This window comes from Biomphalaria glabrata, chromosome 2, assembly GCF_947242115.1.
Source record: "Biomphalaria glabrata chromosome 2, xgBioGlab47.1, whole genome shotgun sequence".
In the NCBI taxonomy this organism is placed as follows: domain Eukaryota; kingdom Metazoa; phylum Mollusca; class Gastropoda; family Planorbidae; genus Biomphalaria; species Biomphalaria glabrata.
Genome location: NC_074712.1, coordinates 45,466,578 through 45,692,303, shown reverse-complemented (window position 1 = coordinate 45,692,303; position 225,726 = coordinate 45,466,578). Strand labels below are relative to the sequence as shown.

The following is a 225,726-nucleotide window of genomic DNA, read 5'->3' as shown; positions in this document are numbered from 1 at the left end:
GATAGTGAAATGACAAACTAAATCTAAACAAGTTTTGCACTGATAGGTCTTATGTGTGTGTGTGTGTGTGTTTGTGTGTGTTTATGTGCGCGAGATCGTGTTTAAACATAGGGTTCGGGTTTATTCGGGTTAGCGTTTGGAAACAAATCCCCTCCTCTAGATTGTGTCGCTAGTGACTCCAGATCCCTTCATTGTTTGGTCAATCTACTCAAGATTAAAAATTATAATTAAAAAATAGTTAATGAACAAAATGGAAGATTAAAAGTGGACGATGGAGATTGGCTGTAGAGACAGGAAGGCAAAAGATGACATGTCAATTTTAATGGTCGTGATATCAAAGGAAATAACCGATTATCAATTGACGCTTTTCTGATGTGTAGTCCCACATATAAAAAATAAATAAGGGAGGTAGTCTTTGCTTAAAAGAAGTTCTTTAAAATAATGGTTAAGCTCCCTTAGTTCACCTTTTAGCTTACATACTTAAAGACTGATCCTGGAGAATGTTACTTACAGCTTTGCATAAAGCTAATGAGACATTGTTGTGTCAAATGTTTTCATTTTCTGAAAGTCCTACATTAAATTGAATCCTATACTCTAATATAAGCAAAGCGTGTATGTGTATATATCATTATATATGTATTTACTTATACATTTTATTTCGAAAAAGACATTCACTATATTCATAACTATTTCAAGGTGTGTGTGTATCACTGAGGGGAAAAAATCTCAGCTTATTGGCCACATCGGGATGACTGGAAGTTGACGGTTCTATTGGTTTAAATAGGTTTCATTATTAAAAAAATAATCTGGTCTTTAAATCTTTTATAAATGAGATTATTTTGAACGATGTCCAAGGAACAAACACTTGGCATCACCGTCTCTTCGCGTCACACGGCTGTTTCGCTAGACTAGAGCATTTCTTTGTCAACATCAGCAAGTATTATTGAATCTATATGCATAATTTAACATTGCGCATCATGTTATATATGCTCTTGTTTACATGTACACCAAAAGCAAAAGCCATAGACACGTCTCCTCGCTATTAAAGTGTTTCCAATTGACAAAATGCAATTCTGTGTCATTTTACGTTACATGATACGACGGTGTGGATTTTTTATCTTTTTGTGTGACTAAAGAGCCCAATCCTTGATACACAGCTGCGGTCACAGGTTGGGCATCTGTAATCACCAGATTAGTAGCTTCACAAACTAAACAAATCTTCTTTTGTTTTCTTTTCAATAAGAAATCAGTTTCAGTAGATGTTTGTAATTTATAATATATAAGAAATCAGTTTCAGTAGATGTTTGTAATTTAAAATATATAAGAAATCAATTTAAGTAGATATTTGCAATTTATAATATATAAGAAATACGTTTTAGTAGATGTTTGCAATTTATAATATATAAGACATCAGTGTAAGTAGATGTTTGTAATTTAAAATATATAAGATTTGATTTGATTTGATTTTGATTTTAGGCACTTCGCACAATTTAGGCCATGTCGTGCCTGAATATATATAAAAAATCAGTGTAAGTAAATGTTTGTAATTTATAATATATAAGAAATCAGTTTAAGTAGATGTTTGTAATTTATAATATATAAGAAATCAGTTTAAGTAGATGTTTGTAATTTATAATATATGAGTAGTGTTTGTTAAATAGAGCTGGAACTCTATAATGCTCATAATTATTTTCAAGAGTAAAAATTTTTAAAAAGTGGTAGAAAAAGTATTGTTATAACGATGCCTTGCACACCGCCATCCAAGTTAGTACAGAAGGTCAGCACTGTTCTAGACTGTACTGAGAAGTAATGGGCGTTCAGCCCAACTCTTGGGGGCTTCTAAAGAAGCTGTGTTTGTGATGTCCTGTAAATAAACACCTGTCCTTGTTGAGTTGTCTTTCTTTGGATTTATTACAGTATGTTTAAGTAGATTTTGGAAGAACAATTCAACTCTTTATAAAACATTGGTAAAGAACAATTCAAATCTTTATAACACCATAGTGAAAAATAATTTCAAAAGCAAAGAATATTTTTAAATTGGATAGTACGATACTTGGACTATCCATATACTGTATAGTGTTCATGATGTTGTATAAAAATGTCTATAAAATTATTACAATATAATACCAAAGTTAAAAATAAAATTCACTTTTATATTTTGATTGTACTGCTCGTCTGAATATTGATTTAATGGGACCCTCTTTTGGAATAGTAGTCTTCAAGTCGAGTGGCATATCACTGGTTATAAGATGAAGCCTGTGGATTTCTCTTTACTAAATATATCTATTTAATCTTTCAAGTAAAAATAATGAAAAGATTCAACACAGCATATATCAAACAATAATACACTTTATAATTCAAAGTCGATGATAAATAAACAAAGTAAATACAAAGTAAATACAAACAAACTGTTTGTTGTACCTAACAAAACATCAATCATTCAAAAAAATTAACAAATTAATTAATTAGTCATTGATAATTACTTATTTTGTTTGGTATCGAAAAGGTGAACAAAATGCTACTTTATTGAGATATGAGCTGTATATGTGGAGTTATTTCCTGAGTTATTTGTAGCCGTGTTTCTCCCAGTCCTAATTCTCGGTAGTTACAAAACAGAATTATTTATAGTCGTGGACAAGAACAAAAAATATATAACATTTTTTGTTACTAGCCCATTATGACGTAATGGATTTATTTTCTTTTGACGTCATGTGAATGAATTCTTCAAATGTAATTCTAAAAGAACTCACTCGGTGCACCAATGTCTATGATCCCTCGATAACTGGCTCGTATTGATGAAGACATTTCTTAGTCTAACTAGGTCGTGTGACGTAGAGGATTTTTTCCATTGACGTCATATAGAGTTAATTCTTTAAATGAAATGCTAAAAGAGTTCACTCGGTGCATTAATGTCTATGATCCCTCGATATCCTGCTCTTATTGATTAGGCATATTAGCCCGTGTGACGTAATGGAATTTTTTCCCTTTGACGTCATATAAATGAATTCTTTAAATGTAATGCTAAAAGAACTCACTTGGTGCACCAATGTCTATAATCCCTCGATATTCTGCTCGTATTGATAAAACATTTTTAGTCTAACTAGGCCGTGTGACGTAATTAATTTTTTTCCTTTGACGACATATGGAATAAATTCTTGAAATGAAATGCTAAAACAACTCGGTATAGTAAGGTTTATTAAACCTCCTTATCATGACTCGTATTTTAAAAAGACATAATAGCTAGACTTAGATCTAATCTAGATTTATTAAACTACATCTAGATTTTTTTATAGTATACCTAGATTTTTTTAACTAGATCTAGATTTATATTCTAATTAAAATCTTTGTAGATTCTAGATCTACAACTTCTAGGTCTAGTTTAGACTGACATAGACTAGATCAAATAAAGCGTCTGGACCTGATGGTATTCCAGTTAGATTACTCAAAGAACTAAGCAATCAGCGTTCAAAATACTCTTTCAGGCATCGCTTAACCAGGGCAGAGTACCAAAGGACTGAAAAGAAGCTAATGTCGACCCCCCCTTATTTAAAAAAGGAGAAAAATCTGACCCAGGAAACTACAGACCAGCATCACTTACCAGCATCACATGCAAAATCCTAGAACACATAATATGTAGCAACATCATAAACCACTTAGACAAACATAATGTCCTCACCCCATACCATCATGGCTTTAGCAAATATCATCATCATCATCATCATTGGCCTCCTTCAGTCGTAGAACGACTAAGGTTCATCTCAGAGCACACTTCCTCATGTGGCTGTGGAGCCCTATTTTGGAGAGACACTCCAGTCCACAGATAGCGCTGGTTAAGGTGGCTTTTGCTTCGGTGGTAGAGGAGCTGGCCGTTTTTCGGATTGTACCTTTTTATTTCTTGAGCTGAGACCCATGTACTTTCACTGTCCATAGCTTTTTTGGTCACTGTCTCTCTCCATCTGTTGCTGTCTAGAGCTATGTCTTCCCAATTGTCAGTATTGATGTTCACTGATTTGAGGTCACGTTTTATTAGATCTATGTAACGGAGGTGGGGCGACCAGTTTTTCTTGTGCCAGTCGCGAGTTGACCATAGAGTTATAGAGGATGACTTTCGGGATGCGCTTGTCGTCCATCCGGCAAACATGTCCAAGCCAGCGCAAACGGCGTTGTCTGAGGGCTGTAAAGATGCTGTGAATACCTGATCGCGCAAGGATCTCAGTATTTGCACACTTTTTCTTTCCATTGACATTCAAGATCCTACGGAGACATCTCAAATGGAATGAGTTCAGTTTTCTCTCTTGCTTTGCGTAGGTGGTCCATGATTCACTGCCATACAGCAGTGTACTCATAACGCATGCCTTGGAAATATAGATCATGTGAAACTCAACTAATAGGACTAATTGATAATTTTTCAAAAGGTTTAGATAATAGTGAACAAATAGATGCTATCTTACTAGATCTTTCCAAGGCTTTTGACAAAGTTCACCACCATAATTTGCTTAAAAAATTAAAATATTTCGGCATTAATGGTCCATTGCATCAGTGGATTAAAGATTTTCTGATAGGGAGAGAACAAACTGTAATAATAAATGGCTCTAAATTCTAAATCAACACTGATAACAATAAACTCAGGTGTACCTCAAGGAACAGTCTTAGGTCTACTACTATTTTTAATTTACATAAATGATTTACCAAACTGCATTACTTCAGGAACAAAAGTCAGATTTTTGCTGACGATTGCATAATATATTAAACAATAAAAACAACACAAGACACAGATACTTTACAAAGAGAATTAGATGAATTAGAAAAATGGGAATCAAATTGGAGCATGTCTTTCCATCCAGAAAAATGTCAGCTTTTAAGAGTAACAAAAAAACTAAAACAAATTAATTCCACTTATCTTATTCATGGCAAGCCAGTAACACAGACTAAAAACGCAAAATACCTAGGTGTTATAATAAATGAAAAACTGTCATGGAATCCACATATTGATGAAACCATGGAACTATACTAATGGAACACCAGCTTCGAGTTTTTTACAAAGACAAAGAGAGTCGAAGTGCCGTCGCGCATCTTTTTCGCGCACCATACCATTTTGAAAAATCGATGAGGATGCGAAAGAAGAAATTTACTCCGAGAGCCACTTGGATTGACCTTCATTGAGAGTAAAACTTCCCCACACTATATTTTATTAGATCTGTAAAAACTTTATCCATTTTCTGATTAACTCGGACCTACCAATATGGGTATATAAATACTTAAATCTGGGTATTTAAAATTTCGAATGCGAATTTTAAAAAAACCGAACTTATATTGATCTAGATCTCTTGTATAATATCTAGAATAATATAGACTCTAGATCTACAACACCTAGGCCTAGACTAAAGTTAAAGACTAAGGTCTAGATTTATTTAACGTTTTAAAAAAAATCAATAGATCTAATATAGACAGTCATGAGATCCACTCTATTTTATCTAGATCTAGACTATTCTAGACCATACATGAGATCAATAATTCAATAATTGTCAATATGAATATTTATAGATCTAGTCAAATCTAGTGACTCTAGTCTAGATTCTAGATCTATCGATCATCTATGATCTAGTCTGTCTATATCTATAGCTATACTTACTATTATACACTTTTACAGTATATGAGTATACTCATACGAGTCATACTGGCTATACTATAGTATAGACACTATAGTTAGTATAGTTAATACTTTTTAATAGTAGATCTATAATCTATCAATTCTATCTAAATTATTCTAAATCTAGACTTCACTTTCACATCACATTCAGTCATTCACACGATTATTGATACAGACAGTGAATGAAACGAATGCAGTGGTTATACTGATTATACTTAAAGTGACGATACTACTTATAGATCTACCAGTTGATAAACACCATCATCATAGATAATAATCTACATCTATAATCATAGTGCCCTTTATTTAGTCAATATAGTCAAGTCAAGGTAGTGGAACGTAAACTCGAAGGTTTAATACAATATGGTATGAGTCTATGAGTTAGTATAAGATCTAATTATTTTGTTACTTTGTATGTGACAGTATGTCAATGTCTCAATTAAAATAATTAATATCACCAGCCATATCATTTTAAATATTTAAAAAGTAGACATAGATTTTTATTATATTATAAATAGATAGATTAGATCTACATATAATTTTACAAACTTTAGAAATGATTGATTTTATTTTTTATTGATAAGCCTTCTAGACTAGATCTAGCATCTCTAGCTAGACTCTAACATGTAGCTTGTAAATCTTTGAATTGTATCGATATTCACCTTCCTAAATTGTCTCTAAAGTCTATAGCTGATTTGAGAGGCCCAACGAGGCAAGACGAGTCTATTAGTACTCTGTCTCTTGATCTATCTAGTAGGCCTACTAAGCTAGTACATTAGCCATAGTGTAGTCAAATCTTGACAACTAGTCTTCTAGATCTAAGCTTCTAGAATAATTAGATCTAGATCCAGTTTAGATTTAGAGTATAAACGTTTTTAGTACCTAAAATACTAAATCTACTGATCTAAATTCTAGATATATAGATCCAGTTCAGATTAGGATATAAAAATATTCCACTAGCTAAAATTCTAAATCTACTGATCTATACTTAATATGTTAGATATTATATGACATCTATCTACAAAAATTATTATTAAGATATAATTATAGATTCTAGACTAGTTATATATGTACATAAAATATATAAATAAAAGATAAAATTTATGCAGGCCTAGGTCCCATAAATTTATAATTTATCCAGATCTATCAGTAAAAGTTACCTTCGATTGGCAGTTTTACCCAATCTAATCTATACAAGACAATTTATAATCCATGCCTTGCCTACACCCCATATATATATATTAGTTTCCATTCCATGCCATACCCAGACCCATGAGTTCATGAAATAATAAATGATGTGGTGTCAAGTTGGATCTATCCCCTGAAATTCAGTACTTTAATATAAAACTCACATATCTAGTTAATTATTTGCTGACACTCTGATAAACTTGGACTTGTGTGATACATATATGTTTCTTATCAGATTTAATTAATGAAGTTTTGGTGCATTTTAACCAGTAATAAGGCTACAAAAGTAGCATCAGGTGTATTCTAACCATTGGTATTTTTCCTGGCAACATTTCTATTCTAGTCTGTGATAAATTATAAATAAAAAAAAATGTTTGTAATGTTTCAGTTATTAACAAGTAGAACCATGGCAACCAGTTCTGATGATGTACCAGAATGGCTCAAGGATCATACTTATACTATTTCTACTCTCTGGGCATCCATTCAATATTTAATGTAAGTACTACTATACAATTTTTATTTTAGTTATCTAATAGATGTTTTATGAATTGTGCGATTTTCATGGTCAAGCAACATCCAAATATCTGGGATGGAATTTAACATTTTTCTCTAAGTTTTTTTTTTTATTTATATTACTCTTAAGCACATTCATCTTTCATGAATGCCTAATATACCTTGGCTGTTGTGCAGGCCATTCCTTTACAATAAACTGTTTGATGAAATTAGGCAAAATTGTCTGATAATTTGTATGTTTGATACATTTTCAATTTAATAATATTATTTTTTAATTGTAATGTTTTCAAAAGAAATTAACCAATATGCCTAATTGTATAATTACAGTTATGCTTGGAAATGCAAGAAAAAGGCATGCATTCCTGAAAAGTCAATGATTGGTTGCACCTCTTAAAGGTAAGGTACTGCAATTTTTCCCATGTACTTTTCTCATAAGCTGAAGTACTTGTATTTTTGAAAAACTAGTTTTCCATGAAAATGTAAATCATAATATATGTTATAGTTGCTTTTAGATTAGTTCAATGTGCATCAAATTAACTGAACATCTGCATTCACCTATAGTAATAATTCATAACTATTAAGGTCAGGGCCATGTCTACACATTAACGCAGTAGCTCCTTTTAGGTACAGACTATTTTTAGAATGGCAAAATTATATAACTATAATTAATAACATATATACTTTTAGCATGGTCAACACATATGTCACACATATTTTTTAATTTTTTTTTAAATCCTTTTATTTATTTTTATAACTAGATAACTTTCTGTTATGAGAAAAGATGAGATTCTTGGACTCCTGCATAGCACCACCAGAAAGGAAAATCCCATCATGTTGCAAAATAAAAGTCTTGGACTAATTTTAATTTAAGATATATATATTAGACTGTAAGCTGTATTCATATTTATGTATATCCTGTCATTCAGCCAACAGGTTTGGATTTAGTATTTCTTTAAATCTGTTTGATATTGTACTTGAAAACTATTAATCTGAGCCCCATTAAAACAAGAGGGAGTGCAGTGGATGAGTGGTAAGGGAAATTTTACTTTTTTAAAATTTAAATAAGAATCTAACCAAAGTAAACATATAAAATATGGTGCATTCTCCTTAAAACTAAAACCTGGTGCAAAGGTTTAAAATGTTGGCAAAAAAAAAAGCAACATCAATTAAATATTCTTCATTCCCTTTGCAAAACTCAGTCTAGTAGTAGATAGAGTAGGCCTATCTGAAGTATCTGTCATATCGTGATCAGTAGGTGGCTGAAGTTTTATAAATCTATTCCATGACAAAAACCCTGGCTAGATTTAGATCTAGTGGTCTAGACATCTAGATCTAACTAGAATTAAACTAGAAAACTGAATTAGAGAAGTAGCTTTCTGGATCTAGAACTAGAATCTATATATTACTAATATTAGATCTAGTTGCGTCAAACGCTTAATTTTTGGTTGTTGTTTTTAATAAATGCACATAAAATACATTGTATTTTGGCAATAAAAATACCCAGTTGGTAGTCAAGTAATTCTAATAATTAATTAATGAATGACTCTATCAGTATTTGTTTTAGATCTATCAGATTCATATGACTTATTATTTATACTTATTTTATATCATTCGTCCAAGAAAATCTAGCTCTAGATCTGTTTCATTTTAGATTAGGCTATAGTTGTTTTGTTGTTTTTTTTTTGTCATTTTATTTAGGCTACAATATTATCAAGATTAACTTTTTCTTTGTTTCCCACGAGTCGTGTATGCCTATAGCCTAGTCCTTTCGATAATAATAAAAAAACGATTAGAAATGCGTAGCTTGGAGTGTCAAAACTGTATTAGGCCTCCTATTTTTATTTCGTGCAATTTAGCATATCGTAACAAATACGCATTTGGCGGAACGGTAGACAGGTCTTCATCCAGATTTAGTGTAAATAAACCAAACACAGAAACACTGAAAGATTGTATTTTCGGAATTTAGATTCTATTTTTTGGAAAATAAGTGGCATTTTATAGGGTGATCGAAAAAAACAACTTTTGTGACGATCTCTTATTCAGGGAAATTGTATCTATTTTATCAGATAGTCAGAAAATGGATAAAGTTTTTACAGATCTAATAAAATATAGTGTGGGGAAGTTTTACTCTCAATGAAGGTCAATCCAAGTGGCTCTCGGAGTAAATTTCTTCTTTCGCATCCTCATCGATTTTTCAAATTGGTATGGTGCGCGAAAAAAGATGCGCGACGGCACTCTGATCATAAAATCTCGAAGCTGGTGTTCCATTAGTATAGTTCCATGATGAAACTATTAAAAAAATGAAACAAAGCATTAGGAAGAGCATTAAAAGAAAATTCTATAAATCAAATAAGAACATAAAACAAAAATGTTATTTAACCTTGGTTAGACGAATAATAGAATATGCATCCTCCGTTTGGGACCCCTCAACTCAAGAAAACATTAAGAAACTGGAACAAACGAATATTCACATTTGACTAGAGTAATACCTTTAGTAAAATCACTAAATTTAGAAAGCCTTCAGGACAGAAGACTCAAAAGTAAAGTAGCAATTATACATAAAACACTGAACCATAATCTTCAAATACAAAATTTAATAAAATACTCTGAAAGACATAAAGATAAAGGCACATACCTCGTCCCATATGCTAGGACAAATTTGTACAAATACTCCTTCTTCCTTAGTGCTATTAGAGCATGGAATGGGTTGCCTGAGCTAGCCAGGAAAACTAGTGATGTGGTAGAATTTAAGTCATAGGTTAATATGCATGACTAAATGCATGGACGTAATCATCTTCTTTTTTGAAGTAACGTCTGTATTATATAAGATAAGATAAGATAAATCAAGATATAGAATTTCAATTTCTAGACTTAAAAAGTAAATTTTGATTTCCAAACGTCTAGATCAATGTTTCAATGTTCTAATATACTAAAACTAATCTACTATTTTTCAATTTAATGTTGCATTTAGTCTATTGATAGATTATCTAGGATTTTTTTTCATAAATCTATTCTAAATTACATCTAAATTATTCCAAATTTATATTATAGATCTAGATCTAGTAGATACAGATCTTAAGAGTGCTAATTCAGAAGTTTAGAGTATGTATTGCATAAGATAAGATAAGATGTAGATGTACAACTTCATTCTAGTTCCGTTTAATTGAAAATACGAATAGCTGTTGATAACTGTGCTGAGACATCGAAGTACAAGCACGGCGTATCCGTTTTTTTTACTTCTTTTTTTTTTTCAATTACAAATCAATGCTGAAAGATTATCTAAAATCGCTCGTCTGACATATTGTACATATCCCGTAGATGTCATGCCGTAATGTGTAATATATCTCTTTATCAATAATAGGCTATTAGTGTGTAACCAGTTTGTTTTTAAGTTAAGAGCAATGCCTGGTCGTGCGGTTAGCGTGCTGAATTGATTATCACGACGGTCCAGGGTTGTTTGTTTCTTTTACATGTTTTGGTTGTTCCTTCAGAGTTGAAGATAGTTTACTTCCTAGTCCAAGCCTCCCGCAGGACGAAGGGGGGTGGGAGCGGGCAGGGTGTGAACCAGGACCATCGATAAATCCGAACTGCAGTCCAGTGCGCAAACTGCATGACCAGGCAGGGTTTATACCCTGCTCAGTGCCATCCTCCGTCGACTATCGAGAAGTTAATAATTTTTTAACTTAGAAGGAACATCTGAAACATTTAAAAACGGTAAATGAATCTTTGAAACATCATTACTTTTAACCATCACAATTAAATTACATCTTAAATATTCTTTGCGAATAGTCGAGAGGGATCCGACTCCGACGGGGCCGCCTCTGAGTTTGTGTGATAACACAAACTCGCTTTGTAACCTTGTTTAAAAGATATAACTATAGAAATACGTATTTTATGTCTTTATTTTTTATTATTACCTTTCATACTCATTTTTACCGAGTTTAACATTAAGTAATTTCGTTTACATGAAAAATGTACTAGGCTAACAGGGGTTAAGCCTTGCAATAATAAGAGATATGGCAGCGATTGAACAGTGCTCTCCCCTTTCTAGACTCATTCCCCCCCCCCCCCCGCTTTCTTTAGATTCTATTTTTTATTTGACTTAATATTGTGATACTTACACTCTGTAGCATTATTAGACAATAAAGGAATCTTTCCTATAATGTCTAAATGGTCATTTAGAACAATTTAGAAGAATGCTTAGTTATTCCTTAAGTCATTATATAGGCCTTACAAAAAAACTAGAATCTCTCCCAGTTCTGATACACAGAAAAAAAATATTGATTTTATACAATAGCTACAAAAGCAAACTACGCGCCATCGATTGCTTTGAAAGTTGCACTCAAAAAGAGTTTCAATATAGCTTAAAAACGGAAAGATGTATAATTTTGTACATTTTTATATTTCGGCTTTAAAATATATATATTGGCTCGAAACGGGAATGAAAAAATGGTTTCTGGTAAATTTATCCGCTGCGGATTCGATTGTGAAAATTACTTAGTTGTTCTCTATACTCGGTAAGTAAAGTACAAGTTGTGCATGCTTTCGTCCACCGCAAGTGGTAAAATTAATGATGATTCAGTCAGGCAGGCAGTTAGCTCGGTCCACTTTCTAGTGTCAATAGAATAATTGGCTGACTTTAAAAAGTCTTTAGGGACAAAAACAATTTGTATTGTGCATCACAAAACAAATAAAGTGAGCATTATTCAAACATAGACTGGCAGTGAGTCCAAAGTATAAAAAGAACAACAAATATTTCATACATTTTCAATTATGACATAATTTATTATATTTATTCAATCAAAATGCATTAAATTCAAAGGAAATTTAGTAATGTTGTCACTAAACTTCTCAGATGACAAATGACATGTATTATCAAGATTACAAAAAAAAACAAAAAAAAATGAAGAAAAGTTAGTTTTTAACTGAGTGTAGAAAACTTCATTTCAAATGTAAGTTCTCAGAGAGTTTCGGTCTAGGCTTGAACCCAATAACAAAATACACGTTTTGGTTTTTTCAACTTGCATTTAGCATCAAAGAGAATTAGAAAGAGAGTCACGAGGCACTGCCCTAATGTTAGAAGCTTTTATGGCAAATTAAGTCAACATTGTAGAAAAAAACAATTTAAAAAGTTGCCCCTCTTTCCACTACTGACAGGATAACGCTTTTAAGATAAACCGGACATTGGTCCAATAATCTTTTACTGCCCAAGTCGCATTCCGGGTAAGTTATTTTTGTATTATGTAGTTCTAAGTCAGGATTAGCAATCTGTGGTAATGTATAGTCTTGTTGTCGTGAAGTGCGAGTAAACGTCTAGATAGGAGGCGAACAAAGAGAACAACAAATGCTGCATTCATGAAAGGGGCGAGAATTCTTCGGAAGGAAATAGTTTCATAATTGTATGGTTTTTTAGTTTTTTTTTCCTTTTCTCGTTTTACTTGCTTACTTTGTGAAAATAAGTGTTACTTCATAGTAAAACCTACTGTAAGTGTTACTTCGTTGTAAGACCTACTGTAAGTGTTACTTCGTTGTAAGACCTACTGTAAGTGTTACTTCATAGTAAAACCTACTGTAAGTGTTACTTCGTTGTAAGACCTACTGTAAGTGTTACTTCGTTGTAAGACCTACTGTAAGTGTTACTTCATAGTAAGACCTACTGTAAGTGTTACTTCATAGTAAGACCTACTGTAAGTGTTACTTCATTGTAAGACCTACTGTAAGTGTTACTTCATAGTAAGACCTACTGTAAGTGTTACTTCATAGTAAGACCTACTGTAAGTGTTACTTCATAGTTAGACCTACTGTAAGTGTTACTTCATTGTAAGACCTACTGTAAGTGTTACTTTATTGTAAGACCTACTGTGGGTGTTAAACTTCCTACCTGGTCTAGGAATGACACCTTATGTTTTCCAAACGTGACATTCTTTTAAATAAGGTTATATAAATACAGTCGAAATTTAGCGTTTAATAAACAATGTCACTGTTATCTTCTGCACTTGATGGCAGTATAATACACAGAGTCTAAGTCCTAACCCTAACCCTAGACCTTATCCGAATAGAATATATGTAAGTTAAGTGGTCTTTTTTAAAATTATTTTTCAGTTTTTAGACATAGTTATGAGAGCATTGATTATTAGCCCTAGAAAATATCATTATAATACAATAAAAATAACGATAGTTGAATGCACTCTCATAAAAATTAAGAAAATAGAGACTTCTTGTAATATAGGAAAATAAAAAAAATAACTCTTTAATTGAGTATATATTTATATCATCTTTGCTTATTGAGAATGTAACATTTACATAATAACACCCGATTGTAATATTCACAATAAAATAAACCAACATTTTTTTTGAAGTAACATGGCTGCCATATTTTGGTCTCACTCTCCGAACACGTGGTTGATTCGCCTTGTGTGACATCCGTCAGAGCCCGGAAGTGAAAATGTATGCTGATTTCCTCCCTGAGTAGTGCTGCCATAAAACCCGCGCTCCCCAGATTTCATACATGTGGTCTTGGAACTGCCTTGAAACAGCAAACACCTGTGGTTTGGGGCGGTGGGCAGGGGGAGTAAAAGAAAAAAAAAAGAGCTTGTATATTTGTTGTTTGGTTGCTAAAGAGAGACCATAAATACTTCCTAAGATTGAGGATGACAAAGTATTATGTTTGAACTCAGACTCACTTCCTTCAACTGTTCTTTCTTTCACCTCGGCCACTCTTGGTCTTAACTAATTTCATACATTTTCTTTCTACTTTTATTTTTTTTTTAATTAGATGTCGCTTCTATATAAATACAAGTACGAAAATGCAAGCTTCTTATCTATGGCACAATACAAATCTAATGATTACTTAGTTAAAGTGTCATTGAGTGGGTTTTATGTGTAAGATAATTTGTAGGAATGTACATAACTTGTCATAAATACACATTAAATGGTGTGTGTCTATAAAGAGCTACAAGATTATGAAGCCATTTCCAACATTCTAATTTGTCTCATTAGAAGTCGGAGCCGCCTTCTGTAATTTAAAGATATGAATGGGAAAACAAGATGGGGAATATTTCGGGAGGGGGGGGGGCGATTCGGTCCTGCTATTTTAAAATTATATGTATTCAAGTTGGCGACACTAGAGAGAAAGTCGGTCAGGTCACGCCACGTAACACTCTGAGAAAGATATCTCCCAGCTGTTAAGATTGAAGAACTGGCTTTGTGAAAACACTTCTGTTTGAGATGTCACCAAAGTCGAGATCTTTCTGAGTGGAAAGTGTGTGCATCACAGAATGAAATAATGTGCACTACACGCGGAAGTATTGCACTATATAAAAAACAAAATAAACGCAGCACAAGAAACTAGAATGTGCATCCAATGAAGAAGTCTTGAACTATCACATACAACAAACTCAAGGAATCACACACAGAAATAATGTCAGGAAGTCTTGAACTATCACGTACTACAAACTCAAGGAATCACACACAGAAATAATGTCAGGAAGTCTTGAACTATCACGTACTACAAACTCAAGGAATCACACACAGAAATAATGTCAGGAAGTCTTGAACTATCACGTACTACAAACTCAAGGAATCACACACAGAAATAATGTCAAGAAGTCTTGAACTATCACGTACTACAAACTCAAGGAATCACACACAGAAATAATGTCAAGAAGTCTTGAACTATTACGTACTACAAACTCAAGGAATCACACACAGAAATAATGTCAAGAAGTCTTGAACTATCACGTACTACAAACTCAAGGAATCACACACAGAAATAATGTCAGGAAGTCTTGAACTATCACGTACTACAAACTCAAGGAATCACACACAGAAATAATGTCAAGAAGTCTTGAACTATCACGTACTACAAACTCAAGGAATCACACACAGAAATAATGTCAGGAAGTCTTGAACTATCACGTACTACAAACTCAAGGAATCACACACAGAAATAATGTCAAGAAGTCTTGAACTATCACGTACTACAAACTCAAGGAATCACACACAGAAATAATGTCAGGAAGTCTTGAACTATCACGTACTACAAACTCAAGGAATCACACACAGAAATAATGTCAAGAAGTCTTGAACTATCACGTACTACAAACTCAAGGAATCACACACAGAAATAATGTCAGGAAGTCTTGAACTATCACGTACTACAAACTCAAGGAATCACACACAGAAATAATGTCAAGAAGTCTTGAACTATCACGTACTACAAACTCAAGGAATCACACACAGAAATAATGTCAAGAAGTCTTGAACTATCACGTACTACAAACTCAAGGAATCACACACAGAAATAATGTCAACAAGTATTGAACTATCACGTACTACAAACTCAAGGAATCACACAAAGAAATAATGTCAAGAAGTCTTGAACTATCACGTACTACAAACTCAAGGAATCACACACAGAAATAATGTCAAGAAGTCTTGAACTATCACATGATACAAACTCAAGGAATCACACACAGAAATAATGTCAAGAAGTCTTGAAATATCACGTACTACAAACTCAATGAATCACACACAGAAATAATGTCAGGAAGTCTTGAACTATCACGTACTACAAACTCAAGGAATCACACACAGAAATAATGTCAAGAAGTATTGAACTATCACGTACTACAAACTCAAGGAATCACACACAGAAATAATGTCAAGAAGTCTTGAACTATCACATACTTCAAACTCAAGGAATCACACACAGAAATAATGTCAAGAAGTCTTGAACTATCACGTACTACAAACTCAAGGAATCACACACAGAAATAATGTCAGGAAGTCTTGAACTACCACTAGATACAAATAAATGCACCACAGAAGAAAAGAATGTGCACCGTACAGAAAGTAATTGCATGACATAATGAAACCAAGTGCACCTGCAGAAAGAGAGAAAAAAAAAAGGTAGATACATTTTAAAATAAATGTTGTAAAGAAAGTTTTAGAAAACTTGGACTTTTTATTATCCACAATATCCGCCTGACTAGAGCCTCAAAAGGAAAGGAGGCAGGAGGACAATAACAGGGCTTGGTTTACCAAGTGAAGCATCATGAATGAGGTAGACATGAATGTTAGTGTATCGCTAATGTAGAGTTAGTGTTTCACTAATGTAGAGGTAGTGTATCACTCATGTAGAGTTAACGTCTCACTAATGTAGAGTTTATTTATCACTAATGTAGAGTTAACGCAGGGCCGGTCCTACAGGTTGCGGGGCCCTATGCGAAACGGAGTGCGCGGGGCCTAACTTTGGTTGTGATAAGGATAATAAGTGAAAATTAAGATTTTGAATTAGTAAATAAATTCGTCTTTGCATTTTATTCATACTTTACTAAGTACAAAATTACTGTTAAATTAACTTGACGAGCCATCTACAATAGACGGTAGTTTTCCAACAAAAAGCCTATTCGCAAAATATCGCTTTTATTTTTGTTTTTTTAAGCGGTCGAGATAGATTTAGATCTATATTTGTATGCCAGTGACTATTGAAGTAAATTAAATATTTGAAGTTCTTGTTTTGGTTAAAATTCGCCTTATTATTACATTTTTATTAAATGAAAGCTGACAATGCCATTTTATTAATCGCCAGTAGGATTGGCGTTTTCCATATTGAATGACACATCGAAATGACAATTTTGTCCGTTTTAAGATTTGCATCAGTTTTCAGAAGATTTGTATACTGCATTTATCTCTTCCGATTGTAGCACAAATAATGTCAGTATGGAGTTAGCATTAGACTTTCATTCTATTTAAACACAAATGGGCAACCAACTAGTGATAATATAGAAGATTTGCTACCAAGATCAACTGCTAGCTATACATTGAGATAGTGTAAAAATTTGAGCTTAATTTATTGTTTTTTAGTTGGCAACAATAAACGTTTTACTTAGCGTCCTTGACAGTGTTCAGTTCATCGTGAAAAACTCCAATGGACTCCCTAAGGTGATGTGACAGTCTGGACATAACAAAATATTTCATAACACCAGAATAAAATAGGTGTAACTGTATAGTCCATACAGAATCACTCAACGTATATTGTAGGCAACAACAACTCGCATACATATGTGCAAGTTCTTCCCACTTTCGTTGAGAATCCCACTTCTGACACCAATTGCTGTAACTCAACCAACAGCGAGCCCAAAGAACCTAAACGAAAGGGATATATCAAAACACCAATTTAATAATAGAGCAATAGTAATGCGATAACAAATGTACCACTAGAGTAACCAATAATAGCAGAACTTCTTTCTGGTTTACATCCTAGATCTAATTATTGGCCATCTTTAACTTCCTCTTTTCTTTTAACGTGTCCTGTGTCTCATGGTGCACAGTCTCGAACCTAATGACAGTGCGAAATTTAGTCATAACAATATAAATAATTATTAACATTAAATATTATTAACATAAGTAAAGAATTTGTATATAAATTGTGTGATTTCTCTTATAAAACTCGTCCGCCACACCCTCCTTCCTTTTCGGGTGAGTGAAAACAGATGTTGGATCTAGATGGCTGACTGGTCGTGCGGTTTGCGCGCTGGACTGTCGTTTGAATTTATCGATGGTCCAGTGTTCAAACCCTGCCGCTCCCATCCCCCATCGTCCTGCAGGAGGTTTGGACTAGGAAGTAAACTATCTTCAACTCTGAAGGAACATCCGAAACATGTAAAACATTTTACAAACAGATCTAGGCGTATAGCAAAATTTAAATTTATTTCTTTTTTCTTACTTTGAAAATTTATAACGGGTAAACTGTAATTCAAGGTGTCTTAGGTTTTGTATGGAGGTTTTGTAAGGAGTTGGGACTTAGAGATAGTTGGAACTTAAGTGTATAGGAATAATTGTGAGATTAGTATTCTAAGTTTTTTCTTTGTTGTAATGAGTGTTTGCGTTATTTTTTTTGGTTCCTAGTGAGTGTCCGCTTAATGAGTGTTTGCGTTATACTTTGTTCCTAGTGAGTGTACGCTTAATGAGTGTTTGCGTTATACTTTGTTCCTAGTGAGTGTACGCTTAATGAGTGTTTGCGTTATACTTTGTTCCTAGTGAGTGTACGCTTAATGAGTGTTTGCGTTATTTTTTTTTGTTCCTAGTGAGTGTCCGCTTAATGAGTGTTTGCCTCGTGTTTTTTGGTTCCTATTGAGTGTCCGCTTAATGAGTGTTTGCGTTATACTTTGTTCCTAGTGAGTGTACGCTTAATGAGTGCTTGCGTTATACTTTGTTCCTAGTGAGTGTCCGCTTAATGAGTGTTTGCCTCGTGTTTTTTGTTCCTAGTGAGTGTACGCTTAATGAGTGTTTGCCTCTTGTTCCTAGTGAGTGTCCGCTTAATGAGTGTTTGCCTCGTGTTGTGGTTTCTAGTGTTTTGGTCATTTTAACGAAAGTTTTTAAGGACATAAGCGTTGTACTGCGTGTCTGATTGAGTGCCCTAATGTTATTTTTAGTGTCCTGTTGCAAGTGACTGAGCTGTCTGATACCGGAAACTGAATTGGAGTGACATGCAGGTATTATTGTTAATGTATTTTCTTGTTTTGCTTGCATATAGAGCCCACCCCCCTAGGGTGTTTTGAGCGTTTAAGAGTCTTTAAATATCAAAGCGCGAACCTCCAAGGGAACTTTATTTGCTCTTGGTCTCCAGAATAGTGCAACAAAAAACAACAAAATAACACAAATAAAGAAAAATGTGACCCTGTTTGGGTTAGGCAGGGCCGGTCCTACAGGTTGCGGGGCGAAACGGAGTGCGCGGGGCCCAATTTGGGTTGTGATAAGGATAATAACTGAAAATTAAGATTTTGAATTAGTAAATAAATTCGTCTTTGCATTTTATTCATACTTTACTAAGTACAAAATTACTGTTAAATTAACTTGACGAGCCATCTACAATAGACGGTAGTTTTCCAACAAAAAGCCGATTCGCAAAATATCGCTTTTATTTTTGTTTTTTTAAGCGGTCGAGATAGATTTAGATCTATATTTGTATGCCAGTGACTATTGAAGTAAATTAAATATTTGAAGTTCTTGTTTTGGTTAAAATTTACCTTATTATTACATTTTTATTAAATGAAAGCTGACAATGCCATTTTTTTAATCGCCAGTAGGATTGGCGTTTTCCATATTGAATGACACATCGAAATGACAATTTTGTCCGTTTTAAGATTTGCATCAGTTTTCAGAAGATTTTAACAATCTCAGGAGATTTTCATGACTTTTTGTTATAGTTTATACTTTCAGGAGAATTCCAGGAACCCTTAAATGATAAGTTATAATGGTTTAATTTAATAATTTACTCCTAGAATTCACATCGCGCGGGGCCCACTGCGACCGCATAGGTTGCAGTGGCCTAAGACCGGCCCTGAGTTAACGTATCACTAATGTAGAGTTAACCTATCACTAATGTAGAGTGAACGTATCAGTAATGTAGAGTTAACGTATCACTAATGTAGAGTTAACGTATCACTAATGTAGAGTTAACCTATCACTAATGTAGAGTGAACGTATCAGTAATGTAGAGTTAACGTATCATTAATGTAGAGTTAACGTATCACTAATGTAGAGTTAACCTATCACTAATGTAGAGTGAACGTATCACTAATGTAGAGTTAACGTATCACTAATGTAGAGTTAACGTATCACTAATGTCGAGTGAACGTATCACTAATGTAGAGTTAACGTATCACTAATGTAGAGTGAACGTATCACTAATGTAGAGTTAACGTATCACTAATGTAGAGTGAACGTATCACTAATGTAGAATTAACGTATCACTAATGTAGAGTGAACGTATTACTAGTGTAGAGGTAGTGTATCATTAATGTAGAGGTAGTGTATCACTAATGTAGAGTGAACGTATCACTAATGTAGAGTTAACGTATCACTAATGTAGAGTGAACGTATCACTAGTGTAGAGGTAGTGTATCACTAATGTAGAGGTAGTGTATCACTCATGTAGAGGTAATCACTAATGTAGAGTTATCGTATTACTAATGTAGAGTTAACGTATCACTAATGTAGAGGTAGTGTATCACTAATGTAGAGCTAACGTATCACTAATGTAGAGGTAGTTATTCACTAATGTAGAGGTAGTGTATCACTAATGTAGAGTTAACGTATCACTAATGTAGAGTTAACCTATCACTAATGTAGAGGTAGTGTATCACTAATGTAGAGGTAGTGTATCAGTAATGTAGAGGTAGTGTATCACTCATTAGGAGGTAGTGTATCACTCATTAGGAGGTAGTGTATCACTCATTAGGAGGTAGTGTAACACTCATTAGGAGGTAGTGTATCACTCATTAGGAGGTAGTGTATCACTCATTAGGAGGTAGTGTATCACTCATTAGGAGGTAGTGTATCACTCATTAGGAGGTAGTGTATCACTCATTAGGAGGTAGTGTATCACTCATTAGGAGGTAGTGTATCACTCATTAGGAGGTAGTGTATCACTCAATAGGAGGTAGTGTATCACTCATTAGGAGGTAGTGTAACACTCATTAGGAGGTAGTGTAACACTCACCTGCAATAATCATCCCGTCCATCTCCATCCATGTCTCTCATGAACCACGTGTTCGGGTGTCCAGCCTGAAAGCCAAGCTTAGACACGTAGTGATGACCCTGGTCTCTGCTGCCGGCCAAGTTACAAGAAAGAAAGCGACGTTTTGCCTTGCCAACCACTCTAAGGGAGAGAAAACATCCAAGAAAAATATTAATATTAAAAAAGTATCTCACTATTTAGTGGCCTCCTGTTTATACCTCATTGATCTCACTATTTAGTGGCCTCCTGTTTATACCTCATTGATCTCACTATTTAGTGGCCTCCTGTTTATACCTCATTGATCTCACTATTTAGTGGCCTCCTGTTTATACCTCATTGATCTCACTATTTAGTGGCCTCCTGTTTATACCTCATTGATCTCACTATTTAGTGGCCTCCTGTTTATACCTCATTGATCTCACTATTTAGTGGCCTCCTGTTTATACCTCATTGATCTCACTATTTAGTGGCCTCCTGTTTATACCTCATTGATCTCACTATTTAGTGGCCTCCTGTTTATACCTCATTGATCTCACTATTTAGTGGCCTCCTGTTTATACCTCATTGATCTCACTATTTAGTGGCCTCCTGTTTATACCTCATTGATCTCACTATTTAGTGGCCTCCTGTTTATACCTCATTGATCTCACTATTTAGTGGCCTCCTGTTTATACCTCATTGATCTCACTATTTAGTGGCCTCCTGTTTATACCTCATTGATCTCACTATTTAGTGGCCTCCTGTTTATACCTCATTGATCTCACTATTTAGTGGCCTCCTGTTTATACCTCATTGATCTCACTATTTAGTGGCCTCCTGTTTATACCTCATTGATCTCACTATTTAGTGGCCTCCTGTTTATACCTCATTGATCTCACTATTTAGTGGCCTCCTGTTTATACCTCATTGATCTCACTATTTAGTGGCCTCCTGTTTATACCTCATTGATCTCACTATTTAGTGGCCTCCTGTTTATACCTCATTGATCTCATTATTTAGTGCTTTTCAAGACAAAGATGAACCAACACTAACTAATTCTTATGAGTAAATCCTGTAATAAAGGTTCATGTAATGTCCTTCCTTTATAGGATACGGTAGTCTACACTTGCCACTCCGAGTAAAAAAAGAAAAACCTTCTACACAATGTATGTAGTTGTCATGACATTGTGAAAACATCTCGTTCTTTAATTTCATACATTCTAGGGGGAATAACCTCACGTGTCAACGTGCCTCCTAAGTTATATCCTACAACAGACGCTATATCTCCAAAATATTTTTCCTGTCGCTTAGGAAAAAAAATCACTTTATCGGTTAAGTTTCAGATAAAAATAAACTAGTACCTCTCTCTCTCTTTTAGTGGTCCCCAAAAAGGGAATAGCCGCTACTAGTTTTGTGTGGTCTGTCCGTCCGTCCGTCCGTGTAGATCGTGTAAACTAGAAAAGATGTTGAAAATCCGCCATGATATTTAAAAGGCTTTCAAAGTTCTGATGTAACGTCTATTTTTTACTTTTCCGAAAGCGAAAAATGTAATTCAACTATGCAAGCAGTTTTTTTTCATAAAAATATACCATTTTTACAACTATTTATAACTATTCACTATTAGTAAAAAAAACACGGGAGACTATTTAGTAAGGGGACAACTGTTTTTAACACATTAATGCAAACAGTTTTAGATTTTTTTGTCAAAAAAAAATCTTTTTTTTTTGTTTTACTAGATTTTGTCATTCTTGACATACTAACTTCTAAAATTTGTTTATTTGTTTTAAAGAGAAAAAATCTATTTAGTATGTATATAAGTGGAACATAATTTAAAACAACAAGTAATTATTCATAAAAGTAGTATTTCCAATAATACCCATACACCCCAAACAGACAAATAGGTTAACGATGAAAAGGAAAAAAACAGTGTATTTGTTGAGGCTCTTTACAAAACAATTAGATCAATTAGATAATCATTCAAGAGCATCAGTTAGGCCAGGCTTCACATTTAACATCACCTTCGCCTATCCCTTGGTCTATTGGACCGTTGGGGTACCACACAAGATCTGTCGACCGTCCTTCTCCAATCCTCCCTTTCCTTGCCTATGATAGAATTTCATTCACTGACAGACCTGTTCATGCTTTGATGTTGTCTCTCTGTCTTTATCTTCATCTTCTTCCTGGTACTGTTCCCTGAAGGAAGATCTTTGCGAGCCCTGAGGACCTTGTGATGTGGCCACAGAGTTTGAGTTTACGTGTTTTTGACAGTGGTTTGCAGGTCATCGTCGGGTCCAATTGCTGTATTAATCCTTTTTCTAATCTCTTTATTCGTGATATGTCTTTGTAAGTGACACCTAGGATTTAACTTTATCTTTATGACTATCAGCTCATTAAATACATATGAATATTAACAATGTAATAATTAATAACATTTATAAATCTCTGTATCCTGCGGTATCATGTCGTTAGTCGAACAAACACTACAACAGTATCGGCAACACTATCGACACGAGCACGTCTCTTCTTTTTGTATTGACGGAGATAAGGTTGTATTCGTTGATAGTTTGTATTTCATAATTTCTGATGGTCTTCCTGAAAATATTGAAGCCTGTCTTATTGTCTGCTTCAGCCGACCACTTCGAGCCGATTTTGAGAGTATTAGCATACTTGCTCTATTATTAACCTAGTTGGATTTTATGTTTAAAACAATAATTGTGTACCAGGATTTGCGATTGTGTCATTGCAGACGTTATAATCATCTAGATTTCATCTAATAGAACCAGAATGCATCTACCATCCTCTCTCACAGAGTTCAGGTAAAGAGATACTGTTTAGAAAACACGTCAATAGAGCTTTGTGCTCGAAAAAAAAGACTTTTAATTTGTTTTTATGTAGATTATCGCTCTTGGGCGTTTGATGTTGAAAGAGAAAGACATGTTATCAAACAAGGAAGGTTTTGTTCCGTTTATTTCGCACGTTTGTTTTTGAGTTTGTTTTTCAAGTGAGACTTTATATATATAAATATATATATATATATATCAGGCTATCAGTCATAAAGTGTGTCTTTTTAGATTTGAATGAAGAAAAGCACAAAGGGCACATTGAAGATTGTCAGGATGTGTGTGTAATTAACAAGAGAAATAGACGTAAAATGATTGTCTTAGCAGGTTGAATAAGAACTGTGTCTTTATTTTTGTGTCTTTAGGTTTTGTTTTTACATTTGTAAATTATGGTTCAGTGTTTTATGTAATACTGCTACTTTAATTTACCTAACATAAGCTATAACTTAGGGATCCCACGAAATATTTATGCAATGACATTTATAAGTCGAACTTTTAAAGGGCCCCATATTTCAAATACTATAGGGCCTTTGGAAGTCAAAGTACGGCACTGCTGCTATTTAAAACAAGCTGGACATTTTGCTTCTTAACAAGACACATTAGGATGAGGTAAAAACATTCGGGGAAATATCAATAAGAACCAAGACAAATGTTGAGTGGCACAAGACCATCTAGACATCGCATTTTAGATTCACAGATGTCCAGTTTGTGATTACAAGTTATTCGTACAAAGAAAAACACTTTGAAAAACAGATTTAGGCCTGAAAACATTTGACATTCAACATATATAGGATTATTTTGTTTTGACTAGAGTCAGACTCACCTGCAGTAATCATTGGCAGCCCCGATGCCTTGAACGTCTGCCCAGCCCTGGAAGTAGTCCGGGTCCCCGAGATCTGCAATGTCGTATCGTCTGGATGGAATTTTTGCGTCACTCAACGTCACGACCTCTAGCTCATAGTCGTTCTCATTGCCCAGTTCCACTTCCAAAGGCGCGAAACTGACGATGTCATTGACAGAAGACCGGAAGTGTTTGACGTTAATGGACGATTTCACGTAGGCAACAGTTGTGGGCCCTGAAGAGCAGAAATAGAATTCAAAATTGTATTGGCCCATTGAATGAGCCCTGAAAGTAGTTTTTTATTTGGTGGCATCAAAATCTTGAAGCTTAGAGAGACATTATTTTTTCTTATTAACTAATGAATGCTAAATTTAAAAAAAAAAGAAACATTTTTTACCCCGTCCCAAGAAAGAATCCTGGTTAAGCAAATGTATAGATCAACTAGACTTTTTAATATCCCAATGATAATCATTATATCTAGACTTAGAAGACGATGCGCAAAATGTTCCTGGACATTTGTTTAATAAACTCTTGAACTATCTAGAATCTAGATATAAAATGTAGACATAATCTAAATTGGATTCAGGTAAAAATATAAGCAAAGCTTAGATAATATACCAATAAAGTTTTAGCAGCTTTCAATTTAATAAACAGCTCGTTACACTACGGCGGCTGACTGCTCCAATGTATAGCCAAAGTTAAATTTATTTCATTTTTTACTTGAAAAATGATAACAGTCAAACTAGAGTTTTCCCCACCGTGTGGCCAGCTAGCTAGTAATTCATTTCTCGGCGCCATTATCAACTGTTATATTTATAAGTAGCTATAAAGAAAAAAGTAGCCGTTGCATCTGAACTTTGAATGGACTAAAATATTATTATGTCGGATTTTCACTATCTTTTCTAGTTTACGAGATCTAAACGGGACGGACGGACAGACGGACAGACAGACATTCCACACAAAACTAATAGCGTCTTTTCCCCTTTCGAAGGCCGCTAAAAACAAAACTTATGAAGCACTCAGAAAGACACAAAGATAGGGCACATTTCTTATTTCATACGCTAGAACAAATTCGTACAAGGGCTTCTTCCTCCCTGGTGCCATTAGAGAATAGAATTGGCTGCCTGAATCAGCCAGGAAAACCAACGAATTAGCAGAGTTTAAGTCATTGTTTAACATGCATGACTAGATTGACAAATAAAATGCGTAGGACGTAATTATCTTGTTTTTGTTTTTGATGTAACGTGTGTAATATATAAGATAAGATGAAGTTGTGACTTCAATAGAGATATCGTAATAATACATTGCAGTGCTTTATACATATGCAATTTGAAGAATTACAATTCTTTTGTTTCATAAGAAGGGCTAATGACCTAGTTAGAAAAATTTAGACTATATGTTACAACTTAAACCTCTAGTCAGATATTTAAATGACTTGATGTCGGTGTTTTTCCTAGAGGAGCAATTATTTGGAAGAAAACAGTTTTGACCTGGGCGGGGCTGCAAATGGCGAGGAGAATCTCAGGTCGGGGAAACAATAAACAGTTCGCACCCTTCCAGACAGAATTCCCTGGAATTTTTTTTTACCTTTGGCCACCCACTGAGTATATTGATTACAATGCTCTACGCTCTAATGACCTAGAGACCTAGAGCTTTAATCTTGGCTGCCGACTTCGTCACAATGCGAGATAATAGAAACACAGGCAGTAAATAATTGGCTCTTTGAACTCTGTCACTTTACTAGATGTATACAGCGCCTTCTTTCCCTCTCTCTCTCTCTTCTCTCTCTCTCTCTTCTCTCTCTCTCTCTCTCTTCTCTCTCTTTCTTTCATACCCTTGTTTTCTTTTTCTCCCTCTCTTTCCGAAAACTCTCACTTTCCACCTCACTCACTCTCTCCTCCCCCTCAACGTATTAAATTCATTCCTACATCGACACCATCCCCCCCTCTCAACCTTCTCAGTTACTTTCACCTCTGGCGGTATCTTCGTGGGTCCCAGAAGGGGGGGGGGGTCTTGCTGTATTTTGAGTGGCAGAAATCGAGTCTCGTGACGCCTAGAGCACACTACCAGTGCTGGTAAAAACAAACAGAAAAGGTGCTGGTCCAATTCAGTTCAATATAAGGGAGGCGGCACTGGTCAATGTAAAAGTCCACATAGCTCTCGTAAGTCTGTAATGGACGTGATCTTCCTAAATGGACGTGATCTTCCTAAATGAACGTGATCTTCCTAAATGGACGTGATCTTCCTAAATGAACGTAGCCGTCCTAAAATCATCTTCGTGATTAGCAAAAGATCTCGTAGCTGGGCCCTTTTTTCGTCATGTCAAGTCTTCCCCAGAACGATGTCCAACAGTCAGAAGAAATGTACTTGTTCTAATGAGAAAAACAAGTAAAATCTCGTCATCGTAGACGCATGGACAATCCCTCCCCCATTACCATAACAGAATTTTGACTTGATTTATATTGAAATATATAATGAGGAGATATCATTCAGAAATCTTTGTAATCCACTGTTTGGGCGAATGATGTCGTGTTCTAGCATTTAACATCCAAAGGTTTACTAGTCTACTAAATTGTTGGTCTTGGAAAAGTGTAAATTAAATTATCACAGCCAAAAAGACTTTAAAACATCTAAAAGGAACTTTTCTTGTTTAATTCTTTATTAAATCAATACTGGACTATATCGTAAAATGATGCCATGGGATAGGGGAAATGTGTATCTCATAACACCGGTAGAAGACCTAATGATGTCACAAAACATTGCGCACTCTGCCTCAGTAGGTCTCAAGTTATTTTTCTTTCATTAGAATCTTCTTATCTTATCTTATCTAATACAGACGTTACTTCAAAAAAGAAGATGATTACGTCCTACGCGTCATGCATTTAGTCATGCATATTAACCAATGACTTAAATTCTGCCAAGTCACTGGTTTTCCTGGCTAGCTCAGGCAACCCATTCCATGCTCTAATAGCACTAGGGAAGAAGGAGTATTTGTACAAATTTGTCCTAGCATATGGGACGAGGAATGTGCCTCTATCTTTGTGTCTTTCAGAGTATTTTATTAAATTTTGTTTTTGTATTTGAAGATTATGGTTCAGTGTTTTATGTATGATTGCTACTTTACTTTTGAGCCTTCTGTCCTGAAGGCTTTCTAAATTTAGTGATTTTACTAAAGGTGTTACTCTAGTCAAATGTGAATATTCGTTTGTTATGAATCGCACTGCTCTATTTTGTGTGTGTTCTAGTTTCTTAATGTTTTCTTGAGTTGAGGGGTCCCAGACGGAGGATGCATATTCTATTATTGGCCTAACCAAAGTTAAATAACATTTTAGTTTTATGTTCTTATTTGATTTATAGAAATTTCTTTTAATAAATCCTAATGCTTTGTTTGATTTTTTTGTAGTTTCATCAATATGTGGATTCCATGACAGTTTTTCATTTATTATTACACCTAGGTATTTTGCGTTTTTAGTATGTGTTACTGGTTTGCCATGAATAAGATAAGTGGAATTAATTTGTTTTAGTTTTTTTGTTACTCTTAACAACTGACATTTTTCTGGGTGGAAAGACATGCTCCAATTTGATTCCCATTTCTGTAATTCATCTAATTCTCTTTGTAAAATATCTGTGTCTTGTGTTGTTTTTATTGTTCTATATATTATGCAATCGTCTGCAAATAATCTGACTTTTGTTCCTGAACTAATGCAATTTGGTAAATCATTTATGTAAATTAAAAATAGTAGTGGACCCAAGACTGTTCCTTGAGGTACACCTGAGTTTACTGTTATCGGTGTTGATTTAGAGCCATTTATTATTACAGTTTGTTCTCTCCCTATCAGAAAGTCCTTAATCCACTGATGCAGTGGACCATTAATGCCGAAATATTTTAATTTTTTAAGCAAACTATGGTGGTGAACTTTGTCAAAAGCCTTAGAAAAATCTAGTAAGATAGCATCTATTTGTTCACTATTATCTAAACCTTTTGAAAAATCATCAATTAGTCCTATTAGTTGTGTTTCACATGATCTGTATTTCCTAAAGCCATGTTGGTATGGTGTGAGGACATTTTGTTTGTCTAAGTGGTTTATGATGTTGCTACATATTATGTGTTCTAGGATTTTACATGTGATGCTGGTAAGTGATACTGGTCTGTAGTTTCCTGGATCAGATTTTTCTCCTTTTTTAAATAGGGGGGTGACATTAGCTTCTTTCCAGTCCTTTGGTACTCTGCCCTGGTTAACTGAAGCCTGAAAGAGTATTTTGAACACTGGGGCTAACTCATTACTTAGTTCTTTGAGTAATCTAGCTGGAATACCATCAGGTCCAGAAGCTTTATTTGGTTTGGTGTTGGCTAATAGTTTTTGAATTCCATTTTCTTGTACTACTATATCTTCTATGTTGTCTACTTGGTTCAAATTCAGTAATATGTCTTTGTCTCCTGGGGCTGAGAATGCTGATGCAAAGTATTTGTTTAGGATGTTTGCTTTAGTTTCATTATCATTATGTATTATGTTATGTTCATCTTTTAATGGCGCTACGCCTGTTGTTTCCATTTTCTTAGACTTAATGTATGACCATAGGTTTTTGTTGTTATCTTTAGATATTACATTGTTTATGTATTCACTCTGCAGCTGTCTGCTTACTTTTTGGGTTAAGTGTTTAATTTTTATATACTTTTTGTAAACTCTTTCTGCATTAGTTTCTTTAAATTTTCTATATAGGTTTTCCTTCTGTTTACAAAGCTTCTTTAGTTTATTATTAAACCAGCATTTATTTATTTTGTTTGATGTGTGTTTAGTTGGTATATGATTTTCTATAATGCTTTTAAGATGGTTTTTAATGAAATTCCAGAGGTCATCAACTGGTTGGTTAATGTCTTTTTCTAATAAGAATGTTTGTTGAAAGTTTAATGCAGCTTGGTGTAGTTGTGTTAGGTTACATTTATTCCAGAGTAAGATTTTTCTTTTGGGTTTTGTATTGGCTACTGCTTTTATCTGACTGTGTATTTTTATGATCTCATGGTCTGATAGACCAGGGATAATATCATAATCAACTACTAATCCAGGTCTGTTGGTTAAGAAGAGATCTAATGTGTTGTTTAATCTAGTTGGCTTTTTAATGATTTGATCTAAACTTAGGTTGTGTAAAGTTTCTATGAAAAGCTCATTTATGTCCTTAAGGTTTTGGTGTTTATCTATGGTTAGTGTTTTCCAATTTATATCAGGTAGGTTGAAATCACCCATAATCCAAAAAACTGCATTTTTATTTGTCTCTTTAAGTGTAGTAATCTGATTACATAGTTCCTGCATGTATTCTAAACTAGAATTGGGAGGTCTGTAAATGCTGCCTATTAATAGGGATGTTGAGGTGGTATTAATTTTACAAAATGTTGATTCTATATTTTTTGAGTTAGGTAAGGTAATTTCTTCTGCTATAAGAGTGTTTTAAATGATTTAAAAACATACCATAAGGAGTTGTTTTACATGCTCTTAAATAAAAACCAGGTGGCACCATAAAAAAAAAAGAACATCTTTGTATTTTTTAAAATAATAAACTTTTTACTAAGGTAAATAGATACGCCCAATGCATGCTACTAACTGATGTGAACGCCTCTGTACGTTAGAAGAGCTCTTTCTAGAATTATGGAGAACCGTCACAACAGAATGTGACAACAAATGTTCCGGGAGCTAAAAATTGAGACTAGAGAAACATATCCTCGAGAAGCATCCCCAGAAAATGCTGACCATGTCCTTCAAAGCTGCGTACTCTATCGAGAGCAGAGGCCCGAACAAGACAATGGCACCGAAACCCTCCTACAGGGTCCAGACAAGCGACAGGATCATGGCGTAGTGAGAAAACTTAAAGCATGAAATAGCGCTAAACAAAAACAATTGGTAAAATATTTCTAATCGCACAGATTTATTGTTGTTGGTCTAGATCAGTGATGCCCAAAATACGGCCCGCGGGCCAGATCCGGCCCGCGACATGGTTTCATCCGGCCCGCCAAAACGTCGGTGTATAAAATTAAGTGTTTGAAAAATGTATTTTTACCTACTTTAATGCTCTAATTTTTATCTAATGGGTTTGTACCATGACCTTTAACATTTGTGCGTTTATGAGATGGGACTCTGAATGTAGAATCTACAATGAAAAGTGAGAGGTCCTACCGTCCTTTACTTGTTAGCGAAACATTATACAAAGCCAACAAGTAATTGTTCCTTAAAAGTGTGGCTGAAAAGCATTTAAACTGCATTCATGATTTGAGCAGCGACTAAACTAGTGTTCAACTACGGGAACTAGCTACGCATGTTTCTACTTTCTATTAGTTTCAGGTGAATTTCATTTCTGTATCTTGCTGTATCTTTTTGTTGATGTGGCCCGCGACACGAATGTTGGAAATTAAAATGGCCCGCAGGATGAGTAATGTTGGGCATCACTGGTCTAGATCTATTCTATTACAAATTTAGTTACAAAACGGATCAAAACTGATTGATACAATTATACTTCATAGAAGCTTCGTAGTTGGGTTTTTTTTTTAAGTTTTTCTTCTTATAAAATGACATCCACGATTTGATATAAGCCTTGACATCCTCTAGTTTAGACATAAAACATACTCCTAAATGATATCTTGTCATGAGAATAAAGTATTGACATAAATATTATTAAATAATGTTTTTTAATAGAGCAGTTAGGTCTGAGTATCCAAGTGAAATAATCCTCCTTCATTTTCGCTTACTATTGTATGCGCAAATCGTTACAACAAACCTTTCCATTTCTGTGAGTACTGCTGACTTTGAAAACACTGACCATCGTATTACTGACGAAACAAATACTGGCCATAGAAATTCAACCTGGTTTTCGCTCCGTAGAATGTTCTGAAGGTCACACATGGCGGCCACGTGGTCATGAGATTGTGAGGTTGATGTGTGTTTGAAGGGGGCCGGGTTAACGGTGCTAGCTCAACGGCCTGTGATACTATGTAGTGAGGGTGAAGCTAGAGATGTCCAGATTCTTGGAGTCAAGTTCATTGTTGTTAGGGGTGCGCGAAGGCATGGATGACTTTAAAACGGGTAGAAGGGAATATCTTATACTCTTATTGTCTACTCTAAAAACTATTTTGGATATTGCTCACTTATACAGGAGATTTATGTGTGGGTGTGGGTGCAATCAAAAAAAGCCAATAAGTAGCAATGAAACAAATTCTACACGCACCTTTTTTTTCCTTCAGCGTCTTAAAACCTGCAGGGAGAAAGGGGTGAGTGGTGGGGGTATTTCAATCTCAAAGATGAGAGCATAAAGTTACACTCACACTCAAACACATGCATAGACACGCAGACAGACAAACACACACACAGCCTAATGAACACGTGGATCTGTTGTTCATGTGTGGACCTGGAACTAGACTGTAAAGTCTACAAAGACCAAAGTAGGTCTTCAGTGCCTTGAGTCCATGGAAGACGCGATCGTTGATTGAGACTGAACAGAACGAACTGTCCTTGTAATGAATACAGTGAACACTGTAGTGTAACAAGCCTTTAGGCAGATCATAAAGGACTTTAACCTCAGCTTGGCTTATTTGAAAGGGACGGTTAGAAACTCAACAAACTCAATCTTGCTGAAGTGTCCATTCTCTCCTTTGCAACAATTACATCAGCCATACTCTGTTGGTTAATAGCTGGCTACCAAATCGATATACTGCATTGTATTTTCTACAAAGTCTTATTCAAAACTAAGAAAGTATTGTACAGAACTTGATTCTTTGGTAAGTCTTAAACAGAACTATATTAAAGTCTTGTACGGAACTTCATTTTGAGATAAGACTTAGACAGAAATATATTAAAGTTTTGTCTTACATGAAAAACACGTTTTGAAGATTAATGAATTCTTTGTCTGGACTGTTGCTTTCTCAGACACACTGACACATCAAACAGGCTGTTGGATAGGTAAGAGAAACAGAGCAGAGGAGAGAGAGAGAGAGAGAGCTAGGTAGAAGGGAATATAGGGATGAGGCATAAAGAGAGGAAGAGAGAAGCAGAGAGAAGATAAATGAAAGAGGGCTGAACTGAGAGGAAAGAAAAAAAAAGAAAGAAAAGAGGCGGGAAGAAAGAAGATAAATGAAAACAAGGGGGGGTGGGTGTGGTAATGGGGTGGAGCTCAATGAAAACCTGTTAAATGTTAGTGAAGATAAGATGTTTGTAAAACAAAAAATCAGCTATTAGATGGTGGTAGGGAATATGGCTGACATTTCTTTAAGATATCAGAAAATGATAAATGAATTGCTGACTCCATTACAGTTTTTTTTTTTGATACATTTAATCTGCTCTGCGGAGCCCTCTACTGCCCAGAATGGTGAGAGACATTATGTTAATAGTAGTGACTCACGGCAGAAGTTTCTGAAATGAGGCGAAGGTGAAGCAGAGATTTTGGTTTCTAAATTGGTGTACTACTGAAGAGTTCTAGGGCTCGCAGGCTTGTTGAAAAATTCTACAAGTAATATATAGTTCGTGTCTATTCAGTATTGTAAATCTCATGATGTATGTCTGCTGTTTGTTAATACACTGAACAAATGCGCAATACCTTGCCTCGTTTGTTGAAGTCCTAGTGTAGTTTAGGGTTTAGTTTAGTTTCGCCTCGTTTGTTGAAGTCCTAGTGTAGTTTACACTAAAAGATCCCGTTGTTAGTCATTTACATCCAGAATTAATGAATTATTATTGACAATGTATTGGTATTGTGTAACACATTGTACATTTCTTAGTGAAACAAAAATAAAAACATTTAGAGTTATTTTTTTTGTTTAATGCATTTCTATAAATGCCATAGGCTATGATAAATACAGACTACTTAGAGCCAATATGTCCTACATGTTAAGACCTAGTCTACATTAAATGCTGAGACTACACGCTAAGACTTTACATACTTCGACTTACATGCTGAGACCTAGAACTACTTGTTTAGACCTGCATGCTAAGACTACAAGCTGAGACCTAGAACTACATGTTTAGACCTGCATGCTAAGACTACAAGCTGAGACCTAGAACTACATGTTTAGACCTGCATGCTAAGACTACAAGCTGAGACCTAGAACTACATGTTTAGACCTGCATGCTAAGACTACAAGCTGAGACCTAGAACTACATGTTTAGACCTGCATGCTAAGACTACAAGCTGAGACTACATGCTAGGGCTTACATGCTAAGATTATGATAGTACGTAGGCGGATTGGGGATAGGGTGACGATAGATGCGATCGGCCTTCAACTTCAGATTTAACCATTAAATGGTGGGGGGGGGGGGGGGGTAGGAGGTGTGAGAAACAAAATATAAAAAAAAAAAAAGAAAATAGTGAGACAGTTGCACAGTTTCGCGCTGGCATATTAGGGTTGGGTTGGGGGGTGGGGTGGAATGCGATCTCCCTCTTCCCCACCTTTACTTCCCCAGCGTATTTTTGTTGTCCTTGAATTGATTCAGAGTAGCAAGGTAGCCTCACTCTAATGGAAAGTAAAGGTAGCCTCACTCAGATTGAAAACATATCACTTAAATTATCTCTATTTTGCAGCATCGCAGATGACCCACTATCTAGTTCTAGCTCTCCAAGTCTCCCCCCTCGCTTGCGGCGAAATCCAAAGTTCGTTAAAGAGGTCAAGGATTCTTTTGAGTCTTCCACGTGTTCTCTGTGTCTCTGTTTCCGGTCTCGGGATGTCGGCGATGCTTAATTGACTGCCATGAAAGTTCGTGTCTGGAGCTGTGACGTATGTAAACGGTGCGCTGGTCCAGGCACAGAATCTTAGATACACAGTTTAACCATTTTCTTAGTTCAAAACTTTAGTGTTTCCTAAACTTTTTTCCTTCACTTCGCACATTCTGATTATTTAGCGGAACGCTTTGCTTATTTTTTTTTAGAGAGATTAATTCACGTGGTGGCCTACTAATTATTTCAGTAGTTCGTTAATCACCTATTCAGGTCTAGCGGAACGCTAGGGTTCCAAGGAATACAGTTTGGGAAACACTGGACTATAAGGCAATGTCTGGAACTAAGCTAGTCCATAGCTACGAGAAGAACTAAGCGCTGTCATATTGTCATATATTCAAGCTTTAGACTTAAGACGATAGAAAAGTGGGGGGTAGAAATAGCTACAAATCGGAAAAGAGCCATTTTTGCTCATGCTTAATAAATAAGTTATCAAAATTTAATATTTTCGCTTGAAGATTTGAATCTGAGGCAGCTTTTGGACGATGGTCTACTAGATTTATATTTTGTATACATGAAAAGGAGTACTGTAGCCTTTCCATAAAGAAAAATAAGAAAAATAAAGTTTCCCTTTCAGACCTTGCGACCTATACGGCAGATAATGTAAAGGTCATCTGTTTCTGTGGCCTACGGCTAAGAGGGTGTCATGTGGCCAGCACAACGACCAACGGCCTTTACTTGCCGCATCTAAAGTCAGGTACCCATTAGAGTTGGATGGACTCAGGGACGCCCAAAATTATCGAAATCAAAAGCCCCATTCACCAGGAATGGAACCCGGGACCCATGTCACAATGTAGCATCTCTTTATTATTATCATTAAGCTTTTTTAGTTTTTAATTTATGAAGCTGATGACGGTCTGAGATTTCTCTTTTTACTAACTTTTTATTAACTCTTTCTGTCTGGTACAAATATTGTACACGTCATTTCTCTCACTTCCCATTCTCGAAGTAAGTTGAAACTTTGCACAATTATAAATTGTCCCCTAAAAACACTTGCATCATAAAAAAATTGACCAATTATTTTATCAATTATTTTTTTATATAGAGAGAGTACTGACTACGTGGAGATAGGACTCATGTTAAGAATTAGGTCGTTCCCTCAAAATTTGAAACTAATAATAGATAACCATGAAAAAGCTATTTTCATTAACATTTGTCTAGCTCAGTCGGCCTTCCATCAAGGTGGCTTTAGCGCTTGAGTTAGAATTCATCGAGCAACATTTTATAAAAATTGTTTTTCAAAAGTTAGCATGGAATCTCGGAAACATTCTTCCAGATAACCATCCCCACACACACACACAACTTGCCCACAAAAACTAAAAGCAAAACTAAAGCGCTAAACAAAAACAACTAGTAAATATATTTCCAATCGCACAAATTCATTTACAATTAATGACATGATTGAGTCCAATAGTTGATACAATAACACTTAACATAAGCTTTGTTTAAATTAAAGAAGTAGTTTTTTTTTATATTTAATTTACTTGTTTTTCTCAATAAAACCAAATGGATAGTTAATAAACACAAAGGTCACAAGGGGATCGAGCCCTGGAACATTCGCGTTATTAGCGCTAAGCTCTAACCAACGTATCTAACTGGCTTAATAACAAACTGTCAAACATTAATATAGAGATTTGGACCTATACATACAATCTAGATGAATGAAAACTGGGTGTTGCCACACACACACACAAAGAAACTAATGTATTAACTGATCACGCAGCACAAGTTTATGTGCGACATTTCAGCTCCATAAGATAATGAAAAGTTGTCTTAAGTTAATAACTCGAATCGAAATTATGACTCTGAACAGTGGCGTCACTAGGGGGATGCAGGGGGTATGGGCCGCACCGAGTGACTCCCAATAGGGAAAAAATGCACTTTTTAAAAATAAAGGCAATTTTAAAAAAAACTTTAGAGGACAGTAGCAAAACTCAAAGTCAAAACTAAGGTTCTATAAAACTCACCCTAATGGGGGACAATTTTAGTTCTTGGATAATTTATTCACTAATTAGGAAGAAGTTCTATTGCTTTTGTATTTTTAATGAATAGTTAAACATGTCTAAAGTTAGATAATTGCAAGGAAACTGAACATTTATCAGGCTATAAAATTTGAAAAACTTTGGAGGCCAACCTTATGCTACAATAAAATGGAGGAACATCTTGCACAGACACATTGTTTCTAGCAAATCGAAATATGGAATTTGGTCGAAAATCTTCATTGAATAAACATAATTTTCTTGAGATTCTGGAGATTTTATCTAGATATGGCGCACTATTAAAATAATAACTTATAAGATTGCAAGGTAGGGATGCTAAAAAAAATGTTTGTTTCCAACCTTGTACCTTGAATAAATTTTTGAGGGTCCAGTTGTTAGGTATCAAAGTTAAATTTGGTTGGCATGAAAATTTCGAGATTTGTTTATTTTTTGGTTTCTATTGTACGTCTTGGCAACGATGAAGTATGAATGAAAAACAAAGACTAGGGAAAGACATGAAATAAAAAAAGTAGTGGACTGAATAGCGTCTAAGAAGGCAGCTCTGTTTTTGTCAGCAGTCAGTTTCGGACTTCGTTATTTTGTATTGACGATGAGGACGTTGGACGTGTTCCCTTTATTCCTTCATTAAAGTCTTCACTGAATCTAGTCTTTATCAACTAAGATACGCACATCTAGTCTTTATCAACTAAGATAAGCCAATAGTAGGAACTGAAACAAAAAAAAAGTATTTGAAATGGTGTACATTTGTCTATGTATTACACATGGGAGCCAACATAGCATTGCTATATTATTCAAGGGAGCTCACCTAACTTTAATGCGATCCCACAAGGGAGTTGACCTAACATTAATGTATTAGACAAGGGTGATAGCGTGCCACTTTTCCTTTCGAAATCTAAGCTTCTCATCTCACAGTTATCCTCAAGCATATCTGCGCTACACTTATCACGTGATACAGTATCCCAACAAATGGTGCCATTAGTGTCTAGGCGTTGTCTTTCTGAGTCAGTAGACTGATATCCACATGACAACTTGGCCAGATAAACCTCTGTACCGCCACAGTTCATGGCTAGTTGCTTGGAAATAGTATATTCACATAGAACACATATAATTGTTTTTAAAGACTCTGTCTGATAAATAAGATTCATTCTTTAAACATTGAATGTTTCATTATTTATGTCTATATTTATCTTAACTTTACAGGTTCATTTAGAATCTAATAATGTTCCTGCAGTCGTCTGCTAATAATACACCAGTGTATATCTTTTCGCGGGGAAATGCAAGTCCCGGGGTTACTTCAAGGGGAGGTTACCGGGTACAAAACATAAACAAGGTGATGCCTGAGAGAGTTACCCCCTGAAGCTGTTACGACTTTTGGTTATAAGGAACAAGAGGTCTCTGAGCAATAACGTTCCATTTGTATCTCCTGTCTTGTGGTGGAGTTTTTGTCCCTTGTTAACAAACCCCAGGGATGCATCTTGAATGTGATTAATATTTTCAGCATTTTTTTTTATTTTGTATGCCTAGTAGTGATTTGTGCCTGGTGCTGGCGTCACGATTGTCCCTAGTTCAAACCCCGACTGCTGTCATCTCCTGCAGTCCATTCGGAGGCCTGCGTTTGGGACATATGACATATAAATTCTTATTTCTGAAGTAGCAAGTGAAACAAGTTGAAGTTAGCTAAAAGACCAAAGATTTCCATGATAAGTTGATAAGTTTACGGGTGATAGATCTGCCTATATCATACAGATGACAGCCATTTTTGACAGCTCATATTATAGTGAGATACATTTTCAATGTTTTCAAATAAATAGCTTTTCAAATGTTTATGTGAAAAAAATGGGCGAGGGGGGGCAGTGGCTGCACCTGAGCCTATGTGTAAAATAGAGAAGAGGCTTGGGGCTAGTAGTCACATACACCACAAAGAGTTTATTTGTTTTCAAAGTATTTTTTTCTTTACTCACACACACACACACACACAAATAGGACATTATGTCTAATTCTATCTGTCGAACGGATGAAAGGTAAAACCTTAAAACTCTCACAGATACGCCTTTAACACAAAGTTAAGAAATATTCAACTATACTAGGGCGCAGTAGAATTATGATGGCATAGAGAGGGGTTCTCAAACTTTTTCCTTAATGGAGCACTTCGTACATTCTGAGTATTTAGCGGAACACTTTGCTTATTTCTTTTTAAAAGAGATTAACTCCCGTGTTGGCCTACTAGTTAATTATTCCAGTAGTTTGTGGAACACCTATTCAGGCCTCGTGGAACACTAGGGTTCTGAGGAACACAGTTTGTGGAACACCTATTCAGGCCTCGTGGAACACTAGGGTTATGAGGAACACAGTTTCTGGAACACCTATTCAGGTCTCGTGGAACACTAGGGTTATGAGGAACACAGTTTGTGGAACACCTATCCAGGCCTCGTGGAACACTAGGGTTATGAGGAACACAGTTTGTGGAACACCTATTCAGGCCTCGTGGAACACTAGGGTAATGAGGAACACAGTTTGTGGAACACCTATTCAGGCCTCGTGGAACACTAAGGTTATGAGGAACACAGTTTGTGGAACACCTATCCAGGCCTCGTGGAACACTAGGGTTCTGAGGAACACAGTTTGTGGAACACCTATCCAGGCCTCGTGGAACACTAGGGTTCTGAGGAACACAGTTTGTGGAACACCTATCCAGGCCTCGTGGAACACTAGGGTTCTGAGGAACACAGTTTGGGAAACCATGGCCTATAGAGATGCGCTCAAACATTCATCAACATCATTCAATTGGAAAGGCGGGGGGAGAATGGAGCATGGCCTGGACCCTTGTAACACCTCCCCTTTCACATTCCCAACTACTTCCTGGCTAGCTACGACCCTGAGTGTAAAATTGAAATGTAAGTTTCTATTTCAGACTTCGTTTAAATAGTAGCGTCCTCTATAGGGGAGATAACTCATGAAATCGTAAGAAGACAGTTTCATAATAAATAATGCAAAATATATCCAGTAAAACTTAGGTGGTCAGAGGTGTAGAGAGTGTAACACAATAAGAAACTTCTAATCATCTTAGAATTAAAAAAAATTAACAAGAATAATATACAAAATACTTGTACAATATGTAATTGTATCAATTAGTTTGGATAAGCTATGTCATTAAATCTGTAATAGATCTAGGCTAACAATAATAAATCTGTGCGGTTAGAAATATTTTTACCCATGAACCGCATTCACCAATCGTAAACAAACAACATTTAGCCACGTGATAATATTGATTAAAAAAAAGGAAAAAAACTATCACTTGACAGCCTGTGTGTATTACGTAATTTGTATAGAAGAGATAGAGAATCACGTGGCTAAATGTTGTTTGTTTACGATTGGTGAATGAGGTCCATTGTTTATGTTTAGCTCTATTTCAAGCCTCTAGCTGTCTCACTGTGCTGCCCCTATCACTTGTCTGGACAGGTTGGGAAAAAAAGGTGAGGAGAAAGGGAGGGGGGCTCTCTGTAAATGTTACGTGATCGCTTTTTAAATTCAACTTATACCACCACATCTGTCAAGTACGATTTCTTTCTCTTGTTCGATACCAAAAAAATAATTAACTACTTTTAGATAGTTAATTAATTAATTGAATATATTTTATTGCTATATACACATATATAATACAGTAATTTAATAATTCTAGTCGTCATAATGTAATAGTTACAATAAAATCTAAGCTAACTTTTTGTATCAATTTGCTTGGACATTTACAGAATTATACTATATTCAACTGATTAAAAAGAATATTTATAAATTTATTTTTGTGACTATAAGGATAAGTAGGCTTTTGTGGCATGTTGTGTGTATATATAGCAGACCTCCGCAAACATGGGAGATAATTGAAATAATAACAAGACTATATTCCCGCTTATCTCCATCACTCTCAAATGACGTTACTTTACTAAAGTTCAATTGTGATAATGAGGCTCACTGGCTGACGAGCTGGATTTCCACCAGAAGGGAAGTACTTAAAGGACTCCTCGTGAGATAGGTTAATATCTATATAAGTACATAATTGCTCTCGGGAGTCTCTCGCTTAGCAGTTTCTGCAGGGCCAGTAGATTTGTTTAACGCCCACATAGACATGAATGGTTTGACTAATGTTAGCCCACTTCTGATCGTGTAGTAGAAGTAAGAAGTTGATGACTTGCCATTGTTGTAGGTAGACTTAGAATCAAATCCTCACAAAGGAGGTTTTGGAGGGAGAGACACAATAGAGAGGCAAGTAAGAGTAGTTGACCTCCTTTCTTCTTTCTTTTCTGATACTCATGTTTGGCTCTGTTGATTAATTTGATGGAAAACAATTTTCTGTATCCTTTAAAATAAAAAAAAATAGGTTGTCTCCCCTCGCACACTCAGACATCTTCAACAAGGGAATTATTGTAACACTCTGCTTTTTTTTTTGTTTCTCATTCAATGACACGCCTCGCATTATACTTCCCTGACAGCCCCCCCCCACACACACACACACCTTTCCACTATTGAGACCTTACCCTACACACTCATGCGCAATCTTTTACCTGTCCATTATATCTGATACCCGTTCCTCGCTACGTTGAAAAAGGCAGTACAGGTTATTTGCCCGGAATCTTTATTCCTCTGCTAGCCGCATCGCATTTTAATGCCATGGCATTCACAACGTATTTACTATATTTATATACTATATTTAAAGTAGCAATTATACATAAAACACTGAACCATAATCTTCAAATACTAAAACAAAATTTAATAAAATACTCTGAAAGACACAAAGATAAAGGCACATTCCTCGTCCCATTTGCTAGGACAAATTTGTACAAATACTCCTTCTTCCCTAGTGCTATTAGAGCATGGAATGGGTTGCCTGAGCTAGCCAGGAAAATCAGTGACTTGGCAGAATTTAAGTCATTGGTTAATAAGCATGACTAAATGCATGACGCGTAGGACGTAATCATCTTCTTTTTTGAAGTAACGTCTGTATTATATAAGAAGATAAGATTTACTTTAACTTTATTTTTTCATCCTTCAGTGAACGGACTCGCATTATAGTCCCCCCCCCCCCGACTACATATGCGTTTTTCAGTCCTTGAATTGTAGTAGCCCTTAGGGAACAATGTTAGGCTATAAAGTCTTTAATATCTACAATATGTTATCCTGGCGTTAGTCGAATTAACACTACAACAGTATCGGCAACACTTTCGACACGGGCACGTCTCTTCTTTTTGTATGGACAGAGCTAGTGTTGTAGTTGGTGATAGGTTTGTAGTTTATCGTTTCTGATATTCTTTCTGAATATATTGAAACCGCCTTTTTACCTGTCATAGCTGACCATTTCGGGAGTCTATATTAAGTTTGTGTGTAGCCGGTTTTTTTTTTTATTGTTTTGTGTTTTTTTTTGTTTTGTTTTTTCGCATGTTTCGAATGAATTACTCGTAGATAGAAGAGAATCGTATTTGTTTACCTAAGAATTAAAAAAAAAGTATCATCTTAGCTTATTTCAATTCAAAAAAAATTTAAACAATAGATTTTATTGTTCCTTTTATTTTGATAAGTTTCAACTATACTCTTGTCTATAGAAGAGTTAAAGTCTTGACAATATTCCGGAAGTAATGTACACATCATCATTCACTTTTAGATATTTGTTTCCACTCTCTGCTGGGGTCACTTTTGGGATTTCAATTATTGTCTTGTTTGGACTTCTGCCGTAAATTCTGTTGGGATCTCTGCTTAGGTCTCTTCTGAGAATTCTGCCTTTCTTTGTTGGGATCTCTGCGGGATCTTTACAGGGGTATCTGTTTTGGATATCTGATGGGGCCGGAAAGTCCAACTGTTACTTAGTACACATTTTTTTTTGTAAATAATAATGTTAAACGAATTGATTAATGATATAAAGTGACCTTTCTGCCCCACACTGAAAATGTCTGCATCCGCCTTTGATTTATCCAGTTATTTAACTAAATGGCTGCATTAAAAAATTTACATGAAAACTTTTGGACACCAGAATTACTTACAAATGTTTGAATAACAATGCAATAAAAGAGCTCTTCAAATAGAAACATGTGAGATGCTCATAAGGCTACTGTTAATTAGAGCATTTCGCACACAAAATCTGAAAAAAAAATTGTTAAAATAAAGAGAATTTCCCCATAAAATTTCCAGACTAATTTATCAGTTGAAACGCTTAATTAACTGGATATTTGTTTTTAATTATTTTAACGATTTAAAAACGGGAAAAAAAAAGAACTATAAAAAAAGAACTATAAAAAGAAATGTATAAATATATAAAGAAAGAACTACTGGAGGCAAGTATCTGGGAGCCACATTGGGCTAAATAAATAACGCGAAGGCAATTGTTCCAGGGGAGATAATTTATAACTCACGTCTGCTTCAATGGATCACAGTAGGTGGTAAATGTAAAACAAAGACTTGTAGGAGGAGAAAAAGAAACGAAGTAATTCATACTCTGACCTTCTCTTGCCCGACAGAGTGATTAAAGATTGCTGACTTTTTTTGTATGACAGATGTCTTCTCAGAACTGTCAGTCAAAACAACAGAATTCCTTCCATTTTTTCTTTCTCTCTCTATTTATCTACCAATCTATACATCTCTTTCACTTTGGTGGGGCCATTTACACACATTCCTCCCCCTCTCTCTCTCTCTCTCTCTCTCTTTATTACTCTCCATGCTTGATCACATCAGAATTAGTTTATTTTAAATTGTAACTATTTAAATTGTACCTTTTTACTCATAAAAACGAAATAAAGAGACCAAAAGCCAAAAAAAAAAAAAAAGCAGAGCCCAAAAAAAAAACAAAGAAGCAAAAGTCCAAGGATCTCTAGAATGTAAAAAACTCGACAGCTGATGTTACAAGCTAAGGCACCCTACTCTCTCTCTCTCTCTTTCTCTCTCTTTATCGATTGATCTTATTACTCTTACACACACTCTTACAACTGCTTCTCTCACTCTCTTTCACTCTCTTTCTCAAAGTAAGATTATGATTTCCTTTATCAGTCCCAACTTTAGTCCTTGCTTTTTTCCCCTCCCTATTCTTCTGTATTTAATATCATTGCTTTCCAAATTAATGTTTACAACAGGATTTTGTTAATAACATGAATAAGTTCGTAACATGGGCTCGGCCTCCGGACTCACTGGGAAGAAGAAGCGCAGATGTGGCTTTAGGAGTCGTATTCCACAATAACAAATGTGATTAAAATATTTTGTTAATGGAGAAACTCCGGACACAAGATTTGTAAAGAGTCATCTCTCATTCCTGGCCTCTGGGTAAAATCCTTCCCATTAGTCAACGGTCATAATAGGACGCAAGCTTGATCCTTAATACACACTCTCTGAGGTATCCAGATTCTTAAAATTTAGGATCATTTCAAAGTTCTCTCCAACTACTGAAACAATTGTTTTCCATTTCTCTTCACATAAGTCTGGCATTATCTCTTTCTGTTGCTTTTCACATTTAAATAAATCTAGTGTTAAAATTACCCTTACAATATTTGTCAATGTTATTTCCTGGTGTGTGTGTGTTTTTTTTTTGGCCCTTATTTCTGTTGGAGAGCTAAGCAAGCACAAGTATTATTGACTTTCGTATTTTTTAAAATATTGACCATAAATAAGCTTTTTTTTTTTTCAAAATGAGTTCTGGCAGTGGCAATGACCTCCATTGTTACACATTTGAGTGTTTTCTTAATGTAGGCAACTATTCATCTTCTGGTGTAACTTTCTCCTTTATTTTCAGTGGTTTTATTAAAAGCCTCCATGTTCTCAAATTACTTCATGTTGTTATTTATAAAGAGGAGACAATTCATTTAAAAAATACGTCACCAGTCTGATGCAGCTTTGATCATCATAGTGAATCTTTGTAAATGGACCTCATTCACCTATCGTTAACAAACAACATTTAGCCACGTGATAATATTGATAAAACAATTTTAAAAACTATCACGTGACAGCCTATGTGTATTACGTAATTTGTATAGAAGAGATAGAGAACCACGTGGCTAAATGTTGTTTGTTTACGATTGGTGAATGAGGTCCATTGAACATTTGTAAAAAGGGAGGTTTACATAAACGTTTACACGGTAAGATACAGTAGGGTCACCAGACACCTGCACAGCTAAAGGTGAGCAAAAAAGGAAGACAGAGATTTAAAAAAAAAACAAAGGACCAAATCAAGAACAAGAGCAAGTGAAGCTCCATGCACAACAGTTTCTTGAGATTGTACTTGAGTCAGAAATGTCACTCAGTAAATCAAGAACAAGAGCAAGTGAAGCTCCATGCACAACAGTTTCTAGAGATTGTACTTGAGTCAGAAATGTCACTCAGTAAATCAAGAACAAGAGCAAGTGAAGCTCCATGCACAACAGTTTCTAGAGATTGTACTTGAGTCAGAAATGTCACTCAGTAAATCAAGAACAAGAGCAAGTGAAGCTCCATGCACAACAGTTTCTAGAGATTGTACTTGAGTCAGAAATGTCACTCAGTAAATCAAGAACAAGAGCAAGTGAAGCTCCATGCACAACAGTTTCTAGAGATTGTACTTGAGTCAGAAATGTCACTCAGTAAATCAAAAACAAGAGCAAGTGAAGCTCCATGCACAACAGTTTCTAGAGATTGTACTTGAGTCAGAAATGTCACTCAGTAAATCAAGAACAAGAGCAAGTGAAGCTCCATGCACAACAGTTTCTAGAGATTGTACTTGAGTCAGAAATGTCACTCAGTAAATCAAGAACAAGAGCAAGTGAAGCTCCATGCACAACAGTTTCTTGAGATTGTACTTGAGTCAGAAATGTCACTCATTAAATCAAGAACAAGAGCAAGTGAAGCTCCATGCACAACAGTTTCTTGAGATTGTACTTGAGTCAGAAATGTCACTCAGTAAATCAAGAACAAGAGCAAGTGAAGCTCCATGCACAATAGTTTCTAGAGATTGTACTTGAGTCAGAAATGTCACTCAGTAAATCAAGAACAAGAGCAAGTGAAGCTCCATGCACAACAGTTTCTTGAGATTGTACTTGAGTCAGAAATGTCACTCAGTAAATCAAGAACAAGAGCAAGTTAAGCTCCATGCACAACAGTTTCTTGAGATTGTACTTGAGTCAGAAATGTCACTCAGTAAATCAAGAGAGACTTTAGTCTTTTATCAATCGAGCGTCGATCAACGAAACTGCTTTTTTGTTTTAACTCTTTCTCTCCGTAATTTTTTACCATATTCTGGTGGAATCAACGTTGTTATCGTCAGCTAGGAGAGAAAGAGTTAACGTTAGCGGTGCAGGATTTCCCTATAGGCAACACAAGCTTTAGCATAGGGCCCCCACTTTCTTTGGGGGTTTAAACTTGTTTCTAAGTTCGTATGAATACTAATGTTTTTAAAGTAAAAATTTATTATTGAACTATCTATATACTCTCAATTGTAATATCAATTAACCCTTTAAGTATCCAAATATCAGATTTTAAACTGACAAACAATATCTGGACTTATAAAATAAAGGGCGCCATATCTCAAAAAGCTTAGGGCCTTAAATCAAAATCCGATCCTGAACGTTAACATTATGCCTGGGACTACAATCTCCAGTGTTAACAATGTTCTGTTTAGCAGTTTCTAGCAGTAAATTTTTAAAAAATCGTAGTTAAACAAATGGGGCGCCTATTGAAATAAACGGAACAGCGTGGGGATACTTTTGGGGTGCCCAAATCAAAACATCAACCAATAGTATCAGCAGATCAAAGTAATGAATGAAATCCACACTCCACCTCCTCCAACAGCCACCCCCACCCAAACCAAAAAAAGTTTATCCACACAAGTTCACACCAACAAAGCAGGCGAAACAGTATTCTAGTAATGATTCTGTTTACTGAAGAGTCTGTGTATTCACCTCTGACTTCCGGCGTCTCCTCTCGTTTCCGTGCCTTTATTCTTCGTAACTTTCCTTTCTCTTATCTCTACACCCCACCCCCCGCCACACACACACACACACACACAAAGCATCCCCACTCCCCGGTTACTTTGAATTCTTTTATTCTTTTGTCTATATCTATTTTTTTCTTTTAGCCAGCAGGTTAGGGAAGCTCCTGTTTAATGTTACAAGCCAAAAGTTCTTGCTCCAGGACCATTCAACAATAGAAACTTGTGTTTGTGTGTTCCTTGTTCCTGTGTTCCTTGTGTTTTTATGTATCACATTTTACATCATTCTACCAATAAGCGCAACACATAGACATTAAGGGCAACACCTAAACATTGAGCAAAACACATACACATTGATCGAAACACATAAACTAGAACAGAATTACCTCGACATAGTTAAGTAAAAAGTAGAGTTTCCCTTTCAGACCTTGCGCTCTATATGGCAGGTGTTACACTACCTCGCTATTGGAATTCAAATCAAACACTATTGGATGCCCTGATAAGCCGCGAATAAAGATGAGTCCGAATGAACTTACCCACATAAAGGAAGCTTGGTGGTACAGTTTCTCTGCAATTGAAATATTGTCATGCAAGTCAACTTAGAACAAATTTAAAATGATCGCCACGAGACAATGCTGTCTTAGTGCAAAGTTATTCCTATTTTATTCTACCTGATCTGCACCATAAACTAACGGTTCTCTTTGCTCGTAAATATTTGCCTTCTGCTAGACACTATTATGTAGTCAAATTACGGTAATAATTCAAGTAACAAGTTGCTGTTTACGACATACCTTACCAAATGTAGTTCAGTTGTGATTCTAAAATCTTCTAAAATTGATTGACTGATTGTTATTGACGGTCGTTGACTTATAACACCAAGCTTCTGGTAGACAACTAAATCACTGTAGGCGAAATATATTTTAACTTGAGATAACTTGAAAAACTTGTTTGTGAATAAAAACTAACTATAACTTTTATTACAATATAGACAAATTCAGCTTGAGATGAAATGAAATGAACTGATATTTAAAAAAATCTAAGACACTATACAAACACGTCTTTACACTCTAGCATCCTGGAATCGTCTGGCGTACTTAACACAGCTTACGACAGCACCGTTTATCGTGCACCATTCTACAAGACTAACATTAAATTAATGCTCCCTCTATACAACTAACAATAAATACTCCCTTTCCATATCACCTAGGAAACACACACACCATAACTTGAGTAAGCTTCCATTTAGAACTGTATCTAAGACGACGGGCATTCATTCAATAATCTATTACACTGTGAGTTGTAGAGATGTTCACCATCAACTAAACAATGTCAAGGACGCTGAAGTGAGCTTCACTGTTACCAACTCAATCAAAAATTGTTAAAAGCTTTAGTGTGAGCACTATCTCAATACGTGGCAGTTTTTTTTTCGTATCAAATCTTCTTTATTGCCACTAGTTCAGTGTTGTTGTTTTTTTTTTTGTCATGTTTCATGTCATGGCCATAGGCTATTACTTCCTCGACTACTTCCTCCTTAGTGACATTATTTTGTGCTACAAACGGAAGTGGTGAGACAATGTGATCTTATTGCTGAACATGGGCACAATATTATCCTATATGACCTATACCCATAGACATAAATAAATATAGACTGGCCGAAGGAAGTAACTTTATGTAACTTGAAAACATGTATATCTATATCTATTGTATTCGGATTTCCGAATTATGAAAAATTGCATGATCTTCATTCTTAGAGATTAAACAAAACTACACTGCCTCCTTATTTACAATATATATAGGTGTGTGGCTGAAATAGATATGAATAATTAACATTTATACTGCTCATAAATGCTGTATAATAAAGTACACAAAATTGCAAGTCACAAATTTTCATTTCATAAAACTCTTTAATCGGCCAGTCTATATTTATTTATGTCTATGCCTATAGGCCTACCATTAGAAAAAAAAACATGGCTTATCAATAGTTCCTTTATTTCGTACACCATTTACAAAATCTAGGTTATTTCTAAGTTGTTGTTTTTTTCCGTCATTTTTGAAATCACAAACAATAAGAGAAAAGATTACTTGTTTCGTTTAATGTACTGTCTACTTGTGTGCTACTTTTTTTTTGTTTACACAATAGTAGATAAGTACATGCACTTATGCTTATTCTCAACTGCGTACATTAAACACACACACACTCACACATATATAGGCACTAAAGTACTCGACAGCTAAGTGCTATAAGAAGTCCTTCAAATGGCTGACACTGTGTCGTCTGCCCTGGGTGTTGACAACGCGCGGATCATAAGACGCATGCATCCAACCGACGGTCTCCTTGCAGCCCACCGAGCTTCAACAAAACAAAAAACCACTACATTTGTCATATAAAATGCATTATCAAAAAAGAACACTAACCAGTAATACGTTTTATGTTTAGAATGTTGCCCTATGGGAACGTTGAATAGTGGAATAAAAAAAATTGTTATAGACTGCTTCTATTCTTAACTGCAAGGGAACAAAATTTAGACTGCTTCTAGTCTTAACTGCAAAGAAAAAAAAAAGCAGTTATCAAATGTTCAAGTAATGCTTCATACTAAAAAGACGCTTAAGAGTACGAACAACCAAAATTATATGTATGTTGTAAAATGAGACGCCTAAATGAAAAGAAACATCATAGCTTTGCGACAGTTTGATGTCACGTGATCTGGAAGTGTTTACATCCTGAGGTTAAATATGGCTCCGCTGGGTCAAGGGGAGGAGTATAACATGCAAGGTGTCGAACGGAGAGGAGATCAGTACATTGAGTCGTTTAGTCACTGTACTGCGCCAAAGTAACTATATAGAATAATGGTTTGAAATTGTGTACGAAAGTTTTGTACGGCGCGCAGAAAAGTTTTATGGCCAACCAGAATAAGATTGCCGACCCTAGTGTACACCACTTCCATCTCACCATCATTATCCATCTAGCTGTGAGTTTGTGTATTATATAATGAAAGAGCATAACCGACCCTCAAGGGCAACCTATGAGTTAGTGTAGCACTAACTCCCTTCGTTATCTTTTTAACTATTGACTTAACAATACTATGCGTTGGTCAAGCGTATACACTAAAACTATTGCTCATGATCACCACAGTACGTGTTGTCGAGTTACGTAACATGTGTCTACAAAGTCAAAACTCCAATGTTTAAATCCTATTGAAAACCGAAATATTTTCTCAAGATTTAAGATGCATGTGACTCAATTCATCTCCAACCTGAACCAATAAAGAAAGAGCTCTTATATGAATAGACTATTTCATTAAAAATGCATTAGAAATTACATCATCTTTGTGTTTTTCTTAGTATTCTATATAAAGTTCTGTTTAATTTTTTATTTTTTTTTGGTATTTTGAAGTTATTATTTAGTGCTTTATGTATTATGACAGCTTTACTTTTTAATTCTCTGTTCTGTTCACACAAAACAAAACAATATAGAATAATTAATATTTCGTCTCCTGCTCCAAAGATATTTAGGTCACGAAAGGAGCTCGGTAGCAGTTTCCAACGTTGAGCAACTAGAAAAAGAATTGCACGAGTTTTCTGATTAGACCATTAGTTTATCTTTCCCATTTGCTTTTAGTCTACAGATTTGTGTCACTGTCATTCAGAAGATTGGCTCTGAAATTTCAAGGCTACGCCCACTTTGACAAAGAATATAACTAGGGGCGTGGTTGTTCTACGGTGTTGTTTTTGTTCTCATGCCTGATACAAGGGTAGTTGGAGAGGGGTGACAAGGGGACGGATCTGCATAGTCCTGAAGTTTTTGTGATGCTGTCTAAACAGTCAGGTAAGTCTTACTTTCGATGCCCAGACTTTGTGGATGAGTGAATGATTGAAGCCTATCAGTATACCACAACAACTATCAAAAAAAAAAAAGAAGAAGAAAATACGCCACATTTACTGGAGGGCAGCCAAGAGATGCACATTTTTACAGTTACTTTAAATTGATTCCGTGTGGGGCCAACGCCAGATAAAAAAAAAAAACATGATCCAGCCATCCTCCTCAATCTGCATTGAAGTCAAAGCCTATCTATGTATCCATGCTAACATTATAATATTCATGTTTCACAGACACGTTACATAGACCCCTGGAGTGGGGATGAGCTTCTAAACTTGTGGCGGTCTTACGATAGAAATATATTTAGTACCAGATGTGTAGTAAAATTGATGTTATCAAGAAACTTGTTCTTGTATAGTTTAAGAATAAAATGAAACAAAAACTATCAATGAAAAATAAAAGTTATAGTCTTCTATTCCTAATGTTCGGAAGGGATGCAGTATTCTTTGTGACTACTCAGACAAGCCAAAGATTGTGTTTTGAAACACATATGTTCTTTATTAGCTGTTGTATTTAAAAGTCATGCTGTCTATTAAAAAAGTAAGATCTAGATTTGTGGGGTTTCTGTTTGTTTGTCAATTTTCCCCAAGATCCTCAGGTACTTGATAACATCAATTTTACTACACATCTGGTACTAAATATATTTCTATCGTAAGATAGAAACACTGATACAAGAAATTCTATTTGTTTGGACCAATAAAATCATCTTAGCTAAAAACAAACAGCACAAAGATATCATACAATTTTAAAAAACACACACACACACACACACACACACACACACACACATAGCTTATTAACCCTGTACACTGGAGACACCACAATGCTGGCGATTAAAACATTTTCGCCATAAACGAGACTCTCTAATAAGGAAGGAAAACTTAAATTGCGTTGATTCTCACAAGACCATCCCACTAAGTTATAGGCCACTTGTATTTTCATAAAAGATGAATATAAAAGAATGCTACGTCAATAAACTAATGTATAGGCTTTGAATCTCAAATTTGTTAATATAATATTTGGACACTCATACGTTCCGGTACGCATGCACCCACACATACAAACACTCATATAGTTCAAGAAACCATTTCGTGTTGTTAAAAAAAATTGGAATCTAAATGATCCACAAGTCCTACAAAATGACGAGGTCAATAACGACCCTCATGTTTGTTCTACAAAGATCTGTGAAACTTGATAATTGGTCTCACACTGGTTAACTCGTTGTCACGTTTGTGAATGTAGGCCTAATGTAATATGTAAGAACGTCTGACTCGCAGGATCCGCCCAAGAGTTCATCTGTAACACAAACTCACTTTAACGCTTAGTTTTTGTAGGTACATGACTACATGTATTCCAAAAACTAAAATTTAAAAAAAAAGGGCTCTACTCTGATCATGACTCTCAGACTATCCGGCTGCTTTTTGTTTTTAGAAAAATTCTAGAACTTTTGCCGGGCTTTATATAGATTTTTTTTTCTGTAAAATAACGAGTATCCAAAATAGATTATTAGAGAGTGTGTCCAGTGTGTCTAGGTCGTGTACAGAATATAGACTTTTAGTCTAGAGCTTTAGATTGCACATGAAAAGGTTAGCTTACCTGCCAGATTTAGACAATAGTCCGTTGGTAATGTTGAGCAGCTGATTGGCCAGGTATTTTCAACATCTGCACCAATGCGCAAATCTCTTACTTCTTTTTCGGCCAGCTCGCACATCGTCATGCAAGGCAAGGGCGTTCTGAAAGCAGCTTTGCTGCCAAAGGTGGGCAATTTGACATTGTCCAGGCATGGCGGCATGTACAGCGAGCAGAGAAACACGAGCAGCGTGTCTGGGAGGTGGGCGTAGCCGACCAAGACGCTCTCCAGTCTTTGAGATGCATCCTGGAAAGTCAAGTCTCCGTATACGTTCGGTGCCAGAAACGAGCTGTAGAATTTGGTGCACCTGCTGGACTCCAAGCTGAGACATTGAGTCCTGGTCGTAGTTTCAGGAGCGTGGGAGACAGTATCGGTGAAAGGCAATGTGAGGACTTGGTGGATCAGGGGTAGCACTAGCAGCCACGACTTCTTCCAATTCAAAATTTCTGATGACATTATTGGAAATGGAATGTACATCCTAAAATTTCTACAGAGAAATTTATTTCAAGAACAGTCTGATAGATCTGGATTTCTTGTAGTCACATTATGATAGAAACGACATTTACTGCAGGCGTCTCAATGGCTCCTGAACCTGTAGACAAATTTCGGAAAGCAATGAAAAAAGACAAGTACTATCAGTTATATCAAATAGAATCTAATAGAACTTTATTGTTACTTTGTACAACCACTTTTATTTAATCAGTAAGTTTATTCTGTTTTATAAACTCCTAAAGTAGGAGATCAAGACTACAGTGGTACTATGGCAAGTGTCTAATTCGATTGTATCATTCACTAACTGATAGCAGATCAATCTCAGGCAGACATACTAGAAATCGAAATCTACCGACGATACGCTCTGCCAAGTTTAAGGTTTGATCACTTTTTTTTCTTTACTAATTGTACTTTTAGTGGAAAAAAACCGTCTATTAAATATTTTAGTATACATGTATGGCCTATTATTCAACATAGGGTTTTATTATCTCAGTAAAGCTTTTACTAATTGCCTTTTTTACCTTTACCCTTAATCTGTTGGACCGTTGTGGCACCAGGCAAGACTTTTCGACCGTCTTTCTCCATTCCTCCTTTTTTCTTTTGTATTATTGAATGAATATAATGTTCAATGCAATCTATTTTATAAACTAACATGGAAGAAAAAGTTGTGACTCTCTTTAGTGTACGACTTGAGTTCTATTTGGTTTTTTTTAATTTCTTAGGTGACTTTTATTGTTTCATTATTTCTTGAATCACTGCAGTAAACAGACATTAGTGTACGACAAAAAGGCAGTCTAGATACAGTAAACAGACATTAGTGTAGGAGATAAAGGCAGTCTAGATACAGTAAACAGACATTAGTGTACGACAAAAAGGCAGTCTAGATACAGTAAACAGACATTAGTGTACGACAAAAAGGCAGTCTAGATACAGTAAACAGACATTAGTGTAGGAGATAAAGGCAGTCTAGATACAGTAAACAGACATTAGTGTACGACAAAAAGGCAGTCTAGATACAGTAAACAGACATTAGTGTACGACAAAAAGGCAGTCTAGATACAGTAAACAGACATTAGTGTACGACAAAAAGGCAGTCTAGATACAGTAAACAGACATTAGTGTACGACAAAAAGGCAGTCTAGATACAGTAAACAGACATTAGTGTACGACAAAAAGGCAGTCTAGATACAGTAAACAGACATTAGTGTACGACAAAAAGGCAGTCTAGATACAGTAAACAGACATTAGTGTAGGAGATAAAGGCAGTCTAGATACAGTAAACAGACATTAGTGTACGACAAAAAGGCAGTCTAGATACAGTAAACAGACATTAGTGTACGACAAAAAGGCAGTCTAGATACAGTAAACAGACATTAGTGTACGACAAAAAGGCAGTCTAGATACAGTAAACAGACATTAGTGTAGGAGATAAAGGCAGTCTAGATACAGTAAACAGACATTAGTGTAGGAGATAAAGGCAGTCTAGATACAGTAAACAGACATTAGTGTAGGAGATAAAGGCAGTCTAGATACAGTAAACAGACATTAGTGTACGACAAAAAGGCAGTCTAGATACAGTAAACAGACATTAGTGTACGACAAAAAGGCAGTCTAGATACAGTAAACAGACATTAGTGTAGGAGATAAAGGCAGTCTAGATACAGTAAACAGACATTAGTGTAGGAGATAAAGGCAGTCTAGATACAGTAAACAGACATTAGTGTACGACAAAAAGGCAGTCTAGATACAGTAAACAGACATTAGTGTAGGAGATAAAGGCAGTCTAGATACAGTAAACAGACATTAGTGTACGACAAAAAGGCAGTCTAGATACAGTAAACAGACATTAGTGTACGACAAAAAGGCAGTCTAGATACAGTAAACAGACATTAGTGTAGGAGATAAAGGCAGTCTAGATACAGTAAACAGACATTAGTGTAGGAGATAAAGGCAGTCTAGATACAGTAAACAGACATTAGTGTAGGAGATAAAGGCAGTCTAGATACAGTAAACAGACATTAGTGTAGGAGATAAAGGCAGTCTAGATACAGTAAACAGACATTAGTGTACGACAAAAAGGCAGTCTAGATACAGTAAACAGACATTAGTGTACGACAAAAAGGCAGTCTAGATACAGTAAACAGACATTAGTGTAGGAGATAAAGGCAGTCTAGATACAGTAAACAGACATTAGTGTAGGAGATAAAGGCAGTCTAGATACAGTAAACAGACATTAGTGTAGGAGATAAAGGCAGTCTAGATACAGTAAACAGACATTAGTGTAGGAGATAAAGGCAGTCTAGATACAGTAAACAGACATTAGTGTAGGAGATAAAGGCAGTCCAGATACAGTAAACAGACATTAGTGTAGGAGATAAAGGCAGTCTAGATACAGTAAACAGACATTAGTGTAGGAGATAAAGGCAGTCCAGATACAGTAAACAGACATTAGTGTAGGAGATAAAGGCAGTCTAGATACAGTAAACAAACATTAGAGTACGAAAAAAAGGCAGTCTAGATACAGTAAACAGACATTAGTGTACGACAAAAAGGCAGTCTAGATACAGTAAACAGACATTAGTGTACGACAAAAAGGCAGTCTAGATACAGTAAACAGACATTAGTGTACGACAAAAAGGCAGTCTAGATACAGTAAACAGACATTAGTGTACGACAAAAAGGCAGTCTAGATACAGTAAACAGACATTAGTGTAGGAGATAAAGGCAGTCCAGATACAGTTAACAAACATTAGAGTACGAAAAAAAAGGCAGTCTAGATACAGTAAACAGACATTAGTGTAGGACAGTGATTCCCAAAGTGGTCTATATAGACCCCCAGGGGTCTACGAAGACCTCCAAGGGGTCCACGAAAGTAAAAAACTAAATTGGGGGTCCATGAGATGCCCACGGGGGTCTACGATAATAGATTTTATTTAAGCACATTTAATGTTCACATTCCACTAATGTAATTATTCCCTACACTAATATAAGATTTGTACCTTCGTTAATCCTTTAAATATTTATCCTGCTATTCAAATGAAAAATTGTTGTAATCAATTTCAATACTTATTTAAATAGCTTAATTTTGTCTTCATGTAACTAATATTTAGAACAAAAAAAAAAAAATGTAGACAATACAATTATTTAAAATTTTGATTCATTCCTTCCTTGTCGAACAAGCCTAAGTGACTTTTTTATGACGATATGAACCAGGTTCGCTGGAAGATCATATGAGACAATGCTACCCTGACAAAAATAAAGATTTTAAAAACTTTCGAACACTCAAAGTTCAAAATAGACCCGCAAAATTATACTTCGACATCATATAGAGAAGATGATGGTTTGTGAGAGTCTTACAAGATTTCTTTTCTTATAGCAAAATACGGAAAACAGCCAAGGTCAAACATTGATTCTACCAGCCGTTTTGCACAAACCTACATCTGTTATTATTAAAAGAAGTTCTTTAAGCAACAATACAGTTCTAGGGCGCTTCAGTGGCATGAGTTATAAAATTAAAAGCTTCTTATGTAAATCTTTGCAAAATACATAAATACAGTTTGGTCTGACAAGGTGTAGCGCTGTGTGCTACAAACTGTCTAATGGTCACCATCTCATCTCATCTATGCCTGTAGTCCCTTCTGGGCATAGGTTACCAACCAGCTGCCTCCAGGCATCTCGGTTCTGGGCGAATCTCTCTAACTGTCGCCACGTCTTGCCCATCGCGGAGACCTGGAGAACCATCATCACCACCGTGAAAAAAATCCATCTATTCATCAATACCTGCCTGATGAAAATTCTTATGATCCGCTGGCCAGACAAGATCTTGAATGAGGAACTGTGGCGAAGAACAAAGCAGCAGCCCACTGAAGTAGATAACCTTCAGAGACGCTGGAGATGGATAGTTCACACCCTTCGCAAGCCTGCATCCAACATAACAAGGCAAGCCCTAACCTGGAACCCCCAAGGAAAGAGAAAGAGGGGACGGCCCAGAAATACATGGCGCTAATGGTCACCGTCTCCTTATATTTCCTTAGGGTTGACCCACGAGACCTTTCCCATGTTTGGGTGTAGTAGCAAGGCAGCAGAGGTTTGAATTCAGTTTTCCTTCTGCTAGGTGGGTAGCAAGCCAAGGCTAATGAGCCCTTCCTGCTCGAAGTTTACTGGTTTAGGCTCCAGTTACTCGCCTTTGACCCATCTCCTGTTAATGAAAACAGTTCAGCAGATTCAACATTTGAGCAACACGTGAAAGATAAAGAAATACACGAAAAACTGCTCTTTGCGAAACCTTTTACAATGATACTTAAGGCATATTAATTAATTAATTAATTTATTAATATTTAATGTTGGAAAGACTACTTCATAGACCGTCTAATTCGTATATTAAAAATAATATCCTAAGTTGTGTAGTTTTAAATTACTTTTTCACTCCTCAACTCACTACAGTTAGAAATTTGTTTAAAAAAAAATGTTAATGAATTTGCAAAAATGTGCAAGTTGAGCAGGGGGTCTACCGAAAACAAGAAAACATGGCAAGGGGTCTACGAGACAAAAAAGTTTGGGAACCACTGGTGTAGGAGATAAAGGCAGTCTAGATACAGTAAACAGACAATATTGTAGAAGAAAAAGGCAGTCTAGATACAGTAAACAGACATAAGTGTAGGAGATAAAGGCAGTCTAGATACAGTAAACAGACATTATTGTAGGAGAGAAAGTTAGTCTAGATACAGTAAACAGATATTATTGTAGGAGATAAAGGCAGTCTAGATACAGTAAACAGACATTATTTAGAGATAAAGGCAGTCTAGATATAGTAAACAGACATTATTGTAGTATTTGTGTAGTGTAAAAGGAGTTATTTTTGCTTATTTAATTTAGGATTTCAGTTTCTTGAGAATCATTGTTATGTCAATAACATCAGAATGTGTGAGTGGGTGTGTTTTAATAGTGTTCAAAAAAGCTAAGAGTTGTATAAATTATTATCAGAACCTTTCGCACAGAAACGGCCTTCGCCAAAACGTCGCGTATCCAGAGTAATCAATATGAGGTCTACATTTAGCGTGTTAGGTGGCTGGGTGGTAAAACGCTTGGCTTCCAAACCGGTAGGATCAAATTCCTGGTGAAGACTGGAATTTTTAATTTCGGGATCTTGAAGGCGCCTCTGAGTCCACCCAGCTCTAATGGGGCCTGACATTAGTTGGGGACAAGTAAAAGTGGTTTGGTCGTTATGCTGGCTATATGACACATTTCACCATAGGCAACAGAAACCTGATCTTTGCATCATCTGACCGTATGGTCTGAAAGGGAAATTTAACTTTTTAGCGGCCTCCGAAAAGGGAAAAGATGCTATTAGTTTTGTGTGGAATGTCTGTCCGTCCGTCCGTCCCGTTTAGATCTCGTAAACTAGAAAAGATATTGAAAATCCGACATCATAATATTTTAGACCATTCAAAGTTCTGATGCAACGGCTACTTTTTTCTTTTCTGAAAGCGAAAAATATAATTTTTCAAATCACTTATGCAAGCAGTTTTTTTCATAAAAATACACCACTTTTGCAACTATTTACTATTAATAGTAACAAACACTGGGGGCTCATTAGTAGGGGAAATATCAATTTACCATATTTTTAACACATTTATGCAAACAGTTTTAGAACTTTTGTTAAATTTTTTTTTCATTTTTATTGCTAAGTTAAGTTCTGTCATACTAAGTACTACATTTACACACAAAAAAATGTTTACTTTTTTTTAAAAGGAAAAAATGTATTTAGTATGCATATAAGTTGGACATCATTTAAAACAACAATTAATAACTAGTTTTTCATATAATCGCGTGAACTACAGTAGCGTACACTAGTTACAGTTCACATAGCTAAATAAATTTTTTTTCTTACGGAAATATTTTATACTTGTGGAATAAGAAATTGTCCCTTTACAAAACAATTAGAGCAATTATACATTCGTTATAAGACATTAGTTAGGCCAGGTTCACATCTAACTTCACATTCACTTTCACCTATCCTTTGCTCTGTGGACCGCTGGGGCACCACGCAAGATCCGTCAACCTTCTTTCTTCATTCTTCTCTGTCATTTGTCTTTGATAGAATTTCATTCTGGTGTTCCTTCTGAAAATATTGAAACCTCCCTTTTTAACATCCTGGGTGGACCACTTCGGAGGCCGATTTTGAGTTTGTGTCTCCACACAAACTGTCTTTGTAACCTTGTTTTTATTATTATTTAGCGTGTTAAGGATGACCAACAATTCAGTTCATGGTAAGCTGGAGAAAAAAAACTCATTGAGACGCAATAAATAACATGTATTGCAATTTCTAGATCGTTTATTTAATATTTCTAATAATTCCAAACAGGCTCATGTGTAATTCTGGTTATGCTACTGGAATCAATTGAATATATTTTTGTGGAAAAAAAAAAGAAAAAAAAGAGTTGAAAATACATAAGTATTTTTGTTTCACCTTCAATATTATTAGCACAAAAGCGAACGTTTTCAGAAACGATTGAATCTTAATGTGGGCAGATTTTTCCACCTTCGAAGCTAAATTTCTGCCGTCATTGTAAACACTGACTAACGTAATCATACCGCAATGATCTTGGTGTGTTCTGCTAGACACGTGATGCCATCAACCCAGTCCACGTGGTACATGCTACTGATGCTAGTACATTTAAACATCAATAGATCTCTGAGCTCATGTTTTTTTTCTGGCCTCTTGGATAAGATTTCGTTTCGGGATAACCTTGAGTTACTGGATTATAAAAGTTGGAAACCATCGGCGTAACAGAATCTGGCAGTGACTAGTAGAGGAATGGAGGGAGACAGTGTATACAGGGCCGACCATAGGCCGATTTTACCGATTGCTCCAATCTTGGCAGGGGCCCCGCAAATTACATTCTGCATTTCAGTTAGGGCTCTTGTCCCATGCTTGTAAAGATGTCGGACTAAAAGGGTTAACATATTTAGGGTATCGTACGATTGGCTTAACTTGAATTCACCCACTGGCGCCTATTGCATTTATTGCTTCCAATGCATGTTGTGTTCAAGATGTTCACGAACAGGATTTTTTGTACACAGGAACTACAGCAACTGCGTTGTGAACTGTTATCCTATATCCAGTCGACTCATCTCCATACGTTTAAAGGTATCACCCTTCAATATCACCATCATTCAAGCATACGCTCCTACATCAACATATGACGACGAGGCAGTAGAAGAGTTTTATGAGCAATTATGAGCAATTACAGGAAGTGGTCAATAAGGTCCCGAAAAGGAACATTCTTGTTGTACAAGGAGACTGGAATGCCAAAGTAGGAAGCGACTCCTACCAAACCTGGAAAGGCAAGTGTGGAAGATACAATAACCTCTCAACTAATGAATGAGGTCAAAGACTTTTAGAATTTGCGAAATACAACAATCTCTTCCTGGCTAACACACCAAGGTACCACAAAAAATCGCGTATAACCACAAGGCATAGTCCGAACGGAGAACACCACAACCAGATCGACTATATCATGGTGCAGCAGCGTTTTAAGGCAAGCATCAATACTGCCAAAACAAGAAGTTTTCCTGGAGCTGACATTGGAAGCGACCATAACCTTGTTATGATGACCTTCAAATTACACCTAAAAAAGGTAACAAAACAAGGACGTACCAGGATAAAATTTGACCTCGACAAGCTGAAAGACCCCCAAGTAGCTGCCATATTCGAGGCACAAGTAGGAGGACGCTTTGCAGCCCTCAATATCTTGGACTCCAATGACCAGGATATCGACACACAAGTCAATATGCTAAACACAGCAGTCACAGACACAGCTCTGGAAATACTAGGGAAGGCAAAAAATAGGGAGGAATGGAGAAAGACGTTCAACGAGTCTTGCTTGGTGCCCCAACGGTCCAACAGACTAAGGGATAGGTAAAGGTAAATGTAAATGTAAAGGTAAAGGTAAATGCATGTTGTGTAATAAATGTTGATATAATGATCTAATTAATAGAGAGAGTTGTTATTTAAAAAAAATAAAATAAAGAGGGGGCCTCGCAAGCATCCATTAAATTGGGCCCCCGCAATTTGTTTGTCAGCCCTAGGTTTTTAGTTCAAACCTTATCATGTCGCTATAACAATAACATTCTGAATTAGGGTAATGTAACATGTAGCCACTATTGTATCTGTTTATTATGTATAAAAGTAAAGACTAATCTGTTATCTTGAGTTCTATCATTAAACTTAATTTTTTTTTCTTGAGGAATAAGAGATTGGCCCTTTACTAAACAATTAGATCAATTAGATATTCATTATAAGACATCAGTTAGGCCAGGTCCACATCTAACTTTGCTTTCACCTATCCTTTGGTCTGCTGGACCGCTGGGGCACCACACAGGATCTGTCAACCTTCTTTCTCCATTCTTCTCTGTCATTTGTCTTTGATAGAATTTCATTCTGATGTTCTTTCTGAAAATATTGAAACCTGCCTTTTTACCTGCCTGGGTGGACCACTTCTGGGGCTGATTTTGAGTTTGTGTTTCCACACAATCTGTCATTGTAACCTTGTTTTACATTGCTTTTTTTTTTAATTGTTTTCTTTGAGTTTGAGTAGTTTTTCTCTTATATATGCAAGGAGGACATTGGAGGGTGGAATTTTCTCTGCCTCTGATCAAGTAATCATAATAAGAAGCGGTGCCTGTTTGTTGTTTTTTTTTCAATAACTGCAAAGAACTTGTGCGTCACTGAATTCACTTCTTCGGCCTAATGTAGATATAGCTTTTTTTTACAAAACTTATATCAACTCACTTTGTTTGTCTGTTGTTTGTCTCTAGATCTATTATAAATTTAATTTTATGACTGATCAAAACTAAATGATACAATTACACTTCGTATAAGTTTATTTTTAACGTATCTTTTTTATGTTATTCTTGCTTTTATATTTAGTTTTCTTTTGACTTCTATCTGAAAGAACTTGATGAGATCTTCAAACTTTACCATGGACATTTACTACTAGAATGTAACTAAACGCGTGTGTAGCCTACATCACTAATCGTGTCTATACTAACTAAAACAGGCATTGTGGGTTTCATTTATGCTGTAGTTATATATATATATATATATATATATATATATATATATATATATATATATATATATATATATAAATCTGTATGGAGATATTAATGTTTTATCGTCCCGCCTTGAGAGTGAGAGTGTGATAAATCAAAGAAAAAAACGTAACAGGGATCAGCACGCACACACGCGCGCACAGTTTAAGGGATAAGTCTGAGATAAAAGAAGAACGCGGAGCTCTATGTGGAGAGACGTTATCGTCTAATTATGCAGACAGTAAGAGTTCTTACATAAACATCTTGTGTTTCTCTGCAGTGACGTAGTTAGCTTATTTGTGCTGCTTGTGATGAGGTGAGCATTAACCAGACCTTTCTTTGCCCCCCCCCCTCCTTTTTTCTCTCTTTTCTTTTCAATATACATAGACAATAAAGAACGATAACTAGCTTTAACTTTAGAAAAACAATACTTGCTGCCCCGCCCAAAAATCTAAGTTTGATGCACAGGGTGGACCGCCCCTTCCGTCCAATGTTTGTAAGGAGGAAGGGTGCCTTAAGCGCTTTGTATATGGCGTATTGTCTATTTAAGTTTACATCTATAACAATAATTTTTGAATATATCCCAGTAGCCTACTTAATTACATCTACACTTTTGTAGACCAAAAGTATTGTGATTCTGGCTCGCGGCTTCACCAAACTACACGTCATGCACTTACTTCGTTGGCTTCTACATATAGATCATAGACTATATATTTACAGGACTGCCAACTGTGCGCACCACGCCTATATTATTCAATTCAATAAGTCCCGTATATCGAGGCGTCCTTGGTTGCAGTGTAGTGTTAGAAGAATGACTTCCGGTGAATTAGTTTACTATATAAAGAAACCATCACTAAAGATAAACATTACGTTCAAAATATTTCTTAGTCATAATTTTAGTAACAGTGCTATAGACATAGCCAGATTTTTATAACAACAAAATCTGAATTACCAACTTAAAGAAAGAGCATTTATATAGATAATGTTCTAGCTAGTTTATATATGTATAATTAAAAACCCATTAAGTACTTTTTTCAAAAACAAATTATAGTAGTTTGTATGGTCGTATATGTAGATATAGTTTATAGCCATAGGTCACTAAGTCTGGGTCAAAGTTTACATGTTTACTACGTGTAAAATTACTTTTTATTGAAGTAGGAACAATGATTCTAGAATTCTATTAGGTGAAGAAAAATTAGGAACAATTAAAAAATAGGTATAGAATCTAGATGTAAATAAAAGTTGGTAAAGATGTGAGTGTGTAGGCTCAGGGACTCACTATTGTTATTTTTCTTTTTTTTAGACTGACTCACTCACAGACTTAACTTTATCACCCATTATAGGCTTATAGGCTACTTGGGTAATAAATGACACTCTCAAAACTGTATTGACTCTCTTATTAATCGCTTATTTAACTCATATTAATAGTATACAATGAAAAAAGAAATTGTGAAATGTGATGAAAAGAGAAATATATTATCCAAGCTGGCATCATCATTCAAACATCGTGAATGTCATAAAATAAGTTTATACCGGAGGTACCTCATCTCACATTTTGGTGTTGAACGAAACTTATGCTTAGTTACCCTAAGTGTTGGCAGTCCTGTATATATCTATATAGTCTTTGATAAAGATCTATTTCAAGCAATGTAACTGAAATGAACTGAATCTAATAATAGATCATTGTATGAGCTATCAGGCAACTAAAATGGCAACTTACATAAAATTCTGGCCTTCTAATCATTTTTAAGAAAATAGAAATTAGAAAAGGCCAACTAAATTTTACAATGTTAAGTCCACTATTTGAGTGATTTTATTTGATTAATAGTTATAATATAAATTTTTATGATTTAATCAAGGGAATATTATTAAATAAGTCTTTTTAATTTTGGTTTTATCATTAGGCCAATTTTAACAGATTTTTGTAAATCTGCATGTTTATCCACATTTTAAATTGAAACAATAATACATTCATATCTAATTCTATACGCTTAAATCACTAGCTAGAGTTTACCTTCATCAGTGCATGTAAGCGAATTACAAATGATATGGGCTACACAAGTCATAGAGAAACTTGAAAGATAAATGACTAACCTTGTGAAAATGCTGATAGTAACTCAGTGAGGTAGGGTAGTAGTCTACATGAATCTTTAAAGAGCCATACTGTCAGTTGAAAGGGGTACGCTAGACTTTCTTTTTATAGGTAGATCTAGATATTTTTTTTTATGTAATAGGTCCACGTAGCGCTGGTAAAATGTGAGCCAAACTTTATAAGCAAATAAGTTAGGCCCTTTTATATCCGTGACTCAAAATTTAGGAAACTCAAACAAAAAAAAAAACACGATACTAACAAACACAGCATTTAGCTGGACTCACTCTCGACTCCGCGGGCTAATGAAAGGCGCAGCACCTTTGCCCCCTTGCCGTGAGTACTACAGTCGCTCACCATTTTTTTCTCACGGCTCTCGGCGTCTGATGCTTGTTCGTACACAGCACTGTCCGCCCGACTGGAGCCACCATCTTCCCTCCCCCGTGAAACTACCTTCGACCTTTCATTGCACTAACCTTTTTTTTTTTAAATCAGTAGTTACCTTGTACGTGCAGTCATTCTTAAGAAAGGCGCAGTCCCTTTTTTTTAATTTAAATCGTGTCTAAGACATACTTTTAAACACTTGATCTATATTCTACCAAAAAAAAATTCTAAAAAGATTCTGGAGATTTCGAAATATAGGATAATAACATTTGGGGGACCTTCAATGAAAATGTGTTTCTGCTTAATATCCAACTAAAGCTGCATCTCTAAGGTAAACCCTACTTAACATTGACTTGGAAAAGTAACCAAACAAAAAGTGCAGCTAAACCGTATGACACTCTCAGAAACGATGAGACAAATAAACGGGTAAAGTCTAATGTCAGTTTACCTCCATCATCTGGGCTCTAGGGAATGTTAAACCACGGATTAAAAATTACTTTTATTAAGTAAAGTAATTCAAACCTTTATTTCTCACTGAACTTTGTCATTAACAATCTGTAGATTAGGATCGAAATGCTCAAAATATACCGAATTTTAACAATCTTTCACCTAAACAGATATCTTCCCATTTGCTATAAACAATTTTTAAAAAATCCCTGAGTAGAATAATAAATTTATAATTTCAAGAAGTAGAATCTACATAATCTGGTCCAAGTCTCATGATTAACAAATCTGTTGAAGTCACATGATCCCATTTCATTTTAATTCAAAGACAAAATTGGTCTAGAACTGTGTCATAACCCTATTTTAAATGCATATGAAATATTCACGTACAACCTAACCTGGGCACTAGCAACTGCTGCCCATTACGATCCACACATCACTGGGAAAAAGAATCCACGCCTGAATACCTTGTAAAGCCAATTCTGATCTACGCATCGAATTGGCGGATGCTTTGAATAACTTCTCAATGACTGATGTAGAAAAAAGTAGGATTTTTACCAAACATTGTCTCTGGTCTTTGGAAGAAAAAAAAAGACAAATGAAGACTGTTATGAAGCAAGTCTGTCAGAAGTGGAAACTGACACTAGGGACAAAAGAGTAGCTCTGATCAAATACCAGAAGGAGCCCTATCCTATGCATCGTACAAAAACTTAGTGCTACTCGGAGCAACGCCCAAAGAACTGCGATACAGTGTGCTTACAAATATTGATACATATATTAAAATAAATGAACAGCAGCAGTCTCGAACAAGTGACCCTGGTAACGACAACACCGCCGGCGCAGTCCCTTATTTTCGTCGCATTTAATTCACTACTTTCTCTCATTTAAAAACTTGGTCCCTGGTGTTTAATATATGTATGTATCATCATTTGTTTCAGCAGCTAGCTTCACTTCTACATTTAAAAATACTGGCAGGCACTGTGTCAAAACATCCAATCGTGTAGGCTACTGACAGGCAGCATCAGATCACTATATGAGGGTATGACTTCACACCAGAAAGTGTGCTTAAGTCAAAAGATGGGATAGTCATCAGTGATTGGGCGCTGCACGAGTGATGGATTGAGTATTACGCAGAACCTGATCGCAAATGCTATCTCGCCAACGGCTTTGTCTAGCTTCCAAACACTTGCAATTTTGGAAAATTAGATGAAACACAAAGATATGACTTTCTCCTTGCAGCAGCTACTGGAGAAAGGCAAAGAACAGAAAGCAACCTTTCTATTTAGCTTTTATGGATCTGACCAAGGCTTTTGACCTGGTCATCAGAAGTGGTCTGTTTGACTTACTAGAGAACATTGGCTGTCCTAATAAGCTACGGAAAATGGTGTCAGTTTTTCGTGATAACATGCATTGCACTATACAGTTTGACAAGTCCACCTCTAGGGCATTCTTCATCAAGAGAGAGGTAACACAAGATTGTGTTTTGGTCCCAACACTATACGGCATCTTCTTTTCGAGTGTACTCTCGAGCGCCTTTAAATCTATGTAAGATGGAGCATCCTCAGTAAACCCGATGGAAGGCTTCTTAATAAATATGGCTCGACTTCAAGCCAAAATAAAGAAACAACGTATCTTATTAGGGATTAGCTGATCCCCGACCACACGGCACTCATCACCTCCCATTCACAAAATGGATTGCAAAGACAGGTAGGCCTATATGGCCTGAGCCAGCCAGGAAAACAAATGACTAGGCAAAATTTAAGTTATTGGTTAACATGCATGACTAGATTGACCTAGGAACACGCGTAGGATGTAATCATCCTCTTTTTTTTTTTTTTTTCTGAAGTAACGTCTGTGTTTTATAAGATAAGATTAATGCTTTGACAGCTATATGTCAATAGTTCAGTCTTACAATAAGTCTAGAAGGACTGAAATTATGGCACAAGACGTGGTTTTGGTCGGCACAATCCAATTTCAGCACAAAAATCTTAGGACAGTCTAGGAAGAACTAGCATGTTTTGCATGGCTGAATAGGTCTCTCCGCTTTCCAACAAAATCAATGTCTTTAAAGCAGTTTGGCTCTATAGAAGGCATCTAAAGCTACTCAAACGCTCCATAGTGAGCATTCTCTGGCAAAACTAGGCCCTACCTAACAAATTACCTTGTTCTGAAGAGGGCGGGTGTGGACAGTGTAGAGGCATTATTTACCATTGTACAGTTGTGCTTGGACATCTAGTCTATACCACACGGAGGATGACCACGTGGCAAAAACGATTTTTAAGGCAAGTTTAAGGAAGATGACGAAACAAATGTGCCCACTGAAAGTGCTACAACGATCAACTCATGCGTCATTTCGCCCTTACTGGCATAGAGAACAATAGCTGACATTAGATGACCTCAGAAAGAGACAGCTGTAGAGCTCTCACGAAGGTCTCGGGTCACACATTTATCACCATAGAAAATCCCTTGCCGAAGACAGAAGCAGACGACTAAAAGTTAAAGCTTAAATAGTACTCGCCGAACAACACCTTTGTCTGCATTAGATTTGGCATAATATTTGTTAGATTACAGCAGACGTTACTTCACAAAAGAATATAGGCCTAAACCAGGTCGCAACTGGGTTTGCGTGGTCATGTGAAATGCTGTATTCATCCTTAATCTTCGAAATCAAAGTTGATGTCTTACTTAAAGATGTAAGTGTATCGTGTGCATGTAAGCTTATATCTATGTTGATTTTTTTTCTTTTTAAAATCCAAATAAACGTATTGAATTTTGAATGGGCATACTTTATAAAATACTAGCATTACCCACAGGCTTCGTCCGTTGATTTGTTTCCATACTATAGCTCTATATTGTTTATTTTACCATGGACCCCTCCTATTTTATTTTTACTTATAACAATATAATGAACCCATCCCCCCTCCCTTTTTTTTTTCTTACTTATAAAACAGGCAGATATTAAAAAAAAAATATTCAATTTATTATACAATGTATTATGCGAATGTATTTTTATTCTTAATACATAGAAACATCCGGTGTTAGGAACGCTTACTCTTAACTATAGTGATTAATGATTATTTCTAAAATTTGAGTAGTCATTGTCTCACACTCAAAGTTTAAAAAAAAGTCATAATATAGACTATACAGACTCTAGTCTAGATCTAGATCTAGGTCTATATATAGTAGTGTTATTGTAAATTGTGGGACTTCAGTAGCCTGAGTAGGCCAAGAACATTTTAGGGTATTCTAGAAAAAAAAGTAGAATTTTTGTATTAAATTAATTAAAGTTAAAGACTAAACCTCGACGATTATTATAATTATTTAAATTATTATATTATTTATTTATTTAATATTTATATAGAGTCTAGTATAATAGATCTATATTTATTAATTACTAATACTAGTTATTTAGTAATACTAATAATTATAATTAATAATAGTGATAGTAAATTAGACTTAGTGATAGTATATACTATAATAATAAGTTACAATAATAGAATCTAGATCTAGATCTAGAAATTCTACTTAACTTGGCTTACACTTATGTTGTCTTAAGTTGAATGAAAAGTGTCTAGAAAGTTCTAGATCTAGACTCTAGTAGTATTAGTAACGTAGTAGTAGTCTATAGATCTGTATAATAATGAATATATGAGTATAGTCTGTATAGTCTAGTATATTAATATATAGATCTATCATCTAGTATTCTAGTGATCAACTTAGACTTGATTACTATCAATTAGTTTGAATTAGTATCATAGACATAGCAGAGATTCTTGTAGATGTACACTTATTTAGTGTATAAACATTCATTTATGCAGTAGTAAAGATTCTAAGTCTTTGATACAGCAAGACTCAGAGATGTAACTGTTTTAGATCTAAAGTCTAAATCAATATTTTAAAATTAGATGGACAGCATAGAATTCATAGATCTGCAATTCTAGATCTCTATTCACTTGATATATTAGATTTAGATCAATATATTTAATGAAATATTTCTTAATATTTGCAATTTTTCTTACTTCTTTGTTGATATAAGTATTCCACAGATAATTTGATCTACACTGATGTTTAAAAAGGATAGATCTACAAGAACATTTACATCTGCACCTTCTAACAGTTTCAGAAACAAAAGAAGAAGACATTCTATTTAGTCCTTTTTCCGACATTGCTATTGTTTCAAAACCATGGCTTCACAGACATCTGATGTTAAGGTTTACATCTATGACATATCAATGGGAATGGCAAGGGCAATGTCTCAAGGAATTCTGGGTACTTACAATAAAAAATTAATGTATCTTTTAACTTTTAATACATCTTAATAATCAGTTTTTTTTATGTAGATTTGCCAAAGTTGTTCTGATTCTTATATTTCATTATCTTAAAACAAAACTTATAGCAAGAAAAATGTTATGTATGCATATGAATTCTAGCAAAACAAAAAAAAATATATTGTCATAATTTTTATTTTAAAGTCATGTTAATGTGTAACTTTTATGTACCTGAAACATTCTAAATAAACTAGTTGTTTTTTTAAATTATAAGGTTTCTCATTACCGTGGTACCTTGATTGTGATTTGTTAAGCTTATAATGTTCTAGCTTAGAGAAGAGTCATACTTAGGATGGAACAAGACACTTTAGTATAGCCAAAAATAATAACAACAAAGTTTTAACAACAAACACAGGCTTGGGGCTTACAGTCTTCTAATTAAACTGATACTATTAAATAGATTCTGGTTTTTTGTTGTTTTTTTTTTCAGTTGGCTTGACTTTTTACTAACATAAATGTGCTTGACAGATGGTATTTTCACAGAAATAAAGTGGGTTTTTTTTTTTCAATTTATGATCATATGTAATCTTTGAAACTATAATCTCCATCTCTCCAGGCCGACAAATAAATGGTATATGGCATACTGGAATTGTTGTTTATGGTCAAGAATATTTCTTTGGAGGATCAAGTGGAATAGAAGCTTGTTCACCAGTATGTAATGCTACTGTGATTGTTTTTCTCAAATGTGTTTTGAAAACATAATTTACAGCAATGATTTAATAAAAAAGATAATTCAGAACCATTTGATCAGTTACCTGACATGATGTTTCTTACTTAAATATTTGCATTAAAATTTAAAAGTAATTTCTAACATTCAACTAACTTTCAGCCATGTGGACTTCTGTAGTGATCCTTGAGCCATCATCACTAACAGAGTTTTGAATTTATAATTTAATGTCTTTTCTTGTGTTCAGGGTGGAACAGTTCTTGGAAATCCACTGGAAATAGTAAACTTGGGGCAAACAGAAATACCTTTTGATGTTTTTATGGATTATCTTCATGAGCTTTCTATTACAACCTACAAGTAAGTCTAACTGAACATTTTCTTGTTCTATTTAATCTTGTAACATGAATATGGTATACTGTAGAACTGTTACACTGTGAGTCCTAGTTTAGGGTCATAGACTAGTTGAATTTTTAAAAGTCTTTCATTAGGAGTTTTGTAGGTTCACCTACCTTCTGCAAGTTAAATATCCAGTGGTCATCAGTTGTCTAAAGATCTCATCTTTAGCATAAATTGTTATATTCTTCTCAGCTTATATATTTCTATTGTGCATTTGTTTTTTATATATATTTATAAATATAATTTATATACATTCATAGGCCTGAAAGCTATCATTTATTCCACCACAACTGCAACAATTTCTCATCAGAAGTGGCACAGTTTCTAACTGGGAAAGATATACCATCTCATATCACTAGCCTCCCACAAGAAGTTCTTAGCACGTAGGTCTAAAATTAAGTCCATTTACCATGGACTTTTTTTTAATAGTTTAATCATATGAATTGGTTTCCTCAAGTGTAAGCTCCTTGTAAAGAAAAAAAAACTTAATAGATTTTAAAATATACAAACAAAAAAAAACAACTAAAAATTACAGAAGTTATCTGTTGCGTTTTTCATAATTTTTTTTTTCTTTTTTTTTTAAACTCTCTTCCTGGGTTCAAAATGTTGGAATTGGGATCAATCAGTATTTTGAAAACGGCTCTAATGGTTTTGACAGTTTGTGTAAATATTTTTGGAAAAAAAATGTACTTGCTAAATGGTCACCCAGCGAAAACTCTGGTTTGACCATTATAATTTTTCAGATTTATTTCATTATCTTTAAATTTGGCTTGCATCTTTTTATCATTGTTCAGAATGACATAGAAGAAAAAAAGATTTTTTTTATTCCTTACATCATATGGTTTTTGCAGAAATACTCCTTGCAATGAAGCATTACGAAAATAAAAGAAATTATAGACCACTATCAGCTTCATAAAGTATTTTCATTTCAATCGGGCCTGTTGATCCAAACTGCACTGATCCTCTCAGATACAATACAGATTTAATCTGGATCTAAACCATATCCAATTTGATTCAGATATTATTCAATCCAATACAATAGTTCAGATCCCATCCAATTCTATCAGATTTGATCCAATTGGGATCCCATTTGATTTGATCAGAATTGATCCTGTTTGATCAGATCCTATCCAATTTGAATCTGTTCTGCCACAATTCAATCTGACCAGATACAATTAGAATAGAATGAAAAATCCTAGACCACTATCAGTTTATTTAAATAGGCATTGATTTAAAAAAAAAAAAAAAAAATTTAATATTTTTTGTTTTTAATGTTTTTGTCAGTTAAATTTGTTTTCCATGCCTTGACTTTTCCATAAACCAATTGCATCCACAGACCTTTCGGTGCAATGATACAGCCATTTGTTGAGGCAATGCATGTACAAGGAGGCCATTCACCATTCCAGTGACAATGTTTTTGTCATGTTTATGTACATAAGCTCTTCTATTTAATTGAAGACATCAGATACTAAAATCTTAATAATTTAAAATAAAAACCTAAATTGTTAACTAGCTGAATTACAAGTTGTCTTCATTTGGTCAGTACTGTGATTTTTTTTTTCTATTTTATTTTATTTTGTGTTCACTTTTCCATTTGACTTCTCTAAACACATTTGTACAGTTACTCTTATTAAGCTTGCCTGGAACCTGGACATGGATTTCAAAGACACCTGTAATGATTTTCCTAGAAATTAATTAATGTATATATTTGGCTGTTATATTTTTTCCAAATATAATCATCCTAAAATTAAATAGGGTTTGAATGCGTCAATGGGCATTCAGGCATGTATTCATTAAAGAGTTCAATAAATAATAAATGACATTCAGGAACATTTTTCACATTGTCTTATGTAGACAACATTAGCTGGAATTAATTTGTGACAATATATATGTGTATACAATTCTTACACAATTTATTAATACACAATATCTATAACTCTAACTAGATCCTGTATTCTAGGCTACTTTCTTTTGAAAAAAATCCCATTTCAATAGTGTTAAATAAATGTTTCCAAAACTATTGACTTATTCTTTAAACAATTTTTAGCTGTAATAACATGTATTATAAGTTTTGCTTTTTTTTTTAAGATATAAATCAAATAATTAATTTGCAATTGTGCTGATCTGATCATTATTTATACCCTGAAAAGGTCACAAAATCTTTTTATTATGTTAATTTTACACCGATTTTAGTAGCAATATAACTTATTGAAGGCTTATATTATTACATGACTATAATATTGTTTTTCTAAGTGAAGTAAGAATGAAATTAATTCCTTTATGGTTGCAAACGAAAAACTTTCTAGACTGCAATAATTCTGTGCATACAAACACAACTCATTTTTAACCTGATTTGTTTTATTGAATCTAGTGTAGAAATGCATTGCAGCAAACATTAAGCTGGTGAATAAATCAAGAAGTTTTTGAATTCTTGTAAAGCTAAATACCATGTCTCTCTCATTCACTGAAGCAGTCTAGGGTAACCAATAGTTCACAATCTAGACAACTCTTTATTCTAGTTGATTTATGAAAGCAACATGAATAATACATTCTTGCACCAATGACTGCTGAGTAATTTACTACTTAAATTTCAATATGGACCAGAAGTTTGGTCATTTCTCTCAGTGGACCAGAAGCATAGAATTCCCTAAGTTTGGTCATTTCTCTCAGTGGACCAGAAGCACAGAATTCCCTAAGTTTGGTCATTTCTCTCAGTGGACCAGAAGCACAGAATTCCCTAAGTTTGGTCATTTCTCTCAGTAGAAGATTAATATGATACCAAAACTTGTATTCCGACAAAGACTACAATCCAGGACTATTTTTAGCATTTGAGTAAGAGCTAATTCAAAAGACTAGAATGCATGTACATTAGTAAGTAATATTAATGTTTTGTTTTTATATGAGATAAATAAAATATTTTACTTTCAAGTTTTGTTCTATTCATGTTATTAAATCTGTACAGTTTATCTAGATAAAGAGCCAAAAGAGAATGCACATCTAGTTTAAATCAGCTAACTCATCTGGACATTGTACAATTAGTTTGCAGTCACTATTAAAAATGGTTCCATACTTTAGAAGCCTAATATTTAGATTGTCATTACTATTAGTTAACATTCTATAGTTATCATAATGGCATTATTTTCTGAGCTGTCCCATTGTGCCTTGTCATTCTGGACAGGTGAATTAAATTAATTATTGTTTAATGATTCTACCCTGGCAATATCCAGGTCACATACATTTCTGATAAAATGAGAGAATGAAAAATGTAAGTCATAATATAGATTTTAATGTGTTTCATCAGCTTGTCCACATTGAGTGTAGAAGATATCAAGTAGCTTATTACAATAATTTAATCAATTCTACAATCATTTTTTATAAATTCATTTACAAGTTGTATAATTTAGAAATTGTCATTTTAAATGCTACTTAATATACACGAAAACAATATTGTAATTTTTTTCTTGAATTTACATACAAAGAAAATAGCATTTAGTTGTAGTGCTTTCTTAACACATTTCTTAAATTTAAAAAAAAAAAAAAAGACAAATCCTTGGTTTGAAAACAAAAATTATTTTGGACAAGAATTGATTTCACAGTTGACATAGTAAACAACTAAGACAGTATGAAACAAACGTTTTTAAAGTGCTCATGTCTTTACTTCAAAAGTAATAAGCAAAAAACATGATTTCATCGGGCTTTTTTTTTTAAACACTCTTCAAAGCTAAACATTATTAAGTAACAAAGCTAAGCATGAACTATACACTCACTTCAATACAACAGAAAAAAAATGCCATTTTAAGGAAAGATAATAAACAGTAATAGTCCAACTTGGGGGGAGGGGGGAGGAGTTAAAAAAAATACTGTAGAAATGTACATTCACTGTTGATTAAAATTGTACAAAAACAAACATTATATATGCTGCATTACCCTCTATAGAACATTATGTATGTAATATGGTATGAAATTTGTACATGGTATCTGCAGCATAACAGACAGACATAAAAGATTTGAGAAGCAAATAAATTATGTACAAATCTGTGTAACATTTTCCCTGGAGCCATGATAGTATCACATAACAACACACACTAACACTGGCAGCCAAAACAAGACATGAAAATGCAAAGTAAACAAGAAAAATTTTTAAAATACTTTTTAAACAAAGCTTATGTTAAGTGTAATTGTATCAATTTAGTTTGGAGAAAGAATGAAGGTTACCGTGATAGCTTTTTAAATGTAATTTATTTTTTAAAAATTGTATGACTTCAATTCGAACTCATGGGCTCAAACCTCCATACACTAACCACTGTATTACCTATTCTTAGTTTCAAACTTTTAATTGTTTAAGTATAAAGGGGACTATTTCAACTTCCACAATAGTCAAGAACAATTTCTATCCCTTGTTTGATAACACAAAATAATAAAGAACCAATAATTAATTAACCAATTGGTCAAATTTTTAAAATTGATTTTTGTTTTATCAGGTACAAAAAATAACTGTGCAAAGTTTCAACTTGATCATAGAATGGGTGTGGGAGAAATAAGGTGTTCAATTTTTTAACAGACAGAGTTGATATAAGCTTAGTCAAAAACTAGTACAACTAAAGTGACAACTCAAGTTTCTGAAACTGATGATTAGCCTAAATGCTAAAATTATTGTTGAACATAAATTGCACAGCTAAGTTATTGAAAAGAGCAGGAATAGAAAATATAATTATTTGAAAACAAATTCTGATTTGAATTTTTCCCCCCTTTAGTTTTAAAAGAAAAAGCTAAATAATTTATTTAAGTTTTTGCTAAACCTACATTAATATTCCAGGACAAATAGCTAGGCTTCAATAACTTTGGGAATAAAATGTCTATGTCTGGCAGTAAGGCATTCATTAACTTAATTTACTGCATATTTACTCATTGGGTTTCAAGATTTACTAACCTAAGCAACTAGAACTATATCTCTGTACCAACAGAAACTAAATTACCCTAACACTAAATAAACAGACTAAGAATATTAAAATTCCATAATTTCTTCAAAAATTTTCTATGCCTACACAAAAACTAAATTTTAAAATAACTAAAATTCAAAGGACCAATAACCAATATTTCCCTAGATAGAATTATGTATGCATTACAAAGTATACAGAATTGGCTATGCACTAAGGCAAAATATATTCTAGGTATTTAAATAAATGTAAATTACTAACCAGCAAAAATAATGATTCTAGCTATCCCCCATTCTTTAAACTATGATATGGTTGTTACTAGTGCACACATACTGTAAGCTATTATTATTAAGCCTATGTAGCTAGCTGCTCTTATGATACACAGTTGCTGTGTTGGTCCACTGAACTGATGTTCTATCAGGTCTATAAGACTTGTCCACAATATTCTATTAAATCAAATAAACTATTTACTGACAAGATAATGCAAAAATAAGAAAAAAATTCATTAAATGCTCTTGTCAGGTTCAAGATAAACATCTATTCATACAGCCATACATACAAATATTCTTCCATCACTACAGCATGTATATAAAGTATATGATATATATATATATATATATTTGTTTATAAATATATGTAATTTCATCTATAACGTTTTGATTTTTACACACAAACATAAAGCACAAAAAGTCAATATCAGATGAACAATCTCAGATTAGTTTAGGTTTGAATCAATGATCTGATGTGGGCATTAATATCTGTGCCTTCCATTGGTAACAAATAAAGATATTAATTGCACAAACATCATCAGAAATAGGATCACTTTTTTTTTTAATGAAAAGAACAATAACCACTAACAAACAACTACTAGCTTGTATGAAAACTAGTGAGGTGCAACTGTTGCACTGCCTGTAAAAACTAACTTGGAAAGCATAAAAAAATTTTTTTTTTAAATTTTACAAATTAATAAACTATAACAAGAAAATGGTGATTTTTTTATTTGGATATTGTTTTTAGTTAACTGAACTGGGTTTATTTTAAGTTGTAGATTATTTCAGCATATGTAGAAGAAAAAACTTGGATTTCAGAGATGAGAAGAAAAACAATAGATGGCACTTCATGATAAGAAATCATTGGTCAGTCAACAGTATTGTCTGAAACCATGGCTATTAGTGTATGTATTAGTCAAGTCTTAGTCTGAAAATGTTACTATATAGACAATGACAGTAAGACACTCTAATTGATTTACAGGCTACAAATTGCAAAGAGCCAGAATGGATGATATACCATTATACAAACATGCAAATGAAGATGTCTTTCTTCAGCCGTTTCTCAAACTGTCATATGTATGCTACTATATGGACTTACAGAAGTAGCAGAAGTGTTTTCATAGTTATAGGAAGCATCTTTAGGGTATTGAAATGTAAATACCAGTACTACAAAATAAACCCTATAAAAAATAGTAACTATGTGAAAGCTTATTAAATTTTAACAAAAGTTGTTTTTGTGAAGGAATATTGCTTTGATAGTGTTATAGTTTTGTCAAGTAGCTGGTTGTATTGAAATGAATAAAATAAAGTGTAAGAACTTAGAGTGTAAAAAAAAATAAAATAATGAATGTTTTTGCTGTTTATGAATTTACTTGCTTATCAAGTTATTGTTACTACAAATCAACAGGTCTTTCTGTTTTTTCCAACTCAGCTTTGATTTAAGTAATTTAATATAATAGGAAATGTTTCTTAAAACAAATAGATAGGCATGCATTGATTTTTTAAGTATGTGAATGAACTTAGTAATTCTGTCTTTATTTCACAACACTGCACAAAAGCTAACAAAGAGGACATATCTAATCTTAATTTCTAAATGCCTTTTTAGAGGGAAAATTGTTTTCTACATTTAAAAAAAAAATCCACTAATCATGTGTTTGAATGTAGGGAAAACTTTGAGAAAAAAGGTTTAAAAAAAAACTTGCTCAAGGACCTATATGACAAAATAGAGAAACACTGTTCCAAGCAATACAACATTGAATGACCTCTTCAAGCAGAATGAATGACCATGTACACTATGCAGTCAACAAATGTGCATGTTCTTTGGTGTCACTAAATGGGGAGTAAAACACACTAGGAAGTAAAACCTGGTCAGAAATAGTCAAGCAGTGCCTTGTCTGCTTTCTTTTACCACAGGCACAGTCAAACAAAAAAAAGGTTTGATACAAAGTAAAATAGAATAAAAGAAATTCAGTAGACTTATTCAAAATGTAAATAAGGAATTCAAACTTAAGTCAATACCATATATTCATTTCACAATGAATGAGTTCTACTGTAAGAAAAAATATCCCGTAAGACGTTATAACCAGTAAGTATTATTATAACCACTAAGTATTACGTAAGGGTATTTCTTTCATAAGGAATTAAGATAAATCATAGATAAAGAGATAATTATAGGATATAAAAACAAATTATACTTTAAAAATTGCAAGGCCTGTATCTTGTTTCCTTTGGATGACATTTACATCAAGAATTAAAATTATTCATTAGAAATCAGAGCAATCTTCTATTATTTTAATTGAAGTTGAAAACAGGGGCTTTTTGTTCAATCATTCAACAACAGCTTTATGATTTGAAAAAAATGGTGTTGTCCACTGTTGTTGAAACTCTGCATGACATGTGTGAATTGGAATATTGAGAAGCACTATCAATAGAAGCAACTACAAGCACAGACTTGACACAAGATTAAGATAAACAACACCAATGATAACTAAACCGATGACAATAATGAACTTTCATTTAACTAAACCAATAGTACAGCAAGCATTTATTATATTACTTTTTAAATAACAACAACAAAAATACATTTCTAAGTGAATAAGTAAAAACAAAAAAAAACTAGCATCCATTCATTAGAATAAAAACAAATTATTTTGTTGAAGCTGAATCACTGGGAAAGTTATTTACAATAGAAATTAGTTTCAAATGATTGATAACGTAACAATGATTCATTACAGTGCTTACAATTCTTATGTCTGATAGTTTTTTAAGCTTCAATGACAACTAGTTCCAGTACATTGTGAAAATAAATGAGAGCTCAACTGAAACTGAACTTTTCTCTGGAAGACTGACATTTCAAGTGTCCATTCAAAAGTGGAGATACTTTCTAGATGAGCTTTAGAAACTAAATTCTTAAATGGTTTTATTCTTGGAAGGGTAACTGGTGATTTAAAACTTTTTTGAGGATGCATATTTACATGAACGTCAGACTAAAAAATGAACAATTAATTGACTTTGTATTTTAAAGTTCGCAACATTTTGAGACCTGTTATATTACCTGGGGACTTCAAAGGCACATTGAAAGTGGAAACGTGAGAAAAGAATGTTTGTAAACATCAAAACACTGACACTCATACCTTTGGTCATCCAACAGCCTGTATTTAATAGTGGGCAGATTTTGTGGGGAAAAATAAAACAAACAGCCAAATTAGAAATAATAATTTCAATTTTTTTTTTTAATTGATGTGTAAGATGCTATAAATAGAAGCACTAGTAATAGTAAGTCATATTAAACATAATTTAAGGCTTAGATTTAAATATATAATTTTTTTTAAAACTAGACAAGTACTTTTTTATTTAAAATTTTTCCTATACTATTAATAAAAACTAATGCCAAAAAATAACATTTCTAAAACTATATAGCAAAAAATAAGCATTTAAAAAGTGTTTCATTAAATAGTTATACAATTTTTTCTCCCTTTCAATAACTTTTAGAAGTTTTGTCTAAGCTACATACTGAATTAAGCTATGTACCATGATTGACTATTTCAGTAATTTAATATTTTATGTTCTCTATAAATATATGTACTTTAAAGCAAAAAAAAAAAAAAAAAAATGAAGAAGGGAGATGTTGATAGCATGTTACTTATCCTAACAGACCAATTGTCAACTTCATTAAGCCACTACCAACTGGAAGTACAACAAAAGTAGTTAGATTGAACAAAAATTCTAATGTAAACTTTAATAATGTGATGAAGGCATATTCGTTTTATTTTGATAAATGACATAAATTTTGACAAAACTACTTGGACAATGGTAGAAAGTTTAAGTGGAGGTGTGGAGATTTGACAAAGTGCAAGAACAATGTTAATTAGGCCAGATAAGGATGAATATGTGTATTGGACTAATTTAGTTATCTGTACGGGTGGTCTAGTGTGAGATGCTGTTAGCAAGAATAATAAGAATCTTTTGGTGTATGTACCTTTTATTAATTAAATGTGTAATATGCTAATGAACATTTAAAGACTGAAACAAGAGTTTTTCTTGCTGTTTGTTTAAGAATATAATAAAAGAAAAAGGGGGGGGGAGAAGAAAGGAATTAGTTTTCTAGCTGTTTAAGAATAAGATAACATTCGGGGCAAGCTTTTTTTTATTTATTTATTTTTTGATGGGGGAAAGAGAAGAAAGGCTCCATGTGTACTATGTCATCTATAATCGCAGATTTTAATAAGAATTTTGAAAAACTACTCGCTGTCAATGGAATATGTTCCTGCATTTATTTGGAATTAGAAGCTATTGAATATGACTTTATATAATAAAAGTAGTGGAGTATCATGAGGTACCTCTTTCCTACAGAAACAGATTAAAAGTATGGCACTTAACTACACTTAACCTAAAAAAAAAAAATGCGTTAGTGCAAAGTTTCCCAAACTTGTTCCTTAACAGAACACTTGGCACATTTGGAGCATTTAGCAGAACAATTTGCTTATTTTTTAAAGAAATTAATTTACATGGTGGCCTACTAGTTAATTATTCCATTAATTCGTGGATCACCTATTCAAGCCTCGCAGAACAGATTGGGAAACACTAAGTTAGTGTAAAAAATGTGTTGAAAACATCAATACTTATGTCAGGCCTGTACAGACATTTTTTTTTAAAGAAGCTTTGTTCAAGTGTATTGTCTTATAGTTTCTGCATGTTTTGTCAAATTTTCTTTTAAAAAATCATAAAACCCTATTTTAACTGTAAATTTAAAAAAATCAATAAAACCACTTGTTAACTTTCATTCCAGAGGGGAAAGTACCACTGATAGCCCGAAACATTTAAAAGCCAATTCTGGTATTGAAAGTAAAAGCTACATTTCTAGTTTATGTTTAACTTGTATACCAGCTGTATTTATAATTGAGAATTAAGAAAAAAGTACACTCGCTTAAATTTACAATAATTATAGCAAACATAAGAAAGTCAGTAGCCTGACAACATTTCCCCTAAATCGACCCATCTTCTGAATGATATTTAAAATGACTTGTAACAGAATATTTCATCCACTCAACTTGGACGACACAGTCAACTTCTGGTGAATGTAATTGTATACCAAGTTCCCAAAGAAAGAAAATACTCAATGCACCATGTTAACCAAATTGGATTCAAATTGGATTCAACCCAACACAGAATGTGAGTCTTGCAGTAGGATTATAATAAGAAATGTGTCTCCAAAGGTAAAACAAGCAAACATTTTTGTGTTAAAAGAAAATTTTGATACAGCATGTCATTTAAAACCTAAAAGAGAAATAGCTTGTACATTTTTAAACAAATGTTTAGTTTCATATAAAATAATTTTAAAATGAAAAAAAAAAAAGGTTGTATTTTCATCTCACTATTTATACTTATTTTATATCACAACAAACAGTGTTCACCAAAATAAAATTTTAAAAGAAGACTACTTGATGTAGTGACTATTTCTTCAAAGATTAATGTTGTATAATTAAGAATAATAAAGGAGTACAAAAAGAAATACTTTCAACTTCACAACATTGGGATGAAAACAAGAGCAGAAGATTTTGTTTTTAAAGCTGCTGCAGATTAAGAAATTGAGTTGGGGTCATACCTGGGTAATCTCACAGTCCTCCCACTCGTTCTCCGACTCTGTGTCAGAAAGGTCATCTTGGGCTTCACTATCACTGCAGCAGAGAGACATGGTGTCTAAGCTGCCTGTAATTGACCCTGTCTCTGGGCTCCGGTCTCCCCTGTAAGAAACACGCCCACCACCGCCAAGAGGGTGCCCCTCAGGCTGAAGCAGGTGATATTTTTCTATGAGTGAGTGATCACTGGTTTGTTTTTTGATAGAACCATGAGTTGGTGGGGGCGGAGTAAGGGGAGAGGTTGCAGCAGAGGATGACGTTGATGACCAGCCTCTAAGTGAGTTCTGTGGGTGGAGAAGGTTGGGTGTGGTCACTGTGTGCGGCGGTCTCCTTGTATTAGTTATGAGTCTGTCAGAATTCATCATATCATCAGCACTCTTACTTCTTTCGAGATTACTAGCTTCATGCATAGCTGTAAAGTAGACTTTCACCTGTACAAATTAAAAAGGTACAACAAAAATATTTACTTGTGCATGAAATGTGATTATTAAGTTATTGTGTCAAGTGTGCACTAAATTAACAAACTTAAAAAAAATATTTTTTTAAATTTCAGAACATAAACAAGAAAACACTAAAAAAATACTTTAAAAAAACAACAAAGCTTATACCAAGTGTAATTGTATCAATTAAATTCTGATCAGCCATGTAATTACATTTGATCTAGACCAACAACGATAAATCTGTGCCATTAACAATTTTTTATTAACTGTTTTTGTTTAGCACTATTTCATGCTTTTAGTTTTCTCAATACGCTATGATCCTATTACTTGTCTGGACCAGTTTAGAAAATATTGGGGGGGGGGGGGGGGGGGGGGGAGAGAGAAAGGAATATTTGGGTGGGTTTTACAGTAATTGGTTTTTAAAAGCGTTTACGCAAAAAAAGGGGGAGGGGGGCGACCTGAATTTGAACTTGTTGCTCACACATCCTTGGGCCCACATGCTAAACACTCTACTAGTAAAGCACTAATGCCTAGAGAAGATTGTATAGTTATATATTGTTTATTACAATTTCAAGCATGACCTATAAAGGTCACTTATACCATCAATCAAATAAGTCAAGTAAAATTTCTTTCCCTTGTTCGAGATACCAAACAAAATAATTAATTACGAATAGTTATTAACTAATTGGTTAATTAATTTTTTATTGGTTCTTATGTTGTCTGGTAAAAGAAATAATTGTGAAAATTTTCAGCTTGATCGGAGAAATAAATTGTACAAACTTTTTACCGACAGACAGACAGAGTGAGTTGATATAAGCTTTGTAAAAATGTACTTACTTTAAAATTAGGACTGAAGAGTTTATGAGATTTGTCTTTGTTGGCACGGTCAAGGTCAGCTTTGGTCAAAGTCAGAGATAAATAATGTTCGTTGCTATCTTCCTCTGATCCATTGCTGGAGGCACCATTTTGGCAAACTCTTTCTCGATCCGTAACAAAAAATGTGTTGAACCAAAAATGAAACATCTTTTCCTAGGAATGAATAATTAATAGAAAAATTAAAAGAAATGTTATTTGTAATGTTTGCTCAATACAGAAAATAATTCAAATTATAATATTGCATTTTTTAAAGGATCATTTTTTTGGAGCATTGAAAATTTCAATGCACTATAATTTTTTAATGAATATTTCAATCAGAAATCTGATATAGCAGAATTAATTAGGGTACATTTAGTCTAGAATAAGTCCACATAATTGTACGAAGTTTATTTTCACAAAGAATGGACCGCACATGCAATAACCAACAGAAACTACTATCATTGACAGAAATAAGCTTCAAATTGCAGAAACCTACTTGAGGCAAAAACGTGCTACAAGCAATTTACAGAAAATTACAAGTGGCAGAAACTGGCAACAACTTTTCAAAATAAACTTAAATTACATATAGCTTTGTATAGGAAAAAAAAGAAACCATAACCATACAAAATTCAGATACAAAATAAGATATTATTTAACAACTAGACAAAAAAAATGTTCCTTACTTTTTTATTTATTTTAGATTTGTTGAAAAACTCAATTTTAATGTCCCCACATATAGGTACTGACTGGTTGGCATGGTTGACAGGCATGTAAAAACTGTTTCTGTCCCGCCTAACTCCAGTATACACAGGAGACTGATACACCTTGACCTTCAACTGATGGACTTCAAAATAGGGTGCTGTTGAGATGTGGTGTAAACCATAAATCAAGATTCTTAAATGCAATTGTTAAGAAATGAAAGCTGCAACTAGATTAAATTGCTTTTATTTGACTAATTTATATATAATTGTAATAAGATAAGCTGTGTAAATACACAAGCAAGTTATGTCATTGTTTATATTCGTGTAGGATATTTCTACATTAAAAAAAAATTATACTAATTACAAGTTGTATTAATTTGTGACTTCAGCATTTTATTCATAATTTCATTCATAATTTGCATTTAAAGCTATCCCTTTATCTTGTAATCAGATAACTGGTATCATTAAAAAGAGAGCCATTTGTTGTGTTTTGTTTTTTAATTGCTAAAGCAGTATTCCCAGAAACCAGTAAATTTGTATGGTCTTCTCTGTAATTTGATCACTAAACAGACACATAGATGCCTAGATGCCCATATATCACATACTTTAATAAGGTTCCACTAAATGTAAAATCATCAAAGACATTTAAGGAGAAAAAGAACAGCACCTCTGCAAGCTGATTAACTAACATAAAGAGGGAACCTTTGAGAAAAATATCAACTATGCAATAATGCAGTTTGAAACTTATCCTAGATAGAGATGGCTGAATATGTAAGTAGTTGTTTGATCATATGATGCAATTAGCAATGACTCATTCAAACAAAAAGTTGGCATTAAAAAAATTATTTTAAAACTATAATTTAAAATGTTTTTGTATTTTGAAATATTTCAGTTTAATGATAGATTTTTTTTTTAAAAAAAAAAAGCTAATACTGTTGAGACTGAAAAATAATTCTCAAAATTAGATTATAAATAATATGATTTAAAAGTTATGCATAGTCCAAAAAATAGATGGCCTAATGCAATATTATAACTAGCACTTATCAATCTTATTGTCAACTGTAATATAGTTATATAATAATTGGTATTTGTCAAAGGAATGTAATAAAAAAAAAAATTTAAACAGGTTTGTAGGTGCAAAAACAACATATGGTCTTCCAAATGTGTGCATTTTGGTTTTAAAAACTAAGTATGAATATTGTATAAATATACATATTTTTGAAAAAAACAAAAAAAATTTTAAGGCCATTCTGAAACTATTTACTTGTGATTTTGCATGTTGCACTGTGCAACATAAAGTACTTTTATTTTTTGTTTAAAATCTATATGAAGTGATTGAAATTACAATATGCACATGATTAATGAATAATAAATGAAAAAGCACAGAAATAAATAATAACTTACTACAAGAGCCACCACTAAACATAGGTATTGTTTCAAATTTGACTCCTTTCAGTAATAAACTAACTTGTCTGTACACCACTCCAGGCTTGAGTAAATCAGCATAATACAAAACATACCGACGTTGGCTTGGGATGGTCACACCCTAAAAATGCATAAAGTGTAAAAATCAATTGTAATTTGGGTTAAATAATTAAATGCATTGCTCCAAAAAGTTCATGATCCAATGTGAGTGTGTACTATCATTTTATTTTTTATATTTTTAAATTCACAAAACTATTCAAGAGTTGTAAAACTAAAGTTGTACTCATATTAATAATAATTTCAGGCATATTATTGGATATTAGTTTACTTAGTTTGAGTTTGGAGTTAATTTAGCATTTGAATTATTTAATATTTTGGAAGATTATATTAAGTAGAGTCAAAGCACTTTCTATAAAAAAAATTACAAGAAAAAATAGTCCCTGTTTGAGTCTCTTAATTAAACATCAAAGAGTCAATGGAAACTACCCTTCGTATTAATAAGTATGATAAGTATGACAAGATAAGCACTGCTCTAAATTACTTATTTTTCTCTACCTTTTCATCCCTCGTTCGTGTTGCACCATAGTGCCTTAAAGCTGAGTCAGCATCTGGAAATCTTTTCCTATGCAACATGTAAGCACAAATCATAACACCTGTTCTACCCTGAAAGAAAATGACAAAGCTACAGTTGAATTCTCAATGCATTTCAGTTTATTAGAGATGCATAAAAGGATAAAAGGATATGTAGAAACATTTCCCAGGCTTGAATTTTGATGGAGACTACTTGGGATTTTATGATGTCCTTGACTTTACTCTGCTCAATAGATACATTACCTCCGTAAAGAGGAAAGTAAAGATTGTTGGTCACTGTAATGAATAATGTCCACATAACACTCTACTTGACTAGCCTCAAAGACTTTTAAGGGGGACACTGGCTCTTACTTCTTATGTCCTGGCTCCTTTATTACCTATTTCCATATGAAATAGTCAATTTTATTTAAACTGTAAAGAGCTTGGCATTTGAACCAAAAGGTCCTAGGTTCGAATCTTAGTGAAGACTTGGGCTTTTGAATTTGTGTCTTTTCAGGATGTACATGAGTTCGCCTAACTCTAATGGGTACCTGACATTAGTTGGGAAAAGTAAAGGCAGTTGATCATTGTGATGGCCACAAGACGCCCTAGGCCATAGAAACAGAAGACCTTTACATCATCTGCCCCATATATTGCAAGGTCTTTACTTTGCTTTTTATTTAAAGTGTAGTCTACACATTTTTAATTTGGAGTAAATTTTCAATGCAATTGTGTACTAAAAACATTTTAAAGCTACTATTTGTATTTAATTATTTATATTTTTATTATTTATATGATTTTTATAGTGCATTACATGGTCTGAAATGTGAGATATGCCAAAAACTAAAAACCAAACCATACAATTTAAGCCAAATTAATTAGTGGTAAAAGTTTACAGCTTCCAAGCCAACAGACTTCAATCCTGGATTTTCTACCAGACAGGTACGGTATTCAGAATTAAAATGAATTTTAAATGGGTAGATTTGGCTTGAAACAGTATCTAATTTTCAGTGAAATATTCTATATTAACCTAAAAAGCTTGCATTCTTCTTTATTTTATTATTCTCTTTTTTCAAACAACATGCCTAATTAATAGGTGTTTCAGTTTTTCTGACAAAATGAAAAAATTACATGACAACCGTTGATAATAATTTGTTAAATACTTTAAAAAAAAAAAGATAAATATAAAAAGACGATAATTGTAAAAAGAAAAATTAAGTAACTGTGATTTTTTACAATACAAATTGAATCTTTTATTAAAGTCTTAGAAAAAAATAAAGATAATAATGCCCCTGTTTAAATCTAGATTCATCTATTCATTTTGACTAGTAAAATAAGACTGCATTTTCTAACCTACCTGTATTTTCTTAGTATTTCTCTAAAGCGAATCTGATTCATTTTTAGGATCAAAATACTTATTTCAGTTTCCTATGTTAAGTCTACAGTACACTAACACTGAATCACTGATTATTAGTCAATGACAAAATCTATTTCATTTGAAGTTATCTTTATGAAAAGGATAAGTCAAAAAAATGTGGGTTACTGACCTAGTTATTACAAGGAAGCTAATTTTTTATTTCATTTATATTATTTCCCTCTTCCATATTTTTTCCCACTTTAAACTTTAAAATAAGATATAATAAAAAAAATTATGCATACATTTATATTTATAAAATTGTGTTTAATTCCTAATTTTATGAATAGCTTGAGTTCTTGTAGGTCTGTCTCTTTTTAAAAGGCATGTTGGTCTCAAAAAATGCATAAGCTTGGTAAGTATGCAATAATGTTATAATTTAATAAACTAAGGTATTCTGTTCCATAGATAACTATACAGAATGTGACTGATACTGAGCAGTTCAAAGCTTTGAGAAGTCTTTGACTCCAGTCCAAAAAAAAATTCTCATACAAAAAAAATAAACAATAAAAATACAACAATTTTAGTTGTGAGTTATTTCTAAATTTCAAGTAACCTTTTTTTATTAGAAGTTAGGAAGAGGCATACTAGAACATCTAAGTGTATTTTTCCCTAAGAGATCTAGACAACTATGGGACAGGCGATGTACTGCAGTCATTTACAAAAGTGTGGACACTAACTCCTTCTTTATTGTCCAAAAACATTTGAGCTACATTGTCTCAGATGCTCTGAAATTCAAATAAAAATAATCCCCCCTACCAGAATTTTATATTAAGACCTTCCTTTATTTGTAGGTTGAGCATTTATCCATCTTATCCTTTTAACTTGTGTATATGTCTGTGTGTGTATATATATATATATATATATGTGTGTGTGTGTGTATGGATGTGCTTATGTGTGTTACAAAAATATGCTTGTAAAATGTTGTACATGTTTCAGATGCTCCTTCAGATTCTGAAGATAATTACAACCTAGCCCAAACCTAGTTTTAGTCGCACAGAATGACAGTTCTGAGTGCATATCAAATGATCGTATAGTAAGCTTTATTGTTAGAGTGAAATACAGAATGAACGTTTTGGCTATGGTAAGAAAACAACACACTACATCAATGTTGTGAACACATTCTTGCAACATTACAAGACATAAAAAGTATCACCAAATTCACAATAAGATACCCACTAGGTATACTGTATTGTGACTTATTTAAATATATGCATTTTGTTTGCATCAATGTAATATTGTTACTTGTAAAAACACATTTTGCTTAGGTTAGATATTACTTTTATTATTTTATTAAAAGTTTACCTTTCCAGCTTTACAATGAATAGCTGCAACATTATCAGGATGTAAAGATAACCAATAGTCCAAGTCTTCACAGAAGGGCTTTATCAACTCAAGTCTTGGGGGATTATGATCATCAAATGGATAGTATGCCACTCGATTATGAAAACGGCTAGGATCATAACTTCTTTCAGAGCATCTGTTTTAAGAGTGAAGTTTATATCTTAGGGCTTTCATTTGTTTTAATTGTAATGTTAGTCAATGAAAAAAAAATATGGACAATAATATAATATTGACACTGATCTGAACATTAAAATAGATATTTATACATTTGTAATCTACTTACAAATTGTAAACCTTATAATGGTCTTTATGCTTCATTTCCAAAAACCTGTTTTAAAAAAAATTATGAAAAGACACAATATCAATAGAGAGATGTCAAAACTAGTCATTGCATTCTATCTTACAGCAATTTAAAAACAGGCAAAATATTTTTTTTACCTTTTTTTTTTTTTTTAAAAAAAAAAGCTTATCTAAGGGAAAGAACAGCAAAATCAGTACTTTATCTCAATACTGCAGGAATAAGCTCCCTTATTAAATAAAGCAAAATTACTGAATTACCACTAATTGGTTAATTATTTTTTTATGATTCATGTATTGTCATTGAATAATTATGCAAAATTTGCACTTGAATGGAGAACAGGTAGTGGGAGAAAAGTGTACAAAACCTAATAAGAGAAATAACTCCACATATACAGCCACATCTCTCAATAAGTAGCATTTATTTCCCTTTCTTGATACCAATCAAAATAATAAATTACCAATAATTAATTAACTAGTTGTTCAGAAAGGCTTTACTATAAAATTTCCACTTAGTCTACTTCAAAGAAGAAAAAAAAGGAGATGCAATTGCTTTGATAACACACCTTATTACATCATCCATATTGTTCCTGTAATATCCTTCAAGTTTTTCAGCAGGGAATCCCATAGCAATGATATTGGGGGTGATATCTGCATTATGTTAAGTGAATGATACCTAGTTAGGTGAATGTATTGTGTAAAAACAAGAAAAACCTGAGAGCAACTAAAAAAAAAACAACATATACTAATTAATCATAAGCTCAAATATAAGGCATTCTGGATTTGAAATATAAATTACTGAAACAAGCAATTTTTAAATACTATATGATAATACATTGTTTTTAGCTTTCTTCAATTCTGTTGAAGCATATTATTTTATTTTTGCAATTAAAAGTGAAAATATATTAATTATAAAAATGTTTTTAAAAGTTCTTTGACTAGCTTTACTAAATGTGCACATAGAAATATTCATTTCAAAGTGAAAGGATACAAGTGAGATCCAAATCAAATCCATCCTCTTTTAATCGTCTCTTATTCCTGCTCACAAGCCCTTTAATTCTGTTTGCCATCCCAGCAAACTTAGGTCAAAACAATTCTTTTTAGTGGAATGGGTTTTGATAATCTGGCCTTATTGTAGGACAACATGGTGCGACTAAAACCTACTCCATTGGAAAGTTCTGGATTATCTGTTTCATAAAATAATAAATTAGAATAACAATGTCACAATATCACAACTCAAAAAAAAAAGTCCTTGCTTAAAATATTATTATCAAAATATATTTTTATCATGAAAATAAAAAAATATTTTAGAGAATGCATGTTCTTAAAAAAAAAAAAAAAAAAAAAAAAAAAAGTTGGCAATTTTATTACATCCAGGATCCAACATCCAACATCCAGGATCTAAAAAGGTTTCATGAGATACAAGATTAAAACAGTTGCCAAGAGTACTAGACTATTAGATCCCTAGCTCCTGGATGTGAATCCTGGTTAAAAAGAAACAGAATAATGACTGGTCAGTCATAGGATGTACTTGACCTTAACAAAATAAGTAAAGTGCTAGCCAAAAACATACTTGCATGTAGGGATATGGGTAAATAACCTATAACAAAAAGCTTAAAAATTGTGTGGGAATTATTTTAAAACTAATGATCTAATGATCAATGTCAAGTTAATTTTCATACAAAAATTATTATTTTTTTTACCAAAAAAAAAACAAAAACAAATTGATAGATTTATATATATTATATGTCATGTGATTTGAAATTTGAGACTAAATAAAATTAATTTTGAGTCTTGAATTAGTATCAGCTATTCTCTAAATCATACTTAATGATAAGCTCGACGGATGACAGTATAACAGAGATGTCCACAGGAAATGTTTTAAAGACCAGCTCAGGCTTCATGTTGTGCTTAATATGTACAGAGAACAGATATGGCTACAGAAAGAAAAAGTTTTTTTTCTAGATCTATTATAAAGAGATACTAAAAGATGCACAACTGAAAGCAAAAGGAAAAATTAAAGAAAAAAAATAACTTAAATGGCACTGTCTGTATTGGACAAGGCAAAAATGTAGGCCACAGAGAGGTATGCACTACTCTCCTTTAATCTTTCAGCTTTAAAACAACCTTTTATATTACAGTCACTAATAGATATAGTGGCTATAGAATCCAACTAGGAACGTGGTAGCTGAGTGGTAAAGCCCTTGGCATCTGAACTGGGTTTATAAGTTCATATTGTGATGAAGCCAAATTTTGTTTAATACCTTAAAATATTAGATTCTAGATCTATCTAAATTTCAACTAAAGTTTCCCAGTGTTATGAAGTGTGTGTGTGTGTGTTTATATGATGACAGTGGGAAGAGGTTAGCGTTTGGTTGTGAATGATGCAAAATCTGTGACATTGTCATTACTTGGTCTTAGTTAGGGGAGACGACGAGCGCAAGACTGAAAGGTTGTGTTAATGTGGTGAGTTAGATTTTTTGTTTAAAAGAACATAAGTATTAATTAATAAAATCTAGTACATTTATTTTATTTAATAGTAACTTGATTTTAGTCATAAGGAAGTTATTCAAGTTTTTAAATTTGTTTATTAGTTAAGATATATTATGCCTACAACTGTTTAGTTGTCTACCAGCAGTTTGGTGCTGCAAGTCAATGACCAGTAACACCCAGAATGGTCAAATAGCTAATAATTCTTTTCCCAAACGACAGCCGATACATAAACTTTCAAATTTAAAAGAATATCGTTAGAGCTGTTTTTGAGAACTGTGTCCAACCAAGTGACGCCAGGTCTAAAATCTTGTCTAGATATAAAACTAAGATCTAGAATCTAGATTTATTGTAGATTATTCTAGACCTAGTCAATCTAGTAAATAGTTCTAGAATGATTCTAAGAATCCAGATTCTAATCTAATCTAGATATAGACCTACATATATAGATCTAGATCTTCTCTACTTATTAAGTACTTACTCTACTGGGCTCTAGACTAAATCAGATATATATATATATATATATAAGATTCTAAGAATCCAAATTCTAATCTAGACTAGATCTATAGTATTGTTATAACTGAAGAGAAGACAACTCAACAACAAATGTTTATTCACAGGGACATCACAAACAAATAATAATGTCTGCCTTGAGCACAGCCTTTTTATAGCTTCTAGACTTGGGCTGAACTTCTCCCTAATGTCAACACCCTTCTCAGTCTAGTCTCTAACAGTGTGCACCTTCTGCACGAGCTTAGATGGTGGTGTGCATGGCAGGGTTATAGCAGTAAATTTTTATATTATACATTATTATAGATTTACTTTTAGATCTCCTCTACTGACTTTGATGGGATTAAGTCTAGAGATCTAGTAGACTAATCTAGATTAGCTAATGTGTAGTCTACATTTAGATGTAGATTTATATAAGTAGATTAATCATTATACATTAATACATAAATGTCTAGAATCCTACGTTTAGAAGATAAATAGATAAAAGATAATAATAATTATTTATAGAATTTTTTAAGACTTCTAACAATTTGTAATTGTATTAGTGAAGTGCTAGATCTAGATCTTATTTCATATGATACAAACGTTACTTCAAAAAAGAAGTGAAGATGAGTATGTCCTACGCCCCATGCATTTTAACCAATGACCTAAATTCTGCTAAGTCACTAGTTTTCCTGGCTAGCTCAGGCAACCCATTCCATGCTCTAATAGCACTAGGGAAGAAGGAGCATTTGTACTAATTTGTCCTAGCATTATCATTGTGTCTTTCTGAGTATTGTATTAGATTTTATTTACAATTGTATTTGAAGATTATGGTTTAAGTTTAGTGTTTTATGCATAATTGCTACTTTACTTTTGAGTCTTCTCTCCCGAAGGCTTTCTAAATTAAGTGATTTTACTAAAAAGTGTTACTCTAGTCAAATGTGAATATTCGTTTGTTATGAATCTCATTTCACAGCTCTATTTTGTGTCTGTTCCAGTTTCTTAATGTTTTCATGAGTTGAGGGGTCCCAAACAGAGGATGCATATTCTGTTATTGGCCTAACCAAGGTTAAATAACATTTTAGTTTTATATGTTCTTTTTTGATTTATAGAAATTTCTTTTAATAAACCCTAATGCTTTGTTTTAATTTTTGATATTTCATCAATATGGATAGTTTCATGACTCATGAGTTTTTCATTTATAAATTATAACACCTAAGTATTTTGCGTTTTTAGTCTTACTTTTTAAATTTATTTTAACAGAATACAAGTTAATGAAAAAGAGTGTGAAGTTTCAACCCCCGTATCTTTAAGACTTTTTATAATGCAGTTAATTTAAGTTCAACAGTCAATTTTTTGGGTCACAGATATAGAGTATCTAGAGTGACTAGCGTCATCCACTAGATTCTAGATTTAGAATATATTTAGAATTTAATAATTAAGATCTAGATCTAGATAGAAGATTAGAATTTTAATTTAGATATCTACAATTCTACATCATCTAATGAATCTAATCTAGAATTCTATATCATAGGTACCTAAGGTAGATCTATAGTCCTATTCGAGATCTATACTATCTATTATAGTTATAGGTCTACTCCAAGTTAAGTCTCACTAGATTCTACTAAATTCTGGATCTAGACCTCTACATTCTATAATAATAATAATGTCTATACTATACAATAGTAATATATTTAATATAGATAGATAGATCTATATATATTATAGTGTTATTATACTAATTTTAGACTCTAATAATAATGTCTATACTATACAATAGTAATATATTTAATATAGATAGATAGATCTATATATATTAAGTGTTATTATACTAATTTTAGACTATCTAGATTCTAGATCTAGATACTAGTCTTAACTTCTAAAGTCTAGAATCTATAGAGTTAATAGAGTATAGAGTCTAGTATCTAAGACACTATTATGTGACTATGACTATAGTGTCACTATAGTGATAGACTAGATACAAGACTATGTTAGTATGACTATATTGACTATACTATAGGCTGACAGCCGCTGACTAAAGGGTCACTAAAGGCTACTGTATATAATATATAAGTAAGTATAATATACTAGACTCTAGTAACTAGTTCTAGACTCTAGACCCTATATTGGGCCTATATTCTATATTTATTATATTAGATTCTATAGTCTATAGTCTACTTATATAGATCTAGATTCTAGAATAGATCTATTAATCTGTCTATAGATCTAGTAATCTATACTGTGAGTGTGAGTGATAGTGATACAGATAGACTAGAATGATAGATAATTAAGACATAGTTATGTATTATTCTATTATTCATAATATCATATAATATTATACATATTGATGATATTGTAACATATTCTAATTCTCATTCTAAGTAAGTCTAACTAAGGCCTAAGGCAATCTAAGTATTACTATTAGTATCTAATAGATAATACTATTAATAGAAGTATAAATATAGTCAGTATAACAATAGTATATATGACAGTATCATCATATCATGTATAGTAGTATAGTTAAGTATAGACACTAAGACTAGTAAGACAGTATTAACTGAAGTATAGATATAGTTATTCTAGTAGTAATATAGATCTAGTTATACTTATAGTCTAGTGTTAGTATGGTAATGGTTACTATAGTCAGTATAGTAGTCAGTAATAATAAATCATCATTAAATGAGTATAGTTAATAGTACTGTTAGTGTGTTACTGTAACTGCTGTATAGTCTTAGTGTTAGTCTAGTATCTTGATTATAGATAGATCTAAATTGAGCATTTACATTGTGTTCGAATACTCAATTTACTAAATAATGGTTCAGTGAGACTCAATACATTCGTACCTTTGAAAATAATTTAATTATCCATGAAATAAATGATACGGTATAGCTGGGAAAGAATCTACAACACAGCGGTAAATTTCGACTTGTATCAATGCGCATAAAATGTCATTTAGAAACACTTCCGTAAGCTTTCATGAAAAGTTTAGAGGAAAAAAAGTAGGCCAAACCTAACCTGACCTACTGACCGTAAATAACCTTTCAACATTCGCATCTACTAGAAACTTGGGAAGTGTTTTTTTTTTTTTAATTAATTTGAATTGGTAAAGTATTGCGATTGTGATTAGTTTTCTTAAAAATATGTTAAGTATTAAAATGATGGATGATTAAAAAATAATTGTAGATATCCCATTGTTTTTACAGATGAAATGCACAAGAAATAGTTTAAATAAGCGTCATATATGAGCATAGTAAAGGAACGATGTACCTATAGGCCTATAATCAGAATGTAGCCTATTAGATCTAGACTCAATATATTATTGAATATTATACTTCATATATTAATAATAAGGATTGTTTCGAGTCCGAAGATTAGTGAGGAAAGCATTATTTCCCGTGGCTGCGCGATCCCAACTGTGACCCACATATTTTGCCACATCCAGAGCAAGCATAGGCCTAACCATTGTCCGCAGGTGGTCGATTTAGATTTTCTTTTCGCCGTCTACGTCTGTCCTCGGCAGCCAATATATTATTGCATATTATACTTCATATATTAATAATAAGGCTTGTTTCGAGTCCGAAGATTAGTGAGGAAAGCAGTATTTCCTGTGGCTGCGCGACCCCAGCTGTGACCCACATATTTTGCCACATTCAGGACAAGCATAACCATTATCCGCAGGTGGTCGATTTAGATTTTTTTTTTCGCCGTCTACGTCTGTCCTCGGCAGCGGATTTTCTTTTGGTCTCAAATGTGTATCCCACGGCCTTTGTGAGTGACCTCCAGCTGCAGCTGTCTCGTTCTCTTCATATGACTGTCAGTAGTCGATCTTCAGAAAATCTGTCTGTCCATAATGTCGAACGCCTTCTCGTAGTCTATGAAGACTGACGTTGAGAGAGGAGTCCCATTCCACAGACTGTTCCTGAATGATTCGTCACGTCATGATATGATCTGTGCTTGATCTCTCCTCTTGGAAGCCGGCTTGTTGTCTCAGAGTTGAGGATCTTCTGAATCTTTCATTCGGTTAAGCACCTTTCCTGGAACGGACAATAGTGTTATCCCTCCGTAGTTGGGGCAGGAACTATATATCATAAGGTCGCCTATCTACACATTTCAAATGTCCCTCACAGACCAGCATTAGTCTGTGTCGCACGTTTCCATGGCTCAGAATGAACGAAGATGCTTGACCTCGCAGGTGGACCTTATAACGCTACCCCAGAACTCTCTAGATGGTTGGGAAAGGGTAGGTGGACAACGCGAACGGAAAAATGTTTTGTATGAGAGTGTAAGTAGTAAACCACTGAAAGGTGAGAATGCTTTCTCCACCCCCTTAAATTATAGGAGAGGTTGCTGTCACAGATATGTGTGTGTGTGTGTGAGCAAAGAAAAAGCTAATTAGTATGCATTATAAGTTAGACCTAATTTAAAACAAATAGTAATCTTGTAAAGTTTATATTCTTCAACTTTTTTTTATAGCGATCATAATTTGAGGATTCGAATAAGAGATTGAGCCTTTTCAAAACAATTATTTCAATTATAAGACTTCAGTTAGTCCAGGAGAGGCGCGGTAGCTGAGCGGTGAAGCGCTAGGCTTCCGAACCGGGGGTCCCGGGTTCGAATCCTGGTGAGGACTGGGATTTTCAACTTCGGAATCCTTGGGCGCCTCTGAGTCTTCCCACCTCTAATGGGTTGGGGAAAAGTAAAGGCGGTTGGTCGTTGTGCTGGCTACATGACACCCTCGTTAACCGTAGGCCACAAAAACATCTGCCCTATAGACCACTGGGTCTGAAAGGGGAACTAGTTAGGCCAGGTTCACATCATACTTTGCATTCACTTGCACCTATCTTTTGATCAGCTGGACCGTTGGGGCACTACACAAGATCTGTCAACCTTCTTTCTCCATTCTTATCTCTCATTTGTCTTTGATATAATTTCATGTGGATGTTCTTTTTGAAAATATTGAAGCCTGCCTGGGTGGACCACTTCGGGGACCTATTTTAAGTTTGTGTTTCCACAACCTTCCGTAACCTTGTTTTTTTTTTTTTATGGATATACAAAATATATAAAATCCACACACATAGGCCTATTATAATGATGATATAAAAATAATTACACAACGAACTTAAATCCCAGATCTGATGGACAAAGAAACGTTTGTTCTTTACAGTAAAATTACGTTTGGACACTAAGACACATACAAAACATATATACATCTATATTGTTACGTATTTCTGAATCTTCTGGCTAAATGTACAAGTAGACACAAATAACAACACTGCAAAGAACTTTACAACTCAACTTCCGGCTTCATATAACTTTATTGACTAAAACTCACTGTAACAAGTAGCGTAGAAGACTGTACAAATCTGGTTGTTTACAGTTAGCTATACTTCGTTGCAATTCATCTCTTCTCAACTTGCATCGAGCGGTATTCCGCTCTACTCAGCTGTTCCGAGTCGTACTCAACTATACAGAATCAGAGCTGTACACGTCTTACATCGACTGTATCGACTATAACGGCTCAAGTCCACAGTAGTTCGCTGTATAGGCTTTAACCACTGTAGTCCACTCCAGTTATCTCTACCCTAGTTAACTTGCATCGAGTCGTACACATCTCTCTTCTACTATCTCGCACAGTAGACAACAGTAACGACGACTGTACTGACGACTCTAAACTCTACCGACGACTCTACCTACGACTGACTTTCACATTAACTCTCTGGCTTATATAGAGTCCCTAATCGCTCCTCCAAAGTTGCAAAAGCACTGCTAGTATCTTCTGGAACAACACGAGGATCTTCTGGAACAACACGTGAGGAAACATCACATCCTGTCCTTGTTTATACATGTAGATTCCAGAGAACACCCGCTGCAGTGTCATCTTGCCGGGGTCACACGTAATGACCTATATCTGTCACTGTTCATTTGTAACACTGCCCCCTTCTTAGATCTGTTCGTCCCCTGGAACAACACGTGAGGACACGTCACATCCTGTCTTTTGTTTATACGTTTCCATTATTTGGGCATTTTGGGGACTCCGGGGGTGGGCGCTTGACCTCTTTGGGGGCCCCTGCATTTTGCGTAATATTTAATATTTAATGTAAAAAAACAACAACACTCATTTGGGGACCCCCTCAAGTTGAGGCCCGGGGGAATTTTCAGATTCTTCCTCCTCTTCCCCACACTCTAGCTACGCCACTGGTTCTTTTTGTATTGATGATTTATTACTTTAGTTTATTCTTCAATAACAGCAAAGACTGTCTAATTTATTTTGTAGTAATTGCAATGTTTATATATATATAAGCACATTTCTACATCTAAGTTCTTTTTTTTTTTTTAGTTTCCAAATCTGTCACTCCAGATTCTCTCTCTCTCTCTCTCCCTACAAATTCTAACTCGCCTCGCTCTACAAGCTCTAACTTAAAACAAAATCAATCTTTAAGTATATTCATGATTCACCTGTTCAATTAACAATAGGGACAGCTACAAAACAAATCAATCCTAGACCACGCAGAAATTCCTATTGTTCGCGTCTCACAGCCACCCACCCGTAGGCCTATCATATTAAAACGACAAGAAATCTCTCTCTCTCTCTCTCTCTCTCTCTCTCTCTCTCTCTCTCTCTCTCACTCGCACTCTGCCTAGTTAAAATACAATCAACTTTCTAGGTTACTCTAAATCTAATGTATATATTTTACGACAACAAACATCACTCTCTCATTTTGACATCGACACGCGCTACTCATATTTCTAGTCCTCACATACATGTAGGTTATTATTCTTTTTAAAGACAATATATCTAATGTGGTTTAAGATTTCGTGCCTAAACTTCCCGCGTCAAATCGGCCGCGCTTAAACGGCCATCGCGCCAAAACGGTCGAAGCAAAATGTCCTGCTTTGCACCCTGCACTTCCAAGTTTATTGTTGGTATCATATCACGCATGTCCCTTTCAACTTTTATATTTCAACAATAACACACATTCACAAATCTCAAACAATGAAAGGCACATTTTCCAAGTTTATTGTTGGTATCATATCACGCATGTCCCTTTCAACTTTTATATTTCAACAATAACACACATTCACAAATCTCAAACAATGAAAGGCACATTTTTAATTAGTAAAATTAAAACCCTCTAATTTAAACAGATTTGACATGAAGTGACAATATAATATTGCATCACAATTAATTCATAACCTAACGAGATGAAAATTTACACCTTCTGCATTCAGGTTGGCTTTCAATACCTTCATCACTGTATACAAAAAAAAAATATTTTCATATGTAATAAGTAATTTAAAAAAAAAAAAAAAAAGTATGCGTCAGCCGGGAATCGAACCCGGATCGATTGCTTGGAAGGCAACCATGCTAACCTTTACACCACCGACGCTTAGCTAAATTATAAATTGTGTATATATATATTTTGTGCTTTAAATCAATTTAATATCACCTATCTATATGCATAATATTTTACTATGATTATAGATCTAAGTCTTGAACAGAAATAAAATAGATTGTTGATCTAGGTATGTGGTCTTGAAAAAAAGGGGGATTTACTCTAGTCTAGCAATAATAATATTAATAATTATAATTTTTATTATCGCCATGCCATAACTAACAGTTACCCTTTGACTTATATAATATTAATAATAGTAATAGTTTCACTTGGTCTTCTAAGTCTAAGTAAGACTAGTATCTGAACTATTACCAGACCACTTTTAAGACAGTTTAAGTTATAATACTAATAACTAATAAAGTAATAGATCTAGATTGAGATTCTAGATTTAGATCTAGTTTCTATAGTGACTATAGACTAAAAGTATAGCTATATCTATTTATCTAGATCTAGATTCTAGTTTAGCTTAGGCCCTAGGGCTTAGGCCACTTAGCCTTTAGGGCCTTAGGCTTAGGCCACTTAGGCTTATTAGCCTTCCCTTAGCCTTACTACTATAAATTAATAAAGTATAATAGATCTAGACTTAATAACTTAAATCTTAATAATAACTTAATACTAGCCTTAGGCTAGGCTTAGGCTTAGGTAACCATTTAGTCCATTATATTATATATAATTATAATGATTATAATTTATAAATTATTATATATTATTAATTAATTATTTTAATAATAAGTAATTAATATTCGACCATTATACTTTATAGTAAAGACTATGACTTACTATACTATAATCTATATTTATATAATTTAAATAATTTAAAATACTTGCACTGTGCAGGGGCATTGTGATTGTCATTGTCGACATTGTCGATGATGACATTGTTTATTATAATGAGTTATGATTAATATGAATCATGATAATATCATTGTAATTATTAGTCGATTGTATGATTATAATTTTCGGGTACGCCATTTTAGTAGACGACATATAATATGATGATAGCGTAGATTGTATTTATTTAGAATTTTAGCCATTCGTGATTTTAAAAAGTATTTTGTTTTTGTGAAAGGCTTCTCAGCCTTCTGCAACAAATAGACAAAAAAATTTTGAAGAACAAGACATTTTAAAAGGCAATTCTTTTTTACTTTCTTATCATTATTATGACAAGAGTAGTCAAGACAAATTTCTCTTGAACCTAAAAAATCATTTAATTAGTTATATTGGCGAATTTCGTGGACCAAAGCAAAAAAAAAATGCTTAGCAACAAGACATGACATCTTATTTAACACTAAGATGATCATATGACTGATATGAATATGATGATAATGTCCAGTAGCGCAGTAGGGATGTATGTTTGCTATTATTATAGTCATTGTCACTCTTTTTATTACAAAATTTTTTGACAAGCTCTTCATACTGTAGGAAAAAAAATGTGTTGTTATTACCCAGGATGATGAATTTATGAAGCTCAGAATGCTGGAAAATGCTTTGTTCTGGAGTGGAACTCAATACTGTGCTAACCACCTTGCTGACTGGAGAGGGAACCCGCTGTCTCTCCAATACCAATACTATATCTGCGAAACACTTTTTCTGATTGAAAAAAGACTAAATAGATTAGCTTTAATAAACATTCTTTGTGTAGATTTGAAATCCAAACATACTGTAGGCCTAAATATAGATAGAAAGAAAAACTGGAAAGTAATGTGCCTTCAAGCTGGGTTTTCTTTTTCATGAAATCCTTAAAACCTCCCAGTGTGGGCTGAGTTTGAGCCAGGTCTCAGACCTGGGGTTTGTTACTAAGATTTGTGTTTTGTACTGCTTCTCCTAGACCTCAGCAGGCTTTGGGGTGGTGTAATACAAAAATTTTGTTTTTTTGTTTGGTAAAAGCTTCAGAACACTAATATAGTCTCTATGACAGTAACTTACACTGATTAGTCTGTAGTGACAAGTAGGCCTAGTGACCTGGATGTAAATCTAGATTAAGTCTTAGTGAAGTATGTGGTTCTGTGGTACACCCTCTGTACTTTGTCCTGATGTTCCAGCATTCAAACCTTGCCTCAAACCCTGCTGTCTTCCACATTGTCCTGCAGATGTAATCATTTTCAAACATTTCCAAAACATGTTTAACAAATAATAAAACAAGTAGTAGGCTCTTGCTAACTGACATATCTTGAAGTCTAGTTCTAAATCTAGAGTCAACTAAGATACATGAACAAATAAAGCTGATCTTTTTAATTAGAATTATTAAAACTATATGGAGATATGATTTTATATATATCTTAAGTCTTGTGAAGTTAGGTTGTAAACTAAAGCCCTATTTTTGAGACCTACATCTTGGACTTAACTGTCCTAGCCCAAACCTCTTGCAGTGGGCACACAGCTTGAACCCAGAACCATCATGACATTTCAAAGTGGTTACCTGCATACATTCATGGTACCACAATCATGTACACATTTCTTAATATCTTTGTTCTTTTTGTTCATTCTTTAGCAAAGCATCTCTTATAAACTCTAATTCAAATGAAATCCTTTGTCATTCTTGGCTATACTGGAATGACTCCACTATATTTCATTATAAGTATGCTGTACATAAATAATGTAACAGCAACAAGTAAAGACACTATATCAAAGTCAATGAGTGACATATTAGGATCCTTACAGAATTTAGTTGGAACAGTGAAAGACTATATTGGTGATGAACAAGGTTGTGTATTTCAATGCCCAAAAGGTTAGTGTAGCTCACATCTAGATCTACATTAAAGTTTCTAATTATATAGAAATCATTTTGTATTATTTCCATTATTCTAGACCTAAACATTGTGATTTACCATTATGGATATTGTTTGTACTTAGCTGCTAAACTTAATAGCTGTGTGAAATATATCTGTGTGATTTGAGATTTTGTCCCTCTCTCCTCCAAGTTTCTATTGGGCATAGAACAAAGTGTGAATAATATAACTCTATATGAAGATGGAAAAAAAAAGGCATCTTTGGAAATATGTACAGCTGGATCATTCTTTGGTGTTGTCTTCCCATTGCTTTCTCTGTCTTCCTCTTCTTCGTCATGGTACTATTCCCTGAAAGAAGTTCTTTGCGAGCCCTGAAGACATTGTGATGTGGCCATAGAGTTTGTGAACTCATGTTTTTTTAATGTGGTTTGCAGGTCATCATGGGGTCCAATTGCTGTATTAGTTCTGTACCTTATCTCATCATTCATGATGCGGTGTTTGTACGTGACAAAAGTGCCCAAAAGACTTTAAAACCTTAAAGACAATGTCCATCAGCAGTTATAAAGAAGAATAGCTCAAACAGCAGAGCTTAGGAAGTATCAGCTGAGCTGTGTGCCTGGAAATACATATACCCTCCCCACCCCACCCCACTCTTTTTTTTTCTTACTTAGAATAGGTCACATATTTTTACATTTTCATCAAGATAGGCTTAATTTCACATACCTATCCAAATGGAGACATTGTTCACACACTTTTGATATTCCAAGAATATCCCACCTTAGGCAGATCCTTTTACCTCAACAACCAAATATAACCAGTGGGTGAGCAGTTGAGAAAAGCAGCACATTATGTTTCTATGGCACTGAGCATACAGCCTAGAAACAAAAAGTTGGCTTAATGAAGTACAAATGTGATTATTCTGATACAAATGTTATTATACTTTAACAAATGTCATACTAGTGATATAATTGTGATGGTATTATCATTACCAAAACAATGATAACAGCACAAAATTGTGTAGACTCAGGATAATAAATTATCACTACAGGTCTTAAGCCCTATGAAAATAAAAGTCATGTCAAATCATCAAATGGATGTGGTTCATTTGGCTTTAAGGTAATGCTTACTGTTCTGAGAACTGATTGATATAAAAAAAATCATTAAATCTTGTATAGTATGTTTATTTTAACATTAATATTAAAAAAATAATTTTTATGGCATTCCAAATTCTTGCAGGTATTGTCTGGTCACTATAAACACAGGTGTGAACATTATATTGTGAAGTCATACATTATATATTTTGATATCTCTGCTTAACACAACACATCTAACTCAAAAACTTGACAAAAAGAGCTCAAAAGTAATGTGATACTTTAATAAAATAATAAATCAATAGCCAATACTACACAATTGGATATGGTTACTGACTACAAATACTTTACTGTACGTAACCGTACTGCCATACTTTACTGTCTCTCTGTCTACTCCTGGACTTGTACTTCTACACTCTGGACTCACACGATACTAGGCTGACTTCATTGTGTGGACTAACAGTACCCAAACCAACTCAGTGTGCTGAACTGAATTGCATCTTCTACTGTCTCTATGTCTTTTCCCCAAAGGCCTTCTCTAACAATCACAGAATTTATCATTCCTCATCCCATGACCATATCACAGGTTTTCACATTCACATGAAGAGTTCATACCAGCACTGTCCCTTGTCCAGTTGATTACTAAGCAGTATGCTGATCTGTGTTACTGTTCTGTGTCACATGTGTCAGCTGATTGCACATGCATGGTAACCCAAATTGCATTACCATTACAGTTATAACAAAATGAAAAAACTCTTTTTTTTTTTTATATTATCTTCTAAATTTGTGTGCCTTTTCTAACATTGATGCACTTGATCAGATATTGACACTTGACAGTGTTGAAAAAGAATTTTTGTGCTGTTATTATTATTATTAATTTTTTTGAGATAAATTACATTACATAAAGATTTAATTGATTTGTACATTTGTCTTGCTTACATTTAGCTAGAGTCTCACATCAGAATCAAAGAAATGACCAAGTGCTGTGATGAACATGATTACTGCTATGACACATGTAATAAATCAAAAGAAAAATGTGATGGCAAATTTAAAAAATGTTTAGCAGATATATGTAAAAATATTAAAGGTCACCTGTCAAAAGAAGCATATGAAGGTATTTATTTTTCATTTCAAGCATTTTTGATTCAGTTATATAAAAAATACTTTTAAGGATTGTGACAGAATGGAACATGTTTGAAATGTATATATGTTGATTTTCAACATACAACAAAGATCATGACAATGACTCCTGATGTGATCATCATTAATGAGTCCTGATGTCTTAAGCTGAATGATGTTATATAGATGACTATTTTGTTTTTATATCACTTTTACATTTGATACAATTTTGCATATAATTTTCATCGCAGCTTAAACTTCTGTTAGCTACTAAACTAACTATTGGTCATGTTATCTCATCTTTTAAACTACCGACATTCTTTTATAAAAGAAGATAATTACATCCTAAAAGTATCTTTGTGTTAATGTAGTCAAGCATGTTAATTAAAGTCTTCTTATTCAAATGTTTTCTTGGCTAATTCAGGCACCCTTAGCCATGCTCTGTTAATTAAGAAAGAAGGAGTACTTGTACAAATTTATCCTACCAGATGGAATAAGAAAAGTGCATTTATCTTTCTGAGTATTTTATTAGGTTGTGTTTTGTTTCAGTGTATTATGTATAAGTGCTACTTTTACTTTTTAGTCTCCTGTTCTGAAATGATTTTACTAATGATGTCACTAAAATGTGAATATTTAACTGTTTATATTAAGAATAAGCTCTTATCTACTCTGTGTTAATGTGTACATTTTAATTTGAAATTATTAGAAGCGAAGATTACATATTAAACCATGCTGAGCAGCTCACAATAATGTGAACCTCAATGTGCTGGTGTAGTGCTAAATAAAAGTGTTCTTCTGCTGCAAATAAATGGTAGAGTTAGCACACATATGCTTTAATGTATCACACTTGATATATTTGAGCTTTTTATCAAGACATTTTGCTTAGGTTTCACATATCCAATATTTTTTACTCTCTTGTAGGCTGCCACAATGGTGTTGACATGATCTATGCTGCAACTGTTGCTCTTGGCTGTAAACCATATAGAGATGCACAAGCTAAAGCATGCATTTGTTTAAAACGTCATTCCGATTTATAACCTAAGAAAAGGCTTTAAATTACATAATTATTTGAAAATAAAATTTTAAAAAGTAATCTCATTTTAATTTTAAAGTTGAATTATTTTGAAAAAATTATCAGAATATGTGGAGCCAAGTCTGAAAAAAAATAGATATCAACCCTACATACTAGTCAAAGATGTTATATATAAGATAAAAGTAAATCATATTTAGCTAAGAATATCGCTTTTTAAAAACATCTGAATATTTTAAATAAGAAAAACATTTAATTTTATTGTTATTTGAGTGTGAAAATTGTGTTGCTTTAAAGTGTATATAAGAATTCCATGCTATTTATTGAGTTAATGTTTTTACTTTGTTTGAAAAAGAAGAATCGTTGAAATGCAATTGGTTATTTATGTGTTTATTTTTTTATTCATTTCTTACATGGTATTATATTTCGGAAACTTGTCTAATGAAAACCAACAACATTGTAATTCTTTCTTTCTTAATTAATTATTATTATTTTTTTCCTATTAAGTTAATTACTTCATTACTATGTTCAGCTGATCATGTAAACCAAATATCTGATTATATTTATACTGCTTTTTCATTAACCTCTTATTTGCTTGTCATTTTCAAACTAAGCTAATAATGTGTAATTCTTTATTTCTTAAACAACTGTTAGTGTATTACATTTTTTTTTTCAATTAATCTAATTACTTCATTACTATGTTCAGCTTATCATCTTAACCAAAAATCTGATTATATAAATACTGCTGTTTTGTTAACCACTTATGTAAATGCTTGTGTTATATTCGAACTAAGCTAATAATGTGTTGTCATTACTTAATTGCATACATTCCGAGACACAAAATAGTAAAATCTAGACTGTAATAACAAAATAAAAGTTTGTTTTCAGTCCAAGAAATTATTGTTCATGTGTGAATATTTTTTTTAAGAAAGTCAAGTAAAGCATCTACATAGTTAAACAAGCTTTTAAATTAATCACACTCTATTTACTCATAAGCCTTTGTGGACTTTTGACAACTTCACACCATTTTATTTTATTTCACTGCTTTTCTCTATGAATCTAAAGGTAGGAACTGCCTAATGAATGATATGTCCACACATCTTTTCACTGTTTCCCCTCACTTTCCTGCATCTAGCACTGTGCCATGTTACATAGATATTGCATTAAGTAAAATCTACATGTGAAACACACTGATAGATTGGATGGAGACCACCGCAGCCTAAATGTGCATCTGCTTTACTAAAAAGGTCTGCCTCTGTCCAAATCAGAGATCATTCTATCCTAGGAATTTATGTTGTCAAAGTTGTGACCCTAGTTGTAAATGATTTTATTTATTTCATATGAAGGAAAATCATGAAGCAAATTATTTATTAAGTTATCCGTACAAGTTTTTCATGGTAAAATCAAAGCAATATTTAACACCCTTATATGTGATGACCATTTCAAAGTATAAGGCGCAGCTGTTGTATACACTATATGTAAACGGTAGTCGTTTCATTTAGCTGCAGAGAGAACAAGGAATAAGGATCTCATAATTTGGGCAGGGTGATCCATTTGCTGTTGATTACTGAGCCTTTTTTCAGAGTATGTAAACTAGAGGATAAGATAGTGTGGCAACTAATGCTTGCAGATTTCAAAATTCCTTTTAGTTTTACACATATTGTTATGAATATTGCAATGGTAGGCTAACGTTTTCTATGGAGGACTGCATTAAAATATGTGGGGCATGGGGTGGCGGCCACTAAAATAAATATATATGAAGGCGTTCAGCATAGACCCTGGCACCTGGGAGACAGAGGCACATGACAGAGCATCATGGCGTCGCACTGTGAAAACTGGCGCACAGGTTGCTGAGGAAAAAAGAACAACGCTGGCAGAAGAAAAACGCCAGCAAGACAATTGACACTAGCTCCAGCTGGAATAACCTGCCCAGTGTGCGGCCGAACATTCCGGGCTCACATAGGTCTCACCAGCCACAGGAGGAGGCATAAAACCCCAGTGCAAAGCCCTCAGCCCCCTGGATGACAAAGTGGTCATCATCGAACCACGATGGACGAACTATATATATATATATAAACAATATACAACTAAGGAAAATTTTTTTTTTCTTATAAGCACCTATAATGACATTTAATTTCATATTAATGCTATATTATACACATACAACTAATTTATACACTCCAAATTGAACAATTAAAAACAAAAGTTATCATTTTTTTTTTAAATTAATTTTACTAATATTTTGTTATATTATTGTTTTCATTTACTTGACTTGAGAAATAGGAACCCTTTGATCAATTTTTACATGATATAAATGGCAAACATGAAGCCTGTTTTCAATTCATATTAACAATATTAGTATCAAAGTCATAGTCATATATGTCCTTTGTCTCAAGGAACATAATTTCTTCCTTAAGATTCCACATTGTATGTATCAACACCTTACCATGCTAAGCCAGCGGATGCTGCTGTGGTACAGAACATCTGAAAGTTGTTTCCAAATCCTTATTGCCTATGATTAAACCCTTAGCTCTGATAAGCTTTATCAATTTAATAATTGAGTCAATAATATGCTAGATATTCAGTGTAGCTTTGCACAAAATTTCCTGATGGATCACTTAATGGACTGGTAAAGTGTTTGGTATGGATATTGTTCTTTAATTTGATCTTTCATCAACTTCAACAAACTTGTTTTTCCGTCTTATCAGTGAATTTGCTCAATATTTGTAAGTTGCACGAAATTCTCTGGCAACCCTGTATAGATCTTATTACCTATTTATCTAAGTGGATCTACTTTTTATAGAGATTAAATGATTTCTTAAACCCACCAGTGAATGATGCAAGTGTAAAGTTTTCAAATTATGAAAGCATATAATTATGAATGTGTAATAAAACAATGAACCAAATAAGCGCTGCATTTGTTCAATTCTTCATCTGACAGGCTATTTTTTTTATAGAGAACTTTTTTCTTTGAATACAAACTTGGTATAATTGCAACTTATTGAAGTTAACAGAATTGTGTGGTTGTTAAAATTAATTAGAAGTGTTGATTGCAAAAAAGATTAAAGGTTAACTTGAGCTCAATTTTCAAAATATTTTTTTTTACACTATTTCATTTAGCACATTTTTCACTAAAGAAGGTTATGAACTAAAAACTATCTCAAGAAAAGCCAAACTAAATTTGTTGTGCATAGTTTTGTGTATTTATTGAATGAGGTTAACAATGTTATTCAAATAAAGGAGATGGCCAAATAACAAAGCAAGATCAATTAAATATTCATTTTGTTTGTTTTCAGTAGTGCTTAGTGAATTTTGGAAAATCTATTTAAAAAAATTAACTTCATTTCTTACTAAATTCTTGTTATTAATTCTACTTGTCTGATATTAAATGAATTAATTTTTGAAACGCAGATGATTTTTAGTGTCTCAGATATAAAATTTATTTATGTTAATATATACAGATTTGATTTGATTTTAATTAAAATTCCGTGGATTATTATAACAAATGATGAAGTTTTAATTTTGATTCTCATTTCAAATGTTCAATAATAAATTCTTACAGGACAGAATAGAATCCAATGGGACACATTTTGATGAGCAAGTATAAAAGAATACTTTGTACAATTCTGTAAAGTCACTTGATTTTATTTCAATAGACATTTATTTTTACATCCCTATCACTTTTACTCATTAGATGACTGACAAGTCCAATTTACTTCAATACACAGTTGAAGTTTAGATATTGTCAAGAACTGCTCAATAAAAACTGAATTGTTGTTTGGCCATCCCAGTAATTTAAAATGTAAGAAAAAATAATAATCCAATGAATATTAAAAAACAAATCAAAGGAAAATTAAGCTCTTTTTATATATAGCAATCAAGTCATGATATTTCAATCATTATTTGAGAAAAAAAATAAAAAATTCTAACTACCAGTATTTCAAACAGTTACATAGATGGTCTAAGCAGCATTTGCAACAATAATGCCTAAAACAATCTTGCATTGTTGCTTTAAAATAATTCTAAAGCATGCACACAAATCAAAGTTAAAACAAATAAATAAAACAAAACAAAATAATTTTTTTTGGTTGCATTTGCAATTAATAATGTTATTTTCCCTTTTATACGAAATGATATGTATTCTAAGAAAAACACTGTAAAGCGAAAGATATAAAAGGGAAAGGAGTGGTAGGCAAAAAGACTAATAAATTACACATTTTAGGGGGGAAGGGGTGAAAAATGTGTCATGATCAATTTCTTCACTATTAAATTAAAGGTGATATAAAAAAAAAAACATTTATAAAAAGAAGTGTTAGTCCGACATTAAAAAGTTGGGAAAGTCATGAGATAATGGGGAATGCCAATGAAACTGATAATATCACCACTTCAGGAGACCAAATTGATAGAAAGTAGATCAAAGGTAGGATCACAGTAAGCTTATCAAAACAGGTGGTCTTCAAAATGTAACAACTTTCACAGCTAATGTGATGTTGGAATACAAAACTTTATAAGGGAAACAAAGAAACAGACTTATGCCAATTTGAGCATGATATTTATAATTATGACTTTTTAATGCAATACATAAATAGTACAAAAATGGTATAGTTCTTTAACTTCTTTAAGAGAATTTAGTAAAACTTAGTATCAGAAGTAACATTACTTATGACCCATTCTGATGTTTCATTTTAGTAGTAAAAATGACAACTGAATTTTTTAAAATGATCTTTTGTTTTAAAAATCAAAAGGATATTCTGTGGCATTACACTACTTCACATGTCTAAACATCAACATTAGTAAGAGTAGGAGGTAGTTAAAAAAAAAAAAAAGGCTCACTTACATCAACAGGAAAATATTACATAGTAATTTTGAACTCAAGTTACACTTTAAGGAAAAATGGTTTGAGAAATAGTTGTATGAATTGTACACATTAAAATTGAACATTAATATTTTACAAAATCACAATCATTAATACTTAAAAATCCTACACTTACTGGACTCAATTGAATGTAGATGGGTCTAACAGGAAAAATAAATATATGTTAGTTGATAACATTGAATTAATTTATTAGGTCATTTTCACCCAAAATTTAACTTTGAACTGAAAAATTCAACATTCACAAAACATTGAAACAACAGATTATTCTTCAATTTTTTTTTTGCATCCAAAATCCTGAACAAAAGAAACTAATGGCCTGATGAAAAAAGTTAAAGTGTAAATAAATAAATTGTAAGGAAAAAAAACAAAAAAAAAGAATACAACATTCATTGCAGCTACAAAGTTAAAAACTATAAACAAAGAATGAAAAATGAGGTTGTAGAAAACAAAATGTACAGTTTCAAGAACAAAAATAAATAGTATGAGCAAGATCAACAGAAAAATCTTTATCTTTACTAAGGTGTACGTTAATTAGCTCTCTTAGAAGCACTCACAATAAAAGGTTGCACCCTCTCTCTATAAACACACACAATTATCTGAAATCTTTACAAAGCTAACTTAATAGCTGATTTAAATGCTTCTGCTAAGTTTCTACTAAATTAAGAATCAATTAAAAATCTTTATTAATTTTTGTATTGTTTATTTTGTGACACAGTGTAGAAGTAAAAAAACAAAAATAAAGGGAAGTAAGACTTTAAAAATAAGTTGGCAGGGTTTTAAAAATTAAAAAAATTCGTAGTGCAAAAAGTATCTAGAAAGTTAAAAGTGCAGAGTTATTTGTGGTTCATACATGTGCAATAACTAGCTTGTATTTTGTATTCATCTATAAATATATTCACTTAATCCAAAAGACATGTGATAGTAGAAATACCAATCCACTGTATTCTATGAATTACTTTTCTCATATATACATATATATATTAATTATATAATAATTAGGGGTGCACCGGATAGTCCCTCCGGCTCCGGCTTCTGCCGAATATCCGGCATTTTTTACTATCCGGTGCTATTCGGCTCCGGTCGGATATCACTACCGGATAGTAAAAAATACACCTATTTAATATGCATAAAGTGGGCCTCGTTCCATTAATGTCTTTTGTAGAATGTATTAATGTTTATATTAAAACAAAATAATGTGCTTAAAAATAGAGCCATTATGAATATGCACCAAACATCGTTTATTATAAAGACAAGGCGTGTTAATAACTTTATATAAATAGAAATGAAACTTTACATCATAAATGCGCTTTACATACAGAGCAGCAATGGCTGACACTTTTTTCAATTTGTCTTGACCTTTGAGTAGGTTAGTTAACATGTTAAAATGCTACATTCCGTGACTACGTCATGCTGGCCAGACGTCTGTCTAGCTGTGCGGGTATATCGAAGCGTGACCGCCGTGTATGTCGAAGGCGCCGGTATATCTCCAGAGGAAGAGATGAACAACTCCCACCCCTTTTATTTGTTTAGTCCATCACATTGAGTTTTTTTTTATAGGCATGTGACCACAAGTTAAATAGAGTGGACGTAGGTTTAATGTCAGCGTATTGACACTCTTTAGGGGTCACACCTTTCGAGGGAACTGAGTTTGTTTATTTAGTAGTTAATCTTTATTAGGGGGGCTGGACTACAAGAGCCACACCTCTAAGGTAAAACTAGGTATATTTCCAGATGGACAACTCCCTCCCCCTTTTATTTGTTTAGTCCATCACATTGAGTTCATTGATTGACAGGTGACCCCAAGTCAGATATGATGGACTTAAGATGCGTACTTAGCCACTGTGTATCAGGCCAGGACGACTTTTACACACCTGACATCCATAGGCTTAATATGGTTCCCTTTTGTAACAGTTACTGAAACCACAAATAAAATAATTAATAAGTATTAATTAAGAAATATGTTTCTAACATACGTTCTTTGCATTTAATGTTTCTTGCGTACGTTCTTTGCACAATAAAATAAAACAAAGATGTGCATGTTTGCGTGTGTGTATTTTTGCCTTGTATTAAAATCTTTACAAAGAAAGCTAATTTCATTGTTTAATTCTTTTGACTTAATAAATAATGGAAAACCTTACAGTAAATTTTAAAATCGCATAAAATAAATTGAATAATAGTACCGCAGTTAGATCTAGCAAACAAAGAAACAATATGCTGGAGCGTAAAAAAAAACAACCCTTGACCTCTAACTAGTGGACAGGTATAATTTATCTATATGCTTGACTGACCATGCCAATGTGTTATCTTTTTTGACTGACACCCAACTCTATTGCGTGCGTATGCTCAAGGAAAAAACAATGCTTGATGGTTAACACAAACAACTATACACACTACTCTAGCACTACATGTTTAGGCTCACTAGGTATATCTGACCAGGTTGTTGCTCTAAAATGCATGAACACATACATCCGACCACTATACAAGGCAGATTGCACTTTTTTTTATGAGAGATTTACATTAGTAATTAGTTAAATATATACTAACATTATTAGCATTCACACACTCATACACTCATGCTATACAGATTTTTAGAAATAATGTTAAGTTTGAATAAATCAATCAGTAACAGAGTTTAAAACAATAAGGTATATCAAAGGAAAAAAAAAAAAACCAACCAATATAGGTATGTTATTTAACAGTTTCGTAAAATGTTCAGCAACACAAGCTATTAACAAGACACTTAGGTATCCGGCTCCGGCTGAATATCAAATTTTACTATCCGGTCATATCCGGCCAGGGCCGGATATCAAAAAGTACTATCCGGTGCACCCCTAATAATAATTAATTATATATATATATATGTAAGTGTATATATATATATATATATATATATATATATATCATTCCAAAATTGATAACTATATACTACTATATTCAAGAAGGAATATTTTTATAAATAGATTATTTTACATTTTAATGAGAATTCAAAATCTAAAAAATAATATGAAATAATGATGTCAGATAAATTAATTTCCTACTGAGATTACTACTATTAGTTAAATCAATTAACAGGTATTTTTCCAGGGCTCAATACAAAGTAAATGATGAAGCCTCATTAATATTTTAAAAAATTATTTATGGGTAAAAAGAATATTAATCTTCCAAAGTACAGCTCTCTTTATATATGCATGTGGTTTTAGAACTTAATGACAACATAAAGCCAAAACAAAACAAAAGTTAGAATGACTATTGAAATGCCCATAACATGGCCGATACAAAACATGAAGGCACCTGATTTCTGTTAAAGCAAATCCATTGAATAAAAGAAAATGTTATAATCTAAATAATAAATTGATCTTACAAAAGCAAAGCATGACAAGTCACAATGACAATTTCAGATATAGAAAGCAGCAAAATAAAAAAAAGAAAAGGATAAACAGAATTGAAGACGTGCACTACTTTCTAAGAGCTCAATGATGAAATACTTCCACGCTTCTATTGTTATAGTAAATGCACGCCAAAGGACAGCCACAAATCTATCTCTATCATAAATATTTTGCATAAGGTTTTCCTAAGCATGTCTCATAAAATACAATTCTGTAGCCTGCTAGTCTGAAACAAAACCTACAGGATCTAAAGGAATACCAATCTTACAGAGATATTTTCTTCTTTGCTCACACTTTTTGTACTGTCAATAAATAATGTTTTTAAATCAGTACAAGTTTGGAAAAGCTCTGTTCCTTACAATTACTAGGAACCAAATAGCAGATGAACAGCAGTTATAGTGGATAGGTTAACATTAGGAACAAAACATGCTGAAAGGGAAGTGCACATTAAAGACATTTCAACAGAATTCCTATTCAATAAAGACATCAACTCAGTAGAATGACATTCAAATCCCATTACTAAACCAGACAACTAAAAAGATGTCATTAAGTGAAACACTTATCTATGTAAAAAATAAATCTTTCAATGCTGTGTAAAAGGCTATGAAATTGTAGTAATGGAGATGAATTTATTAAGAGAATAACTTTTACAATTTAGTTTTCTTTATATATGAAAAACATATCTGAAACATTTATAATTTTTTTTGTCTGCCACACAGCTTAGCAAATAGGCTAAAATAAAATACAAAAGAATAATCAACAAAAACTTTATAAATTCACCAACACATCTGGATTCTTTTACATTTAAAACAATGTAGATAAACAAAAAGTATTTTAAGAACTTAACTATCAAAAGATTTTTAACCACACCTCACAATCATATCTAAATTTAATGAAATGATTCTTTTGAATCACTGAATGCCTATTGGGGATAAAAAAAAAATACCATGAAATACATTCATATAAATAATAATCCAGATAGAGGTCTAAGTTAAATAATCACTAACCAGATCAAAAGTCTTTTTATTTATTGTTGACAAATTGTTTATAAGGCATTTATTAATTGACATGCACATGAAATAAGGTTGGTGTTTATACAGAATGAACTCTTCAAAAACATTCTAACTAGCTCAATAGACATTTTTAATCCAACCCACTCAAGGAAATAGATCTTTATTATCCCACTACTTTTATAACTAGATGTACACAAATTACGTTGTTCTAAGTTTTGTGCTGAACAAAGTAGAAAACCATATGGATGAATAAAAATCTATCTATAAGAAAATTCTGGTATTTCATAATAATATAAAGATCCATAACTAGAATAAAACTTTTTAAAAAGGCAATGCTCAGGTATTGTTTTCCGTCATATTACCAATACTAGATCCCTTACCCTTTGTCCATTATCTATAAGATAAATAAGTGAAGGATTTGTCTGAAAATACAAGATGGGAGGATGGACATGGACTCAACTGAAGGGAATTGCCCAGAATTGAGTCAGACAGTGAAGTACTGTTGCGGCACTATGCTTCACTGGAATAAAAAAACTTCTTTTTTAAAAAACAAAGCTAATATTAAACGTACTTGTATCAGTTACTCTGGATAAGTCATGTATTTAAATTTGTAATAGATCTAGACAAACAATAAAAAAGCATTTATAAAAATAAAAAACCTGAATTTAAACTCATGGCTCAAGCCAACATGGTAACCTAGTGGAGAGCCTTTGAACATTAAAGATTTTATAGTTATCTATTGTTTCTATAGTCTCGTCCTATTTTGTATGTTGTGTTCACTAAGACTCAGACAATGATGTATAAACTGAAGGGGACTAATTCAGCTTATACCACCACTTCTAAGTGAGTTAATAAAAGCTATGTAAAAATTAAGTCAAGTATGTCAAAAAATTTTGGTCACAATCATCAAACTTCCATTTGACAGAGAGCCTTAGAGGCTCAAATCCTATTTTCGAAAAGACCTGGACAGAATCCCTGCTGCTGTGTGAAATGCACATTTGTCACCATATAGGTCAAGACCTATCAAGAGTAGTCAAAAAGAGAATGAGACACAGTTAGAGATCTGAACTGTGTGAAATTCGGTACAATATCTATAAAATCCTAGTACTCATATCTTTTACTATAAACTTTCAATCAACAGAGGGAGCTCTAATTACTAATATAAATAGTAACAAACAAGGTTAATCTTTTAAGGAAATTTAAATTTTGTAGAAAAAAATATTACCCTGATTACCAATTAAAATGAAAAATTTCTCAATATTTTTATATTGTTTCAGCTATAGAAAAACAAAAATGTTAGCCATCCTATACATATTTATATAGATATACATGAGGGAAAAAAAAAACATTTTGATCACATCAAAGTTTTCATTTAATCAACTTAGAATAAATAGGTGCATAAATATATATGTAGGTATATGTATGTATATAAATATATATATTAAGTTTTAGAAATACTATAATACAAAGTCACCTATTAATAAAATCTTTTTTTTTTTAATTTACAATAAATACAATTATTCTTTCTTCACAATTTTGTCCATTTCTTTGATAGGAAGATGCAGTTGGAGAGGATCTCGAAGACGGCGCAAATCATGCTCAGCCTCTGTAATTGCTTCCCGGAGCTGATTGTATTTATCAACATCCAGTTTCTCTTTATTTGCCAGTTTGTAAAATTTAATGAGGAACTGACGGTCTTTTACATCAGGAAAAACATATTCCTAAAAAAAGATTTGTAAAAATTTTTAAAAAGAATATATTATTCTAATCTACATTGTGACTTATCTATCTTGTAACTAGCAGATTATTGTTTTTTAAATACGAGGTTATCTAAGCCAAAGTAATAAAATGCAGGATGCCCTGATGTTCCTATCATATCTGTACATATAGTTTGAATATAAAGAAATTTACAAACCTGTTTTGTGAGAAGAAAATATGCAAACATGGCCATTGAAGTTCCGTAAGTGACAAAGTAGGTCACAGGCTCCATAATATCCCAAGAATATTCCCACCAGGTAAGGCGAGCCAATATTCCAAACTGTAGACTCATGAGACCAAGGCCCAACCAAGACAAGCGATTGGTATTCACTGAAGCTTTTGAACAGATAACACCAGCTTGCTATTAGGAAGTGCAATGAGAAATGTTTCAGAGAATAAACAATATGTATAAGAGACAGTTATTTACTTGATAAATATCCAGGCTTTTTATTTAGATTTTCAGAAAGCTTATGTTACAAAAAAAAAAATTATAATTAAGAGACACATGTATATTAAAAAACACATAAACACCTGTTGTTGTTTTTTTGTGATGGTGCGCACCAGTACCTTTTTCAAAAATTATTACTTTTCTTGTATTTTAAGTTTATTATTAATTTTTTTTAGTATTAAAAGTTAGGCAATACATCACTGAGTACTGGCACCTATTTTTTTTTTTTTCAAAAAAAAAAAAAAAACACTGATAAAAAACGATAACAATGGGAAAAAATCATGACATAACAAAACTTTTGATACTTAGTGAAATGACTTAGTAAAGAAATCTGTTATCTGCTTGTATTTAAGAAATACAAATGTTAAGTCTTTTAAATTACTTTTGTAACTTATAGGGCATCTTTCCTGCTGTAGCAATCTCTTGTGTGGACCTGCGGGAAAGGGGGTATCTGAGAGAAGGTTTCTGTGCTGCCTTTACTGTAGGCAAACACAATTCAAACTTAAGCCTCCTTGATAGACAGACAAGCTGCTTTTACCACTCAGCCACAAAACCCACATTCTTGCCTAAAAATATATGTGTTCAGAGTAGTCACAAGGTTTTTCAAGATGTTCACCCTCATTTAGATCAGTTTGTTTGCTATTTGAATATTGACAACTCTAAAAATATTGAGATATTGGAAAATTGTATTACTCCGAGTTTTAACATTAAAATTAATTAATTCAACATCTACAACAACACCGCATTCTATTGCAATAGTAGTCAATGTATTAATAAAAAAAATTTTTTTACTTATATAACTATAATATTAGCACTGATATTTAATATTTATTTTTATCAAATTTTTACCTGCTCTAGTGGGGCAATTTGAGCTTTCAAGTCTTCTAATCGTGTACGCAGTTCTTTCTCTCTTTCCAACTGATAATTTTCAACATTGAGTGTTGTGTAAAGCTTACTTATCAATAACTTAATATCAGTCAGCGTTTGTGCATCTTCATGAGTAACAGGGCCTAAACACACACAAAAAAAAAAACAACAGTTGAAGACAATTTTACTGGAATGAAATGTAACAAACAAACAATTTTGTGCTTCAATCAGATAATGAAACAACTTACAAATTACAGGTGGACTGACACTGTATTTCTGATCATTGATGCTTATTTGAAAATCAGATCTCATCAGCACATCAATAGTGGTGGATTTAGCTATTCTGCTGCCATCTGAAGAAAAAAAATATCCTTACAAAAATGGTATCGTCAATCAATATATTATATGAAAAATGTAACTATGAAATCTTCTAAGCAAAACAGAAACTTCCTTAAAATGTATATATAATACACAACAGAATGTTAACCTTCAACTTGTGCTATGTATGTTTTGATATTAGTTCATTGCTAATAAATATTTAAAATTTACTAACCAAGCTGGCTATGCAATGTAAATAAACAAAGTAAAGTTTCCCTTTTAGGGCAGATGATGTTAAGGTCATGTTTCTTTGGCCAAAGGGTAATGAGCAGGGTGTCATGCAACTAACACAATGATCCACTGCCTTTATTTCCCCAACCAAATCGCCCTAAAATCCAGAAATTCAAAATCCAAGTTTTCACCAAGATTCAAACCCGGAACCCCAGGTTCGAAAGCCAAGTGCTTAAGCACTTAGCCCCTTAATACACAGATACTTAAGTTTATATTTCTGGGCTAGTACAAATTTCTATATTATATATTAGTAGCTTTCAGTGCTTGCTAATTCCCATGAAGCCCTCACTTACAATGAGTTTGGGGATGAAGAGTAATACAATTTCTAAAAAGTATGTGAGAGTTTTTTGCATAGAAGGTAAAAGAATTCAGACTAATGTCATCAACCTTTTGTATAGAAAGCAACAGAATCAATTCCACCATCTTCAGCTTTGATGAACTGAATAAAGTCTCCAACAGTCTGTGATATAGGTTTCAGAGTAAATTCACATGTGTCTTTTCTTGAAGGCAAAGGCAGGGTAACAACAGGAAGCCCATCTCTATAGTCAACAGTGACATCTGAAATAATAATGATTCCAACACATTGCATTTCCTTATAAATAATTGTGGTCAACTGTTATTTAATACATGATAAACTATTAGTGCTTCTGTTATCAATTTTTTTCTAAACACATTTACAAAGTTTACTTAAAGTAAGTAATTTGATTTTTAAAAAAATCTTTTTCTATTTTATATTCTAAAAATATTGTAAACCAAGCATTAATATTTTATTTAATTCTAATTATTATATATGATAAATATCACAAAAGTAAATGGCAAAATTTAAAGCGATATTTTTCTTGCATTTTCAATTTTCTGTTCCATATGAAGTCACAATGTTAGGACTTTGTTATTATTAACCTTTTTTTCTAATTTAAGAAGCATTTAACCACTCAGCCACTGAACCAAACCCATTTTTAGGTTACTAAAATTTTTTAAAAAATCACAAACTGCCTTTAATGTAGTTTTAAAAATATTTTGTGCATATGTTTAAACAATAAGCATGTGATAATTAATTTTCAAAGCCCAAGAGTTTAGTTAAGCAAGACAATAGCTAACCGTTGCACTTAAAGAAAAGATAAAAGGGAAATCAGATTTGTAACAATACAAAGATTAGACTGTACATAAAATCAATTGACAATTTATCTCATTTTAAAAAATGATAGATATATATGTAATGAATAAAAATCCATTATAATTTTGTTTTTTTTTTCTTTAAAAGATACACTTTTTATAAGACTCAAAGTATCAGTAGCTGCCAATGAAATAAGATTTTCAAAAGTGCTTTGGTTTTTTAGTTCTAAATTTGATAGAAATCATAAAAAAAGGAACACTTTTTCTCTTCTGGCAATGCAAAAAAATGGAAATGCTCAAAGAAGACCATTAGCAGTTGCACCTATTTTGAACATGATAGTGAAATCAAAAGCACTTTTGGTTTTATAAGATCTCAATGTAAAGACAGAAAGCACAAACACAATGTAGTTATTTTTGCTTAAAAGGGCAACTAAAAATCCCTCTTTAAAAGAACAACCAAGGGGTTCCTTTTTTAAATCCAATAATGTTATAAATGAACTTTTGGATGTATGCATTGCATGTATAAAATAAAACTACCTGTTTTGTACAATACTTGGGTAGTTAAGGGGCGAAAGCAAGTGTTCTTGGTTTGAAAATACAGAGATGCCAACTGAAAAACAAACAAATTAGAGTGATAGAGTGATGAAGTCAAAAAGTTTCATTGTAATGAGAGAAAGTGTTCAGCAGGAGACTGTGAAGAAGTTCATATGAGATGTTAATTATACTCTCTATATATAGATCCATACATAGGCATATCTACTAATTATAAGCAAACTTATGTAGCAAGATGTTTATTTATTATTGTGACTCTCACAGGTTAAGAAATATTCACAAACATAAAAAATGGATACAAATTTTAGATGAATTAGCATTTAATATTAGCTCTATACCAGTAATTGAGTAGTAAATTGCTTAACATCTCTAGAGGTAGAAACAAGACACCCAAGTTGCAAATAAGATCAGATACTTGTACATAATATATATATATACATATATATATTTATATATATATATATATATATATATATATATATATATATATATTACATTTTTTAATGACATTTAGACTCTAGATATGAAAAGAGACGTCTAATCTGGTCTAGCTGACTTAAGCATAGTAGCATTATTTCTCTTAAGTTAAAACTTAAATTATTTCCAACACCATTGATGTTGTCATGTATAATACACATGATTACAATTGTTAATTAATAGGTCAAGTTTTTGAAAAAAAAAAAATTTCTAGCTTATAACTTTTAACCTATCCATTGAAAGACCCAGACAGTGAGACACTGCAGGATAATTATAATGACACAAGACAATGAATAAAATAATACAAGTTCTAATCTAAACATTATTGAAAAAATGCTCCAGGGCAACTTGAGAACAAAATTCTCAATATTATACTTATTATAGATTGTTTGTCAACACCATTGCGGATAAACAACAGCTACCAAGCAGGCTGTGAGTATGCATCATGCTCGGCTCAGGCAACAATTAGAAAAAAATTTAAATGGAAAAGTAAAGTGGTTTGAGTTTGAGTGCTGGAACAAGTCCCAAAACACCAGCGGAGTCTGGGAGCATGATGAGATGACTGATCTGATGAGGGCCCTGACTGTGCTTTCCCATGCCCATGGCATGGCCATGGTGGAGGCTGCCCAATATATGAATATAGATTATTATAGATCTAGATCTATAATCTAGATCAGATCTCTAGAACTAGTCTGTAAAAATGTAAGTTAAGAATTTAAGAGTTAGAGTAGTTTCTAAAGAAAATTAAGACCAGAGTCACTAGACAGATTGTCACTTGTCACTAGTGACACTATCACTAGTAAGTGACTAGTTCTAGACTTCTACAGTCTACAGTTCTACTAGTCTAGTCTACACTGTGAGTGTGCAGTGGAAGAATGGATGGCCAGAAGATGGGTAATGATACTAATGCCAGTAAATTAGTAAATGAGTATGAGTAAGTAATTTACCAATTTAATGCTTTGTCAACTTTGTTACTTTGTGTTTCTATTTTGTAATAATTATTAAATAATGTTTGATATATTCAAATGTTTGAGTTAGATATTTTAATAACATAATATTCATTACTAGATCTAGTCATTTATTAGTTTTAGTTAGACATTATGAGTTTAAATTAGATCTATATGATTAGAATAGAATAGTCAATAGAACTTCAAATAGTATGAATACTATGAAATAAGAAGATATTTACTTTACTTTACTAGATAGATCTAGATCTAGTAGATAGATCTACTATCATCTACTTCTAGGACTAGTGAGTGTGTGTGTGTAGTAGTGTAGTTCTACTTTAACAAGCGTTACAAATAATAATAATACAAATACAATACATTGATTCCCATATCTAGATCTAATTCCCTAAGCCCTAAACAGTATTTTTAAATGAAAACTTTTACCTTGTTTCTCCGATGTACAACATTTCTGTTATTACAGATGGCATTATAAAATGTAGCATTCTGAACTAAAAAACTTCGACATATCTGTTTCCTCAAACTCAAAGATGCAACGGCCGCCATCTTAATACTCTCACTCGAAACAAGTTTTTTTTTTATTATCAGTCCAGGTAAACAGAAAGCTGCTAGTGCTACTGCATGTCAATCACAACAGAGTCAGCGCCAAACATCTTCATTGTTAAATTAAAGAAAAGGAACTGTAAACACGCTTAGAAACAATATATATTTACGTGTTTATAATTTGATCTAGTATCATCTACACATATTTTAGCTTTATAAGTCTTCAAATACAGATCTATTATTATCATATATTATGATTCATATCAAATAACTAGACTTTTAAAAAAATATCCTCTATTCCTCTATTATAGATTCTATCTAGATCTAGATCTAATTTTGATATTGACTAATTAAAGAATTTTATTTAAGATTTACATTATGAACATAGATCAATCAAGCTATTTTGCAGAAGAAAAAAATAAAATAATAACTGTTTCCTTTTTAGTGAAATCCATTGTAAACAATGAAATTGCAATGTGGCATAAGGTTTAGAGTTATGAATAAAATTATTATTATTGGTCGTTTCCTATAAAAAAGTTTAAAATATGACCATCATATTCTTATACTCTCTCTCTCTCTCTCTCTATCATATTATAGATCTACATCTATCTAGACTTAGATTCTAGTTCTAGATCTCTATAGACAGATCTAATATATAGTAATAATATACTGACATTACTGTCTATAGTAATTTATGGATCTAGGACTAGAGACTAGACTGACTAGAGTATTCTTCTATTATATTCTATAGTCAGACGTCTTGTCTAGAGTAGAGTCCTAGAGTAGAGAGTAGAGATACTCAGATAGTAAATTATACTATAATTTTTTTAATAGTCACTAGTCTATAATAGTATATTATAATATAGTCATATATATAATATAGATCTAGTATCAATTAGTGAAGTATAGGCATAGCCATAGCCATAGGCGGCATAGGTAATACTAGTACTAGTAATAGATATACAATATAGTATTATGATATATCATATAGTGATATACTGATATAGTAATAGATCAATAATAATCTATAGTCTATAGTTTACTACAGTATATAATTATATTTATATATACTAAAGAAAAGAAAATATTAATAATTAATATTATGCCCTTCGCATCTGATACTACTAAGTACAATAGAAAAGAAAATATTAATAATTAATATTATGCCCTTCGCGTTTGATACGATTCATATTTTAATTCAGTATTGTGGCTCACCCGTAGACTGTAGTCAGTGTAGTGTAGATTAGAAATCAATTATATATTCTTAAATTAGTCAATATGACTGATGACAGAGGATTACTCTTGGTAGATTTTAGATCTAGCTGTATTGTTAGGGAGTATAATCATGGGTGGTAATCATAAGGGTTAGAAATAGTATACAATTACATATTTTTTAATCTTGATTATATTTATTGGGAATTATACCTATTATCTATATAATCAATTCTATACTATGTTTCTAAGCATCCTAACTGACTGACTCATCACCAATTCTCCCACTTCTGATGAACAAAAAGTATGAAAAGTTAACCTTTTATTACTTACCTTGTACCTAGAACAAATAAGCCATTTTAACAATTAAAACTGCAGCACTTAAATTTCCCAAAAATAATTTTGCTTGTGGTTCCAGTTGATGAGGAAAGCTTTCTGTGCTGCCTTTTTAAAAGCAATTTGTAAAATAAAAAGTTGCATGAGTGAATTTGAACTTGAGTCTCCCGGATAAAAGGCTGACTTGTTAGCCACTGAGCATTTCAAGTAGTTACAAAAATAGAAGGCTTATCTTCCCTTAGCGTAGTACATACATTTCTTTTTGAAAACAAAGTTAATTAATTATAATTAATTGATTATCTAATTGGTTTATTTTTATTACTTTTTTTGTAATTGATTCATGTGTTATCGAGCATGAACTTGTATACAAAATTTGCTGACTAATGGGTCAAAAAAATCAATATATATCGAAAATCTAAACAACATACAAGAAACATTGAGAGAGATGTTAAAAAAAAAAAAAAAAAAAAAAGAGAGGTGGAAGGTAAAATAAACAATATATATTATATAGCCATGGAAAAAATCAATGGGCATAGCTGGTGGGTATTGCTAGTAGGATAATAATATTTTTGTTCAGACTAGGATGACTATAAGAAACAGATTACCTTTACATTATATCTGCTCTATAAGGTCTGAAAAGGGAACTTTTTTTTTACAGTACCTTTCTTCAGTTTAGAACTTCATGGAAGCTTGATTGTGGGTGGAAGGTGAGATCTCGAAAATGGCTGTAATGATTTTCCTAGAAATTTAGCAGTTGATGTATATCGCTAAGAAAAGAATACTAGCATGTTGGCTACACAGGGAAAACTCTAGTTTGACAATTTTTCAAATTAAAAAAAAGTCAATTTAAATTTGGCTATTAAAAGAAACATGGCTTAGTCAGTAACTGAGTTGTTTATTAAATTTAAAGTTACTTTCAGTTTATTATTTGATTATTTAGGCTTAGCTAATCTTTTTACATAAATCTAATATATAGATTACATCTGGAATGTAGATCTTAAGAGTTCTTAATCATAAGTCTTGACCTAGTTTTAGATGTCTATATTATGAAAGTACTACTAATAATTTCACATTTATACAATGCCCTCTGGCCCAATGGGTAGTGACGTTGGTACTTTGAGCTGATGGTGCCAAAGTATGAGTTTGATACCCGGCTTGAGCAATAAAATTTTTATTTTAAGCTGTATAATGGAGATATTGTCTTTAAAAAAATGTATTTTTTAAAAATGTTTTTCTGTTATGACTAAAGCTAAATATAGATCTACATCGAGTGACTAGAATCTAGTCTTTTTCTTTTAGTATAGATGAATATAATACATTTATGCTCTACAGATTTACATCAACATAATTGAATATCTAAATCTAATAAATATATACTCTTATTGGAAAAAAATATTTACTAATTAATAACTAAGTGGCCTAAATTATTTGCTTTAGTAAACAGGACTACGTGATCTGGAGTTGGTCTCTATGTGCAAACGTTTGCAAAGGAGAGCCAATTAAAGTGGGCTTTCTAGAAATTCTGTAGCAGTGTAAGCCGTACTGTGGCTGTGGGCTGTACTTTATCTAGATCTATAAATTATGTCAGCGCTCAGTTCAGACTTGCGACAGAGAACATCTCAAAATACCCATGGAAATGAAAACACAGATAAGCAGGTAAATCTAGATTAGCTCTAGGTTTATTGAGTGTAGAGTTCAGACATTTATAATATTAAACTCCAATATTTAGAGTCTAAACAATGTCACTCCTAATTTGAGCCTGAGTATTTTCACTTGATTATTTGTCTGATAGTGTCTGTATAAGAAAGAATGGCATCATGCACAAAAGAGACTCACACTCATTTAATTTCTTTTTTCACCATTTATATATTTTAGCAAGTGTAGTACACATCCTTTTCTAGCTTTAAAAAAATACAGATAAAAACTATTCAAAAAAATTTCTTGAGTGATGAATATTAGTTAGAAACAAATGGTTTTAAGTCAAAACTGAGCCAGTCAGTGCACATACATTATCTTGTATTTTGAATGTTGTACCTTCAAAATTTGCAATGAGAAATTCTTGTAGTGTATTATATTTTATCTATTCTATCTTTATACAAACACACATGAATCTTGATTCAGCTTAAACAAAAAGTATCAAAAGTATTATCAAAATAAACTGACTATTTTGTGATTAAATGATTGTTTAAATATGCTCAAATTAGGAATTGACATTTTTTATTGCTTAAGATTTGTAATCACACATTGTTTAATTTAAAACAAAACATTCAAATCATTTTATTTTTCTTTACCAACAATATTTTGAAATGAAACTGTAAAAGATTAAATTCTAATTTAATTTTTTTTTCAAAGTAAATCACTTAAAATCCTAGTTGTTCAATTGAAAATTGAAAAATGAGCAAAAACACAAGCAGTCTAGATTCAGCTGTCAATGACGCTCTGAGATTTTTAGTACTTTTTCTGACCACACTGGTATCATTTTAACACATTAATTTACTATAAACCCTTAGAGATTATTATCTTCATTAGTGTTAAGACAGTTCTTGCTGCACTTGCTGTATATATATATATATATATATATATATATAATTTCCGTGTTACTATCAAGTTTTTGTCATTTATCATTAAGTGTAATTGTAATTTACCTCAGAAACAAATGAATAGATGCACAATAAGTGGTATGTTTTAAATAGAATGATTGATGTGTGAATGTTAAAATTGTAGACAACAGGACCTTCTATACAGACCTCAGCCTCTGATACTGATGAAGATGACTTACCAGTCAAGCCATCAAAGCCAATGGCCAATCAGACCCAATCTTCAGATGTTCTTGATAATGCTCTCAAAGATTTGTCTCCAAGGTAAGTTGAAATGAATTCATCCAGTAAAAAATCCTTAGACATAATATAATTTTTCTGAGCATTAGTTTTCATATATATAAATATATCAAAATTATGTTTTTAAAATATGGTTAATTTCAGTAATATTTTAGATTGAGAATTTATTAAATTTAATATATTTTATACACCTTTTTTTTTTTTTTGTTATAAAATTTGTTGGGTTTTTTTTATCACCACTTTCTGACTGGTGCCTCTTTTATTGAAATTCTTATTACTTTCTGAACTGCTAACTCTCTGTTGATGTCAAAAGTATTTTGGTGAGAATTAAGTCTCATTGTAGATTCATGGATCATTCATTTTATAAAAGAATGGCACAACTTATAGGTGACTTTATGAAGCTTGGACACACTATTGGACCAAATATTTTAAATTAAGACTAGAGAAGGAAGAGTAACTACTAAATCTTCATGATTGAATAACAGATAGGTTCCTTCAACTAATGTAAATTACTATCTAATTAATTTTACTCTAAAGTTATAAAAATGTATTTTTTTCAAAAAGTCATATATTTAAATAAAAAATTATAATAAATATGAAGTTATTAGGATTAACTCATTATGAGTAATGAGAATGCAGAAGAAGAAGCTCATAAAAATGTTTTTCTAATGAAGTATTATTAATATTTAAAAAAACATTTTTCTATATGTGTATATGTAGTAGGGGAGTACCGGATAGTCGCTCCGGCTTCTGCCGAATATCTGGCATTTTTTACTATCCGGTGCTATCCGGCTCCGGTCGGATATCACTACCGGATAGTAAACCGGATAGTAAAAAATACACCTATTTAATATGCATAAAGTGGACCTCGTTCCATTAATGTCTGTTGTAGAATGTATTAATGTTTATATTAAAACAAAATAATGTGCTTAAAAATAGAGCCTTTATGAATATGCACCAAACATCGTTTATTATAAAGACAAGGCGTGTTAATAACTTAATATAAATAGAAATGAAACTTTACATCATAAGTGCGCTTTACATACAGAGCAGCAATGGCTGGCACTTTTTTCAATTTGTCTTGACCTTTGAGTAGGTTAGTTAACATGTTAAAATGCTACATTCCTTGACTACGTCATGCTGACCAGACGTCTGTCTAGCTGTGCGGGTAAATCTCCAGAGGTAGAGATGAACAACTCCCACCCCTTTTGTTTGTTTAGTCCATCACATTGATTTTTTTTTTATAGGCTCGTGACCACAAGTTAAATACGATGGACGTAGGTTTAATGTCAGCGTAATGACACTCTCTAGAGGTCACACCTTTCGAGGGAACTGAGTTTGTTTATTTAGTAGTTAATCTTTATTAGGGGGGCTGGACTACAAGAGCCACACCTCTAAGGTAACTAGGTATATTTCCAGATGAACAACTCCCTCCCTCTTTTATTTGTTTAGTTCATCACATTGAGTTCATTGATTGACAGGTGACCCCAAGTCAGATACGATGGACGTAAGCGCGCTCTCTAGAGGTCACACGAGGGAACTATGTTTGTTTACTTAGTAGTTAATCTTAATTGGGGGGGGGGGGGTGGATTCAAGCCAAACATCTACACGGGTATCCGGACAAAGAGTTTGTTTATTTGGAGAAAAATCTTAATCACGTGGTCACACCTTTTCAAGTGTGCCGAGTTACTTGAACATAAATCTCAATTAGTAAGCTGGACTAAAGATCATACGCACCTAAACGAGTGACCTTTAGCTACACAGAACACAAACCGCGAGATTATATAGCCCAGTAAGCCAGTAATTAATTATTTTGTAGAAGACACGACCTGGGCTATCTTTAAATGGAGAGCTAAACACCCCCTACTCTTTATTTCTTTGGTCCTTGACACCCAATTTATTGATAGACATTTACCATTTATAAGCCAGAATGAAAAAACATAACGTGCTAACAAAGGATATTACACTGTAAATAAATATTAAGATTAAATAATTTTTCTAACGTGTTAACTTGAATATTACTCCTGCAGTTGAGTGTCTTGATTTGATAACAATATTCTTAATCATTTGAGACAGTCAATTAACTCCTTGTTATTACAATTTTTTACTTAAGATGCGTACTTAGCCACTGTGTATCAGGCTAGGACGACTTTTACAAACCTGACATCCATAGGCTTACTATCGTTCCCTTTTGTAACAGTTACTGAAACCACGAATAAAATAATTAATTAGTAATAATTAAGGAAGATGTTTCTAACATACGATCTTTGCATTTAATGTTTCTTGCGTATGTTCTTTGCACAATAAAATAAAACAAAGATGTGCATGTTTGCGTGTGTGTATTTTTTCCTTGTATTAAAATCTTTAGAAAGAAATCTAATTTCATTGTTTAATTCTTTTGACTTAATAAATAACGAAAACCTTACAGTAAATTTTAAAATCGCATAAAAAATTGAATAATAGTACCGCAGTTAGATCTAGCAAACAAAGAAACAATATGCTGGAGCGAAAAAACAAACAAACAACCCTTGACCTCTAACTAGTGGACGGGTATAATTTATTTATATGCTTGACTGACCATGCCAATGTGTTATCTTTTTTGACTAACACCCAACTCTATTTCGTGCGTATGCTCAGGAAAAAACAATGCTCGATGGTTAACACAAACAACTATACACACTACACTAGGACTACATGTGTAGGCTCACTAGGTATATCTGACCAGGTTGTTGGTCTGAAATTCATGAACACATACATCCGACCACTATACAAGGCAGATTGCACTTTACTTATGAGATTTACATTAGTAACTAGTTAAATATATACTAACATTATTTACATTGACCTTCCTACACACATCCTTTACAGTTGGTGGCACCGTACATACACACAGTCACACTCATGCTATACAGATTTTTAGAAATACTGTTAAACTTGAATAAATCAATCAGTAACAGAGTTTAAAACAATAAGGTATGTAAAAGGAAAACAAATAAAACCAACCAATATAGGTATGTTATTTAACAGTTTCGTAAAATGTTCAGCAACACAAGCTATTAACAAGACACTTAGGTATCCGGCCCCGGCCGAATATCAAATTTTACTATCCGGTCATATCCGGCCCCGGCCGGATATCAAAAAGTACTATCCGGTGCACCCCTAATATGTAGGTTATTATTTCTACTTTAGTTGCTGATATAAACTGATAAAGTATCCTTCTGGCTTCTGTCAATTACTTAATAGTTTAGTTTAATACTAGTCGACCGGCGGCATAGCATACGCCGCTATTTTGCAGGGCCGGTATTAGGCCACTGCAACCTATGTGACCGAAGGATCCGCACTTTCATGGAACCCGCTCTAATTTAAGGTGTATAAATTATTAAATTAAACCATTTTATAACTTAAAACAGATTTCCCCCGCACTCCTGGAAATCTCCCGAAATTGCAAAATAAACGAAAAAGTCCTTAAAATATACTAAGACTAAGACTGCTTTATTGATCCTTACGGAAATTTGTTGTGATTACAAGGACTCGTTTCTCATATAAAGACAACACAACAGAAACATACACATAAATACAACAGACAACATAAAGAGTTCATTCAGCGACTACACACCGGTATCTTGGTGCATTTCATGTTCCCTGATCAATGAGTGGTGGTGATAGAGTCTGACCGAGTGAGGTACGAACGAGTTTTGTACCGCTCCGTTCTTGTTTTGATTGACAGCAGTCGCCCACTTCGCGACGACCTGGCGTAGTTCTGATGGAGCGGGTGGCCGTTGTCTTCCAAGATTTTTTCGATTTTTCTTAGGCACGTTTGTTCAAAAAGTTCCTTTAAATGTGGTAATGTTGTGAGTGTAATTTTTGATGCTTTTTTAATGATGTTTTCTAGACGTTGCAACAGTTTAGATGAGGCGTTGCCTTGCCAACAACTTATTCCCTATGTTAGCAGATTTTGTACAGTCGCGCCATAAAATGTCTCAAGGATCTTCTTGTTTAATTTAAAACTGTTGAGTTTGTATAGAAAAAAGAGTCGCTGGGATGTTTTCTTTGTCAGAGTTCCAAGGTGGTCTTCCCATGAAAGCTTGTTGTTGATGATAACGCCTAGATATTTATATGCCTTTACTTGTTCTATAGATGTAGTGTTTATTTGCAGTTCACCTATAGTTTGTTTTTTCTTTCTAAAATCTATTATAAGTTCTTTAGTTTTTGTTACATTCAGTTCTAGAAAGTTGTCGGTGCACCAGTTTGTAAACTCTTCTATCGAGCTTCGATATCTATCGAGCTTCGATACTGAGTTTCGTCTCCTGAAATAAGACCGACTATGGCAGTATCATCAGCGAATTTAATGAGTTTAACTGAGTCATAGATGCTTCTTATGTCATTAGTGTAAAGAGTGTATAGTACAGGAGAAAGTACACAACCTTGTGGAGCACCCGTACATAGTACTCGAGTTGACGATTTGGTGTTGTTGACTTTAACATACTGGGGCCGTTGGGTTAAAAAGTTTAGAACCCATGCTTGCAAGTAAGGGCTTACATTTAAGTTACTCAGTTTGTTTATCATTAGATGTGGCTGTATAGTATTGAAAGCCGAGGAGAAATCTACGAAGAGGACTCGTGCATATGTTTTGGGTATGTCAAGATGCTTATAAAGCTGGTCCAAAAGCAATAGAATGGCATCCTCAGTTCCTCTAGTTGCATTGTATGCAAATTGGTGAGGGTCTAGGCTGTTATTGACTTTTGCTACAAGTTGTTTAAGGATATATTTTTCAAAACATTTCATAACAATAGGTGTTAGTGCTACTGGGCGGAAATCATTTAAGCAATCTATTTTTGGTTTCTTAGGCACTGGTATGATTTCTGAAGTTTTCCACGGAAAATACGGAAATACATAGAAAAAAATTGTCATTTTGGGGTGTCATTCAATATGGAAAACGTCAATCCTGCGCGCTATTAATAAAAATGGCATTATGCATTAGCCGTAATTGTGTAATCAGGTGAAAGAAGTTTCTCGCGCCTCAAACTAATGAAGAATTACTTGACGTCAACAATTCTCAAAGATAGATGGACACATTTGGTTATTCTTGCTATTGAGCGGGATCTATGTGGGAAACAGAATTATTATGATATACTGTATGACTTTGCTACACGCAAGGCTCGCAAAGTAATTCTGTACGTAGTAAAGAATGAATAAAATGCATAGATGAATTTATTTTCTAATACAAACTCTTAAATTTAACTTATTGTCCGCTTCCCTACCCAAACTTGGCCCCGCGAAATCCGTTTCGAATAGGGCCCCACAATGCTTAAGTCCGGCCCTGCTATTTAGTGTTTGTAAAATGTTTTACATTTTTCGGATGTTCCTTCAGAGTTGACGATAGTTTACTTCCTAGTCCAAACCTCCCGCATGGGATGGGAGCGGGCAGGGTTTGACGGTCCAGCGCACAGCTATCCGTATCGAGCTGTGAAAACGTGTTCTCCCCCCCCCCTTTTTTTTTTCCATGGGGTGACTATCCGCAGAAATAAGAGAGTGATCTTTCCTTTACTTCTTGTTTGACCTGTTTAGGGAAGAAGAGAATTATATATATATAGATTTAGATAACCATATCTGAGTCAGAGTCGAAATTGTGCATTGGTTTCAAGATCAGGCAGTTCTTCAAACAATTTGTCTTTTACAGGCTTATTCTGAAGCCTCTTGATAAATTATGCAGTTTACTAAGGCGATTCACTACCGAAGCATGTTTCACTGGTTCCAATTTTCATGTATAATCTCATTCTGCTGGGTGCAGACTAGATGCTTTCTTTGACTTCAGTCAAATTCTTTCATTATGTTTTTGATAAGTGTCTCTAATAAAAGAAACAGAACCAATGAGAATTAGGCAGAATTATGTTGAAATACTGTACATAAAGAATAATGTTACTTACTTATAAGTTATCCTGTTAAATAAGATGTGTTATCTTATATACCATTCCTTTCTATATTTTGTCTCCTCTTTAGCTGCTATCAATTTTATTATATATTTTTTCTTTTTGGCTTTGTCAATATACTACATTATTATTATCTCTGATTACTTTTATTTTTATTATACACCTCTGTTTAAACCAGCATTTTCAACCTGTGGGGGCACAATGTGCTGATGAGGAGGGCATGATGGCAGTCTTTTTTTTTTTCAAAAGACAATAAATCTGTTGTATTTGACCTGGATCTGCTGAGTGGTCTTACATCTTTCCCTCAAATACTTAGTTGTCTTAAGGGGTCACAACCATTATTCATCTTTTTTTTTTTGTCTCGGAGGGCATCACAAGTAAAAGTTTGAGAAACACAGGTTTCAACTATTTTAGTCTCTAGAGAATATTAATTTTAGCAAAATAAATAAAACTATAAAAAAAAGTAATCTTCAAAAATATAGTATTAACTATAAATTATAATCTGACTTATTGTTTGTTTGTTGTTGTTATTAAAATACAAAAGCAGAATAAAAGGGGGAAAAGAAAACAATTATCGCTATTATTGCATCTCAGACTTATACTACACTTATTGATTTAAAGCTGACTTTGTTTTAGTCTTATGACAGAAGTTTGAAATCCTCTCTGCCCTCTCTGAATAAACAAAAAATGTAGAGCAGCTTGATGGCCAAATGAATATTGCTTGGTTTTATTATTATGTTCTCATTGACACACATTTTAATAGAAAAAAAAAAGTTTTTCTGCACAACTGTCTAGTGCCGTAAAAATGAATCTTATAATGATGATAAGTGTAACCATTACCCTGTATGGCCATGCTGAGCAACTAAGAAGAACAGAATGTTACTTTTCCATAGCACATAGACTGCCAAAGAAGCTCCAGCAAAAAGCTGGTTAGAAGAATGTGATGATTAACATTTGTACTTCTCTAGTGGCTCTTTAAACTTCCAAAAGCTTAGTCACAGTTTATACATAATAGTTTGAACCTATATATTGAGCATGAGGTTTGCTTTTTTTGGGGGGGGGTTATATGGATATTCAAAATGTATCTTTTCTCTATCTGTGCTCATCAGGTGGAGAAATTGGATGATACGTGGTATTTTTACTTGGGTCATGATCCTTGGTTTTGCAGTACTTATTTATTTTGGACCTTTAGCTTTAGTTCTTGTGGTATGTGGTAAAGTATTGTCATATTTAAATATTTTTCTTGCTTTTTAAGTTATGCAGCTTTGGAGTATTTTTTCTCATCTGAATAATATATAGAATTTCTGTTGTTGTTTTTTTCGTTGAAATAATTTGCTTATGATTAAATGAATACCAACACTAATCATTTCTTACCATACAGATAGTAAGCTTATTTCATTATCATATACTTATTAACTTTTTAAAAAATTTATAGTTAACATTAAACTAAAAGAATATTGTTAGTTAACAACGAATAGGAATTTATAATCCTCAGTTAGATGTTCTATATATTTTCATATGTTTTATAAATTTTTCTGTTTTACTTCTAAGACATTCGCCCTTCAGATAAAATGCTTTCATGAAATAATCACAATAGGCTACATAGTCTATCGATCATATGATTTACCCTGGTTCAGAACTTTAAGTTGGTATTTCCTGTTTGCTTCCAATTTTTTCTTCTTTGGAGAAAGTATGATTGGATATTTTGGAGTACTGTTAGCTCGTACTGTAAGTATATTTTGTCTATTATCTTACTCTTACTGTTTGCATTAAATGCTTGCATTTTTTTTCTTAACTTTTATAATAAACATTCAAAATGTGTTGTTTTTTTCCAGGACTTTTTGCGACCATTTGTGACTTATCACAGATTTATCTCATTTTCCCTTTACACTGCTGGATTGGTTGGCTTTGTCTGCAGTCTAGTCAAAAAACATTATCTGAAGCAGTTCACTTTAGTGAGTGTACAAATTTCACATCAAATTTACCTTTATCTTTTTTTTTAACATATGGCACTAAACAATATCATGTCTTTTATGCTAGCCTCTAACATTGAATGATATATTGTGCTATAGCTAGCCTAAAAATTCTAGTTCAATCCACAGTATAGGTCACAGCATCTCATTTCATAATAAATATATATTTAAAAACAAAAAATCGAAATTAAAAAATGGGACAAACAAAAATGAGTTGACAATGTTTGGTGAACTTAACATCACTTTTTTTAGAATTGTGTCTTGTGGCAGAAATCTTAATGAATGGAAACACAAGTAACGCATTATTTCAACATCTTCCTCCTTCTTGTGTTTTCAGTTTGGATGGACACATGTGACACTGTTACTTGTTGTAACACAGTCTCATTTCATTGTTCAGAATGTTTTGGAAGGACTTGTTTGGTAAATTCAGAATTTTGTTAGTTTATCTAGCCTTTATAAAATGTTTTTTTTTTATTGAAACTTTTGTTTCATTGAAAGTTGTATTTTTACAGGGTTCTGGTCCCAGTATCAATGATAATATGCAATGACATAATGGCATACATGTTTGGATTCTTCTTTGGACGAACTCCTTTGATCAAGTTATCACCAAAGAAAACATGGGAAGGTTTCATTGGTGGAGCATTCTCAACAATAATCTTTGGAATCATTGTAAGTTTGACAGTCACATATATCCATTAGCATGGCGTAGCCAGGGGGGGGTTCTTGGGGTTCAAACCAACCAACCCCCCCCCCCCCCCCCGCAGGAACGGAATTAAGTGACTGATTTTTGCTTTCATTTTGTTTATTTTAGGTGAGCTTTTAATACTAAATCATCACTTACCACAGCACAGCCGAGGCAGTTTTGAGTTAAAAACCCTCTACCAGGGGGTTTTGAGTTTAAATCCCCCTACCAGGGGGTTTTGAGATTTAAAAAACCCCTATATGGGGGTTTTGAGATACAAATCCCTCTACCAGGGGGCTTTGAGTTTAAAACCCCCTACAGGGGATTTTGAGATTTAAAAAAACCCTATATGGGGGTTTTGAGATACAAATCCCTCTACCAGGGGCTTTGAGTTTAAAACCCCCTACAGGGGGTTTTGAATTTTAAACCCCCTACCAGAGGTTTTTGCAGTTAAATTCCCCTCTTCTATAAAACAAAACAAAAAAAAATGCAAAAATCAATCCCCAAATTCCAACAGCACAGTTGAGGAAGATTTTGATTTTAAAACCCCTTCCAAAATTTACGATAAACCCCATCTTCAATATAAAAAAAGCAAATTACACACTCAAAATTCTCTAGCCAAAGGGGTTTTGAGTTTACCCCCCCCCCCCCTCCAGTTGGGGTTTGAAGCTAAAAAGTACCTCTTCAATATAAAAAAAAAGCAAATTACACTCTATAAAATCTATGAGCGTAGCCAAAGGGGTTTTGAGTTTAAATCCCCCTCCTCCAGATGGCTTTTTCTTTAAAGTTTAAAACCCCTCCAGATGGTTTTGAGTTTAAAATTCCCTTACAGAGCGTTTAGAGTTGAAAACCTCTCTCTTCAATATTATTTTAAAGCAAACTACAGTCACCAAATTCTAAGATCGTAGCTAAATGGGGTTTTGAATTAAAAACAAAACAAAAAAACTCCAGAGATTTCTTAGTTCAAAACCCCTCAACAGATGATTTAACGAAAAAACTTTCCATTTCGATATAAAATCTAAAGCGAAATACAGGCATGTAATTCCAAGAGCGTAGTCAAGAAAGGTTACAAATTTCTACCAGTGGCTTGGGCTCCATTAATAAAGTGTGAATAGTCTTCTGCCGAAATTGAAAATCATTAAATGTGTTTCAACAAAGATGGTTAAGACAGATTTTAGGAGTCAGTCATAGAGATCGGGTCTAAATCAAAGAAATCATATGCCGAACTGGGAGTCGAATCCTTAGTAAGGTTGTGACAGAGCATCGCATGAGGTTTTGCGGGACATGTTCTCACACAAAATGAATTACGCAAAATAAGAGTTGCGAAAACAGCTTGCTGGAAAATGCGCCGAACGGCGCGGGAGGGTCTAAGTCAGTAAGAATAGCACATTAGGTTTTTTGAAATAAAACTTTTTAATAGCAAGATAATGCACTGTAGATACCTCAGAATATGCATTTTATTGGCTTTCAATACCAGAAATAGTGCTCAGCGGCGGGGCTTTGCCCCGCGCTGGGGGAGCACTGCAAACTCCCCCAGACCCCCTTGCTAGCGAGGGTGGGGAGTCTACAGTAAACAATAAACGTCTTCCGATAGGGTCAGAATGTAATAAAGATTAATTATGTGTGTGTGTGTACACACACACACACACACACATATATAAAAAAAAATTCATCCCCCAAAACCCTCCCCGAAAAAAAAAAATCCTGGCTACGTCCATGTATACAAATATATATATAGAGAGAGAGAGAGAGAGACAGACAGACAGAGAGAGAGGAAAAGAAAAAAAACACACTGAGTCTGTACACAGTCACTTTACTTTCCTGCTCATGGTTAACTAATTTAAGTTATAGTTTGACCTAGAACAAAACAAAAGTGTTCTCTTCCTTACGGCATTGAACTACACTAATACGCTTGCTGGCTTTTATTCTTTTGCAATTTTTTAAAACTTGAATTCAGGTTAACTTGAGCTAGTACTATTGTAGACAGCTATTTTGTATTTTTAGCATACACTTAATATTTATAACAGATGGTGTATATTTGTTCATTTAGATAATTTTTTTCCAATTGTATCACATTCTGTATATTACGTGTACAAACCTTTTACCAGACAGACAGAGAGTGAGTTGATATAAGCATTGTAAAAATGTGACCGAAGTTCGGCAAGGCCTCAACTGTACATTATCAAACTCTTGATACTTATTTGTGTTAGTTAATATACAAAGAAACATTTTATTCCCACAGCTCTCTTACTGTCTCATCCAATATGACTACTTTGTTTGTCCTGTGTCTTATGATGAATCCAAGGAATCTCTGTCTATGGAATGTGAAAGATCTCATGTTTTTCTGGTTTCTCAGTATGCACTTCCAGAAACTATAAGGGCATTTTTTAAGTTGGTAAGTCTATCTAATTTACATAAAATTTTGAAATTTAGAATCTAAGATGCAGCATTTGATATTTCAGATGTATTTATACAAACAAACAAAAAATTAATGTGTTTAATTTTTAAATAAGCTTTATTGTGCTTGCAAAAGATAGATATACCATCAAATTATATTTTAAGATAGAATACATTTTATATAACTATTTGAAAATTGATAGTAAATTTTAACAAAGTTTAATTTCTTGCATTTTAAATTATATTAGAATATAACTACTACATTAAAAATGACCAGTTTTTTTTTTCTCACTTCTTTGTTTTTGATACATGTGAATCTGTTTAACTGTTTAAATTAGCCACCTATTTAAGTTTAACTAAAGTAACTAGATAAAGCTTGCTTGTTTCTTTCAACCAAAGGCATGAAGCTAATTGTTAGCTGCCTGGTAAAAAAAATATGAAATGTGGCCTAATTAAACCTTTTGTCAGTCACATGCTACAAAAGGTTTTAATTCCATGCTGACTGTTTATTGTAGTATCAGCCATCTTAGCAAAAATTGACTGTAATAATTTACATAATAGTTTTATTTCTTTAGTACTATTAACAAACAAAATGTAGGCTCAGGGTACTATTGTAATTAGGATATTTGTAGAAATTAAAAAAAAAAAGTGTAAGGTTATTTAGCCATTTAACAAAAGAGATTTTCGTTATATTTATGTAATGTATTGTGTTCTTCTGTGTGTATAGCATATGCATGAATAATATGTAATTTGAAACACAATTGTTTCTACTTCAGTTAGGTATTCAGAAAACAACAGTGAGCATCTATCCTTTTGTCCTCCATTCCATTGCCATGTCTATTTTTGCATCAGTCATAGGACCTTTTGGTGGCTTCTTTGCTAGTGGTTTCAAAAGGGCATTCAAAATAAAGGTAATTTATTTGAAAACAAATGGCTTTTTGTGTGGCTTTTATTTTGTTATCTAGTTTATTATAAACTATTTTACAGGCTATTGTAATTTTTTATCCTTATTTATTTTTAGGATTTTGGTGACACCATACCTGGGCATGGAGGTATTATGGACAGGTTTGATTGCCAGTTTCTGATGGCCACATTTGTTCATGTGTACTATTCTAGTTTTATCAAGTAAGTGCGGGGTTTTTTTTAATAAATAATTTATGTATTTTTTTAAAACTTTTTAGAACAGTTGTGTGGCAAATCTTTCATGCTTATAGCATGCTCAGTGCACTATGGTTCAATCTCTTTTGTAGACCAATGGTGGAAGGGGGTATCTGGGAGAAGGTTTTCATATTGCCTTTAGGTGATCAGCAAACACAACTCTGCTCCAGTTGGGATTTGAAGTTGAGCCCCCTTGTTAGGTGGCTAAGCCGTAGCCAAGCTGTATTAGCCTCTCAGCCACTAATTCCAATGTATTCATTTCCTATATTTTTCACTTACTATTTAGGAATTAGTTTTATACTTGAATGAATTGTGAACACAATTATGTTTAAACAAAACTTCAATCACAAGGTAGCAGCAGCAAAGAAAGCCATAGAGAAATCAACCAGTTCTCCATCTTCATTCCATAGACGGGCTCTAATTCCTTCTCTTTGTTGGTTATCCCTAAATTATTCTTTAATGTTTGTCACAATCAGTTTATATTCTGAGCTTTGATACTATTTGGAAAATTTTTTTAGGATATCCTTCAAGTTATTAATGTGGTAAATGCATCTTATAAATATTTTTTTAGATTTTTTTCCTTTCAAATCTCTTTACTGTAGCTAACCTAAAATGATTGTCCTACAAAAATAATACCTATGTTGAATATGAATGCTTGTTCATATTTTGATAAAGACTAAATGAATACAACAGATCTCATTTATAAACAGATTTATAGAGAATGCCAAACTGAAGGTCTGAAGATATAAGCTCTAAGAGGCTAGAACATTCTTTTTAAATGTACATTGTGTTTTTGAGTTCTATGTCAGCACAGAAAGCTCTCCCAGTTACACTTTGATGGGTATATTTACAACTGAGACTGGACCAGAGTGCACTGAGAATGTCGATGTGGCATGGGCCTGTGTTTGGGGGGAAAAAATATCTAGGAAGTTTTGATAGCTTCAAAGTTTCACTTAATTCTTTTTTCTTACTTTTTTCAGAGTTTTAAATCCTCAAAATATTGTGCAAACAGTAATGATGTTGAAACCTGAGCAGCAGCTTCAGGTATTTATGATGTTACGTGATAAATTGACACAGAGAGGGCTCTTGGACAACACCACAGCATCAATATAAGATAAACACTTTTTCTTTCAAGAAGTCAATGCTATTTTACTATATGTTAGAGAAATATTGTGTAATGCTAGATAGAGTTTTTTCAAGTGTATGTGACATGTAATTGCACATATTTTTATTGGTTTTTATATGTTCTATCAAGTGTAATTATATTTTAGGTAGCATATATCAGTTGTGTGTGATATGCAGGCTTGCATTGTAAGAGTTCTAGTATTATTTATCAGCGTGACAGTGATAAACTTTAAAACATGCGTTGAATCTGATTTTATTTTTACATGTGGTATATCTCCTGCATTTTGTAACACTTCCAATGAAAATTATCTGTATTTCAGTTATTTCAAAATTCGAATTTACTGTGATTTAGCTAGAGAGAAAATTTCTTTTTTTTAAGACTATAGGAACTAAAGAACATTGTATACCATATTTGTGTATTTATTGAGTTCTGACAAAAATGCTTTCAGGACTTGTATGTATAATGAAAAGTTAAGTGTAACAAATTTTATGAAGTCCAAAGACAAATTATTGCTGAATTTAAAAAAAATGATAATAAACTTCTTCCAAAAATACAAGTACACTTTTTTTTATTGAAGGATTGGTAGCCTGCAATTTTGTTTTTAATCACATTTATATCTCAAGCAAACAAAAATCAAAATTAATCTTCTGAATTAAAAAAAAAAATTATATATGGAATACACTTTTAAAAAATAGATCTTACTTGTTTTTTCAACAAAGATTTTTTTTTTAATATTATATTTAGAATATTTTCATTCATAAAAAGATCATATATATATATATATAAATATATATACATTTAATTGCTGTGAACATTTGTACCAAAAATAAAAATTTGAAAATAAATCTAAGTAAGCAATATTGAATCATTATGTATTTTTCTGTAGTAGTGAAAATAACTAATTATTGACATTAGTGTCCTCATGAACTGTTGACAATGTATAAAGTATTAGGACGATTCATTCCTTAAGATTCTTATAAAATGCATTTAAGTTTACTGCAAAAGTAAAGAAGATTATTGAAAAGTCATAAACATTCTAGCTTAACCATAAATAGTGACCAAACCTTTTCAATATTTGGTTTCCTAAATTCTGCAGTCTCAGAAAATGTTACTATTTTAATTGCCTATGGCATCTTAGACATTTAAAAAAGCTGCACCATTATTAAAATTTTATGTATAACTGGATAATGTATAACTAATTTTAGATTGTTGTCACCACCTCTCACTCTCTGGTCTATCAACATCACCAATCTATCAATATCACTATACCCCCATCCCTCATGCAAATATTAAACTAGTATTTTGTTTCATATATTTTCAAGATAAATATAAACATGTGTTGGTGTACATTTCATTCAATAACAATATAATCACATTCATTGTAAAATAAAATATCTGATAATTTATTGTTCAAGAAATGTTTTTAAATGGATAACTTATGTAATGATAGTGTTTGTTTTTAAAAGATGGAACCATAAATTGTCATTATTAATGTTTCAGTATAATTGTACTAGTAGTTTTTATCTTTTTTTAAGTATGGATATTTTTTTTTTATTGGTACAGAATCTATTGGGAAGAACAACTTAGCATTACCTTACTCAAAAGTACCACACAATTCTGACTATATGCTTTTCCGTGTTGTTTTTTGTGATATGACTTCTTGTGTTACTTTGGGTCTGATATTTTAATTTTAGTATAATTATCTTAATAAGATTTTTTTTCTACTGGTGGGAAATTTCTACTAGTTATTTTTTCAGTTTCTTATTCCAAACACTAATCAGCAACATTTTTGTGCTTGTTCCCCCACTTCTTTTATTTGACAGAGTTTTGTATTATTGTGTCTACTTTTTTATTCATTCCTAATTTCAATACTATTAGAATACAAAAAGGGGAACTATTTTATATGGATTGCCAGTTTTATATACATTTGTGATTTTATGTGTAAGACACCTTTTATATCAAGTTATTCAAACAATTGAAAAATAGTTTATATTTTTATATAAATTGGTCATTATCACCATGTCATAAATATCTTTTGAATCTAGTATCATTTGAAGCATACATTGTTTTAAAAAAGAAAATATTAAGTTTGTAGTACTTTTTTTAATCCATTCAATTCAAAATTAATTATAATAAATAACTTTTTTTTAAATGTTAGAATGTTTTCTCTAAAACATAAAATATATGCTTGTTTAGTTGTATTCAATTGTTTTATTTGGTCAGTGTTGTTGTTATTATTAGCACTGTCAATTTTAGATGAAAATAAAAGAATGTCAAAAATATTTTTTTTTCCCTTTCAGTTTATTAATAATTTACCTAACAACAATGAAAATCAATTTCATGAACATGCACATGTTAAATTAATGTAATCACAAATTGAACATTCAAAATCAAGCATAGTAGATAAGTACACTTATTTACAGTCTGTTTATTTTACAGCAGATGACTTAAGTCTTCTCTTTACATCATACCAACCACTTTGCTGATATCTTTTAACACATCTTCAAGCTCATTTTCCAGTTCCAATATAAGACCTATTGAAATAAAATAACATAGTTTAAAAAATAATGAAACATCCTAAAACTGATTGATGAGAATTACTAAAACTATTAATACATTTAAAACTATCAGATTTTGTTGCACAAAGCAACATAGGTAGGAGTTCTTTATTCTCAAATAAAATTTTAGTTTTTTTTTCCAAAAATATAACCTAAACAGGCAAAACAATGAATAGTGTCTACTTGCTAGCTCCAACACTGAGCCTCCTCCTCTGGCTAGAGTCTTTTATACTACGTTTCTAGCTTAACTATCAAATATGTTCAATTATAGTGTGATGAGCTCCCTAGGATCAAGGCTTCTTTTATTATTGGGTCACAAGGCTTAATACTGATCAGTGGCTGGTAAACAGGTAAACACAAAAATATGAGAAAACATAACGAACGATATAAAATTGAAGGGGAAAACCAAAATATATATAAAAGTGATATAGTCTTACCAGTGTTGGCATTAGTGTCTGCAATAAAATGAAGCAGCAATGGGTGATAATTTACTTGTATCGTCTGTAACAGAAATATAACTATTAACAACAAGAAAAATGTTTATATGTAGTGTTTTTCTTAGAAATGTTCCTCAGATATGTTATTCATATTTACTAAGTTCCATTAAAAAAGTAATTGCATATTTTAATATTAATAATAATTTTATAAGGAAATTTTTCTTACAATTTGTGCATAATATCAAGCAAAATATACATTCACACCAGCCTCACTCATAATTTACATGTGAAATGTTTATATCAGATAGTTAATTGTATTTAATGATTTAATTGCCAGGGGAACAAAAGAGTTTTTGTGTGTTTGTCTTTGCTATCGGTGTCTTGTATCTCTTTAGAGATGGTAAAATCACAAAATCCTGACCAAAGGGTGATTTTTTATTTCTAAAATATTTTTAGCTTTCTTATGAATGTAGACAAAAAAATTGTTAATGGTGTAATACTTATACTAATTCTTTAAGTCACTATCTCAATCTAATAATTTTCACATTTTAGATAAGACAAGTTATTTTCAGCAACAGTTAAATGTCAATCAATAGGCAAATCTTAAACCATTAAACCAAACCTCTGCTCTGTTAAGGCTAATGAAAAGTTTACTCTTGAGATATTTTTGAGACTAATGTAACAGTGCCTTTGATTTTTTTACATTTCTGCACAGTAGGGAATGTTTAAGGATTTGATTATAGTATAGTGTTGACAATCTCACAAGAAGTCAATTAGTTGATTATAAACATCTGGAAATTAGTTTTTTAGTCAGCCTTTAGTGATGCAATAACCATGCAACCCCAAAAATATTTTAATTTAAGGTAATTATGGAAGCTAAATGGCAACTGTATTATTAATGTTGTTTTTATTTCATTAAAAAGTAAAAGAGAAAGATTGAATAAATATTTTGAGATAAAACTGGCAATAAAAGCATGCTTTGAACTTTATATGAGCTTTTGTCTCCAGAAGTGTGTAGAATAAATGAACATTATTTAGTATACTAGTATAGTAATTGAGCATCATATCTAGGCATGGAATACTGAAATAATATGACTTAGTTGAGGAGTATCATTATTTTTTCTGATTATGGCTGCAGTTCATGAACATTGAAGCATTATTTTTTAAAGTAATGTATGCTTTGCTTAACAGTGAGACTCCTTTCCTGGCAGATTTAAAAGTACCTAAAGAATAGTATTGAAGCAAGTCTCATCATTCATCTAAATTACAGTGATATAAGCTAGCACAAATTGATATTGTAAATGGTGTAAAAACCTAAATATAGACAAATGCTTTAAGAGAATAAGCAGAAGCTTTTACTTTTTTTTTTTTATACAGTTCAGAAACAAAGAGAGTCACTAAAACAAATATGGAAAAGCTCCAGACCTTTGTTAACAGATGCCTATGCTGAATATTAGGAATTAGGTGGCCATAAAAGATTACTGTAAATTTGTGAGAAAGAACTAGACAAAAGCCTGTAGTCCAAGACATCACCCTGTGAAAACCAGCTACCAATGTTGCAAGGCAAGCACTTGATTGGAATCCGCAAGGAAAGAGGAAAGTAGGCAGACCCAAGCAAACCTGGAAGAGGTCAGTCATCAGTGAAGCTGAGGGTACTGGAGTGACATGGAAGCAGATAAAGAAAGCTGATCAGAACCGAGTTTGGTGGAGAGGTGTGGTTGCGGCCCTATGCTCTCCCCCCCCCCCCCCCATTAGGAGTGCACAGGATTAAGTCAAGTAGACCAACATACACACAGATTCTGTGAGTTGACGGAATGATCTCTTAAATATAATGACATTTCATAGAATCCATCTTAAGTGAGGCATTATAACAATTTTTTTTTTTTAAACCAGCCATATTCATACATTCTTTCTGACTACATGTTATATAAGTACCTGATATCTGTCATAGAAATTGATGATGCGTTTATTGGTCCCCATTCCCATTTTACCAGCCTGTTCTGTCATCACCCCGAAAACAGATAAAAATGGAGGGCGCAATGCAGTATCAGGTGCCATTTGACCAGCAACTAAAACAGAAATAATAATAATACTTAACTATTAATCTAACAATATTTAATTACATTAAAGCCATAGACAAACAAAGCTCTACAATTACACAAATCAGATATTTCCTACCTTTAACAATGACTACACCATCTCTGTCTGTCACAGCTATAGCATGGAGACCCTCCACTCTTAAATAAATTGTAAAATGGCATTTATTTAGCTTTTTTTTTTCAATAATACTCTTGATTATTATAATAGTAATTTAATGTACACAAACAAACAAATTCAATAATTGTGGGAGTGAATTTCAAGGCACTCTGTATGAAGATGTAAATTCATAGTATGGTCAGAACAACACTGCATGTACTGTAGTGTTTTACAACTATTTACGTAAGATCTTTCCCATAAAAACGTACAAGGTTTTAAATTGTAAATGAATATTAATAGTAAATAAAATAGTATAGTAAAAAAATAGTAAATATTTACAATCTTAAGCATAGGACAAGTGTATGAGTTAATATTTAATGAGAATGATTTATATTACAGGATTAAGTCTTAATAATAAAAACGTTTATTAAAATATACTTATCACTACTTACGTTCCCATTAGCTTGTTAAGATAGGCTTTTAACTCCTACAAGGAATTGAAAAAAAAAGTTTACATTTATAAGATGTCTTGGCAAAAAATTCAAAGCTGACACTTTTTTTTTTAAGATTTTTTAAAAAAGAATAATAAGCATAATTAAGCATCTTATGATTTCTAGCTAGACTATTTACTTTCATTTTCTTTCTATATCAAGACCAAAAGGTCACAGCTACACTCAACATGAAGACAGTCATTTTATTAACTTTAAGCCTTTTAGATCATCGAAATCTATATGTAGTGTCATGTGTGTATGTATAATGTCACACTTGCCACAACACAATAAAGACTGACCAGTAGTACATGAATTATCTATATTATTAGGTTACATTGGATGTGCATGCGATCCTTCTACATAGCTTCAATTTAAATAAACTATGATGTAGGGTCATGATAAAAGCTTGTAGAATTTACTATCAGTGATGTAAAGAAACCAGGCGGTACTACTATTTAAGGGTAGAGCTAGCTAGAGAGTAATTGGTCATAGTCGCTAGTCATTATTCTACATGGATTATTTAGTGTGTTCATTGATTGCTGGATTATTATGGATCACCAGCAATTTCACTGTAAGTGTACTATTTCAGCCATACTATTTTACGTTAGTCAATTTATTGTGGTTTATATTCTGAATTACTTATTTTATTGAACTGAGTTTAAAAGTATTAAACTCAAGAAAATTATATTCAGGGCTGTGTACCGTAATCCAAATAGTGAGTTGAATAGATTTATGGGAAGCTCTGAATCCATAAATATGTCGTATGATTGTGGCGACAATAAACAGCTCTCTACAGCACAGCCATGACACTATACACCTAATCCTAACTAATCAAGAGATAGATAGATACTGTCTATTCATGTGTATATATATATTAATTTTTATAAGTAATTATTATAAGTATTCTATATATGAGTGTTTCTCCAGTACTGGTATCAAAAAGTGTCAAATTAGGCCAAAAATTAAGTGGAAGTTTTTGGTTTCATTTTAAGTGTATTCACTTCTTTACCCATTGTACTTTAAGAATTTATCAATAGAAAATGAATTGGAATTCACACATTTCCTCAGCAGTGCTGGAAAAAGGGTACCCACTTTTGCATTTCAGGTGCATCAGTGGGACACCATTGATGATTAAAGTACAACTAACTGTTAATTTGTTTGCTTTTTTAGCATAATTTGAATCTTTCTATTGTATTAAGCAGCTAGATAGAGAAATTGAAGTTTTTGAGCACTTACGTTAGGTTTGCGCTCAATTTAAAAAATGGGACACTGTAACACTTGTAACACTACTGGTAAAAGTTTTTAAAATAAGATTTTTTATAAGAAAATAGAATTTATGCTATACTTGCATTATAGCTAAATATATAGACTATAAGTTGCTGCAATGTCTCAACGATAATTCAAGCATAACATGACTATTATATCACAAGATGTTGCGAGCGCTACAACGGGACACCAATATGAAATATACAGATTTTTTTGTTAATACATGCTGAAATACAATTTTTTAAAAGTCTGTAAATACATTACCAATTATTCTTTTATTAGTGATTCACAAAATAGTTTTCTATAACCACATATAAATGTACTAGGCATTTGTGTGTGTGTGTTCAACAATCCTTTAAATATATATATTAGACATAACTGCCTCAAACATGACCTAATCATAAACTAAAAGGTGCAGCTTTCTGACTTTCAATGCACCAAGAACAAGATCCAAAACTAGATTTACATATAAATTGAAATATAGAGTAGATTTAAACCTACACAAGACCTTTATCTTGATCAAGACTTCTTTAGTGTCCTGTGAAGCACCACAAACAATGATAAAACAATAAGGTTTACATTAACTTAGATTAAAAAATAGTATTCTTACATTCTAGTTCAAACTTGATAATAATAAGCTTAATTCTCATTATAATTCTAAACTTTGGTGAGAAAAATACTTATATCTAGATTTCTGAGATTTTCTGGTATGATTCAACATGCAGTGTTTCGGGTGCTACAGTGAAAAAATGTGGGACACCATGTCTATTAATGTCTCCTGTTAATTTATATATGTAGCCTTTTCCCCCCAAAATTGATCTAATTATGTACTAAGCAGTATCAGAGATAAGTAATTCCCATCACATTAATAACTTTGTTTAAAACAATATTGTTCTTTTTGTCAAGCTCGTTTGAGGTGCTTCACCTGGGACACCAAGACCTATTTTACTAAAATTATATAAATTTTTACAGTTTCAAAGAAAAATTACACTGTGTAAATTAATCATTGATGCTTTTAGTAACAGAAACACAATTTGGAGCAGAATCCTTTACTTTGTTTACAATTGATAAAGGTTTAAAATTTCAAATTTAGTGGGACACCATGTGATGCACTTTTCACGGCGACATGTAAGTAATACCAAAGTAAATATAAAATAAAAAGATATAGATAATGCAATAACATTATATTGTTAACCTATTTCAACAAAAATGTCTGCTCAATAATCCTTGCTTTTAGTAGAATATTACTTCAACCTAAGCCAGGTGTTCCATGTTACATCAAAAGATGCCATTTTGTGCACTTTTTCAGACATTTTCTACAATTTTAAAATTCCACTATGCACCTTTCAAGCTCAAAATATTTCAATTTATACATAAACCATCTCTAAGTGCAATGAAAATAAAATTGTGACATTTAATAAGAAGTTTTTGAGTTATAGACGTTTTAGTGAACCTATTGGTCAACAGTACTAGAGAAACACTCATATATATATATATAGTATACTTACTATAATTATAATACTATTTTTACTATTGCTTAATTACTAGATCCAGTCAGCCAGACTATCTTCTAATATATTTTATAATCTATAGTAATCTAGATCTAGTGAGTTTAATCTACTTGTTTAGATCTATATACATTCAATAGTTATATTTATATATATGCTTATATAATATATAGTATACAGCTCTAGTCTAGTCACTCTATGGCTCTAGTCCTAGATCTAGATTTTGTCTAGTAGTCTAGTCACTCTAGTCACACTCTAGTGCTAGATTCTATTCACTACTCACTACACTAGACTTAGACCGTCTAAGTTACTCTACACTCTATTATTCTAAACTATAACTGCTAAGTTACTGATAGTGCTATCTCTGGACTCTAGACTTAACTTAGGTCTAGACTCTATAGACTCTCTAGTATAATTGAATAGAAAAGATCTAGACTAGAGTCTAGAGTGTGGTCACTGAAATTTCTTTTTTACTTATATTTTATACTACAATACTGACTAGTCACTATAGTCTATGTTATTCATTGAATTCTTATTATTATGTTTAATTATTTAAATTATAAATTATGTTTAAATCATTATGTTATCCATTCTAATTCTAGCTAGATCTAGACTATTTTTTTTTTTTACTATTTGTATTTCTAGACAAGTATAATTAAAGATATCATCTACACTAGTGTGACTAGTAGTAGTAACTTAAGTCTAGTAACTAGTTAGATCTACTTATCTAGTCTAGAATAGTATTACTTAGAGACTTATATAATTATAATAATTATATACACTCTAATCTAGTCAAGTAGTGTCGTAGTGGTACACTAACGTAGTGGTACACTAACTAGTTGGAGTAGACCGCGAGACCTACTACTTAGCCTAGGCTAGTGAGTCATGTGATGTGATATCCACTGATCAGATGTGTAAACCCGTAAAACCGTGTAACTCAAACTCGAAACTCAAACTGTAATCATTATTTAATAAAAAATAATAATTATATAATTATTAATCATAATCTATTTAGTGAATTACATGAGGATCAGACTGTTATGGACTAATTTTTAATTCTAATATTACTAACCTCAGTCATTGCTCTAGCTTGCAAGTTATTTACATGGAGATTAAATCCAAATTGGCGAAACAGTTCTCGATCTCGGTGATACCAGACTATTATCTATCGTTTGTCAACACTATAAGAAATTTAGTTTTTCGAAGCAATGCAGTTTGAGCAGTATTTAAACTAATTACCAGATTTTGATCAATTTAGATGTAGAATAAGTTGTTTAGATCTATGATCTATAACAAATTCTATTAAAAGCAAACTGTAAAAAGCTGAACAAAAAAATTGAATAATCTATAACTAATACATATTTATTTAAATATTAACACAATTAAATCTTTTAGATTATAGTATAACGTAGCATCTGATTAAATCGATTTCACATCTTCTCATTACTTAGAACTGTAAAACTATTGTAAAAGTATGGCTAATAGACTAGTAATAGACCAACCACAGACTATGAGACCAACACCACCAATTTTCATAGTTATGTCCCTTGCTGTCGTGCCAGCGACATCTTACGCGCATTGATTACCACGTCATATTATTACTAGTCTAGATAGAATCTAGATATCTATAAGATGTAGATCTTGAACTAAATCAAAAGACTAACCCAGCACTGGAGTCTATTGGACTAGATTAAGGGTGTATCTAGATCTATTGAAGTTTTAAACATACCATACATACTGGTAATGTTTATGAGAATATGACACCTTCAGGCTTCAGTCCTCAACTTGATTGTTGATCAAACTTGATCTACTCATCTAGTCTACTTACTTACTTATCAATCATTCAATGATTCAATCATTTATTTATTCATTATCATGATTATGACTTATATATCATCTTATTCTTATGAACTTAATGAACTCTATCTTTATTTCTTAGATCTATAATTAAATTATTATTAAATTATAGGCTATGCCAGTCTATTGAAGACTATTCACACTATAACTAGTATTATAACCGATGTATGGTCACTATGTTAGTATGTATAATGTAGTTGTACAGACCATGACTGGCCTTACCTACTCTACTACTCTAGTGAATAGAAAAAAGAATAGACCAGCGTGCTACATCTAGTGACTAGTCTTAATCTAATTAGTCTAGATTTAATAACTAATACTAATACAACTAGATGAGCTAGATCTAGTAGATGATATAAAATAAATGCTAGATAAATATTGGTAGTTGAATAAGTCTCTAGTATCAATGTATCTTAATTCATGTATAGATTAGATCTAGATTTACTACTAATATTTATTTATATAACTAGATCTAGAAGATGATATAAATTCTAGATTAGTATCGGTACTTGAATAAGTCTAGAGTAGTATCTGTGTATCTTGAATTGATTCATAATTTATGTCCCTACCCTATGCTTTATTAGATGAGAAATGATGTATTTTATAATTATAATGGGATATTAATGTGAATTTGTTTTTATATCAAGATCTTGAAATTCTAGAATGTCTAGATTCTAGATTAAATCTATTCTTCGCAATAATGATATTGAGACTAGTCTATATATATATAGTTTTAATCCTATTATAGGCTATAGTTTTAATCTTGTAATGTAAATAAAATGTATTTTTAATGCACAAATGACCTCTGGAATGTTATTAAAGGCAATATATTAAGAATTATAGAAAAATCAAATTCCAACTAAATACTCTTAAAAAATATTACATTTAATATTAATTAAATATTAAATTAAAGAAACTTTGCAAACAGAAGGAAAACCTAGTTATATTTTTTTGTTAAAGAAACTAAGGCAGTTCTAGAAAGAGTTTTAAAAAAAGTATCTATAGTGTATTAAAATTTAACACTGTACCTAACCCAAAAAGTAAGCAGACAGCTGCAGAGTTAATACATAATAAGGAAAGGAGTATGGTCATATATTAAATCTGAGAAAAAGGAATTTGAGGAATAGCACCATTTAAAGGAGAAGATAAATTTTACACATAATGATTTTGAAACTAAACTTAGAAACTAAATACTTTGCATCATCATTCTCATTCCCAGCAGACAAAGATATATTACTTAATTTAAACCAAGTCAAAAACATAGGAGATATAAGATGTACAAGAAAGAGGGATCCAAAAACTATTAGCCATCATAAAACCGAATAAAGCTTCTGGACCTGATAATATTCCAGCTAGATTACTCAAAGAACTAAGCACCACCAAAGTTCAAAATACTTTTTCAGGCATCTCAGTACAGAGGGACTGGAAATAGCTAATGTCACTCACCTATTTAAGAAAGTAGAAAAATCTGACCTAGAAGACTACACACCAATATCAATAACCACAATCACATGTAAAATCCTAGAACATAAAAGCCGTAGCACCACCATAAACCAATTAGACATAATGTCCGTACTCCATACCAACATGGCTTTAGGAAATTTAGATGTATAACACAACTAAATTCAGAGTATTTGCACATGATTGCATATTATATAGAACAATAAAAAAAAAAAAAAAAAAAACACAAGATACAGAAATTATACAAAGAGAACTAGAATTACAGAATGAGAACCGACTTGGAGCATGTCTTTCCAAACAGAAAAATGTACAGTATTAAGAGTAACAAAAAAAAACAACTAAAACTAATATTGCTTTTACCCTATAGATCTTATCCATGGTACACACAAACCAGTTACACAGACTAAAAACTAAATATATCTAGGTGTAATAATAAATGAACAATTATTATGAAATTCCCATATTTTGTACATTTCATATTGTGTGTTTCATGTCTCTACTAAGAATGCTAAATATATCAGGGGAGTTAATTAAAACCTAAAATCTAATATATTACTTCATTTACTAGTGTTTTTGTTAACCTTTTAATTCTATCTTGGTTTGGGAGAAATTGTCAGGGACAGTTATTTTTATCACCCTAACACCATCAGCAGGGCCGTTTAATGCAATGCTGTTGTCTCTGAAAACCTAATTTCGAAATCCCGCAATGCTTATAAAATTAGATAAAGTATGCCTTATATATAATATATATATAGATATATGTTTGTGTATATGTAGTTACTTTCTTAGTATTACCAATATAAAACATTTTTCAGAGTATAAATCTTACTAACATTATAAACAGCTTTTTCTTGTACAGTATGTTAACATGTATAACAAATTATGCGCTGTTCTAGTGACCTAGTGTTAAATTTTCTAATAAATAGTTTACGTAAACCTACTTTAGGCCACCCTTTATATATCTATATATAGAGAAAATTTTTTGATGCATTATATTTCAAATATTTTCACAAGCTTACGCATAGGACTAGTATATAATATGAGTTAATATTTACATGACAATGAATTATATTACAGGATAAAATGGCACAGCAATAATATCTAAAAATATTGAAAGACTTGTCTTAATTGTAATCTTAAAGGTAAGTGTTAGCATTTTCTCCAGGAGGTTTTAAACTAATATTGTTTTGTTTGTTGTTGTTGTTTTTTTGTTTAGTATTTTTACTGTTTATTAGGTATAACATATATATTGATATATAAGCACTGGAAATTATGTATCTTGTGAGTATTATTGTGTCTACACCATATTAAATTAAACTATAATCACACCATCATTTGGAGGTGCAGTGGCTGAGCGGTAAAGCGCTTGGCTTCTGTACCGGGGTCTGAGGTTCGAATCCTGGTGAAGACTGGGATTTTTAATTTTGGGATCTTCGGGCGCCTCTGAGTCCACCCAGCTCTAATGGGTACCCGACAATAGTTGGGGAAAAGTAAAGGCGGTTGGTCGTTGTGCTGGCCACATGACACCCACGTTAACAGTAGGCCACAGAAACAGATGACTCTATAGACCACAAGGTCTGAAAGGGGAACTTTTTTTTTTTTACACCATCATTTGTGTATTGAACTAACATTTCATTCATAAGTAGGTCATAAGATCTCTAGTAAGTAAGTGCAGAATCTCTATGTCATATAAGCATTTAAAAACAAGAATCTAACCAGTTTTCTGTTGAACTTTTGTTGTTGTTTTTTTCTTGATTATGAAGAATGCATTATTTCTTGACATACATTTGCATTTTTAGACTTAAGCACTTTAAAAAAAAAATAAAAGCTTGTATTTTTCAATCTAGATTTGGATAAAAGTCATTACAGTGTTCTTGCCTTCCACCTACTTAGATTTCTTTACAAGTGCATTTATCATTATTAAATATCATGATTTTGACATGAGTGCCATTTTAACTTTTCTGATATTGTGCAAAATATTTTGCACTTATGAATTAGTAAAAAAAAAAATCCTAATAAAAATTTTAAATTGTAATTGAAATGAAGTCAGTAGACCTTATGGTGTACACATCTTGTGGATTTAGATATGGTTTGTTTTATGCATATATCAGCAATAAATATCACTTCTCTTCTTTTCCTAGATGGCTCTTACCAACGGTATCTACATTGTACAAGGTGAGATTTCATTACTCATAACAGCTATGAGAAGAACATCTCGCTATAGTACTCATGGTCGACATGTGCGACATGTAAGTGTGGCATTTTGAAATACTCCTAAATAATATTAGTTATGTAATTATTTTTTTTTAATCATAAACATCATAAAAATATTTTTGTCTCATTTTGTAGCAAGAAGATGAAGGAGACTGTTTGCAAAGCTCCTTTTTTCAACTTAAAGAGCTTCTTAACAATATTACTGGTAAGATAGTACAATTTATGTTCAAATAGGAGCAAACTTTGAAAGATTTTTTTCTATGCTTAGTTTAAATATTAATTCTAGAAAATATTTTTCAACAGAATTAAATGACATTGAGCCAAATGCTTTTTTAAGCCCATTTCTTGAAGTTATACGATCAGAGGATACCACAGGACCTATCACTGGATTGGCACTCACTTCAGTCAATAAGTTTTTAACATATGGATTGATTGGTGAATACTTTCTTGTTTAGGAAGTTTATATTTGTTTTTAAAGGCAAGAAATTTTAGTTTATGCTAGTCTGATTAGGGTAGATAATTATTATATTTGCTCTTTGCAAAATTAAATTCTCAGATCCCTCATGTGAGATGGCTGCTCCTGCAATAGAAAATATAGCTGATGCTGTCACTCATGCAAGATTTGTTGGAACCGATCCCTCATCAGATGAAGTCATTCTCATGAAGATACTTTATGTATGAGTTTTAAAGCTCCTGTTTATTTTGTCTTGTATAATGTTGAAATAAACAAATTAAGATTGCTTCTAAAGTAATCTTTAATATTTTTTTTTTGTTTATTTCATAGAGATGATTGTGTAATTACTCTATGAATTTAACAGTGATGGGAATTTTCCTAATATATAAGGAAATCCTGATATTTCATTAGACTCATTTCTAGCAAAAAAAAAATCAGATTTTTGTCCGCAATAAATTTCGCCCCCCCCCCCCCTCCCCAAAAAGGCTGATATCATTTGCACATATATTATATCCCAGCATAAATGTGTGTCATGCAGGTCAAAGTAAGCCTTAATTTTTTTTTCTCACTCTAAATTTATTATTGCTGCTGCTTAAGAATTAAGCAGAGATTCTCATAGTGTTTGTTTCAGCATTTTGAGTGAAAGAGTTCTTTTTCATTTATTCAGTTTAATAACTAGAGAAACTAACAGAAGTTAAGCTCATACTCATTAAGAATTGTTAGAAGTTGAGCATGTTTTCCTTATAGCTGTTTGGTAGAGAAGTTGTAACAATACCAGTTTTAAAAAGCATTAATATATCATTAAATGTTAGACTGCCTGGAACAGATATAAAGCTAGATGCCAAGTGCAGAAAAAAAGTCTGTCAAAGTTCTACCATCTAAGTGTACAAACAGTAGTTCCTTGTATGCATTTTGTGTGTATGTGTGCAGTAAAACATTCAACGTAATTATATTCAATATAATTATTTTTACAAAGAATTCAGCAACTCTTTACTTTGGGTTGCCACGATACGCTGGTTAAAAAAGTGGGTTTACAAAATTTGTTCCCATCACTGATTTTTAAAAAAAAATCATTTTGTTTAGGCAAATCTTAGAAATATATATATATATATATATATATAGTCATCTTCAGTGTTATGGCAAGATTTTTATGTGAATAGGGTAATCAATATTTGTCTTTAGTTTAATGTTGTCTTGTGAGGCTTTCATTGAATCAATTTGTATCTGCACTCATTTTTTGTTGCAGGTATTGCGGACCTTGCTTCTTTGTAAAGCTGGTGTGCTGCTTACAAATGAGTCTGTGTGTGAAATAATGCAATCTTGTTTTAGAATTTGCTTTGAAATGAAACTCAGTGGTAAGTAACATTTTCATTGTCGCCATGTTGATAAAGGTGTAGATTTTTTAAAAGACTTATTAAAATGCATGTATCTTTCCAGAGTTGTTGAGGAAATCTGCTGAAAACACGCTCAGAGATATGGTACACCTACTCTTCACAAGACTGCCATGTTTTAAAGAAGATCCAAAGTGGATTACAAACATAAATAAAAAAGTTGGTTATCCTTTTAATTTGTATCATTCTAGGTAGGCTAGTTTTGAGACTTCAAGTGACCTAGGGTTTTAAATCTCTTCAAATATTACAGTATATTAGATATCATTTGTGGAAAATAAAAAAGGATCAAAGATCAATAGTGCATTTTATAAATCATTCAATTATTTCAGTTGAAGATGAGAACTGGTGGTGTTGACCCTGCCCGAATGGGGAAAAGAAAAAAATCCCCAAAAGCAAAAACAAAGCGTACTCATGGCTCAACCCAACCCACACAGGAGACAGTGCATTCACAACCAACCATAACAGAAACTTCAGAAGTCATTGAATTCAAATCATCTAATAATGAATCTCAAGGAGAAGTTGAACACATAGTAACAGAATGTCTTGCTACTACACCTGGCTGTGGTCCTGAAGATAGAGTTATAGACATCACCAAAACATTTGAGGTACAGTATTGATGGTTCTTTTATTCTGTTTTAGACTAATAGTGTTTTAGCTTTTATCAGTTGTATAAAATTTGGTCATTTAACAAACATTTCTATGACAAGATAAGAGATTCCAGTACCATATTATCTAATAGGTAGCTACAGCCAAAGATGAAGCATCAATGGAAAGCTCAGTATCAGTAATTGTTAATGAAGAGACTGCTGCTGAAGCCTTACGAAACAATGATCAAAAAGAACACATTAGTGAACCCTACACATTTGTAGGTCAGCAATCACCCAGTTCTACAGCCCTGTGTGTTGATCCATCATTACTAAGAGTAAGTGAAAAAAGAAGAGAGAAGGAGTTTGTTACACCATGGCACTTACACAAATATTTAGGGTTCCAATTTTGATTGTTCAATATATTAGTTAAACTTTAAAAAAAATTTAGATTTGACTTTTTTGTTTCCCCTAAAAAATTTGCTACATTCATTGTGTTGAACAGAAAGCTCAAAGTGAGACTGACTTGTATCTAGAAGAACAGATCATAGAGAATGAAGCTTGTGATGATAATGAATCAGTTCATTCAGCTGATACAACTTCTACTCAAGAAAGTGAATTTGTGAACCCCAAAGGAGTTCGGTTTCTCCAGAACCAACAACAACAAGTTGTTGAAGGTAATGACAGTCATGTATGAAGAAATCATTGAGTCAAAGAAAAATTTGTATTTCGTAAAAGCTAACTACATCATCTGTTGCTCTCTTCAACTTGTTTCATTTTATCAAATTGCTTTACATGGTATTAAATACTTTGATTTAAGGATTTTGTCCACACAAGTATATTTTAAAAGGTGAAATTTGTTATGTTTTATAAATAAAACATAAAATTACACATTTAAAATGATAATGATTCATGTCTGTGTAATTACTAGAATCATATTTGAAATTTACATTGTAAAACTCTACTAAGATTAGAAAAATTATCTTAATTAGTGTCATTTAATCTATACTAGTTTAAGTTACAATATTTTGAAGTAGAATAAAACTTTATATTACCTTGAATGAAACAGAAAACAAAATATGACCATGACATTTACATGCATTGCTCTCTTCCACCTATATATAAAGTTCTATTTCTCCTAATATCCTAAAATCTGTTAAAATCCCCCCCCCCCCCCCCCCTTTTTCCGGGCATTACTTATGTCTAATGTAATATAAATATTCTATCTTTTCCATTGCTTGATAAATTATAATATTTGTGTGACTTGTATCTAGTGTAATATAAATGCTAAAACATAACTATTCTATCTTTCCCATTGCTGTGTAAGTTTTAATATTGGTTAAGCTTCACCAAAATGTACAATATTTTCACAGTTGGTCCAGTGTCTCTAATTCCATATGGTCTACCTTGTGTCCGTGAGCTATTCAGGTTTCTTGTATCTCTCACCAATCCACTGGATCGCCATAACACAGATGTCATGATACACATGGGTTTGAGCCTTCTCATTGTTGCCCTGGAAACAGCAGCTGATCATATTAGCTGTTACAATTCCCTGTTGTACTTGGTTAAGGATGAGCTGAGTCGCAATCTGTCTATGGTGAGATTGTATGAAATGAAATTACTAATTTGGCCAAACAATGTATATTATATGTAGATTAGTGTTTGAACAAAAAAAAAATTGTTTGCTCTTTGATAAAATGTTGGTTCTTCTTTAAGCTCTTACAGTCAGAAAGATTAACACTATTTGCTGCCTCATTGCGACTGAGCTTCCTCTTGTTTGAATCTATGAGATCACACTTGAAATTCCAACTAGAGGTAAATATTGAAATAATTTCATGGCTTTATTTTGTCATTAATAAAGACTCAATTATTCTAAGCATGAATATTTCTGCTCTGTTGGCGGGTAGCTCTGACATTGTTGGTAATGGTCTTAGTAACATCCTAAGACAATAAATATCAGCTACCTATCATGATTTAGTTGGCCTTTTTTTGTTTCTGTTAGTTCAGTTCCTATTAACAAATCTTAAATTTAGTCTACATCTTTATGTCAGTCTTTGCCTACTGTCTAAAATTTATTAGTAAAACTTGACCTCTTCCAGTTTTTTAGTGACCCCAGAAAGTGGAATTAGCCACTATTAGTTTTGTGTGTTATGTCCGTCCATCTGCCCATTTAGATCTCATAAACTAGAAAAGAAAATTAAAATCGGATATCATGATATTTTAGACCTTTCAAAGTTCTGAAGCAACAGCTACTTTTTTCTTTTCCAAAAGTGAACCATTTAATTTTTAAAATTAACTATGCAAGCAGATTTTTCATAAAAATACACCACTTCTAAATGAAAAAATTCTGGGGAGTAAGTTTTTTAAAAAGGTCACATACTTCTTCATTAATAACTCAAGCTTCATTCATAGATTTGCACATTGGTAAAAAAAAATTGCATCTAAGGTCACAATGGAAAAGTATCTATGACTCATTTTAAAATATTTTTTACATTTATTAACTAACCCATTGAATGGAATACTGATTTAAATGTTGTTTTACAAAAAAATAAATTTTGATATGAACTTTGTTTTTATTGAATTTTTCTTTAATTTGACATTTTTTCAAATTCAAAAGCATTTTTTCCCCACTACTATGTCATGGTAAATGTATTTACATGTAAGTTTACAACCATTATAAATTTAGCAATTTGCTAAGCCAATTAATATAATTTATTTGGTATTATGACTACAAAATGGTACACCTTTTATGATTATAGTGTTCTCATTGGTGTGTGGTTCAATCTCTAGTGAACATGTGGGGAAGGGTATCTGAGAAGTTTCTTTTTGGCGCTCAACAAACACAACTCAGCCCCCTTGATAGGTTAAACTTTAATATTTGTGTCATTATTTTTCAAAGGTTTTGTTTTTTTTTAATTTGGGTTGAAGAATTACACAGTCTATAAAGTTTGGGTTTAAGTTTAACATTTTCCCTAAACTTATGCTTTAATAAAAGAAATAAATTTCCATTTACAGAATTATTTAATCAGAGTGAGTGAGTTGATTATATCAGACAGCTTAAAGATAACCTATGACCATAGAGAAATAGCACTGGACTTACTTGTTCAGATGTGGAGAATACCTGGGCTTGTCACTGAATTATACTTAAACTATGATTGTGATCTGTACTGTTCCAACTTGTTTGATGACATGACCAAACTTTTATCTAAGGTACAGTACAAGTACTTATAAAATAGCAAACAAAAACATGTATTTTAGGAAAAATTTGCATTTCCTTAATCTATTTTCATTTTATGTAAAATAATTTGTTACACTATAATATTTGAAAGCTCTATGCAGCATAATTTAACTGTTAAAAGAGTTTAATTTTTTTCTTTTAGAATGCATTCCCAGTATCTGGTTTGTTTACAATTCATCTATTGTCATTGGATGCTTTGCTAACTGTGATTGACTCCATTGAACAACATTGTCAAACTCGTACACTTGCTAAATCAGTGGCCACCAGTGCTGATGGCAATGGTAGTGGAAAGTTAAACTGTGACAAAATTGAACAAAATGGTCTGTTGATATTGAGATCTTATATTAAGCATTATTTAGTGTTAATCTTATTTTAAGGTCCCCATTTGATTCTTTTTATTTTATTCCAGATACTTCTAATAAAGCCATCAAGGGGAAGGATACCAAGAAAGGTCCATTTATAAAACCTAACAGAATGGCTAAAGTATCCAGCAAGATTCCAACACATGCAGAACTTATGGAACTCAAGCATAAAAAGAAGGTTATGTTCTAACTTTTTAAACTTTGTATTTTATTTTATTTTGTTTTTTACTTGTTCTGAATCAAATTGAAAAGTTTTTGTTCGTTTAAATTATTACAGATTTATCAGATGGGCACTGAACAGTTTAACATTAAACCATCTAAAGGCTTGCAGTACCTACAAGAGCAAGGTTTATTATCAAAACCTTTAAATCCAACAGAGGTGGTGGCATTTTTTAGAGAGAATCACAGACTTGACAAGAAACAAATTGGAGAATACATTAGCGACAAGAAAAACAAACAAGTGTTGGAAGCCTTTGTACAGTGCGTATTGACTAGGATTCTTCTTATTCTAGCCAACTTTTTTATTCTAAAATATAGGCTCTTTTTTGTAGGCTTAATTTGACTGAGGAGCCTGGGGGTATCATTTCTTTGGACATGATGATTTTGGGTTGTTTAATAGTCTAGTTGTGTTTTTAGAGTAGTATTGTTTGTATTTGATAGGATGAGCAATTTATTAGGCAAGTTTATCTCTTTTGATGTAATTCTTTAGGCCGACTGGTGTAGCCACACTATTTTTTTTATTGCTTAACATGGCCTTTAAAGTGTTAAAATTTGATGTGTTTAAGTCAGATGAGCATTTCAATTTTCGTTTGGGTCTCATAATGTATTGTTGGTTGACCTGTTGCTCTCGCCAACAGTTAATAAAACATTTAGCCAGCACATCATCCAATAAACCAACCTCCAGAAGGAATGGAATTACTGGATCTTAAATTTGGCAGAAGGCACTTTATTTTTCCTTTAGAGATTTCAATTGTAACCATTTTTTAAATGAATCACTGAACCCTGATCATAGTTGGTAAATGTTTACTGGTGTTCTTGCTCCTTTTAGATCATTCAACTTTGAAGACACTCGTGTTGATGAAGCACTTCGCATGTACCTTGAATCTTTTCGTATGCCAGGAGAGGCACCAGTTATTGCCTGGTTGATGGAACACTTTGCTGAGCATTGGCATGTAAAGAAACAAACTTACTAGTTTTGTCTAAAAATTTAATCTTTATTTTTTTACATTTATTTCTCATCAATTATTTTAAATTACATACTTTTTATTCCTATTATTTGTCATCCCCTTGATTTGTTGATTATTTTTAGAAAAGTAATGGTGAGCCATTTCATAATGTGGATGCAGCCTTCACCTTGACCTATGCTGTGATCATGTTAAATGTTGACCAACACAACCACAATGCTAAGAAACAGAATGTGCCAATGACAAGTGAGGTAAGAGAAATAGTTTTATCCAAATTTGTGTTAAAGATTTACTTTTATTCGCTTTTTTGTATAACATTTTTTATGAACTCATCCACTATTTAATGGTAATATTTTATTTGATATTTCCTATCTTAGGATTTCAAAAGAAACCTAACAAAAGTAAATGGTGGTAAAGATTTTGATCAAGATATGCTTCATGACATTTTCCAAGCAATAAGGTCAGCATAGTTTTATATTTTAGTTTATATTACTTTTGTATTATAGAACTGAACATAGAATTCCTTTTGTGTTATAGAACTGAATGCAGAATTGTTAGTGACTAGAAAAATATTATTAATACTGACTTATTCTTGTGGCTAGGAATGAAGAAATAGTCATGCCTGCTGAACACAGTGGCCTTGTTAAGGAAAACTATCTTTGGAAAGTAAGTTACACTATAGACATTTTTTTATTATATGATCCCTTAGTCTTTTTGGCACTACATAAGATCTGTTGACCGTCATTCCTGCCTGTCTTATACCATGGATAGAATTTCTTTCAATGGCAGGCCCATCTATTCTTTTATGTTATTTTCCCATTATTTCTCTGTCTGTCTCTTCTTTATCCTGGTACAGGAAGGCATATAGGAGCCCTGTGATCTTGTGATATGTTTATCATAAATTTATTATATTGTATATTAAGAAATTTTAAAGAAATAAGCCAATCTATCTAAGGCATGGGTATGTTGATTTTCTCTGAAGTACTAATTTTTTTAGTCCTTTAGAACTGTGGATTGTAATTATCACTTTCTTTGTCAAAATGTAAAGTTTTTAAGAACTTTTTCTCTTCAGCTTCTATTGCACAGAGGCTCTTCCAAAGAGAGTGTATTTTTCCATGCCCCTACTGGTGCATTTGATCATGAACTCTTCACACTTATCTGGGGCCCAACAGTAGCTGCTCTGTCATTTGTGTTTGACAAGAGCTCAGATGAGGCTATTGTACAGAAAGCTACCTCTGGTTTCAGGTATTACGCCTTTACTTAAAAATGTTTGTAAACATTATAATACAAAATGATTTATCCTAATTGATGTTCTACTATGTGATTTTTAAATTAATATTTTAATTTTTTTTGTTTGATTTATTATTGGTTCATCATAATTGTATATAGATCTAAGACAGTCTATTTGCTATAAATTGAAACTTGTTGAAAATAATTAATTTGGAAAATCAACTTCATCTGATGTTTTTAGAAAAAAAATCTCTCATGTGCTTGTTTTATGTTTTAACACTTAACAATAAAGTAACAGATGTTTATTATATTTTAGATCAAAAAAGCTTTTTTTTCTTTGCAGGAAATGTGCCATGATTTCAGCTCATTTTGGTATGAGTGATGTTTTTGACAACTTGGTTATCTCTCTCTGCAAATTTACAACACTACTTAGTGCTGTGGAGGTACTTTATTTTTCTTTTGAAAATGCTTTTTCAAATATTTACATATGCATTTAAAAAAAAAATGTTCCCTTTTTAAAGGAAATATGTCTAAGCCTATTGCCTAATCTTGTGTTTTTACTTTATATTCACTAGAGCCCTGATACCATACCAGTGTCATTTGGTAATAATTTCAAAGCTCAGCTAGCAGCACGAACTGTTTTTGGTTTGGCACATCGACATGGAGACATTCTACGAGAGGGCTGGAAAAATATATTAGATTGCATGCTGCAGCTGTTTAGAGCTAAGTTATTACCTAAAACTATGGTGGAGGTAGGCCATTTGCTATAGTTTTTTTTTTTTTGTTTTTTTCTTTAACATTTGGTCTGAATTCTAAAGTCAATTTTGTTTCATGGCAAATTTGTTGAAAGTTCTCACTGAAATTTTTTTACCCTAATTGTGGAGATGATATGAGTTATTACACCTCTGTCTCTCATTTACAGATGAAACTATTTGTTTAAAAAGTGAAATTCAAAATTTATTTAAATACCCCCGGGTAATGCTAAAATATCCTTAATTACTTTCAAGTCTATTTTCAACTAAATAATGCCTGTAATTCAATTTCAAATATTGCGGAATCATATTTCAGACAGTTTTCTATGTTCTATAATTTATTCTATTTAAGGTGGAAGACTTTGTGGATACATCAGGGAAAATATCAATTATTAGAGAAGAATCTACAGCCATGACAAGGTAGGCTTAGGAAGAAAGTTTGCAATATTTTTTTTTTTTTTTCATTTTTCTGGATTTTTTTGTTTAATTAAATATTTATTAATGTATGATATGTATACATTTGTTTTATGTTTTTTATTTCATGTATGAAGTTATTTGTATGTGCAGGTCAGATACCGGAGTACTCAGTAGTTTTGTGTCCTACTTTACACTCTCTGAATCTGCTAGTACTAAAAGTCCTAGTGTTGAAGACTTGGAAGCCAGCAAAACTGCTGCTGCTTGTATCAAAGATTGCCAACTAGATCAACTCATCATAGACAGTAAATTTTTGAGAGAAGATTCTCTCCAGGAACTGGTCAAAGTAAGAACATTGGACAAAATAGTTTAACAATTAAAGTAGGATTTCGAAATAAAAAGCTCTAATTTTTTTTTTAAAAAAAAAAGCTCATTCCCAAAAATTTTTGAAATGCTTCTTTTCAGTCACTAGTTTCCATCCGACAAGGAACAGAAGACCAAGGAAGTATGAATGGTCTTTACGATGAAGACGCTTGTGTTTTCTTCCTTGAAATTCTCGTCAGAGTTGTTTTACAAAACAGGTTGGAACATGTATATTTGTATCTGATCACCTTTTTAATTCAACATAGATTTATTCTTTTTTTTAATTTTTTTGTGTGTTTTTTTGTAGATCTCAGTTATTATATTTTCTTGAAAAATATTTTTCAAATGATTTAGTGATGTTTCATGCTTTTTTTTCTTTAGAGATCGCATTGTTCCTGTTTGGCAAGCAGTGAGAGATCATTTCTATAACGTCATCGTAAATAGTAACTCTCATTCATTCCTTGTAGAGAGGGCTGTGGTGGGTCTGTTAAGAATATCTATTAGGTTATTGCGCAGAGAAGAAATAGCATCCCAAGTTTTGACTTCTCTCAGAATTTTGCTTATGATGAAACCCAATGTTATACAAAGTTTGTGCCGACAGGTAAGAATATGTATGCATAGTACATAATTAGTGTTTCTAATGCATAATATAGAGTCAGTTTTATCAAATCTCAAACTTAACCATTCATGAAAAATTGAAATGCTCTTGTTAGTTTTAAATGATGAATGGTTAGTTGTTATGAAATTCTTGCTTTAAATGACTTCCACTCTCTTAGTAACAAATGTATTGCTGTGTTTTTGTTTTTGTAAGATCTCCTATGGATTGCAAGACTTATTGAAAACAAATGCAGCAAATATTCACACAAGTCGAGATTGGTATACATTGTTCACATTGTTAGAAGTAGCTGGTGCTGGGGCAAACTTACCACCAGTCATGCAAGTATGTGCTGATGTGGATCTTACAGAAGTCATCAATGATGCAGGTTAATTCTCTTAAAATTCATATACATATAAAAAGTAGAGCATAAAATAGTTGAAGGCTGTGCAGATCATGAAATAATGAGACTTATTCTGAGGAAGTTACATTTGTTTTTAGGAAGTGTAGTAGACTTTCTCTCGCTGGAAGCTAAATTATTATTTTTTCCTCCTTGTGCATCATAATTTCTCTGACATAAATTTTTGACTTGTTTTGGTTTGAGCCGCTTTATAACACACACCCCTGATTCGCACATGTGCATTGGTCCCATGAATTCTAGTATCATTTTTACTTATCCACTATGTACAATCTCAGTTTTTTTTCACCCTTAAATCAGCAGGCAAAGCAATGTATGGTATTAGATATAACAAACATTCAGGTATTAGATATAACAAACATTCAGGTATTAGATATAACAAACATTTGTTGGACCATTGGTTTCAGGCTTATAGGGGAAAATGCATTTTCTGAAGGCTCCATTGGAATTCCCCCTTCCCATTCCCAACACAACATTTATTTTGGCATATAGTGTTCTCTTAACAAAAATAGAAATATCAAATTGATTGTTTTATACAGTGTCTACAAAAGCAAGTTTCATGCCAAGGAGTGCTATTGAAATTTAGGCACAAAAAGAGTTTAAATAGTGCTTAAAAATGGAACTTTAATCTTTTACTTTTTAATATGACAGCTTAAACATAAACATAAAAAAACAATTGTGAATAAAAAATTGTTAAATTCTACCTCTGCGGTTTCAATCATGAAAATGGATTAGTTGTTCTAGTTGTTTGTTGTCCACGACTAGTGGGAAAATTAGTGATAGATAGGTAAGTCGACGAATGAGAGCCCTTGCATATATATTATAGATTAGTTTCATAGTTCAAAATCAAATCTAAGTTAAATCATTGTAAAACATTCATAACTACAGCTCTGAACTATTATTTAAATGTGATACAGTCTGTGATTGAGCAATGACTAGCTCAATTTCTGGGACACAACTTGTCTAGTTCACATCTAACTCTATTTAATTTCCAAAAAGCAAGTGACATTTATAAAACAGTGTCTTTTAGCATAAAAATAAGGAGTGCAAAGTTTGTAATATCACAGAACCTGCTAATGTCTATTACAGAGGTCCCTTGACTTTCGCTGGATCCAACGTTTGCAGATGTCTTTACCAGGGGTTTTCAAAATATATTTATGTAAAAAAAAAATACTATTGGTTCTTTTTTTACACCACAGGTTTTCCTGTGACCCTCGGCTCTGCTACTTTTATTTTACACTACAGGTTTTCCTGTGACTGCCCAATGTATATGTACAGTATGTGGGAAAAAATAAATACATCAACATCAAACTTTGCGGAAATTATTTATGGGTTTAAAGTTTAGGGTATGTTCTGCGATGCTGTTCATAGTGTATACATATGAAATTAGATCCTCTCCACTTTGCGAAAATTTGACTTTTGCGGGCGGGCTTGGAATGTATTCTACAAAAGTCAATTGAACACTTTATATTTTTTTTTTTATCTCATTCTAAAATTGTAAAATTTTTCTGAGTATATATTCTATCAATTTGTCTATTTTATTTCAGGTGTAATTCCATAGTTGTTGTTTTTTATAGATTTGTTGGTTCAAATCAACATTACATCATTTCAGGTGCTCAGAGTGACAGTGAAGTTCAAAGTTTAAGTGGCATATCTGAAGCCAGTGACAGGGGCTATACATCAGACAGTGAATTGTATGAAGGTCAGAGTCGCCATGGAAACCAGAAACACCCTTCAAGTCTTAACCATCCTTTGGGCTTGGAGTTGAGACCTGTACCAGATAATGGCAGCTGGATGATGGTATGTCATTGTCATTTGACATTACTCTCAAAAGTTTTCAAACAAACTAAATTTAGTCAATTGTGTTAATGAAAATTGTAAATTATCTGTGTGAAATTTATCTTCTAACAAGGTAAACAGAGAAGATGTCCATAGTCCTAGGATGCCTGTTAACCAGTACAGTATTGACCTGAATGAAAATCTTCTATATCCAGATAGTAAGTCACTCCTTAAGTCTGCCGAGACCCTCACCTTCCTAGTTCGGGATGCTGCACATGTAACTCCCCATAACTTTGAAAGCTGTGTCCACTGTATACGGACATTTGTTGAAGCTGGAGTAAATGGAGGTATGTGTATGACAAAAGTTAAATAACATTAATGGGTTCAGTAAGATAATTAATATAATGTGATAGTTTGAAAAGTTACATACGTCTTTTGTTATCCTAGGAAAGACTCGTACACCTCCTCCTCGAAATAATACTATGAGAGACAACAAACAAGCCAGGAGGAAAGTAAAAAAAGTTACATCCAAAATTGGCAAATCTTTGTCAACCCCAGAACAATTGCATGATGGTCTACCATCAGATGAGGACCCAGATGGAGAAGCCACTCAAAGCAGGTAAGCACAACCTAGCATTAGGAAATAACAAAAGTGATTTTTTTTTTTCTGTCATGCTGGGTTGTTTTTTAACAAGATTATTTTGCTTAGTTTGTAAGTCATGGTCTGTGGTGATAGCTGTGTGATTGGAATGTTGGCCATTGATCAAAGAGTCTTATGGTAGAATCTTGTGGGCTATGAGGACTTAAGTCAGGATTTTGAGGCATTCCTTCAATCCTATAGACCACATTGTCTTAAAGGGAACTTTACTTTTATTCAATCCAGCCAGTTTTATTTTGGTGCTTGTTTTTTTTAGTAAGAGTTAAGGAAAAAGATTTTGGTTTCTGATCGTAACGCCCCAATAAATAGTTATTCATTGCAATCTCAGCTTCATTTGTCCCATAATCTTTTAAGTTTTAAATGGAATCATTTAAAGAACTGCAAAAGGAAAATGTTCTCTAAGTGACAATTTACTTGTGTTGATAACCATTTGTGCTGGTTTGATTTTGTAACCTAATCAAAATGTTTTCAGCCTACAGTTGCTGTCTATACAACTTCTGGACTTAATGCATACTCTACACACTCGAGCAGCTTCTATCTTCAGTGCTTGGGCACAGGAACAGCAGCAGATGGATGAAGGAGGGGCACATCCTGCCATCAATAGCAGCAGCAGTAACAGTGGAATGGTCAGAGTGAACAGTCAAGGAGTCATTGTGGACGCCAAAGCCCCTACTTTGTGGGGAAAGTGTTGGTGTCCTTTATTACAGGGTAACTATTTGTTGCTTTCTTATCTGTAGTTTAAACCCCCCAAAAAAGTTAATTGGTAAAAATAAAATACTATTTATTTAGATCTAATATATTACATTATAGCCAGCAAACTTCAGACATTCATCAGTATTAATATAAACACAGAACTACAGTTTGGAGAAAGTTTCACTATAAGATGTTTTTGACAACATGAATTTGTTAGTTGTATGATAGTGAAAACTAGTTTTCTCATCAAATTAGGCATTGCCAGGTTGTGTTGTGATGCTAGACGTCAAGTAAGAAGTCAAGCATTAACCTATTTACAGAGAGCTCTTCTAGTCCATGATCTACAGACGCTGAGTGCCATAGAATGGGAGTCCTGTTTTAATAAGGTCTGATTTACACGAAATATTCTATTCTTAGCAACATTGCTTTAAAAAAACACCCAATATATTAGATTTTAAATTCACCTAACTTTTATCTTTCTAGGTTTTATTTCCTTTGTTAAACAAACTGCTTGAAAATATCAACTTAGCTGATCCTAGTGGCATGGAAGAGACACGAATGAGGGCTTCCACGCTTCTTTGCAAGGTTTTTATCTGTTCCGTCTTAAATTTCTTCTTAAACCAAAAAAAGAAGATTTATTTCATTTTCAGTGTAAAAAAAAATATTCCTTTTCTTTTTTCCCAGGTGTTCCTACAACATTTGAGTCCTTTGTTGTCCTTAGCAACATTTACAGCTCTATGGTTGACCATATTAGACTTTATGGAGAAATATATGAGTGCTGACCGTAGTGACTTATTAGTAAGTCTTTTTTTTTTTTATAATAATTTTGCATTTAACCTTAGTATCTATGTAAAATTAAGCTCTAGTGTCACATCTCTTCTACCAAATGTATCACTACCACTTTCTAGTCTTCTTACAGGAAGGAGGCCTTTTAATACTATCACAAAAATCTCAAATGTACATTTCTTTATTTCATCGTAGCAACTTTAAAAAAGGTCTTAGGGCTGGAATTCAATCCATCATTTGGTTTTAGTTCGGTTACATTTGAATTATTGGCTAATCCACATCTCCCATTTTATCAAATGTATGAATGCTTTAAATAATAATAATTGTTTTGTATATCTCTCTCCAGTCAGAGGCAATTCCTGAGAGTTTAAAAAATATGCTGCTAGTGATGGACACTGCAGGGATATTTCAGACAGCTGATGGCACGGAGTCTCAATTATGGCAGCTGACTTGGGATAAAATAGATACATTTTTGCCCAAACTTCATAATGAAGTCTTTAAACCATTTGAACCAGGTTAGATTACTATTGCTGTCTTAGGCTGTTTGTTTCGACTGTATTGTGTATATGCATGTTAATGTTATCATATTAATGCAGTAGTTAGTTCTGCTTCAGAATTATTAAGAAATAAATGTATTCTCTTAAAAAGAACCAAAGCCAGGTAAGATGGAAAGGAATGAGACTCAGACAGAATCTCAGCATTCAACTCCAGCACTTCCAGTTCAAGAGCATCTACCTACCGTCTATCCTCCCGCTGCTTCAACAGACAGTAACCCAACAGTACAAGCTACAGACTATGTAACAATACCTTTAGAGGGAATTACAATACCTGTTGATGGTAGGTAGTTTAAATTAGATTACAAACTTGCTTCCATAGTTGATCTAAACAATTTCAATATTTGAACTTTTTATTGGAAAGTAATATCATTTATGTTTACATGTATGCCTGATTTATCTATCTATAAAGTAAGTTTCTTTAATAAGTTTAAAATGTAAAAGGCATAATTTATAAACATATAATTCAATCCTGAACTTTATACAAAATAAAAGGAAACTCTATTATTAGTCATTTGAACTGATTTACAGCTGAACATATTAAAAATACTTGACTAAAACATGTTTGGATAGAAATAAAATCTCAGATGTTTTGTATTTATGTAATGCCACAAATATCATTGAAATTTTGGTCTTCATGTACAATCTTTTGTGTATGTTATGAAAACTTGAACAATTTTATTGATGGATTCTGTTTAAATTTGGAAGTCAGCCTGTTTCAAGTCTTGTGTTTGAATCATGGAATAAGGGATATCTCTGAATCCACCATTGGCTGCCTGGCATCCATATTAGTGTGTGAAAAAAAGACTTGGTCGATGTGCTTGCCACATGATACAGAAACCAAATTGTATATCTTCCACCTCATGTTATAAAAGATTTCTCTGCTGAATAACTCAAAATTGTTAAATGTTTTTATTTTTCAGATCGTCCAAGCAGCCCGTTGATGAATCAACCAGCTCCTACAGCAACATCTTCCTACATTCTCCATCCTCCTTTACCACACATTCCATCAACAACTGGACCTACAGATTAAATGCATAGAAGAAATAACCAAAGCAAGGCATTGTTTAAATAGTTAAGCATTGGCTTATAAACAGATCTTATTCATATTTATGCAGTATATACATAGATATATTTAAACACATAAATATACACATTTGAAGAATTGTTTGGCATTCCTGTCAATACTAGAATCAATAATGTAATTCCATTTTGTTGCTCAGACACATTTAGACTTGGATTAATGAAAGCTTGAGTTGTGCAGCAAAGAGAAGGTTATCCTGGATTATTTCAACAATAGTCTTATTGGGATAAACTCTTGAATGCATGTTAACTTGTTTATATATTTGTATACTGGTATTATTTAATGAGTAATAAATGTTTTGCTAAACCCTTCTAAAAATAAATTTTTAATTATTTGATATATCATGAAAAAAAATGTGACATTTATTAGAAATGTAAAGAATGTAATGTGTACAAAACTAGGATTCATGGGAGCTCTCATTATGAATCAAATTAATCAAAATGTTCATACTTAACATTTCAAGTTATTATTTTGTTGTTGCAGAGTGTTTCCCTTGTATGTGTGTGTGTACACTATTCATCTAGAACAATACCTAAAACTTTTCTGTGGCATTTTACATCCAGAGAGAGAATGTTTTCCCTTTGCAACTTCATGTGTGACTAGAGGCCAATCCTTCATACACAGCAGCGGTCACTTTGCACATTGTTTTTATTGCCATCTCTTACTATTCACATTACTAGAACTCATTCAGAATCTAATGGAAATTTTAAACAGTTTTCAATCTTTTTGTGAGGGGTTTGTCTACTACATCGTTAAATAATATTTCTTTGTCTGTTGATCTTGGAGTTCAGAATGTCTATAAACTTTAGTTACATCTTTTATGTGGATGATTTTTTGGGTGATCCTTATTTTTATTTTTTTTAGTGCTAATACTACTACCTAGTACATTGACAGTCCTTTGTTGTTTGTTTTTTATAGCTGTGCTACATTCAATTTGTCAATGCTTATGCAAGTAAACCATTTCATAAAGTGGCAACCTTACTATGATCACTGTGTTTGCATAATCAGTAAGGCTTGTCTTAGAAAGATTATGTATCAGTTTTATCTGTGAAATGTTTATTCAGAAGTCAGTACACTATTAGTATGGCTTGTCTTAGACAGATTATGTATTAGATTTATTGGAAGAAACAAACTCTGTAGGTTTATTATAAAGCCGCTTTGTTTATTATGATGTTCAGGTAGTATGTACATAATGTTCATTTATATAACAGACATTCTTCAATGAAGGTCTCAGAACTGTGATACAATGAAATAAGCAGACATGTACAATAGTATAACTTAGCATCATTTTTTTTTTTAGAAGGGTTTTTCAAAGAACTAGATTGCTTGTACATTTGGGCTTTGGGTAAAGTTATGATTTGTTAAATTTGTTTCTGTTGTGGCAATGTGAGCATCTATTTATTTCTTTTTTTTCTTTGTTTCACTAATTTGAAATGAGCAACATATGTTCTCACTACTAGTGAAATAAAATACAATTTAATTAACAAGTGTGTAATGATTTCAAAGTGATAATAAAGAGTATTATATCGCCTGTTTGCTAAATGAGCAAAGGTTTATCAACCTATAATCACTTTTAGTTGACAAGAAATACAAGTTTCTTGGTAACATTTCAGATATGCCTTGTTATAAATAGTTTGTCAACTAATTCATTTGAGCCACTATTTTCTATTGTTATTTTGTATTGCTGGATAGAATGTGACAACAGAAATATGCAATTGTTTTGTTCACTATTGTTTTGACCAAAATTCAACTCATGTTCTATGATAGTAGAGTGTGTTACTGTAGATATGCCAATTTTTTGAATGTTGTGACCTTAAGTGCTCTGGTCCTTTTTTTTTTTTTTTTGTTTTACTTTTGCTACAACTTCTAGTCTGTTCAGAGCATTACATTTAACTGGGTGTACACCTCACATACTGAACTATTTATCCATTAGTTCAAGAGACCAAGAATGACAATCATTGTTCTGTAACATACTTTTCAGAAAAGCTTTAGTTCTCTTGGCTGCTTTACTTTCATTTGGTTAGGTTCCAAATTTAAACTACATCCACATTTTTTCAAATTCATACATTGAAACAAATTCTTGGAGATATGTGTTTGACAAAAGTGTGGATGTGTGAGCCACATATATTGTTTTCTATTGTGTTGTTCCAAGTGAATATCATGTTTGTACTCTATTGGGCTCTTAAGACAGATGCTCAAGTGATACTTTGTATTTATATTTAATCTGGTGTCAACAATGTACTGCAGTGTTGATGCATGTTTCAGTTGGATTAAAGATCAGTTATAGCTCAATACCTGCTTTCTTGCCTATATCAATGCACCTTAATGTGTTTGTACAAGAAAGGTGGTGGGGAGGGTAATGCCCATGTGCATGCATTAGACGCCAGGTTGATTTCACGATGCCATTGTTATATTTATTTAGATTGTGGAGTGGAAGATATATTAGTTTTAAAAAATGAACTTGTCATTAGTATGGATATGCTAAATACTTAAGATATGGAAAATCCTTAGAAAAATGACACTGAATGGAAGACACGCTAACCAGGTGATATCAATTAAATGACGATCCATCTCTGTTGACAGAAATGAAAAAGAACATTACGTTGGGAAGGTCACGTTGAAAAATAAATGTCAAGAGAACATTTGGGGCTAAAGTAGTGTACCGGTACTGGCAAACACTGGAAAGGCAGACCGCGAATGTTTTGATTCTATAAAAGTAGGGAGCTACAAGAACTCAGGGCATGGAGACGAAAAGGTCATAGCACTATATGTGTGGATCTTTACAAGTACTAATGAAACGGTAACTTGAGTTTCAACCAAGAGATTTAGAAATACTTTTATTTAGAGTTAATTAAGCAGCGATCTTTCTTAATAGGTGTAACCCTGTTTGTCATCATGAGATCTTCACCAGTCCAATGATCGCCTTTCTAGTTTCGCTCTTTATTTCCCAATCGTTGTTTTTTTGTTGTTTTTTTTTTGTTCAATGCAACTTTTCTTAATTCGTAATTGATCTTTCTTCCAAAGAAAGCCCTTATTGAAGAAAGGCGCAGAAGACGGACAACTTTAATAGACCGCCGTCGGACAATTGCCTTGTGTGCCACTAGATGTGGAAAAATATGCAGGTCGCAACTGGGTTTGGGTAGTCATGTGAAACACTGCACTCATTCTGGGATTGATGACATTACCGTTGGAAGGCAGACCACGAATGTCGATCATAATATGATTCTATACAAGTAGGGAACTACAAGAACTCATGGCTTGGAGACGAAAAGCTCACGAGTCCTCCGAGAGATCTGAATGGACAGTTGTTAAAGCAAACCATTGCTTTAAATTAATTATTTTTTTTAATTGTGGGAAGGCAGTTCTTTTTATAAAGCTTAAATCTCAACTCACTCTTGTCTCTGCCTGTCTGGTACACATTTTGAACACATTATTTCTCACACAGCCATTCTCAGATCAAGTTGAAAGTTTACAAAATTATTTATTGCACTTGAATCACCCAAAAAAATTAACTAGTCAGTCAATTAATTACCGGTACTGGTAATTAATTATATTGCTTGATACCAAAAATGGAAATTAATCCTTCAGGATTAAGAAAAAATATGGCTAAATATATGGAATTGTGTACACGTTAGTTGAAACTTTACACAATTATTTTTTGTACTTAACAAAACATGAATCAATTAAGCCTAAAATAAGTTCTACATTATTGAAATATATGGTTGTAAATGTCGAGTTCTTCCTCTTGGGCCTCATTTATTTTTTTAGTTTTTGTATAATTTCTTTTTTATTTAATTTTCACACTTTCTTGATCGTAATGTTTTAGAATCTCAGTAATAGTCTCCTGCCTTCATAATAGTGAGAACCATTAAGACTCGCAAGCTGTTACTAGCGACAAGGATCGAACATGTGGAGAGATGATGTTGATAATCAATAAAGGAGCTATAAAAATAGCCACCACAATAGCCAGTTGACTTAGCGGCTTCTTTGATAGACGTTTACATTAGTCATTATCCATATTTTGAACAAGGTATTTCAGGGATGTCTCTGCCTTTAAAAAATATAGGCTACCAGTATCAGACAGCCAATTTACTGAGAACTGTAAGCAAAAATATAAAAAGCGCATTTGTGTTTACAAACTTGTAAGCGGTCCCTAAAGGTTCTTTATTTGGTAAGCAATGCAGATCTAAAGGCATGTTTTGATCAATCTTAACACGACGGACGTGAGAATGAGATCACATTATGAGAGCAGTTTTCGTGTTTTTTTTTTTATTTTTATTATAAATGTTCCTACTGACCCATTATAAAATAGGCCTATAGTAGCAATTGTATAGAAAATGATAGGCCTATAGAACTAAGCCTACCTTTGTGTTAACAAAAGGTCATAAGAAGATTTCATGTTTGTAGTGAGGGGAGGTCTAGGAGAAACTAAGAAACAACAAACTATCAATTGAATCACAATTTGGACAAAGTGCCCGGGCATGCTACCCTGCCTCATAGTGGCGCCCGGGTGGAAACGATCGTAGGAGGAAACGATTAGGCTAAAGGGTAGCAAAACAAGACTCCCGTGGGAGTGCCTAAGGGGGTGCGAGAGCATCCTCATTGCACTGCGCGGAGTTGTAAAAAAGATCCCACAACCTTGTCACAATCCAGGCGCTGTTCCTCAAGGGGCCGTTACATAAATGGCGTGTCCCGCGCGGTTAGCCTGGTATAGAAAAAAGGAAAATGGCAGGGGTCTTAGTGTACGCGGCCTCCTGCCACGAGTCTGACCCACCCGCCAGACAAAACAGTGTACATTGTTCTCATTCAGGCCGGTGAGAGAGATCTTGTTCACTTTTGCTGGCCTAGAGTTCCAAGAGCTGAAGGCTCGACTCTACCTGACAGTTTCAAGAAGAAGAATGGACAAAGTGCACGATCGTCTGCCTGAATACCACCAGCGTGAACATTGCGGTATTTTTACGTAAAGACAAACTTGACTTGAAGATTGTATAGGCCTATCCTTGCCCAAACAGCTGAGGGTGGCCGCTGAAAGGGTTCCAAACAGGGACAATCCGGAGTGCATGCAAAGACCAGGCAGCCATGTCGTTCTGTTTCTGTACTGAGAGAGATCCTATCTTGTAAAATAAGCTACAGGCGTTACTTCATAAAAAAAAAAAATGAACAATCGCTCTAGACGTACCATACAACAATTAAAAAACACAAACCGCACAAACATGTAAATTATATTATTATGTTTTGTTACATCCATCGCAGACATAACCGTTGTCTGCCGGTGGGGATTTAGGCTACTCACCGAATCAGTGTTTTTTTTTTTTTTTATTTTGTTTAAAAAAAAGGTGCGGTACTCAGTGATGGATAGCTTCTTTTAAGTACTAATAAATGAATAATTAACGTTCAAATGCAAGAAAAGAAATAATTTTTTCCACATATTGAAAAAGGTCCCGGTACACCGTACCGTAGCGTACCATCACAAAATAATCACTGAATAATATCATTGTGCCATCTACGTTAGATTAGACACCCTTACACGATAGGTTATTTGGTTTGCAGATCTACCCATTACCCCAACAACCAATAATGGGTCAGATCTTACACAGACGGCTCTCAAGAAGCCATCAGAAACGGAATAGCTGGAATATAGCCTACTTATTGAATGACCCAAAGGAGAAATACTAGAAAAGTCAATTGAAACCCGAGTGCTCAGACACGGAGCAGAAAAGGAAGCACTAGAATTAGCAACTACCACGCTAGCATACCACCAAAGAAGATTGTCAGGAATGGCATCTATCCGGAAGAAACGAATAAACTAATAATGAGTAGATCAAATAAAAATTGGACTTGCTATTACCCGTAGGACCTATTATGCTGCCTAAAGGTCCCTATTATAAGGTAGCCCGACTTGACCAGCTTATAATTTTTCGCCTCAGAACGTGACCTCCGTGACCCGCTCAGAACAGGGCACAACAAAATGCGTCAACTATAGGCGTATGTTCTGGAAATTGAAAATTGCGATCAGTGAAAAGTCTCTAGAAAATGCCAACCTTGTTCTTCAGAACTGCATTTTCAATCGAGAGGCCCGAAGAAGACACTAACCCCAAAAATACCCATATAGAACTAAAATGTAAAAGAGAGCTGCCTAATTTTGAAACTATTCTAGACAAATAGGCATAACTTTGAGCACCAGGCAGGTTCGAGCGTGTAGCTGAAACATGTGAATATGTGAATGTAGCCTATTACAGTATCACATCAGGTGTGATTCGAAAAGTAGGCCTACCAAAAGTGAGAAGCAAATGTAGGCTATATAGGCGGCAATAGGCCTAAGCCTAGACTACGTAGCATTCTCGAATGAAACGGTCTCATCTTAATTATTCATTGAATTGACCTTCAAGTTCCTTCAACTAACATGCATGAGTTAGGTTAGTGACGGACCAACGTTTTAGGATCAGGCCAAAAACCCTAAATGACACATTTTGATCCCGGGGGCATAATACTTTTATCATTAAAACAACAACACTAGGCGAGCATATAAGACTAAATTAGTAAATACACAAATGCGATGTAGGGTAAGGAACGGCAAATTTGAGTCACATGAGAAATTGCAAAGGGCTAAGATCGTCTCCCGAGAAGTAGGTTAAAATGCCACAGAGAGAAAGAGGGGGGGAGAGATCTATTATTATTATATTAAAAAAAAAACAAAACAATATAGACATATGATTGTCCCTATATTAATCTAGTCTGGAAACAAATCAACGGGCGTAGCTGGTGGGCATTTGGTCTCACTGACCCTCATATAACTTTCGGACTAGATTTTAATAAAAAAAAAAAAAGTTTTTTTAAAGAAACAAACAATTCTTTTTTCTCGTAGCAGAGGACTCTTAACTGGGACACGTATTAAAGATCTACCAGAGTCGATTAGATCTATCTAGATCTAGATATAATATATATCTAAATTTTATTATTGGCAAAGTATGCATTTTTGGTGCGAGCCCGAGGTTTATTAAGTTTATAAAATTAATAAAATATAAATTCTAGAGTCTAGACTTAAGCTAGGTCTACAGTCTACTGAGACTCTACTCTACTAATAACTCTAGTCTAGTTTAGTTAAGTCTAGTAGACACTGTAGAGTAGAGTAAATTTAAAATACACTGTGACTATCACTACAGTGTCTATGTAATGAGTAGAGTAAGTTTAAAGTTATTTAATCCAGACATTACAGGATCATAATAATGATTACATGAATTCGGACACTCGCTGTTTTTGAACTTTTTGTAGTCATTAAATCTTTATTTTGATATTTAATATGAAATTAGCGTGCTTTATTATGCGCTTGTCCATTTTTCAATGATTGTGACCCAATTTCCTTCCATGGCATTTATGTCTATATTTATATATATAGCTGTCTTTTTATGTAAGAAAAAAGAATTTCAAATGTCTAAGTCTAAGTAAGTCAGGTTGTTGTTTTTTCCTATAATGTAAACTAAGTAGATCTATGAATCTATGACTATGTATGTTAGTGACTTTGCCTCTTGACCTAGGGTTAAGATCTATATTTTTTGGTTGGCTAAATCTATGCTAATGAGCCTGGCAATATTTATTATGTTTTTGGAGCTGATTTATTTGATTCATAAGCCAAGTTGTTTGATTCCATATGAGTCTACAAAAAAAATAATCTAATAGTGTGTTTGAATTAAAATAAAATTTATTTCAAGCAGCCAGTTTTGGACATCAATGTTAATGATCTTTTATTATATTTGTTTTTTTGTTTTTGTTTTTTTATAGAGAATAAATGGGCAAATGTTTGGAGTGAGCTTGGTACATTGAATGAAGTTTAATGCCTAGATCTAGACCTACTAGATCGATAGATCTAGATTTATATAGAGAGAATATAGAGGATTCAGCTATTTAGGCAAAAATGGACATCCTAACCTGTACTATACTACAAAAGATCATCTGTATTAGAAATTTATTAAATTAATAAACAAAAAACACAAACATTCAACACACATCTAATCATGCAAACATAAAATAAGTCTAAAGTCTGTGTAGAAGTCACTATCCCAGTGACCTAATTTTGGTAGAATAAGTGTGTTCATATTTTTATTTTTTGTGTTCATATTTATGCATAATTTGAAAACATCTTAATGATTTCATGTGAGGGGCTATGCCATGTGAGGCATGTGATCTTAAAATTTAGTTTTAATTTAATGTTAATATAGAATTAAAATATGAGTTTGTTGATGTCTAAATATAGAGACTGTCTGAAATAAATTATGGTGTCCGAAATAAAAAAAATGTGGGTCAAATTTGTCTTAATTAAACGAAAACACATGGCCTCTTTGACCTTAAATATAATAACAAATATAGGTTAGGGGTACAAATATAAGTAGTCATCCTTATTCTCCTTAAACTAAAGAAGATTTTGATACTTCATTTTCTTTTCTATGTCGAACCATTGTCAAATAATATGCTGTCAAAGTGAAACTTTGAAATTTTGGCCTATAATATAGGTGTCCGAATAGCATAAACTACTCCAGATCTAGACTTTAATCTCTTAACTTACTTTTTTAGCTTAACTCGTCTTACACTTACTCTTACTCTGACTCTTACTACTCTAGTGACACTCTAGTCTTAGTGACACTTTTACTTCACTTAGACAACTTAGTGACTTAGTCACTTAGGCTGCTTAATCTTAGTAAGGCTTTATTTCACTGTTTATTTACCAACTTTAGTAGTTTTACTTACTTACTTTACTTAGCCTAGCTAGTGAAATCTGGTAGATTCTATCTAGATCAGTGTTTCTCAAACTGTGTGCCGCCGAAGATTTGCAGATGTGCCGCAGGAGTTTTTAGAACGCCATATGTGCAGCGTTACACATGTCTGCCTAATATTAAATTTTTATTTTACGTTGCATGACATCCCCACTTGTAACGACCAGTAATAGTAGTCCGCACTCTCCCATTTTCATGGCCCTGCTAAATCCGATCGCTCCATTTTGACGGAAAGGGGTGTTAGCCATTTAGGTTATTAAATTTTCCACTATACTTATATTATTATAATGACTAAAATGTAGGCCGCCTAAGCAGACGCACAACAATTTTTGAATTGGTAACTATAATAATAAGCGATGTGTTTCATGTAAAGTTTTTAAATGTATGCTAATATTAACAAATTATCAATAAGCCTTATTCATTGTTATCCACGGAGAAATACATTAGCAAGAATGAAACTGCGAAAGTGTTAAATGAAAAGCAAGGAACCAAACGAAGGTACAAAGAAAATTACATCGCATATGGTTTCATATCTTCGGGACCTGAAGATGCTCCATTGCCATTCTGTCTAATCTGCAATGCAACTCTGTCGAATGAGGCGCTTGTTCCAAGCAAATTGAAGAGACACTTGGAAACAAAATATCCAGCTGTAAAAGCACAACCGAAGGAATACTTCGAAAACATCAGGACTCAACAAAATAAAAAAGCTAAGAAACTTACGAACTAACTTAAGCTGCCAGAAAAGGGATTGATTGCAAGTTATAAGGTTGCTCAGTTATTAGCAAAGCGCAAGAACGCACACAGAGGCTGCATCTGTCATTGCACCAGCTTTAGCAATAGTTGTTGAAACTATTCTAGGACCCGATGCCACCGAAAAAGTTAAGAAAGTTCTTTTGTCAAATTATACTATCTCGCTCAGACAAGATCAAATCTGCGAACACTTCGACGTGACTGACGATGAAGTGTCTCTGCTGTGGTCTCTTCAAGTTGATGAATCCACTAACGTTAAGCTGCTAGCTTTTATTAGGTTCATAAAGGATAAATAATGTGTCAACGAATTCTTAATTTGCAAAGACTTACAAACTACGACCAAAGACGAAGATATTTTCAATGTGGTAATCGAAAACATTTTGCTATTCAAACTACAGTGGAAAAACTGTGTCAGCGTTTGCACCGATGGCTGTCCTTCCATGCAGGGAAATAGAAAGAGATTCATCACTCTTGTGCGTCTAGAAAATCCATATGTATTAGTTGTTCACTGCATGATCCACAGATAAGCTCTTGCCTTCAAATCTTTGCCGAAAGATTTGATGTCTGTTCTGGATTGAAGGTGTAAACTTCATCAAATCTCGACCGCTAGCATCCCGATTTCTCTCTTAGCTCTGTGAAGCTATGGATTCAGACTACAAATGCCTCCTGTATCACACCAACGTTCGTTGGCTCTCCAGGGGGAAAAGTGTTATAGCGTGTCCTCCAACTCGAGGCTGAGCTGATTTCATTCTTGGAGGCTGAACAAAATTGGATTTTCTATTCATGACAAGATCTGGTGGGTTAAGGTGACATTTCTCTCTGATTTATTTGACAAATTAAATTCATTGAATTTAATTCTTCAAGGACCATCACTGCATCCTCAAAACTGAAGTCACTTGGTGAAAAATTGTCTTTGTGGCAAAGTAAGATCTCGAAAGGAGTCTTCGACTGCTTTCCTATTTAAAATGAATGTGCTTCAACTAAAGAAATCACATCCGAAATTTTGAACACTTTGACACACCTGCAGTTAGCACTGCAGCATTACTTCCCAACAGTTAAAAGTCTTGAATATGGATGGGTCAGCTATCCATTTGGAAAAAATGAAGCTACAAATCTTATAAATGAAGAAGAAGAGCAGCTCATTCATTAAAAAAAATGCAGTTCTTAAGTCAAATTTTGTGATTGTGTATTAGTTTATGTTTTGGATTTCAATCGACAAGTTATATCCTGCAATCAGTTTATATCTTCATGATTTTGTGAATTTGGATTTTCAGTACTGACTGAAATCAAGTCTAAGAAAAGAGAGAGACTTCTTACAATAGACAATGAAATGCGAGTTTGTCTATCGACTTTGGAGTCTCCATTAGATCGCATTTCCTCTCAAAAACAGACACACCTTTCACATTGAATGTAATACTTAAAAAAAGGTCAAATAATTTTTCATTTTATTATAAAACACCTGCATCCTAGTGTGCCGCGAAATTTTAGTAGTTTTTTTTACTGTGCCAGCAGACAAAAAAGTTTGAGAAACACTGATCTATGTCTATACATTAGGGAGGGTATTATCATGTTTGGGCCGAAATTAGAATCTCTAGATTCTAAGGCCCTCTTACTTTGTCTTAGTCTTACTCTCAATTTGCTTAGTCGACTTAGTATCTATAATAATATATAATCTCCAGATCTAGACTCTATTACATCTCTACTTACTACTAGAATCTAGAATCCCATCAAAGTGTTTCTCTATGATTTATAAGCGCTTACACAATAATCACAACTATTTTGTAAAACTTTGTTTGCATTGCAGATTGTCATCATGCTAGAAAATGCTCATCCATTAATGCAAACATTTCTTGGAACACTTTTTACTTGGGGTTTGACAGCTGCAGGGGCAGCACTAGTCTTTGTCTTTAATGGAGCTCAGGTATGAGCCGCTTGATTTTTTTTTTATGTGTACAAAATCTTTTTTTTTTCCAAAACTATGTTAAATCAGTTTGCTAGATGTAGAATTCTATGATGATTTCAGTAAAACAAATCTTTGTAGGTCTAATCAAAGTCATAATTTGTGATTTTTTTCCCCTTGTTTCAGAAGAAATTTAATTTGTAGAAAAAAAAAAGATAAAAAAATTTTGCAATATTTTAAATTTTATAGGAAAAATAGTTTGATCCACATCTATTTATGTATTTTAAAAATATTAATGTATATAATATTGTCTCACTAATATTTTGAATTGTTTTCCAGAGAAAAGTTTTGGATATTAGTTTAGGGTTTGCTGCAGGGGTAAGTTGACCTTTTAACAAATGACAACTCAATCTAAAGAACTTTTAAAAATAATTGAAATATGAGAAAATGTCATACAGAGATCTTGATTTTTTAAAGTCTTTGAAATCTTTATAAAGTGAAACTTTACATAAAAATCATATTCTCTAAAATAAAATCATTATTAAAAACTAAATACCCAGACCTACTTTTTCTTACAACTATTTTTGCCTACTATAAGAAATGTAGATTTTTTTATTCATTATATTAAGAATTTATAGGAATTGCCTTATTTTTTCATGATTATAAAAAAAACATATTTTTAATTTTAAATTCTTAGTTGAAATAAATTTCAAACTGAAAATTCTTTTCTAGGTGATGACAGCTGCTTCATTTTGGTCCTTACTGGCACCAGCCATAGAGATGGCTGAAAATTCTGGTTCTTATGGCAATGAAGGCCAATATGCATTTGTACCTATAAGCATAGGGTTTACTCTAGGAGCTTTATTTGTATTTGCTGCAGATTTTTTCATTCCAAACTCTGTAAGTTTTGGTATTTTCTTGGTATTGCCTGTGTAGATGTTTAAAAGTATTATTATAGAGCAATTTTTAATAATGATTTTTAAAGGTTTCCTTACATTCTGAGTTTGTTTGTCTTTTCTTTTTTTTTTCTACTTGTGTATCAACTTATATGTCATTTTTGAATGAAATAGTCCATTCTTAAGTCTATCTTTAAGTTAGGAAGTTTGTGAAGCTTTGTTAGTCTGTGTGCTAGTTATGTTTACTTAAATAGATTTGAGCAAAAAATAAACATAAAAAACCCACTTTTTATTTCTTTTAAATTTATTCCTACTTATTTAAAAACACTATCTAGAAGTGGGTTCTTTAAAGTGTCTTCTGTATTTCTTTTGACATCTAGACCATTTGTTCAATTTTGTGATTATATGTCCTACTTCTAAATATACTGTTTCAAGTTTTATGCTAAACCAAATCTGGCCTAAATTAGTTACATGTATTTAAAAAGACCAATTGTCTCTCCAAGATATGCAGTCATATTTACAAAATATATTCTGTCCATTGTAATTAAAAATAAAAATTTACATTTGATCCTAGTGAAACCATGAGTAAAATCAATACATTTAGAGACCCTTCAGGACAGAAGACTAAAAAGTAAAGTAGCAATAAAACACTGAATCATAATTTACAAATGTTAAGATAAAAACTAAGAAAATATTCAGAAATACACAAAGATAAAGGCACTTTTCTTATTCCATATGCTAGGACAAATTTGTACAAGTGCTTCTTCTTCCCTATTGCTATTAGAGCATGGAATGTGTTGCCTGAATCAGACAGGAACCAACGACTTGGAAGATTTAAGTCACTGATTAACATGCATGACTATATTGACACATGATACACATAGGGCACAATTATCATTTCTTTTGAAGTAACCTCTGTAATTTATAAGATAAGACAAGTAACTTTCATTCAACCATTCTGTCAACATGATGGAATCACCAAACAGCTAATGAAGTTTCTATAAGTAGGTTTAAAAAAAAATGAAATTTTAAATAAAAATCACTCTTATAGATGTATTTTTTAAAATAGTTTTTTTTCAATGGTTCATTTTACATTATGTGCACCTCCCAGAGCCCACCCACATCCCTGACAAAGTTGTCCTCACAAAGTAAAGTAACATGGGAGTTGCGTGTAATCATGTAACTCTGGGTAGCGATGCGGAGACCAGATGACTTGAAAGCTCTTTTTTTGTTTGAGATCTGGATAGTGCAACTAGATATTACACTGGTACCTGCTCACTGCTTTTGACATATTCACCATCTACTCTCAATAACCTTGATACCTTAGTGCTGCTATTATAATAATATGTCATGTTTACTCATTTGTTTCAGCACTAAAAGCTTCAAACTCAATCTTTATAATAGTTCAATAACAAATCTAAAACCTTTTCACTTTGTCCAAAGAGTGGCAGGGTTAGGTTCTGTTAGTTTGTAGTAGTTTTTTTTTATAGTAAAAATACATGTTGGCAAAATTCCCAAGTTATGATTGTTAAGAAAAAATTGCACTAAATTAGCTTTTCAAATAATTTGTAGCAAAAAAATATATATTTTTTTGATACTGCATTGATGCAAATTAATTATTCTAAATTATATCGAAAACTCAACTTCACTTAGATTCTTTTTTGAAGTATTATTCTGTATCTGGTAAGATTTTGCATTGCACATGTGAATGCCCTTTGTAAGTCATGGTCACATGTAATCTTTGTGCTAATCTTTTTTGCTATTTATTAGAAGAGGTTAGTGTTCAATTAAAATTAATGAACTCTTGTTGCCATCCTACCAGGGAGACCTACTTCACCCAGAAACTAAAAGCTTATCCGATGATCCCAAGAATGAAGACTCCCCAAACTCTATTATGCTCACTGTTGATGAAAGTGTGAGTTTCACAAAGTATAGGAACAGTGCTGACAGTTCTTTAAAGAAGAGACAGACGTCCACGCCTGCCATGGACAGCATGTACTCAACTACCAGCCAGAATTCATCTAGTGCATCAGCCTATTTAGAAACCAACACATGTCACTTGATCAACTGGAGGCGGATGATGCTACTAATAATAGCAATTACAATACACAATATACCAGGTTTGTGTAATAAGTCTATTAAAGAAATGTTTATATTGAAGGTGGTTCTTTATTCAAATTATGAAAGTAACTTATCACTGCAACATTTGGTAGGTCCTGATTGCCTCTTGCATAGTAAAATACCCCTTTCAAACTTTGCATTTTATTTAGCAAGTGATAATAAAGGTCATCTGCTTCTATGGTCAACAGTTAACATCACAACAGTTAACATCATGTGGCCAGCACAACAACCAACTGCCTTTACTTTCCCCAACTAATGTCGGTACCCAGTTTAGGGGAATCAGGGGTTCCTCAAAATTTCTATCTTCACCAAAATTCAAACCTGAGACCCCCCTCGGCTCCGAAGTCGAGTGCTTTACCACTCAGCCACCATGCCCCCTGCCTCTTGCATAATTTATACAAATCTACAAGGGAGTATACTCTACATTAGATATATAAAAATATACAAACTTAGTTATCAAGAGCTTGGTTATCAAGAGTTGCTGCAACAATTTTTTTGCAATAAATTTGATTTAATACACACAAGGTAAAATATTAACTTGCAGATGAATAGTCAGGCCAGACTTTATAGGCTTAATGTCTTTGACAAATAATATATGTTTATTTATTAATGTATTTTTAAAGGTTGATACATTTTAATTTTGTATGTGTGTTTGTGTTCAAATTATAAAAATGCATTTTGTTAGTGGCCCCCGAAAGGGGAAAAGATGCTATTAGTTTTGTGTGGCCTGTCTGTCCGTCCGTCTGTCCGTCCGTTCATCCATCTCGTTTAGATCTTGTAAACTAGAAAAGATAGTGAAAATCCAACATCACAATATTTTAGACCATCAAAGTTCTGATGCAACGGCTACTTTTTTCTGAAAGCGAGAAATCTAATTTTTTTAATCACTTATGCAAGCAGTTTTTTCATAAAAGTACACCTTTTTACAACTATTCAATATTAATAGTAACAAACACTTGAGGCTCTTTATTAGGGGAGACGACTATTTACCATATTTTTAACACATTTCTGCAAACGGTTGTAGATTTTTTGCCAAAATTACGGAAGTTCTGTTATACTAAGTACTATATTTACACACAAAAAATGTTTATTATTTTTTTAAAGAGAAAAAATCTATCTAGTATGCATATAAGTCAGACATAATTTAAAACAACAATTAATAAGTAGTTTTTCATATTATCACATGAACTGCAGTAATGCGATTGCCGTAGAACACTTTACCAAAGAAAATTTTTTTTATTTTTTTAAAATTTTTTTTTATTTTTATGGAAATGTTTTATTTTTGAGGAATAAGAGATTGGCGCTTAATAAAACAATTAGATCAGTTAGATATTCATTACAAGACATCAGTTAGGCCATGTTCACATCTAACTTCACTTTCACCTATCCTTTGGTCTGCTGTTAACCTTTTTTTCTCCATTATTTTCTCTCATTTGTCTGTGATAGAATTTCATTCTGATAATATTGAAACCTGCCTTTTTACCTGCCTGGGTGGACCACTTTGGGGGCCTTGTTTGTGTAGTGTAGTTGTTTTTTTTTTTCATTAGATTTAGGACTGACAGATTGATCAGACTATAAGATTGTGTCATTTTTTAAAATCAGGGAATAATGTAATATTGCTATATGTATAAATTAATTAGAATTAGAAGTGGGAAAGAATGAAACAAGACGGAAGTAATTTTTTAATGAGCCTTATCTTGAATCTTAGGAGCCGAGCTAGGAAGTCACCAAATGATAACCATTGTACCAAACATTAGAGAGGGAAAGGAAGAGGGGGCAAAAACTAGAAAGAGTAGGGATGCTGGTCACTATAAGTGATAGTTGAGTCCACCCAGGTGACAGTGCCATGTCTGTGTATGAATGTGCTGATGTTGATGTATGCTGCTTGTAAAATAATTCTGTATCCCCTCTATGTATTTTTGTTTATTTATGTATGAGTCTTGTCAATGTGTTGTTAGGGCTTCTCAGATGACAAGCCTGGTGCCTCACGTTGGAAGAGAGTGATTAAACATGGTGATAAAAATGTAAATCATCATAATCTAAGATGCTTATTACAAAGGTTTTTGTTTTTTCCTGAGTTATCACTAGAACTTCTGGCTCCAAAATGGTGAGTGCTGAAGAATGCTAGTACAACAAAGTTCAGGAAAATTCTGATATGAATATCAAAATAGACAAGGATTAAAAGGGGAACATTAGCTAGAATTTACTCTTTCTCCATCTCAATAAAGCGAAACTCATAAAAACATGGTGTCCTTGTTGTCCCTGTTAGACTATCACATTTCTGTTTCATAGTTGCACTTTAATGCTCTGCATAGTAACTTGCATGGATGCAATTTTCCTTTCTCAGAGGGACTAGCTGTTGGTGTGGGGTTTGGAGCTATTGGTAAAACACCGTCAGCAACTTTAGACAAAGCTAGGTGAGTTTCTAAAAAAAATTGGTTTTAAAAATATTATATATATATATATATATATACATATTAAAATCTCATTCACATGAATTTTTTCCATTTTTTGTTAAAGTCTTAAAAATAGTATCCAAAAAACTTAAGTATAATTTTTCTTTTTTTATAATTTTTTAAAATTTATTATTTTCAGCTAACAATTTGTGAATAGATATTAATAATAATATTATTAGTACTACCGTATTAATGGAAGTGCCCATATAAAAATATTGATTTCCAACACATATACATAAGTGTTAAAATTTATATTAAATTTAGATACTTTTAAATTAAAATTCATGTGGGATTTCAAACATTTAGTTTTTGTAATTTTGATTTTTATCTGTAGACATTTATGAAAAGGCAACTTTTTTTCTAATTTCCTTTCTGGATTTGATCTTTATGTTCAGTTACTGCTATAATCTTGTTTTTAAAATTTCAAGTACTTAAGTAATATGTCATATAATTGTGACTAAATATTCTAGATAATGGCTTTATATGCGTCAGATGTGTAAAAATATGCAGGACGCAACAGGGTTTGCATGGCCATGCGAAACACTGCATTAATCTTAAATCTTCAGAATTAAAGTCATTGCCATTATTATTCTAGATCTAGTACTAATTTCCCCTGCAATCATGTCATTGAAGGTGACTAATAGAGTAAGATTGTTATGTTTATTATCCTGCTAAATTAGGACTTGAAAGCGCTGGTTTCTCTAGTGTTGTTGTTGCTGTTGCTGTTTGCTCAGGTTGTCCCCCCCTCCCTCAAGATTTGTTAGATTGTTCATTAAGTTGAACCTTAATACAGTGAGCTAATTACCTACATTCATTGATTATTACACAATGTTTAAATAAGTGTTCATTCTATTTTACAATGCCTCTTATTAGCTTTCAAACTCTTGATGGGTTCAGGGTGGGCAGACACTGAGTGGAGATGGATTTCTAAAATAGCTCTAATGATGTTCCTAGAAATTTAACAGTTTCTGTATATCTTTGGGGAAAATTACTAGCTAATTGTCCACATAGGGAAAAATATGGTTATAATTTTTTACAATATAATGATCTTAAAATTAAATTTGGCATATTTTTTTATATTTTGAATACACGTTCAGGAACATTTTGTGCACCATTATATGTTGTAATCATTTTTTATAACCATAAAGTTTTAGTTTGCGTTATTTGACAGTGGTTAGCAGGGGATCGTGGGGCCCAATAGCTGTTGTGATCCATTTTCACCACCTTGAGAGTGTCACCTGGTGCTGCCCACACCTCCTAGTGACATTAGCATAAGTTGCACAATAATTCTAGTGTTAAAAATCTAGTTAATTACCCAGCATCTAAATAGCATTTTGTTAATTCAAGATTTCTACATTTTATACTTTAAGATCAGCAAGTAGTCTGCACATAGCATTTGATAACAAGAGAAATGACAACATAATTTGTTCACATTCAAACAGCCTGAATCAAGTTAGCAGCTAAGATTATCTTATTGAGCTGTACAGGATGTTGTATCTTCTATAAGAAACGGACATTTTAAAATTGAAAATAATAAGTTCACAATGAAAAGTCAGAACTTTGCCTAAAAAGAGAAAGAGTTCTGTTTTATTTATTATTCTTACACAAATGACTAGTTGTATTTTTATTACACAGTGGTCTTTATTAGGGCTAGTAGCCACTTTTTTATGCAAAAAAGATTTTATTTTAGTTAGGATAATGTGAATTGTAACATTATGGTGGGAAATACTTTTAAAATTCAAAATTACATTTTAGTTGTATTTTTTTTTTTAGCATTTCCTAATATCTGGTGTACAAAAAAAAAGGTTCTTGAATTTTGTATATCTTCTGCCATCACTGGAATCTGCTTAGGTATCAATGTATGAATGTATCAATAACAGCATAAAAACTTTTTAAAAGTTATGTTTTTGTTTGTCTTTCTACGAAATTATTATTTCAACATGTAACTTATTAGATATGCTTCTGTTTCAGAAACCTTGCATTTGGTATTGGAATACAAAATTTTCCAGAAGGCCTAGCTGTAAGTCTACCATTACATTGTTCTGGGATGTCTAGGATTAAAAGCTTTTGGTAATTGAATCAATATTTTACCCCCTAATTTTATTGTCTGCATTTGTAAATAATTTGTTAAATGCTAATCAAGTATTTAGAATAATTTAACATTTTATAAATTTTTTTTTTAAACATTGTAGTTTCATCTTTGTATGTGGCTTAACAACCTTGAAATTCTTGTTTAATATGACTGACAAGTAATTTATTTTAATGGAGAAGAATCAATATATTAGTTATATTTAAGTTATAGGATTTTTAAGATCAAGGCTGTGTGTATCTTTATAGTTTAAGTTTGTTTTTTTACCAACTTCGTACACATTTTAAAACTATTTTTGTCAAGTCTATGGACATGTATTTTTACAGGTATGGTCAGTTAAGTGGAATGGTTGAACCTGTAGCTGGTTTACTTGGTACAATAGCAGTAACATTAGCAGAGCCCATTCTTCCTTATGCCTTAGCTTTTGCAGCTGGTGCCATGATATTTGTTGTCTTTGATGACATTATACCTGAGGCACAAAACTTGTAAGTGAATCTTTTTTAATATTACCTAAATTTTAAGACTTGAAACTTGTTATTTTATTTCATGCAAACTTTGTTTTCATTTCAGTGGTAATGGTAAGCTGGCATCTTTTGGTGGCATTGTTGGTTTTGTGGTCATGATGGTCTTAGATGTTGGACTGGGCTGATAGTTTTGTGCTGAAGAACTCATGTATTTATTGATGTCTCTTTGTCGACTTTGTGTAAGATTTAAAAGGCATTTACATTTAACTTTTTTTGGAAAAAGAATCTGAGTTTTAAGTGAAGGTTGAAATGTTTAAATGAAATCTATTATTTTCTTTGTATACAATTCTTATGGGGAATTTCTTTCTATGTTATTTAAAAATATGCTTTTATCAGAGTTATTGAAAGTTCGGTCACAGTTTTACATCGAATTCTAATATAGAGACATTTTTAAATCTCTATATATTCAATACTTTTTTTTTTAATGTGTAATGAATTAATGAATAAACTAGGTAACAAATGAAATAGAAATTTAAAAGGTTCCAGAAGGGACAGAAATACATTGTTCCAGTATGCAGATACTTTAAGTACTCATTCTTAGAAAATAAATATACTTTTACAAAAAAAGTTATTAAGTTAAACCATAATAGGTTAGTGCGTTATAGGGGCAAATTATTTCACTTCGCCATAACTTGGAAATTAATGTGGAAAGAAGGAGTAGAAAAAAAAAAGATCTGATTTAAAAAAATAGCTTTTTGTAACTTATTATTATTTAGAATATCTTTATTATTGATATGAAATTCAAAGTATTAATATTAATTAGAATAATTTTTTAAAATGAACTTTTCAATGGAGGAACTATGGGAAGACATTTTACTCATTGCTATTATTCTTAGAAACCACAGCAGATTCCAAAACTAATGTAAAAATTGCATTAATTTTACATCATTTAATTACAAATCATAAAGTGGTTTCATTGTAATTTGGAATAATACTTTATATGTGCCTGATTTACATATCATTTTCAGGGCATCATCTTTTTTTGTATGGGGAAAGTTCATATTATAGTAACATTACTTTAAATTATATAGACTTAGCAAACAAGTTAACTTATGCTCTCATTGGCTACGGTATTTTATTTTTACTTGACATCATTTCAATGACAAAACCAAAGAACTTACAACTATGTCATGCTAGAACCCATTTACATATTTTTTAAAAACATTATTGCATTTTTAAATATTAAAAAAAGAACATTACAGTACCTGACATTTCAATAATTTAATCTGCATTGGCAAGTTATGAAAATATTTTTTCTTAAAAATTAGGGGTTACCTTAATTGCCAGATTTCAAAATGTGCTAACTTGATCTGAAAAATTTTTATGATATGTAAACTAAAAATTTCCACTTTAAATCATGGTTTGTCTTTTTTTTAAATTGTAAGGAATATACAGGAACAAATTTTATGACATTCTACAGAAAAATAAAAGTAAATTTATTTTAAATTTTTAAGAAAATAATTTTTCATTAAATAAAACAAAACCTAGAACCATCAATGTAGGCCTACAAATTGTCCTCTAAAAGATCATGTTGATGTTGATAAACACTGAATATATTCTTATTTTCTAACATGAATCTACGATTCAGCTTTTACTTAGTTAATGGGAATGAAAAAACAAATCAATCCATTAACCACATTATATATGTTTATCATGAAGTCAGAAAGTCTAAAATTTAGTTTATAGAGGATTTTATGTCTCCCTTTAGCTACAATTAATAGTCTATTAAATTAGGAGTAATATTTAATAATAATAGCTCTTATAGATTGAGTTAATATGTGGAAAAAATTGTTTTTTTTTGCCTTGAGATTTGTGTTTGTAAAAATAAAAATGTTCTTGGCATACATTCCTTAGTACATTTCTGGAATGATTCAGTAGTAATTGGATGCAATGACTTTGTAATTCAGCACCAAATGTTTTTCTAAAACCAGAATGGGTCAGCTGTTCCAGTATACAATGTCTTGAATAATCAGCACAAAGAGTATCCTATGACCTGATTTATTCTGTGCCAAGTGTATGCTTACATTCTGAGTTTTTCAGCACCTGAATGATTCAGTGTTTTGTTGAAATAAATGCTATAGAAGTAAAATGAATACAGAAATGTTTGCTGTATTTTGAAGATTGAGTTTTTAAATAAAAAAAACTTTTCAAATAAACATTCCTCACTTATGCTGAAAAATGCTATAAACTATATATCTTTTGATATATATATATATATATATATATTTAGCTCACATGTTTTGAACTAGATTCCTGCTGCAGCTGTGATTTTGGCTAATCCCATCAAAAATTCATTCATGTTGTACTCATGTGATGATTGTGTAGGAAACATTTAAGACTGGAAACTAAATTAGTGTTGTTGTATTTTATAAATCCATCGCAAAACTCTAATCTTAGATTGATAATGGGTGTGATATTTAATAGAATCTGCTGGAGCAATTTTTTTTTAAATTGATAGCAAGTGTTGACCAGTCACCAGTACTCTCTCTTTATTGTGATGGAATTTTGTGTGTGTGTTAAAATTGCTATCAGATATATAGAAAAATATCTTGTGTGCAAGGACAAGGTTAGTTTGCTTAGTAAGATTTAATGTTTCTGACTTAACAGTAGTCATTTTTTGATTTATTGAATAATGTCAAGTGACAAGCAATTACTAAGTACCAAAGCTATAGAAAGTGAAAATTCTATAACTAAAAGTATTCTTTTGTTGAAACAAATTTTTTCCTAATTATCATTATGATAAAAAATTATTGCTATTTTGTTTAGAGCAAATGTCTATTTGTTTTTATGTACTCAGATTTTAAATTGTTGTTGAGATATTTATTCATTTTGTTTTACCTTGAACTCTCTGAGATTTCAACGTGTATATTTTTAACATTGTACTTGTTCAACAGTTTCAGTATTTTAATATTGATTAAGAAATTATTTCAGTGTAATTTTTTGGTCTCAATGTCACTCAGCCAGTTGGACCATCATTCATCTTAAAATTAAAAACCAACAAACCAGGATTGGAATTTTAAAACTTTTGGTTGAACATCCAAACTCTTAACTTATCTGCCACCATGCTTCACATAATAGATATGTTTATGAATATTAAATTATCAAAAAAAAAACAACTCTGGGACATTAAAATGAACTCTCAAACATTTTTTAAAAAGATTTTAAACGTTTGTATTGGTTTTAATCTACTTCAGTAAATATCTATTTGCATCATTCAAAATTCTTCTTAAGTGTGACTCACTATTCATTTAAACCTTGTGCCTTATGTGACAAAGGGAGAAATTGTTGAGTGTTTTTTTTTTTGAGTTAAATATATTAGAGAAAAGATTTTTAAACAATTTATTAAATGATTCTTTCTACTTTTAAATGCATGCTAAAATTTTTACAGATTACCATAGCCAATAAATTAATTTACAATGTCTTGTATATTTTACTTGTATTGTTTCCCAAGCTATTTATTTTGAAAAATATTTACAATGATTAATATTCTCAGTTCCAGTAATAATCATTTAAACTATGTCTTTAATTGGTTTACTAGTCAGTGGTGTGTTATTTAAGTCTTCATAAAACTTAAAATCTACATTGTGAAACAAAGCAGTGTAAACATTTATAACTCTCTTTTTAAAAGTTGATTAACACTATATAGGTCAGTGCCATTTAAAAGTTGATAAACACAACTTTGGAGGGTTCCATTTAAAAGCTGGTAAACACAACTAAGGACAGCACCATCTATCAGCATTTCAGCCAAATGCACCTAGACAATCATGTTTCATGTCAGCTTGACCTTCCTCTTCTTCTGCTCTGACTCTCTTAAAAAGAAAGTTTTATAAAGTTGAAATGACAGTATTCAGACTGATTTGTATGTTGTTTTATGTTATATGCTCTCATAATTATTTCATTTTGTAACATCTACAATGTAATTTATGCCAATTGCAACCTTTTTGTTGATTTTAAATATAAAGACATTTTTAAGGAAAAAAAAAGTTTTGTGTTTTATTGTCTATAACTGAATTAGCCTGTGTGAATGCCCCATTGGTATAAAAGTCATTAAGTAATTGTTAATCGATATTTTTTACAAAATAGTTGATTGTCAAGGTTTATTCATTTTAAATTGTTCATAATTCTTCAGCATTTAGACTGGCCAGTTTATTTCCAGTTGCTCAAGAATTTGACTGTAACAAAGTATGCATGCAAATTATAGATCTATTCAAGACAATGCATATTTTACAAATGGTCTGATTCATAACTGATCACTCCAATGCATATTCTATAAACTAGGGGTGGTCTGATCACTCCAATGCATGCTCTTGTCTTTTTCTAATTTATAAATCTTAAACTTAATAAAAAGGTATTCATTGTTATATACAAAGTTAGTCTTCTTTGATTATTATTTATTAGTGCTAAATAAGATTAAGATGGCAGCCTGGTCATGTAGTAAGTGCTCAGGACTTTCGTTCGGTGGTCTCAATATGGTCCTGGGTTCAAACCCTACCTGCTACCATCTCCCGTTGTCCTGCAGGTGATTTAGGCCTAAGTGTGTAATTATTTTCAAATCTAAAGAAAAATTATACATATCACTCAGAATAAGAAAAGTTGAAGGTGTTTCTTAAAGTTTGTCTTAGTCATCTGTTATATAAAGAGATTTTTTAAATTACTTTTTCCCCTCTGCTAAAAAAATGTATATATATTTATACACACTGGATTCAACAGTGCAAATGTTCTATAGTAAGTCTTTTTAAAAAAACAAAAAAAACTAAATTTCACTGTCATATATGACATAAAATCAGACCAAAACCACCACCTATGCTTCTAGGTTCTTACTACATCTAAATATTAAACATTTTTTTTAACATCATGTTTCCATCCCCAGTCTTCTTTAGATTAACTGACTTGTGATGATGACTGCTATGAGAATTTCACATTAATAAATGTGTTTCAATAAATTGTATTTAAACATTATTGTACCTTCATTTTGCTGAAATCTATAGGACTACTAAAATTACAGACTATCATAGAATATTCAAAGCTCTTGTCAAATATTTGGTGGTAAAATTTTCAACCTTTTATGATTATGTGATCAGCACAAACAATTCATAAATCTTAATGCACACCAACTGCTTATAAAATACAATAACTAGATTTAGAACTGCCCTTTCAAACATCAAGAGGGATGTTTACAATAAAAAATTCTGTATATAAGTATTTTTACTTTTATTGTTCATCAATGTAAATTATAAATATTTGGAAAATACAAAAATATCAGAATAAAGTGTTTATTATACTTTATTTTTATCTCATACTTTAAAATAAGCAACAATACAATACAACAAGCTTGACATACAACAAAATATAACAAATTGAGATAACAAATCATAAAAAAATTATCATTCTCCAATTAAATTAATCAAGCCATAGTTGATCAGATCTATGTAAGCTTCTATCAAAAGAATTGTTGCCATAAAAAAAAACTTTAGCAAAGGAACATGAAATAAACTGCACATTGGTGGCTAGATAAACAAAAATATGTTAATGTGACATTTAATAAAACTGACATTGTAATGTTACTATGGATTAAACTGACAACTGTAATGTTACTATGGATGAAACTGTCAAGTGTAATGTTAATGATGGGTAAAGAATATGTAACTGCTGACTTATATACTACTGGTTTTTCCAATACAAGGTTCCAAACCTGACCCCAAATGCTAGACAAATAAAGAAAAAATCTTGATGCCCAATACTTTTTTTTAAAGCATAAAAAAGTTTTGGCACCATTACACATCAATTATCTTCTGAATTACAGATGTTCCTTCAAAAGAGAAGATAATTACATCCAATGCATTTATGTGTTAGTCTAATCCTAATTATTCTGCTAAGTCTCTGGTTTTCCTGGCTGAGTTCTATGCTCTAATGGCATTAGGAAAGAAGGAGCAATCATAGATTTGTAAAATGAATTTTATGATGAAGTTACAATTAACAATTTGCAAAATTAATCCACAGGGTTTGTATAAAATAAAAGTAGATGAAATACCTGTTGTTTTTTAAGTCAACAAGGCAGAAGCATACATTAACCTAATAATTATAAATAAACTTACTGTCATAGAAACTTCCATATCAGAACAAAATTGTACAAGATCAACATTAAATAGAGAAATGAAAATGCAGACTAGTTTTCAATTTAAGTCACATCCACTGATTAGTGGACATAACAGTTTAGGTCATGCAAAACCCAATAATCTTTAACATTGAATTAGTACATCACAATTTACTAGTGACTGAGTGAAATGTTTAGATCATGATAGTTTTCAACTGTTTCTTACTACTAGTCCACTAAGATATAATGGAAAAAGAAAATGTATTAAAAAGAAATAGCTGTGTTTAAAATTTTATTGATATACTCTACATTAAATGTGACTATTACAATTAAAAGTCAAAATTTTAGTGATTATTAAATGAAAAAAATTGCAGCTTCTTACAAAGTTTTTTTTTTGGCTAAATTGTTGTAATTTTTTTATTCCAATCTTGCCAAACACAGTGAAGATACACTTTGGCTATTATTTAATCTGTTTTAATACCACTACAAATAACATAAACAAAGAAGACAATTATGATAAAATTAACAAACACAAATAATTCATTAAAAAATACTCATTTTTTCTCTTTGTTAAGGTTATTGGACCAAATGAAACAATATGGTAGTCTGATTTTCAGTGATGGGTATCATTCTAGAACATTATCAATAAAACTAATTATGATTAAAAAGTAGAAGTTGATGATTTTGTTCAACATTGTCACATTTCAGATTTGTATATGTCAGGGTTCACTCAAACTTCAAGGGCCAGAGTTACTAACACTTTCAAAAACCTACTTGAGCCAAAGTATATGCAAACATACCTCTACAGTTTGGTCTTTATTTTCAGACTATAATAATGTTATTATTTACACATCTATCTTTCTCTGACACATCTAGTAGTGCATCTCTTTTTTAGCATATAATATAAACATTTATATCCATAACATCCTGACATCCATTACAGCTAAATAACAAAGATTCATTAAAATTAAAACTTTTTTTCTAATTCCTTTTAACTGTAAAATATGTCATTGTATGTTCAGATGCTTATGATAAAATTAATCATTTATTGTTGGCCTACTGAAGGGTTAGAACATCATGAATCTGTTCATTCCCATCTCCACTAATAAAAATAATCACAAGAGTGGATCCCAGCACACATCAAAATAAAAGGCAATGAAAAACGACATATTGGCCGTTTCAGATATAGGACTACTTGTCTGAATCTTCCAACATATAAATGAACAGGATCTCCATTCACAAAAGAGGTGATAACTACGCCAGCACTACATGTATCAAATTTCATTGCTGAGAAATGTAACAAGAGCAGGACAAAATTAACTAAATGTAGACATAGAGGCTACATGATTAAGACATAGAAGCTACATGATTAAGACATAGAGGCTACATGATTAAGACATAGAAGCTAAATGATTTAGACAGAGGTAAATAATTAAAACATAGAGGCTAAATGATTAAAACATAGGGACTAGATATTTTGTTGCGAGGAAAGGGGTAGACCATAATGTGATGTAATCAAGCAGATACCATAGAGATGATTAAAATTAGAGCAAGGCATAGCATAGTTGAAAAGTTCATTGGAGACGGCAAGTTTTCAGCTTTATTAAGTGAGATAATTGAACCAATATTTAAAAAAATATCAGGAATCAATCTTAAAAAAAAATGGCTTAAACAGATAACACATTTTTTTAAAATATAATTTCATATTAATCATTTTTTCTAAAAACAGTCAATGATCAAAATGTTTTTTTAATATTTGGGCCTTCTATGAACCCGGAAAATGTTGAACAGAGCAATAAATAATGTATCTGAAATAAAACTATATTGTTCTAGCAATCTTCTGATGTGGAGTAGATCTTCCTGAGCTCTAGTACAATAGCCTTTAAATATGGATTTCCTCCCAAAGACTCAATATTTTGCAGCAATCTGCAGATTAAAAAATAACTTTTTAAGTATAAAACATGAAAATAATATCTAACCTTTTAATATAAAAAGAAGTTAATAAATACATTATGCTTTTGTGAGGTGGGGAAGGGGTATTTAGGAGTGATATGTGTGTGTGGGGGGGTCTGTTCTACCTTCAGTCACTCAGCACACACAACTCTGCTTAAGTCAGGATTCTAGCTTAAACCCCCTTGATAGGTAGAAAAGCAGCTTATGACACTCGGCCACACATCTCATGGCTGCCATTGTTCAAGTAAAGGTATCAAGTAAATGTTGACATTGTTTAAGTAAAGGTATCAAGTAAATATTCTTTGTGGACTCTGAGAAATATAATATTAAAAGAACTATTCATTTAAAAATAACATTAAAACATTTGAATACTCAGATTCTAGTTCTGCAAGGACTTTTCTTGTATAATCAAAACTTCCCACTTTTTCCAAGTATTGCACACAATATTTTTTCACATCATTGTCTGTTGTTCTTTGTCTCAGGATACCTTGTTCACAAGTGAAGGACAACAAAATGAAAAAATTGAAGATACCAGCACTAAAAAGTTATAAAAATTACCAGCAATTATGTATTATTTTTAAAAACATTTGCAAAAAAAAAAATTAATACAATTATAAAACTGAAATGGTAATTTAACCAAAGCCAATTCAAGATGCTTTGGAAACATAATTTTTTAAAAAAAGCATGTCATAAGAAATATATTTTACTTCTAATTTGTTCCAGAAGAAAAGACATTCCTGCAGAAAGAAAAATAATCAAAAGAAACACTAGCAAGACAACATAAGGGAATTGATGGGCCTAAAAAAAATGTGAAAATCAGAGAATGGAGGTAGACATATAGGTATGCCCCAAAGGTCCAAGAGACTAAGGGAAGACTGACAGGCTGAGTAGAAATAAAAATATTTAAACAATCTGAACTTAAGAATAAATAGGCAGCAGTAAAACTTCAAAATAGGAGAAAAGTCCTTTTTAAAATTCAGGTTGATTGAATGGAATTAGATTAGTGTGTTAGGCTTCATATGCTGCTTGTAAATGATCAAATAGCTCCCATTTAAAATGGTATGAAAAACTGTGTAAAATAAATCAGATTCAAACAAAAAGTTGTTTTTTTTAAACTACCTTTTCTTTTCCAAATTTTTCTTTTTGCAACATCTAATGCTTAATTTAGATCCTGAAAAAGGACTAATACAACTAAAATCTATACACATATGAAAAGGATACTGAGGACTTGATTGTCATTTGGGTTACTTCTGATAGCATGAATCAGCGGAAATGAAAATTTTCCTTCTGTGATGTCTTCACAATAACTCTTGTTAGCTTCATACTTGTTAAGAAAACAATTTTAATAATTATATATCCAAAGATAAAAAAGTATCAAGAAGCATCATCAATGATGTTGTGTTCAAAATTTCTGAGGCCTTAAATATTTATTCTCTACTTAGAACACAATTAATCTGTCAACCAGATTTTGTGAGGCTCAAGACTTTCAAACTCAGGCCATGTTCTCTACCATTCAACATAACAAATATTAAAGAACATTGGTTAGAAACTTTCAAAAACGTTATTTCAAAATGTGATATCTCAGATTGTGAGAGCTGCTACCACCTTAGAAGTAACCCTTTTGTTAGAGCTTTGAGTTTAATTCCATGTTAGGTAGAACAAGGTTGATGATACTACAAAGGGCGATAAACTAGTCGAGGGAGATCCTTTAAACTCAACCACTTGATGGAAAACACAAATTCAAAAATAAAACTTCATTAGTAAAAAAAAAAACAAGAAGCTTTTCTTTGCACTTTTGAATGTGTTAAAAGTACATTATGGAGCATGAATTATTAGAGTGCTAGCGTATTCAACTAAGAGTTTTCAAATCAAATATAGGTATTTGGGCTGTTATTTAGTAAATTGAGAATGTTCCCAAATATGCTGAAGATGAAAGTGAACTTCTAGATCCACATAAAATTTTCTTAAACTAATTAAATTTTTAAGTTGCAAAACATATCACATAAAAGTAATACACTTTGCTTTTTTAGTGTGAAGGAAAGTTAAATTTACCTCTTTAGAACAAAGATTGGCATAATCATCTCTGATTTGAAAGTAAAGTCCCAGCAGCCTTAGTAAACTGTTTAGATCACTGCATGAATGGAAACGAAAAAAAAAAAAAGATTATATTTCAGAAATTTTTTTTTATACTTGCCTTTTGATAAACAGTTTTAAGTTATCTATGAGAAAAAAATTACCTTTTATTTGTACTAAAAAGCTGCATTAATTTGACAGCAAGCCCAAACAATGCACCAGTTTCTAATAATAAAAACAACAACAATGAGATAAAAAAAATTTAAGAAAATATTTATTTATAAGCTAGAGTCAGGGCTGGTCTTACGCCACTGCAACCTAGGCGACCGCAGTGGGCCCCGCACTTTCATAGGCACTGCACTAATTCTAGGTGTATATTATTAAATTAAACCATTATAACTTATATTACATGGTTTCCCGGGGCCTCCTGATTTTCCATGGGTTCGTAGAAATCTCCTGAAATCTTAAAAATCTCCTGAAAAAAAGACCAAATGGTCATATTGGGGTGTCATTCAATTACTTCAGGTCAACAATTAATGAAGATAAATTGAACGATTCGGCAATACTTGCTATTGCTTTTGAGCGTGATAGATGTCGGAAACAGAATTTTGATGATATACTGTATGACTTCGCTACACGCAAGGCTCGTAAAGTTTATTTGATCGTAATATTGTACTTAGTAAAGAATGAATAAAATGTCAAATCAATTTTTTTTCTAATACTAAATCTTAATTTTCACTTATTATCCTTATCCCTACCCAGACTGGGCCCAGCGCAATTTGTTTCGCTTTAGGGCCCTGCAATTGTTAGGACAGGCCTTGGCTAGAGTAAAAAATTTTTTTTTTAAAAATGTTCTGCCCCCCCCCCCCCCCCCCATATTTGCTCTATTAAAATAAAAAGTGAACTAAAAATGTAATCCTTTTGAGATGCCTTGTATAAAGAAAAAATTTCAATAACTACAGTACAGTATAAGAGATAATGAGAATGCATACACATTTAATGAGCATAGAGGCCATGCTATAAGAAAGCAAGTCCACCTTGATAGGTCACAAACATAATTAAGAATTCAGAACAGTGGCTGTAAAACTTGTTTCTATCATCATTCATTTTATAAATACTAAGTTTGAACACCCAGGATGAAAAAAAAATGAGACAAACTATAAATGGTGTGTGTGAATGTATGTATGCACCACACATCTTAATTACACCTAGCTTGCAAAATAGATTTAAATACAACCCAGTGAGATCTTTACTTCCACAAAGTGACATATGTGTGTTTTCATCTATTCATAAATAAGGTGACACAGTCTCTCTATAGTTGAATGAACTTAATTATCATTAACTTATTTACATAAAATTAGCACAAGTATGCAAGTACAAAAACTTTATGAACTTAGAAATAAGCAGTATCTCAGATACTATCAAATGTTATGTCCTTTGAGAAACATTTGTCACAAGCTTATAAGGTGTATTCTGCTTAAATGTTATGGTGATGGACCCTCCATTTCGGCCAGTCCTCTACAAACTGACAAAGCACACTATTTTTATTTTCAAACAATTTAGAATGCATCAGTCAAAATTTCACATAATGTAAACATCAATTAGGAAATAATAAACCAAAGAGTTCTTTTTTTTTTTGACAGAACCTTTGAAAACCAAGACTGATAACTTTATCTTGCTTTTTAAACATTAAATGTGAACAGTTCTTTAAACAAAAAATATGGAATCATTTGTTGTATCCATAGCTGGACAAAAAGTGAAATAATTATTTTGTTTGAATGTCTTAGCCCTTTTCCCTTTAATAGCATTTGCATTGTTTATTAGGAACACAAAGTTTTGAAGTTAATTTGAAATTAGAATAAAAGGGAATAGCATGAAGAAGTAAAATTTTGTGTTTGTCAAAGTCTTGCAGCTGATCTAATTGGAAATAATATCCATTGCCCAACAGACTTTTCAAATCACTGAACAAAACAATATTAAAGCAAGGGTTTAACACTGACTTCTTAATACCATTAACTTGTATTCGTCTTCAGTAGGACAGATTACTGCATCTCTCCAATAAATGTCCATCCCTTGACCTCTGTGAAGTTCTAGACAATGTTCTGTAAATCAAACATGAAACAAAAATATCATAAACAGCCAGGAAAAAACAAAAACAACTATATTTATGATAAATTTCAAACAACTTACTAAGGAAGTATCTCGACTGTTGTAAAACTTTTTACCTGTAAATATTCTAGATGTTTCTTCCAACTTTCCAAGAGAAAATAGCTTTTCTAACCCCAGGAAGTAAACATAATTGGCTGAATTGATTGCTTGTGCAACACCAAAAATGGAATGTGTAACTGGAACAAATAAAAATGTATAAGTAGTTATTTTCAATTAAGCTGATTCCCACATTTATTGGAAGACATTTTCATCTTCTTATTGCTTTTCACTCACTATGCCCCCACTGTGGGGAGGAAGAGGAAACCATATTTTCTATTCTTTTTAACTGCCCCATACTTGTTAATTTTATTCTACAGGTCTGGGAAATCACAAATGTTCTTGACCTCTAAGGTGACATAACATGCACTATGCACAGCAGCAGAGTTTCTGTCCAGGGCTTTTACAAGAGAGGATTTGAGCCTCTCAAGCCCTAGCTCAAATAGAGTTTGATGATAATCTCCCTAATGCTTTCATATGCATACACACTCAATCACTTAATCCAAAAATGTTTCATGTATAAAGTGAATTGGTTTTCTTTTTTTTGTTGTTGTTGCCTGATCCTTTTGGCCAAAATTAAAAATAAGAAGCTAAATAGCCATAAAACTTTATTTACACAGCTATTATTAAGTATTTAAGTTTTCTCTCTAGTGAAAACTACTTTGTAAAAGAAAAGATATTACCTGGAATACCCCGCCTTAATTTGGAATTATCTTCTATATCATCAACACTGAAATATAAATACACAAACAAGTCTAGTAACATATACATCAAAATATTATTTGAAACAAAAATTAAATATTGCTGTGGTTTATTTTTTCTTCAATTTAAAGCAAAATCAATCTTTAGTTAACACTCACATTAAACTTGCATTATGCAACATTTGTGCTACTTCGGAAACAATTTGTTGTTTTTCAACTGGTATTTTTAACCAATAGTTGAAAGCCTAAAGAAAAAACAACAGAATTAGAATATAAATAATATAATATAATATTTGTTATATATTTTATAGAACAGGCAGTGTTTACAATATGAAATATTTAAAAAAAATATTTTTTTTTAAGGAAAGTAAGTATAAGTTTCCTAATAAATCTGTCCATTGGGTGATGTAAACCTAATTTGTTTTTTTTAAATAATAATTTGTAGACAGCAGAACAAATATCAGATTCAATGAACTGTACATACTAAAGATTAAAATTCCTAGTTTTTATTGGAATTGAATCTGAGACCCCTAGTGTAAACACTGCTTGTTCTATAAATTTGAAGTTGAGTAACAAATCCAAATAGAAACACCCAATATAAGGAACTTATCATTACCACAGCAAGTTGAGTACGTATTTGCTTGCCTGGTATTTGACTTATATACTTGTATGGTTCCATTAGAATCTGAGGATACAAAAATATTTGTTTTTAAATTTAGTTTAGAAAATTTACTAACTTATAAAGCACTAAGAAATTCATTATATTTACATTATATTAAAATTTTTAAATTGCTGCTTAGAGAGAGAAGTTTCCAACATGTAGTGAGAAATTAACAGACAGTAGCTGAAGAACATAATTCTAAGTTGCAATGAAGGATAAAAGTGATACATATGTGCAAACTGATTCATCTCTGATCATGACATACCAGTTACAAGAACATTTTATCCATGATTAAAGACAAATAAAAGTAAAGCAAATTTGTAAAATGTCTGAATATTATTATCTAAATCAAATCTTGAACAATTTAAATGAAAAAAAAAAATGTAATTTCAACATGAAATTGCAGGAATGATGAATTAGGCTTCAAATATCCACACACAGCATCTATCTTGTTTTGATTCGGTCGAGTAGCTTAAAGTATTGCACTATTAAATTAATTTCATCAAAGTTTTTTTTTTAAATAATAAAGAACAGAATCATAACCCTGCCAATATTGAAAAAATAAAAAAAAAGTAATAGATAAAAATAGAAAATCTTTTACCTGCTCATGTTTATCCTTTGTTTCATCATTTTCTACCTCTGACAGTGAAGAATCCATACCTGCTTAAGTCAGAAAAAAATATTTGAAGAAAATAATATAATATATATACCTGTATTTAAAATATACAAGCCCATCATTTCTTAAACATTCAGATATGAGTCATTACTATTTTCTATGTAATTTTATGTAAATGTAATCTGTTCTCATTACCACTTTTTAATGCACCCCCCCCCCAAAACACACACACAAAGGATAGTAACTAAATGTAAAAAAAAAAATGCCATCATTTTAGTGGGTAAAAAAAGAGTGACTGTGATAAGAGACTTTCACATGAAGTAATATAATAAATCTTAATGTTAATTGTGTAAATTATTAAGGAAACATTTAATTAGCCTGAAGTTTTCAAACACTAAATCTAGATAACCACTTTGGGCATGTTACAGAAGAAAATAATATATTTTTTTTCTAACCACTACAGTATAAATATAATTAACATGTCTCTGTTGTATATCTGTGTGTTGGAAAAATGATTTAATAATTTGTAAATCAAGAGGCACTGTCAAAAATTAAAAAGCATATGATAATAATAACAAAGGACTAAAAAGGGGATGGTACCTATTATAAAGCTAGAGTTAGCCTATTTAACTAATACAAATAGAATTGATCAAATAACATCATCTTGGGTTAGTGAAGTTATTATTATTGGATTTAGATCTATTTATTGAAGTGTTCTGAATTTCTATTTCTGGATTTGCTTGTGCTTTATTCATTTTGAAGTCATTATATTATTAGAGGACATGGAACAACTCTAACTTATTGTTACAACTGAAACACAATTAAAATAAATCAACAATTTGACATTAATCTTTAACTTAGCACTACTTAAATCTTGAATAATAAAAAGAACTATCATTGAGATAATAAAAGTAGCAAAATATAAAAAAATCCTTTTAAAAAAAACAAAACAAAAACTTATTTAAAGGGGAAGAACTCTGTCCTTAAAACTATATCTACCAATAATGTACAAGTTATTTCCCTTATTTGATCTCAAGCAAAATAATTTATTACCAATAATTAATTGACTAAATGAGTATTTTTGTTTATTGATTTGATAGGTACAATAAATAATTTTTTAAAGTATCAACTTGTTGGTGAATGCGTGAGAAGAAATAGTGTTAACAATTATTTAAGGGGACTAAACCCATCAAAGTTAGCCATATCTGTGAATACTGAAGTATTAGTTTCCCTTGTTATGAATTACCAGTAATAAAGTGCCCAATAGGTTACTTTAAAAAAAAAAATGATTCATGTCTTGTCTACGTCAATGAATTATTGTGTGAAGTTTCAGCTTGATCAGAGAATGGGTGTGAGAGGAATAACCTGTACACACTTTTTACCAGACAGACAGAGAAACAGAGTGAGTTGATATAAACTTTGTAACGAAACATAATGAAAAGTTTTATACTCAATATTTATCTTTAAATTGAAGCTTAAAATTATTGAAGCAACCAACATTTGTTTCCCCATTAGATGAAATCATTATACCAATCCAAGGATTTATTGTGTGATTCATTGAGGATGCTTGTTAAAAAAATGTAAACAGAGAAAGTATTCTACCAGCTAACAGAAAAAAAAAAGCCAGAGTTTATGTTTAAGAGATTTTATTTACAATTATAAAGTAAAGTTACTTTAAATTATAAAGTTACTCAATATTTTGGAAGCCTTTCTCGACATCTATATGAAACCTGTTATTATGAAAGCTCTTAATATGACATTTTTGGTTTCGAAATACCATAATGCACCATTCAGTTTCAGAAAAGACAGTATCTTATGAACAAAAAGTGTCCTATCGATTAGAGGCTTTCATTGTTTATCAGTTCAACTTGGTGTAAAAAAAAAAACAACAACATGTGGCCAGAAGCTACCAATCAAAATTCTTTATTTCATAAATAAACATCGACGTAAAATTGGATTTGAATAGCAACACCTGTAGTAATCAAGTTTGAATTTGGCTAATTTTTCATGAATAAGTCAATGGTCATTTATAGCAAATTGTTGTAACATAAATATGCAACATTTGAAAAATAAATTTTTAAATGAAAATTAATAAGGAAATATAGCTCCTTTAGCACCTCTGTTTAGCTTTGACATTTTGACTGCGCATAATGAGAAAGAATAATAACATTATTATTAGTGCATGAGCATTTTCCTATTTCTTTTCTTCTGTTTTTTTCATTTACTGGAAAGAAAAGTTAACTATGTAGTCAAACAGACATAAGGTAGTATGTTTTGTGACAATAATAAGGCCTACAGCATTGAAGGTGGATGAGGCCGGTATATTACTGTAACGGAGGTCTGACCACCAATGTAAAGAAGAGTATTTCATTAGGTTTTGATTTTCTATTTGCAAATTATGGTTTAGTCTTTAGACTTTTAGTTTAGTGTTTTAATAGTGTTGTACTTAATAATAACAATACCATGTTACATTCAAAGCTTTATTTCACTGAATGACACAACTACACACATAGTAGAGTTCACAACACGGACTACGAAATACGGTCAGTACACAGGTTAACAAGTGTAACAAACACTAAGGGGTGACAATCCAAATAAGCAAATTCACGACATTCACCCCACGTTTAAATTTTATACATATAACACAACAGCAGGTAGTCAAAGCAAATACAAAGATTAATAAAACATAAGCATCTAAACACATCTGCAATACTGGTTAATAGCAAACTGTTTATCAAACACATAAGTCTGTTAAACCCGGTAGTTGGGTCTTGATTTTCGTTCTCTTAGGTTGTATCGGCAGTTTGGATCGGCAGTATTAGTACAATCAGTATCAGTACTAACAACATTACTTGGTGACTCGATAGTCGGGGCTTCAACCGGGTCCACTTCCCCCGATAGGGGTGGTTTGGTTGTTCAGTTAACAGGAGGGTTCAGAGAAGAGTTCTCTGTGTTGTTTTCTGTTTCGCTTTGAAGAGAGGGTGTCGCATTCCTGAACGAACTGTCTCTCAGCACAGGGGGTCTCACATTCTCTGTGAAACAGTCTTTTTCTTTGGGCGCCAATAATCTTAAAGAAACTGTTTCTTCTCGGCCCGTATATGTTTTGATAAGAGCGTATTGAGGGTTGCTGTTCACCAGCTCTACCTCCTCTGTTAAAGGGTCATATTTAGAGGATCTATTATTTCTTTTTAACAACACGGGGCCAGGAGATGTTAACCACGTTGGTAGGGATGTTCCAGAAGTACTTCTGCGATAGTATCCAAAGAGTCTCTCATGTGGAGTTTTATTCGTCGCCGTACACAGAAGTGACCGAATTGAGTGCAACGCGTCTTGCAATACTAGTTCCCACTGAGACGTACTCAAGTCCTGGGAGTGTAAAGCTAAGGTTATAGCTTTCCAAAGGGTACTGTTCAGTTTCTCTATTTGACCATTTCCTCTAGGATTGTAAGCCGTGGTCCTGCTCGTAGCAACTCCTCTTTCGTTAAGGTACTTCTGTACTTCAGCAGACATAAAGGAAGTACCTCTGTCGGTATGGACATAGGAAGGTAGCCCGAATAATGCGAACAACTCATTTAGGCATTTAACAACAGTAGCAGATGACATATCTGGGCATGCAAAGGCAAAAGGAAACCTAGAGAATTTGTCGATCATGGTAAGCAGATATTTATTGCGTGAGTTGGAAGGGAGAGGTCCCTTAAAGTCTATGCTTATTCTTTCGAATGGCTGAGTGGCTTTGATTAATTGTCCTATTGGCGGCCTGAAGAATCGAGGTTTAAGTTCAGCACATGACTGGCACTGGTCGATCACTGTTCTGACGTCATCGGTGGAAAAAGGTAGATTTTTTTGATCTCACAAAATGTAGCATTCTTGTTACACCAGGGTGACACAAACTATTGTGGAGTAATTTTAGGTCGTTACGTGTCATTGCGGATAAGTAGCGATTTCTGCTGAAAGTGTCAGCAGCAGTGTTCTGTGTACCTGGTCTGTAAACGACGTCATAGTGAAAGCAGGATAGCTCTAACCTCCACCTTTGGATCTTCTCATTCTTGATCTTGCCTTTATTTTGTCTACAATACATAAAGGACACGGATCGCTGGTCTGTGACAAGTTGTTGTACTTAATAATAACAATACCATGTTACATTCAAAGCTTTATTTCACTGAATGACAAACAACTACACACATAGTAGAGTTCACAACATGGACTACGAAATACGGTCAGTACACAGGTTAACAAGTGTAACAAACACTAAGGGGTGACAATCCAAATAAGCAAATTCACGACAAATAGTTTTATATATTTTAGATTATTTAGATCTAGAAGTCTATAGATCTAGAAAATATATCTGGCTACTTTACTTTTTATTCTTCTCTCCTAAAGTATAAAAGTTATAACTTATAAGACTAAAGTCAAAGACTAATTTAACATTGTTAACTAGTGTTTTACATGTTTCAGATGTTCCTTCAGAGTTGAAGATAGTTTACTTCCTAGTCCAAACCTCCCGCAGGACGACGGGGGATGGGAGCGGGCAGGGTTTGAACCCTCGACCGTCGATAAATCTGAACGACAGTCCAGCGCGCAAACCGCACGACCAGGCAGCCATCCTAGTAAACTACTGTGTTAAGTCGTTAAGTAAGTTTAGTTGTTTTTTAGTGATTTTATTAATGAATGATAAATGGACAATGACTAAGTCCTAAGTAGTAAGCCTGCCTAAGGCAAGGGCAATAGCCTTGAGTAGCTTACTAGATCTATAACTTATAAGTATCTCTACTCTACACTACACTACAACTACAGTAGCCTACTACAGACTGAGACTACACTTTGACTTTTAGTCTGACTTAGTCACTTAGGTAGTCTATCTTAGACTTTCACTACTACACAGTAACTCTACTAATCTACTAGTCTAGTCAAGTCTAGTGTCGTGACTACAGTCACTACAGACTAGTGACACTCTTACTTTAGACTCTGAAGACTTTTTTAAAAAGTCTATGTTAATTAGTATTCTTAGAATAGATCTAGAATCTAGACCAAGATTTAAAATATAAGCACAGGTGACACGCCTTACCTGTCAAGTCCAAGTCTATGTCACAATAAGTCCAATAAGAGTTTCAGTTTGTTTATGAATCATACAATTTCTCCAGTCTAGGAAATGTCAACAAAAATCAACTGCTAACAACTGTACTACTATATAATTATTTTGCGCCCATAGACATAAAATATAGGTCTGTGTTTTTAGAGGTTACATCTATCTATATAGAATATAGTACAGTCACTATTGCGGAACAGTTTGCAGCTACTTTTAGCTTTCAATTTTTTGCTCCGTAATGGTTAGAACTATGGAAAAACTAAAAGTATCTAGGCATTGCCCATCCATTTTCCGATAAAAATAGACGCTTTGTTTAGTTTTTCAACAGATATTTAAATTTTACATTCAATTCGACTGAGATATGGGTAGTCACAATTACGGAATAGGATTTTTTAAGAAGTCACAATTGCGGAACACGGTATAAATGTCGGAACAAAGCCTATATATTGTTATAAACCTGGTGGTGGCACAGATGGGGGTAGTGGTGTGTGTGTAGTCAGCCGACGCAAATCGCCCCAGGCCAGCGCTAGACGAGCGGTCAACCGAGACGAGTTAAGACGATCGTCCGAGTCGAGGGTCAACAGGACAGTTCGGGAAGGATCGCCGACGTGAACAGAGCTCGGGAGCGTCACGAGAGTTATAGTCATCTGACCACCTAGAAACGTCGAGGGGCGTTCTGTCCGGTTCGAGAAGGCCAGTAGGGACCCTATATAAGAGCGGAGGTGTCGCAGTCAAGACGGTCGAGAAAAGGGGCTCAATACAGCAAGGTTCAGAAAGGAGGTTCACGACAGGAGTTCAGAACACGGTCGACTACAGCACAGTTCAACGGTGTGGTTCTGTACGGAGCATTACGACGGTTCAGTGCGGAGTACTGTCAAGTACAGTTGAGACGAACGGCGTCTTGATCTTGGTCTGTGATCGAGTCCGACACAACGAGCCCAAGTGTGTGAAGTCAGTCCCGAACTGTTGAACCCCAGTGCAAGCCCGGAACGAGACGGAGAGGCCAGTGCAAGACTTGATACGGCGGAACGGTGTTATCGGAGAGATATTTGTTATCGCAGAGCTATTTGTACTGTTCTACGTGCTGCCAATTGTACAGTATTGGCTGTTATTTATGGACATTAAACCTTTACGTTATTTTGGAGCCCTGACTTGTCAAGTTCTTTAAGTTGGTGGTGTATGGTGCAGTTTGCAGAGAGCCTGGATAGTGAGATTCGTAACAATATAAAGCACATATTTTATTAGTCTAATACTTGAACTCCTTATCCTTTACATTAATTTTATTTTATTAAAGCTTAAGACAACACAATGTCACTTTTAGATTCTCTACCTCTTCTTTAATTGTATTTGACGTCACACTACCCTGATTTTCCTTACAAGTTTTTTTTTCCACTATTCTTTTTTGTTATATTATATATATATATATATATATATATATATATATATATATATATATATATATATATATATATATATATATGGTATTATGATTTGTCTTCTTTTTGCTGGACGTATGGTAATCATAAATTATATGTAGGCCTAATATTATTCTCTAAATGTTTTTAAATTTATGTATACTAATACAAACTCATATTTAAATTCCGATATCTAAATCACTAGGTAAATATTAAGCTAAATGATAGTAAATGCGCAGGTAGAATAAATAACATCTATAGTGTTCCACAATTGTGACTATCTTTAAAAAGGTAAAAACAGGATAAACACCTCCTATTTTTTTTTAAATTGAATTCCTGGTAGATAGCTATGAAATGAAGTTTTTCCTCATCCATTTATAAACCGAAAAATATGTGTAGCATGCAGGTGATGTGTCATAATTATCATTTTTAAAAAGCCTTAAGCCATGGCCTATGCGGTTCTCCTGGTACGTGAAAAATAATGGACGATTCCACACCTGTCAACTTTAACCTGGAGTCAAATTTAATTTTCTGCTGTGAAAGAAAAACCCTTATATTGGAAATGTAGAGAAATGAACCATGCGCAGTACCGTTACAGTAGTTTAGCAGAAAATTTAAAAATAAAGTAGATTTTAACTAATTTCGACGAGCAGTTCCGCAAACATGCCTGCTCCGCAATAGTGACTCTACTATATATCTAGATCTATGTGTTAATTCCTTTTAGAAATAGATCTACTTTCCATGCGTATGCCAGCGGCGCGTTTCTCAAACTCGATTCTAGATCTATAGACCCTATATACATAGATCTAGATCTAGTAGGCCCGTCTAGAATTTCTAAATCTCTCTAGAGCTCAAGGTGTGATTTCTCAATTACTGTGATATTGACATTTACGCCTGGGAAACATCAGTAACTCTCGATCGCTTCTCATGGCGTGAAGCCGCTGAAGGAGAGTGGCCAGCATGAAAGAACCTAGACCATTTGTTACAGAAGGCCTGAACATTGACCTAGAGCTTCAACGTCACAACATGTGGTATGGGCAATTAGACAATTAGCTAGTTGCCACGTCGTACAGACCTGTGACACACACAAATACACACACATATATTTATAATATACACTATTTCTCCTGACGTCTATGTCTATCCATCTTATTAAACAAGGCAGATAAAATCGGCACGGACTGACACTGAAGTGTGAATGACAATCAAAGCACACGTGTAGAATGTCTTTATTTGGTTGTATTCATCGTAAGATTGTTTACAGAGACCTGTTGTAGGCCTAGTAGGACGGTTTCAAGACGCCAACAGAACAATGGTTAACGCTCTGGGAAAATTCGAGCGGTATATTAACATTTTAAATTTATAAGAACATTTTTAATAATGCTTACTATAGACTAGGCCCTAACTACATTGAAAATTCAATTGATTTTTTTCCCAAGGAAAAAATAAGATGCCCCAAACCCCTAGGCTGTCAGCAAAAAACGAGCCTCACATGTTGAGAAAAGCTGATTAAGGTCAAGGGCGTTTAAGTGTTAAATTGCCACTGAAAAAGACTTTCATATTTAAGTAATTTATTTTGTTCAATGCATCTTTGTGAAACTCTGATTATTTTGTTACGGTATCTCTATTTTGTTTTATTGCCTAGCCAGAATGACAATCAGAGCGCAAACCACTCAACAAGGTAGCCATACTGTTTTGGCTCTATTGGCTTTCGATGAATGCAAGGTTCGACTGCAAGATGTCTAATCTTATTTTATATAATACAGACGTTACTTCAAAAAAGAAGATGATTACGTCCTACGCGTCATGCATTTAGTCATGCATATTAACCAATGACTTAAACTCTGCCAAGATGTGCACACTTTGTCACTATAATCCATCTACAATAAAGAAATGCCATTGTACCTTAGTATGTTTATTGGTTTGGAAACAATCATAATCGATGTGTTTGTTGATGTAGGCCTATACTGTAGAAAGAGACAAAGATAGAGTCACATGTCTTATTCCATACGCTAGAAAAATTCGTACAAGTGTTCCTTCTTCCCTGGCACCATTAGAGAATGGAATGAATCAGCCAGAAAAAAAAAATGACTTGGTCGAGTTGAAGTCATTCATGATTAGCATGCATGACTAGATTGATACATGAAATGCGTAGGATGTAGGCCAATTATCTTTTTTAAAGTAACCTCTGTATTATATAAGATAAGGAGATAAGAAAGAACTTTTCATGTTGCCTTTTTTTCAAGTGTTTTGTTTGACTTTTAGTCATTTTAAATATGTTGAAAATCATGTAATAAAGTTTTCTTTACAGACTAATTAAGATTGAGATTGCACTGCACAGTTGTTTTTTTTTTGAGATTTTATATTGTAGCCTCCAAGGCTATCATTAGTCATTATGTTGAGAAATGCAGAAGAATCTAAAATTGGGTTTAGCTTATAATTAGATAAAGCTAATTGTTTGCAGGTCTACATAATTTCGGCTTTAATTAACCAAACATGAAAGACTGGCATATAGACAGGAAAATATTATGTACTATTGCCTTTTAAACTGATGTTTAGAGGATATGCTAATACTTTTTCAGTCATTTCAACGAATTAATCACACTCTATGTTACTAAATAGCCCAGACTGATGGTTTTTGATAATATAAATACTTGAAATACATAATTTTATAGTGAAAGATATTGAAAGTAATATTGGAATAAGTTCAAATAATTGCAGGCCTGCTTAACCCACTTTGATTTTAATATGTCCACATTTGATTATTGATTCAAGTGCCAACAATATTTAAAAAATCATAACACTTCTGGCATTATCATTTGTTATAGTTGCAGAAAAAAACAAACAGAAATGAATAAATTTATCTGTTTAATAATTATAAAGAGAATACAGAATTAAAATTATTATGTATAGGTCTGCATATAATATTAAGCATGAACAGGCAGCCATCTATATATATACCGGTATATATTCATACAGGTATATTTTGTATGAAATAAAATGATTTTATTTGTAACAATCCTCTAATGCTGAGTAGATTTTACTGAGTTCTTCGATAATAGCAATAAATTTTGGATTTTGACCTAAAAATTCCATGTTTTGTAACAATCTGCAAATTAAAAAATAAAAAATATAAAATTCAAAAAGAAAAATCAAATAATGGATATTAAATATGATATCTTTATTAGCCAGTATATCTTTATTCAATTAGTGTATTTCTTTAAATACCAGTACTTTAAATCTGCTAGAATATTTTTATGGATAGACTATTAGCCAGTATATCTTTATTCAATTAGTGTATTTCTTTAAATAATTTAAATCTGCTAGAATTTATAGTTTTTTTTTTTAATAAAAAAAAAAAATTACCAATGTAAATAAGAAGTTAGTGTTTAAGATTTCTTCTTTAATTAAAATAAATGTTTCAATAGTTGCAGTAAGGACAAAATAATTGAAAAATAAAACAAATATTCATTAGCTGTAGTGATATTCTAACATAATTAATGTCCTTTACATAAACCCGCAAGATGAAGACTATCATATTGATTTTGAGCTGTGTGAATAATTTTCTAAAAATGTTGTAAACCATCTTGTGAAATTTCAAATTTGATTAAGGATTAAAATCCTTTGAAGTTAATATTTTTATTTCAATTACAGAAAAGAATAGATATGGTTAACAGGACTAATTAGTGAATCTGGAAAATATGTGCATAACAGAAATATTTGAGTTCTATTTTCTAAAAAAAATTAGATATGATGAATTAATAAAATTATTTAATAGAATATTTTTTACTTATATTCCAGTTCAGAAAGGACTTTTCTTGTATATTCAAAACTTCCCACTTTTTCCAAGTATTGCAAACAATATTTTTTTATATCATTGTCTGTTGTTTTTTGTCTCAGGATAACTTGTTCACGAGTAAAGGACAACAAAATGAAACTAGTGAAGTCAATATTTTAGTACTAAAACTTACAGACAGTTTTTTACTGAATAAAAAGTTTGCACTTAGTAGTTTATAAACATTTTTGTTTCCTATTGCAAAAGTTGGCAAACTTTGCAGAATACCTAAAATATAAAGTACTAGATATGTAAATTGATACAGCATAAGATATTTTATAGTTAATGTGTTCCAGCACTAATATTTGTTAACTTTATGTATACAACTTGCTAGTAGAATGGTTCTTTACAGGGATAAACTAGGAAAGTAAAACTAGGAGGCAGATATCAAGAAATGGACATGAGTCATATAGGAGAGGATTAAAATTGTGATGGACTAGTGGTTTAATACAACATGCGCTGGAGACAGATAAGAAGCTTACTTCACCAAAACAGTATGGCTACCTTGTTGAGTGGTTTGCGCTCTGATTGTCGTTGATGGTCACTGTAGTCCCATGTTCTAACACTGCCATCCTGTGAGAGGTTTTGGTAAGAATGCAATTATCTTCAAATGTAAAGGAACATCAGAAGCTTATAAAACAACAGCAGTCAGACTATTATTGGTTTAGAGAACCTCAACTAATAGACTTGGGGTTGGCAACATTATTAAATAATAAATAAACTTATTGATTACAACAATCAAGTTTATGAAGTTTAGATTTGAAAGCCTTTAGACCAATATAGCTACATAATTAATCAGCATAGAACGTGAAGGTTGGAAAGAAAGAAAAAAAATAATCAGAAGTTCAGAAAAACAATAGTTTGGCTGGAATAAAGTTATAATATAATAATAATATAATAATCACCTAGTGCTGATTATCAATACTTATTTTCCATTTTACCCATGACATGAGTGAAACAATCAAAAACAAAAAAACTTTAGTTTAAAAAAAAATCTCCTTTTCTTTATCAATATTTTCCATAATTCAAACATTTTGACCTTGAAATAGAATTAAAACATACATTAATGTTATATTTTTTCACATGCAACAAGGATACAGAAAACTTGATTGTCATCTGGGTTACTTCTGATAGCATGAATCAGTGGAAATGAAAATTTTCCTTCTGTGATGTCTTCACAATAACTCTTGTTAGCTTCTTTCTTTTTTGTTTACAAAAAACAACAAAAAAAAACAAGATTATCTATTAGTGTAAAAATAAATAATTTAATTGTAAATGAATTTTTTAAAATTGGTAACTAGGAACAGCAAGACCTGAGAGCATTGGTAATGAATTTAGATTTTGAAAGCTGCTGCTATATTTAAACTAATAACCTTCATTATTCCTTTAGTTATCTGCTGAAGCTAAACTTGAACTGGATTCCATGGAATTTTAGGGTTCGCAGAGCTAATGAGGTTGATTGGGTCAGAACTGTACAACCCTTAGGTCTCAGAAAGGAAAGATACCGGTACTCAAAAAATGTGAAACATATACACTACCAATTTTCAAGTACGAGCAAAAATAGATTTCACCTCTTTAGAACAGAGATTGGCATAGTCATTCCTGATTTGAAAGTAGATTCCCAGCAGCTTCACTAAATTATCGAGATCACTGTTTAAAAATGAATAAAAAAAACATCAGGACATTAACTTATACAGTAAATATGAAACAAAAGTTACATTTTATTGAAGAGTATTAAATCATCTATAAGAAAAAAATTACCTTTTATTTGTACTAAAAAGCTGCATTAATTTTACAGCAAGTCCAAATAAAGCACCAGTTTCTAAGAAAAAAAAAAAAGAATTATATAATAAATTACAGAAAGAAAATAATTGTACAAAAACATGATGAATTGTGTAACCTTTTCTACATACTACTACATATAATTATTTAAGACTAAAACTAAGACTGCTTTATCGATCCTTATGGAAATTTGTTGTGATTACAAGGACTCTTTTCTCATATAAGACAACACAACAGAAAAATACACATAAATACAACAGACACAAAATATAGAATTCCTTCAGCAACTACACAAATTAATAAACCAATACAATTGTTGCTGAGACAAGGACAGAATAGTATAATTTTTGGATCAGTTGAACAGATTCAAATATAGCTTAAAAATCTTGTCTGTTTATCAGTCTAACAATGGTAATTGACAAACAATTGACAATATTTCATAAAGTGGGACATAATTAACACTGACTTCTGTAAGCCATCAACTTGTACTCTTCTTCAGTGGGACAAATGACTGCATCTCTCCAGTAAATGTCCATCCCTTGACCTCTGTGAACTTCTAGAGAATGTTCTAGAAACAACAAGCATTTCTAAAATTATAATAAAATCAAAACGTTTTTAAAAGTTAAAAAAAAAAAGTTTTTCTTACCTGTAAATATTCTAAAAGTTTCTTCAAACTTTTCTAGTAAAAATAATTTCTCTATCCCCAGTAAATAAACATAATTGGCAGCATTGATTGCTTTAGCAACACCAAATATTGAATGAGTGGCTGAAACAAAAACGGCAACAATATTTTTTGCTGTTTTATTGAATACAAGAAAAATGTTAAACAATTTATTGAAACTAATTTTTAAATAAGCAAATGAAAGTTATTATATTGCACAAGGCACATTTACTTTTCTTTTTCTCCAGTTTGAGTTGCAAATAAATACAGTCTAACATGGTAAATTAGATTAATATAACGTATATTTGATACACCTATGTACAGACTAGCTTCTCCATTTAACCAATTGAGAAAAATGTTTAAAAATGATCCCCGTATTATTGTTTATATGTATAGTTTACATTTCAACACATCAAAGCAAAAACAATAATGGCCATGCTTGATCAAAGTGCAGATATCTACAAAATTTTAAATTACTTTATTCATTCTGGTCTATTAAATATGTACATTACTCTAGGGTGAAGAAATTAATTAAAAAAAAGGGTAGATTACTTAAACACTATGTAATTTGTTTACATAATGATCTATAATCAAAATTTTATAGAAGAGAAGTAGGCCTACCTGGAATTCCTTGCCTCAATTTGGAATTATCTTCTATGTCATCAACACTAAAATACAGAAAATACTCAAAATAAAACACATAAGATTATATACAGGTAATAGCAAAGAATTTGTGAATATTCTTTTATTTCAAAAGAAAATAGATGTCAAAAAAAAAGTGAACACTTACATTAAGCTTGCATTTTGTAACATTTGCACAACTTCAGAAACAATTTGTTGTTTTTCATCTGGTATTTTTAACCAGAAATTGAAAGCCTAAAGAAAAAAACAACAACACATTTTCACAATGAAAATAAACATAGTAGTTGAACATTTTGTAAAAATATTGGCATATTTACTTAATGTTCTTTTATTTATCTACTAATTATGTCATGTGTGGGCATAGTTGCTGAGAGGTAAAGAGCTTGGCTTCAACATTAAGGATTCTCAAGTTCAAATCCATGTGAAGACCAATGGGTACCATGACTGACATACATTGGGAAGTAAAGGCAGTTGGTTGTTGTGCTGGCCACATGAAACCCTTGTTAACCGTTGGCCATAGAAAAAGATGAGCTTTACCAAATATGAACTTGTCTATTAATTATCTATATTTCTCTTTTCTAGTTAAGTTTCATTTTTAAAAGAATTATTTGCTTTATAAAAATTTTAGTCTGCAGTGTTTTAAGTTAAGATGACTCAACACAATCCAGCAAGAATATATATAGTCAAAACACCAACTTATGAGTGGACCTGTAATGTAGCCCTACTCTAAGACCTGTCTGCACAACTTCCAATATGGTTGCAGGTACTGGTGTATTTAATATTGAGAACACAAAGTAATTTTTTTGTAAATCTACAAAAAAATCACCAACACATAATATAAATTTTTTTGTAATATAAAATAAAATTGAAAGACAAATTAAATTATGCAAATTTACCTCAATAAGTTGAATATGTATTTGCTGGCCTTTTGTTTGACTAATATATTTGTAAGGTTCTAATAGGATCTGGGAAAAAATACAACAGCACAAAAAAAATGTGTAGCATAATAGATACTAAAATGTCTACTTTAATATACTCACAAAAAGAAACTAAATTTTATAGTACTACATGTCTTATTGATCACTGACTTATCTCAACATTAATATTTTACATTGCATTAACATTCTATGAAAACTTGTTCAAATTTAATTAAGATATAATGATTTCATATTTAATTAGCAATATGGTAATTGTCTAATAACAAACTGATTAGACTAACATAAAAAATGCAACAATTTTCTAAGAAAGTTGGACTCATTTAGAATTTCATATGCTGTAAATAATAAAAAAAAAGGTTTCTTGAATGTTACATAGATGTAAAAGAAACAATGAATTTTCTTGTAGATAATCAATACAAATCTATACCTGCTCATGTTTATCCTTTGTTTTCACATTTTCTACCTTTGACAGTGAAGAGTCCATTTCTGCACAATTCAAAAAAATATTTTTTTTAAAGAAGAAAATACTGATAACAATTAAAATTATAAAGACATATGTACCTTACCCTTTCCTTTGAGTTCTTTTAAAAAATTTTATGTGTTTTTGATGACTTTTTCTGATGCATACATTATTAGTAAAAAACATACAAACAAACTCAAGGATACTCTAAAAGTAAATTCAAACAAGAATATAGGTCTATAGAGATAGGAAATAAATGTGATGTCTTCACCTTCACCTATCTCTTAGTCTGTTGGATCATCGGGGAACCACACATGATCTATTGACTTTCTCCATTCTTCTCTATTTTTTGCCTCGACAGGCCCCTCCATTCTTTAATGTTGTTTTCAGATTAGTTTCTCTGTCTGCCACTTCTTCATTTCCCTGGTACTGCTCCCTGAAGGAAGGTCTTTTCAAACCCTGAGTACCTTGTGTTATGGTGGTCATAACGTTTTAGTTTGCGTTTTTGACAGTGATCAGAAGGTCATTGCAATGTAGCAGTAAAAATAATCTCAAATGTAGGAATTCAAAATAAATATGTCAATTTAATACTGTTACATGAACTATGGGTATGTCAGAAAAAAAATACACGAAAATTAGCAGCACCATTTTTAGGAGAAACCACCATTATGTTTGTCTTGCTGTCCATATTATAAAAACTATTTTATTACAACACACATTGCACTGATTGTACTCAAAACAGATGAGCACTAACTGAATCACACTTTGTCATCTGTAGAATGTTTTCTTTTGTTTTTTTTTAAATTAAGTTTGCAAATATGTATGCACATATGTAAAAATTTAGTATTTTAAGAACAAGGTTTAGAAGAATGGTCTTTTTCACTGAAGTGAAATAAAGATTGAAAATAATTTATTTAAAGTTAATAATATGCAACATTTACCTAATTTAAAAAATCAAGATTAAAAAAATGATTCAGTATTACTCAATATCAGTATATTATAGGATGTGGATTATCAAAAGTAACCTTACATTTCATACGGAAAGCATCCACATATTATAATTTATTATAGCTTCCATATCTAAAGAAGTAAATATTTTCCTTTTATCAATTGTTTTTTCTTATGAGCACATTAATACAATAAGCTTTGTATACATAAAATATAGATCTACATTTTCATTGGCTGTCAAGAAAGAGCAGAATCTTTATTGAACCTTTTTAGTAATGTACTCTGTATATGCACTAAAATTTCATTTAATCTGTCTAAACATGTACTAATTTAAAGTACTTAAATATTGTAATTTTAATTAAAAATTAACATTGATTTCTAAACTTACGTTGACAACTATTTAAAAAATACTTCCAATGTTAGACATATAAAGTTTTAAAACAATCTGTCCCTGCAATAAAAAGAAAACTTGATACTTATTCTCTCAAACTCCATTAATACTATGATTTAAATTATGAATAGCTAATGTACTAAAAACCTTAATTAGACTCTCAATTAGATCTATATAATGCCACATTTACATAAACTCTGAATAAAAGATTGCCGATCACAGGGACACAACAGAGTCCTTTAATATAGGTCTATAAAACAGTGTTATCAAAGTACAAAGACTTTTATGAACTTGTTAACAGCCTGTATTTTTTTTTTTTTTTTTTGTTGTTGTTTTGAAAACTCAGGTCACATCTTATGGGAAAAATCCATTGTTTGCTAAAGAATCATTTCCATCACTATTTCATAAACATTCTTCAACTTTTCGTTTCAGCAATTAGTTACTTTTCGTGTTATCCTTTTTACTATTAAAAGTAACTACTTCTTGAGAGTACTTATGTTCTAAGCTCACTGAAAGATTACTTTTGGTATGTAGCCCTTCTAGCAAGCTATGTTAAGCATTACTTCTATATTGTCCATATTGGAATAGAACAGAGCAACTTATTTTGTGAGTAAGAGCAGACACATTTTGTAGAACAGTTCAATTAGTATTAGTTCTTCATAATGCCCAGATGGCTGCCTGGTCGTGCAGTATGCGCACTGGACTGTCGTTTAGATTTCTCGATGGTCCCGGGTACAAATCCTGCCCGCTGGCACCCCCCGTCATCCTGCAGGAGGTTTGGACTAGGAAGTAAATTATATTCAACTCTGATGGAACATCTGAAACATGTAAAACATTTTACAACATTTTATATAAAATTGTAATATTTTTATATCTCTTTCAGAGATCATCATCTGCTGCCAGCTACTTTCCTCTATGCTAGTGACTTGATCTTTATAGTGCTTACGGAGGAAAAAAAGGGGGGGGGGGACACCTCTGATACGCCATCCTCTTTTTAGTTCGTCAAAACAAATCTTTTTTTGGCATGTGGTCATCCCCCATGCGGGATAAATGTCCGACCCAGTGCAGTAGCTGAAGGATCGTAATTAGCGCTTCTGTACTGCCTCTAGCAGAACATCTTGTAAAATAATCCTGCAAGCCTATGCCCATTATATATGGAGCGAAGTAACCTTTCATTGAAGCACTTCAGGAGCCATTAGATGCCTTTTGTAGAGCACACAGGTTTCAGAGTCCTACAAAAGTGTGGTGAGAACTGAGAACCACTGCTTTATAAACATTGATTTTCGTTGTTAATTGTAGAGACCAATTTCGCCATGCTCTCAATAGGAGTCAATTAAAAATGGTGTTGACCTTAGTGAGACAGTTGTCTATTTCTCTATATCATTGGACACTGTCCTGTTCAGCTAGGTAAAGTGATCAACAACATTAGAGAAGTTGTCATTCAGGTTGATTTGTTGAGCTGAGTTAGTTTATTTTTTTTGGGACTTCTGAAGCATGACCTCATTTGGATCCTCAATGGATGATAAGTTAAAGCTCCTGCTTGATGTGAGCAGCTCAGTCGCAAGTGGCGTATGTTATGCCCTCATGCAGACATCGCATTTTGGCACAAGGTCACAACCCTACTTCACACCATTTACTATGAAGTAATGAGCTGAAAGGTCACCATTTACTATGAAGTAATGAGCTGAAAGGTCACCATTTTTACCCGATTGGACCTTTTTGACCACCTTCAATAATATCAATAAATCTTGGAGCCAAGATAAAATCCTCCACAAGCCACCACAACTCACTGTGTCAAACGCTTTGGTGATATCAATAAATACAGTGCACAAGTCCAGGTTCTCCTCATTGCATTTTCACCGCATTAGACATTCCAACCATAGATAATGTTTAGTGTAACAGCATCAATGACAGACACTGGTGTCTGTATCATGGGCGTAGCCAGGATTTTTTTTCGGGGAGGGTTGGGATTCCCCCCCCCCTACCTATCCCCCCCCCCCCCCGCGGAAAAAAATTATATATATATGTGTGTGTGTACATAATTAATCTTTATTACATTCTGACCTTTTCGGAAGACGTTTATTGTTTATTGTAGACTCCCCGCCCTTGTTAGCAAGGGGTCTGGGGGAGTTCGCAGCGCTCCCCCAGCGCGGGGCTTCGCCCCGCCGCCGAGCACTATTTCTGGTATTGAAAGCCAACAAAATGCATATTCTGAGGTATCTACAGTGCATTATCTTGCTATTAAAAAGTTTTATTTCAAAAACCTTATGTGCTATTCTTACTGACTTAGACCCTCTCGCGCCGTTGGGCGCATTTTCCGGCAAGCTGTTTCCGCAACTCTTATTTTGCGCAATTCATTTTGTTGGAAAACATGTCCCTCAAAACCTCATGCGACGCTCTGTCACAACCTTACTAAGGATTCGACTCCCAGTTCGGCATATGATTTCTTTGATTTAGACCCGATCTCTCTGCTATGACTGACTCCTAAAATCTGTCTTAGCCATCTTTGTTGAGACACATTTAATGATTTTCAATTTCGGCAGAAGACTATTCACACTTAATTAATGGAGCCCAAGCCACTGGTAGAAATTTGTAACCTTTCTTGACTACGCTCTTGGAATTACATGCCTGTATTTCGCTTTAGATTTTATATCGAAAAGGAAAGTTTTTTCGTCAAATCATCTGTTGAGGGGTTTTAAACTAAAAAATCTCTGGTTTTTTTTTTGTTTTGTTTTTAATTCAAAACCCCATTTAGCTACGATCATAGAATCTGGTGACTGTAGTTTGCTTTAAAATAATATTGAAGAGAGAGGTTTTCAACTCTAAACGCTCTGTAGGGGAATTTTAACCTCAAAACCATCTGGAGGGGTTTTAAACTTTAAAGAAAAAGCTATCTGGAGGAGGGGGATTTAAACTCAAAACCCCTTTGGCTACGCTCATAGATTTTATAGTGTGTAATTTGCTTTTTTTTTATATTGAAGAGGTACTTTTTAGCTTCAAACCCCAACTGGAAGGGGGAGGGGGGGTTAAACTCAAAACCCCTTTGGCTACGCTCATAGAATTTTGAGTGTGTAATTTGCTTTTTTTATATTGAAGTTGGGGTTATCGTAAATTTTGGATGGGTTTTTTAAATCAAAATCTTCCTCAACTGTGCTGTAGGAATTTGGGGATTGTTGTTTGCATTTTTTTTGGTTTTGTTTTATAGAAGAGGGGGATTTAACTGCAAAAACCTCTGGTAGGGGGTTTAAAATTCAAAACCCCCTGTAGGGGGTTTTAAACTCAAAGCCCCCTGGTAGAGGGATTTGTTTCTCAAAACCCTCTGATAGTGGTTTTTAAAATCTCAAAACCCCCTGGTAGGGGGATTTAAACTCAAAACCCCCTGGTAGAGGGTTTTTAACTCAAAACTGCCTCGGCTGTGCTGTGGTAATTTAAGTGATGATTTAGTATTAAAATCTCACCTAAAATAAACAAAATGAAAGCAAAAATCAGTCACTTAATTCCTTCCTCCCCTCCCTGCGGGGGGGGGGGGTTGAACCCCAAGAACCCCCCCCCCTGGCTACGCCCATGGTCTGTATACTGTTCACTAGCGGATCCAGAACTTCAGAGTGGGGGGGGGGCGATTTTTTTCCAAACCCTAACCCTAACACCCTGTAAACCCTAACCCTAAGCATAAACGCGCTTACAGTATATATATATATATATATATATATATATATATATATATATATATATATATATATTAGAATGTTAAGAAAAGTTGTTTCTCAACCTTCGGCGAAAAAAGCAGACAAAAAAATTATGTTGAGGCCTATCTCTTGACAGCTAGGGGGTCAGGGGGAGCGCTGTTAGCTCCCCCAGTGGGGATCGGGGCGAAGCCCCGACGCCAAAATCGTTTTTTTGCTTTCTTCACTGCAGAACCTCATTCTCCTGACATCCACAGCTCATTATTTATCTTATTAAAAAAAAAGGATCTTTTGAATAATGTTTTACTTGAAAATATTCTTATATGAATTTATAGGCCCTTAATGCATTGCAAATACAGCCGATTTGTTCCTTGAAAAATAAGATACATCACATATATATATATTACTTCGATTAAGGCTTTGAGGATCGCAGTGGGAAAAAAAAATTTTGAAAAAAAAAAAAAACAGCCATGTTGAGGCCTTTCCCTAGATAGCTAGGGTGTCTGAGGCCTTTCTCTTGACAGCCTGGTCAAGCTCCCCCAGTGGGGATCGGGGCGAAGCCCCGACGCCAAAATCGTTTTCTTGCATTCTTCACTGCAGAAACGCATTTTCCTGACATCTACAGCTCATTATTCATCCTATTAAGATAGGACCTTTTGAAGACTGTTTTACTTGAAAAATATTCTAATATGATTTTACAGGCTCTTACTACATCGCAAATACAACCGATTTGTTCTTGAAAAGATAAGATACTTCACAGATTTAGATTAAGACTTTGAGTAACGCCGCCGAAAAAACATCTATTCTAAAAATAATATTTTTTTTTAAAAAAAAAAGCTCATTTGTAAGTGATACATTTTGTTCAATAGGCATGTTTGTAATTTGGTTTGTTACAGAACTATAATTCAAAGCTCTAAAAAAACATTTTGGAAGTGGGAGGAGAAATTAAGTGAACCAATTAGATTTTATTCTAAATTTTTGCATTTTTAGTATTCAAGCATAAATTGTGAGTTATTGTCCCAAATTATTTTTTTAAAACAGAAAAATATCAGTTTGAGTAATGGTTGAAAAGATGACTAGGAAAATAATATTTTTAATTAATAATATTCAATTGTTACTCTTATAATGAGAAATTTCGTATGAATTCTAAATTTTCCAAAACAAAGTCTTTCTTAAAATAACTAAGATAAATTCGTATATAATGACATAAACTCTGTCGCCATATTTGACTTTTCTGTTTTAAAACGTCATCTTTTCATCTGGAAAGGGGAGAGGGCGGTAGAGTGAAAATGTTAACCCTCGCTCCTTTTTATAATTTCTGATAATGATTGCATTTGGCATTAAAGAATACGGGGTGGGGCGACTCGATAAAAAAATTCAATTTATAGCATAGATAACTTATATTAGTGACACTTTTTTTATTTTGTAATTTCTTAACTAAAATACAAAAAGAAAAAAGTATTGGTTTGTCCGATGGGCGGAAGGCGATCGCATGTATCGCCCCTCCCACCTGGAACAACCCTTTTTCATTTTACATTTACTTATGATAAAATTTGAGATCAGATCGTGTGTCCGACATTATATACAAATGGATTAAAACATCAATATATATAGCTTATATTATATAGATATTCAACTAATTTTGTTGAAAAACTATGATTTCTCCATAAAAATAGGACCGCCCCCCCTACACCTCACCGAACCGGCTAAGATACCAGAGGTGTAACAACATAATATAAAAATTATATTGTAATTCAACTAATTTTGTTCACACACTATGATTTCTAATTAAAAGTAGGACCGCCTCTCCCCCCCCCCCCACTCAAAGGGTTTAGTTTGGAAGGGCTGCTGATATATGTATTCGCCCCCCCCCCACCCACCCAATCGGCTAACAGGGGAACGACATAATATAAAGATCGGTTAAAATACCAATAACAAGTTTTAATTATATAGATATTTAATTGATTCCGTTGACAAGCTGTGATTTGTACAAATAAATTGGACCGCCCCCCCCCCACTCGAAAATTTATGGTGGTGGGGGGGGGAGGGGCGGGATTGATGCCATCGCCACCTCCCCATCCCACCAAATCGGCCAACATACTAAAAGGGGGGGGGCGAAATAATCTAAAAATAGGTTGAAATATAAATAATTAGTATATATTATTAACATAACTAATAAATTCGTATACAAATTGTGTGATTTCTTTACTTAAAGTCGTCCGCCGCCCCCCTGGATCCGCCAGTGATACTGTTCGACCTAACTGACTTTTACGAGGAGCATTCATAGGCTATATGACTCTGTCTGGCTGTATTAATTAATTAAAATGATAGCATAGATTGTTAAAGCGTATGAGTGTTTATCTTTGAATAAATGATGTGCTAGAAACATGTACATAGGGTCAATAACTTTCTATATAAAGGCCTGTTGCGTATTAAAGTTATTTGCTGTTAGTTATTACCTTACCACGAGTTATTCTTACATTAGTCATCCTAGGCTATGACCAAAGTCATCCAACATATGTGGATTTGATTAAATTGAAAATTCGATTTATTGAGTTACCGCGGTACCTATTTTTTGGTCCTCCCCCCTCCCCTCCCCCAAGCAACAGAATCTAGATAACCTCAAATAGCTTTAGCATATCTGTCTTAACATTACAAAAATGTTCAAGATCATGTTCAGTGTGGGCATAAACTTGAGGCAATTTCTTTACACTTACACTTAATTCACTTAATATAGAGTAATATAGACCTACAGATCTCGGATCTATTCTAAGATTTTCAACTAGCCTACTCGATTTCGATGTAGACCATATATAAAACTACAACATCAATCAAGAATTTACTTATGCTCTAAGGTTTTTTTTTTTGGTTAATTTTTTTGTGTCAGTTATCCTCTTAGTCTCATGACCTACGCCCTTTACACCATCATAGGCAAGTTTTTAATAGATGTTGTTTAGGGCATCTTTAATAGATGTTGTTTAGGGCATCTTTAAATCTTTTTTTTTTTTGATCCCCTTGTGTTGAAATTAGAATACCTTTCATTGTTCAGCTCTTCCCCATAAAACAGTCATTTAGGATTAAGTCATCAGACATATTTGCTGGGATGGGCATGTCCACAGTCCACCCACATGACCCCCATGGAACTCTTTTTTTCTTTGGCATAAATATACTGCCCATGAGTAAATAAAATGTGTACAAATTTGCATGGCATTTTTGTGTGTGCATTGTTTGTTGTCATATCTTGATCAACAACCCAGGCAAATTTGTATCACAAATTTTGCAAATTCATTTGCTGCTAACTAAAAATGATAGGGTGGTTGATTTTTAAACATAGATTTAATAAGATTTATATTATTTAATTTATTTTCGTCAAATTTTGTTTGTCAGTTTGAAATTTCATTCGGAAGGATCTGATTTTTTCCAGACAAATCAAGGCATGTTGC

The 225,726-nt window shown here is 32.7% G+C and overlaps 11 protein-coding genes, 1 long non-coding RNA gene and 1 other non-coding gene across 30 annotated transcripts; 6 read left to right on the top strand and 7 right to left on the bottom strand.

Moving 5' to 3' along the window:
• Positions 1-5,382: 5,382 nt before the first annotated feature.
• Positions 5,383-8,523, top strand: LOC129924625 (uncharacterized). 2 transcript variants are annotated; one of them, XR_008776640.1, is made up of 5 exons: positions 5,383-5,399; positions 5,802-6,016; positions 7,227-7,333; positions 7,679-7,747; positions 8,110-8,523. It is a non-coding gene; the product is annotated as an uncharacterized LOC129924625 (long non-coding RNA). The 2 variants fall into 2 exon arrangements; XR_008776639.1 differs by lacking the exon at positions 5,383-5,399 and having other exon boundaries at positions 5,600-6,016.
• Positions 8,524-13,600: 5,077 nt separating this feature from the next.
• On the bottom strand, positions 13,601-63,745 carry LOC106057543 (uncharacterized). Its single transcript, XM_056020848.1, has 5 exons — positions 63,401-63,745; positions 51,685-52,310; positions 24,519-24,771; positions 20,859-21,017; positions 13,601-13,894 (listed from the first exon to the last, which is right to left on the bottom strand). The coding sequence occupies exons 2-5, from the start codon at positions 52,193-52,195 to the stop codon at positions 13,735-13,737; spliced, it is 1,083 nt and encodes a 360-aa protein (XP_055876823.1). The 5' UTR covers positions 52,196-52,310; positions 63,401-63,745; the 3' UTR covers positions 13,601-13,734.
• On the top strand, positions 28,412-104,747 carry LOC106074259 (group XIIA secretory phospholipase A2-like). Of its 7 annotated transcripts, none has more exons than XM_056020851.1 (5): positions 28,412-28,479; positions 100,373-100,609; positions 101,659-101,726; positions 102,647-102,815; positions 103,742-104,747. In XM_056020851.1, exons 2-5 carry the CDS (start codon positions 100,402-100,404, stop codon positions 103,855-103,857), a joined length of 561 nt encoding a protein of 186 aa, XP_055876826.1. In that variant the 5' UTR covers positions 28,412-28,479; positions 100,373-100,401; the 3' UTR covers positions 103,858-104,747. The 7 variants fall into 7 exon arrangements, with proteins under 7 accessions (XP_055876826.1, XP_055876827.1, XP_055876825.1 ...); XM_056020852.1 differs by lacking the exon at positions 28,412-28,479 and adding an exon at positions 93,570-93,590; XM_056020850.1 differs by lacking the exon at positions 28,412-28,479 and adding an exon at positions 97,989-98,011.
• Positions 67,288-72,542, top strand: LOC106074077 (desumoylating isopeptidase 1-like). Of its 3 annotated transcripts, none has more exons than XM_056020855.1 (6): positions 67,288-67,464; positions 68,270-68,492; positions 69,108-69,202; positions 69,466-69,575; positions 69,875-69,997; positions 70,951-72,542. In XM_056020855.1, the coding sequence occupies exons 2-6, from the start codon at positions 68,408-68,410 to the stop codon at positions 71,021-71,023; spliced, it is 486 nt and encodes a 161-aa protein (XP_055876830.1). In that variant the 5' UTR covers positions 67,288-67,464; positions 68,270-68,407; the 3' UTR covers positions 71,024-72,542. The 3 variants fall into 3 exon arrangements, with proteins under 3 accessions (XP_055876830.1, XP_013090292.2, XP_055876829.1); XM_013234838.2 differs by having other exon boundaries at positions 68,260-68,492; XM_056020854.1 differs by having other exon boundaries at positions 67,288-67,481; positions 68,260-68,492.
• LOC106074175 (phosphatidylinositol 3,4,5-trisphosphate 3-phosphatase and dual-specificity protein phosphatase PTEN-like) lies at positions 72,881-93,463 on the bottom strand. Its single transcript, XM_013234940.2, has 11 exons — positions 93,331-93,463; positions 88,497-88,692; positions 88,072-88,156; positions 87,492-87,536; positions 87,170-87,344; positions 84,436-84,543; positions 83,860-84,001; positions 82,438-82,613; positions 81,737-81,928; positions 80,426-80,890; positions 72,881-77,972 (listed from the first exon to the last, which is right to left on the bottom strand). The coding sequence occupies exons 2-11, from the start codon at positions 88,573-88,575 to the stop codon at positions 77,961-77,963; spliced, it is 1,479 nt and encodes a 492-aa protein (XP_013090394.2). The 5' UTR covers positions 88,576-88,692; positions 93,331-93,463; the 3' UTR covers positions 72,881-77,960.
• Trnag-ucc (transfer RNA glycine (anticodon UCC)) lies at positions 97,804-97,875 on the bottom strand. The gene has a single exon. It is a non-coding gene; the product is annotated as a tRNA-Gly (tRNA).
• Positions 104,748-107,698: 2,951 nt separating the features above from the next.
• On the bottom strand, positions 107,699-120,507 carry LOC106074414 (calcium uniporter protein, mitochondrial-like). Its single transcript, XM_013235219.2, has 7 exons — positions 120,341-120,507; positions 118,458-118,530; positions 117,195-117,365; positions 116,447-116,551; positions 116,181-116,341; positions 115,041-115,244; positions 107,699-114,846 (listed from the first exon to the last, which is right to left on the bottom strand). The coding sequence occupies exons 1-7, from the start codon at positions 120,458-120,460 to the stop codon at positions 114,643-114,645; spliced, it is 1,038 nt and encodes a 345-aa protein (XP_013090673.2). The 5' UTR covers positions 120,461-120,507; the 3' UTR covers positions 107,699-114,642.
• A 723-nt stretch (positions 120,508-121,230) lies between these two features.
• On the top strand, positions 121,231-140,390 carry LOC106074509 (phosphatidate cytidylyltransferase, photoreceptor-specific-like). Of its 3 annotated transcripts, XM_013235472.2 has the most exons (13): positions 121,231-121,393; positions 122,664-122,712; positions 123,443-123,661; positions 124,730-124,866; positions 131,882-131,978; positions 132,324-132,500; positions 132,608-132,727; positions 133,083-133,165; positions 133,258-133,414; positions 135,670-135,822; positions 136,601-136,735; positions 136,846-136,949; positions 137,963-140,390. In XM_013235472.2, the coding sequence occupies exons 3-13, from the start codon at positions 123,587-123,589 to the stop codon at positions 138,093-138,095; spliced, it is 1,371 nt and encodes a 456-aa protein (XP_013090926.1). In that variant the 5' UTR covers positions 121,231-121,393; positions 122,664-122,712; positions 123,443-123,586; the 3' UTR covers positions 138,096-140,390. The 3 variants fall into 3 exon arrangements, with proteins under 3 accessions (XP_013090926.1, XP_013090995.1, XP_055876822.1); XM_013235541.2 differs by lacking the exon at positions 122,664-122,712; XM_056020847.1 differs by lacking the exon at positions 121,231-121,393 and having other exon boundaries at positions 122,019-122,712.
• Positions 140,391-147,853, bottom strand: LOC106074890 (ragulator complex protein LAMTOR3-A-like). Of its 2 annotated transcripts, none has more exons than XM_013235807.2 (6): positions 147,637-147,853; positions 143,752-143,786; positions 143,282-143,340; positions 143,039-143,172; positions 141,104-141,167; positions 140,391-140,642 (listed from the first exon to the last, which is right to left on the bottom strand). In XM_013235807.2, exons 1-6 carry the CDS (start codon positions 147,643-147,645, stop codon positions 140,569-140,571), a joined length of 375 nt encoding a protein of 124 aa, XP_013091261.1. In that variant the 5' UTR covers positions 147,646-147,853; the 3' UTR covers positions 140,391-140,568. The 2 variants fall into 2 exon arrangements, with proteins under 2 accessions (XP_013091261.1, XP_013091336.1); XM_013235882.2 differs by lacking the exon at positions 147,637-147,853 and adding an exon at positions 146,565-146,690.
• A 246-nt stretch (positions 147,854-148,099) lies between these two features.
• LOC106075035 (Golgi-specific brefeldin A-resistance guanine nucleotide exchange factor 1-like) lies at positions 148,100-170,927 on the top strand. The gene is made up of 39 exons (XM_056020846.1): positions 148,100-148,304; positions 150,960-151,024; positions 152,024-152,131; positions 152,232-152,301; positions 152,400-152,531; positions 152,653-152,771; positions 153,797-153,905; positions 153,988-154,100; positions 154,271-154,546; positions 154,681-154,863; positions 155,031-155,202; positions 155,899-156,122; positions 156,242-156,340; positions 157,541-157,735; positions 157,906-158,083; positions 158,173-158,303; positions 158,403-158,605; positions 159,174-159,297; positions 159,435-159,560; positions 159,687-159,769; positions 159,912-159,975; positions 160,382-160,554; positions 160,883-160,982; positions 161,115-161,291; positions 161,644-161,711; positions 161,859-162,051; positions 162,171-162,286; positions 162,450-162,669; positions 162,880-163,051; positions 164,694-164,881; positions 164,994-165,207; positions 165,308-165,479; positions 165,991-166,226; positions 166,467-166,597; positions 166,695-166,796; positions 166,896-167,009; positions 167,344-167,512; positions 167,646-167,834; positions 168,475-170,927. Exons 3-39 carry the CDS (start codon positions 152,024-152,026, stop codon positions 168,582-168,584), a joined length of 5,553 nt encoding a protein of 1,850 aa, XP_055876821.1. The 5' UTR covers positions 148,100-148,304; positions 150,960-151,024; the 3' UTR covers positions 168,585-170,927.
• A 4,556-nt stretch (positions 170,928-175,483) lies between these two features.
• On the top strand, positions 175,484-192,508 carry LOC106075133 (zinc transporter ZIP11-like). Of its 5 annotated transcripts, none has more exons than XM_013236300.2 (9): positions 175,484-175,601; positions 179,958-180,074; positions 180,393-180,431; positions 180,786-180,953; positions 182,772-183,069; positions 185,418-185,487; positions 187,498-187,596; positions 187,942-188,100; positions 188,186-192,508. In XM_013236300.2, the coding sequence occupies exons 2-9, from the start codon at positions 179,967-179,969 to the stop codon at positions 188,262-188,264; spliced, it is 1,020 nt and encodes a 339-aa protein (XP_013091754.1). In that variant the 5' UTR covers positions 175,484-175,601; positions 179,958-179,966; the 3' UTR covers positions 188,265-192,508. The 5 variants fall into 5 exon arrangements, with proteins under 5 accessions (XP_013091754.1, XP_013091698.1, XP_013091543.1 ...); XM_013236244.2 differs by having other exon boundaries at positions 175,484-175,614; XM_013236089.2 differs by having other exon boundaries at positions 175,490-175,627.
• Positions 192,509-193,404: 896 nt separating this feature from the next.
• Positions 193,405-207,663, bottom strand: LOC106075421 (geranylgeranyl pyrophosphate synthase-like). Of its 2 annotated transcripts, none has more exons than XM_013236388.2 (12): positions 207,508-207,663; positions 202,428-202,486; positions 201,782-201,850; positions 201,325-201,410; positions 201,148-201,194; positions 200,485-200,604; positions 200,260-200,361; positions 198,424-198,484; positions 198,239-198,317; positions 197,408-197,510; positions 196,559-196,673; positions 193,405-196,159 (listed from the first exon to the last, which is right to left on the bottom strand). In XM_013236388.2, the coding sequence occupies exons 2-12, from the start codon at positions 202,482-202,484 to the stop codon at positions 196,063-196,065; spliced, it is 936 nt and encodes a 311-aa protein (XP_013091842.1). In that variant the 5' UTR covers positions 202,485-202,486; positions 207,508-207,663; the 3' UTR covers positions 193,405-196,062. The 2 variants fall into 2 exon arrangements, with proteins under 2 accessions (XP_013091842.1, XP_055876820.1); XM_056020845.1 differs by having other exon boundaries at positions 202,428-202,489; positions 207,508-207,662.
• A 4,258-nt stretch (positions 207,664-211,921) lies between these two features.
• Positions 211,922-218,765, bottom strand: LOC106076520 (geranylgeranyl pyrophosphate synthase-like). Its single transcript, XM_013237378.2, has 12 exons — positions 218,598-218,765; positions 217,229-217,287; positions 216,760-216,828; positions 216,012-216,097; positions 215,843-215,889; positions 215,207-215,326; positions 215,027-215,128; positions 214,540-214,600; positions 214,350-214,428; positions 213,877-213,979; positions 212,734-212,848; positions 211,922-212,052 (listed from the first exon to the last, which is right to left on the bottom strand). The coding sequence occupies exons 2-12, from the start codon at positions 217,283-217,285 to the stop codon at positions 211,950-211,952; spliced, it is 942 nt and encodes a 313-aa protein (XP_013092832.2). The 5' UTR covers positions 217,286-217,287; positions 218,598-218,765; the 3' UTR covers positions 211,922-211,949.
• Positions 218,766-225,726: the final 6,961 nt, after the last annotated feature.

Bases quoted from the DNA above. Each gene is read 5' to 3' on its own strand.
- LOC106074175 (XM_013234940.2), bottom strand. From the start codon at position 88,575: ATGGCAAACAGAATTAAAGGGCTTGTGAGCAGGAATAAGAGACGATTA. The intron at 87,537-88,071 runs GTGTGTTATCAA...TTTTTAAAACAG, and splicing joins AATATGGATGATGTAATAAG to GTTTTTGGAAATGAAGCATA. The intron at 80,891-81,736 runs GTAAGTACATTT...TAATTTGTACAG, and splicing joins TCTTCAGTCCTAATTTTAAA to GTGAAAGTCTACTTTACAGC.
- LOC106074509 (XM_013235541.2), top strand. From the start codon at position 123,587: ATGTCAGCGCTCAGTTCAGACTTGCGACAGAGAACATCTCAAAATACC. The intron at 123,662-124,729 runs GTAAATCTAGAT...TTAAAATTGTAG, and splicing joins ATGAAAACACAGATAAGCAG to ACAACAGGACCTTCTATACA. The intron at 135,823-136,600 runs GTAAGTCTATCT...TTTCTACTTCAG, and splicing joins TAAGGGCATTTTTTAAGTTG to TTAGGTATTCAGAAAACAAC.
- LOC106074077 (XM_056020855.1), top strand. From the start codon at position 68,408: ATGGCTTCACAGACATCTGATGTTAAGGTTTACATCTATGACATATCA. The intron at 69,576-69,874 runs GTAAGTCTAACT...ATACATTCATAG, and splicing joins CTTTCTATTACAACCTACAA to GCCTGAAAGCTATCATTTAT. The intron at 69,998-70,950 runs GTAGGTCTAAAA...TTGCATCCACAG, and splicing joins CCACAAGAAGTTCTTAGCAC to ACCTTTCGGTGCAATGATAC.
- LOC106074259 (XM_056020851.1), top strand. From the start codon at position 100,402: ATGAAATCCTTTGTCATTCTTGGCTATACTGGAATGACTCCACTATAT. The intron at 100,610-101,658 runs GTTAGTGTAGCT...TTATCACTACAG, and splicing joins TGTATTTCAATGCCCAAAAG to GTCTTAAGCCCTATGAAAAT. The intron at 102,816-103,741 runs GTATTTATTTTT...ACTCTCTTGTAG, and splicing joins GTCAAAAGAAGCATATGAAG to GCTGCCACAATGGTGTTGAC.
- LOC106075035 (XM_056020846.1), top strand. From the start codon at position 152,024: ATGGCTCTTACCAACGGTATCTACATTGTACAAGGTGAGATTTCATTA. The intron at 162,287-162,449 runs GTTGGAACATGT...TTTTTTCTTTAG, and splicing joins AGAGTTGTTTTACAAAACAG to AGATCGCATTGTTCCTGTTT. The intron at 166,598-166,694 runs GTCTGATTTACA...TTATCTTTCTAG, and splicing joins GGGAGTCCTGTTTTAATAAG to GTTTTATTTCCTTTGTTAAA.
- LOC106075133 (XM_013236089.2), top strand. From the start codon at position 175,604: ATGCATTTTTGGTGCGAGCCCGAG. The intron at 180,075-180,392 runs GTATGAGCCGCT...ATTGTTTTCCAG, and splicing joins TTGTCTTTAATGGAGCTCAG to AGAAAAGTTTTGGATATTAG. The intron at 187,597-187,941 runs GTAATTGAATCA...GTATTTTTACAG, and splicing joins TCTAGGATTAAAAGCTTTTG to GTATGGTCAGTTAAGTGGAA.
- LOC106075421 (XM_013236388.2), bottom strand. From the start codon at position 202,484: ATGGATTCTTCACTGTCAGAGGTAGAAAATGATGAAACAAAGGATAAA. The intron at 200,362-200,484 runs GTAAAAAGTTTT...TTTGATTTACAG, and splicing joins AACATCTAGAATATTTACAG to AACATTGTCTAGAACTTCAC. The intron at 197,511-198,238 runs GTAAATTTAACT...TTTCTTAACAAG, and splicing joins CCAATCTTTGTTCTAAAGAG to TATGAAGCTAACAAGAGTTA.
- LOC106057543 (XM_056020848.1), bottom strand. From the start codon at position 52,195: ATGTACATTCCATTTCCAATAATGTCATCAGAAATTTTGAATTGGAAG. The intron at 24,772-51,684 runs GTAAGCTAACCT...TCTGCTCTTCAG, and splicing joins CTATTGTCTAAATCTGGCAG to GGCCCACAACTGTTGCCTAC. The intron at 13,895-20,858 runs GTGAGTGTTACA...CCCAAACCACAG, and splicing joins GGACGGGATGATTATTGCAG to GTGTTTGCTGTTTCAAGGCA.
- LOC106074890 (XM_013235807.2), bottom strand. The intron at 143,173-143,281 runs GTAGGAAATATC...TTTCTGTTTTAG, and splicing joins TGGTGTAGTCATTGTTAAAG to TTGCTGGTCAAATGGCACCT. The intron at 140,643-141,103 runs GTAAGACTATAT...TTATTTCAATAG, and splicing joins AGACACTAATGCCAACACTG to GTCTTATATTGGAACTGGAA.
- LOC106074414 (XM_013235219.2), bottom strand. From the start codon at position 120,460: ATGGCGGCCGTTGCATCTTTGAGTTTGAGGAAACAGATATGTCGAAGT. The intron at 118,531-120,340 runs GTAAAAGTTTTC...TTTGTTTTTCAG, and splicing joins TTGTACATCGGAGAAACAAG to TTGGCATCTCTGTATTTTCA. The intron at 116,342-116,446 runs GTAAGTTGTTTC...GTGTGTGTTTAG, and splicing joins TGTCAGTCCACCTGTAATTT to GCCCTGTTACTCATGAAGAT.
- LOC106076520 (XM_013237378.2), bottom strand. From the start codon at position 217,285: ATGGACTCTTCACTGTCAAAGGTAGAAAATGTGAAAACAAAGGATAAA. The intron at 216,098-216,759 runs GTAAATTTGCAT...TTTTTTCTTTAG, and splicing joins TACATATTCAACTTATTGAG to GCTTTCAATTTCTGGTTAAA. The intron at 212,849-213,876 runs GTATCCTTGTTG...CTCGTGAACAAG, and splicing joins AGATGACAATCAAGTTTTCT to TTATCCTGAGACAAAAAACA.